Raw genomic sequence first — 288,358 nt, forward strand, 5'->3', positions numbered from 1 at the left:
TAGGAGAACTGGTCTGCAGCCATCCACTGATCACACAGACCTGTTTGAACATGGTCTTATTTGGAATAAGCCTGTGTGTGTGTATCAAACAGAACCACAGTAGCAATATGTTTTGCTTCCTCTTGTATATAATATTTATAGTAATATGAAGTAAAGAACAGTAATACACCCACACTTTGCTCTCAAGAAACTTGCACCCCAGTTGGAGATGTGATACAGCCACCTGGTGATATGTGGATTTAACACCACCGTAGGTGTTTGCTTACTTGAAGGTCGTTCAGACCCATTCCACGTTTGAAGGAAGTGTGCTTTCTTATCCCAAATGACTCATATGAATGAGACACTAAGATTAAATTCCGGGTTAGCCTAAAACCAAATATATTTTCTTTCCATTACAGTACATTGGCTCTGATTCATAAGAACAGCGTTACCGCCTTGCCCTCCCCCAACCTCCTGCAAAAAAGCACCAGGAAAGGTACAATTAAATAAGCACCAAAGAAGTGGTAGATACTGTGGATGGGAATCTTTGGGAAGCACAAAGAAAACCCAGGTGATGGGATTGTGGTCAGGTAGGACTTTGGAGTTCTTTGCTCTGAAATAGATGGGACACAAACTGGATTGTTTCACGGTGTTACTCAAGCCAGAAAAACCAAACGTACTCAATTCCAATGCTAGCACTCCTAAAGGGGTGGTTAGAACAGGCTGATGGGTTTCCAAGACTGTAACTCTTTCTTTAAAAAAAAAACAAACAGTTTTATTGCCAAATAAATCACATATCATACAATTCAATAGTCAAATCACACCAAGAATTGTACAATCATCACCACAATCAGTTGCAGAACATTGTCTTCATTCCTGTGCTCTTTGTTATTATCTCCCCATTTTCCCCTAACCTCCCCTGCCGTACCCCCTAACCTCCCCTGCCATACCCCCTAACCTCCCTGCCATACTCCCTAACCTCCCCTGCCATACCCCTTAATCTCCCCTGCCATACTCCCTAACCTCCCCTGCCATACCCCTTAATCTCCCCTGCCATAGCCCCTAACCTCCCTGCCATACCCCCTAACGTCCCTGCCATATGCCCTAACCTCCCTGCCATACCATTGAACCAGTTACTGTCTCTAGAGATTCACCTAGCCTGAATTGCACACACAGAAAAATATTGAAAAATAAACAAAAAACATAACAACAATAATAAGGTAAAACATTAAAACCTTGATAGAAAAGAAAGCAGAAAATATTGAAAACTAGACACCCCTCAAGAGAGAGCAAATGATATGGTGCTAAATTTTAACCTAACTGCATGTGAATAAGCCACTTTTGGAGTAGAAAGTCTAGTTTTTCTCCCTTGGGGAAGTGGGTGGTTTCCAACTGCTCATCTTACAGATAGCGACCCAAAGTCTAACTACCACATCACTAGAGCTCCTAATAATGCTGAGTTAGAAATGTTTGCAATAAATAGTACCCATGCACATGCTCATTTCTTTTTCCTTGCTTGATTACTTGATGCCACTGGCAGGGACCAAAAGTGTCAATGTAAAAGAGAGAGATAGTTAAGTGTGGAATTATAGGCTTAAAAGTTACCTGGGTCTGTACAACTGTGGAGAGACCAAAAGATCAGTGGTATCAGAGGTCCAGTAGACTTGAAAGGGATGCACAGGTAGAACATGTGTTGAAGGCAGTGAGCTTATTCCACATGCGATTGTAAAGGTGGAAGCACGGCGGTAAACATTTGTCAAAGCCTTGGACTATTACAAGCTATGAACTTTAGTGAATAATAATATATCAATACCAGTTCATCAATTGTACCAGATGCATCACACTATTGTAAAATGTCAATAGGCAAAACTATGTGCAGCAGGGAGAGATAGTGTATTTTATTTTGTATTAAAATAATACAGAGGTATTAATAATAATATAAAATAATATAAAAATATAACATAAAATAATGCAAAAGGTACTAATGCAAGAGGTTGTATATTCATAAAGTGGTAGACCACCTTATCGTCGGTGCAATTTTTGTGTACACCTAAAACTTTCTGAAAGTAAACCATATTAAAAAATACTTCAGTGATAATAAAAATTAAGCAGGATCCTATTTAACTCATTTTCAAGAGAATTCTGGGCTGAGCTTCTAGCTCTTAGTTTCTTCTTCCTAGCTCCCAGTTCCTTTGTATGGAGAATGAGGTAGTAACATGAGGTTGTTGCATTGAACATGATAAATGCTGTCCTATGAAGGTCTCAGGAGGAGCCCTGGTGGTGTAATGATTATGTATTGGTCTGCTAACCACAAGGTCAGCAGTTCGAAACTAGCCACTCTGCAGGAGAAAGATGAGCCTTTTTATTTTCATAAAGCTACAGTCTCAGAAACCTATCGGGGCAGTTACATCCTGCCCTAGAGGGTCGATATGAGTTGGAATTGATGAGATGGAAGTGATTTATATTTTGGTTTATGAATGTCTCAGCACGGTGCCTTGTACATAATTAAGCATTCAGTAAATTAGATATTTTTCAATAATATTTTAGAAGGTGTGGGAGTTAGGAAGACCGTAGCAAGTCAGAAGACTTTGTTCTGTAGGACACAGTGTCTCAAGTTTTCAAAATTAAAATCTTGTTGCAATACAATCTTGAATTTGTTTCCCACACATATAAACAATACAGATACATTTGTGGGCTAATATATGAGCACTTTTCTGTTTTTGAAGGGCGCCATCATTAATGATAGTAGCTCATGTGCCAAGTAGTCTTCTTGGTAGTTAGGAGTTTGGGCTGGTTTGGGCCTCACAGGGAGGCTGTCCCGGTGCTCATGCTCAACGCTAGAGAGATACTTGAATAATTTCTGTCTTCTACATACGTGGGGCCTTTAAGCTACGTTTAAAAGGTAGTTTAGGCACTAGATTATATAATTTTTAAATCTACTTAAACAAGCACCAGTAACTGCACGACGTGTAAACATTCTGAAAACCACCGAAGTGAGATGACCTCCATCCAGCCACACAAGGGAACGCCCACTTTGAATATTCACAAGCTATGGGACCATCAGATGAATGGACCAAGTGAAAGAGCCCTTGCCAATAGATATTAAAATATGAATAATGTTTAATTTTCTTCATTCATATATAATTTCTAATATTCACATGCACCCATGGGTTATCTTACAGACTCACTCGGAGACCACTCCTGTGGAAGCTGAAAACTGCTTACGGCATTTATTTAATCAGTTTGAGACAAGGTAAGGGCCTATAGCTACTGTAGTGTTGCTGTCGCTGAAATACCACAGTGCATGGCTTTAGCAAGCAGACGCCCATTTCCTCACAGCTTACGTGGCTGTAAGTCTGAATGTTGGCACCAAGTCAGGGGAAGGCGTTGACTCTCTGGTGACGCTGAGGGAGGCACTTTGCCATCAGGCTTCCCCTGGGTCGGGGACCCATGGCCCAATGGGCATCTCTGCTTCTAGCTCCTTTTTCTTAGTGGTACTGAGACCTCTCTCGCTCCTCCTCTGACTTCTTTCTCCTTTTATATCGTTTAAGATAAAAAGTGATGCAGGCTATATCCCCCTTCCTCACCCCGCCCCCCCGCCCCCCGGGTAACTCCGGTTACATAGTCAGGGCGTTGCACCTCACCCTAATCCTTTACAGCTGATTAGCTTATTGCATCAGATGACATAATAGGGAATGATTACATCATTACCTGTCAAATCATGTGACATCAAAACATGGTCCAGTCAAGTTGACATATGTTTTGAGGAGGCACAATTAAATCCATGGCAGGAAAGGAGTTTGAAGAATATTATCTAGCCGTAAGGCGTAGAGTAATCTGGAGAGATGAAGCAAAGAGACAAAATAAAACGTTAGTATAGTTAAGAAGCTTCAACTCAAGACTACTTACGAAAGTTCTAAAAGAATAAAGTAAAATGAAGGAGAGGTGGCATCTACCTCTACTCAACGATCCTGTGTAAAGGTGATGTCTTCTCTCATAATATGAGATGATGGTAGCAGTGACAGGGACCGTGGTGTTGCACATGGTTAAGTATCCGACTACTTAACATGGTTAAGTATCCAAAGGTGTGGCGGTTTTAATCCCATAGCTACTCTGGGAGAATAATGTGGCAATCTGCTTCTGGGAAGATGTGAAAGTCTTGGAAGCCCTATGGGAGAGTTTGCTCTGTCTTTTGGGGTCCCTGTGAGTCAGAATCAACTTGACAGCTATCAGTCCTTTAGCGGTTAAAAATAGCATATAGAAAACCTTCCAATGAAGAAAAGAATAACAATGTCCGTTACAAATCTTTTAAAATAATATGCTGTTCTGATTCTTTATATCCTATTATGGTGCTTAGATTTGATTTTCAGTTTTTTGTCATTAGAAATTTCAGGAGAAGACTACCTCTTGTGATGGTTAGATTTTATGCCAACTTGATGGTACACCTTGTGTGGAGATAGGGATGGCATCCAGCCAATCAATCAGGCCTTAGCCTGGCGATGCCTCCTTCGGGGTGTGGCTTGGCAGCCTATATGGTCCGGGGGCCCGTGGGGCCCTGCCATGTTTCGGCACACCTTGGATCCACGCAGCTCTGCACCAACCAGCCTGTGACTTCCCAGCTGTCTGCTTCACCTTCCTGCTTCATCTGCCACAGCTGTGTGTGTCTGAAGAGAACTCTAGCGCGGTATTGGGACTGTGGACTTGAATTGGTCTGGGCTGTGATGCTTTCTTGATATAAAGTTTTTTCCTCTACATATCTGAGGGTCGCTGGTTTTGTTTCTCTAGAAAACTCAGCCTAACACGCTTCCTTAGAAGTCCCTCCCACATGTCATTGGAACAATTAGTTCGAGTACCTTGCTCTAGGTGCAAAGGAGCATGGGAAGCAGTAAGTCATGGCTGTTACAAAGGATGGAAGCCATAGGAATAAGAGCAAAAGATATTCCTCCCACCTCGCTCCCAAGATAGAATTCAGAGGAATTTGTGACCAAGTAGGACAACCTGAATAAGAGTGAGAGGAGAATGAAAATGTTTCACATTTCTGAGGCTGAGTGATAACATCACTAAAGCAGACAACACTGCAAGTCTCTCACTACATCTAAGCCCGTGACACCAATAGGAGCTCCAGCAGCATTTGTTATGCATTTACCCAGTCCCAGGTTCTGGCTAAGAGCCTATTGTCTCATTTCATTCTCCTTTTCCCCCAGAAAGGTAAGACATTTAGTTTGGAACCCAGAGGACGGCTACAAGGAGGCTCTGGCCGGAAATGTGGCTCGTAGCCATCATTAGATCATTAGTGAGAATGAGAGTGAGGTGTCCAAATTAGGAATGGACTACTAGCCTGGAGCACTCGGGAGGCAACAAACAGCCATTTCAGCATCTGAAATGAGCTTCACAATTGGCCTCTATTTTATGAGTGTTTAAGTGAAGTAAACAAAACGCAAACATGAACTGAACTTGGTACTATGCTACCCAAATGTGTTTATCTTTCGTACACTGTATGCTTTGAGTTAAAGAAAGTCATTCTAAACAATAACCTGCTCAATTGGCTTACACTGCTATATCCTTTTCTTTAAATATATGTACAACAAAAGAAAAAACTACACTCTGAGGAAAAGACATTTACTCAAACAAGGGAGTCGTCTTTCAGTTGGGGATCATTCGTAAGCTCGATCAATACCAAATGCACAAATGCCCCACCTGCCTTCTTCTGCACATGCCAGTGACAGAGGAATTTAATTGTGAAGTTACTATACCAAATCTCATGAGATTTTCCAAAAACCTCACACTAATGCCCTTTCATTCCATTAACTTTTATAATCTCCTGGCACTTAATAAATTCTGAATTGTGATGGTTTTCTGTGAATAGAAGCAAATGGAATTTCATTTCCCTAAAACTTTAATGCCAGTATAGATAAAGGGCTGGAACATAAATTATCTGACAATTATAGATATAGAAGCAAAAACAACTTTATCCTGTCATTTACATAAATAAGCTGCTCATAAAAATTTGAGTAGGTGAATCCGATATTCAAACTGGTCAAAAATGTACTTCCCTGGTGAGATTTACCATATGTGTGCAGACTTTGTTGTTTTATTTTCATCAACAGTGCCTTGAATTTTCTACCTTATCTATCAGAAAGTACAGTGAGGTGTCAAGTGCTATGTGAATGCTGAAGTGTAAAATAGATTGAATAAATTGGATTTGTGGGGAAGGTTAAATCTGAAGTCTAATATCAGGAGGCCTTGCTTGATCAGAAGGAAACAGAAAATACACCTTTCTCCCTCATGGAGTCCCGTGTTGTGATAAGCTCTAGCAATCCACCAGTGCTAGCTCATCTCCTAGTTCCAATTCCTCCATGGGTCTACATTTGGATTGGACCTCGTAGGTTAACAGCAGTAAGACGCCATGCATTGGAAAGACAAAATTAGACACAAGTGATGGAAATAAACATAATATTACAGACAAAATTCCTGACAAGTAGAATGAGACTCATGGGCACAGTTTTTTTAATTTCTGCACTAAGGTATTTTGTCTAAGACCAGAAAAGCTTCAATGTTTGACCCTTCATTTTCTCAAGGTTCACCTGTATGGAGATAAAGCTAAATTGATTGAAGTATGTAGCATTTCAACTTGTCCTAATTTAAAAGTAATTATGGTCTATATTCACTTATAAGCTTATACAATCTTATAGAATGAATTGCCTGTAATTCATTTTCAATCATTTTAATCATTTGGATTTGATACAGCAAATGACTTTTTGAAGTATTTCCTATACAGTTTCAGTGATTTGTTTAGATTCTAATCAGACTATTGAGATAGGAAATTATAGCATTGAATTAAGCACTCATTATAATTTACCAAGATTTTTCTGTTTAACTGCAAACCTACAATATTCTTTCCTTTCCAGATGAACTAGTTGCTTTTAAATAGACAGGAGAGACTCAACTAGACTACGATAGAAGTATCAAATACTACATGTAAGCAACTATTTGTAAGTTGGTGGAAACACTATAAATGAAAGAATGATTGAATGACTAAGGATGAAATTCTTCAATACAGAAGAATAAATAGTTTTTTTCTTCTTTCATTAATTTCTGACAATCTGTCTTACCTATGGAAGACCTGAGAAAACCTAAATGCTGTACTCAATGATATTATATAAAGACAAATATAGGTATAGCACTAAGATAAAGATAACCTGTCTGAATGTGCTATTTAATGTTAATTATTCATTCCAATTTTCATGTACATCAGATCACTGATATGCACTCAAAATTCTATAACTAAATATAGAAAAAGGAATGTACGTTTTAAAAGATTTAGATAAGCTATCAGTTCATCATTAAGATTTTAAAATATGTGAATTGTAAAAGTCAAAAAACATATTTATACATCTTAAATTATTGGTAATTCCTTCCATCAACTTCGCAATTTCTCTTAAAGCTTATACCTTCTTTCCTAATTAAGCTTACCATTTGATAATATTAATTATGGAATTTATAGACTTACTAATAAATTGTTCATTATATCTTATGAGACAGAGTTATCAGTCATTTTTCACTTTGGTGTCAACTTTTATAGTGCCTTTTATAATTAAAAGAAAGACTTTCATTTCATTGATATTTTGAAAAAAATTCAAATAAGAAACCATGAAAGGACCATTCTTAGTCACTCTAAACTAATTTATAACACATAACTTACCTTTAATCTTACTAAGGGTCTACAAATGAGTTTTATGAATTATGCTATTCCTTATATGTTTTTATCTTTTAAATATTCTAGTTTTTGTTTCTAGTACACTGAAATCGCTATTTTTCTCTCTCAAAAAATATTTTCATGAGTGAAAGTTACATTTTCAATTGTGCAAGTCCCCAACTTTCTTCAAAGATACATTATTTGAACAACAATTTTGCACAAATTTTTACTGAGATTCAAAATGTAGGTTTGGATTGCTACTAATTGATTAATGCAACTAGACAGAAATTGAGTTATAGTACTCTCTTATGCTTCATAACAATTCAATAGTGTTTAGATAAATTGAATAAAATAGCTTAACCAGGAAATGACTCACAGATAATATTTTCAGAGCTTATTGAGTCAAAAATAACAAAGGCAAATGTTAATAGAGCTTAAAATTTTATGATTTATGAAACACAATAAGGTTATTCCTTCAATTTAGTTAAGAAAGTCTCTGCAGAAATACTTAAGGACTTCTAAATGTTTGCTTTGCTTTTAAATACTTCAGAAAGTTTATTACCTTTACTGTTTTCATGTAAACATACTTGAGAATGTAAAGAAAAAATTTTAATACCATCCTGACGATCTCTCCCAAACCAACCAATGGCTATTGGTCTTTAGTTTTGTAACTTTGTTTTGTCTTGTTTTGGTATCAGATTTATACTCGCTTCATAAAAAAGAGTTTGAGGGTATGTTGCCCTTTGCTGGAATAGTCCGTGTAGCCTTGGTGTTAGCTCTTTTCTGGGCACTTAGTATTATCTGCTCCTGCAGCTTTTTGGTTTTGGTTAAAAGGTTTTTAATATCTAATTTATTTTTTTTATTGTTATGAGTCTGTTGGGGTTTTCTATACCAGCCTGTACCAGTTTATGCCAGCCTTTTTATGTAGATGGTGTGTTTATAGAAGTCACCCATTCCATATAGGTTTTCCAATTTGTTGGAGTACAGTCTTTCATATTGGTGTGTATCATTCTGTTTCATTTGAATCTACGGTGATGCTACCTTTTCTTTTCTGATTCCTGATATTTGCATCTTCTGTTCCTTTTGCTTTTTAGTGTTTCCCAGTGGTTTGTCAATCTTGTTAATCCTCTCAAGTAACCTCTTGTCTTGTTGGCTTTTGCTATTGTTTTTCTGCTTTTCTGCAGTTCATTTAATTTCTACTGTGACCATTATGATTTCATATCTCCTAATTGCTCAAGGTTTGTAGGTTGCTCGTGTCCTAGTTGTTTGAGATGCTGAGTTAAGGTGTGGATTTTCTCTTCTTTTTGCAGGTGTTCATTGAGGGCTATAAATTGCCTTCTGATATTTGCTTTTCCTTTGAGCCAAAGATTTTGGTGTTATGTTTTTCATTCTCACTTGTTCCAAGGGTTTTTAAATTTTCATTTATTATTTAATCAATTACCCAGTAGTGTGTAAGCAGTGTGTTGTTCAATTTTGACGTTTGCTTTTTTTCTTGTCCATTACTTTTCTTGTATCATTGATTTCTAATTTTTTATCACTGTAGTCTGAGAAAATCCATGTAAAATCTTAACATTTTAAAATTTATTAAGGCTTGCTTTGAGTCCTAATATCTAAGAAAGGAAAAGAGAGAAGAAGGGAGAGACAAGAGAAAGAACACAGATTGGAAATTACAGAATTCACTGTCTTCAGAGAGATCAAGAAGCAGATGAGATCAACTCAATCTTGGCAGGGTTCTGAGAATGATATTAGGAGAGCCAAGTGAGAAGAGGGAGTCTTCAAAGTTTGTAGTAATCAACTGGATTATAAATATAAAACACGCATTCAATGTGTAATGCATACAATTCTAGAAGAAAGACAGCCAATCAGATTTTTCAGATATTTTATGCCAACCCAGTTTATTCCAGGTGACAGACATCAGGTGATACTGATCTATGTAGAAACAGATGCTGGGGGCTAGCACAGGTGTCTAAACTCCTTTAATGAGCCTTCAATTCTCTTTGTGAAATGTATATATTCACCATTAACATATTCACTCTACAACTTGTTTTAAAATTTTGACACTCAAAGTGTGGTCTGGTCCATTATCACGAACATTTCTTAAGAGCTTTTTCAAAATGCAGAATCTCGGGCCCATACCTACTGAGTCTAAGTACTTACATTTTAACAAAGGCCCCGATGGTTTTTATGGACATTAAATCCTGGGCTGGAGGATGGAGGAACTATAAGACGGATATGGACCTTGCTTATCTCTATCAATTCTGCATCCACCCTGATATTTTCAGGGTCTAGACCAGCTCTGACATGTAATAGATGCTCATCACATCTGTTTAACGAGTGAACTATGCTTATTCTTCCTCACAAAATGTTTACTGACCATTGCAACTCATAGTGTGTTCTTTCTCTTCTGCTAGCATCCTACAGAGTTGTTGAATGTTCCTCTCAGATGACATAAATTTCATTCGACCATGTCTGTTGCTTCGCCTTTCTGTGCATGCACAATTGTGTATGTAACATCTTTCCCATCATAGCAAAGCACCCCTGCCTTGGGAGATGGCATAGATTTTTTATCCTTTCCTTAGAGTGACCTCTTAAACAGCTGGGTACATTCTAAAGGTATCTTTTTCATGGATACTCATGCAGGACCACATATCATGCAAACCCCTAATATTTGAACACAATGCTGTATCATGATAAAAGTATGAACTTAGTTACCAAATTGACCTGGGGACAACTCTCATTTCCAAAATTTCTGAGATTAGTGAAACTCATTTATGTACATCGTACATCTATATTTAAACAGGCCGTGCTCTTGTTGATTGGCTAATTCTTCTTTCATTTGAAATTTAAGGTGTAGAAATGATATAATAATGCAGAAAGGTATTACTGAGTCATAACTCGGCAAGGGCATTAAATATTTTAGTTTTAGTTGTGTGTAGGCAAGAAGAAATGATTTTGACTCAACAGTTTGTACGGGAGTCTGGAAGTTCAAACACACTTCCTTTAAGTTGACAAAGGCATTATTTTTAACCTGATGTGCCCAAAAGTCCTCTCAAGTATACATCCTTTGAGAGTGCAAACATCTATTCAGAGAGGATTAATGTGTGGTTGTACAAGTGCAATATTCGTCATATGTGTTCTTTTTCCTGGAAAAGAGGGTTCTGTGAGTACAGAGATACCCCAGAGAGAGTAGAATTTGAAATAAGCAAAGTGCTGATGAAAAAGTCTGAAATTTTCTCTGCATATGAAGGGGCCGTTCTAATAAAACATTTTAATACTTTTTTTTCTTTCTCACAGCATCAATTAGTTCGAGATGGCTTTGAGTTGATTATTTGCTCTTTTGATATGTAAATGAGGACTTGAAAGTTGAGACATTCATTCTTAATAAGTTCTGCAATAAGTTGTACCAGCTGATCAGATCCACACATAGTTGAGATACTCATAGCTCACACGGTGAGGTGACCGGAATGGTAAAAGGAGCTATAGAGAACCAGACAGAGTACTTTTTCAGTGGGTCTCATGGATCAGTCATGCACATTTTAAGCAGGTCCCTTCTTTATTGTGCAGTTTTCCTTTCACTACAGGACATTTTCTATATGCACTTCTACTCTCCAAAATACCAAAAATGTTCCCCAGTCATTACAAGAACCCAAATTACTTTCTTTGGGAACTGCTATATGCTTCCCTGGAGAAACAGAAAGGATCAAGATGTAGCCTATTTTTAAACAAGGCAAACTGTTCAGTGTTAGAATTCTTACCTTCCATGGAGACTCGGATTCATTCTGAGACCATGCTCCCCCAGGGCAGTCATTGCTGTCTGTCACTGGAGCCCTGCATGCTGCAACGATGCTTCATGGATGCAGGGGCTCCACACACAAACACACAAGGAAGAAAGTCCTAGCAATCCATTTCCAAAGAAGCACCCAGTTCGTCACAATGGTTCGATCCCGTTGTTTATGAGGTCCCCATCAGTCAGGAGTTGACTGGAGGGCATCGACCAACAACACTGTATAATTTCATTTGGATTGGTCTTGAAATCAGTGTACCAAGGATCCATCTCATCTACCAGTCAGTGGCTGTGTTGCAGTGCTAATGAAGGGCGCGGACGGTGCTGAGCCCAGCTTTCCTTCATTTCACTCAAAGCTAAGCCAGCACACGCTTTCATAAAAGGATGTCTTCTTCCTCTTCTCACTGCCCCATTGCCACTCCGGGATCCACCTTCTAAGTCATCACTTAGGAGAGAGAGAAGGCTTCAGGGAGGGAGAATACTCTGGAGCGATTTCTTCCATCACCGCTTCGCACTATCATGGCATCACACTTTACGCCTTTCCATGCCAGGACGCATGTTTTGCCACTGACTCTTCTTTTGTGTTTCAAGTCTTCTGAAACGTGTCAGAGTGAAGTGCGCTGTGCATCAGCAAGCATTGTTCTTCATCATGTTCTTAGCATCATCTCCCCTGGCTACATTCAATTCTGACTGGCTAAATGAAAATTTGAAAGAAGTTAATTCTGTACGTGGATAACACTTAGAAATTATGAGAGTCAAATGCTAAGTGATGGAGCTTATCAGAATGAATCCCAGAGTTTCTCAAAGTATGTTCGGTAATTCCCTACGGATGCTAACAGGCACTGCCCAGAAAATTAGAACACAGTCAAGTACATTTTGGGAAGGTTGGATTGAAATAGTTACTCTAGTGCATAGCTGTACAGAGACAGCTGAGTCAGCTGTGCAGGAGCTAATGCAAGGGTGGGAAGTGACCAGTATCTCCCAGACATATTGGATTATATATATATATATTCTGTGTATATATATGTATATATATATATGCACAGAGTCTATGGTATTTATTCTACTAGCTTCTCCCTAGAGCAGTAAGCAAGAGACAAAACAGTCTAGCCAATATGCCACTTAAAAGCTGTGGAGATTTAGATATTTAAGACTTTAAATTTGGCCCCCAGGGGTGCCATTTATATATAAACTACCATGTGACTAATCTATTCTATCAAGCAAGGTTCCGTCAGAAAAGTAGACCCCTTGTTGTTGTTGGGTGTCCTGGAGTCGGCTCTGATTCATAGCTACCTGATGTACAACAGGGAAACACTACCTGGTGTTGTACCATTCTTACATTCTCTGCTTGAGTTCCCTGTTGCAGCCTCTGTGTAAAACCATATCATTGAGGGACTTCCTCTTTTGGGGGGATACTTTACCAAGAATGATATCCTTTTCCAGGGATTGGTTTTCCCTGATTAACATGTCCAAAGTACTTGAGATGAAATATCACCATGGGCACTTGTAAGGAGCTGTCTGTACATCTTCCAAGAAAAATTACTTGTTGTTCTCGTCATTATCGTTTGGTATCATCCATGTGGCTCTAACTCATAGCAACCGTATCTGCAACAGAAGTAAACACTGCTCAAACCTGTGCCATCTTTAAAGTTGTTGTTTTGATTGAGCACATTGGTGAAGCCTATTATTGTGTCAATCTGTCTCCTTGAAACTCTCCCATCTTTTCCACTGACCCTCCACTTTCCCATAGTGTCCTTTTCCAGGCAATGATACCTCCTGATGACATGTCCAAAGGATGAGATGAAGTCTTGTCATCATTGCTTCCAAGGAGAATTCTGAATCTACTTTTCCAAGACAAATCTGTCTGTTCTCCTGGTGGTCCACAGGTTCTTCCATCTACTTCACCAACACAGAAATTCATCCAATGCACCAATTCTGCTGCCATCGTCCTTATCCATCATAAAACTTCTGAATGCATAAGTGAAGCTACTGAAGAAAACTTTTGGGTCAGATGAAAGTTAGCTTCAAAGTACATCCTTTCTCTTGAAGCAGATTTTTCCCAAAGCAATAAATCATTTGATTTCTTAACCACTGTTCCCAGGAGATCTGACTATGGATCCAAGCAAAATCCTTGACAACTTCAATCTTTTCTTGTTTATAATGATTTTTTCTATTGGCCCAGTTTTAAGAATTTTGGTTTTCTTCCATTATAATTCATAGTAAAGGTTACAGCAAGCAAGATGGTATCATTTGCATATCACCTGTTGTTAATAAGCCTTTCTCCAATCTGGGGCTGCATTTTTTTTTTATGTACTCCAGTTTCATGGATTACTTGCTTAGCACACAGATTAAATAAATATGGTGAAATGATACAACCCTGATACATGCTTTTCCTGATATGCACTATGAGTGCCTTTGCATAATCAATAAAATATAAGTAAATATTTTTCTGGTATCCTCTGTTGCCAGCCAAGATCCATCTAACATTAGAAATGGCTTCCTTTAGGCCATGTCCTATTGTGGATTCAGCTTTAATTTCTTAGATCCTCCTGTCGATGGTCTGCTGCTGTTTTGAATGATCTTCAACAAACTTTTACTTGCACATAATATTAATGATGTTTTTCTATAATTTCTGCATTCTTTTGGGTCACTTTTCTTTGGAGTGGGTATAAAGATGGGTGTAATTCCAAAATTTTTGGTATAGATGAGTGAGTGTCCCACCAGCTTGTTGAAATACTTCAATTGGTAATTTTTCCATTTCTGGAGGCTTTTTTTTCTTTGCTAATGTCTTCAGTACAACTTGGACTTCCTCCTTCAGCATCATGGGTTCCTGATCATTTCTTACTGCTTGAAACGGTTCAATGCCAACCAGTTATTTCTGGTGTGGTGACTTTGTATGCTTCATTCTTTGGATTATCCCTTCACCATTCAGTATTTTACCTGGAGAATCCTTCAATACTGTAACTCAAGGTTGAAATGTTCTTTTCTTTTTTTTTCAGCTTGAAATATGCTCAGTGTGTTCTTTCCTTTGTGCTTTTTCCCCCTAACCCTAAGCCTATCCTCTGTGCTTTCTAACTCTAGGTCTTTGCACATTTTTTGATAAAACTACTTAGATTTCAAGAGCAGCCCTTTGAAATTTTCTATTCAGTTCTTTTGCATCATCATTTTAATGCCCTTTTGCTTTTTGTCATGAATGATGTCCTTGATGTCATCCCACAGCTGGTCCGGTCTTCTGTCATTACTGTTCAATGAATTCAATGCTTCAAATATGCTCCTCAGATATTCTTGAAATTCAGGTGGAATATTTTCAAGCCATATTTGGGTTATGTGGGCTTGTTTTAGTTTCCTTCATCTTCAATCTAAGTGAGCAATTGATGATCTACTCCAGAGTAGGCAGCTGGCCTTGTTTTGGCTTCTGATATTGAACTTTTCTATTCTCTTCCAGCATTTGATTCTGAACTATTCCATCCAGTGAAGTCTATGTGTACAGCCACCAGGAATATTACCAGGAGGCGGGATTTGCATCTAAGACGTTGCTGCTGGTGTCATTCAGTACAGTCAAGTCAGTTCCAGTTCATAACAGTCAGTCCTGCGCCATCTTCACAATTGTTCTTATGTTTGAACCCATCGCTGCAGCTGCTGTGTCAGTATATCTTGTCCAGGCTCTCTCATTTTACTGCCCTTGCACATCACCAAGCATGATGTTTTTGCCAGGGACGGGTCTCTCCTGACAACACGTTCAAAGCAAGTGATATGTTCCTTGTTTCTCAGGAACATTCTAGCTATATTTCAGTCAACACAGACTTGTTTGTTCTTTAGGCATTCCATGGTCCTTTCAATATTCTTCACCAGCACCTTGATTCAAGTGCACAGGTTCTTCTTTGGTCTCCCGTATTCTGTGTTAAAATTTCGCATACACATACATATAAGGCAATGGAAAATAATGTGAAAAAAAAGAAAGAAAGAAAATACCATGACTGGGTCAGGCGTGCCTCAATGCTCAAAGTTACAACCTTGCTTTTCCATACTTTACAGAGGTCCTTGTGCAGCAGATTGACCCAACACAATGTGTTGTCTGATCTACCCGCGGCTCCCTTGAATATTGACTGTGGATCCAAGAAAGATGAAATCCTTGCCTACTTTTATCTTCTTCTCCTCATTCTTCTTCATGGAATTCAGGTTCTCTGCTCAGCATACTGATTGAATAAGTATGGTAAGAGGACACAACCTGGGGACACACATTTCTTGATTTTAAACCTGGCAAGATTCCCTTGTTCTAGTCACGCAACTGCCTCTAGATCCATGTATAGGTTTAACATAAGTGGAATTCGCACTCTTCTCAAGGCTATCCATAGTTTGGCATGATCCACAGAGTCAAATGCTTTGGCACTGGCAATGAAACACAAGTAAACATCTTTCTGGTTTTCTCATATTTCAGCCAAGATCCTTCTGACATCAGCCGTGATATCCCTTGTTTCATGTACTCTTATTATTTCAACATGAATTTTTATTAATGTACTGTTGCAACTTTTCAGGTGATATTCAGCTAAATTTGTCTTTGCATATGATACTAATGAAATTCTTCTATAATTTTCACCCTGTATTGCATCACTTTTCTTTAGAATGTGTGCAAATATGGATCTCTTTAGAAAGATAGACAAGTCTGGAAAAAAGGTTTTAGTCTTGTCATCTTCTCTCATTTGATGTTCAGCTTCATTTCTATCATGCAAATCATATTTGTCCAACTACTGTTACTTCTCCTTTTTTCCTACTTTCATATTCCAATCACCATTAATTATCAAACTTGATTGCAAGTATGATTAATTTCAGACTGAAGAACTTAGTAGAATTTTCTATTTCTTTATCACGGTCTTTAAAGGTTGGTGCATAAATTTGTACAGTAGTTGTATTAAGTGAACTTCCCTATAGGCATAAAGATATTATTCTGACACAGACAGCATTGTACTTCAAGATAGATTTTGAAATGTTCTCTTTGATCATGAATTCAGTAGCTTTCCTCTGAATTTGTCTTTCCTGAAATAGTAAATCACACGATTGCCTGATTCACAATGACCAACATCCGTTGATTTCAGCTTACTAATGCCTATACTACCGATCTTCATGTGTTTCATTTGGTTTTTATGACTCCCAGTTTTCCTAGATTTATATTGCTTACTGAGATAGTTAAGGTTTATTGTGCCAACCTGGCCAATGAACACCTTTTGGATCAATTGAAGGGTGGAGAGATAAATGGCTCGGTGAGCCTTGCCTTTATAGTTTGCAGGTCTCTTGATCTCTAATGGTCAGACCAGGGTGCAGGTGCCTTAGCCAGTTCCCTGCTTCGCTGGCAAGGTTCACTTCCTGTGAGACATCCCTGAGGAGAAGCCACATGGACCTACCCTGATGCCACCCTGGGTGCTGGAGCCCCCCTGTGGAGACCCCTGCCAGCACTGAGATGCTTACATACTCATGATCCGGCTTTCCTCCAGAATTAGGCATCACTGCATGGGTTTGTTAGATTGAGGAAGACTTTGTAGATCGGTGTTGGGCATATGGGCTAATGTTGGACTTATGGGTTTGGACAGCACTGGGTTGGGATGCTTTCTTAATGTGCGCTTACCCTTTAAATAAAACTCTCTCTTATATATATGAGTTTCCGTGGATTTGTTCCCTAGTTTACCCAGACAAACACACATACATTCCACATTCTGATTATTAATGAATGCTTGCAGCAGTTCCTTCTTATTTAGAGGCATGCTCCAGTTCGCCTAAATCATGGTGGCCGCCTCCTCTTTAAAGATGCAGCTCTTCCCCATTTGTATTTTGAATGCCTTCCAACCCAAGGGGCTCAATATCTGGCACGAGATCCGACAAAATTCAGTGCTGGTCATGAGGTTTTCAGCAGCTCACTCATCAGAAGCAGATAGTTTCTTCCAGCTTTGTGGTCTGCTCTGTGTCCAGAAGTTCCACTGAAATCCGTTCACCTTGGATGACCTTGACTGGTATTTGAAATACTGGTGAGGTAGCTATTAGCATCAAAGCAACCCTATCGCCTCAGTAGGAGGTACAGATGATATAATTGGCTACCAAAGCTTATTTGTTGAAGTCAACAATTGAATACAATGGACTGACATTGATGACAATTTCCCTTTTAATAGGATTAATTTAGGAGTCATAAAGCCTGCTAACCGATCCCACAGCTACCACTTGTTAGGATAAAAGAATGAAATGAACAAAATCTAAAAGATTGTACTCCCTTTTATCTTTTTCTCAAATAACAAAACTATTGAGAAGTAAAGGAGTCCTGGTCGCATAGTGGTAATGTGTTGGGCTGAGTTTCAACATGTAGTTCAAAACCAACAATCGCTCAGAGGGAGAAAATGGGAGTTTTCTATTCCTTAAAGAGTTAAAGTCTTAGAAACCCACGGGCAGTTCTATGCTGCCCCATAGGGTCACTGTGAGTTACTGACTTGAGGGCAGTGAGGTTATTTTTATTTTTGTTTTTATTGTATATTAATTTTACTCTTCTTTCAACTTCAAGGAAAATTTATGAGAAAAAAAGATATTTTCCCCTTCTGATAATGTTATATGTATCTCAGGGGAGACATACCATTCAAAACAAATAATTTAATGCTTTTTATCAGAGAAGCAGATAAATGCAATTTATGGAAGGGGAATTCCCCTTTATCATCTCCGTTTGATTCCTTTCCTCTTTCGGCCATATTTTTTCTGTAGCCATTAAAATGCTATCATCCTTCTCCAAAGATCTCCATTTTTTTCCTTTAGAATTTGTATTTAGTAACAAGTGTGTATTCTTTAATCTCTGTAGCACCATCCACGTAGGCCCTATGTAGTTTTACTTGAATAATTTTATTATTTAGGAACATACTGATATTCTTTTCAAATTAGTCTCTATAATTCTTCAAAGTACTATTTTATCTTATGAAACATCAAAGAGAAGAGCTTTTTTTAGTTTGGTTTATACTGCTTTAAACAATACAAAGACATTATTTGTGAATGTCTGATTAACTGTTAGAATTTCTTATTGGGCCCAAAAGTTCTTTTAAAATGAAATTCTATTTAATGTGTAACTTATTTAAATGTCTTGCTTTAAGGCTGACCCATGAAAGGTGCTTTGAAGAAAAAGAAACGATCAAGATAGCATGTTCCCGCTGTCCCTCCTGGCTTAATAATTAAAAAAAAAAAAAAAAGCAACACATAGGTTGAACAACAAATTCTATGTGAAAAAAAAAAATAGTTTGCTGCTCTTCTTTAGAAACCCCTATTGAGTGCAAACTCATTGGACTCAGCTATTAATACGGCAATGTTATGGGAAAACCCTGGTAATTTTCTTCCATAAAGGTTATGATCAAATAGAAAATAACTCTACTGTGTAATGCCTGGGATAGCCCAGAGTCAAAATGAACTCAGTGATCATGAATTTGGACATCTACTTGGCAGAGATGATATGTTAAAATGAAAAAACAAAACAAAACCAAAACCAAATACATAGTGAGATAGTTAAAGTTTATTTTGCCAACCTGGCCGATAAACACACGTGGGGTTAATTGAAGGTCAGAGAGATAAATGGCTCCGTGAGCCCTGCCTTTCTAGTTCTCAGGTCTCTTGTTTTGTGATTGTCGGAGCAGGGTGCAGCTGCCTTAGCCAGTTCCCTGCTTCAGCTGGCAAGACTCATTTCCTGTAGGACATCCTCGAGGAGAAGCCACATGGACCTATCCGGATGCAGCCCTGGGTGCTCGCGCAGCCATGTGGAGACCCCTGCCAGTGCTGAGATTCTTACACCTTCACTGATTCAGCTTTCCTCCTGCAGTCAGCATCATTGCGTGTGTTTTGTGAGATGGAGGAGGAGTTTGTGGATTGGTGTCAGACTTGGGTTAATGTTGGACTTGTGGGCATGGGCAGAACTGGGTTGGGATGTTTTCTTGATGCGCACCTAACCTTTATATAAAACTCTCTCTTATACATGAGTTTCTGTGGCTTTGTTTCTCAAAAGTACTCAGACTAACACACATCGTTAATAAGATGACAAAAAACTAGACAATTCATTTTAAAACAAACAGCCCATCTAAGTGAGATGTCAACTGAATAGACATAGAAAAAGCACCCAGCCTGTTGATCCAAGGATAAAAAATAATACAATCCAAACCCGAAAGAGGGAATGATAGCACAGCTTAAATTGTGAGCACCTGGTTTGCCGAAGGCTGTGGATGACAGTGGAAGCTGAAAGCTCCTTTGTAGTGTCCCCACATGCATTGAGTCTCTTGTGAATCATCTCTGGCCATGGTCAAGGAACGTGAATAGTTTTCTCTCAGAAAGCACAATATAGAGTCAATTGTAGCATATTTAGCTATGTTAAAACATAATCCCTTATCAGTTGTTCTCACTTTAGACTCATTTTAAAATTGTTTCGGTTTTTAATAGTTTTTGTTTTCTCTCTGATTGAGGTTTTCCTATGTCTTGTCTACTCATTGTGGTTGCACTTTTGGTTTGTGTGTTTGCTTCTTTTTGGTGTGCTTATGAATTTCTGTGTAAGAAGTCCAGGATAGCTAGATCTATGGAGACACTAATTAGACAGGTGCATGGCAGGGTCCGTTAGAGGAAATGGGAAGCTAACAATTACGATGAGAAGAAAATGTTCTGAAATCTATTGTGGTGATGATTGCACAATCGTCTTAATCTGAATGAATAAATTATATGATATGTGAAGTATATGCCAATACAACTATTTTTAAAAACCTGGACAATTGAAAGAATGAACAAGAGATCTCTTCTTACCCCAAAGAGGTAGACATTCCTACATGTTAACATTCAGGGTAACTTTAACTAACATGCAGTATTGATTAAAGAGGCATTTATTTTAAACATCAAAATACATTGGGCAATGATATCTATTAGTATACATGATTATTTTAAATAATTATTAACAATGAAGGAAAGTATACTCTACTGTAAGAAGCCAGTAAATCAATATCTACTTATTAATAAATAATTTCAAAGTAATTTAAAGTGTAAACTCGGGAAAGCACACTATTTTAAGAGTAAATGACATTCTACATTGTTTGCAATCACGATCACTCTCAAATATTTCAAAACACTAAGATTTTGAGTGAGAGAGAAGAATTTCTATTCAGAAATTTGTTTGTAAAATAAACATAAATTGCCTCTCAATGCACTAAAACTTTAATACATTTTATTTAAAAAGTAATATTCCACAACTAGCAAGCAGCCAATATTCCTTTTCATCACTACAATAAAATTTTGAGAAGTTAAGGAATAGAACCTTATTTTATTGTTTTTAATTTTATAATCCATCTTTTTCCCCTAGTGGATTTTCCAGTAGATTTTATTTAAATAAAGATCTCCTCGTAGTCAAAAAGACAAAATCCTGTAAACTCTAAATAGTTACCAGTCTTGTAAAGATAACATCCATAAGATAATGATAAAGTTAACTTTGTAAACTAATAAAAATTAGTTTTAAACTTAGTTTCCAGTGACCATTTTACTTTAGTTTTTTTTCTCATTTTCCCCTTAAAAATATCTAATTTGAAAAATAGTGAAACAACAAAAAGTGAAATTGCATACATATAAGCAATTGTTTGCCATAGCTTTATTTATAATAACCAAAAGTAGACACCCATAGTATCATCCCTATTTTACAGATGAAAAAACTGAGATGCAGGAAGGTTGAAACGTGCTTTCCCCTTACTGCCTTCTTTATCACTTTTTCACCACTCCAACAATGACGGTCTTACTGGCCTGGATGATCTGACGACCTAGCTGTTAATGCTGGCTGCTTGAACCTCACTTCCAAATTCCAGGGAGGGCACTACATTGGCCAGCTAACATCATCTATTTCCCATCCAATCTACTGAGGTCCTGGGACAAGGTTGCCTGGTGGTGCTGACCAACCTCTGAGTGAGGACAGATGTAATCTGAGAACGACAATTCTAAATAGGACTCCTAGCGTCGATGACATTGGTAAACTCAGTTCTTGTGCTCAGAGCTTTTGAGTCAACATTTCGGTTGATGGCAGAAATTAACCTGCAAGTTCAAGATAGCTCAATCTCTTTCAATGAAAAGTAACTTGTTTTCCGGGCAAACATAATTCCATCCTTCCTTCTCCCCTGAGTGACACATCCAATCCATAATAATTCTGTCATTGCCGGTCTGTACCTATGTAAAGGTCTTCCCATTGGCCTTTGAAGGTGAGCTCTCTTCTTTCTGTTTCTTCTCTCAATGTCTGTAACCATCTCCTGTCGCTGCCTTGTATAATTCCTACAATATCCACCTCATGGTGCCCTTCTTGTGGTCCAGGACTCTGCTCCTGTTTGTGGCCCTGAACATGGTCTTTGGGGAAGTATAAAACTCTTCCCAGTGTCCTCCTAACACCAAAGATACACAAACAATGTCTGTGGAGAAAGTGGCCTCTTGCTGTCAGGTGCCACCGAGTCAGTTTCAATCCATAGAGACCATGCACAGCACTGAGCACAACACTATCCTGTTGTGAGCCATCCTCACAGTTGTTCCTGTGCTTGAACCCATTGTTGCAGCCACTGTGTCAATACATTTCAATGAGAGCCTTCCTATTTTTTGTTACTCTACCAAGCATAATGTCCTTCTCAAGGGACTTGTCTCTCCGGATAATATGTCCGTTTAATTTTTTTATTGCAGAAGTTAAATTACTAGTGTATCCTTTTGAGCCTGTTGTGTTTTAGAACTAAAAATGTATCTAAAATGAAATATTCACAAGATTGTTTGCCTTAATAGCTGATTCATGACTGCAGAAGGAAGCATTATTTGCTTTAAGGCAAATTTACAAAAAATAATCTGATATTAATGACAGAAAAGATTGGGGGGAATAAATAGCACCCCTGTGACTTTTGTGAAAATATGATGTCACCTAATATGTTTGCAATTGGAATCTCAGAAGGAAAAGATAGAGAATGAATGGGGCAGAAAAAATAAATTTCCAAGGTTTGATGAAGAACATACACTGATGTTTGCAGAATTTCACTGAGCCTCAGAAGAAAATCACAAATAATTATAATAACTCAGCATGTCATAATCAAACCGATGTAAATAAAAGAAAAAGGATATATTTTTAATTGCCACGTAAAGTCACATCTGTAGAACTAGTGATATGAATTAGTGGTAAAAACAGAAGATCACAAAAGGTACTAGCCACTAAGAATTCTCTATCCAGCGCAAACGTTCTTTATGAATGGGAGTAAATGCTACATTTTTAGATAGATGTCACGAGAAAAGTCACACTCAACATAAAGGTGAAGACTTTTTTTCAAGCTGAAAAAGAATGCTATCAAACGGAAGTGCAGATAGTGTAGAACTGAAGAGAGTCGGAATTGGTGGTGGTAGACATGTAAGTGTGTACATAGGTATGTATGTATACACACATCTATGTGGGACCCCTGGTGGTTCTGTGGCATAAGTGTTGGTCACCAGGTAATCAGTTCAAGGTTGCCAGCTGCTCCACAGAAGAAAGATGGTGTCGTCTTCTCACAAAAGATTTCCAAAGGCTTGGAAACCCTAGGGAGCAGTTCTACTGTGTCTTGTGGGGTCATTAGGAGTCAAAATTGACCTTAGGGAAGTGGTTTGGGCTTAAAGATATACCATTCATGGGTGCTCCAAACATTTGTGGAAATGTTCCATTACTTTTTAATGCCATTTTCCATGAATTTTCTGAAGCCCTGCCCCACCCCACCATGAATGTGTGTGTATATGCCATAAGGTATTTAAAATTTTTAAGATTCTTTTGAGATTTTGTGACCTTAATATAAGGACACACACGGAGTCAATGGATGCTGACACAAAGTATCAAAGGCAAAGTAAATACAAAACATAGTCCGCATTTCTGATAAGAGATCCCTGGGAGGAAAGTTACAATCAGCTTCACAAAGTGAACTGACTTACTTTAGGATTTATCAGATATTAGATAACGTCAAAAGTTTAGGTATGCGAAATAACACTCAGAGACATAAAATGTTTTTACACTTAATCTAGTATCATGCCAACCAATTAAATAAAAGCTTCTTACCTTGATGAAATTATTTTTATATTTCATGGAATTGAAATATTCCCTGAAAGTACTGAATATCAGAGTGAGAAAAGTGTTTTCAAGGTCCTCAAACTTGGCCCTGATAAAGAGGTGATAGCTGAGGTACTTCGGGGATCCATCTGGGGCACCTGCAAACCCGAAATGTGAAAGAGCAAGGCTGGTAGACAGGGGACCTGAGTCCTGGTTGGCAATACCTTTCATAGATGGCAATGCATTGACTGAGCACCAAAACTAGTTGTGGAAGGCACCTTTACCCTCTGATACCTCCCGGGTAAAACCTTTGTAATTGCCTACCCTTCCCCCACTGAAGTTCATTGCCATTGAGTTGATTCTGACTTGTGGTTACCCTCTAGGACAGGATAGAGTTTCAGAGAGGGTAATTCTTTACAGAAGTAAAAGCCCCATCTGCCGCCTGGTTTCGAACTGCTGACTTTGCAGCCACCAGGGTTGCCTATAAGGTTTTAAATTTAACCAAGAACCAGATTCCTCAAAGACATCTAGCATGTCCCACATCTGCTCTCCCTCGTTCTCCCCAGACTTTCTCTTTCCTCCTGGATCAACTTCGAGTTCTGCAATTCACTTCAAGTTCTATCTCAGGAGACTAAATCTCCGATCTAAACTGGAGTCCATCTCTTAGAATATTTTGTTCCCCAACAGTATCATTAGGTGGATGAATAGTTGGTTTGTAGGATGGCATCAATATTGAATACGGATTATGTCTTACAAGAACACCAGTGATATAAAATCAATTCATGGAAAATCATTTTCCTGATGTCTATTCTCATTATATTTACCCATGATTTGGATAATAAGTATATACAATGTTTCTTGGTGTCCAGAGTGGTCATAAAGAATGATTACGAATAGTCACAGAGAACAATTCCAACTTGCTAACTTCTGGAATGGCAAACAGACAAATTAAAGGAACATGATTCTTTAGCTTCTGCATTGCTGCTTATTTCCTATCTCAATAACCCTATTAATATATAAAATTTAGATAATTGGCTTGACTAAAGGACAATAAACTTGTAAGAATGTTATACTAGGCCTCCAAATGTGTAAGGAAGGGGAATAAGAAGATATAACTATAGAGAAGAGTCAAAGTCAAGAAAATTAGTAATTAAATAATTACTCTAGGACTTTGGACAAAGAAAACACTTAACAGTTTTTCTTCTGCTGTTTTTATTTATCCATCAATTATTAATTTGTGGATGATCATTTTAAAAACTGAGAACTAACACAGGGGCGGAAATTAAGCTCTCAGTGAGTTCTTGTCTTCTGGTGAGGATTATAACCCAGGTTTACATAAGACCGAAATGGGTACCTTTCCTACCTTTTATCTCAAGTGGGTCCGAGAAGGGAACCGTCATTTGAGATGAACGGTATCAAGAAGAATCCCAGCTTGGCATGGAGATGGGCTTTGGGGAAAGCATTTCTAGGAAAGGTTAATCATGAAGACAGTTGTTTTTTTCAGAAACAGCAGCAGCATAATTACACGGATTTCAGAGGCTCCGGACCTCTGGGGCATCTCAAGCTGTGGGGCCCTCCTTTGACAACCACGTTACAGAATCCAACCATTCAAGATTTCCTTAGCTGTCTAAGGAATCTGGAACTTAACATGGCTAATGGCAGGAATTACAAGTTATTTTGGTATGAAAATGGGCTGATTAAGAAAGCTTTTAAAGATAATTATGTTGGGAGCAACGTACAAGGAGAAATGAGGCTTGGAAAAGAAGTAGCACCCCACCGATGGACCAGCACAGTTGTAGCACCCCACTGATGGACCAGCACAGTTGTAGCACCCCACTGATGGACCAGCACAGTTGTAGCACCCCACTGATGGACCAGCACAGTTGTAGCACCCCACTGATGGACCAGCACAGTTGTAGCACCCCACCGATGGACCAGCACAGTTGTAGCACCCCACCGATGGACCAGCACAGTTGTAGCATCCCACCGATGGACCAGCACAGTTGTAGCACCCCACCGATGGACCAGCACAGTTGTCTAGGGAGAGACAGAGCAGCAGGCCAGATTGCTTAGGCCTAAAAATAAATTTGTTTTTAAAAGGAAAGAAAGAAAAGGAAGCATTTCGACATGTTTAATATTATTTGTCATCATATGTATCCAAAGATTATCTTTCTATTTTTTAACCCTTTGTTGAAAAGAGTGTGAGCTTTGCCCCAGGAGCTCATTATAAATACTCTTTGAAATAACTACAGACTGTCAGAAGAACTGAGCACGTTTTCCCAACCATCTTCTTGTTGCCTCCAAGGAGCTAGACATTTTGCTTCCCCCAATGAAAGCTGCGGATAAACTGGCAGGGAAGAGAGCTCTAGAGGTTTCTCTTCCTTTGCCATGAATCCAGATAACCCGAGTATATTTTCCAATATCAGTTTCTGTACACTTTTATTACTAACCCTAGATAATGAATGGGGATTAGAGAGTGAAGGGGAGTGAAGAAATTCCATCAGTTTGAAGAGGGGTTCGTTATTTTTACTCGATGTTGCAGAGTGTTATTTTAAATAAGTGCTAGCCTGGAGAAGGTTTTTAATGTTTTGAACCACAGGCTTTATATTACCTTTAAAAAAAAAAACAACAGAAACCTCTCAGCCGCAAGTTGGATGCTTCTGGCAACAATACAAATCTAGCACCACGCAGGGAGGGAGAGTGTTTTTCCCTCTGCTCACAGGGCAGAGGAATGCTGGACTTTCTGAGAGCACAGGGAGGCTGCCCAGAGCACCCTCAGGCCGGCCCCCAGCCCCGCGCCTCAGCCCTTCTCCTTTCAGAATACACAGGTAAGTCTGTGATGCTCTGCTTACTACACTCCACGAAAGCATCCTAGCTCACTGCAAACAGGGCGAGCAAGTCCAGCGCAATGCACTAAGGGTGCTTACAAGCCGCCATACCTTCAGAGAGTGCAGCTCGGCAGGTCTTGGGTCCTAAGTTCCTTGTTCAAGTCAGTGCATGGCCCCAAAGTTCCATTGGTGCTTCATTACTGCTTATAGCTCTGTAGATCGCTTTGCAGTATGCTTTCTGTAAGCTAGTCGGCAACATTAAAACAACAACTGCATGTTTGTTTGCTTGACAAATGTGTTACTCTTTCACATTCATTATTAGTAGACCCTCTAGCTCTCTTGATTGCTAAAAATGCAGCTATATCAAGTTAACTTCCCATGGCTTGAAAGGAGATCAGGGAATACAGTGTGAGAGTTTGACATTAAGAAAGCAAGCTGCAAAGCTGTCTAGGGGGAAAAGTTCCCACCATAGGACAGTTGTCTCTAAATTTAAAGCTCAGTACTATAAATTTGGGTGCGTGCTTAATGAATTTTTTATGTCACCATTTCTGTTTCTACTTAGATGTCAGAAACTGAGCTGGAACAGATAAAAGTAAGATCGGCTGAGCATTTTGAAAATGACAAAAATAACATTTCTTGGTTGAAGGAAGGTAAGCTCTCTTGCTGTCATTTTCCCACCGGTGTAGAAGTCGTGCTTTTGCTTGGAAGCGAGAGGATGAAAATGCTGGCCCGGCAGTTCAAGTAGTGTTAGTGCTCTGACTATGAAAACGTGTTCATGGCCCACATGTCGGTGAGGGTTCGGTGCTGGAATACATCTTCTAGTTTCTGGGTTGCAGGAAAACAGATGATTTGCTGGTAAACTTAGTACAGATTTTTAAATTCACGTATGCCACATCCTTGAGGGTCTTGTGCCACTGGGTTGTTGTTTGTGCGTTTGTTTGTTTTTTATGCTTTACAACGTCAGAGGTGGAGACACCATTAGAGGGCAAATATTTTTTAAATAGTAGCTACATAAAGCAGGCATGCTGGAGGGGAAATGCCCACAAATAGACTCGCCAGCAGCTGCAATTAGAAAAGCCACCTTCCCAGGAGAGAAGGCTGTTGGTCACAGACACAACGTGCGCAGGAGGACTGCTTGAAATACACACAAAAATCGATATGTTCTCCCTGAGGAGAGCGAATTTGTGCACTTCTGGAAATACGTACAAACTCGTGATTCGTGACTAGAGGGTTTGCTTTTGCCGTCTTGACCCTGGGAATGCCTTGAACGTCTCTCACAGGCAGCGGATCGGGTACTTCACTTACATAAGTGTGCTGCTCCCTTTCGCCATGTCATCAGTCTACTAAACTGCAAAAAGGTGCAGCTCCTAAGGCAGTTGCCACTCTGGGAAGTTGTTCTGTACAGTCAGAAGACGCCCTAGCAGCCCTGTCAAGGAAGTCACATGCTACCAAGACAGTCAGAACAACTTCAACAGTGACAGGAAGGCTTACCGATGCTTGCGGATAATTATGCTGAATCATCCGAGTAACCTGTGAAGATGTTATTATGCCAGTTTACAAATCAGAAAACAGACTTAAAGAGTGTAAATAATTTTCCTAAAATTATACAATTAAAAAATGTCACGACCATCTTCCAAATTGAGACAGTGTTCAGTTATTTGTCAAGATATGATCTGCACTTACATAAATGTATGCCTTTGCGGTGTTTACATCAATACAACATTTCCATGCATATGTTCATGGGGGAAAAAATAGAAAACTACTTTTCCAAACTTCCAGATCATTCTTTTTATACCCAATTGTCCAGCAACCCAATGGACTATGGGAAATGCTTTTCTCAGACTCTATTCGAGGATAAAGAACTGACACAGACATGGAGTGTTCTCAGAATCATTTCCTTTAAAAAGCCTTAGGGCTAAATCATTCCCCAACTTCTTTTTATTAAAAGTCTCATAGAATCCTTCAAAAATCATATAAAATGAATCTGTTGAACTTGGTTTAAAGATAGCCTTGCATTTTTCCCATGAACCCCAAATCCATGAAAACACTGATGTGTATGTTATTTTAATTTTAATTGCTTCATGGTATCACCTAGAAATTATCATGTAATTGATAGACCAGTCAAATGTTTCTCAAGGAATTTTCTTTTCTTTTTTTAAAGGGTCCATTACATACAACTTAGACATCGAATTCTTTGTAATCTGGGAAATCTAATTTCCCAGATGACTTGCTTTATCCCATTGGGATACTTCATTTAAGCTACACTCAAATTATGTTGACCATATTTCATAAGAGGAAATTGAGCCAGGTGCTAGATAGCAACATCTTAATTAGGAATTATCAGGGTGAGTTCATTTTAGAGCATTAATGTCTTTTAATGTTAAGGAAAAGTGTACGTGTTGGCTTTTTAAAAAATCATTTCATCGGGGCCCTGTACAACAGTCTCATGACAGTCCATCCATCCATCTATACGTTGTGTCAAGCACATTTGTACATTTGTTGCCATCATCATTCTCAAAACATTTGCTTTCTACTTGAGCCTTTGGTATCAGCTTCTCATTTTTTCCCTCTCTCCCACACCCTCCTTCCTTTATGAAACCTTGATAATTTATGTTATTATTATTTTTTCATGTCTTACACTGACCGATGTCTCCCTTCACCCACTTTTTTTAAGTGTGAACTAGTACTGTGGGGAAAGTAAAGCATTTGAAGTGAGATAAATGTGGATTTTGAATCTCCACTCAGATATTTATTGGATGTGCAACACTGGAATGTTATAGAATTTCTCTGAGCCTCCGATTCCTTAGCATAAAACTTTTAGAACTGCCTCATGATGGTGTGGGATTGAATTGTGATAATGTAATTTCTGTACTTCTCTCTTCAAAATAATACCACTACATTTTGTAGGAGCGTGGCTTACATTTTGAACAATCTCACAGTAATAGCAATGCATGGTTTTGCAGGGTGCTCTTAAGTCCCCTCACTTAGTCCCCGCAGCAATCTCGGGTGCAGGCTGGACGGTTCCCATTTTCCAATTAAGAAACTACAGTTTAAGTGAGATACGGAACCTTGCTCCAACTTGCATAACTGTTACATGACAAATTGGGTCTTGCACTCAGGACTTCTTTTCCAAAATTCTGCTTTTTAAATTTAATCACCTTACTCCTGTGACTGCTCCAATGGTTATTACTATTTAAATCCATCCACTATGTTATTGAGTCGATTCCAACTCACAGTGCCCTGATAGGAGAGGGCAGAAGAGCCCCTGTGTGTTTCTTTTCTTGCCATTTTAAACCGTTTTATTGGCATATAATTCACAGATAAAACAATTTAAAAGTTTAATCATATTAAAAATAGTTGTACAATCATATAACATGGATTTTGAAAGTAAAAAGAGGCTGAGGGTGATGAATGTACAAATGTGCTTTACACAATTGATATATATGTGGACTGTGATAAGAGTTGTATCTGCCCCTAATAAACTGATTTTTTTTTAAAAAGTAAAAAGAGGCAACATTAAAGTTTCTATCTCTCTTTTTTCATTGCCATGAATTTGTCACTAAAGAATACAAGTTTATTCCAATTTACTTTGTCTCCTCTTTTTCTTAAGCCACTCCCTGATTATTTCTAAGGCTATAAATCTTTTCTTCTTATTAAGTGATTTTATTGGCTTTATTTTCACACATCATACAATGTCATCATTCAGTCACATTAAGAAGAGTTGTGCAATCCTCACCACAGTCAACTTCAGAATATTTTCTTCTTTCTTGTACTCATTGTTAACTCTTCATGCCTCCCACCCACCACCAACCTTCCCTGCCATGCCCCTCGGTAATTATTAATCCACTTACTGTCTCTATAGATGGACTTACCCTGGATTTCACAGAAAATGAAATCACAGAAAGCACAAACAGGAAGTGAACAACAACCCCAAAGCCCCAACAACAATGAACAGACTAAACACAGAAAAATCTCAATAGAAAAGAAAAAGAAAACATATTAAAAACAGAAACAAACTTAAAATGGGTCAAAAGAGAGAATAAATGATAAGGTATTATTTTTTAACTAACTACATCTGCCATCATTGACATTTACAATGTTCCTGGTCTCATAGCAAGGTTATTCACACCTTCAACTAGAGTCAGAAAGCATTCCCTGGACCTTTAATCCATGGGCGGGGGTGGGGGGGTGGGGGGGATGGGGGGGAATGCTGCAAATGGACTTGGGCTTCCCCTGTCAGCCAGAGCCTGCTGCAAGCTGGGTGTTCACTGGCATTTTATTATCTGCAGTCCTTGGATCGCAGTCTGGGGTGCTTCTTCCCTGAGGCCTTCGCTGATACCTCACTGAAATAGCTGCTTGTTTGAAGACAAGTATGTAAGACCCCAGATGCTATTTTTTCTAATAGCCAGGCATCATCTGCTTTTTTCATCACATTTTTCTATAACACCTATATCTTTAGTGACCTCTTCATAAGGGTGAATCAAGCAAGGCCATTTCAGGAGAACTTAATAGTTCTTAGACCAGGGCTAGAATTAAGTGCAAATCCAAATCCATTCTTATATCCATGGTTTATATATGTCTTGGGTTCACTTTAGAGGCCTCATTATCACTGTATCATAGAGGACATTATATATCCTACCCCTCTGAACCTGAACCATAATATAATTCTATTGATAGTATAATTAATTTAGCCAAGGGTAAAGAATTTGAAATATTGTCAAGAAAAGGAAATTATCCAAGTAAAGAGTGGCTTCAGACCACAATTCATGAATTGTTGACTTGTACAGGTTCAACTGTTAGTGACTGGACACTAGTTACACAAATGATAGGGGTTGGTGACAAAGCAAAACTTGCAAAAATATTCATTCATAAAGGCAGGACCACACCCACCAGTCTATGTCTACAATAAGAAAACAAAGGGAGCATTAAAATGGTAAATGTGTGGTAATCTCAGGCCACCATTCATTAGGCACCTTCAACACAAGAGATCAGGACCAAAGTTTGACAACCTCTAATTCCCTAGCCTTGGGACAGCAGTCATCTGCCTCTCTTCTCACAGTAGGGCAGCTCAGTGGTAAGTCCAAGGGAGGATGGAGAAGTCACAGAGACTGTAAGTGTTGCAGGGTAGAATGCATCCCTTTCTCTCTTCAAGCACTGGCGATTTCAAGTGGCTGACTTGGCAGTTGGCAGCCCAACACGTAACGCACTCCACCACCAGGGGTTCCTCATCATTCATTAACTATATCCTCTTAAAAAAATAAAGCGATTGTTCATAAGGTTTTCGCATGAATGACAAAAGCAGTGGCTTCAAACATGACACCTCCGTTGCCTCTCTCTGGACCCCTAGAAAATGCCAACTCTCCATGGCTAAAGTGTGGGGACCAGAAGCATGGTTTGCTAGTGCGGGTACAAGTACTTATTAAAATAATCCACACCAACCTATGAGCATCGTGCCTGGCCTCAGAATGAATAGGAAAAAATAAAAATAATAATAACACTTTCATCCCTATCCTGAATGCTACTGTCTCTAATTACTACTCTTCAAGATTGCAGTCAACTTATTGAATGTAATTGGACATGTAGTCATCATGGCATTACTTGGACCAGGACTAGATGGGGCGTCAGAGAGCATACAAACAAAGAAAGGAGACTCCTGTGCTGACTTTTTGTCTTCCTTTGCCTGACTTGTGAGCTGTTGTCTGTACCCGCCCCTTTCCCTCAGAGATGGGAGCCTCATGCTGTGGTGGGTATAAGCTGGGCCCCTGACTGCAAGGCTGGAAATCACTGTCCTCTGAGGGAGGAAGATGACAGTCCTCTGAGGGAGGAAGTTTAGGGCCCTAGTCACAGGCTCAGAAGCCCACAGGGGCAGTTCTACCCTGTCCTGTCAGTACAACCCTGTAGCATCACGCTGAGCTGGACTGTCCTTGACAGTACTGAGTTTGGGTTTTGTCTCCTTCTCACCCCCCCTCACCCCACCCCCACCCCATCAGATGAAGACCCCTGGGGGTGTGGTGGCTACTTGGTGGGCTGGCAAGGACAAACAGCAATCGAACCCAGTTGGCAGTAGATTCGGATTGGACTTGTCTTTTCAGTACTGAAGCTGTTCAGAGTCACAGTCAGAACTGTTATCAATACTGAGGCTGAAACTAGTGTGTTTGAGAACCACCCTGGCTGAATTTAAAATTCGCTTATTTTTAAATGATCTGTTTTATTTTGCTTCTGACAATCCACTGCTTTACACATGAGTCATGTTTTCATGAACGTCTAGACTTTTTTTAGATTCTTCCCATTCCTGGGTCTCAATTCTAATCCAGGAGTGTAAACCTCAACAATACTTAAGGCCATGATTCTGGAATAAGAGTTCAGAGATCAAACTTAGGGAAACCCAGTTTTTAGATATCCAAAGAATCAAAATAAAATTTTGAAATCAGCAATGCAAGTCTCTGGGTGGTACAAATGGTAAATGCATGACTGAAAGTACTTACTGAAAAGCTTATGATTTGCAGGCACTTCAGAAGGTCGGAGTTGATTCCGCAGCCACTTGTTAGGGTCCCTGTTTAGCTGGGCTGTGATGGTGTAAGCTGTGGCTTCAGAACATTTGCAGAAAAATGGACTTGGGGTGGGAGGGGGGAAATGGAATTAAAAGATAATGGAATTTCCCCCCACATGTTTGACATTGGGCGGTTTTTCATTAGTCTGTTTGGCTTTTATGGTTATTGAATACATACAGTAAAAGATGCACCACGGCGAGAATGTGTCCATATACGGTTCTGTGACACTGAGTACAGTCGTCAGGTAGTGCGGCCATTCATGCTTGTCGCTACGTACTCATTGCTCCCTAAACTTTGTGTCTAACCTTTCGATTTTCTATCGTCAATATGATCCTATAAAAAGTACGATGTTGTAGGTAAACTGTTGCTTGGTTTTAAAAAAATGTCAAGGATGATTTTGGTTTGAAGTTTAAGGGCATGCCACTTCTGAAGACAGGTGGTTAACACCTATTTGCAAATGTGCAGAAGGGGAAATGCTCAGAGTCAAGGAGTTCGATATTGGCCCTGTTGAAATGGGCATGTTGGCTAAAGAGTTTTTGGCTGCATAGCTTCAAGATAAAGGGGAGAAATCTAATTCAAATATGGATGTAAGTTAAAATGTTGGACATAGGTCCTGGGTTGTCACTACAGTTTTGAAGCAGGGCTAATATATTTGCAGCAGGGCTAATGTATATAGTATATTGAAATAAAGGAGAGAAATCTAATTGAAATATGGATGTAAATTAAAGGGTTGGACATAGGCTCTGGGTTGTCACTGCAGTTTTGCAGCAGGGCTAATATATTGAAGGCTGGTTTGAGAATACACATCTGTAACTGCCATCAAAAGTGGAATGGGGCAGGTAGAGGAGATGTTAAGGCAAAAGAATTGATGAGAGATAAAATACCAAATGCATTCAGCAGCCCTGCAGTCGGGAAAACATGGCCTGGATCAAGGTCATAACAAGGACAGGATGAAAATAGACCCAAACGTGAAAAACTCCACGAAGGATAATTTGACATCACATAGAAGGTGGGGGTGAGAGGAAAGGGATTGCAGGTGGAATAAGATGGCATGTAATGTCCCATTAAACCAGGGAGCATTCTGGGTAAGCATTTGAGTGCTTGCGTCTTACACCATTTGACATGGAAGGGAAACATGAAAATGCAGGCATGGAAGCCCCTAAATGGTTGCCATCTGCAGTTTAAAAGTCACAGCTTCACCAATGTTTGAACGGCACATCATTTTTTAGAGTGCTACAACTTCTCTGCGTACTTCCTGAATTTCCAGAAAAAGCTGGAAATCTGGATTTCTATGTGATAATTTCTGATTTCTAGGTGTCAATTAATAATGATCAGAAAGTAGCATGCAAAGCAAACAAGTAGATTCTGTGGGCATATTTCAACCCACACATGATCAGTAGAAATCTATAACTTCTCTCCGAAGAGTTTGTATTTCTAAAAAATCAATTGCAATTTCCTGAGAACTGTTTTTGTATAAATACTGGGGTATCAGTACAAAGGAATAGGTAGCCAGGCAGGGAGACAGATAGATAAATAGAGATTGTCCCTGATTATCCTAGAAATTGTTCATTAAGAACATTAAAACAGATTGTTCTTTAAAAGATTAATGATTTGTAATTCTATTTGTGGGACATCCTTTTCATGGATACAGTAAGTAGACATAACAAAATCACCTTAAATTACAAGTGCATGCTCTATACATCAAAGCTATACATTGCTTCTAAATACAAGTTTGCTCTCCCTATTAATTAGCAAATTGGCTGATACTTAGCAGTGTCCCATCATAATAAGAAAATTCATGTTTAGAGGGAGGGTTTCTTTCTTCCTTTCTTTTTAGACGATGAGCAAATTTTTCTTACCTTCCGTAAGAGGAATGTGTACATCCTGTAGTGACTGTGAGATAAGGATAAAGCCCAGTGCCACCTCATTGGTTCTGATTCGTAGCAACCTTCTACAACATAGGAGAACTGCTTCTTAGGGTCGCAGAGACTCTAAATCTCTATGGAAGCAGGTAGCCCTACTTTCTCAAAAGAAACAACTGATGAGCTTGAAACATTGACCTTTTGGTTAGCATTACCATGCTTAACCTGTGGCTCTTGGAACTGAGTCCTGGTATGGAAGCCATAGCATGCTGTCGACCCCTGTGGTGGCTGCTAAGCCATTCTTTCCCTGCATTTTAGAGGGAATGCCCCTGAACTCATTTTGTATTGATGGAGGGATGTTAGGTCACCAATGATTTGATACCTTGACTACATTGATTATTACTGTTTAATCAGAATTAATAGCTATTATAGATGAAACATATATGGCAGTCATCTTCTATATAGATTCGGTAACCTTAGAGGGTAGTTCTGCCCTGTTCTGTGGAGTCACTGTGAGTCAGAAAGAACTGGACAGCCATGGAACATGAACAAACCAGTAACCCAAGGCACTGTCAACCAGAAGTCTAACAGTCATATTCCCAAAGTATATGACTTATATAAGAATTCCATCTCATCCCCCACTGCCACGTTTGCTTGCAGATGAGATGGGGTAAAATGTTGCTCAGATTTGTTGAAGTTGAGCTATTCACAGGACTTCCCTTTAAATCAAAGCAAATAGAGTTTACTTCACACACTCCAGAAGCCATCTCACAGCCTGCACATTAAAATCGTTCCTTTAAAAACATGCACTTTATTCACATTAGCAGCCCTCTAATGATGCTCCTCTTGAACCCCCAGACAATGGGGTAGATTAAAGACAAAACTCCAAAGATATCAAAAGTGAAAGTGTCAAAGTTCCTGCCCTCTAGGAACTCATCTCTTTAAGAATGACCCATGCTGACATTCCCACTCAGATAACTCTAATTTTTACAGAGGTTAATTTTTGTGTCTAACTTTAACATTAAGCCACAGTAATGCCCATTTTAAATCGTTAATTCCCACAACTAGCATCTTGAAATTCCTTTTACTCTGCACATCCAAGAAATGGAATCATGAGCTCTTATTTCTACAGTGTTCATTAACTTGTAGAAATGTGTTATAGAATAATAATAAAGGAGTGGGGAAAAGGCAGAATGCTATTCTGTTTTTAAGCGTAGATGAAAGGAGACATTAGATGTTAAAACATGCCCTTGCAACTCATGTACATAAGCAAACTTTGAGCAAGATAATCTCCCAAGTATAAATTGACACTTTTAAAGAAGTTGATATGGTAGACATGCTTGGGGGGCTATCTTTTAGAATCAGTGATCAAGGAATTTATCTCAAAGGGAAAGATATGCAAACTAAGACTTACATGCCAAGAAATGGTCAACAGGGGGATTCCAGGGAAGAACATTCCCACAGGGAAAAGAGCTTGTACAAAGATAACATGGCTCAGAGGCAGGGAGAAAAAAAGGGAAAGAAGGCATGGATGGAGCGACAGAGGCTGAAAAAGAAAGACATTTAAATTCAAAATGTCATAAAAGTTGTGTTAGATGTTATTTTCTGGTTTTCACTATATGAAACCCAGGATTGATGATCCTATTGGGACAGCAAGTAGAATAAGGATTTCAGGCAGAAATCAGGGAGTACAGTGGAGAGTGGGGGAAAGAGTTGGTAAAAGAGTGACAATGTCAAGAAGCCTAGGAAGAGAGTGTTTGGAAACTGACTGTGGTGGCAATTGTACAGTTATGCTTGGAGTGACTGGACTATGGAGTGATATAGTATGTGTTGGCTCCCAATTGATAATAAATTAAAAAAATAAATTTGAAATAATGCAAGGTCTTACTGGTCATAATCAGAAATTTGGATATTTGTTCTCACTTAGAATTAGAAGCCATTGGAAGTTCTAAGCAGCAGAGTTAAAGCAATCAGTTATATTTGTAGTAGGTAAAGAGAGTCAGCAGGATTGAAATAGGAGGCAATTGAGTTTGACCTAGCAATAGATGAGGACTAGTATAATGTTCTCAAGGTGGAAGAGTGAGAATGTATTCAAGATCGACTTTAAAGTTGAACCACTGGGACTAGATATTTTGCAAGGGAACGAAAGTAAGGTTAACCCCCAGTTGAGATACTAATGGAGAAGCAACAGAAGCACTGATTACAGACTAAGAGGTGGGATCCTTATGAGGCAGCTTAAGTGTGAAATGGTTGTGAAGCACCTACATGAAAATTATCATTTGGGTGCTAGGGTTTTTAAGACCAACTGTCTCCCTTGTATGCATAAGGAAAGTATGCTTAGACAGCAGATTTCTGCTGAGTTTTGAGGAAGGGCGTGTCGCCTGTTGCTAAGGAGAGTGAAGAACATAAATTCAAAACGGAAGGAATGGTTTGCCTAAAGGCCCTGGCTCAGGAAAGAATGAGCCAGGCTGGAAGAGAAAAAGAAGGCAAGAGTGGGTGTAGCCCTGGCCCCCAGGGCAGGACGGCACTGCGCGAAGGTGCGGGGAGTGAGGAAGAGCCCACAGAACTTTTCAGTGGCCCTTTTCATCAGCATGCTAGTAAACGCTTTCCTATGCCATCGATACTAAATACTCACTTTACATATCTCATATAGCATATCTCACTGCATTTTACTATCAAACGATTCTAAGGTAAAGAACTACCAGGAGGATAGCACAATTCTTTCGAAATGTAGCAACTATGCAATAGTGACTTCTCATGTTTGAAATGCAGATGTTGGGGTGGGGGTGAAGGAAAAGCAACAGAACTGATTGTGACTGCACTGATGAAACAGAGGATTTATTGAAAACCTTGGCGGTGACGCAAGTCCAAGAGCATAGAAATCAATGACGCTCTGATGATCCAAAAGCAAGACCTCATAGACTGTTTAGATTTCCATGCCAGGAATAAATTAACTTCACATGTATTTTTCACTATCCTCTCATCCAAACACTCAGGCTTCCAAGTCCCAGGTTGGGCAGTGGCAAGAACTTGGTCATGAGTAAACTCCCTGCAGACAACCTTGGCGGGCAAAACCACACAGGGCGGAAGAAAGGCTTCTTCAGAGGGATTTTTAGGGTTCTAGTGGCAGGATACTGAGCCCTGATAGCACTGGGGGGTAGGTCTTGGGCTGCTAACTCTAAGGTTGTTGGTTCAAACCCACTAGCTGCTCAACCAGAGCTAGATGAAGCTGTCTGCTCCAGTAAAGACTTACTGTCTTAAACATTCTGAATATTGGAACTCAACGACAGTGAATTTTGCTGTTTTTAGTAGTAGATTAAAGGAATAAAAAGATGCCGATGGTCCCCATATAATAGCTGTCTGAAAATCCAGTAGCAATGACTTGAATTCCAATGTTTTGCCCCCACAAGGTAGTATTCTCAAGAGCCTGACACATACTTTTGATGAAGTACCAAATGCTTCAAGAAGGATGATACTTACTTTAAGTGTATTTGCCACTGCTGAAGTTCAAATGTCAGAATAATTTGGGTTCTCTTCTTAACCTCATGTGATGTTTAGAGAGTTCATTCAAAGATGAAATCTTCTGTGGTTTCATAGGTGAGCAAAATAATTTCCAGTGGCATGTTCATAGCTGGTGGTTGAAATTTCTTACCAACTAAACCTATAAAGAAGGATAACTATTTCTTATAAAACGATGACGCTGATCCTAATGGGGCGAAAGGCCAAGAAGATGCCAGGTCAGCCTCTAGATTACGGCCAGATAAATTAATCAGTGAAAAACCCTTATAAGTTGTTAAAGAGCAGGTTTAAAGACTCTCTTTCAATGATGAGAGAGCAGTACATCAAATCCAGAATGATCTTAGCTCACCATTATTAATTGCAATTTTATGAACTCGGAGGGGAAGCTATCTTTAGAGGCAAGGAACCTAATTCCTTGTCTCAACAGGAATAAAAAAATTGTTGATAGCTATAAACTTCAAGAGATTCATCTCCTTGCCCCAAGAAATTTTCAGGAAAAACATTAATTCTCTTATATATAACAGCAACTGCTGATAATATACACTTAATCAAGATTTGTTTAAAAACTAAACTTACAGTGAGGAGGGGGGAAGTCCCTTATGTTCTATGCCTCAGGAAGAAGGGCATTCCATTTCTTGTAAATTCTACAAAAAGATACTTTATTTTTATATGATTATGGCCCATTTCTCTCAGCTTAGGAACCGCATTTAGAGGGAATATATACACTCTAATAAAATGCACCTACACTAGGTGTTCACCAGACCATTAGTAAAAAAGGAATATGAATACAGCAAATGAAGACATCACTCCACCGTCATAAATCATTTCAACCATGTTAGCCATATTTAAGCCTGTCGAGAAGTAAATGTGCAGCAAAGATGAAAAGCAAGGGCAATGACAGGAGTTTTACCAGCGTATAACTTCAAGGAAAAGTCGAGAGGACAACTCAGAGGAGTGTGGTATTAAATAAGACATCAGGCGTTTTCTTCCTGTCGAGCTGAATCCCCACAGCAACAGGGATGTAAAATGAAACAGCTACATGACAGGAGGTAAGAAAGGTACTTCACGATTTCCAATCCCCAAAAGGAGACATTAAGAGAGAAAAATGTACATCTCAGCTCCTCTTTCATTTACTAAATCTACTCATCATCAGAAAAGACAAATCGCTAGAAGAGGGCAGCATGCTTCGAAAGCAGGTGGATTGACACGATAGCTGCAACAGTGGATTCAGAACATAGCAACAATCATGAAGACGGGGCAGGCCTATCACATATAAATTGACCATGAATTGTAGCTGGTTTGATGGCAATGAACAACAACAATAACAACATCCTTTGTTATATTTAATATTCCAGCATTCGAGGCAGGAAACCAAATTTCTTCTAGTGTTACCAAAAGGTAAATGTTAATACGATGATACCTTACATGTACATAAACTTTCTGCACTGGGCTTCTCCATTCCTCCTATGTGAGTCTCAAAAGGAATTTCATAAACCACTAGGTAAAAACTCAGATTTCGAAGACAAGCTCTTCATATTGAAAAATAAGCATTTGCTTTATAGGATCATGTAAAATTAAGCATAAATGAAAACAATAAATATTTTGGTAAACTGTACGTCAGACCTCAGCGAAGAATCTAGTACTATGATTCTCACACTTAGGGAGTAACTAGAGTCAGAATTTCGCAGTTTGGACCCTGAGCGTACTGATCAGGATGCATAGTAGAAAATAATGGGATTCACTTTTCCAAGGGACATTCTTCAATGAACCATCTACTTAATAAATGAAAAGGAAGGACATTGGCACTAAGGACATGGGCATAACTGGGAAGCCCAGTCACATTGGGCATAACTGGGAAGCCCAGTCACATTTAGAATATATAAATTTAGTATATTGTTAAGCCTCTACACTCTGTAGGTCACAATACATTCATTTAGACATATCTTTTTCTGGTTTCTGAATTCTAAGTCAAATAACTAATTGTGATTTCTAGGCCATTACAGATTTTTCTGATAGACAAATGCTTCCATTTTATAAAATGAATTCAATTTCATCTTGAACTACTCCAGATGTAACTGGAAGAAATAATCTGCTTTCATAATTTTAATGACCAAATGAATACTGTTCATTGGGATTTCTATTTACTTTTCAAGAACTTTGAATAGGAAAACTTAAATGGATAATTATGTATCACTATGTTGTTGGGACCAAAAGCTTTATTCTATCCTTCTCTCTAGCCTTCCAACAAGTACAGTTATTGATTACCTACTGCTTGCAAGGCAGCATGAGTAGGGCTCTCAGAACATCTGACATACAAAACACTCAGCTGTCAACAATCAACGCAGAGCTGACCTTGAGGGAGAGGAAGTATGGTTTAGAAAACGTCACTCCTAAGTTGTGGATTTAAGAAAAAGAAAAAAAATGCTAAGTATTAGAATGTTAATCACGCAAGCGTATTAAAATAGAGACATGTATAACAGGGCAGGGATGTATCTACTTTATACACCTCTGTATTTCAGGACACAGCCCTTGGAGTATAGCAGGTACTCAGAAAGTATATGAATAAATTTCAAACAAGATGTCAGAAGTAAGAACGAGCATATCTGGAATGAAGAAGGAAAAACAAAGAGAACATTAGCTGTGTTATAGATCATGAATAAAATTGTAATAGGCAGGAGCAATGCGAACTCATGAAATATGCTTGCATACTACCTATTCAGCCAAAGATCAGTGCTGCTCTCCGAATATGCACTAACTTCAAAGAGAACCATTCAATGGTGTGATATGTAAATTATGTGCCTATAAAAATGTTGGAGGGAAAAAAAAGTTTGTGGAAAATGGAAATTTTCCGTAAACTTTTTGAAGGCCCCCTCATACATCTTGGTATTTTGCCCATTGACTGAATATTAAGAGAATGTGGTCTTCAAAGAATACAGGGTGTCTTTGGACTTAAACTGAAGTTTAATATATTTATGTGACTTTATGTAAGTAATCTGTTTACTGTAAAAAGGTAGAAAATATAACTAAAAAATTTACAAATCCCAATACCCAAAGATATCCACTGTATATCTTTTCTTAAGTGTTTTATATTTATGTACTAATGTGTATGTGTATATAGAGACATATAATAGATACATGCACACATTAATTAAGAATTTAAATGAAATATTAACCTACAGTATATTTAATAATGTGTTTTCAGGATAGTACCTTTCTAGATATTATGAAAACCTTTCTAGGTCAATAAATATAAATTTACATTATCATCTCAATGACTATAGGCATAGTATCCCACTATCAATATAACAAAATATTGCCCTATCACAAGATATTCTGGTTGTTTATAACTTTTTGCTTTTGAACCTCAAAGAAGTGCTTTACAACACAGATTGGCATTTCCTTAAAAACCGATTAACCAGAGAGACCAGGGAGAGACACACACCTTAATTTTCATGCAGTGACTTATGGTGGTTGCATATCTGAACCTCAGATCAGCTTCATAAAACCCTGTTCCACCTTTGAAAATAAAAGGAGTGGATTTCTATAACTTGGATCAAAGTCACACATATCAGGGATGGCAAGCCCAGGTCGTAAGGACAGGTATTCTTATCCTAAATCAAACACTTTTCCCATCATGGACACTGCTTTGAAATACACTTGAAGTTAGAGAACCAATAACCTCTCATTTGCTTTCATCTTGGCAGCTGAAACTAAAGGAGACTGGAAAACTTTGGGAAATCAATGCAGATGATATCCCCATTAAATCTATTATTCATTTAGGTGGATTTTCTGAACACGTAGCCTCTGCAGAGTCATAAGTGATTTGAATGGGAGAAAGGGCTTAGTTGTGACATTAGGCAAATATTCAGCAGCTGAATTATCTATAGATTGTTGTGATTAAATAGTTCAGAATGAATTATAATTTTGTAATATTGTTGCATTCAAATTTAAGAGATAGAAGCTGGATTTTCGCTCCCATAATATCCAGTCATTTAAGACACAGGCAAATTGTAGAGGTATTAATTCATTTTGATATTTTCCCACTGAAATTGGTTAACTAAACAAAAACATGGCTGATGGAGGAGGAAAATATAAATCTGATTTTGTTTGCTGATCTTTGCAAAACAAGCTCTTGAAAATAAAACCTATCATATCAAAATGTGGGGCAAAATAACCCCAGAATCAACGATTATCAGATTAAGAAACAGCAATATATTTTGCATAGCTAATAAACAGATCAAAAACCTGCAAACCTAAGGATATTTGGGTGCCAAATCTAACTTTAATTTGCAAATATCACTATCTGGTCATACCATCTCTCAAGCAAGAAAATTGTATTACGCACAGGGCTGCTTTCTCCTACTCAGCAAGTAGCACCCGACCATCAACCTTGGACACAACCCTGATTCTCCTTGCTATGTGTGGACATTTCTTAAATGTTCCCTTAAATCTTTAAATAGTAGGATTTATCAAAGGATAAAAGATACCACTTTTCTAAAGCATTAAACCAGAAATTACATAGAATATTAGCAATAATACATGCTGTACATGTGTATCTATCCTGTTTTAATCGTAATTGCTATCTGTAGGTGGTCAGAAGCCTATGCAATTAAAATAGTAATTCTTTTCATTTAAAATTATAAAACTTTTTAAAGATAATGTAAACAGTACTTTACACATTTCCTGACTTTCTAACATGTAACCATGCTTTAGTGGCATAGTAAGTTACTAGTCGGGCTGCCTACTGCAAGGTCAGAAGTTAAAATCCACCAGCTGCTCCCAGAAAAACGATGAGTCTGCCTTCTCTGATAAAGGTTTGCAGTCTCAGGAACCCACAGGACCAGTTATGTCCTGTCCTATAGGGTCATCAGGAGTCAGAATCAACTCAATGGCAGTTGACTGTGTAACTACAAAAAGGGCAATCCCCAGAAGTCTTGAAGAACGTAGACCTTAACTCTACAGTTTACTTCAGAGAGGAAATGCACCAAAGATTTTTCAATCCTCAAAGAATTCTGATTACATAAATATATCTCTATATATTTCATCTATGCAATAATAAGCACCTGTAGTTTAGACTAACCAAGAATCAAACCAAACCCACTCCACCGCCACCCTATAAGGCAGAATAGAACTGCTGTTAGGGATTCCAGGAGCAGAGCCTCCTCTTTCTTCCTTGAAACTGCTAGTGGATTTGAACCATTGACCTTGCAATTAGCAGCCTCACAACACACAACCCAATATTGCAGTTCTAAGAGGTCATGATCGAGAAGCTAACTAAACTGTGTAGGGTTACGCAGAAGTACCACCCAATGACAGCCCTTCTCCTGGCTCAAAGAAGGCATCCGGTCAGCCTGAGGCAAGTGTATCGCTTTTCAATCATGATTTGAATTGTTATATTTGATTTGAATTGTTATATTTGAGCAGTCAGAAGCATGTACAATAATGGTTACTTTTAGTTGAAATTATAAAATCAGCAAACTTATATATGTTTATATATGTACATCTGTATAAGCTTTATAATACTCTATACACGTTTCCTGATTTCTTAACCTCTAACAATAAAAGCAAAGACCCCTGCTGGAATAATGGGTTACTGGGGAGTGTCAACAGCAAACCAAGCTGTTTGAAACCATCAACCTCTTCAATGGGGAAAAGTAAGACTTTCTGCATCCCCTAAAGGTCCCATTCCTGGGACCCAACTGGGGTGATTCTGCTGTGTCTGACTGGGTCGGTGTGAGAGGGCATCAACTTGATGGCTGTGGTTTGTATTAGCTTATCTCAATGTTCAATTACATAAACATTCAGGGGCTCTCATATCCACTTGATGTGCAGATTGACTCATTTAACAATAAATGATCCTTCGGAACAGAGGAAAATAATTTGGACAAGGTTGAAAAAGGCAGAATTTTATATTTGACCAGCAGAGTATTATGCATGCATATACAAGTAGTTTGTTTTCTTTTTGAAAGAAAGCAGGGCTAGAAAGGAGGTAATTATATAAGATATCTAAATAATATTTTGACAAAGAATGATATAATCTCCAATTATTCAATCAGTAAATGCTAGTTAAGATATATATGCTGGGAAGTATTTGGACATAATCTTAGCTATCGGCTAGACTGTAGAAGCTGAACAAAATCACACAAAATTTAGCCAAATGTAAGACCCATATTCAAAGGGAATTGGGAACATATTAAAAGGCATAATGTGTAGAATCTAGGATAAGATTCGCCTTTTAAGAAGACCATTGTGGCTGCAGAGTATATTGGAGGTCAGGAGAGCAGATGGATGGATAGCAGGTGGGGGAGCGAAGTAGGAGTTGAGAGTGATGGTGTGCAGGAGGAAGAGAGAGATTTGATCCCTCATTGGGAATTAGAACTGACAGGCCTTCCAGGTTCGCTGGTTATGGGGTTGAGGGAAATAGAGATGCCGAGAACAGCACCAGGCTGATGAGCCTATGGGCATAGGAAGAGATGCAGAATGCACTTTGCCGGGCGTGAGTTAAATAGCTAAATGAATGTTTTGTTCTGTTTTCAGTATGTTTGTTTTGAAATTAGAAAAAAAATTAAATGGAGTTAAAGAATATCTTTTCATGCATGTATGATTCCAGGAGGACATAATATAGATCGATGGGGGGGGGGGGGCTTAGGTTTTGACATTCTTACATTTTAAATGTCAAATTAATTAATTAATTATTTTATCTATTTTTTAAAGTAAAAGTAATGAAATTACTTTAGAAACTGTAGAAAGGATTCCTGCAAGCTAGGGTCCCAGATCTTTAAGCTTTATTGGTTTATGATAATCTCACCTTTATCTGCTGGATTGTTTTTTGTTTGTTTTTTTCAAAATGAGTGTTCATTATTTGCACGTGATGCACAAGGTGAACTATTATGTATCTGCAGGAAATGGTATATATTCTATTTTATAAATATTCTGTTTCTATTTACATGTATACGTATGTATCTATACCCCTGTCTACATATGTGTATTACTATGTATTTTTTAATAATATATTTTATTTATTTATTTTCTTCCCCCATCTCTCTCTGTCCTTCAAATGCCATCCTGGCTTTTCTGTAATGGTTTTGTGTGAAAACCATTTAAAAATTTTTAATTTATAGATATAAAATTATATTTGGGTCTTTAATCCATTTTGAGTTTGTTTTTGCACATGGTGTGGATTACAAGTCTTGTAGTCTTCTGTAAATGGACATCTGCTTTTAACAGCAGCATTTGTTGAAAAGTCTATCTAGTCCCCATTTTATGCATTTTGGTTTTGTATAAAAAATCCACTATCTTTCAGTACATGATTTGTTTCTGTGTTTTCTGTTATGTTCTATAGGTCTACATATCTGTCATCATGTCAATACTAACCTGTCTTGAGTACCATGAATATGTAATAAGTTTGGAAATCAGGACGTAAGAAGTTTCTGTTTGCAGGGGAATGGTTTCAGTTTCTCTCCATTGAATGAAATGCTGGCAGTTGTTTTGTATATACGGTCTTCATTATATTCTATTCCTGTTATTAAATATTTTTAATGAAACATGTTCTTTGGATTTTGTCAAATGCCTTTTCTGCATCAATTGAGATAATCATATGGTTCTCTTGTTTTATTCACTCAATTAACTACATCAACAATTGATTACATTGTTTGTCTGCTTTTGAACCATTCTTGCATACCTGGTATAAATCCCACTTAATTGTGATGCATTTTTTAATTGTGTTGTTGAATTTTGACTAGGACTTTGTTGAAAATTTTTGCACCTATGTTTATAATGTATATTTAAAATAATTCACTTTCATAGAATCAATACTGACTCATCGCGACCTCCCACCTCACACCCCTGTGAGTTTCTGAAACTGTAACTGTTTACAGGAGTAGAAAGTCCAGTCTTGTTCCTATGGAGCTGCTGGTGGTTTGGAAATGTCAACCTTGCCAATCACAACCTAATGCATAACCTCTACACCATCAGAGCATGTAATTTTCCATTTTGGTATTGTCTGTACCTGGTTTGGCTTTCAGGGTTATACTTGCTTCATAAAGTTAATTTCGCAGTGTGTAGTTCTTCTATATATCATGTTATGGAATAGTTAGTGTAGAATTGGTGTAAACTCTTCCCTTAAGGCTTGTAGAATTCATGAACATTTAGTTGTTGGGAATTTTTAATTGCTAGATCATTTTATTATTGTTTTATGAATCTTGTAAAGATTTATACACCAGTCTGAGTTTATTTAGGTAGATAGTGCATTTCTAGACATGTATCTATTTCTTCTAGGTTTTCAAATTTGCTGGAGTATAATCTTTCATTATATTATATAGTTATCCTTTTAATGGCAGTTGGTGTTGCTGTGCTGTTGCCCATTTCATTTCTTTTTGATGATATTTACGCCTTCTTTTCCTTTATTAAATTTGCCAATGGCTTATAAATTTTGCTAATCCTTTCAAACAACCAACTTCTTGTCTTGTTACTCTTTTTCCTATCATTTTTCTGTGTTCTGATTCATTTATTTTGCCCTAATCATTGTTATTTCTTTATTTCTGGTGTCCAAGAGTTTGTTTTTCCTGGTCTTCTTCTAGCTACTGTAGATATTGGGTTATGGTGGTGATACTGAGTCTTTCTGATTTTTTGATGTGTGTTTATTGCTACAAGTTGCCTTGTGAGTACTGCTTTGGCTGTGTCCCAAAGGCTTTGGTGTGTTATACTTCTATTATCATTTGATTAGGTGAATTTTAAGATTACATTCCTTATTTCTTCATTGCCCATTTGTCTTAAAGTAACGTGTTGTTTGATTTACCTTTATTGGAGTTTTGTTTGTTGGCTGTTACTATTAATATCTAATTTTATAACATTGTGGTCTGAGGAAATAATTTGTAATATCTTGTGAGCTTTCAGCATCTACCATGGAATGTGTTCCATGGGCAGTGGAAAATCATGTACACTGTGTTGCTGGGTGGAATATTCTGTACATATTTAAAAGACCTAAGCAACCAAGGTGATTACATGCATTGCTTAGTTCTTTGGTGTCTATGTTGATTTTCTTTCCAGGTGATCTGTCCTTCCTAGAGAGTGGTATAATTTAGCCTTTTACTATTTTCTAGGATTTTCTGTTTTCTAGGATTTCCTATTTGTCTCTTCAACTCTACAAGAGTTTGTTTAATATATTTTAAGAGTTTATTTTTTTATTTTAAGGGTTTTCATTGGATGCATACATCTTTATTATGGTGATATCTTGTTTAGTTATAGCTTTAGTCATAATATAATGTCATTTTTGTCTTTCATGATGGCTTTATGTTAACATTTATTTTATCACAAATTAATATTCTGCTTTTTTAGATTGATACATTAGATTGATACATCTACGTACTCGCATATAAGCCGACCCAAATATCAGCCGAGGCACCTAATTTTACCACAAAAACTGCATTAAAAATGTGCTGAAAAGCTCAGCTTATACATGAGTATATACGATATATATTTTCTATGTTCGATTTTCAATCTGTTTTTGTCTTTGTGTCAACGGTGTATTTCTTTTAAGCAATATCTTAAAAGATCCTGTTTCCTTTTCCATTCTGCTAGCTTCTTTCTCTTGATTGGAGAGCATAATCCATATACATTTGGTGTTGTTACTTATAGGTTCAATTTATTGTTATCATTTTGCTGAGTATTTTTAAATCATTTTATTGGGGGCTTGTACAACTCTTATCACAATCCATACATCCATCCACTGTGTCAAGCACATATGTACATTTGTTGCCATCATCATTCTCAAAACATTCGCTTTCTACTTGAGCCCTTAATATCTTCATTTTCCCTCTCCATCACCACTCCCCTACCTCATGAGCCCTTCATAATTCATAAATTATTATTTTGTCATATCTTACACTGTCCAATGTGTCCCTTCCCCCACTTTTCTGTTGTCCATCCCCCAGGAAGGAGGTTGTATGGAGATTCTTGTAATTGGTTCCCCCTTTCTATTCCATGTTCCTTCCACCCTCCAGGTACTGCCACTCTCACCACTGGTCCTGAAGGGATCATCTGTCCTGGATTCCCTGTGTTTCCACTTCTTATCTGTACCAATGTGCATCTTAATTGTAATTTCCTGTACTGTGTTCCTTCAATGTGTATGTTTTCTTATTAATTTTCCCATGTTTTTTATTATTTTGATTTTAATCTTTACTGAGATTTTATGGTTTTCCTCTTTTTTATTTTGATGAGGTTTTACCACTTTCTTTGTGGTTACCTTGTTTTTTTTAATTATTTTCTTTCCAAATGTAAGGCAGTTTATTCTTTCTTGAACAATACTCAACTTCCTCTCCATTCAACTGCTCTATTTCCTTTACTTTATCATTATCTTTATTATGATTCCCTATTTTTAATCTTTTTTTCTTTTGGATAACTGATCTTTTATTTATTTTTTTTAAATCATTTTATTTGGGCTCATACAACTCTTATCACAATCCATACATACATCAATTGTGTAAAGCACACTTATACATTGATGGCCCTCATCATTCTCAAAGTTCACCTTCCGCTTGGGTTCCTGGCATCAGCTCCTCATTTTCCTTCCTCCCCTCCCTCCCACTCTCTCCTCCCTCATGAGCTCTTAATAATTTATAAATTATTATTTTATCTTATCTTATACTTTCTGGCATCTCCCTTCACCCACCTCTCTGTTGCTCATCCCTCAGAGAGGAGATTATACGTAGATCCTTGTGATCGGTTCCCCTTTTCTAGCCCCCCTTCCCTCCGGGTATCTTGACTTTCACCGCTGATTCTGAGGGGATCACCTGTCCTAGAGTCCCTGTGTTTCCAGTTCCCATATGTACTACTGTGCATCCTCTGGTCTAACCAGGTTTGCAAGGTAGAATTGGGATCATGATAATTGGGGGAAGGAAGCATTTAAAAACTAAGGAAGGTTGTGAGTTTCATTGTTCCTACACTGAACCCTGAGTGACTCATCTCCTCCCCACTACCCCTCTGCAAGGGATGTCCAGTTGTCGACAGATGGGCATTTGGTCCCCATCATGCGCTCCCCTCATTCACGATGATTTCCCCCCCGCCTTTGGTGCTTGAATCCTGGACCCCTCGGCCCTTCATGATCATATATGTTGGTGTGCTGCTTCCATGTGGGCTTTGTTGCTTCTGGGTTAGATGGCCACTTGTTTACTTTCAAGCCTTTAAGACCCCCAGATGCTATATCTCTCGATAGCCGGGCACCATCAGCCTTCTTCACCACACTTATTTATGCACACATTTGTCTTCAGCGTTTATGTGGGAAAGGTGATCACACAATGATGGTTTTTGTTCTTTGATGTCTGCTGCCTGATCCCTTCAACACCTCTTGTTCACTTAGGCTTGTGTGCTTCTTCTCTGTGGGCTTTGTTGCTTCCGAGCTAGATGGCCACTTGTTTACCTTCAAGCCTTTAAAACCCCAGACACTATATCTTTTGATAGTCGGGCACCATCAGCTTTCTTCACCACGTTTGCTTATGCACACATCTGTCTTCAGCGATCATTTGGGGAAGGTGGGCATCATGGAATGACCGTGTAGCTGAGCAAGGTGCTCTTCTATTTAGGAAATGTGCACGAGGAGGCCCAATATCCACCTGCTACCCTACTACTAAACCTATAAATATATGCACATAGGCCTATTCCCCCCATAATCATAAATATATTTACATATGTACATGTCTGTATTTAGGCTTCTATGAATGCCTTACTCCTTTCCTCTATTTTCTTACAATTTCCTCCTGTCCCACTACCATGTTCAGCCTTCATTCTGGTTTCAGTAATTCCTCTCAGTTACCTTGCCCTTGGCCACTCCCTACCAGTCCTCCCATATGCTCCCTAGCACTGGTTTTGAACCACTCATTGCTCCCATGTCCATGGGTTGGCCTAAACTTCCTCCCTTCCCCTACCTCCCACATTTTTCATGTCCCTCCGGGACCGTTGATCCCGTTATTTTCTTCTCACATTGTTTGCCCAGCCTATCTTATCTAGGAAGACCTGCAGATATAGTAATATGTGTATAAAATCGGGGATGTCTTTGACAGCACCAAAGTGGCACATAAGAACATGGCGACAACTGCAGCAACACCGACAAACTAACAAACAAAAAGGCCACTGATATACAAAATTTAAAAGAAGAGAAAAAAGAAAGTAAAAAAAACAACAGGAAAAAAAGAGAGAAAAGAAAGAAAGAAAAGCCTGTTAGTAGTTCAAGGTCTGTTTGTTGACCTTTAGGAGTGTTTTCCAGATGAGTCTGACAGGGTGCCACGACCTGACCCCAAAGTGAATCCTTTATACTCCCTTAGGACCACCTTTCTCTGCTTCCCCCACCGCGCGCCTTTGCATGCCCCCAGTGTTTTGCCTCAGTGTGGTGGAGGCAGCTCAGTCACACATCTGACATTGTGTCTCCGGTACTGGCCCATGTAGGGCCATGGGTAAGTGTAGTATGTTGCATCTCACCATGGGGCCGGCTATATGGTACTCTCTGTACTTTGGGCTCTCTGAGCTGGCCTATCGCCCTCTGAGCTTGGTGGGCCCAGGTGTGCTCCGCTCCATTCTTCCTCCTTCCTTTGATTCAGCTTCCTTCTGGGTGTTGTGCACTAGGTCAGTTGCTTTCCCAGACCAGATGATCTAGTTTCATTTTCTGTGGTACTCCCTTCAATGGTTGGGGTCGGGCTAATTCTGGTTAGGGCTGCCGTATGGTCCAATCTGTTTGTGGATTCCTCCACGTGTTACGCTGCCCTCCTGGTTTGGCATGTCACGGTGGGGCCCATATGCTTGTACCAGTTCTGTGGGGACACAACCAATACTCTCCCCCTGGGTGGGTTAGTGCCCTGTGCCCCCCGTGCCATCAACTCAGTTTCTCCCTACCCCACTTCTCCTTCCACCTGCCCCTTCTCCTTCTTTATGTTGGACTCTCATGTACCTTCCTAGGTGTGGCCTGCCCTCCCTCCAACTATCTATGCTTCCACCCGTTTATTGTGAGATAGGTGTTTATTCTTCTATTCCTGGCATGCTGATTGTACTTCCCTCAGGGGACTCATGTTAAACCTATCCTTTTGAGTTTGGCTTGCCTCACTTAACATGATTCCTTCTAGCTCTTCCCACGAAATAACGTGTTTCATGTGCTCGTCCATGCTTTTCAGTGCTGCATAGTACTCCATTGTGTGTATGTGCCAGAGTTTACTAATCCCCTCATCTATCAATAGAAATTTAGACTGTTTCCAAGTCTTTGTCATTGTCAATTGTGCCACAATAAACATTGGAGCGCAGATGACTGGTCATGGTTTATTTGTTGCTTCCACAGGGTATATGCCCAGTAGAGGGATGACTGGGTCATAAGGTAGATCAATTTCCATTTTCTTTAAGTATCACCAGATTGCTTTCGACAGTGGCTGTACAAATCTGCACGACCACCAGCAGTGGAGGAGGGTTCCTACCCCACCAAAGCCCTTCCAACATGTGTTGCTCTCTCATCTGCTGCTTTGGGCTAGTCCCAGGGGTGTTAGATGGTATCTCATGGTTGTTTTGATTTGCATTTCTCTTATGGCTAATGAACTGGAACACGTTCTCATATGCTTATTGGCCATATGGGTCTCCTCCCTAGTGAAAGTTCTTTTCCGTTCTATTGCCCACTTCCTTGGGGGTTAACTCTTTTCCTCTTTTTGCAGGTCATGATGGTGTTGTAGATTTTAGTAATGAGCCCTTTGTCCGATGTGTCATTATTAAAAATCCTCTCCCAATCTGTGAGTTGTCTTGTCACCTTCTTGGTGAAGTCTTTCGAGGTGCACAGGTGCTTTATCCTTATTAAATCCCATTTGTTGATTTACAGTTCTCATGTGTGTACCTTTTCCTATTGCAGTGAGCCTTTGAGTTCCCTGGGCCATTGCTCTGAGGTTAGTCACAATTCCCTCCTTGATGGTCCTGATGGTTTGGGGTTTAACTTTTAGGTCTATGATCCACCTTGAGTTTATTCTTGTGCACGAGGTGAGGTAAACGTCTTGTTTTATCTTTCCACATGTGGATATCCGTTGTTTCCAGCACCACTTGTTTAAAAGGGCATCTGCTTCCACTTGATGGTTTTGGCACCCTTGTCAAAGATCAGTTGTCTATATACTGATGGTTTTATTCTTGGGCTTTCTATTCTTCTCCACTGGTCTGAGTGTCTGTCCTTGTGCCAGTACCACACTATTTTGACCACTATAGCTGTGTAATAGGCATTAAAATCGGGTAAGGCAAGTCCTCCAACTCTTGAGGAGTTCTCTGCCTGAGGAGTTCTTTGCTAATTCTGGGTTTCTTCCCTCTCCACATGAAATTGGTGGTCAGTGTTTCCAATTCTTTGAAGAAGGTTAATGGTATTTGAATTGGTATAGCATTGAACTTGTAAAATGCTTTAGGTAGGATTGTCATCTTTACTATGTTAAGCCTTCCAGTCCATGAGCAGGGGATGTTCTTCCATTTGTGGAGGTTGCTTTTGGTTTCCTTTAGTAGGGTCTTATAGATTTCCTTGTATAGGTCTTTAGTATTTTTTGTTAAATATATTCCTAGGTATTTCAGTTTGTTTTTAGCTACTGTGAAGGGTACTTCCTTCTTAATCCCCTCTTCCATGGTCCTGTCCGATGTGTATAGAAAACCTACCGACTTCTGTTTATTGATCTTGTATCCTGCCACTCTTCCATATTCCTCTATCGCTGTAACTACTCCAGCTGTGGAGCTTTTGGGGTTTTTAATGTACAGGATCATGTCGTCTGCAAATAGCGATCGTTTCACCTCCTCCTCTCCCTTTGGATCCCTTTGATGTCCTTCTGCTATCTTATATTGTTAGCCAGAACCTCCAAAACGATATTGAATAGAAGTGGAGGCAGGGGGCATCCTTGTCGTGTACCCTTTTTCAGTGGGATTGTTTTTGTCTTTTCTCCATTGACTATGATGTTGGCCATTGGTCTTTCACAGATAGCTTGTATCAGCTTGAGGAACTTACCTTCCAGTCCTATCTTCATGAGTATTTTGATTAGGAATGGGTGCTGGATGTTGTCAAATGCTTTTTCTGCATCCATGGATATTATCATATGGTTTTTATCCTTTTTCTTCTCAATGTGGTGCACAATATAGATGGATGTTTGGATGTTACACCATCTCTGCATCCCTGGGATGAATCCTACCTGGTCGTGGTGGATAATATGTTTTATATACTTTTGTATTCTATTCGCCAATATTTTGTTAAGGATCTTTGTATCTATGTTCATTAGAGATATTGGTCTATAATTCTATATATCTGTGGGGTTTTTGTCCTCTTTGGGTATCAAAGTATTGCTGGATTCATAAAATGAGTTTGGGAGTTTGCCATCCTCTTCTATGTTATGGAATACTTTGTGGAGGATCCGTGTCAACTCTTCCCTGAATACTTGGTAGAATTCTGCTGTGAAGTCAACTGGCCTTGGGCTTTTTTTGTTGGTAGGTTTTTGATGACCCTCTCTATTTCTTCATTCTCTATGGGAGAGACTTTTTGCAAATATTTATCCATGTCTTTCATGTTTCTGAATTCATTAGAATACAGACCTTCATAGTACTTTATGATTATCCTTTTAATCTCATTGGGGTCTGTTGTTATTGCCCCTGTTTCATGCCTCATCCTGGCTATTGATGTTTTCTCCTTTCTATCCTAGGTAAGCTTTGCCAGAGGACTGTCAATTTTTTTAATTCTTTCATAGAACCAGCTTTTAGCTGCATTTATCTTTTGAATTGTTCTCCAGTCTTCCCACTGGTTTAATTCTTCCCTGATTTTTATTTTTTCTTTTCTTTTGCTATGAGAGGGGTTGTTCTGCTGACTCTTCTACTTATTGAAGGTTTTATGTTAACGTATCTCTCATATGTGTCTCTTCTTTTTTCATATAAGCAGTTAATGATATCAGCTAACTCTGATAATTACTTTGGCAGTGTCCCATAAGTTTTGATACGTTGTATTCTCATTCTTGTTAGTTTCTATAAAACTTCCTAATATCCTCTCTAATCTGGGCCTGTACCCATTCATGTCACAGGAGTTCGTTGTTCATCCTATAGTTGGTTGCCCTTGCTTTTCTGGGCATTCTCTTGTTAATCTCCAGATTTATGGCACGGTGATCTGAGAAAGAGGTCGGGATAATATCTATGTGTTTGAATTTACTCAGGCTGGACTTGTGTCCCAGCATGCGGTCTATTCTTGAAAATGATCCATGTAGACTTGAGAAGAATGTGAAGTCATTTGCATTTGGATGGAAAGCTCTATAAATGTCTATTAGGTCCTGTTGCCTAATTTCATGGTTTATCTCTATGGTCTCTTTTCTGAGCTTCTTTCCCAGTGATCTGTCTTCCTCTGATAGCAGAGTGTTAAAGTCACTTACTATGATTGCTGAGTCTGTGATTTCTTTTATCATCTTTTCAATATTTTGATGAAATTCGCCGCACCATTCTTAGGAGCATAAATATTCAATATGTTAAGTGCTTCTTGGTTTACTGAACTGTTGAGCATTATGTAGTGACCCTCTTTGTCTCTTTTTATGGTTTGGATCTTGAGGTCCATTTTGTCGGAGATTAAGATGGCCACTCCTGCCTTTTTGGAGTTACAGTTTGATTGGTAAACTTTTTGCCAACCCTTTACTCTTAGAAAATTCTTGTCTGTGTGCTTAAGAGGTGTCTCTTGCAGGCAACAGATTTATGGATTATGTTTTCTTAGCTAGTCCTCAAGCCTTTTTCTTTTAATGTACGAATTGAGTCCATTGGAATTCAGATTTATTATCACTATCTTTGGATTCATAGTTGTCATACCCTGTTTTGTGTTTTGGGTCTTTACATAACTCACTTTATATCAGTGTACTGTGTTTGAGTGGAGAGTTTCTATCTTGTCTTCTTTTCCATCTGAGACCATGTTGTCCTGTTATTGTTGCTGGCATGTTGCCTTCTAGATGAAGATGCACTATATGGTGGTCTCCTGTTTGTTCTTGATGGAGGTTGATCCTCTGGCCATAGTGAGTCAGCCAGTATCTTCTGCAGGGTCAGGTGTCCTGCAGCATATTCGTTGAGTCTTTCCTTGTCTTTTAAGACACTTATATCATGATCTATCTTAATGGATAACTTGACAGGGTACAGGATTCTGGGGGAGACTTTTTTCTTTTGGCTTTTGGAAGATGTTGCTCCATTCTCTCCTCCTCTTCATGCGTATCTGCTGATAGGTCTGAGCATATTCTTACCTGTGCTCCTTTGTATGTGACTGTCTTCCTTTCTCTTGCTGCTCATAAAATTTTCTCTTTTTCCTCTAAATTGGATAATTTTACTAATATATCTTGGTGTGCCCTTCTTAGGATTTAGTCTTGCTGGCATTCTTTCTGCTTCCTGTATGAGTGCCTGGTTCTCCCTTGTTAGGGTGGGAAAGTTTTCTTCCAGAACTTCCTTTGCTATCTTGACTATCGACTTGTGTGTTGTGTTGTGCTCCGGTACACTGATTATTGAAATATTATTCCTCATCATAGCATCTGTCATTGATCTCAGGCTATCTTCTGTTTCTTTAATTTTCCTATCTGTCTTTCTTGCTTGCTCATGTCTGTTTGAGTGTCCTCAAGATCACCGATACGGTTCTCTCCCTCCTCAAGCCTAATCATAATTCTGTGACCTTGTGTGTGGCTTCTGCTACCTTCTCTGTTAGCTCCTGTAGTTCCCTTTGGTGGGTGGACTTCACCCCTTCTATTGTGGACCTCATCTCCTCTATCTTTGCCTCCTTATTCTGGGTTGCTTCCCTCAGCTCCAGTATTACCGCGAGCAGACTTCTGAAGATTCCCTTCTGTGGCAGATCTGTATCTGTTTTTTCTATGAGAGATGTTAGCTTTGCTACTATGTTTTGTCTCTCTGGTTTTTTTTTGTTGGGATTGATGTGGTTTGTTGATTTTTCCTCGATCATTTCATAGGCCCCATGTTTCTGGGAGGTCAGGAGAACCTTGTCTATGTTACTATTAAGTATTCTTTCAGGAGACTGCCTATGACCTACTATAAGGATGGGTCAGACTGCTCTGTAGGCAGAGTTCCCCAAAGGCTTCATGACCCGCAGTGGTGAGATATTTCAGTGACTGATGTGGGGGCTGGAGCCTGTGAGTGCCCCCAGGCTGCTTTGACCTGGTTTGTCAGGGTACCATTGGCAGTCCTTTTTTTGGTTTAGTAATAAAAAGAAGGATTCAAAAGGTTAAACATTAAAAAAATAATAATTTTAAACAAAAATTTTGGAGGAAAAAAATGGAGAGAGGAAGGAGAAGCTATAAAAGCAGAGAGAAAAGGAGTGATAATAGTGGAAGTGGAAGGGAAAAAGAGATAGAAGGAAAACCTATAGAAAAGGGGCAGAAGTACTAGCAATAATGAAAAAGGAGGAAGAAAGAAGAGAGCAAAGACAACACAGAAAGTAAAAGAGAAAAACCAGTGTGAGATAAAAGATGTATATGTGTGTGTGTGTGTGTGTATACATACATACATACATTTAAATTTTCCCCAAGTTTTAGTGATACCTAATAGAAGGCGGAGGTGGGCGAGGCTCATTGCCATGGGGCATGGTGCTGATGTGGGCTCCAGAGCCGGGCTATATGGGGGGATAATGCTCTTCAGGTCAGCAAGCCCTCCCAGATCCCTACAGGCCTGTAGAGTTGAGCTTTGGGGCAGTGCTTCACAGGTGTAGAAGCACCCCAGGAGCGGGACTCCTGCATCGTCTGGAAAAGGCTGAGGCCACAAGGGGTGCTGAGGGAGGAACAGGCCGCAGCGCCCGCCTCCTATGCCAGCGGGAAGGGCAGAGGCAGGCTTAGAAGCTGGTGATGGGACCTCTCAGGACACTGCGGTTGTGAGAGCCAGCCGAAGTACACAGACGGCTCAGGCGGGGACTGCAAAGCCATGTCCTAGGCTCCCTAGCAAGGGGGCCATTTATTGTTTGAGCTGCAGGACCTGTGAGTAGGGCAGGCTCCTCAGCAGCTACGTGGTCCAAGCAGGTTTGGATGGCGGAGGCTCTGGTGGAAAACAGCGGCGATGGCGCCTGCCCCCACCCTGCGAGGAACATGACACGGCAGGCTCAGCGCTCGGAGCTGGAATCCCCGCAGCACACCAGGGAGGGCAAAGCCACTCCAGCAAGAGAGCAAAGCCCTGTCCCTCGCGCTCCCAGTGGGCAGGAGCGCCCACTCCTGTAGGCCCCCGGCCGGCCACGGCTACAGGGCTCCGCGGTCCTGCCAGCCAGCCTGTGTGGCTCCGGCGGAAAAGCAGGGTCAGGGACAGAAGCTGGATGGGCTCCAGCTGCAGGCTAGCGCCAACAGGAAGTACCTACGCCGACAGGAAGTACCTATGTGGCTCCGCTTCTGTTTCCGGGGCCTGGAGTGGAGCGGGAACCAGGCAGCAATGGGGTGGATGGTCGTCTGTGGGGATCGCCAGGCAGCCCCCAATGGCCTGCAGGTCAGTTTTCCGGGCCTTAGATGAATGGAGGGAGGGACGCGGGCCCAAGGGCAGATCGCTGCCATGTGGGGAGAGGGGAACGTGGGAAAGGGAAGCTTCTCTCCTAGTGGGGTCCCGCGACTGGGCAGCTGGTGTAGGGGGTCCGGGTCTGGGCATGAAGTGGGGCGATAGCCTGTTGCGGCCGTGATGGAGGCAGCCACTGACCTGAGATGTCCCACGATTCTGGGCCTGGATTACCGAGGCCCCGGCTCAGGACGAATGCGTGGGGTGGGTGTGGGGTGCTGTCCCGGGGGGATATTTCACTCACCAGACTCCTACCACTCAGCTACTTGGACACCAAACCTGCCTTTTTCGAAAGAGCTCTCAGAGTATGCGAGTCCCCTGGTGGGCCATCTTCCTTAGCTCCCCCTATTTTCAATCTTGTAGTCTTATTTCACTTCATATCCTGCCTGTGTGGATTGGTTTGTTGCGGTTAGTGTCTTGTATGTTGTTCTCAGGTTGGTGCCTGCCATTGTTGTTCATTCTCTCTCTAAAAAACTCCTTTTAGGGTTTTTAGTAAGGTTGGTCTTCTTTTTACAAATTATTTTAATGTTTACAAGCCTAAAAATGTCCTATTTCTCCCTTGGACATCTCTCCTTTTCTTTGATGTTGGAAATTTTGGTTCTAATATGTTGCCATGATTTGCTCTTGGAGTCAATTATATTAGGGATTCTTTTAGCTCTGTGAATGATTATTTTCTCGTTGGTTATGATATTTGAGTAATTTTCTTCTAGAATTTTTCGGATCATTTTCTTGGTGGGTTTTCCCATCTTCCTATTGTGCCAAGTTTATCAAATGTAAGTTATTCTCTTTGATAGTGGCCCACAAAATTATCAGTTTTTCCTCATTTTGTGCCCTTTTACTACATTGCTCTTCCTACAGCTTGGTCTCGTGAAATGTTGCTTCAACTTCATTAATTGGCTTCTATGATTTCAATTATGCTTAGCTCTTTCAACTTTTTATGTAGTTCTAATGTCATGTTTATCTTCTGGACTTCTATTTGAAGTTGTTGAATTATTTCTAAATTTACATATTTTTGTCCCATTGCTCTAATAATAAATTCTTTGAGTTTTCCTCTACCCATTAAAATCAACTGAGCAAAATTCTTCTGGACTTTCTCATGGAGAGTTCAAAATCCTTTTGTTCCTCAGGATAATCCTCTGTTTCCTTTCTTGTGACAGTTTATCTTACTTTCTCATGTGTACTGGGATCAATTGCTGTTTTTGAAATAGTATTTGTTTGTTTATGCTTGCTTATGTTTGTTTGTCAGGTGACAGAGTGGATAATGTTCCCTGTCCAGTAGTTAAGATTGTTAAAGGTCCAAGGGTGGCTGGGTCATATATTAGTAGTGAATTCTGAGAAGAGGCTCATGATTAACAGAACAAAATAAAAACAGGAACATACAAATAAGAAAACCCAACACACAGATGCTTCTCAGCTCCACTTCTGCTAACTTCTCTTGTGCCATCTTGTCAGCTCGCCTTCCGAGGATTGTGCAGGGAAGGGGTGCTACTACCATTTGTGGGAGTAGATTAAGTCCTGGGTATTTCCATGCCTACCCTGCAGATCTTCGGAGCAGGAGAGTTGTCTACATCTCTTTCCTAGTCCAACAGACTGGAGAGTTTTGCATTGGGGTGAGGGGCCATTCATTGGGTAAGTGGTCTGCTGAGAACTGTCCTCTTTTAAGTATATAAGTATATATACATATATATTTCATTATATGTGTGTGTATTTTTAATTTTAATTAATTTTTCAAAACCATTTTATTAGGAGCTAATCCAGACATCATACCATTCCAGAGTTCAATCATAACAAGACGTATTGCATATTTGCTATCCAAATCAGTTTCAAAACATTTTCTTCCCTCTTAAACTCCTTGAATCTGTTTCCCCTTAGCCCTCGCCTCCCCACCTCTACATCTCCCCCAAGTTAGGTGAATCTGTAGAAACAAACCTAGCATAAGGTTCCTGGTTTCCCCACTCCCCCTGTTGCCCCCTCTTTCTATGGTCTCCCTTCAATTTTCCCAGTGGTATCTGGCCTGCTCATCTCTTCTTCCTGTGAGCTTGTGCCAAAATCCAGGATTTTGCTTCTTTTCCACTTGTTTTGACGCATGCAGAGGTGTACAGAGAGCATCTGCCTACACATCCATGATTTTCCAGAAGTTTTGCATAATTGTTTTAAATGATCATATGTGGAAAAGTATGTAAACCATTGATAAGTTATTAGAAAGTAATAGGTTCTAGAAATAAGGCTGAATGGTCTTGGAATTTGGTTAACTAAATTTGTTATGAGCTGTCACCAATAAGATTCCTGAGTCATGGAAACACAATGCACACTAGAATGAAATGCTGCTCAGTATTGTGCCATCCTCAGAAGGGGTTACAGATAATATCTTTTTGATCTGCAGGGTTTTCATTGGCTGATTTTTGGAAATTGATCACAAGACCCTTCTCCCTAGTTTGTCTTAGTCTGAATCCTTCCCTGAGGTCTGTTTAGTATGATGGTTAAGTGAAGGCCTCACTGGTAAGTGAGGTTTATTGGGCAGGAATGGAATCCAGATCTCCCACAGAGGAAGCAGGAATTCTACTACTGAACACAGATCCATCCTATTTTCTGGTAGGATCTAGAAGCAAAAATAAATAGTAAGAAAATGCCATATTTAGTGTTTGCTGTAGCCTCTTACTAAAGAACATAGTAAGCTGAAGTTTGGAAAGATAAAAGAAACATTGAGTTTAAATTACACTTCACATCTTGAGTTCTCAAAGTAGAACGTATTAGCTACCTTGTGAGGAAAGAAAATCAACACTTGCACAAGATGGGTACATCTCGTTCACTTATTGCTAAGGGGTAAAAATGTCTCGATAATCTTTGCTTTCACTATTTCCCCCTGAAGTAAAAATGTCATTTACTCCCTTTCAATGACTTACAAGTTTCAAAACAATAACATAATCTTGTTGATGCCCATAACAAATTGATACACCCATGAACCCCATTCTTAAATGGTATAGCAGGAGCTGGTAACATTTGCAGGTTCCCGGGTGGTAGAGTGCTGATTCATTGGACTGTTAACTGCAGAGTCAGCAGCTTTAAACCACCAGCTTCTCTAGAGAAATCAAGGATCAAGACTAGGTTTTGTACTCAAATAAATAGTTACCGTCTCAGATACTCACAGAGGCAGTTCTACCCTGTTGTGTAGGGTCGCTCAGACTTGAAATCTATTCGATGGCAGTGAGTTTGGTTTTCGTTTCTTTGGGGGCTGGGGATGTAAGGTTGAAAGCTAAGGTTGGTCCTATTTAGGTATAGTTTTGCTTAAAAATAGAATGTTCAAGTATGGGAAATGAGAAAATAAAATAGGAGCACATGTTTATGAAATCGTGTTTGATTGCACAAAAATAAGGCCCCATAGTTAGGCAAACCCTTGGTCTAAGGAATTCGACATGGACCAAGAGATCATGTAAATAGCACTCAACCTGTGGTGCAAGAGACTCAGACTACTCCGAAGCTTCAACTCAAATTCCATTGAGAAAGCAAAGTTGACAGCACAGGTGATGGAGGAGTTATCTTGGAATCAGATGACACCTTTGCAAGGAATCATCGTAGGAGACTCTTAAGAAAGTGCACAAGGGATAAAGATGAAGTAAAATACTCAGGAGTGTGTAGGAGGTAAACTCAAGAGGTTTTATGATCAGCTTGCTGTATAGCCTTGTACTTCATCAAATGAATACTGGTAGCAAAGTGATTTGGTTTCAGATCTGTTTTACTACTGAAATTTTCATGAGATTGAGGGTAATTTGTTATATCTTTTAGAGTCTTGATCACTTCGCTAGCTATAAAATGGTAAGAAGATGTAATTTATAGGTTCCTTATAAAGCTAGTTATATGTATACAAGATTTAGTATAATGTCTCATGTATAAAACTAAAAGCAAACCTATCGCCATCGGGTCAACTCTTACTCATGATCATTCTCTAGAGTTTCCTTAACTTTAGTCTTCATGGAAGAGCTCTTATGGAGCTATGGCTAAGTGGGAGGCAGCTAATCAAAAGGTCAGTGATGTCAACACACCAGTCACTTGACAAGATAAAAACCTAGGATCTGTTATCATAAAGATTACAGCTAAAGCACCCATATCGAACAATTCTTTGCTCATCAATCATTTGGATATAAGCTGGCATCTACTTGGTGGCCTACAACAGTAGCTTTCATGGCAGCAGATCAACTAGGCTTTCTGTCATAAAGTGGTTGGGTAGGTTTGAACCACCAACTTTCAGGTTAGCAGGAAATCAGAAACTATTTGTATCATTCTGGGAAGTGATCAATTAAAAACAATATGGAGTGGCACTTATTGTTGCCATTGTTGCATGTAGAGAGTATGAAGAAGAACGTAGAATGGAGTTTAAGAATCTAGCTTGGGGCTCTGAGAAGATATCCAGGTGAGAAGGCAAGATGGAAGGTGATATGCTCATAGGCAGTTATCTTCAGATAGATCAGCTTGGAAGAGATCTATGATATTGCTTGAGCACAGCCTACCCCGTGATTAGCTGGGGAAGGTAGAGATAACAAATCTCTTTGACATCAAAGACTAGGTTCACACCACTTATCGATGGCCCATCTCCTTTTCCAAACGTGCTCAGAAGCATAGCCCAAATATATATACTTCTTTAATTTTTTATGAGCAAAACATAAAGGTATTCAAATAATTTTGAAACTGAACATACAGTGTCAGTAACAACACAAATCACCTTGAACTTTATGTCCTAGTGATGGCTATATAAATCCAATTTTAGATTTCAGAAAATTATTAGCCAGTATCAAAGTGGATATCAAAATGCCTGTTTTACCACTCAGCCAATCTCCTAGATTTTTACCAAATAGAAATGGGTGTTTATGTCCATCAAGTACATGTAAAAATGTCCACAGCCACTTTTTCATAACAACCAAATACTGGGAATAATCTAAATATTCACCAACCAGTATCCTTACTGTCACACCAGCTCCGACTCATAGTAACTATGTTTATGAGATAAACAAATGTTGCATAGTGCTGCTGTTCTATCTTTATAATCATTGTTTAAGTCTATTGGTATGTTAGTATGTTTGAGTCTATTTAGTAAATCGTATGTGTGTGGGGTGGGGGCATATATGACTTCTTCTGACATCTTTATGGTCAAGAGACAGGGGTCAGTAATGCTTACATGCTCCATCCTTTTTTTTTTTTTTTAACCGACTCTGACACCAACAGTCCCTCCATCAGAAGTCTACTTCTATGCTGATTTTTGGCAATGGCCACACAGAACACATAGACAATACTCACAATTAGGAAGGTTTATCGTTGCTCTTGTTAGTGCCCTCAAATCGTTTCTGACTCATGGCTTTGGCAGACACAACAGAAGGAAACCTGCCCAGTGCTGTGCCATCTCACAATTGCTCTTACACCTGAGCCCATCAGTGCAGTCACTGTGTCAATCCACCTTGTCAAAAATCTTCCTGTTATTTGCTGTCACATTACACTACCAAGCATGATGTTCTTCCACATGGACTGGTGCCTCTTGGCAACATGTCCAAATTACATATAAAACGAGCCCTCTCAAAAGCAAGAGTTGGGGATTCATTAATAGCAAGAGAGAAGATCTAGGAGTGGAGTGGAGTGCATCCTTTGATCTAGAGAAATCTAGTATTTCTTGCTTCTCAGGAGCATTCTGGCTCTACTTTGAACACAGATCTGTTTGTTCTTTGGGAAGACCATGGTACCGTCAATATTCTTTGCCAGAATATTGCATCAATTCAAATGCCTCAATTCATTTGTATTCTTCCTTATTCAATGTCCAACTTTCACGTGCATATGAGACAATGGAAAATACCCTAGCTTGAGTCAGGTACACTTTAGTTCTCAAAGTAACATTTTTGCTCTTGCTTCTCAATGCTGTAAAGAGGTATTATGCAACAAATTTATCAAATGAAAGGCATTTTCTGAAATCTCTTGACTGCTGTTTCTATAAACACTGACTGGGCCCAAGCACAATGAAATCCTTGACAGCTTCTACCTCTTCTCCATTTATCATGATGTGAATGGTTGGCCTAGTCATGAGGATTGTGATCTTTACATTGAGCTTTAATCCTTATTGAAAACTGAAATCTTCATCTTCATCAGCAAGTGCTTCAAGTCCTCCTCCCTTTCAGCAAGCAAGGTTGTATTGTCTGCACATCGCAGGTTGTTAATAAGCCTTCCTCCAATGCTGATCCCGCGTTCTTCTTGAATGCCTACCCATCATCAATAAAGCACTAGTAAACATCTTTCTGGTATGCTGTGTTTTCCGCTAATGGCTACTGGATATCAGCAATTGTATTCCTTATTCCACGTTCTCTTTTGGATTTCTGGCAGCTCCTTCTCATTTTCCTGGTAGTTCTCTGGCAATAGCTGTCCATTTTACAGGAATTAACCCCGGGAAATGTTATTGAATGGCATGGAAACATGGTCAGATACTTTATCCTATCAAGTCTACTTCAAATGATGTGGCTAGAGTAAAGTCTGTGGAAGCAAACCCTTTGGGACCTTCATTTACTGACGGGGCATGACTCAAATTGAGAGGAAACAGCTGCAAATAGCAAATGATAAGAACTTGGAATGCATGAAGAATGGATCCAGGAAAAATTGGAAGTTGTTCAAATGAAACATAAAATTTGATATTCAAGACTTTAGTGAGCCGAAATGTATTGGAATTGGCCATTTTGAATCAGAAAATAGTTTGGCCTGCTATGCTGGACATGACAACCACAAGAGGAATGATACCACATTCATTGTTAAAAGGCATATGTCAAGGTCAATATTGAAGTACAATGCTGTCTGTGATAGGATAATATCTGGAAGAAGGAAGAAAGCAATATCTAGAACAATTTGAAGAAGGAAATCCACTCAACACAACTATTATTCAAATTCACTCACTAACCACTAAAGCTAGTGATGCAGAAACTGAAGAATTCTATAAACGTCTTCAGCCTGAAATTGGTCAAACATGTAATCAATATTCATTGATAATTTACTGGTGATTAGAATGCAAAATTTAAAATGGGTGTTTATTAGAGAAGTTAATAGGTTACAAGTCAGGATTGGTAAGCAGTCATGATACAGAAACTAGCCCACAAAAACACTTCTTCTCAGCCAGCTACCAAATCTTTCTCTAGTTCTTGGCCAGTTAACCTCAAGGTTCCTTGGCTTCTGCCTTCCTGAACAAGGAAGTCCTTCTATTACTCTGTCTCACAGCCCCATAGTCTTGACGCTGCTCCTCTTGCCATTGTCTCCATGTCACGGTGCCTCTGGCCTTGGCCTCCGCCACATTAGACAGTGATCTAGAATGAGCTCTTCCAATGGTCCTGGCTTCCTCTCATGGTTGCAGCTTCAAAGATGGCTGTAATGAATTGAGCAATCCTCTCTATTAGGGTTATACACACCTTATTTGCATAGTCCCACCCAATCATTTGGTGGAAGTCACAGAGAAATGATAGAAGAGCCATATTAAGAAATTTCACTCCACTGCAGTCCACTAACTGTATAATCGGTAAGGAAATTGCGTAGTAATTCTGTATTGGAATGCTACACAAAAATAAAAAGAAGCAACTCTGACTAGATGCAAAAATATGGATGAATCATATAAACATAACATTGTACAAATAAAATAATATTTAAAAGAGCGCACACTATAAAGTGCCACTTTATGAAGTTCAAGGGCATGCAAAAGTATTCCATAATGATATAAGTCAGAATAGAGGTTAAAACTGGCACTAAATCATTACTGCCTGTAAGGAAGCACATGGAAGGTATCTATAAGTGTTCTATATCATAATCAGTAGTGGTTACATGGGTTACCGTGGGAGCCCCATTTTAATTAGAGCAGTTTCACCCATTTGTCACCTGCACCTGGCACATAGTAGGGCCCAGCAAGGCCTTCTATTACCAATGAACATATTCTATTAACCGACTTCCCACCCATCTTCATTCAGTTGGCTCCCTTCCTGTCCCATAGGTAAGTCATGGATTGTGGTGGCATCATGCCCTGCAGCCCAGGAGGTGGCAGAACCCCTCACACCTGGTCATACTTTCGTTAGAAGAAATAAGCCATAACACCGATCAGCATTTTCGCAGCATGGCCCAGCAGTACTGCTTGCATTCGGCCAATTTGCCACTTATGACAGCAGTGATAGCACTAAAAGCCAGTAAAAGCGGTCTGTTCGTTCAGAGATCGACTTTTATGGCTTATTCTAAATATTGTCAAGTGAATCAACAGCCAACATTATAGTGTCTAAAAAGCCTTCCTACCGTGTAAGCAAACAGTGTGACTTTGACAAATAATCCTTAGCATGCCCGTGTGAGGCCAGTGCCGGGGGGTAAGACACGTCCAATAACAGACATTTCCAGTTGCATAAGCATTAAAGGTAATGTTGGTTAGTTTCAGAGTAAATAAAATCAATTTCAAATATAAAATGATAGACTCTCTCTTTGAACAATGTTAACATATTTTCTATTTTATTTGGGGCCAACTGAACATATGGCTTTACCTTAGTTGACTGAGTTGTCCTTACCAGCATTGAAGAAAAGTGCAAAAACCTGCCAATCAGATGAGCTCAGGCAGTAGTTTTCATCCCTCATTTGTAGTAAATTCTCAGTGATTCTGATTCCTTGGATTTCTGATGCGGTGGTTATCCTTGCATGTCATGCTGAGAAATGACTTGTTTATCGGAAGTTCCTCAGCAGGGAAACAAAATCATCCCAGGACGACAACAACACGTTCATTTTGTGATTGAGAGCACCTGGCAGATGGGAGAACCTACATTTGTTGGGGTATAATTTGGCAAAAATTACAATTAATTAGTTCAAGGTCAGTCTACATTTCTACCAAGGGCCGGATAGTTGAACACTTTTAGCCATACATTCACTGTTGCAACTATTTAGCCTTGTGGTCACCATGGGGAAGCAGCCAGAGACTATACATAAACTAAGGAGAAAGCGTGGCTGTGTCCCAACAGAACCTGATTTGCAAAATCAAGCCATAGCTTTCTGCCCACTGTCCTAGATGATCAGATTCCTGAAGACATGAGTCTCCCCAGGTTGGTGTCTAGGTAAGGATTTACTAAATACATTATAAATGAGTCAGTCTGAAATGTTCACATGACTCATTGTCTAGTGACTTCTAGACATTATTCAAAGACAATAAACGGAGGTTTGGTAGTAGGGATTTGTTATGATATTTTTTATAATAATAGCCAGACTATAGAATTGTTGAATAGGGAAGTGAATGAAGGAAAGCTGTCTGTTCATAAAATGGAACGTTACATTACCATGAACTATGAAGTGTGATATTATAGGCATGCTATTAAATCCCTTGAAAACATTTTCAAATATATTGTAAATCTTATTTTTAAAGGAACTTTCATTGAATAAATATGTATTCAACAGCTACTATTTTCCAAGTACTAATCTGCAAAGTGGGATACATGCAATAGGGAACAACACAGGCATAAATTTGTATTATTTGACTATTGTAATTAAGCATGGTCATATTTTTGCAATGAAATGAGCTTATGCACATTTTTTTAAATCAGAGATTTTCACATTAAATATGAAAAACAATTAATTTGGGGGTAATACAATTATCTGAAATTTTATTCACTTCATTTGGATTAGGAACATGTATATGCACAATTATTTGTATCAGGTATATCTCTAAATATATATTCCATTGGAGCTCTGGTGACACTGAGAGTTAGGTGCTGAGTTGCTAACTGTAAGTTTGATGGTTCAAATCCACTAACTGCTCCATGTTAGAAAGATGAGGTTGTCTGCTCCTGTGATGATCTACAGAGTCAGAAAACCTATGTAATTTTGCTATGAGTTGGAATCAGTTTCATGGCAGTGAGTTGGTTTGGGTATATATTATATATATACATAATATTAATTACAAGCTTATCAGTACAAAGAGAGTTGTTGCATTTTCAACAATAGCAAAATGTGCAAAATACTATTTTGCACATTCGTGTCATCCATCTGGCAATAGAGAATGCTGCGATGGAATGTGAAAGTGCTGACGGCCTTGGCAGTTACAATGACGTGCAACTTTGCATAGACCCCGATTCTCAGTGGTTTGACAGTTAGGTAATGCTGTCAGTTGTCAAAACATGGAAGTTGTGTCATCCTCAAATTTGTGATCTCATGTGGTCATCTTCCATTTTGCATAACAGCAAGTCCACATCATGATTTGGTCTTTGGAATCTAAGTGACTAGTTTCTAAAGTGAGTAATTCAGATAAGTGAGGAGAGGGTACAATTGAAGAAAATATTGAAGGAAAATATAGAGGCTGACCAGTTACTGTAATGTGCATCAATAGTAATGGCTTAATTTTAAATAATTATCACAATTAAACACTCACAGAGTAAAACACAGGGTATTCAAATTTAGGGACAGAGATGTTGTGGTTTCAACTAAAATTATTTTTATTTATAAAATTCTCATATAATGCTAATTATATGCTATGTATTGCTTTCAGGACTTCATAAAGATACATTTATTTTACCTTTTCCAGAGGAATCATCACGATGCTGTTCTCTAAGGATGAAGTAGTAGCACTATTTTGTTTCACTAAAGGAAAACTAGGGCATGGGGATGGGAAGCGGCAGCCAGGAGAATGTTTCAGTGAATTGCCCAAACCCCACAGCTGGATGGAGCCATGCCAGGATTTGAAGTCGGCAGCATAGCACCGGGCCCATATTCTTAATCCCGGCGCCATGCTTTTTGGAAGCACAATAAATACGATAGCTAAAAAAGTATCCGTGCCATATTTATAGGTCAGGAGAATGACAAGAAGCCATGTTTACTGAGCCAAGAGATTCTTGCTTGAAAGTTTGGGATGACAGTTGCAGGCTTTATCATCGGAACTGGAGGCTGGCTTATTTCTGTAATTTACTTTGGGTGACAAATTACTGAGAAACTTCTTTCTCACAGAAAGTACTTTTAAACATTAAAAATTACTCCCTGTTTAACTCAAAACTCAACTTTAGTGAGACTAATTCAGAGCATACAGCGAAGGAGTAGGACATTAGATTTTAAAGTTGAGTGACTACCAATACTTATTATTTTGTGCACATTAATTAATGTATATTCCATTTGGACACTCTAAAATCTTCAGCAAGTTTAACATTCATTGTTTGGAACAAAGTAATTTTCAAAGTACATTGCAGCACTGAGTTGATAAACTATATCACTATAATTTTATACATCATGGCTTATCTCTCTCAGATATGCTAAGTTTATTTGGTTGACTATAAACTCAAACTCACTGCCTCCAAGTCAATGCTAACTCACAGTGACCCCGTAGGACAGGGTAGAACTACCCCTGTGGGTTTCCGAGACTGTAACTCTTGATGGGAGCAGAGAACCTCCCTCTGATCAGCTGGTGGTTTTAAACTGCTAACCACCTGGTGAGCAGACCAGCACATAACCCATGATGCCACCAGGACTGCTCTCGTTGAATATGCCAGCTCTAGATTTGTTTCATTTTCATCAGTGATAATTCATCTGCAGTCAAAAGCATCAGAACATTACCATCTGAATTGCCGACTTTAACTCCATCAAATTATGAAGCGCACCGGAGACATAGTGTGTTACAGAGTTGGCTGCTGAACCCTAAGATCAGCAGTTTGAAACCACCAGTGATTCATTGAGAAAAAGATGAGGCTTTCTACTTCCCTAAAGAGTTTCGGTCTCAGAAACCCACAGAGATCAGTTCCACCCTCTCCCACAGAGTCTCTATGAGTCACAATTCACTGAGTGGCAACGAGTGAGGGAGATTATTAATAATTTCTGTAGGCAACACTGTGGAGTGGTTGCAATATTTCTTAAAAACAATTTAGTTTAAATTAAAAAGCCAGGTATTTGTTATATTTATAATTTTGCAGCAAACACTAGCTTTTGACACACCAATAAGCTTAGGTATCAAAAGAAAAATCGGGAATGCACTGTATATTGCATCGTTAAGCTCTGCGTTTAAGAAACTTCCCCTTTGAAATAATGATCAATTCGTCATATCTGTCATTTTCCCGGTACATGGCATCCATTGAGTGCCAATTATGACCTGACCTTGCCCTGCTCTCCTCTATTAAAACACTCTTATAAACCCCAAACAAAACTCTGCATTCTGTTTCTTTCATTTTGAAGTCCTCATGACTCAAAGTTTTCACTGAAATTGACCTTTTCCCAACTAAATGAGATTGCTGTATTATCTGGAGTTGACTGTCTTAGGAATGAGTTTTCTGGAGCATCTCCCGGGTGATGGCAAACATCCCAAATTGCTCCTGGAGAGAAACAATTCTGTGATCTCATCCTGAAGCTTTTAAGACTTCCCCTTGGATTAAAGGTCTTAGCATCTCATTTTTAAGAAGAAAAAAGAGGCGATAAGTACTATATAAACACATATTTTCTTTAGAGCAATCTTCAGAGAAATTGTTGAGTCGAGTAAGTTTTAATGAACTAGCCGGGCTTAGCATGCTTGTTATTTCACCTCTGGGACTGTCATTCGCATCTGCATGAAACCTCATGCATTCCTTTCAAGTGTCTGATCATCCGGGCCAATCTTGCCTAGGCAGTTCTCTTCGGATCTTATTCATCTTCCTAGTACCGGCAGCCCGTCTTTGACAAAATTCAGGGCTCCGGGGGACTTCATCCGGCAACAGGTAGGCAAGCGTGTGAGAAGAATAATTGTAAGTGGATGGAGGAGGAAGTATACTCTTTGATCCGGGCGGAGACATTACTGGAGTCAAGGAGAAGACACACAGCGATGAATGGCTATTCTGGAGTGTTTGCAGAATGCTAGCTGCTAGCTATTTCCTCAGTTGTTTATTTTAAATTATTTCCTCTGCTCTCTCATTCTTTCCTTCACCAAATCTGCCTGAAAGTTCTAACACTATGAGGCAAGAAATGCTAATTTTTTACTTATAATCAGAACTTGGAGGGAAGCATGGGGAATTACAGAAAGGATAAGAGGATTTATATATTCCAGCAATACTATATATCCTATCTACATCACAGCTCAAAATTTTGTGAATAGTTCTTATTAAATTAGCACATAAACTCACCACGTTGCTGTTGGTAAGTGCAGGCAAACTGATTAAGACTCATAGTGACTCTAGTGACGGAGTAAAACTAGCACATAGGATTTCCTATCAAATAGCACACACATATAAATGACATGATAGACACACATGAAGCTAATTTGGTGGAAGGAAAGTTAAAAAGGTCTGGCATAGCACACCCATGCAGATGTCTCTTGCTATTTCCATAAGTGAATTTTGGTCTCATTCACTCTCATTCTCCCTCATTCAATAGTTTTAAAGTATTACTTTCGATCATGTTTGCGTGATCAAATGGAAGTATGCTCGTGGTCAGAAAAGAAAGAATTGCAACTGTGTTTGTTCTGGGACAGTTCACAGCTGGCCTGATAGCTGTGGCATTCTTTGTAGCTGATGTGCACGTAGATTCCTAACACTTGAGATGGGCAGAGGGTCAGATGGAGGGCTGGACGCAGGACTGCCACAGTCCAAGCATTGACTTGCCCAACAATGGGCAGGGGCTGGCAGCAGCAGGCCAGTGTGCATGTGGGCGTGTGGGACAGCTAGTCAAACCTGCCTTGTTTGCCACAGAGGGAAATGATTCAGACATCCTGCGTGTGATGGTTCTTCGGTTGTAGAATAGAGCAACATGCATGCGGCTGTGTACATCGACCTAGCCTTCCTCAGTGGCCTCTCTGGCCTGTGAGCACAGACTCATGCACCTCCCAGTTGGGACTGGCCACCCTCTTGAGGGCTGTTTCCAAGGTGGAAGGAGTCCATTTTTTCATTGGAGAAAGTGATTTACCAAGCATGAAAGGAATCCTGCCAGGGAAGGAGGTGTTTAGGGAGGGCCTAAGGCTGGTAACCAAACTTCCTGGTCAACAGCATCAATAGCAAGACTTAACATTAAAATTTTAACAGAAAAAGAAAGTTAAAAAAATTAAACCCCCAACATGTAAAAAAGAATTCAGTATAACATGTTTTTTTTGAAAATGTAAGTGTGCAAAAATATACAGCATATTAGTTGATAAAATACAGTAAACTTCATGGGAGGCGATCTCCCAGGGTCTTCTCCTGAGGTGCAGCTGGCGGGTCCAAACAACTAGCCTGTGATTAGGTTCCTAGCCCTGTGCATTGCGCCTCCATGGCTCTTCCGGCCATCGAGCTGATTCAGATCTAACAATAACCCCACAGCACAGAGTAGAACTAACTTGGTGGGTTTCCAAGACTATACATTTGTATGGGAATTGAAAGCCTCATTTTTCTCATACAGAGTGACTGGTGGTTTTGAACTGCTGATCCTTTGGTTAGCAGCCCATGGTCTCAGAGCTCCTTATACTACCATATGACCCAGACATCCCATTGCTCAGAATGCAACCAAGAAGAATGAATGCATCTACACAAAGGCCTGTACATTAATATTTGTAGCAACTTTTCTCATGCTAGCCCCACATTACGAACAACCCAAACATCTGTCAAAGAAGAATGGATAAACAAATTGTGATTTATTCGTACAATGAACTAAGCTCTGCATTACAAAAAAAAGTGAACTAGTGATTTGCAACTATGGGGATGGCTTAAAAAACACTACGGTGTCACACACACACACACACACACACACACACACACACACACACACACACACACACACCATTGTGCTAACTGAAAGAAGCCAGAGGAGTCAGACAGAAAACAGTACATCCAGATGATTGCATTTATATGAAATTCCAGAAAATTTAAAATTAATCTACAGTGACAGAAAACAGGTTAGTGACTGCCCAAGACTGGCTGATGGGATAATGGCTCAATATACAGGGGAAAGAGGTCGCTCTGTGGGAGAAGGAAATGGTCTGTATCTTGATCACAAGGGTGTTTACATGTGTATTCATTTTTAAAGACACAACTATACATTTATAATGGATATATTTTATTGTATGTAAATTATACTTTAGTAAACTTGACTTCCACATTGCATTTTATGTAAATCTGCGTCAATAAAATTGACTATCATCTGTCAGTTTGTTTTACTGTTATGACTTGATTGCTTCGACCCTGAAAGCCATGTCCCAAAATGTGTATTTCAAACATCAGAAGAGCCACCCAGGGTGACGAAGGCAGGCGAGAAAGCCAGATTTGTAGATTTTATCCAAAGATACCCACTGGTCACTACAGAAGAGTGCCAGGCATTGTCTGTCCTGGCAGAAGAGCCCTCAGAAGTGGAGTGTGTCCTCTGGCCCCAGCATCTGGCTTATCCCTGCCTGACTTGAGGACCTGGGCTAAACTGCAGCACGGCACGAGCCATTTCCCTGAACTTGTGTGGGCCACTGCAGTGACTCACAGACACAGAGACCTGAGGGGATATACTCAAGGGAGGAGTAGGGGAAAGGGGAGCAGACTATCTTCTTGTAAGAGTTAGACTTTGAGGACGTTTGCAATTTCCAACTTTTTGAGAATTAGTATTAATTCTCATAAATGAAATTATTTTGTTCTGATGCACTTGAGATGGTCCAGAATCAGAGTTGATTCAAGGGCAATTAACAACAACAATAGAAGTTTACATTTCCCCCATATATCTATAAATCCATATCTATATATGTCCTTTGCATAAAAATGCCGTAACTTTATGGGCGGAGATCTCCAGATATTTTCTCCATGTTATTATGTGTGTGTGTATTTCTTCAGCAGTTTTTGACTTGTGAAAGAAATGGTTATTCATTTAAAAATGGTTACACCATTCTACCAGGGCTCTTTGTCTGCCTCACCCAAGCCAGACTAGCTCACTGCCATTGAGATTATTCCAATCATAGGACCCTCACAGGACACAGTAGAACAGCCCCTGTGGGTCTTCTTTATGTAGGTTGAAAGCCTCATCTTGTTCCCACAGAGTAGCTGGAAGTTTCAAACTGCTGACTTCATGGTTAGCAGCTCAATGCACAGCCCGCTGTGCCGCACGTCTCTACCAATGTTAGCCGAGGGCCTGACATACAAAAACATAAGAATGACATCAATAACGAAGTTGCCCTCCAGTCACTTCGGACTCATGACAACCCTATTCGTACCATAGTTACTGACTCTGGTTGATTTTGTCTTTTGAATATCTCTTGAATTTGTCCTTGTGGTGAAATGAGTTCCTTTATATGGCCTTTTACTTTGGTGTTTTGGAAAATTAGCTTGAATTATTTGCCTTCTAATCCCTGCCTAGATTTCTTCGCTCTGCTTTTTTACTTGAGAGTTTGTTCCATTGGTCCAAACTAATGGGGATCCATTTCCCCTCATCCTCCCCAGGCATGCCCCTAGGTAATTATGAATCTAGTCATTGTCTCTGTAGGTCTATCTATCCTGGATTCATATATATAAAACCATACAAAACATAAATAAGAAGCAAACAAACTCAACAATGGCTAGACAAAATACCAGTTAAAAAAAAATGCAGAAAATATTAAAAATTGAAGCCATTTTTAAATGGGTCAAAAGGCAGTGCAAATAAGGTATTATTACATTTTAACCTAGCTATATCTGATATATTCGGCTTTAAAATGCTCTCTGTCTGACAGCATTATTCACACCCCTGGACCATGATCAGAAGGGATTCTCTGTAAGCTTAATGCATGTGTGGACACCCCGAATGGATTTTGGGCTTCCACTTTCATCCACAGTTTTCTGTAAAATAAGTGTTCACAATTTAAGCTCTCATACCATTCCCTCCCTCTGATATGGATTTTATTATTTACAATCCTTGGATCACATATGCTTGTGTGTTTCTTTCATGTGGACTTAGTTGATGCTTCACTTAGATGACTGCTTGTTTAGCATTTAAGATCCCAGACACTCTTCTTTGTGATAGTTGGACACCATCTTGTTTCTTCGCCACTTTACTAGTGCCCACAGACTATATATCAATCCCTTTATTTTATATCTTTCACTTCTCTCAACTAGCGTCAGTTTCTGAAGATGGGGGAGGCGGGAGAAGATCATTCAATTGCTGCCATAGAATATTGTGCTAAGATCACCTCAAATGAACAGGGCCTCCTGTAACAGTGGTAAATGAACCTGAATGGAAATTCAAAGCCAAGTGTGGAGAAGAGGGCATGGATGTTTCAAGAAGGTCATTACACTTCTGTTGGTGGGCAAACCTGTGGTGCAGTCTCGCGTGCCAAAAAAAAATCTTAACAATACTTATATAGAACCCAAAGAGATAATGCCCCAGTACTATGTTCCCAACTAGACATGTTTGACTTGGTTTCTGCCCAATTGTTGGTAACTATAGACCTGTGCTATAGAGCACTGGGACTTTAGACTTGGTTCTTTTGAGGCACAGAACATCCTTCATAGGCCACGCCAGAAGGATTCAATGTGGACATTCCATTAAGCAAACTGGACTTTACCTCAGACTCACCTGAAACAACCTTCTTGTACTGAAGGTTGAACTTAAGGACCGGACACACTTTCTTGGGCTGAGTTGAAACATCCTAGTGTGAGAAGAAGTAGACGACTGATATCTAAAGATTATAGCGTTGGTTATCATTGGATTTTGGTATGGATCTCTTGCTTTCAGGGTGTCCAATGAATGGTGGTCCAGAACTACCAAACATTTACTAATTTAAAGCCTCCCTTGCTGTCTTATGACATGTATTAGATGTTGGGCACGGTTCTATCTTTGTTAATGAGTACTATTGAAAGTGTATCCCTATCACCAACCCCCATTGTTTGTGTAAATAGTGTCCAATTACATAAGAGCTTAATGTGTACAAGTCAACAATCCATGTATTCTGATCTAAAAAGCTGGCCTATACTTGTGCAATTTCCTTTTAAATTCTATACCTTTGACTAAATTAATGGCACGATCAGTAGAATTACCTGTGCCCCAGGGGGCTGATATATATAATGTTCACCACCATAAAAAGATAACAATGTGTCTAAAGTGAACTACAGCCACCTGTAAACCATAGATGTGTGACTGGATTTGTGGCTCAAAGTTAATTCTAGCCCCAATTTGAGAGCATTTTGTTCTTATGACTTGGCCCTAATTGACACTCGCCCCTATGAAGGTATAGATACTCCTTATCTGGTCCTGAGCTCTAGCTTGCCTGGTAACGGTATGCATCTTTTAGAGTTTAGTCAATATAACCACACAAATGAAGTGACTAGGAATTAGACAAATGAGACCACTATAGTCTGCTATGCAAATTGAGCACCTGTGGTTTCAGGAGAAGGAATTAGTCCCTTTGAGCAGCCCGTCCTCCTGAAAGGGGACTGGGCTTGGAGATGAACAGGAGTCTAGCAGTCAGCCCCACAGAGGTTTCTGCGACAGACAGGAGCAAGAAGCAGCAGAAGGGAAGGGAATTAGAAAAACAGAGGAGGCAAGGAACCTTCTCAAAGAACTGCATGTAACACAAACCAAAGGCTGCGACACTGAAGGTGATTACTGTGCAGTGTCCCATTGGCACAGCTAGCGGCGACAGGCAGCAGGGCCATGAGGAGGGGTTAAAAGGAACCCATCCTGAAGAGTTGGAAGAACCACAAGAGGCCTGCCTCACAGAGAGCGGCCCTGCATCGAAGAAGGGAGGCTGTGCCTGCATGCTTAGCAATCTTTTTGTTGTCTGAAACTAGCTCATGTGCCCCAAAGAATTGAGGTCAGTGTCAGGTTTATTTTGTTCCTTTTATAACCATCCAGACAGACTTAGATCTGATGGGTAAGGAAACTGGGGGGCTTTTAAGGCTATGGCTGTGCTCTGTTTTTCAAGTAAAAATTTAAAATTAATTTATTTTTCCATAAAAATAAAAATTTGTGGAATACAATCCATACAAAGAAAGACTAATCCACTGGTCTACTTATCCATTGTACTGCTACCAAGCTGTTTTGACTGTTGTGGCAGTTGAATATGTGTTGAAATCAGTAAGACAGAGTCTCTTATATAGTTTTTATTTATTTGTTTGTTTAAGTATTGTCTTGTTTCTCCTGTGTTTATTCCCATTTCATATTCACCAGGTGATTAGTTTTTCAATTTCTTTGAAGAATTGTACTAGGACTTGGATTGGATTTGCATTGAATTTTTAGGATTTTTTGGTAATACTGACATTTTCACTACATTAAGTCTTCCTACTCATGAACATAGGATATTTTTCTATTTATGTCTCTTTGGTTTCTTATAGATGGATTTTATAGTTTTCTTTGCATAATTATTTCATTTCTCAGGCTAGTTTTCTAAGTGTTTATCTTTTGGGTGGTTATTGTAAATGGTATTGTCCTTTTAATTTTTTTTTGGAATCCTTTCTTTCATATACAAGAATCAAATGAATTTTGTATTTGGATCTTATAGCTGGCTATGTTGCCACATATTTCAATTAATTCTAGCAATGTTTTCATCAAAGCTTTATGGTTTTCTATATATAATATTATGCCATTGCCTAATAAAGAGAATTTTACTTCTTTTGTACCAATGTCGAAACTATTAATATCTTTATGATGTCTCATAGTTCTGGCTAAGACTTCCAAGATCAGGAAGGGACAATTCAACCAGAGTGCAGCATAGTTCCAATGAAACACCCTTCATTCCTCTAGTGCCTGAATGTTTCCTCTGGACTCAGTTCTACCTTACAAATATAGACAGGTAAACACACATTGGTAAGATAAGAGCTCTTGACACATGGAATTCAGGACAGATAAAACCCCCAGGACCAGTAGAGGGATAACATTATCATGATGGTAGCGTGATGGTGGGAGTAGAGAGGGGAAGAAAAGGGAACCCAGCACTTTTTGAACTTGTTGATGTCTGGAGTTTCTTAATGACTTGGTCTATTTCTTCTTGTGTTATAAGTCTGTTCAGGTTTTCTACATCAATATATGTTAATTTAGGTAAGCTTCTTTCATTTTGTCCATTTCTTCTAGGTTTTCACATTTGTACAATACAATTTTTCATAATGTTGCATAATTATCTTTTCCATTTTAGTCGGTTCTGTTTTGATGTTACCCATTTTAGCTACAATTCATAAATGTCTCCTACTCTTTCTTTTACTTCAGTAGATTTGCGAGAAATTTATCAATTTTATTCATCCTTTTGAAAAACCAGTTTTTTATATTTTGATGTTTTCTATTTTTAAAATTTTTCAATTCATTTGTTTCTGCTCTAATCTCTGTTATTTCTTTCCTTCTGGCGTCTGAGGGTTTGCTTTGTCTGGCTTGTTCTAAATGTTCTAGATACTTCAGTTACATCCCACTAGTCCTTTCATAAATCATGTGTCTACAAATAAACAAATAAATGATCTAAGTGTTTGAATCATCACACTTTTTGTCATTTTGATTCAGGGATACCATGTTGTCCTTTTGGGATTTCTATAGAATTTCGGGATAGCATAGCCTTCACAGCACCCGGGGACAGCAGCGGCGTGTGAAGACCCAGCCCTGGTTTGACCTGTGATCATTGGCTGGATTAGTTGCTTAGCCAGGCATTAGTTTTCATAGTTGTGAAGAGAAGGTAACAGGCTAGGCCAAAAATGCAAACAGAAACACATGGACACATTTGGTAAGTACTTGCACGGCCAGGGCAATGCAGAGCTTCAAACCACTTCTTTCTAGTTACGTCACTGCTGATGAAGCAAAAGCAGAACAAACCCAAATTTGCAAAATATGCGTGACTCAGAATGGTATCAGAACTGAAAAAGTTTTGGGTTGACACTGCTAAAAACTTAATCTCCCCTTTAGTAAACAAGGACAGTGTATGTTTTACACAGCAACAAAATATCTTGAGCAGCTAAGTTGGAATCAGCAGTTTACCACTTAAAGATGGCAATGGACCATGCTGGGTTGAATACATGTTGCTCTCAAAAGTCCTGGCAATGATTGTATCAGGCTTCTCAAAGGACTTACTATGCTTCTTTCTCCTATCCCATTTCTGGGCTTTCACCTAAAATTCTTCCCCTTCCAATTATTGTTCTACTTCATCCTAATTTTAAAAATTCAGGTCTGTTCTGGTTTTGCTACATCAACCATGACACCTCAGAATAATATTTTCTAAATATTCTAATGAATCTCTAATATTTAAGAATCTGATTTTTCTCTTAGAAATTACAGGTTTCTGGTTTAGCTTAAAACAAACAAACAAATACATATGTGGCTATACTAGTCTGCATACCATAAGGTATGAATTATCTGGAACTCCTCCTGACCTATGAATAACATGCTCTGGTTTATGTGGTTTTTACCAGACCCGTCATCACTTCCATACCTGCCTCACCTCAGGAGTCATTTTTCGTTTTCAAACCCTCAAGCTGAATCAATAATGAAAAGTATAGCATCCTAAAGATGTAAACAACTTGCCAGCTTCCTCAATGGCTTATGATCTCCCTTTAGAATTAAAATTATAATATATAAAAATATCACTTCCAGGTTTGCAAAAGATTTACACTGGAGTGCTAACCCGAAATCAGTCCTTAAAATCAACCCTTTGGGACAGTGGAAGAAAAGGGCTGGTGATCTACTTCGGTTGAGATTACAGCCAAGAACACCTACCCCGTGGAGTAATTCTACTTTAACACATGCTGTTGCCAGGAGTCACAATCAACTTGAAGCCACGTGTTTGGTTTGGTTTAGGGTTTCTGTGTCTTGAGAGGACCACGGCAAGATACACTCTACACTGTTCCTGAGGGAACATACGACATTAAAATTCATGCTACCAAATTACATATCCATGTGTATAAATAGAGAAAGCACTCACCAAATTTTGGAATTCTAGCTATCCTTCTGCAAACTAGCTTAGAGTTGAGAAGCCTAGTAGTTGAGAAGGGCTCAGAAAGGAACGTGCTGCAATACGAAATGCGGTGTGTGGTAGTTATATAACTTCATGTCAACTTGAAAGTATATGAAAGTGTAGGGGTTGTAGTTACATAATCTGGTGTCAACTTGAAACTATTAAGAGTGAAGGGGTGGAGGTTAGCCTATAAATTAGGTCACAGCTTGATGACCTTGTTTGGAGATGCTACAGAGATAAATAGCTCACAGAGGTGCAACAAGCACACGCCCTGGGAGACCGTTCTGTTGACATGCCACATGTAGCTAAGCTGAGGGAGTCAGAGCTCTGCAGTCGGAGGAGCCATGTGAGACCCCCACCAACACTGACATGCTTCCACCACCACTGGATCCTCAAGACTTTCCACCCACTGACCTGTGATCATCCTACATTCAGCATCATTCCATATGCTGTGTGAGTCTAAAGAAGTATTTATAGATTGATATCAGACATGTGGGTTAATATCAGATTTATGGACCTGATCTGGACTGGGCTGGGGTGTTTTCTCAATATACAATTGCTCATTTATATAAAGCTCTATCTTACACACATATGAGTCTCCCTAAATTTGTTTTCTAGTCTACCCGGATTAAGAAAGTAGGGGTGGTAATCAATCTGTTCATCAGCTCAACCTGATTGTGCCTCCTTGTGGGCATGGTATTCTCTTAAAGAGGGCCCGGGGCACCTATATATAATTACTCCTTGATATATAGCTCTCTCATAAATATGTGAATGTCACTGGATTTGTTGCTTTCATCAGTGCAGCCTAACACACTGTGATACACAAGTCACTGATTGAAAAGTAAGCAGAGCACAAAACTTAGCCCTAATATGCAGTAAACTGTGAAGCTGTTCTATTTCATTTTTACTTTATCAATGAGATCAAGGTATAGCCCTTATAAAATTATTTTGGAAAATTATCTTATTTATACTTTTTATTTTAAGTACTGGAGCTAGCTGTACCATAGATGTCTGAAATAATTCATCTGTAAAATTGACTGGTCTTTGAAATGTCAACCACTTTCCCTAACACTATTATACTGTTCTGCCTGTCAACCTCTTCTAAATCTAAAAATAATCAAAATTTTGAATTTGCTAGCATAATTCTACCTTGAATAATTAAACTTTCCAGAATTCTGTCCATTTTACTAATGTCCTTCTACCCCTAAAGAAAAATAAACTCTTGAGGTTATTTATTATTGTATTCTTGCCCAATTCTCAATTCCTACTTTGATCTGTTTGCCTAAATCTTCTGTTTTCATAGTGTGGTTTTCTTTTACAATTTTCTTGAGTTTAATACTTATTTTTGCTATTGTCACTAAATTTTTTTCTAAGTGTGTATTTAACTCATACCTTATGTTCAGACATTTAGTATGATCACTGTTTTAGTTTTTAAAATATTATCTAATTTTGTTTTGATTCCATGTCCTAATGCAATTTGACAATTTGGAGGATAAATTTCACATTTTCAATCGCCCAGACAGCTCTTTCTTAAAATGTTGTCATTAATTTTTATTTAGTTAAATATGACTGTATATTTCGGCTTTTTAAAATTTATTGGTGCTTTCTTTGAACCTGGGGAGCCCTAGGGACTTAGTGGTTATGTGTTGGGCTGTTAACTGTAAGTTCAACAATTTTAAACCACCAGCCACTCTGTGGGAGAAAGATGGGTTTTTTATTCCGTAAGAGTTACAGTCTCAGAAACTCACAGGTAGCAGTTCTACCCTGTCCTTTATGGTCATTATGAGTCAGCCTTGACTTGATGACAGTAACTTTGGTTTTGTTGGTTTTTTTGAACCTAGCATGAGATCGATACTTAATTATTGATTTTTGTAAATATTGAGTATAAATAAACAATCCAAATATTTAACAGATATGTTAGGAGAATATGTACAACCTGACATAATTCAACCTTATTATTTATTACCATGGTTTAAATTATGTCCCCTCCAAAATATGTGTGTGTTGACTGTGTCATGATTCTCAGTGATTCACATCCTCTCTGATATAATCTCATGTAATCAGTCAAGAATGGTGAGAGGATTAGGGTAGGATCCTTACTTAAGTCCTAGGCCTGATCTGATATAATGGGAGTTTGCTTGGCAGATGGCCAGTATCGCCTCTTATTTCATCACAGATAAAAAGAGAGACAAGCAGAGGAGACCTAAGGGACACCCTGGAAAGAAGAGTCATGAGTGTGTCCTAGATCCAGGGAAAAACTGATGACAAGACACATAGAGATCTCCAAGGGACTTCAGAAATGTATATGCTGTAAAATACAAGAACGTTCTCCTGAATGCCTTTTATTAAAACTGGTGCCCTGAACTTGGACTTGGAGCTTCTGTGAGAGAATACATTTCAGTTCGTTAATGCCACCCACTGGTGGTATTTCATTATTAGCTTTCTAAAATAATTGTATTATTCTACTTTTTTCAGTTATTCATATATTTATATTCATCTACAAGGCTGGCAGTTCAAACCCACCCACTGCTCTTTGAAAGGAAGCTGTCTTATGAAAGTCTGTATTCGCCAGGGGGATGCTGATTGATATATGTTTTTCTGAAAAGGGGACAGTTGGCCAAGTCAGCTTGGGACCCTTGGCTACAGAGGGTCACTGTTAGTTTGAATCAACACAATAACAGTGTAATATATATGAAATACTAAATACAGATGTATACTTAGAAATCAAATAAATTGAGAGATATTAAAGTCTCCCATCATAGTATCTTTTAACTCCTTTTATATTTGACCTTTGTAATATGCAAGAAATTAAATATGAAAGAACTTGGAAAAATAGTTGCATGATTTTCCATAATATCTCATTATACATTTTCTAAGATGCTAAATATATATATATGGATAATAATATATAGATATAGATAATGCCAATGAAATTTCCAGAACACTTAATTGTGCTCTTGTAGAATCTGTACATGGGGATAATGAATGGTTTAAAATCAGAAAAGTTGTGTATTTTTCAATATTTGTATATTTTTCAATATTCGTATATTTTTCAATATTCAATCTAAATTTTGAGCAAATAATCCAGGTAACTTTACTATATAAAGAATGACATGACATCATGATTGAAGGATAGTTCATTTACAACCTGAGATAGGCAAATTACCCAATTTAGTTTGCTGAAAAAAAGGAGGATTGGAGGCAATTGTTGATGAAGATCAAGAACTGCTGTCTTCAGCATGGAAGGTGATTCCATTTAAAAAATTTTTCTTACAACTGGACCAATAGACATCATTAAAAAAATAAACAAAAGGTCAAATTTATCAGGGATTTCATTTGACTTGGATCCATGGTCAACACTCATCGAAGCATCAGTGAAGAAATCAAACAATGTACGACACTATGTAAATCTGCTGCACACCGTCTCTGTAAAGTGTGGAAAAGCAAAGCTGTCTCTTTGACGCCTGGCCCAAACCTTGGTATTTTCAATCGCCTCATATAGCTGTGGCAGCTAGACATTGAATAAGGACAATTAGAGAAGAAGTGACCCATTTGGATTAGGGGTTGGTGAAGAACATTGAAAGCACCATGCACTGACAGAAGAACACACAAATCTGTCTTTGAGGAAACGTGGCCAGAATACTCCTAAGAAGCAGATACTTCCTTTCAAGTTCTTTAGACATGTTTCTGAGAGACCAGTGCTTGTCAAGGACAAGCAAGGAGTAAACTCGAACAGGAAGATTTTCAATAAGAAGGGTTGACACCGTGACTTCAACGAAGGGCTCCGGCCACACCCTGGGGACTGCAGCAGGACCAGGCCTGCTCCCTTGGACCCCTTGGAGCAGGGTAAGGCCCTGGTTCATTCTGTTGTACATAAGGTCTCGATGAGTCTGAACCTGCATCCAACTATATATATACACACACACACACACACATACACACAACTATATATACACACACACAGCTATATACACACACACAGCTATATACACACACAACTATATATACACACACAACTACATATATACACACAACTATATACATATACACAACTATATATACACAACTATATATACACACAACTATACACACACAACTATATATACATGCACACAACTATATATACACACAACTATATATACACACATAGCTATACACACACAACTATATATACACATATACAGCTATATACACACACAGCTATATACACACAATTATATATACACATACACAACTATATATATATATACACAACTATATATATACATACACAACTATATATATACAACTATATATACACAACACATACATATGCATACAGAACTATAAATATATACATACATACAACTATATATATACATGCACATGCAACTATATATATATACACACACAGCTATATATATACACACACACACACCAAGTGGCTTCATAAAATTCATAGAAAAGTCCCATCATTTTAAAATTCCATTTCTTCCACAAACTTTTTGAAACACCTTTTAGTACATATGTGAGTGTGTGCATGTATGTATGAAAGAATCCCTGGTGGTACAATGGTTTAAGAATTGTGCTCCAAACCCACGGTCAGCAGTTCAAATCTACTAGCCACTCTTCAGGAGGAAGATAAAGCAATCTTCTTCTTTAGAGGTTTACAGCCTTGGAGTGTTTCTATACTGTCCAATAGTGTCACTGTGAGCTAAGCTTCACGATGGTAGTGGGTTTCACTTGAGTATAGGATACAAGAAGGGGGAAAGGGGCCTTGGTAGTGTAACAGTCACATGTTGACTGCTAACTCTAAGGTCAGCATTTCGAAACCACCAGCTGCTCCGCAGGAGAACGATAAGGTTCTACGAGATAGTCTCAGAAATAAAGGCAGTTCTGCTCCGTCCCACAGGGTCTCTGTGAGTCACGATTGACTTGATGGCTGTGAGATAGAAGAATCTGAAGTAGCTTTCACCTCAAAAGAGAGTACTATGGTACAATTCATTTCAATGATAATTATTAATATTTGGCATATACAATATGGGCTTCACAAAATATATAATTTTCATAGAGTTTAAAAATAAATCTAATGATACTACATATTTGTTAATAAGAGTATGAATTATGTTGTTAAAGAAAAATAGTACTAAAGCAAATAATGACCATAAAGTGGATACTTTTTGAAGTACTCCAACAAAGGGGTTGCTAGAATCAATAAAAATTTAAGAAAACTTTTGTTAATCATCAGGGAAATTTTTAAAAAGAATGAATACTGAAATCTTAATGATTTCAAAAAAAAGATGTAGAAGATTTGAGGGAAGACTCCAATCCTCAAGTGTGCTTTTCAGAAGGTGAGCACATCCTCTGAATACGTCAATGCCCGTGTGAAATTCCCCCTCTTCCTGGCCAAAGTCTGTTCCCTAACAAATAGCTTACCTCTCACCTGGTAAAGCCCTTTTATTTTTTAATTGGCTATAAGGCAGTTACCATGAAGTTACAGTTGTTAAAATTGTATGGGAGTTTAAAATCATATAAAATTAAGCCAAATAAAAAACTATATAATATCAGAAAAAGATAGATAATTTTCACAATTCTAAGATGCATCCTTCAGTTCCTAGCTTATCTTTTGTCCTTTACATAAAATAAATCTTCCTTCACTATTCAGGAAATTGGGGGAAAGTAAGAATAAAATCACAACATAATCTGATAAAATTGATCAAAATTGAAATTTACCCCATACTCCCTGTCAGTAATTTTGGAAGACAACCAACTCCATTTATTGGCACAACAAAAGAAAGATTAATTGCTCAGAAAGTGACCAAGACTGGTCATTCGTGACAGCTTGGATAAAGCAAATGATGAGATATAAAGTTAGCTGTATCCATTCAACAAGTTCATTATTAACTTTATCCCCTTGGGATGCCCCAATCTATGGAGATGGGAACAGCAGATTCGGGCTCCCCAAACGTAATGAATTTTGTCATACTAATATATAATCTACAGTGATATTTGCTATATCCTTTTAAAACGGTTTTGCTTAAAATCTTAACCATAGATAATATAGAAACTATATTCACATATCTCTAGGATAGTATGGAAAATGAGATAGTGTTGTCATAAAAAGAAGCTGATGAAATATAATTATACAATATTGAACAAATATTATTAATCTTTATAAATAAAAATTTTAACATTAAAAACAAGCAGTTCATGTCTGGTCAGGCTGATTAGCAAAACAAATCCAAAGACACTCTTATGTGTTTAAGAAAGAACTTTATATCAAGAAGTAATTATGCATCAATAAAATATCCCAACATTGTCCAGATGAAATCCATAAGTTCTATATTAGCCCATATGTCCAAGATTAGCCCATGAATTCCTCTTCATACTCAAGCAGAACATGCAATGATGCTGAATTCAGTAACAACACAGGCCAGTGGGTGGAGAGTCCTGTGGATCCAATGGCAGTGGATGCATCTCCAGGGCTTTGACTGCCATCAGCATGGCTCCATGTGACTTGTCAACAGGAAGGTATAGTTGAGCGAGGGAAGGAAGGAGAGAGAGGGGGGCCCACCTCTTCTGATGGTAGAATCAAGAGAGAATCCCCAGAATCCTCATGAGAAGGCCATGCCCACAAGAGGGGATCATCAGGCTGTGACCTGAATGACAGGCTAGACTCCACCCTTCCATTCTTTTATCAAGTTACTATGAAATTGTGTACCACACAATTACATGCTTACAATTTGCCCTAGACTACTAACCTAAATGTTAGGCTTAAATCCACCAACCTAGCAATCTACTTCTGATAAAACTCTAAGTAAGAAAAACCTTTGGAGTTCTTCCTACTATGTAATACATGGGATCACCATAAGTTGGAATTGACTTGAAACAACTAACAAATAACATCAAAGAAGTAAAGATTGAATCAACTTTTTACAATTCATAGATTAAAACATAAATTCCCTGAGAGAGAGAACTATTCTTACAATAAAGGGGCATCCTGGTTAAGGTTGCTTAAGTGAAGACAAAGACACGATGAGAAGAGGGGTGTAAGGAATGTTGGGGAAGAAAGTTTGGTTTACGAAAGCATTTGCAGAGCTCTCCACACTCTTGTTTTCTTTCAGAAAAGCATCCTGTTAAGTAAGATCCAAAGACCCGTGTGAAAGCATCCCTCATCTACTGACTGTTGCCTTTCAGGTTGGCATCTTATTGAGGAACCACCTGGTCAACTTGTTCTAGCTTGTCTACATAATGTGCAAAAACATCTCTTCGGGGCTCTTCACAAGGGTTTAAAATGTGCCTGTTCAGAGAGGGAAGAGGCTTTTGATGCTTGTCAATTGGTTAATGGATGAGAGAGTTTAGCACCATCTTTTTTGGGTCTCTGTGGTGCTGTCTCTAATGCAAGATAGACTTACAATGCCAAACCGATTTACAAGGCACCCATTTGATTAAAAAAAAACTATAACTTTAAAGATTTCATTTCAGTTTCACTTATATCACCTCATTTAGCTCTCACAATAACTGCTTGAAATAGGAACCATGATTGTACCCTCTTTATACCTAGGTAAATTGAGCTCAATATTTACCTAAGGGCATGCAAACACACTAGAATTGTACTCCTAACTAGAATTGTGCTCTTAGCTATTGCCCTCTGCTGAGTCATACTCCCAGTCATATGTCATAACTCCAATTACATTTAGATGTAATTAGCACAGTCATACTGAGGTTCTTGGATCTAGGAATTATAATTTCCAACTTTTCTCAAGCTTGATATCCCAGCCTTATCCTCAAAATCCCAAGGTGGTTAGGAAGGTACATTCATGAAACTATGTGTTTGTGTGTGTGTGTGTGTGTGTGTGTGTATGTGCAAGGTGTATCCAGGTGGCAGGCAAGGGTCAAGGGATGTACGTAGTGGTAATCAAAGTCCCGAAGTCAAAAGAGATGTTCTGATTCTTATACTCACTTTTTATCGCTTCACATCCACTCCCAAACCTATGCCTCGACTTGGGTTTGCCTACAATCAGTAAAAAGAATATTAGACTTTCTGGGAATACTTCACTATATTAGTTCTGCCTTCTTCATCTTATTTGTCCATATCTTGATTTACTTATGACTTCCCCAAAGAGCTTAGTCAAATCCTAGACTATTTAATATGCACCTGCCTGCAAGAATTCCCATAGTTTTCTGTATTTTCATATGACAGGATTCATCTCACTGCTACTACTTTCTTAGTGTTTGCCTAATAACTCACAGCACAGGGTTGACTCTGCCCTGCCCATAGAAGGAGTCTGCAGTGAAGTGAATGACATATTGTAGGTACCCAGTCAATAATGGTTAAATAGTTAAGTGACTGCTTGTTTTTTTAAAATTTAATAAATCTTTTTATTGGGGCTCATACAACTCTTATTACAATTATACATCAATTGAGTAAAGCACCCTTATACATTCGTTGCCCTCATCCTCAAAATTTGCCTTCCACTTGGGTTCCTGGAATCAGCTCGTTTTCTGTTTTTCCCTCCCCCTCCCTCCCTGTTCCCCTCTTCCCCCTGCACCCTTAATAGTTTATAAGTAATTATTTTATCTTATCTTATACTGCCCGGCATCTCCCCTCACCCACCTTTCCATTGCCCATCTCCCAGAGAGGAGGTTACACATAGATTCCCAAGATCGGTTCTCCCTTTCTACACCCCCTTCCCTCTCGGTGTCGCCACTCTCACCGCTGGTCCTGAGGGGTTCGTCCATCCTACATTCCCTGTGTTTCCAGATCCCTACTGCACCGCTGTACATCCTCTGGTCTAACCAGGTCCACAATGTAGAATTGGGGTCATGATAATTGGGAGGGGAGGAAGCATTCAAGAACTAGAGGAAGGTTTTGAGTTTCATTGTTGCTACACTGAACCCTGAATGACTTGTTTTGAACCTAATGCCAACAACTATTTGACTTATTTGACTCACCTAATTAAAAAAAAAATTCCATGCTCACCAAAAATCCCCATGCGGCGAGTCTCCCATAGGCAAAGAATATCCTATTTATCTGGATTCACACGCTTTCATCTTTGTGGTTCTTCTATAAATTAATTAGCAAACTGATATTTAGTTCTTAAATGTGCCTGATGTCTGTGAGTTAGTCTTTGAATATAAATTCACTCTTCATAAACAAAATCTGGTTTATAAGCTTGGAAGATGATGAAGTCCTGCACTGTAAAAATTACCCAAATAAACTCAAGTAAGGAGACAGCTGAGCCTTGGTGGTGTGGTGATTATGCTGTGGGCTGTGATCCACATAGTCCACAGTTCGAAAACAGCTGCTCCTCAGGAGAAATACTGGACTTTGTACTCCTGTAAACAGTTACAGTCTCAGAAACCTACAGGGGGTCACTATGAGTCAGCATAGGTTTGATGGCAGTGGGTTTTGGAGAAGGAGATAGCTGATCTCCCACTGACAACACCAGATTCTTTCAGAGGTCAAGAGAGCCTCAAGGCATTACTATTTCCTGAGACTGTTTTTATATGTTAAAAAAAAAAGATGGTGGTGGAGAGGAGGCAAAACGCTACTGCAAAACTATGCAATAATTAAAATATTTATAATTCTATTATTTTATAAGTAATGCTTTATGTAAAATATATAATGGAAAATACTTTTTTATAAAATAACAAAAATTTTAAAACTTGAAAGTGCACATATTGGAAGGTGTCTAATCACCTTTCAGCTGTTAACATCTGGAAAATTGGAAAAAAACATAGGAAGCAACTCTTTTAGTCATAGTACCAACGGAAGTGCAGGGGTGTGACCCCTGAGAGGAGAAATGATCTCATCACCCATGCCTTCCACCTGGAGGTAATTTGAGAACTGTGGTATGGAAAAGGGAAGCCAAAGAGAGCCAGGCTCTGTCACCACATGGAGAAGATAGAGATCAGTGTTCTGGAAGTAAAAAAAAAAAAAAAGACTAGAATGTTCATGACGGGGAACCTAAGTGGAAGAGGCAAGGCAGGCAAATGATTCCAGAAATGTTCAGAGTGGTTTTGAGTGGTTTGGACTATGTCCGATCTACATGTTCAGGGTAAAACCCTATGAGTCCAGGCAAGACAATCATCCTGGGAAAGAACAATTACCAGGGGCTGTAGGCCCAATATGTTTCAGGCTTACGGAGCATTTCAATTCGAATCAACAAGCAGTAAGAAACATCTTTGAATGCACAGGCACGCAGAAGAGTCATAACTTAGAAGAGAAGCTAAATTGACCTGAAAGTAATTTCTACAGACCCAACCTACAAGAATCATGCTGAGCCTAAGCGATTTAAATATCTGCTAAAGCAGTCACACTTTGAAAGAATACCAAAACAGAGCACTCAATTTCATGAAATATACGTCTGCTCCCCCAAACCCAAACCCAATGGCATTGAGTTGATTCCAACGCAGCGACTCTACATTGGGTTTCTGGGGCTATAAATCTTGATGGGAACAGATTGTGTTAGGTCAGGTTAACTAGAGAAACAAATGCATAGACACTCACATGTGTGTAAGAGAGAACTTTATATGAAAGAAAAAAATCCCAGCCCAGTCCAGCTCAAGACCACGAGTCCGATAGTAGCCCATATGTCTGATACCAGTCTATAAATTTCTCTTCAGACTCACACAACACATGCAATGATGCCAAATGCAGGAAGATCACAGGCCAGTGGGTGGAAAGTTTTGTGGATGTAATGGTTATAGAAGTATCTCAGCGCTGGGGTGGGTCTCCACATGGCCCCGCCAGCCGCAGGGTTCTGGCTCCATCAGCTTAGCTCCATGTGGTTTGTTATCAGGAATCCAAAGAAGAGAAGTGTGGGTCTGGCCTTCAGTGAATTATTTATCTCCACAGCACCTCTAAATGAGGTCATCAAGCTACCACCTGGTTGACAAGCTAAACTCCACCCCTTCACTCTTAATAGTCTCAGGTTGACACAGGGTTTTGTAACTACCACAGACCACCCTTTGTCAACTTGACACTTTCACACAACTCTTTAGTCATATATAATTTTCAAACCAACAATAATAAAATCATATGTGTACCTTTCAGGGTAAAACTAAAATGCAAACAATTCAAAAATGTGCCATCCTCATTTAAATATAATATTCCATAAGTGAACCAAATACTATTCTATGCTTAACAATTGCAGTTCAGTGAACATCTACACCTTGAGCTCATGAATATATTGCTCCACCTATGAAAGTTTGTAAGCCAGCCACTTCTTTCCCTAGACACCAGGTTTATCTATTTGGAGGGAAGCTAGGGTGGCTGGCTCAGGTATCGTGGGCTGGGTGGTTGTGTCCAGTAAGGCATGTGATGGACAGGCAATAACATGGGGAGTATGCAATGTGAGGTCACTAGGGGACCATGTGGTACAGATGGTGCTCGCTCGGGTAGCCCAGGCACCAGGCCACAGGCCACAGCAGCTCGGCAGTGAGTATGAGGAACATAGTGTGGGGAAGGTTGGCCCATGGTCCAGAGCAGAGCCCTGGGGTGCCTTGATTGCATATCCTAGATCCCTCACTCAGCTTCCCAGTCTTCCTACCTCAGCGCCATCTTCCCCCCTCACTTGTTTTGTAAAGTGGAGGTCCAGGAAAGGTCAGGGAAAACCTCAGCGAGATAAATTGGCACAGTGGCTGCAACAATGAATCCACACATAGCAATAACTGTGAGGATGGAACAGGACTAGGCCACAGTTTATTCTGCATCCATAAGGTCACTATGAGTCAAAGCCAAATCTACCATAGCATATAACAACACAGCGTATAACAACACTACTGCTTTCAGGTGGGAAAAGAATAGAAAATGAATTTCAGGGAGGAAACAAAAACAAAGCCTTCATAGGACATTATCCAGAGAGCCCTACTTAGTCCTCCTTTCCCATACAACATTGAATAAAATACATAGGGGTCCTTGTCTTACATACTAGAGTTGACCTTTGGACAACATAAATTTGGAATACATAGATCCACTTCTAATCAGATATTTTTTTCAATTATTGTACTAGGAAATGTTTTGAGAGATTTGCAGCAATTTGAAAAACACACAGATGAACTGCATAGTCTAAGATCAAAATAATAGGGGGAAATTAAATTCGGTATGCTATGAAAGAATAAGATATATATGTAGATGCTAGTCTATTTTGGAGCGTTGGTGGCATAGTGGGCAATGTAATGGGCTGCTAACCACAAAGTCAGCAGTTCATAACCACCCACTGCTCTGCAGAAGAAAGACGACGCTTTCCACTCCAATAGAGAATTACATCTTGGAAACCCATATGAGCAGCTCTACCCTGTCTTTATAGGGTATTGATAGGAATCAACTTAATGGTAGTGAATTTGAGTTTTATTGTTGTTGTGCTAAGACTAGTTTATTATTTACTATCCTGTAATAAATGTAAATCAATTGTAAACAAGTAAATCTATCATAACAGATTGTACTATCATAAGATTTACTGCTTAAAACCTTGTGATACTAATTATCTTTGTATGAAGAGTACATCTCTGCACTAAACTGAGTATTACAATAAAAGTCATGTCCCACAGCTCTCATGTATTTTCTTAAACATTGAATATCACAGTATCCAGATGAAGTGCCACTGGTGATGCTGGAAGAGCTCCCAAGAAGCAGAGGAAAGTGGTGACGTTACAGGAAAAAGTGGAATTACACAATATGTGCTCAGACTGAGGTCTGCAGCTGCACTTCCCCACCATTCCAGTAGAAATGGAATGCAAGGACCACTGAATAAAAAGGAAATCTATGATGTCATCACAGTAGGCCCAATAGTTTTGCACTTTTTACAAAATACCTTTTTATCTCATATTGAAATGCAGCATTATGTGAGCACAGCATTGCTATGAGAAAAGGCACACCGATAAATTGTGGAAGAAAGATTGGGACCATATAGAAATATTTTCGTAGGGAAATTAAAAAGTAAAAATGTCAGACTAAAGACACTTCCTAATGTTACACCACCTGTACCAGCCTCTCCTACCTCTTCTTGCATTTCTGCCCCCTTGGAGACAGTAAGACCAACCCAACCTCTCCTTTCTCCTCAGCCCACTCAACATGAAGGTAATTCATCTTGTAAATTTATGGTATCAATAAATATAGTATAATATAATAAATATATAATCTTCCTTATGATGCTCTTAATAACATTTTCTTTCCTCTATTTTATCGTAAACATACTCTCAGTATAGATACCGGTGTATATATACTGGTACTGCCCCCCCCCACACACACAAAAACAAACAAAACAGAATTGCACTGGGCACAGTGGAGCTTTGATAATACACATTTTTCCTACTAGGTGAGCATCAAGCAACTCACTCTGAGTTGGTGCACCCAGTGGTGTCACCTGGACAGGTTCTCTCCAGTGGCAGTGAATATTTTTATAAAAGCAGTCTCACTTGAAACTCGTTTCTTGTGATGGCTTATTTAAAAGAACAGCATGCAGCTGTGAAATTTTGTCTCCTGCTCAGGAAAAATGTTGCAGAAACTTTTGTGATGTTGAACACGGCTTGTAAGGACAGCGCTATGGGAAAAACTCAAGTGTATGCATGGGTTCCTCGTGTTGATGGATGACAACTCTCATTCTGGACATCCATCAACTTCCAAATGGATGAAAAGGGTTGACTCGGTGCATTTGGAATTCATTCCACCAGTCAGATTATTAATCAAGCTTTCTATTTAGAGGTTCTGAAAAGATTGTGTAACAGTGTGTGACAAAAAAGGCTTGATTTGTGGCAGACGGAGGACTAGCTTTGCCACCACGACAATGCACCTGTCCACACAGTCCTCTCAATGTGCAAGTTTTTGGCAATGATAGCAGCATGCTTCTCTTGTCCCATGCACCTTACTCATCTGACCTGACTTTGTGCAACTTCTTTTTGGTTCCGCAAATGAAGAGGGACATGGAAGGACAGCGATTTGACAATGTGGAAAAGGAAGAACAAAGCGAGGCCAGTGCTGTCAGCCATCCAGATGAATTTAAAAATGTTTCCAAGAATGGATCGAAGATTTGACAAATATATTGAGTGTAGTGGAGAGTACTTTGAAAGTGATAAGGTTGTTTTGTAAAAAAAAAAAAAATTAAATACAAAGCTTTGGGGGAAAAATCCATTTTTTGGGGGGTGCTACTGCCTCATATTTTTGTTGCTGTGATTACGTGCCTTAAAGTTCGTTCTGCCTCATAGAGACCCTATGTACAATAGAACCAAACACCGCCTGGTTCTGGGTCATCCTCAATTGTTCTTATCTTTTAGCCCATAGATGGAGCCATCGTGTGGAACCATCATGTTTGTATTGACTACATGTGTATATGTAAACACATACATATAGAAACACATATATGTGGTCCATACAAACTATGTGTGTGTATGTATGTATATATATCTACATACACATAGTGTGTGTGTGTGTGTGTGTGTGAGAGAGAGAGAGAGAAAGAGAGAGATTCAAATACTTACATAGTTGCAGAGACTGAAAAGTCTCAAATGTGTGGTATCAGGTTGGATCCTTCTTGTGATTCAAGAGGTTTCAAGGGCTGATGAAGCCCCAATCAGATGATAAGCTATTAGTTCAAGGGGCTGTAGAATCTGGTGAATCCCCAAATCAACAAGTCAGATAGCAGGCAATTAACTCAGAAGACTACAGAAGCTTGCCACTCCTAGAATTGGCAGGTTATATGTCAGGATGCTAGCTCATGTCTCCAGAACAAGAGGTCAGATAATGGTAAAACTGGATGCAGGATCCAGAGCAAGGGAGTACCTTGCTAGTACATCCATAAATAGGTAAATACATTGGTGCAGGTCACACCTTGAAGGAAACTGCCTTGAAATCAAATAGGAGTATTACTTGAATTAGGGTGTGGCTATGTACTAGAGTAAGGATACAACTTGAATCATGTCCTCTTTAAAATCTCTGACTGGAGACACCCACACTAATCTTACTTCATTAACATATAGAGGTTGGGATTGATAACCTACACAATGTAGAATACTTACATACCCTCAGAAAATGGAAGGCAATTACATTTGATAATACAATGGAAGACCACCACACTACCCTGGAAAATGTGGTCCAGCAAATTGACACAGACTTTATCCACCTCCGGGCATCGACTATGAATAGGGTTTATTCTGGGAAATGACTACATCTGAGACGAGACCCAGGCAATAGACCAAAAAACAAAGGCCTTTCATAAAGATTATCCCAAGACTTTTGAAATATAACCTCAGAAATACTTGGAGCCATTGAATAATAAATAGGAAATTGAACAAATAAATGCATTTTATTAATCTCATTAGTTAGGACTAAATTAAGTAAATGTTCTATTACTACGGAGCTTTAAAATGTTTGTGGAAAAATGAAATTAAAAGATAATGGAGCTTTGCACAGATATTGGAAGCACCTCATATATATCTTGTAGTTTTCTTTACCATTTTGGTAGCTTTAAATTTTTTATATGTAAATTTTAATTATAAAGCTAGCAAATGTACAGTAGAAAAGTTTTATGGAGTAAAAAAAGTTTAAAAGATCAACCCCAGGGTTATTCTACCCATCTGATCAACATTTTTGTGTCTTTTCTTCTTGTAAATACATTTAAAAACATATATATATATAATGTTAAAGTAAATCTTATATAATTTTGTGCCCCCCCCTTTTTACTCAGCATTGCCATGACATATAAATTTTTCATCTCATTGACAGTCTTCTAAACAATTTTTATTGGTTAATAACATTTCATCACATGGTTTCAATTCCCTATAAATGACTATTTATATAAATTTAAAGTTTTCACTACTGAAAAGATGCTTCAAACACATGCAGCTTTGACTGCATAGTTTCTTGTTACATTCTGTAAATTTCCAGCCGTGTGAGTGTTGGCTTAGAGCAAATGAATATTTTAAGAGATTGTGCTAGTCAATACTCTCCATTTGCAATTGATAGAATTCTGGCTCAAACTACCTTAAAAATGAGACTCTAGTGTCTCTTATATAGTCGAGGAATTGTGCTATCTTCAATTATAACTGAATCCAATGGGCTATAACAATGTCAATAAGTCAGTCTCTCTGTCTCTTCTCTTTCTCTCTATATAAGAGTACTTCAAAAAGTTTATAGAAAAATATCATTATCTTTTTATTCCATTTCTCCATGGACTCTTAAAAGCTTCTACAAATCTGTTTGAGTGAGTAACTTTATTTCATGGACAAGAATAAAAGCCATTTCTATCAAGGTATTTCAACTCATCGTCATCTTACCAGACAGAGTACCTGCTCCTGCCATGTGTTCCAAGGCTCTGATTCTTTATGAGAGAAGGCTGCTACCTTTTCTCCAATAATAATAATAATAATAATAATAAACCATATAAAAATGGCACAAGATATGAAAAGACAATTTACTGATGTTTTACAGCCTATGAAGACATGTTCACGTTCATTAGCAAATTAAAACAAAAATAAGATACAACCTTACACTGATACTGTTAACACAAATGAAAAAAAGACAGATAATGATAAATGTTGGAGAGGCCATGGAGAGATTGGAATGCTCTTACATTGCTGGTGGGATGATAGAATTGTACAGCCAGTATGGAAATCAGTATGGTGCTTCCTTAAACTAATGCAAATACAATTATCTTAGGATCCTGCGATCTCTTTATAGTATACATACCCTAAAGAAATAAAGAACACAAATGTACATATGCACATCTATGTTTATTGCAGCAATTTCCATAATAGCAAGAAAGATGGAAATATTAAAAAAAACTCTTATACAGGAATGGATAAGCAAACTCTGGTGTATCTATATGATGGGATGTGATGCATCAATTAAAAAAAACAAGGATTACTCTGTTAAACACTGTGAAACATGGACAAAACCAGAGAACATTATGCTTAGCAAAGTTAGTCAATCTTATAAAGATAAATATCTAATGACACCATTATTATAAGGATACAAAGAAAAAGAGAAGTGGTTTTTACACCAAAGGCTCAGAAAACCTGAAGGCTGCAGGGAGGCCTGTAGCAGACCCAGGGATGGGGAGAGAAAGTTATATTGGGAGGCAGTAAGCATAGGGAATACAAAAAAGAACCATATTTATGGGGGCATTTAATGGGCTACTGCATTAGCTACATAATCTGGTGTCATTTGAGACTTAAGAGGGAAGGGGTGAAGTTTAGCTTGCCAATCAGGTCGCAGCTTGATGATCTCATTTGGAGGCACTAAGGAGTTAAATAGCTTGCTGGTGGCGGGACACAGGCTCACTCCATGCGAGAAATTCCTGTTGAGAAGACACACTAGAGCCCTGGAGCAGAAGAAGCCATGTAGTGACTGCCAGAGCTGAGATGCTTCCACTGCCACTGGATCCACAAGACTTTCTACCCTCTGGTCTGTTATCCTGCATTCAGTCTCATTACATGTGTTGCATGAGTCTGAAGAGGAATTTATAGATTGTATTGGACATATGGGCTGATATTGGACTTATGGACTTGATTTGGAATAGGCTGGGATGTTTACTCAATATTCAACTGCTCTTATATATAAAGCTCTTTCTTATACACAAGGAGTATCTATGAATTTATTTCTCTAGTCCACCCAGACTAACACATTATGGTACCTTGTGAGTGGGGTACTAGAGAAACAAATCATAAAGATGGAGAGTGGATCCTTATTTGATCTCTGCCCCATGGTAGTTTTTATTCTTTGACTAGCCAAAGGTCAGATATGTCCGTGCAGTTTACTGGATTATTTTCTGGGAAGAATATGGGAGGTGAGAGTTTTGATTGTTTTGTTTGGTTGTAGTTTGGTTATTCCTGTGTGAAATGGCAAAAATGAATGTGATTAATGTTTATTTTGAGCTCAGGGGATGAAATCGCTACTTGAATTTCTCAGTGCTGCTTGGGGAAAATGCTTGACAGAAGGTCAAAATGACTGACAGAAAGCCTGGCTTTGGCTTGATACTGTTAGAGGCCTAATCCCATATTTTGTATCAATAGCATAGTTTAGATAAGGATTTTGAACTAGTGGTTTCTGTCAGAAGCCGGGAAAAATCTGGAGCCATGAAGAAAATTCCTCTCTAGGAATGAACTGTTAAAGGGAGCCTCTGGGTGAGCTGAAATGCTTGCTAGGTGACCACCTGGATCCACTTGTTGAGTAGATGTGAGAGAAACACTGCAGTAAAGAGGCAAATGGGTTGACACTGGCCACTGACACCCATGGACCTGGTTTACAAGAATTCAAGGAGAAGATGAGAATGGGTTGGCTGGTCTGATGTTTATGACCTAGTCAAAAGGGGCTAGGGTTGTTGAGAATTTGTTATGGGGCCATAGTCTAAAAGCAAGGCAGCCAATGGGCACCCTGGTGAGGCTAGGTGAGGCAGCCCACACTGAGTTGACCAGAACCCAAATAGAGGAAGAGAAGATGTTTAAGCCTGTGAATTGGCATATATTGCTACAGACTTTATTGATGGTCTGTCCTGATTTGACTTTGCTTATGGATGTGGACGTCACATGGTTCCAACTGGAATGAAGATTCTTCATGTCAATGATTATGATTGTCTCCTCAGAGCACTGGGTTGATATAAGTGGGCAGTTAGAAATTGGATACCCCAAATGGGGAAGGTAAAGGCATGAAGTGGTTGGCTTACAAACTTTCATAGATGGGGTAATATATTCATTGGATTATGAGATTAAGGTATAGGTGTTACTTAACTGCAATCGTTAGGCATCGGTATTTTTGTTTTGTTCTCTTATACAATGTTATGTTTAAATGAAGGGGGCACATAATGAATTGTATGCATTTTAGTTTCATTCTGTGAGGTACAGGTATGATTTTATTATTGTTGTTTGAAAATTATATATGGCTAAAAAGTTGTGCAAAAGTGTCACATTGACAGGGGGTAGTCTGTGGAGTTACATAATCTGTTGTCAGTTTGAGACTTAAGAGTGAAGGGGTGGAGTTTAGCCCATCAATCAGGTCAGAGCTTGATGACCTCATTTGGAGGCCCTAAGGAGGGAGGGCACTGGTTTACTCCCTGTGAAACATTCCTGTTGAGAAGACACATGGAGCTATGCTAGAGCCCTGGAGCAGAAGGAGCCACGTGGTGACCCCTGCCAGTACTGGGATGCTTCCACTGCCCCTGGATCCACAAGACTTCCCACCCACTGGCCTGTGATCTTCCTGCATTTATCGCATGTGTTGTATGAGTCTGAAGAGGAATTTATAAATGGGAATGGGACGTATGGGCTAATGGTGGACTTGTGGGCTTGATCTGGATTGGGCTGGGATGTTTTCTCAATATTTAATTGCCCTTGTCTATGAAGTTCTCTCTTGTACACATATGAGTGTTGTGGATTTGTTTCTCTAGTCCACCCGGACCAACACAGCTACTATTATAGCTTTTATTTGATGAGATGGGATGTGAAACCACATAGAATATGTTTTTCTTTTAAAACCTAAATAAATAAATAAACTTCAAAAAGAGAGTGAAAGGTCACAGTCTTAAAAACCCATCAGATTCTTTACCCCTCAGATCTAAACATTGGTCTCAGGGGCTATAAAAGGAAGAAAAGTAACACTAAATTGGATATTGTGTTAGTCCAGGGAGACTAGAGAAACAAATCCATAGAAACTCATATGTGTATAAGAGAGTTTTATATAAAGGGTAATTGTACATTAAGAAAGCATCGCAACCCAGTCCAGTCCAAGCCCTGACGTCTGATACTAGCCCATATGTCCAATACCAGTCTATAAAGTCCTCCTCAGACTCATAAAACACATGCAATGATGCTGAATTCAGGACAATCACAGACCAGTGGGCAGAAAGTCTTTGGATCCAGTGGCAGTGTAAGCATCTCAGTGCTGGCAGGGATCTCCATACGACTTCTTCAGCACCCAGGGCTGCATCAAAATAGGTCCATGTGGCTTCTCCTCAGGGATGTCTCACAGGGAGTCAGCCTTGCCAGTAGAGAGTCTCCTGCCGCCCAGAAGGAAGTACAGGATTTCTCAGAATTCTCAGGAGAAGGCCAGGCCCACACAGAGGCCTCATTGGCTATGATCCAATTGACAGGCTAGACTCCACCCTTCACTCTTAATCCTCTCCCATTGACAAAAGATTATATAACTTCCACACACATGGATTATTTAATGACATAGAAGTTTGTTTCAAACTGACAAACATAAAATGTAGGTTCTTGAACTCTTATGGAGAGGTGATTGGAGGACTTTCTACAAAGGTAGAGATGACTTCTTTGAATTTATACTGTTCAGAAAAAACTCCTTTTGTAGCACATGACAAACCAAAATCAATTTCTTGGTAATGCCTGTTTTTGTGGAGGCACGTTGTTTTCCTCTTCTCAATTGTTAAGTGTGACTACCTGTGTACCTATCATTAGGGAAAAGCGACCTGCATTTATTGTTCCCAAAGCTTTCTACGTGAAAATGAATTTCCCTCAAAGTTTAGTGGAAGCAATGTCTGAAAGAATGTCTCTCTTTTGTCCTTCTACATCCTATGTATCTAAGATGGATCATATTACTTCAATTTCTTCTCGCATCTGTTTATAATAATGTAAAACTTGTACAAAACAAAATAATAATTGACAATAATTGCACAGATTGAATAAAAATAAGCAATTTTAGCATGCTTGGAGTTGAGCTTTTTTTCCCCACAAAAGGATTCTTTTAAGTAGTCTTAAAATATGACTTTAATTTACCCATTAAATTCAACAGAATTCAAATACAGACTTCAGTGCTGTTAGGATCATGCAATTGACACTAATGTTTTATCATGACTATTTAGCATACAATTTTTTGTAATTGGAACTGGTTTGGGTTATGTACAATTACCCCTCCTAAATTGATGTTCTATAAAGAATTTAAAAATATAAATATGACTACTCAATAACTAAGTTATTTGAATAAAACAATACAGATTCATAATAAATCTTGCCTCTGAATTTGCTAACCCTTTTAGAAAATTCTACTAAACTTGATATATAATTCCAATGGCCACAATAGAAAAACATCTGTATTTTTGCTTTAAGAAGAACTTGTTATACTTACCTGGCAGGGGAGATATCATGATCACGAAGGTGGTTTTCCCAGGGCAAGGCTTATCCATTGTACTCCGGATGTGCTGACCCCTGCGATTTCCCCAGATGTGGGAAACTCCACTGCATAATTTGTGGTAGTGGGGAACTGTGTTCGCGCTCTCTCCTGAAAAAGCAACAACAACAACAACAAAACAAACAAAAAATAAACAAAGAAGAAATTGTTATGGATTGTGATCAGAGCTGCACGAGCCCCCAATAAAATTATTTTTAATAAAACACAAAAATATAAAAAGTGATTGTGCTTCTTTAATAGATTAAAATTTTTTTTATATTTATCAAAATATCTTTTGCTTCAGTTTATTGGTGGAAGAGTTTTAAACTTCTCCACATAGGATATGGCATAGTTTGTTGAGTGTTTAGTCAATGTTCTGAATTCCAGGTTTAGATGAAACATTTTCATTGTGAAAACAAGGTGCACAGATTAGCCTTGCCCTTTGCCACTTGAAGCAATGAAATCCACTGTCCTTCATTCATTCTGCTCCTTCCACAGGGATTTCTCCATGGCTCACCAGGAACACTCTTAGCTCTAGATCTTTGCACTTGCCATTCCCTATGAATGAAATGCTCTTTACCACTTCATTCCAGGATGTTCTTCAAAGGCACCTTCTTAGAGAGCCCTCCCCTGCCACTCTTTCGAAGGTGTCCTGGATCCTTTTGTGTTCGAGTTTTCTCAGTACCCTTTACTAGATCGCAGACAAGTTCATTAGTGTCCATTTCATAAACCAGACTGTTCTGTCCACTAGAGCTTCTGTTTGTTTTCATACAATCTTGAACCCTTCCTATCATGTAGTAGCTATATTACTTTCCTAAGCCAGTGGAACCAAAATGCAACCACTGGGTGATTTATAAGAGCAGACTAAGGTTGACTTAGATTTCTGGAAACTAAATATCTGAAACCAGGGTGTTGTCTACGTTTACTCAGATCTCTTGCAAACCTCTCTTCTAGCTTGTGATCCAGGGGCCCTTGATGCTTGTTGGTTGAGAGATACATCATCTTTGCATGGCTGTTGTCTCCTTACGTATCTTCAGGTTCTTCTTAAGACATCGCTCTGATGGGAATAAGACACCCAGTACACTCACAATTCCTCGTGGTAATGAATGATCTGTTCAAAGACCATATTTCCAAAAGTTTCAGAATAAAAAAAGTCATGCTCCAGGTTAACAATTTCAGCATACTTCCTTGGAGCAAACAATTCAATCCCTAACAGTAAGACTAAAACCAAGATCCATTGCGTTTGAGTCAATTCTGGCTCATATTTACCCAATGGGACAGGATAGAATGGCTTCTTTGGATTTTCTAGGCACCCGGCTTAGGCACCTCCAGAGAGAATTGAGAATGCATGACCAAAACCCAGAATCTGGAGGGCAGGGGCATTGCCCAGAGGGTCTCAGAGAACTAGGGCTTATTTTCAAGCCTTGAGGACTCATGTAAATTGTTCTACTGGGTATTTACGTTTCTCCATGCTTGTTATCCCTGCTTTCTTTTCAATGAACTTCATTTGAAATGGAAAGTCCACCTTGTGTCTATTCCAGCATTGCACTTTGGAAGCAGATGACTTGTATTCTAGATTCACCGATGAAGAGAAAATTTCCCCCAAGATGGAATTTGGGACATGGCATTGGTTTAAGACTTTGGGGATGATATTGTAAAGGTGGCAAGAACATGAGTCTTTGTGGCCAGAGGGTGGATTGCCATAGACTGAATTGTATCCACATAAAATATGTGTTTACTTGCCTATGATTCTCGGTGGTTTGACAGTCATATAAAGATGTAATCAGTCCTCAGGATAGGATCTGATGAAATAGGAAGGAGGTTAGAGTAGGATATAACACTTTTAGGTCAAACGCTGATCCCATGTAAAGAGTTTTTCTAGGGGTGACCTCATCATCTGTTATCTTTAAAACAAACAATTTTAATTGTGGATTAGATGGGGGCTTGTTTACATTGCAGTTCACCATTTATTTATTCAACAGCTTAAATTATTTATCAAACTTCCAAAATAGTTTTCCCTGTTGCCCCTCACTTTCCTTCTCCTTCTTGTACAATATACCCTCTAGTCTATTGCTTTCAAGGAGAGAGAAGTTCACAAAGATAGCAGGGTCTGACAACCACCAGGAAACATTCTTTGAACCTGGGGTCCCTGTGCTTAGAACATCGTAAACCCAGGACAAGTTTTAGCCAAGACACATAAGACTAACAGATGCCAAAAGAAAGGCCCTTCCGCTGAGCAGAGGGAGAGGATGCTTTCCTCTAGAGCTGGCATCCCTGTGGCAGCACCACATCACTAAGGTGATGTGGAAAACCACTCTTTTTAAAGTTAAAGGCAATAGTGTCTGAAAAACAAACAACAAAAAGCAATTGAAGTCAAATAGCTGCTTTCTAAAGGTGAGGCACCTATTCTTTAGTTGGCTAGGGATGCCAAGGTCTCAATACCTGGCCTACTTTACTGATTTATGTTGCACCCCTGCCCTCACTTAAATTTCGAGGTCATAATCTTTGAATCATTCTTCTAACCTATGATATTTCTAACCTACTTAAGTGAACTACTGATATCAATAATACATTTGACAGATCATACTATAAAAGTTTACACCTTCATTGAGCTTTCTGTGTCCTTTGTGCTGGGTAGGAGGTGGCGGGCAGGGCAAGGGAGAGGCAGGGTTGAAAAACAAAGTCCTGCAAAGATGTAAATCATGTGAGAGGTCTTGGGACTTTGGTACGGCACACTATATTCCTTTGAAAAATCACAGCATATAATATATATGATATACATTAAGCCTAATAATATATCAAGTAATAATTCTACCCAGATTATATGTATCAATATTTCAAAAATAATTTCGAGATTTCAAAAAAATTCTATTTTGTTCTATTTCACACGGCAACAAGTTTTGGACATACATCAATTGCAAATTGGACTATAACTTTATTGACACTTTCTAGATCTACGCAAACTGAAGTTAAACTTTAGCTGTAGCCAGAATGAAAAGATTCAGTTAAGATAGATGTGTCTCTTTAGACCTACACCTCCTCAGCTGTGCAGAAAGTCATTTTGGAAACATTGGATTAGAAAGCATAGCAAGGCACATTATATCAGTCAGCTATTACCAAGGTAACACTGTGTAAGAGATGACCCCAGACTTTAATAGCAGACAACAATAAGCATTTATTTTTTGCTTGCAAGGGTATAGGTGGTGCTAATAGGTAAACACTAGATTACTTGGTCAAAGTCTCAAAGGCACCTCAGAAGAAAGGTCTGGCGATCTGCTTCTAAAGGTCATAGCCTTGACAACTTTGTGTGGTCGAGTTCTACCCTGATCTCCATGAGTCAAAATGGACTCAACAGCAACTGGTGATGTCTATGTGTCAGTTTCATGCTGGCTGATCTAGACTGGGCACAGTACAGCCTGTCTTAAAGCTGTAGATTGGGTGCAGGGCAGCTCTGCGCTTCCCCCATCCTTTTTGGACCAGCCCCTCTCTAGGTAGTTTCCCCTCCGCCCCCCCGCCCCCAATGCAACAGGTACGGACCTAAGAAGGCAAGCTCAAGTTTACAAATAGATTGTTTATATGATAATCACTAACCTGGCCAAGGTAAGCGAACTGACTAAGCGACAAGGGCTGGGTCAAGGGAAATAGGAAAGACACTGAACTTGCCATCGTGCTATAGCAGAGATATGCAAATCAAATACTATTTGGGGAGTAAAAAATTATTCAGAGCAGTAGTTCATGCTATTATGCAAGCAGACAGAGATCTGAATAGCCATCATTTTAGACTTGAGGAAAGATCAGAAGATAAAATAGAATGCACGTGGTCCCAAGCCCAGAAGAGCGGAGCAACAACCTAGAATGTGGGGGCTGAAGATTGTGATATATCCCCCTCCCTTCTGGACATTATGTTTTAAGAACCCAGATGGGAGAATTACAACTCTCCCAAACACTGGCATCTCACAATCCTGAGTCGGCAATAGCCACAGAACTGGAGGAGGCGCTTCGTCTCCAAAGAGATGGCCAGAAACCACCTTGGTGCCGTTTCGCTAATGGAATTACAATGAGCTGCAGGCTTCCAGTGGAAGAGGCCTCCACTGGGTGTTCCCAGTTTGGCTTAATGAATACAATCCAATAGTGTACAATACATTCTCTGAGTCTCTCCGGAAAGGTATTTAAATGTTGACATTACAAATATTACTTTTACTCAAACCATATCAGGACATGTCATATATTTTCATAGTTTATCTTTTTCTGAATAGATTAAATTTTATCGAAGATCACTTCCCCCGCATCCACAGCCAAGTGTGCTGAATAGTTTTGATGAAGTCATCTTACTATTTGACAATCTGCCCATTAAACCTAGCTTCTACTGAACAGAGCTATGTGCTGAAGACGAAATGCATATGTTTATGTCTATAAATACAAAGGGAACACAATATTTTCTTAGTCCCAAATTGCAAGATGCTTCCAGGACAAACAAAGGAATTGCCAGCAGAAACTCTGGATATTAGTATTTGAAGTGTTCTGGGGAAGCTGGAAATATTTGCGAAATAAAATTGGACAGTAATTTGCAATTACACACATTCACAGAACAAACCTTTGTCAACTTGTCTGCTGTGAGACTCTTTATCCACCCAAATAGTTTGATGTTTTTTTTCTTTTAAGTATTAGTTAAACATATTTACCTATAAACTCAAAGAACCATCCTAAAGCCAATTGAAATTCATTTGAAAAATATTCTGAATTCTTTAAACCATGATTCACTGTGAAAAAAATACAGAACCTTGTCTTGTCAAGAACAATAAAACCTGAAGAATTGGATGTGGCTCTTAAATAACAGAGAAGATGTCAATGGCAATAATAAAATTACAAGTTCACAAGCTCTATAGTAAGAGAGGAACACTTATTAGGAGGAGAACTATTGGGAGTGTCTACTTCATAGAATGAGAACAATTAAGAAGCTCAACTCAAGATGTTGGGAGAAAGTGTTAAAACTCCAAATCCCTCAAAGAACTTTTTGAGCAGAGCACAATAATTAATTAGCAACAGATTGGGAAAAAAGAAAAAGAAAGAAAAATATCTGGCTTGAACCATTTACTAGAGGCAGGGATATAAAATTTACACACTCTGACCACTCATTTGTTTCTAAAACAAAATTAATAAACCACTTGAAGTCACGAGTTCTCTCTAAAGTTTAAAACCAAATAGTTCAATGTCAGCAAGAGAACCTAATAGAATGATGGACTGAAACAGGCCACGTGGTGTGCTATTCTTTACTTTTAAATTGTCTTTTTGCCAGAAAACCCCCTTGCCCCTTCAAGATTTTTTATTAGAGTTAGCAAATAAAAAAAGTTTAGCTCTTGATTTTATGACTGTTGGCATCTGCAGTTGCAATTTGAAATAATGACTGTATCGTAGCAACTCTAATCTTAACAAAATAAATACAGCCAGGAGCAAACAGACTTCATACTACATGAGTGTCCCATCAACATCCAAAAAAGGGAAAGGGGGAAATGAGCAGACAATGACTCTCATCATGGGCGCTGTGGACTTGGCAGCTCTCCCATGACCAAAACCATTGCCTTTGCTTCGATTTTCACAGCAGGGGCACCTGTAGCGATATGTTTTAGGAAAAAATGTTCTCTCAAAACTAAAGGGAGAAATATGAAGAAAGTAAGAGTGTTGATTAACCCAAGGCGACGTAAGCGGAAGACTGAAATGTTAAGTTATTTTCCTTTTTCCCTTTTATTCCATAAAAGGCACCAGTTTGGAAGCATCTGTTAATTATATCTAAAATTTCATCAAATCCAATACTTAACAATTGCACAGCAAGATAAGTCCTGTTCCCTTAGGCCCTAAAACATAAGGTAGACCTAAAATTATGACGGAACTATAAAAGAAGGCACGGTGACTGAGTAGTAATGGATTAACTGAGTTCTGCGAAGCTCTTGAAATCATCTCATGTGAAGTGCCTCTGACGTAAAAATAAATAATTGTCCGACTTTGGTGGAGAGGCATTCCATTGTGCACGTTAGAAAACAAATCGAGAACTGGGTTAGAGACACTTCAGTAGGAACTCCTAAGCTATCATCATTTCCTGTCTCTGCGCACCTGCAACACTACCTCTACCATCTCTGGACTTTACTTTCATTTTTCTGCAAAATGGCTCGATACCTTATAGGTAATAAGGTGCCATTGTTTAATTGGAAGAATGCATGTAAAGCTACCTAGCTTAGGTCCTGGTCCACAAAGCCAGTTCACGCTTCTCTTGTTTCCCTCTGGTCACTGAGGTTAGCAAATATCCCATGCCAGCCTAGTCAGCTTTGTGCCAGTCCCCAGGATGTCGAGTTGTTGGCTTCCTGGGGTCACTGTCTCTTGAACGTGTTACATCTTTTCACTCTCCAATCACAAATGAACATCTTCTTTAAACCTCCGTTGCCTCTGGCCTGACCTATTTATTAAAAAGGCCCAAACACAGCTCTTCCAATCTCATCTCAGCTCATCCAATCTTCTGACAACATAGTCCTTCTAAATGTGACCTGCTTTCTCTTCCTTTTAATTCTCTCTATGATACCTAGGCTCTCTGAGTTCTTCCTGTCCGGAACCTTATATCCCCGTCACACCAGTTTGATTCTAATGCTGTTTTATGACTCGGTTCATTGAAATTTTTTTTGTGTCTTATATTAAAATGAATGAAGATTCACTTCATGAAGACCCTCCGCAAGATAAATTGGCTAAAAGCATAACAGCAGTTGTCATGAGAATTGTCAAGACTGGGCAGTGCTTTGCTCTGTCGCACACAGGGTTGCTATGAGGTGGAACCCTCTATGGGACCTAAAAACAGCTATAGAAGAAGATTGTCTGTTACATATTTTGCTCAGTTGATAAACTGCTTTAGGGCTCAATGCCAACTACCATACCTGGGATAGGTAGGTTTGTTGTGCCAACATGGCCAATGAACACATGTGAGATTAATTAAAGGGCGGAGCAATAAATGGCTCAGCGATCCTTGCCTCTCTCTCTCTCTTGTTCTTGGATCATCAGACCAGTGTGTGGTTGCCTTGCTTGTTCTGTGCCTCCATTTGCAAGCTACTCTACCTGTGGGACACGTAACCCGTGGACTGTGTCCCTGTAACTTGAGGTTCCTGCTTCACCGCGTTACTGGAGTATACATCTCTTGAGCTGAGGACTGTCGGACCCTGTCATCTGGCTGACTGTCGGTGACCTGCCTTATTGTTTGCTGCCTGTGCCCAGATAGCCTGAATTGTTCTATGGAGGACAACCCAGTGGCCCTGAAGACATGAAAGACTGCTGGTGTACTAGCTGTCTCATGGAAGTGTGTTGCACTGAGTCATTTGTACTGCTTTATAAAAAAATAACTGTTTATTTCTTGTTATCTATCTATATATAATTATTAGTGTCCTGGTTTTGTTTCTCTAGAGAACCCTGTATAACACAATTGGTACCAGGGGTTCTTCTAGAGAAATAAAATCATAAATATGAGATTCTTAAATTGGCTCTCCAGCCTGATTAGTCTTAACAGCACTCATAATGCTACACCTAAAGGCATGGATAAGCCTGCCACTCTGACTAATCCGTGGTGTGAAATAACGCTAATCTCTACAGTAGCACCGCCAGTAGATGGAGTGCTGGTTAAAGGAGAGAGTCTGGATGATCGTATGCTTGATATTTTCCAGCAGTTTTGTCAGGATGCCAAGTATAGGGGAGCTGGTTGGCTGGTTCTCCTTACAATGGAAAGCGATTAAGGAGAGGGATGGTCTCAGGGCCTCAGAAGCATACCTCAGGTGCCAACTTACAGACTTAAAAGCTTTAGTCTATGCTACAAAGGAGAGCCTTCTCTCCTCTAGTAAAAGAGCTAACATTGCTGAGAACCAGATCCAGAGTCTCATTAGGTGAGTGGCTGAATTACAACGTCAGCTGAATTGCAGATCTAGAGCAGTGCCTGATACCAAAGTGAGGGTACTGATCAGAAAAAGTTGGGCCCCTGATAAATGGGATGGGAACATATGGGCTGCTGATCCAGAAGAGGAGGATCTTGAGCCCCTAGAAACAATTGAACCACCCCAGTCAATAGATCCAGCCCTCCCAGCTGAAGGTATTCATCCACTGTCAATAGAACAATGCACACCTGAGCAGATTAACCAAACTGCTCAAGCTGAAATGCTAGGTGGGGCTGCATCTGTAGCATTGCCTGAGGGAGATGCCTTACAAGATATTGCTGAGAGTACCCGGGAAACACCCTCGCCACCCATTATTTCCTCAGACCTGTAACTAAAATTAAGGCTCAGAAAGGTCCTAAAGATGAATTTGAGATGATTATCCAAGAAGAAACATGCTATTCTCACAAAGATCTGCTTGACCTTTCGAACACATACAAGCAGAAGCCTGAGGAATACCCCTGGGAATGGTTACTCAGGGTGTGGGATACTGGTGCATGAAATGTAATATTAGACCAGTCTGAGTTTCTAGATGTGAGACCCCTAAGCACAGATTCTGCTTTCAGTGTCTCAGTGACAGAGGCTAAGAGAGGATCTGATTCTTTATTTGGTTGGTTCACTGAAGCATGATGGACTAGATTAGACCAGATGGCCTAGATTAGACCAACTTGAGGTGCCTGACCTACCTTGGTACACTGTAAAGAAAGTATCCAAAAGCTTAGAGAAATTGGCATGTTGGAATGGATCTATCAGGATATTCCCATAGACCCAAAAAGGGGGTGTCCTAAGGACATGCCCTTCACTACAACCATAAGGAACAAGTTTGTGAAGTGGGCCCCAGCATCTCTGAAGACTCCTGTAATTGCTATTTTATGTGGACCAGGATTAACAGTGGGAACTGCCCTAACATTTCTCCACAATGTGGCTGGTGGAGCCCCATGATGGTAGAGGGCAGGTGTCAGTATTGAATTAACAGAGACAGGGTGGATGTGGTTATAATATAGAGAAAGTTTTCCATAGTAATCAAAGCAACCTGTCTCCTATGAACTTATGGCATTGGCTACTTAGCCATGGTGTCCCTAGGAGTGAAATACATGGGAAACCTATTAAATATTTATGTAATCTATACAGGCAGAAGAATGCTAGATCATGTGAACAGCAGAATAGACAGTTTTGATCACTCAATCATTTCCCAGCCCTGAGCCAGTTTACAGACCCACAACCCTTGAATGAGGTGATGGCCAGGTCCCTCTGAAGGAGGACCCTGCTACATCACCGAAGGTCTATACTGTTAGTATTTCTTCTAGCCTTTCCCAAAAGAACCTGCAGCCTTTCACAAGAGTGACTGTTCATTGGGGGAAAGTATATAAACTTTTGGGGGATTACTGGCCACTCCTTTTGAACTGACACTAATTCCAGGGGAACCAAAGTGTTTTGAAGGTCCATTAGTCAGAGTGGGGGCTTATGGAGGTCAAGTTATCAATGGAGTTTTAGCTGAGTATGCCTCACTGTGGGTCCAGTGGGCACCAGAACCCATCCTGTGGTTATATCCCCAGTTGTTCCAGAATGCATCATTGGAATAGACATACTTTGTTACTGGCAGAACCCCCATATTGGATCGCTGAAATGTGGAATAAGGGCTATCATGGTAGGAAAGGCCAGTGGACATCATTAGAACTGCCATTGCCTAGGAAAATAGTAAACCAAAAGCAGTACCACATTCTTGGAGGGATTGCAGTGATCAGTGCCATCATTAAAGACTTGAAAGATGCACGAGTGGTGATTCCAACCACATCCCCATTTAACTCACCTATTTGGCCTGTAAAGAAAACAGATGGATCCTGAAGAACAACAGTGGATTATTGTAAACTTAACCAGGTGGTGACTCCAATTTCAGCTGCCAATCCAGATGTGATTTCACTGCTTGAGCAAATTAATACTTCTCCTGGTACTTGGTATGCAGCTATTGATCTGGCCGATGCCTTCTTCTCAATACCAGTCTCGAAGGACCAGCAGAAGCAATTTGCCTTCAGCTGGCAGGGGCAACAATGCACTTTCACAACTCTCTCCCAACTCTTCCGCCCTGTGCCATAATTTAGTCCAAAAGGAACTTGCTTGCCTGTCTATTCCACAAAATGTCGCACTAGTCCATTATATTGATGACATTATGCTGATTGGACCCACTATGGAGGATGTATCAAAGACTAGATTCATTGGTATAATATCGGCTTACAAGAGGTTAAGAAATTAACTTGGCAGTGTTTTGCTCAGTTGTACATAGGGTTGCTAAGAGATGGGCCACTCTCTGGCACATAACAATAACTACATAAAGAGCTTTTATGTGACATATTTCGCTCAGTTGATAAACTGCTTTAGGGCTCAGTGCAAACTACCATACCCATCATTGTCTAAAGAAGTTAATAACATTTAGTTTAGACCCTTTCTTTATTTTAAAGCAATTAATTACAATATTTTACAGTCATTTACTTACCTGTGCATCTTTTACTCAAGATGGTTAAATCTTTCAATCATAGGCTTTGATAAGATATCCCCAATTCTCAGCACAGTGCTTTAAATATATGAAAGATGCTTTATACATGTTAACCTATCTCCTCTAACTTCTTATGCCCACCTTCCAAAAATAAAAATATCATGGGATAAATTCATTGAATTAGATATTGTAATAACATGCTAGTTGGTCATGTTCTTTGTTGTTCATATAATGTTTAAACAAATCAAAAGGAAGCATAAGCATTTCTTGACCACCACCCCCCAAAATAGAAATTTATTATTTAGGAGAAAATATAATTTATGATCTTTTAAAATGCTGGATGCATTCTGTTAGTTTGTTTTCTTGGCCACTGTATTGCTGCTTTATGTGTTTATAACCTTGAGTGTGTAAAGCATGTATCTAGTAGGGAAAATGATCATGACAATGGTGATAATGGGACTCGAGTTTGGCTATTCAAATGTCCCAAAATTCTGACTCTTTAAATGTATTAAGATTCCAAGAGTTGCATGGATTTACGGTTTGAAAGTTGTCACAGTGCTAAAGATAAAAATTCCATATAGAATTTTAAGTTTTCCAGAAAATTCTTGACTAATGTGGAGAGAGATAGGTAGATAATGCACAGTGCCTAATGAAGGACACCTATGAAATGCTCAAGAGTAAAGTTACATTGTTTAAGTCAAACGCTTCTATATCTCAAGTTTCCCTGTGGGTTTTTAACAAATAAACTCTAATTTTCTCCATGACTAAAGTTGCCCTTAGTCATTCAGACCTCCTCTGCCATTGTCCTTGTAAGTAAGAAAGAATGCCAGAGAAAAACCAAGCTACTGGTAGTAGGGTCTCAAATTTCACCACCAGTATGCTAAATAATACCATGGAATGGGAAAGAACCCATAGATATAAATTAGCATTATATCTAAAAAGGGGGGAAAGTAGAAGAAAGGAGAAAAAAAATATCCAATGGCCAGAGATTAAATGTATTCAAGCAACATGGACTGAGATTCTACCATCTGTTTGGCACATGTCTGTCACTTAGAAAATAAAAAGTAAAGATGAAAAATACGTGTCCAACTTGGACAATGAGGGAGAGAGACAACACCTATTATGATGATTTGACCTGAACTTAGTGTTGTCCTAGAATACATCACATAGATCCTCTAACAATGAATTATGGGGCAATGAATTCTCTTTAAATATAATACAGCGAGTTACTATTCTGTAAGGATGAATACAATGAAAAACACAAACTAAATTTGCAAGATTGCTTTAAGGATGCCAACACGAAAAATAGTTCTACAAACTCCTTTTACCCCAAGAATAATCTACTGTGAAAAGAGTCCATAAAATCTGGCTTTTATAATTAGAGAGCTAAATTAAATACAGGATGCCCTGTTATAATTGAATTTTAGAAAAATGACTTATATTTTTTAGTATTTTGCCCCACTTATTGTTATAAAAAATGTAAGCTATTATCAGTTTCAGTATTAATTACATGCCCCATATTGCATGGCACATACTTATACTAAAATAGTATTTATCCTTCTTCTGAATATCAAATTAAATTAAGAATCATATGCATACATATATATGTATCTATACATACACACATAGAAATGGGATAAGTCAAAAACATTGTTATAAAATAACTTAAATTCTTTTATTAAACAAAATATCAAAATGTGAATTTGTGGTTTCTCAGCATGTCCTCCATCTAGACTTGTACCCTTCTGAAAGTGTTGCTTTCATCTTTTTAACCCTTCCCCTAAGGACTTTGGACTCTTCAATTTAAGCCATGTAAAAATCGTAGTGTTAGCACCCACAAGGGTCTTTCATGATCCTTTTCAATGAATGGTTTTTGAGTTGAACAAAAAGAGATTTGAATGGACAGGATCAACTTTGTAGGGTATGCCTGGGATAAGGTTTCCCAGGAAAATTCTCTTACAATAACCCTTGCTACCTGAAGAATGAATAGGTGCATTGCCTTGATGGGAAAAAAAAAATCATTGATGTAATTTTCTTGGCTTTTTTCCTCACCCTTGTGGTTTTCTATTTTCTTAAAACTTCTTAAGAATTAGTACGCATCATAGTTCTCATGATAGTTGTAATAGGTTTATTGTGCCAACTAGGCCAATAGGAACATATGGGTGAAGTTTGATCAAATCACAACTTGGTGGGAGGGCAACTGAGATAAAGGAAGATGGCTGGTGTAGTAGTTATATAATATGTTGTCAATTTGAGAGGATTAAGAGTGAATGGGGTGGAGGATAGCCTGCCAATCAGGTGGCAGCTTGATGACGTCATGTGGAGACACTAAGGAGATACATAGCTCACTTAAGGTGAGACACAGTCTTACTCCCTGTGAGACATTTCTGACGAGAAGCCACATGAAGCTACCCTGATGCAGCAAGAGCCCTGGGAACTGGAGAAGTCACGTGGAGACCCCTGCCAGCACTGACATGCTTACAACACCACTAGATCCACAAGACTTCCCATCTACTGGCCTGTGATCTTCTTGCATTCTGCGTCATTGAATGTGTTTCATGAGTCTGAAGAGTACTTTATGGATTGGTATCGGACATATAGGCTAATATCCGACTTGTGGGCTGGGAAGTTTTCTTAATCTACAATAACACATATGCGTGTCCATGAATTTGTTTCTCTCATCTACCCATACTAACGCAGCTGACAGCTCATATCGCTCTTGCTCCCTGGTGATTAGAGGGCCAGCATGCTGCTGCCTTAGCAAGTTCTCTGCCTTAACCTGTATGCTACACTAACCGCAGGTCAAGTCAACCTGTGGATTGTGTCACTAGAGCTTGAGGCTCCTTTGAGACCTATTTCATCATGCTGCTGGTGCATATATTGTTTGAGCTGGAGGCTGGTGGATCCTGTCGCATGACTCACTTGAGTCTGAGATTATATCAGGCCCACTTTACTAAACTCCCATGCTCCTGATTGTTGCTGACCTACCTATATCTGCTGTCTGTGGGCAGACTCTGCCTGTCTTGCCTAAGGGAAGACTGTCTGCTTCCTTGACCTTGGACCCAGAAGTCCACATGAGTTGAAGGACTTCCAGTATATTAACTGTTCTACAGAAGTGAGTTGAACTGAGCCCCCTGCACTGCTGTGTGGACTAATTAGCTGCTATACTCCTTCTCGCTGTAGAAACTTCTCTCTCTCTCTTTCTCTCTCTCTCTATATATGCATATATACAATAATTTATATATATTATATATAATAATAATAATTTTTGTTTCTCTAGAGAACCCTGCCTAACACAATAGTCCTGTATTCTTTGACAAAATCTCTAAAGATTAACACTTTTTGAAACCCCAGTAGACAAACCTCTTAACTTTCTGAGCTGACCTCTCTGTTTTGAATGTGGCCCAGTAGATCCCATGTAAAGCCACTAATTTGATTGCATTTTTTTCTTAAATATTACACTCTGCAAATGAAAGAACCTGTCTGCAGCCATCCACTGACTAGAGAAAGGTTTAAATATGCTTTGTTTGGAATAGACCCATGTATGAATCGGAACTCTATTCGCAATACTTACACAGGTTCTGGTTTTTGCAGGTGTCACAGTATGATTGTGTATGTGTGTATGAGAGGGCCTCAAAGAATTAATAGACAAATGGAATTAAAACAGCTTGGAATTTCTCCATGAACGTTATGAAGCCCCATCATGGGTGTACATATATTGTTGAGTCTGATCATCCTGTTTCTAATGACCCCATCCACTCATCAGTATCAGGCTCTATATTTCTCTATTGTTTTCATAAATGCAATCATGGCACAATGGTAAGCTACAAATTGGCCTCTTGACCTTATGCTCAAAACAGCAGTGTTTTCCAAGACCTCTGCTTTAGGGCATTATATTCTCAGTTAACTTTCCTAAACGACTTCTGGTTTATCATGCAAGTAACCAAGTGTGACCTTTATTCCTTCTTCATTACAGGGGAAAAACACCGAAATTTTGTGAAATGGGTAAAAATATCAAAAATTAACAATGACTCTGAACGACTCTAAGGATCCCGAGGCTGTCAATACTTTATGCTCTTCAATAGTTGCTATGTTTCACCCCAGAAGCATCTGCATATTTCTGTGGTTTTTTCCTGGTGTGTATTGAACTTTGATATCTTTGGGGAATAAAAGAACGAGCTACCTGTCTATCTACACATATATATTTAACAATGCGAGTTATTGTTATATAAATGTAGGCTGTTGTCAATTTCAGTTCCCTGCCATATCAAAAGAACAAAGCAGGCAAGAAGAGCAAGGGGATGATGTAACATGCCTACGCGAATAACAAAGCCCGTGTCCTCAATCGGCAAAGGCAGCCCCGGGGCTCTGAAGATTCTTCTTAACACCATCAGTCGACATTAACAAAATGAGAGCATGACAGGATGAGTCCATTTCGAGTTGTCATCCTTCACGATGTCCTTTTGAAGAATAGCAATTACATAATTCAGGGAACTTTATTTTGCATTTGAAAAATATATATATATAAAGCAGTTTTCAAGGTGTTATGCAAGGCTCTGGATTCTGAATACTTTGTGGAAATTGTAGTGACTTGTAATCATTTTTCCTTGTGCAATTACTAGTTAAGGTTGGCATCAATATTAAGAAAGTATTATGGAGCTAACCTATTTAAAATTTTGACTATTAACAAACCTATCTTAAAAGGCAGCAGCTCATATATCATTTCTTAATCATATGCCCATTCCGCTTGTAATTTTCCAAGTGTCACACAGTATTGTTTGTTTATTTGTTTTTGATTCTCTCCAAGAAGTCTTTAAAAGACTTTTCTAATATTCTGTTGAAGGTTTAAGTTGTTGTCTCTCATGCAATGACAGGAGGAAATATTATCTAGTGGTTTTAAATAAAATTATTTAATTATTTAAATAATATGTAGTGATTTTATATCACTAAAAATGTATTTGATTCTTTCCCTCTCTCATTCTCATCCTCCTTTGAAGTAATTTATAGGGAGGGAGAGAGAGAGAAACCTCTTAAAAATGCAGACTTATTGCCAAGTGAAACACATCGCAAGTACCCTAAATAGTTAATGTATTTTCTAAATGAATGATTTAAAATCGCTATTAAAGGAGAGGAAATGAGCTTAGGTTTCTGGTAATGACTTCTCCTCTTCAAAATGAAATCTGTAAATCCCTGATTGCGACTCTAAATCCCCCAAGGAGCACAGTTCGGGGACCAGGGCTTGCTGCCTTTATGCCCGACAGCTCCAGAGAAGTAGCCGTTTGGTAGATGTGTAATTTGGGAGAATATTCAAAACGTATAGTCCTGGGGACAATTTATGAATGAATTCCCTTTTGAAAATGCTTTCTTCTAAAAATCAACTTTTCTACACAGATTGCAGACAGAGCACATAGGAATATGAGAGGCATGAATACATACGTACAGAGACATAAGTATATGTATTTATATATGCATGCACACACATGCACAAATTATAAGTACCATTTTATTCAGAGGAGCATAATGATTCAGCCCGTGATTGTTATAATAAAAATGCATTTCTAACCATCGAATTTGAGTCTATTATTCTAAGTTAATTGCATTTGCCCTAAAGAGACTTACAGCTGCTGGTCAGCCTGTTTGTGTCAGTTTTATTTTATTCCTCAATCAATCTTGTCTCTTCTTTCTTACATCCCATATATTGATCAAATTTGTTAGCATACCTCCACACCTTTCACAGCATTATAAAAAATGGAAAATAACAAACGTTCCTGATATTATCCATCAGATGCCTCAGACGCTTTGTTAATTGATACTTCAGTAGCAAATTAATACCCTTTTGACAAGCCAGTCAAGTTGCCATTAAATAACTAGTTTGAAAAAAACTGAGAAACAGTTTAACATGAAAAAGTCTACACGGTCAGCAGCATCTTCTGTTTCGGGAAGAGTAGAGTCCACTTATTATGATAAACATGCGTTCTTTCCTGGGAGTGCACTGCAGAGGTGAACGAGTGTTGTTAGAATCCATCCTCAGAAGAAAATGTCCTATTCAGTAGTGAAGTGAATTAAAGGCATAAATAGGCTCCATGTTCCCATTTGAGCCAAAGAAACCCAGTGGGAGAAATGGAAGAGCAGGGAGGTGAAGGTAGAAAAGTAGTTAAGGTGGAAAGTCTGAGAAGAATTAGAATCTTACTTATGTGCGTCGAGTTGCTTCGAGAAGAGATAAAAGGCATCACAGGGTGAGGAGATAATTAGCAGATCAGAAGCAAAGCAGTTAAAAGATGACCCTTACCTCCCCTGTTACCCAGTTTAAGAAACTATAGACAATTATTACAGTATTTTCTCCAGGGATGTGTGAGATCGAGTGTCTTCGTGTATCCTCCGGGACACAAAGCTCTCTCAGCATTGCCATTGCATTGCTTGAGCTCAGTGCTTTTTCTGGAAATTCTTTTTGCAGCGCGCCATTCTAGTCCTTTCAATGTTGCTTTAGATCCGTGGTTATCAGCTGGGGGGTGCGTTCACCTCCCAGGGGACATTGGGAATACCTGGAGACATTTTTGTTTATTGCAACTGGGTGGGAGAAAGCCTCCTACTGGCATCTTGTAGGGTGAAGTCAGGGTAGCTGCTAAACATCCTGAAATTCACAGGGCAGCTCTCAGAACAAAGACTATTCCAGGCTCAAAGTACAATAGTGCCAAAGCTGAGAGCCATGGCTTTTGCCGGATGGCTGAAATACAGTGAAAGCTACAAGAGAAAAACAAAACTACTCAGTTCAGCAGCAGTGCCGTAGGATTTAAGCAACTCTGAGAGACAGAGCACAGTACAGCTGCCGTATGCAGAATTTCACACTCGCCTTTTAAATAATACAACTCATTCCATAGATCCCAGAACAGTGGAGCAGAATACAACCCTGATTTTGAAAAGAACAAAGAGAAATGAAATCATTGCTTGATAGAGGACATTTCAAAGACCTCCAAGACAAACCAGCTGAAAAATCCCCAGTAAGTAGACGCAGCAAGAAAATTGTCACAGCCCCTAATCCTCAACAGACCTCACCAAGATGTTCATGAGCCCAAGACTCATGTCTGCAGAAGACAAAGACACAAGAAACAATATAGTCTCGAGAAGGATTATCGTTAAGAGGCAGGAGGAAGATAAAGCAGATTCTGTCCCCTTACAATTAGAACCTCTGCAAGCAATAATCAAAAAGGTGCTAAGAACCATGTCACAATAACTACTAAATCTTTCTGCTTGGCTCTTGGAAAATTAATATTTAGGTTATATCTGCAGAAATATTTTTAAAGCAATTTTTAATGGATATGTTTTACTCACCTGAATAGACACCCCTGCCACCAAACCAGTCCCTGCTACATATGGCTAAGACATTTGCTATTTCAAATACTCCATATTTCCACATCCACCCACCAGACAAAAATTAGATTACCAATGCTTGTGTAAACTTTCCAAGCTTTGACACAATAAGATTCCAGGAAATGTACGTGCACAGCTAAAAACAGCATTATACATAATGCACTGTAATTCCAACAGACAAGTTGCTATCTTCCATAGATACACACATTTCCCATGCCAAACACATGAGCGTCAATACATTTTTCTCAAGTTAAAATGGAAACAATTTAACAGATAGAATGGGCACAATGAATTTCATTTCGCATTACTAATGCAGCAGAAAGGGAAGTGCTGGCGAGGGTTGCAATTGAGACCAAGAAAAACAGGAAACTCCTTAGAAGTCTTCCATGATGGTCCAGGCTATTGCTCCAGATAGGCTCACAGATCCCAGAGGACACTCATTTTAAATATTTTCAAAAGTTCAGTCCCACACCAACACATTTTCTACACATGGGGGAAAAAAGTAAAAATATTTAAAAAGGGTGAAATAGTTTTATTTTTGCAAAAAGATCAAAAGGGTTTGTGCATTCTCCACGATGCCTGAAGATGTATTATCATGGCAAACCTGACAACCCCGCTGCTCTGAAGTAGATTCTACCTCATAATGACCTTGCAGGACAGGGGAGAACTGCCCCTGTGGGTTTCTGACTGTGAATCTTTATGGGAGTAGAAATTCTCATCCTTCCCCTGTGCAGTGGCTGATGATTTTGAACCGCTGATTTTGTGACTGTGTAACGCACTGTGTTATCAGGGCTCCTTGATTTTAGAGGAGCCCAGGAAACATATCAACACCTGGGTAGCCAAGAAGACAAGATAAAATTACAGAGTTGCTGTGTCCAGATATGGTTGATTCAAGGACTAACCTGCTTCTGGTCAATGCCATCTACTTCAAAGGAACCTGAAACAATCAGTTGAACAAAGAGCACAGCAAGGACTTTTTAAAACTCAGCAAGGAGGAAACGCTTGTGCAAATGATGTCCAAGAAATCTACTTTAAAAATGACCTACATAGGAGAAATATTCACCAAAATTCTAGTGCTTCCTGATGTCATGGAGGAGCTGAAGATGATCCTCATGCTTCCAGATGAAGACACCGATATAAGCTCGTTGGAGGAAGATCTTATGAGAAATTTACGGAGTGGACAAGGCCAGACACGGAGGAGGAGGAAGAGATAGAAGTCTTCCTTCCTATATTCAGGGTGGAGGAGAGTTATGACTTGGAGAAGTCCTTCGCAGTCTGGGCATGACCTAGGCCTTTGACCAGGGCAAGGCAGATTTCCGGAATATCGTCCAAGAGAAGCCTGCATCTGTCCAACGTTGTGCACAAGGCTTTTGTAGAGATCAACGAGGAAGGCACGGAGGCAGCCACCGCCACGGCAGCCATCTTGATGATGCGCTGCATGCAGATATCTGTTCTGTGCCAACCAGCCCTTCCTTTTCTTCATCCACCAAGCCAAGACCCACCAGATTCTGTTCTGCGGCTGGGTCTGCTGTCCATAAGGAAGAGATGTCATTGGTGGTAGCCCTTCTCCTTTCTTCTCCCCACCTGCCCTTCCTCTCACACTTACATGGGCCTGAAGCACATAGTGACCTTCTGATCACAGTACTGACAATTGAGAAGTAAAGAGTCTGATTTTGGAAGAAGAAAAAAATCAATTGAGGCAAATTAATTCAATGAAAGCTCGTGTAAGTGAAGTTTAAGAATACAAACTAGATAGCCCAAATACCGTACCAGATCTGATTTTAGATAAATGGGTTGTAAGCCTCTCCCTACATTCCTTTTTGTCACTTAGAAATATGTCAGGAGCAGTACTGTCATTGTCCTCAACAGGAAAGAAGCTCAGGTTTTTCTGGTACCTAGGATCATTTTTTCAGTCCCTACAAGGTGAGAGTTGTACTGGTACTTTCTACTAGATTGAGTAATAAATTCTCCAGCCCTACACAAATGTTATGATGGAGTTAAAAATCAACATTGTCATTAACAGCCAAGCACTAAAGCCTTGTACCACGAGAAGAATTAACCAGAATCATGGGCAGAAAGCATTAGGTAGGTTAACTGTAACGCCTAAGTGCAGAGAAGACAGCTGAAAATTCTAGCTCTTAGAGAGCTCTGTCCAAGCTCCACTATTTCTTGGATCTGTGCATTTGTAAGTTTCTCAGCCTTACCAAGTGTCAGCTCCCTCTCCTCTTAAATGGACATGATGATGACAACAATGGGACCTTTTCGAAATGTTGTGAGGATTAGGAGAGTAAAGATAAAGAGCTTAAGAATTATTATCTCATTCCTTGTTAGCCATGATCATGCATCCCATCATTTTCACAAATGCCCCAAAGACGTCTTTAGTATTTGACTCCAAACTCATTGGTGGAAACATCTGAAAATGTAAATGTACAAATACAGGGAAGCTTGGAAAGCAACCCATTGGTGGAAAAGCCTAAGATTTTCTTACATTATGTTTATCATGTGTTCCTGCAAGAATTTTCTTTTCTTTGAGCGTAAAACATAAAGACACACTTTGATGTAGTAGAGTTTTAAAAATAGAATATGACAGAATCTACAAAGATCGAACTTATGGGAAGCAATTCTTCCAAAATATCCCACTCCACAGCTGATGGTGTTTTTCTGGCTAATGCACCATATGTGGTACCTCATCCAAACTGAGAAGACAGGATCATCACAGTCAACCCATGGCTAGAAACGTGTGACAGCAACAAGGTTATGAAGTGTTAAAAAAAAAAAAAGGTGGACACAAAAAGTGAAGAATAATCTTCAGCCTCCAACGGTGCAGATGAACTAGTAAGCTATTTAATTGGCTCCTCTTTCAAATCATGAATCAACTTTTATGGGAAATATTCACTGTCACCAAACTGTTTATCAGGGATTCCTAATTCTGCCATTTTACAGGCATGGTTCACTAACATTTTCAAAAGACCGTTTAATATCTTAATTGTTAAATTACAGTGGAGTATAAAAATAACCTGAAAGTGTAGCTTGTTTCTCTCTGGATGTAGAATAAACTTTTCAAAATGATGGGCTTCTAAGGTGTACCGTGTTTAGCCAGCTGACAAACAAGCCAGACTGGTACTGTAATCAGTAATCGAAAGAAAACAAATGAAGTATTTGTCATTGAAGCTTGAGGAATGAAAGAATTCACACTTTCTTAGAGCTATTATTTCAGACAGTCTGGTGTCAGAATTAAAAGCCAACCATTGCATCTGTTTATATTGCCAAGGATTTTCACAGTAAGAAGGGATAGGAAACACATATTTTTTAATTAGGGTCCAAATTCCAAGGAACACCAAAAGAAATAGCATGTCAAAAATATATGCTCTTGTGATTTTTTATTGTCCAATGTCTAAACAAAGACAAAAAAAAATTACATCTTCACAAACACAAGTGAATATGATTTAAAAAAAAATTTTTAAGTAATTATGTTGCTTTGGTCACAGTCTCTCTCTCTCTCTCTCTCTCTCTCTCTCTCTCTCTCTCTCTCTCTCTCTCTCTCGCTCGCTCTGCTTTTTTGGTTGTTTGTTATCTTGCTTGGTTCTGGCTTAGCTACTGCTTTTCTTTCCCAGGATGAATCAATACAGGAAAAGCCGATTTGGGAATGCTTTTTTCATACCAAAGGTCTCAATTAAAACATGACAACTTAAACTCATTGCTATCAAGTCAAGTCTGACCCACAGCACCCTATAGGCTAGAACTGCTCCATGGGAGAGCTGAGAACAGAAGTCTTTACGGGAGCAGACAACGGACAGCCTTATCTGTCTCAGGGGAGTAGTGGGCTGGTTTGGACGCCCATCTTGCAGTTAGCAGCCAGTGCTCACACACTGCATCTCCAAGGATGTCTCAGTTCACAGTCCAAACTCACCGCCATCGTGTCCATTCACCCTGTAGGACACAGGGGAAGTGCCCTGTGGGTTTCCGTGACTGTAGGAGTAGACAGCCTCATGTTTGTCCAAGGAAGCCGCCGGTGGTTTAGATTTGGTGACCATGCAATTAGCCGCCCAGCTGACTAACTCCACCAGGGCTTCTATGGATTACCAAGCTTCACAAATGAATCAGAATGGCCCTCAAAAATGACCATTTTACCCTTTAAGAGATATCTCCTGTTTAAAAATTTGAGTTAACTTTTTGCTTTGAATCAAATGAATGGTCTCTTTACAATCAACGCTGATACACAAAACATTTAAATACAATATTCAAATTTATCATTCACTTTTTAAAACCCCTGATAGTGGAATTAGGGAGCCCTTAAAGGCATAGCAATTACCAACTGGGCTGTTAACTGAAAGTTTGGCAGTTTAAAACCACTAGCTTTCTGGGGGAGAAGGACAGGGGCTTTCTACTTCTGCAGAGTTACAGTTTAAGAAATCCATAGGGCAGTTTTACCCTGTTCTATAGGTTCACTATGAGTTTGAATCCATTCGATGGGAGTGAGGTTTTTTTAAAAGTGGAATTAGAAGGGTTGTCATTTAGTTGTTTTTGCAAATTTTAGAAATTGCCCATTTGGACGTGAGAAATATTATTTTAAAAATTAGTAATTTGTAATCAAATCTGAACAAATTTCATCCCCACATTCATTTATGCAACAAACAGATAAATCATTTGCTATCTGCCAGACACCGCACTTGGGAATGGCATCATAATACAGAATGACATGGTGTCTAAGAGGAGAAATTCACGGTGTGTATCTAATGGGGTAAAGAGTGCTAAAGTGAATCTGAGAGATGGTCCATTCTTGGGCCTTTTGCGTCACAGAGAAGGAAACTAAGAAGATCTAGAAAAGTCACACAGTTCTAGATCTCTTTGGTGCAAAGAATAGGACTAGAATTCATGTCTTCAAAGATATCTCTTCTCTTTCTCTGTCCTTGAAAAGTGTTTGGTTTTGCTTTTCCCAAAAGACAATAATGATGGACTAACTGGACTTCAAACTTCAAAAAGTTGACTACCGCTAGAAAGGTGCTCTGACAATGGCGAAGCAAGGGAACAGGCAAGCTCAGCACACGGTGTCCTGGAGAGTGGTGAGACAGGGTTGAAAATCCAACCTCCAGCTCCATCCAGGTCCTCCTTCACTAACCTTGGACAATAAGCAAACTCTGAAAATCATTTGGACTTTTAAAAAATATATTTTACATCAGCCTAACAAGGGCAAATTCCATGAGATCAGTTAATTGAGTATGTAGTCAACAAATATATTTTCCATCTCCTTCTCTGTCATAACTTGATCAAACTTGCGGAAGACCAGTTCAACATTTCCATTCTCTTATCCCTGACCAGCAATTTTAGTAGAGGTTCTAGCTTCAGTTTTTAATCCTTTAAGGTTTATCTCTTTTATTTTTTACACAACTTCACAAAATAGAACATTTCTGCTCTGAAAATATTGTGAGAATAAAGCTTTGTGATCTTGGAAGCCCACAGGATCCCGATAGGGTCTCATGGGGTCGCAATGAGCTAAAATGGACTCCATTCCAGTGAACTTTGAGTGAGTGAAAGGGAAAAAAATAGATTTAGATGATTTCTTTAATATAACTCCTTTAAGAAGAAATGAGAAGAAAGCGCAATCAGAAAAATATTTTTAATTAATTAAACCTGCTATATAATTTGTGAGTTGAGTCTCTTTCTATTCTCAAAAAAAAAAAAAAACAACCCACAAACAAAACCTGCTGTCAAGTTCATAGAGCAACATAGAACTGCTCCATAGGGTTTCCACCACTGTGATCTTAATGGGAGTGGATGACCTCCTCTTTCTTCCAAGCTCATGGGGCGTGTTTAACTCCTCTTCATTATTGGTCATCGAAATTCAACACTCACAGGCAAGGGGAGTTTAGACTCCTATATCCAGTACATTCAAGAGTAGACAGGCTTGATGGGTAACTAAAGCCAGAGACCCAAACACTAAATTCAGCGCCGTACTTTTACATTCTTCTCTTAACTGTCATTAGCCCCGTGTGCTGGCTTTATTCGTAGAAAGACTCCTTATTCCTGGCTGGAAAGATGACCTCTCTCAGCTCAAGTGCACATCATTTTTCCATCTCAGCAGAAATTATTCACGGTTGAGTGAATTCTACCTCACGGTGACCCCATGTGTGTCAGAGTGGAACTGTGTGCCATTGACTTTTCAGTGATTGTTTTTTCAGGTATTTATATTTAGGTCTTTCTGAGACGCTTCTAGTTGGATCTGAGCCCCAATCTTTTAGTTAGTAGCCAGATGCATTAATCAATTCCACTACACAGGGAATCTATACCCCTTGCTACAGGAAGAGAGAAATCCTCATTCTACCATGCTAACAGCAAGTTGCAGGCAAACTTAGATGTGGTACTGATTCTAATAACCAGCCCCAGAGCTATCCATGGTGGCTAAAAGACGGAAGGTCTGGTTCCTCTGGGTGTGTGGAGCGGAATTGAGGAAAGTCATTCTCACTCCAGCTACTTGGGATTTCTAGTGGGAAAATGGGGCTCTTTTGGGGATCCATGGAGAGGGAAGGCTCCTGGACAGACAAAAATATAAAAGATACACACATAAATAGGTCTCTTTTCCTTTGGTTAGGATTATTGAGCTCAAATCGGAATCCTCTTGGCGATCCTGGTAATATCATCCCCCTTTTTTATGATGGCTTCCTATATATTAGGTGAGGCACTTTGAACCCAACAAAGGGAAGAACTCCATCTTTGTCTAGGCCCACAGCAGGACTGCAATAGTACTGAAATATAAAATCATATACTTACATTCTTCAAGGTACATTGAAACTTTCTTTTCTTCTTTTTTTTAACTTTAATGGCACCTGTAATATATTTGTATACATGTTAGATAATGAAAATTTTTTAATCATTTATCCATGTATGCAATAATGAACCAGTGTCTGTAATATAATAATGTAATAGGACACACATTTAGATCTATATTAGTACAGAAATCTCAGAATCTGGCCTCAAAGAATTGGGTGTATAGAGTAAGAGTAAGTAATATAAGAGATAGTCTGATTCATTAGTTAGGATAGAGGACTCCATATTTAACTTAAAATATAAGTTTCATTTTGGAGAATAGGTAGATATTTAGCTATAAGGAATTAGGAAAGGCATTCACATAAAACAAGCCAAGGCAGAAATTCTATATGTGTTTTACATTTGGTTAAAATACTGTATGTTTATTCCATCTATCCCTTCCAGGTAGACATGCTATGTACTGTCACAAGACTGAGTACCATGAAGCAACAGCAGAAAGTAAAACAATAGCTACAACAATAACACACACACACACACACACACAAACATGAATAGTTCAGGGTCTGTTTGTTTTCCTTCACTGGTGCTTTCCAGTCAAGTCTGATGGGGTGCCATGCTCTGGCACCGCCTCTATCCCTGGGGACTTCATTGCTCTGCTTCCGCGATGCTCTGCTGCATGCCCCCAGAGGCTGGCTTTGGCGTGATGACCTCATGGCATGCACAATTCCCACTGTGTCTCTAGTGTTGTCCCCAGTGGTGCTATGGGTCAATGAGGAATGCTGTGTCCCACGGTGGGGCCGGCCCTGTGGTCATCTCTGTGCATTGCTTTTCTGAGCAGGAACATTGTCCTCAGGGCTTGGTGAGCCAGGATGTGCATCACTCTTTTCTTTTTCCTCCTATGCCCCCTCGTTGGCTCCTGTGTGCTCTGACCAGACCAGTCCTCTTCCCCTCTTCTTGAGCTGTAGTGTCAGTGCTGTCCTCTGAAGCGAATTCTTCTTGGGGGGAGGGTGGTGCTGTCCACTTAGTTGGTAATGGGGCCAGCCCCTCAGGCCTCTCTATTGGTTCCCTGCTTCATGTCAGTGTGTTGCGTTCTTGTCTTGGAGCTCCGGGTTGAAGTCTTGTCTCTCTTTCCCTCTGGAAACACAATCAACACCCCCCCCCATGTGGGCTAGTGCCCTGTTCCCCCAGCTACCCATACCTTTTTCCATCCTCCCTTTTAATGGGCTACCATATGTATCCCATATGTGTCCCTGAGACAACAACGGGATGATAGTTCCGGGGGGACATGGGAGTAGGGGAGGCAGGAGAAAGGAAGAGGGTGTTAACAAGCCCAGGAACTAGGGAACAACAAGGGAACCAAAATCAATGTCAAGGAGGGTGTGGGAGGTCTGGCAGGACTGGATCAAGGGCAATGTAACCGAGAGGAATTCCTAAAACCCAAATGAAGGCATAACATGATAGTGGGACAAGAGGAAAGTACAAAGAAACAGAGGAAAGAACTGGGAGGCAAAGGGTAGTCATAGAGATTTAAATACAGGCATATAAAGATGTAAACATATTTATATACAACAAGGGGGAAACAGATCTATGTACATATATTTATAGGTTTAGTATTAAGGAAACAGATAGACAGTGAGCCCCTGCTCAAGTACTCCCTCACCACAAGAACACTTTGTTCTAACAATTCGGCAGTCTGAGATGCTCACCTGCCTGGCACGATCGCCGATGACAATGGGTGCACAGGCAAAAGTGGTGAAGAAAGCTGATAGTTCCCAGCTACCAAAAGATATAACACCTGAAGTCTTAAAGACCTGAAGATAATCAAGCAGCCATCTAGCTGAGTGACAACAAAACCCACATGGAAGAAGTACACCGGCCTGTCCCGACTCGATTACTGAGGACAAAGTGGGTGCAGAAGTAAAAGTTGTGAAGAAAGCTGATGGTGCCCGGCTATCAAATGATATAGCATCTAGGGTCTTAAAGGCTTGAAGACAATCAGGCGGCTATCTAGCTAAGAAACAACAAAGTCCACATGGAAGAAGCACACTAGCCTACCCCGACGCAAATGCTGAAGACAAAGTGGGTGCATGGGCAAGTGGGGTGAAGAAAGCTGATGGTGCCCAGTTGTCAAAATATATAGAATCTGGGGCCCCATAGGCTGGAAGATAAACAAGAGGTCATCTAACCGAAAAACAACAAAGCCCACATGGAAAATGCACACCAGCGTGAGAGATGACCAGGCATCAAAGGGATCAAGTATCAGGTATCAAAGACAAAAGAAATAAATAAATCATAGCACTGTGAATGAGGGGGAGTGCAGACTGGGGACCCAGGGCCCATCTGGGGGAAATTGGACCTCCCCTTGCAGAACAGCTGTGGGGAGGTGAAGAGCCAGTAAGAGTGCAGTGTAGCAACAATGAAACATACAATTTTCCTGTTGCTCTTAAATGCTCCCCACCCCCACTATCATGATCCCAAATCTACCTTACATATCCGGCTGGACTGGAGGATGTACACTGGCACAGATAGGAACTGGAAATACAGGGAATCCAGGACAGATGAACCCTCAGGATCATTGGTGAGAGTGGCGATATTGGGAGTGTGAGGGAGAAAGGGGGAACAGATGAAAAGGTCTACATATAATCTTCTCCCTGGAGGGCAGACAGTGGAGAACTGGATGAGGGAGATGTCTATGGTGTAAGATATGATAATATAATAATTATTTATAAATTATCAAGAGGGAGGGGGAGCAAGAAGGGAGGGGGAAAATGAGCTGATACCAAGGGCTCAAGTAGAAAGCAGGTGTTTTGAGAACGATGATGACAACATACATACGAACGTGCTGGACGCAAATGATGTATGTACAGATTGTGAAAAGAGTTGTATGAGCCCCTAATAAAATGATTATTAAAATAAATAAATAAAAATAAAATTAAATAAATAAAAATCGAAAAAATACTGTACGTATGGCTGGGAAGGGAAATAAACATAGCATAGTAGCTTTTAAATATTCCTAATAAAATTTTCCTAAATATATTATAGTACATTTGTACTAAGGCATCCTATGCAGCAGTTATATAGTGTTAAGCAGTATTATAGGTGCAATTCTAAGACATTTTTAATGCCACTGTTACATGCCATTGAGTGTAATGACACTTGTCTTGTAGTGACACCATGTTTAACAGAATGCAATATTGCCCCGCCTTGTACTGGTCTCGCAATCATCGCTGTGTGTGAACTCACCATTGCCATCATTTTGTCAGCCCAAAGGGTCTTCAAGGAGGGTTTTCCTCTTTTTTTTCACTGGCCTTTGACTTTGCCAAGCATGATGGTATTTTCCCTGGACTGATTCCTTCTGTTGAAATGTGCAAAGTGCATGAAACAATGTCTTACCATCATCCCTTCTAAGGAGCACACTGGTGGCACTTCTAAAACAGATGTAAGCATTCTTCTGGTTATTCCTGGCATACTCAATATTCGTCTCTGACACTATATTTTAAAGGTATTGAGTTTCGTTGGTGTTCCTTTTCCACTGCTTAGCTTTTGCATGCATATGACATTGTTGAATAAGGGGTGAATCCAATTTCATATTAATTTTTATTGAACACCTAGAATAAATTTTAAAAGAGCCCAGTGATTCAAGGTTCCACTGTTAACTGAACAGTTGTTGGTTCAAGCCCACCAGCTTCCCTGCAGGAGAAAGATGTGGCAGTCTGCCTCCGTAGTGGTTACAGCTTTGGGAAACCCACTGGGCAGTTCTACTCTGTCCTACAGTGTTGTTCTGAGTTGGCATAGAATCGACACCAACAGTTTGCTTTATAGCATAATAAATGCAGCATGACGTCTTTTACGTTACCTCAAAAACAAATGTGCACTTGCTCTTAAATATGTGGGAAAGGTCTGGAAAGATTTGCCCCAAACAAACAACAGAAGAGAGTATTTAGAAGGGTGGAGGCAGCGGTGAGGGAGGACAGTCAGCATGCACTTTCACACTGTTGTATTACTTGAGCTTTTTTCCACCCCACAATGGAAATGTCTTTATTGTTTTCTTAATAAAGAAATATTTACATAAAAATGAAAGTTTTTAAAATGAAAATAGGGGTGAGGTTGCTGGCAGAATAAGGGATACGGACTTAAAATTAATATTATTATTGTTTATGATTGTCTAGGAGGCAGGTGCCTAATCTATTGAGCTGCATATTATGAAGAATAACACTTTGCAAATGAGATTATCTCAGAGTTAATAAAGAGGCACGCAGAACTGTCTGGATGGTTATGTGTGTTGCTGTTGACTTTGACTCTTGGTGACCCTGGAAGAGAGCATAAAGCTGCAACCTGGATGTGGGCAGACTGCCACGTGCTTCTCTCTGGAGCAGCTGGCTGGCTTGAACTGCTGACCTTCCGATGAACAGTGAATGGGTTTGGGGGTGGGGTAGTTATTTTTTTACTAGAAAGAATGTAAGGTATCAAAGGAATGTCTTTAGGCAAGTGATGACAGGGAAGTTGAGTGTGGAGACCATTAGGGGCTGAGTCTGCTCACAGTTTGGTGGTGGCAGTCATACCCACGAAGGAGCAACTTGAAGAAATGAGGTCTAAGATCGGTCCTCAGGGAATAAATGGGACTGCAAGAGAAAACATGGAAAGAGCTCAATTTAATGCCCTGGGCTGTATCATCCTGTAAGAGAAAGGGAATGATGCATTTACTCATTCGTTCACAACGAAATATTTCCTGAGCACACTGTGTAGATTTTGAAGGCAGAATGAAGAAAAAGGTGGCATGATGACTGTCCATGGGGAGCTTCCATCTACTGGAATGTTACAAACAGCTAACATTCCTGAGCATTTGTAGTCTTTGCAAATTGCATTTCGCTATCACAATAAATTTGATATGGCCCCTGCTATCTTCTTTGTGTGCATAAAGAAATAAGCCTTAGTGAGGTCATAGGAAGCGTATGGCACCTGTTTGAACTCTAGCTTTGTTTGTCACCCAAACCCGTAAACGCTGCATTGCACTAACTGAAACGTGGCCAGCACAGGGCCCGTAGAAGAAACATCGGGCTGTGCTGAAGCCACCTACTCCCCACCTTAGGGCTTCACAATGTAGAAGATGAGGACAAAGCCACGCAGCTGACTAGTCATGTATGACAGAATGCAGAAACAGAGGGAAGACCACTGATTATTAAGTCATGGATCCATTCATGTAGTCACCCAGTCAACAAATATGCATTAAGTGTCTAGCATGTATTCTCACATGAGCTTTGAAAGTTCAGTCTCAGCTGAGTGGAACCGAAGCCAATTGTGAGGGATTAAAGCATGAGTGGATAATGAAATACCATGTATTAAGGACTCTTCTGAGGAATTTGATTATGGGAAAATGAGTGTAAGAATGTTTGTTAGACTCGGGGACAACTAAGCATGCACACAGGGGGAGAGCGTTGGGAGGATGAGGTTGAAAAGTCGAAAGAAAGGGGTGTAATGTTTGAAGAAAAGGCAAGCTGTATCAGAAAACAGAAGCACGGCTCTAGACCACTAGTGCAGAGGATGATGATTGAGAAGAAGAAACTTCTCGGAAAGGGCCTGGAAAGACCTATGAAGAAACAGAGACCGTCTACAGTAAGATGACATCATGGGCAAATATCAGTAAAATCCAACTCTGCCTCCACATTAGTCATCTTAGCAGTTATTAAAGTTGTGATGCCCAACCTGCACTCCAGATCCATAAAAAAAGTAAAACTTGAGACTTCTCTACAGAAGGGATTCCCCCTGCATGGCTTTAAAGAGGCATTGGCCCAGGAGAGGGACATATCTGATCAGAGCACATGGGAGCAGATGAAGAGGGAGTAGGAGAGAGTGGAGAACATCCTAGCCCACTAGGCCCTGAGGACAATGACCCAATTAGAGCAGCCAGTCCACAGAGAGGACCACATGGCCAGTCCCACTATGAGACATGATGTCCCTCACTGACACATGGCCCTGCAGGAGACAGCACTAGAGACACAGTGTGGGAATTGCACCCTATCTGATCCCGCCACACCAAGGCAAAGCACTTGGGAAGTGCAGCGGAACAACAAGGGAATGGAGCGGCAAGGTCCCCAGGGAAAGCTGAAGGTGGACTTTGGGGCCATGGCATGGTGCCCCAACAGACTGGAGTGGAAAACACTCCGAAAGGCCAACAAACGATGCTTGAACTATCTACAAGATTTATTTCTTGTTGTGTTGTGTTTTGTTCTTTGTCAGTGGTTTGTTGTTGTTTTGTTGCATATTGTTGTTTGGTTTTGCTCTGTCTTGTTTTTGTGCATGTCATTATCTTCACAGGTCTGTCTAAATAAGATAGGCTGGATGAACAATCTGGAGGAGAAAGCAACAGGACCGACAGTTCCGGTGGGATAGGGGGAAGTGGGGGGAAAGGAAGTGGTGTTAACAAACCCAGGGACAAGGGAACAACAAATGATCCAAATTGGTGGTGAGGTGGGTGTGGGAGGCCTGGTAGGGCATGATCAAGGGTAATGTAACCAAGAGGAATTGCCAAAACCCAGTTTGGGACCCAGCATGGTAGTTGGACAGGAGGAAAGCCAAAGGAAATAGAGGAAAGAGCTGGGAGGCAAAGGGCATTTATAGAGGTCTAAATAAAGACATGTACATATGCAAATATATTTATGTATGAGGATGGGGAAATAGATCTATGTGTCTATATTTATAGGTTTAGTATTAAGGTAGCAGAAGGACATTGGGCCTCCACTCAAGTACTCCCTCAATGCAAGAATACTTTCTTCTATTAAATTGGCATTCTATGATGCTCACCTTCCTGACACAACTGCTGAAGACTAAGCGGGTAAATAAGCAAATGTGGTGAAGAAAGCTGATGGTGCCCGGCTATCAAAAGGTATAGCATCTGGGGTCTTAAAGGCTTAATAGTAAACAAGTGGCCATCTAGGTCAGAAGCAACAAAGCTCACATGGAAGAAGCACCCTAGCCTGTGTGATAATGAGGTATTGAAGGGATCAGGTATAAGGCATCATAAGAACAAAAAAATCTTATCATAGTGAATGATGTGGGGAGTGCAGAGTGGAGACCCAAAGACCATTTGTTGGCCACTGGAGATCCCCTTGCAGAGGGGTCTAGGGGAGGAGAATAGCCAGTACAGGTGCCATGTAGCAACAATGAAAAATTCAACTTTCCTCTAATTCCTAAATGTTTCCTCTCCCTCTCCCCCCACTATCATTTTCTGAATTCTACTTTGCAAGTCTGTACAGATAGGCACTGGAAACACAGGGAATCCTGGGAAGATGATACCTTAAGGACCAGTGGTGTGATGGGTGATACTGGGAGGGTAGATGGAGAGTGGGTTGGAAAGAGGTAACCTATTACAGGGATCTACATGTGACCTCCCCCCTGCAGTACGGATAACATAGAAGTGGGTGAAGGGAGACATTGGACAGGGCAAGATATGACAAAATAGTTTATGAATTATCAAGGGTTCATGAGGGCGAGGGGAGTGGGGAGGGAGGGGGAAAATGAGAACCTGATGCCAGGAGCTTAAGTGGAGAGCAAATGCTCTGAGAATGATGAGGGCAATGAATGTACGGATGTGCTTTATGCAATTGATGTATGTATGGATTATGATAAGAGTTGTATGAGCCCCTAATAAAATGATTAAATAAATTAATAAATGAATAAATAAATAGGAATTGGCAAGAGCATAGACAAGATCGGACCGATAGAAAGAATTTGAGCAAAATCTAAATCAAGCCAAAATGCCCAGGGCCTAATAAATATGTTTTCCTGAATCAAAGCAAGCAAGGAGGAAACCAGGGAGGAACTAGAAAAGCTGTCTATCAGATCTCGAAAACTCACACTTGCCACAAATTAGCTAAAAGAGCTTCCTCTTTCCGCTGTCCCCCTACTTCACCAAGCATAATGTTCTCTTTCAGAGACTAGCCTCCATAACATAATGGGAGCAAAGCCTCACCATCAGTGCTGCTGAGCAGTGTTCTGTTACCCAATGATGTCTTGTCAGTACTGCTAACTTTTGTCTCAGTCTCCTGGCACATAATAAATGTTCAGGAAACCCTTGTAGAATGAATAAATTAACTGCATACTCTCATTTTTCAAGTGTCTAGAATACTTAGCAAAAGAGGAAACGACTCATTTCCAATTACAAGTCATTAATTGTAAATACTTTTCAATACCCTGCTCATATCGACTCTTGGTCTGAAATGGCTTCATTGGATATGACTCCAATTTCTTTACTAATCTAATTAAAATCACTTGCTAACTAGTATTTTAATAACAACACTGAAAATGGTGACTTTCTGGTTAAAGTGAAGTCCTCACACTTGTTTTGTTCACATTCTTTAAACAATAAAAAAAATCCATGTACACCAACAACTTAATGTTTTGGGCAAAGAAAAGTGAAGAGATTGGCATCATATCCAGTTAAGCCATCTATGTACAACAGAACAGCGTTTCCTGGCCTACCCCATCTGCACGTCTTTGCAGTCACGGTGCGGTCTATTTCACCCTTTTTGCTGCCTCTGTGCTGTACCAAGCCTTATGCCCTTCTCTAGGGACTGACCTCCCCTGATAACATGTCCAAATTACATGAGAAAAAGTACTTCTGTCCTTTCTTCTAAGTGGCATTCTGGCTCTATGTCTTCCAAGACAGATAAGTTCATTGTTCTCTCGGTTAATGGTCATTTAATAGTCTTCGCCAGCACCATAATTCAAACGCATTGATTCTTCTTCTGTCTTCCTTACTCGGTGCCCTACTTTCACATGTAGATGTAGCGATTGAAAAAAACTTGGCTTGTTTCAGGCACACTTTAAAGGGGCCTTGTGCAGCAGATTTACCCAATGCAACACATGCTTTGATATCTTAACAGCTCGCTTCCATGTGCATTGACTGTGGATCCAAGTAAGATGAAATCCTTGACAACTTCAATCATTCCTCCATTTATCATCATGTTAACTATTGGACCAGTTGTGAGGACTTGGGTTTTCTTCACATTTAATTGCAATCCGCATTAAGGGCTGCAGTGCTTGATCTTCATTAGCAAGTGCTTCAAATTCACCTCACCTTCAGCAAGCAAGGTTGTGTCTGCCTATTGCAGGTTGTTAATAAGGCCTCCTCTCATCCTGATGCTGTATTCTGGATTTAATTCCGCTTCTCTGATTATTTGCTCAACATACAGATTGAATAAGTATGGCGGGAAGATACAACCCTGACAGACACCCTCCCTGATTTTAAAACATGTCCTATTCCCTTATTCTGTTTGCATACCTGACTTTTGGTCTGTGTACACCTTCTGCATGAGCACAGGGATGTACTCCGGGGCTGCAGTCTATCCAGAGTGTGCTATGACCCACACAGTGAACTGCCTTTTCATAGTCAATGAAAAACAAGTAAGCACCTTTCTGGTATTCTCTGTTATCAGCCAAGGTACCTGTGACATCAACAATGATTCCCTTGTGCCACATCCTCTTGAATCCTGTCTGCATTTCTGGCAACTGTCCATGTACTATAGCAACCATTATTGAATGATCTCCAAATTTTGCCTGCATTTAATATCAAAAATATCTATAAAAATTGCACATTCTGTTGGGTTACCTTTCTTTGGAGTGGGTACAAATATAGATTTCTTCCACGTAGCTGGCCAGGTAGCTGTCTTCCAAATTTCCTGGCGTATGCAGGGGTTCCACCCCCAGAAAAGCAAGAAAATGCTCTGCTGGGTAGAGCTATCTTAGTGTGCATTTTCCCCGCTATGCAAGCATTGAGCCACTCCCTCTGAGTTAGTGCACCCAGTGGCATCGCCTGGGAAGGAGCTCTCTGGTCACAGTGAAATTTTTCATAAAAGCAGTTTCACTTGAACCTCGTTTTTTGTGATTGCAGATTAAAAGAACAATGTGCAGCTATGAAATTTTGTTTCCCTGCTCGGGGAAATTGTCTCAGAAACTGTTGTGATGTTGACGAGAGCTTACAAGTCCAGTGCTATGGGGAAAACTCAAATGTATGAATGATTTTCTCATTTCGAAAAAGGTGAAAGTTGATTGATGATAAACCTCGTTCTGGACATCTGTCAACTTCCCGAACAGAAGAAAATGCCAACTTGCAGTGCATTTGGGGTTCATTCAACCAGGTCAGAGTGTTCATTGAGCTTTCTGTTTAGAGGTTCTGAGAAGATTGTATGACAAAAAAAGTCCCAATTTGCCACCACTACCGTGCATCTGCTCATGCAGCCATCTCAGTGCACCATTTTTTGCCAAAAAAAACACCTTACTTATCTGATCTTGCTCTGTACAGCTTCTTTTCATTTCCATAAATGAAGAATAACATGAAAGTACAGCAATTTGACCATGTAGAAGACATGAAGAAAAACAAGGGAGGCGCTGTCATCCACCCAAACAGATGAATTTTAAAAATTTTTCCAAGAATGGAATCACAGATTTGACAAATGTATTTAGTGTAATGGAGAGTACTTTGAAGGTGATAAGTTGTTTTATTTTTAAAGATTTAAAGACATAGATCTGAAAAAAATTCTGGCTTGGGGGGGGGATACCCCCTCATATATATGAATTTTCAATAGTGTTGGCAAAGAATATTAAATATGCCGTGGACTTCCAGAAGAACTAACAAATCTGACTTCTGAAAAGTATAGTCAGGATATTCCTTAAAAGCAAGACTTCATTGTAAGTACTTTGGACATGTTAGCAGTGGGGCTCAGTCCCTAAAGGAAGGTATCAGTGAGAAAGAGGAAAATCCTCAATGGCACAGTGGTTGTGACAATGAGCTCGATTGTATCCACAATTTTGAGGGGGGCATAGGGCTGGGCAGGGCTTCGTTATGTTTTACAAGAGGTCACTGTGAGTAGGAACTCCCAGAGGGCACCGATCAATCACAGCCGTGGGATTTGCTGTAGTATATTTATACGCACTGCTTTATAAACCTTGCAGAGTCCCTTCCTGGTTAGTTACGAGTCAAGATTGTATTTCTTAATCAGTGAGAGAGAAGGGGACAAAATAATGCTCCACTATTTTCCTTTATCCCAACCAAATTAATAACAATATCTTGGTGAAACTTCTTGGACCGAGAGTCTCAAAAATAAATGATCATCTTAAGCAATTACCAGGCTTGTGGTGGCGTGTGTGGATGTGTGTCTTTTTCCCTTTGAGAACTGAGGTGACACCAGATAATAGTCCTGTTTCCTTGCCTGCTGTTTAGCACTGTAAACCCCCTGAGCCTTATTGTCTGTTCCTTCCACTCTGCTCCCCCTGAACCATTAATGAATATGTTCAACTGGCGAGGGTCATTTTATTATTCCGACATGATGAACTGGGGATGTGATTTCCAACTTCTGAAGCTGACACTGGCAGGGTGAAAATTTCACCTCAAAGTGCCCCAACTGTATACTCAACACACTTGGAAGAATAAATATTGATCTGCTCTTTGAGGATGCATGCCATGTGAAATGTTAATGCTTTTAAACGGCTTTGGACATACAAAGTAGCTATTATTACCACTATTATCATAAGGTATAAAAATCTCAGAGAGTATCTCATCTTTGCCCTGTATCCTCATGATTAGTATACGTTTGTTGAATGCCTACTGTATTCATGCAACCACTCTTTGGCGGCGACAATAGAAGACAAAGACATGGATGCTTAGATTCCATGACAACGGAGGCAAAGATTATTCCAACAAGGTGAATGTATATTGTTTGGGGGACCATGGATAACAAATATTTATTCTCTCATAGAGTCTCATTTGTTCTTTTGACTTGGCGATTTTCCATTTGCCTTCCCTTGCTAATTCATTCTTCTGTACAGAAAGAAGACCGAATGATTCATAGTCAGAAGCATAATTGACTTTGGGATTATAGTTTGGGGATTGTGAAAGAGGTTGAGTTGATATCTGCTCTCAGTTTGGCAAAGTACTTGCTGGGGTAAATTGAGTATTAAAAATGAGTTCCCTCAACCAATGGTGTAAGAGATAACAATAGCTAAGTAGTTATTTGGGGGGGGGGGTACCCCTCGTATGCCATTACACAACTTTTCTCTCATTTTGAAATGATTGAACCAATCCTCACCTGAGACAAATTCTTCCCCACAATCACCTTCGCTTGACGCATGTGCAGCTTTTAAATCATTGAAAAGGCCTTGAAAATTGTCTTGAACTAAATCTCACCTAATTCACTGTCCATGATTGGCAAGCCTGCATGGCCAAGTAGAATTGGTGCAGAGGGTTTCCAAGGCTGCCCACCCGTTCCTGCAGAGAAAGCTGGCGGGTTCAGAACGACACCCTTTCTGCTAGCAGCCGAACGTGAACATGTCCCCACTGCAGAACCACGGCTACTTTTCTGCCTGAAGTCGCTGCTGCCAAGTCAATTCCAACTCTTGGACTCCCAGTGAGCTACTCCCCAGGCCTCCAGAGGCTGTCAGTCTATACAGAAGCAAACTGCCGCAGTTTTCCCCTGATGCGTGCCTGCTGGGTTGGAACTGCCAAACTTTTGGCTAAGAGCGCTAGGCCTAACCCACTGTACTCCCTGGCCCACTGCACTTAAGTAAAGTTAGAGATGGTCTGTGTGCTGCTGTTCTGACTTACCTACAAATTGGGCTGAAAGCCGTCCTGAGGAATGGATCTTGCTGGTGATTTGGGGAATGTGCTTGTACAGCAAGCAGTTGATACCGAGAGCCTACTAGAGAGCCCACTAAGAGGCAATCATCCAGCACAACTAACAAGTCACTCAGACCGGACTTTGGGAATTTGGCTCTTTTGTTGTGTCAGTTTGAAGAACAGGGACTGATGGGTGTGATGCAATCTAGCAGGGAGCTCTTTCAGCGTTCACTCAGGAAGGTCTGGGAGCTCTGGGGGTGGGCTTAGCTTAGGCAGGAGGAATGCAAGCTTGCACTGACAGCTCAGTCCCAGAGAAGTGGCTGGCTGCTTGTCTGCCAGACCCTGGGGTGTGGATGACGCCCACCCGGGCAGGAGGCTTCTTTTAAGCAAATGTGGGCCGCCAGTGTTAAAGGAACAATTACCGTCTGTGTGCACTGCTCTCTGTTTGCTACTACTGTTTCCTTCAATAAAACCTCTTTCATGTGCCAATTGGAGCCTGTCAGGCAATAATATTTTTCATGCATGACACACATACTGACATGCTCTTGTGTGTTCTTGATATACTTGCAGTTGATAACAATAGGGCTGTTTTGTCAGGAAGAGTGGAAAGGTATTTATTCCAAATGCAGAACAAGGGCAAGACAGCACTTTGATGTTGCTATGTTTCATGGCAGTGAGCCACACTAAAGGTTCAATCCAGCCCCCTGAGGCAGAGAATAGTAGCCAAATGCGATCAGATTAGGTCCTGTGACTAAGTTTCAATAATGAACTTTGGGTGTTGAATCCTCTTCTGTGTTCTGGTTGGAAGATAAGAACACAATGAGAGGTGGGTGAACAGGCAATAGCCTGAGATTTGGACACACATTTGGTCCTTCCTATCATATGGACCACCATTGTCAAGATTCAAGAAGGGTGGGGCTTTGAGAAGAAACTCTTCCCTAAACAACCCAGCGCCACATAAGAAGTATCCACCAGGAGACGATTTTTTTATGAAATTAAACCAGTTTTAAATAGGAAAAAACAAATAGACAACTTCTATCAGCCAATTATAAGAATGACTTATATTGTTTACTCAGACATCAATTTGGCTAGGGTGAAGAAGAAGAAGAAGAAGCCACCTCCACTGCCTGTATATACAACTTATTATTTGTCTGAGGGTAACCATGAGTTGGTAGAGGTTTTGAGAACAAAATTAGTTCCAGTTGAAATGAATATCATATATTATGCTACAGAATGAAGAAAACCATACCGGGCATTTTTGTCTTCGCAAAAGGATTCTGTGAGACATTAATTGTTCAATATGTATTACAGTAGTCTAGTCCCCAATAGAAGGCAGAACACCGTTAAGTGGATGACTCATTTGTCAGACATGATGGGTGGAAAGATTGGCTCTACCATTTTAATTGCAACTGTTTTTCCCTCTCTGAGCCCCAATACCTTAATAATTATAAGAGAAATGGTAGTAATAGTAACTCCTCCCCCTTCTTATAAGATAAAATTAAATAAGAGATAGAATGCATGTGGTACAAATTCCTGAATTCAGTTTAAAATATTTTATCATTCTTAAACCACTGCTATAAGTCAAGTCAACTCCTAGTACCCAAGATAGTTTCTGAAGCTATGAATATTTATGAGAGGGTCAATCTTTCTATCCCAGGGCAGCCAATGTGTTTGAACCACCAACCTTGCAATTAGTAGTCCAATGTCTACCCAACAGTGCCACTTGTTGTTGCTAGGTGCCATCAAGTTGGTTAGGACTCAGGGACTCGGTGTACCTCAGAAACAGTGCCCAGCCCACCACCATTACCATCATTTTGCTTAAGCTTATGGTTGCCGCAATTTTATCAATTCATCTCATCAGTAGAAATACATTTGATTTCTTTTTTTTTAAATCATTTTACTGGGGGCTCATACAATTCTTATCACAATCCATACATACATCCATTGTGTCAGGCACATATGTATATTTGTTGCCATCATCATTCTCCAAACATTTGCCTTCTACTTGAGCCCTTAATATTGGCTGCTCATTTTTTGCTTCCCTCTCCCCTCCCCCTACCTCATGAAACCTTCATAATTCATACATTATTATTTTGTCATATGTTACACTGTCTGAGGTCTCCCCCAGCCCTTTCTTCTGCTGTCCACCCCCCAGGGAGGAAGCTATACATAGATTCTTATAATTGGTTTCCCCTTTCTACCACACATTCCCTCTACCCTCCAGGAATTGCCACTCTCACCACTGGTCCTGAAGGAGTCATCTGTCCTGGATTCCCTGTTTCCAGTTGTTATCTGTACCAATGTACATCCTCTGGTCTAGCCAGATTTGTAAGGTAGAATTGGGATCATTATAGTGAGGGGAGGGGAGGAAGCATTTTAGAACTAGAGGAAAGTTATATGTTTCATCATTGCTAGCCTGCACCCTGACTGGCTCATCTCCTCCCGACAACCCTTCTGTAAGGGCATGTCCAGTTGCCTACCGATGGGCTCTGAGTCTCCATTCTGCACTCACCAACATTTACAATGATTTGATTTTTTGTTCTTTGATGCTTGATACCTGATCCCTTCAACAGCTCATGGTCACACAGACTGATGTGCTTCTTCCATGTGGGCTTTGTTGCTTCTGAACTAGATGGCCACTTGTTTATCTTCAAGCCTTTAAGATCCCAGATGCTATATCTTTTGATAGCCAGGCACCATAAGCTTTCTTCATCACATTTTGGATCACTTGTTGCTCCCCTGTCCCTGGGTTGGTCAGCACCACCTCCTTACCCCCGCCTCCACCTCTCCCATGTCCCCCCCGAACCATTGGTCCCGTTGTTTTCTCCTCCAGACTATTTACCCAGTCTATTTTATCTAGATAGATCTGTAGAGATAATAATATGCACCAAAAATCAAGCCATAGCAAGATAGGCGATGAGTGAGAACACAGCGATGACAACAAAAAAGGAAACCAATTACCCATAGAATAAATTAATTAAAAGAAAAGAATTTTTAAAAGAAAGAAAAACCTGTAAATAGATCAAGGTCTGATTTTTTATCTCTAGGTGTGCCCTTCAGTCAGGTCCAATGGGGTATCACGCTCTGGCCCCAGAGTCTTTCCTTTGTACTCCCTCAAGGGGCTCCTTGCTCTGCTCCCATGGTTGCGGTTTTAGTGGTTTGGCTCAGTCCTGACACTGAATCTCCAGTATTGTCCCCCTCAGGGCCCTGGAACATCAAGGGATGGCATGTCTCATAATGGGATCAGCCATATTGTCTACTCTGTGCATTGGCTGTTCAGAACGGGGATATCGTCCTCCAGGCCTGGTGGGCCAGGATGTGCTCCACTCTCTCTTCCTCCCCTTTATTTGCTACCATATGCTCTGATCAGACATGCCCCTCTCTCCTAGCTGCAGTTTCAGTGCCATTCTCTCAAGTACATTGTTCTATGGGGAGGGGAAGTTGTCCATGTAGCTGGTATTGGGGCCGAGCCCTCAGGCCCCTCCACTGGCTCCCCTCTCCTTGCCAGAACGCTGAAGTTGTCTGGCACTAGCTTTAAATCTGGTCCCTCCTTCCCCGTGGAGACACAAACAATACCCTCCCATTGGGTGGCCACTGCCCCATTCCCCATCACACATCTTTTTTTTTTCTTTCTCCTCTCCTCCCTCTACCCAGTTTTTAGTTGACTACCATATGTACCCCTGGATTTGGTCTGAGCATTTGATTTCTTGAGTGTCGCTTCCATGAGCATCGATTGTGGATCTCAAAAAGGTGAAATCTGGACACCTGCACTCCTTTTATTTATTTATTTATTTAGGATTTAGTTCTTGACCTTCATCAACAAGTGCTTGAAGTTCTCCTCGCTTTCAGCAAGAAAAGTTGTATCATTTCCATCCTGCAGGTTGTTCACAACCCTTCCTCCAATTTGAATGCCATGTCACTGTGTGGTTTACATACGGTCTAGGTTCTTCGATCCTTTCCTCAGCATGCAGAGTGAATAAACACCTGGACAGGACAAAGCCCTGGGGCACACTTTGCCTGAGTTTAGACCACTCACTATAACCTTAATCAGTTCAAACAGTTACCTCTTAGTCCATGTGTTAGGGCCTTTACATTATCACCCAATAATAAATACAAAAATGTATTTCTTAATGAATTCAACTATGCTTCATTCCAAATTAGCATGTTATTACCATAGTGGTTAGCATTATCTTCGGAACTAAACCTTCCCAAGCCTCAGTGGCTTACCTTGTTAAAATTCATTCTTGGCTCTCCAAAACTACCACATGGTGACTCAGACACCAGTCTTTTACTATCTTGTGGCTCTTCAAAGTTTCTGCTGTATTCTGCTCCCTGCTTTTCAGCTGGCTAACATGTAGAGAGAATTTTGGATAATCGTGGAGCCAAACCTCCAGGTGAGGCACACCATTTCCACCCTCATGCATTTGGCCAGAGCTCTTTGTTTGTTCCCATTTAGATGCAAAGATCCTGGGAAGGGTAGTTTAGCTGTGTGCCAGCTGAGGCAATAGGCTTGGTATGTATCTAGCCATTCTCTACCACCAATAGAAATCTTTATGCTCTAAGCATAATATAATTAAGGGTATTTTATCTGGCAACTGTGAAGCATAAGAGAAACCAACATATGCAAATAAGAAGTCTTCTGAATGTATCATGTTATTAATTTATGCACTGATGCTGTTGACCACTCTCTTATTTTTGGACTCTTCTGGGTTTTTCTCCTACTTCTGTTTCTCTTCAGTATCCTTTGCTGGTTCCTTTTCTGATTATTAACAGGAAAAAAACCTACACAAAGTTGTACGGTTTTATAAAAGAACGCATGTATTCTTTCCACTCCTCAAGAATCATTCTGAAAATCTATACATGAAAGTCTTACTATATTACAATTATAATATTGACTTATTATCAGTATGCATGTTATAGTATTAGTATATTACATCCACTGCATATATTACTTACTATTTGCTTTGCCAACTTTTTATCTTCTCTGGGGAAACCTCTTCTGTGACAGAGGCTGAGCGCAGTGTCCTTGTGGGTATCTCCTTTGTCATGCTATTTATTGAACACAGTCTTCACTGTCTTCATTGGATTCTATTCCTCAGACTAGGAGTGAGCTTAAGGCTGACGCGTGTCTTTTCTCTCAGGCTTCCCTGTCTTCCTTACAAGTCCTTTGCCAGGCAATTGGCCCCGGTACTCCCACATGTGCACAGTGGAGTGGAGCTCCCTGGACTTTCCAGTGCTTCCTGTTTCCCCGGCAGAGCACCAACCTTTCTTCATTTGTCCCCAAGATACCTCAAAGTCAACATGAACCTCCAACCTTCAGTTGCACCTCAGGATACTTTGCACCTCAGGATCTCTAGCAAGTATTGTAGGTATCCATTGATTCATTAATTTCTGAGCAAATGGAGGGCTTTACAGGTAGGTCCTAGCCAGCCACTTTAGAAAGTGAAAAAGAACCAAACTCTCCGTGAGATTTGACAGTAGTCTATCATGAAAAAGACAGGGGGAAGGATTCATATTTTATGTAATGAAAGTTAAAAGGGATTTTTGCTTTGTTTCCCATTTTTGGCACCATGCTAAAAATAAATAAACAAACAAATAAGCAACCTAAGTGCGTCACCAGGTTTCAATAAGTTGACTTAGGAATCGTTTTCCTTTCCTGTGGGCATTGGCTTACTTAAGAATCTCACGGGCAGGAAGGGGACACACCATTTAAAACCAGCACAGCAGGACTACTTCTCTGAGCATAATTAATCATGGTCTGATCTTATTAAGCATAGTCCATTCCTGAATGGCTCATAGGGAAGTAGGTGTGCCTATTGTCTCTCTAATAACATTTACAAAACGAGCAGTTCCTTCTGAGGAGGAGAGGAGGATATTTAGGTTGCAGAGAGGTTACCTTTCAAATTAAACTTTGGATAAAAGATTGAGAATTTTCAACATTTCCTATTCACAAATAAAACATAATGTAATATCTTGTCTTCAACATTTTGGAAATACTGGTATTATATTGCTGATATTTTGAATCTCATTATAGGCATCTATCTCAAAATTATCTTTCTTGATATCAAAATTTCTAAAAGTTTGAGTTAGAAAAGATGCTTTTGCATATTCATTTCCATAATTTAAAATATTTAGCATATATTCTGAAAAATGATACATAAGAGTTTTACTACATAACTAATATTTAATATTATTACTATATTATTGTATTACACTTTATACACACACACACATGCACACACATATATATATATATGCACTATTAAAGGACCCCAGTGTGTAATGGCTTATACGTTGGGCTGCTAACCCCAAGGCCAGCAGTTCAAAGCCACCAACTGCCCCACGGGAGAAAGATGAGGCTTTCTTTTCTCATAAAGATTTACAGCCTCAGAAATCCATAGGGGCAGTTTTAATCTGCCTTATAGGGTCACTATTAATTGAAGTCGACTGGATGATGGTAAACTTGATTTTTAAAAACATATTGATTACTATTTACTTACACACTACTTATACTTTACCTTGCTTAGCAACTTAACTTTGCCCATGGCAATGTACCATGGGAGTTAAAAGTTCATATTCTTCTCTGGAACTTAACTCTGTGGGTTCAAATCTCATTTCTCATTGACATACCTAATTATAACAGACAACTCATTTCATCTTTCTGTGCCTCGGGGTCCTCATTTACAGAGTGGATAATAACCAGATCTAGCCCACAGAGTTACTGTGGGGATTAGATGAGCTCAGACAATTCAAGTCTTAGAACATGATATGGTGCAAAAGATGCCTATAGAAATAATCAGTGACTATTATATGTTGAAAGAATAATCTTTGTTTAAACTCTCTCCTTTCTCTTTCTCCCCCAGTACAGACCGTTTCAATCTGTCTTCTACCCTTGCCTCTCTTTGGAGAGTATCCTTGTAAAAGTCATCGAATGCCTCCCACACCCAAATTAGTGAGATGTTTCCTACCCAGAAGTGTCCTTGTCTTCTTTGAGGGACCTAGTCCTTTTGCCTTGAAATGTTCTCAGCTCTGGTGAAAGGAGAAGAGACATGGAGGAAACCAGAGAGAATAATGGGAAAATAGTGAAGGAAAACATGGCTTAAAAGAAAAGACTGCTTCAGGATCATTTGAGGGACAGTAATCAAATAAAAGTGATTATTACCTCAGCCCATTGTACTTACAATTAGCATTTCCTTTTATTGTGAATTTCATGAAGGTTTTCAGAGATCAACAGCTTTCCATTCAGCAACTCATACACATTTTGTTTCAAGTCATCCATTGCTATCCCTCCAATGTACCTTCATTTATCCCACTTCCTCCCTCTGTTTCCTGTTTCAATTCCTCCTTTCCCAACACTCTGAGTTTTATCTTTGGGAAAATGCGGACTTTTTATCTTAACTTGTTGGTGATTCCTGTACAGGAGTGAGAACAGTCCCAGATCTGAAGGGTGACGAACGATCATGGAATATGGAATGTACCAGGCTCTGTCCAACCAGTGAGTCTGGTTTCTGTAAGGACTTTTAATTCTTTTTTTTTTTTTTTTTTTGTTGCTTTTTTTTTTTTTTTGCTGGTTTTTTTTTTTTTTTTTTTTTTTTTTAAACATTTTATTAGGGGCTCATACAACACTTATCACAGTCCATACATAGACATACATCAATTGTATAAAGCACATCTGTACATATTTTGCCCTAATCATTTTCTTTTTTTTTCTTTTTTTTTTTCTTCTTTTACATTTTATTAGGGACTCCAACAACTCTTACCACAATCCATACATATACATACATCAATTGTACAAAGCACACCCATACACTCCCTGTCCCAATCACTCTCAAGGCATTTGCTCTTCACCTAAGCCCCTTGCATCAGGTCCTCCTTTTTTTCCCCCCCTCCCTCCCTTTTCCCCCCTCCCTCATATGCCCTTGGTAATTTATACCTCGTTATTTTGTCATATCTTGCCCTATTCGGGGTCTCCCTTCCCCCCTTCTCTGCTGTCCCTCTCCCAGGGAAGAGGTCACATGTGGCTCCTTGTAATCAGTTTCCCCTTTCCAACCCACTCACCCTCCACTCTCCCAGCATCGTCCCTCACTCCCTTGGTCCTGGAGGTATCATCCACCCTGGATTCCCTGTATCTCCAACCCTCCTATGTACCAGTGTACAGCCTCTGTCCTATCCAGCCCTGCAAGGTAGAATTCGGATCATGGTAGTTGGGGGGAGGAAGCATCCAGGATCTGGGGGAAAGCTGTGTTCTTCATCGATACTACCTCACACCCTAATTAACCCATCTCCTCTCCTAAGCCCCTCTATGAGGGGATCTCCATTGGCTGACACTTGGGCCTTGGGTCTCCACTCTGCACTTCCCCCTTCATTTAATATAATATATATATACACATACATATATACATATACACATAAATACACATACATACACACATTTATATCTTTTTTTTTTTTTGCATGATGCCTTATATCTGGTCCCTTGGGCACCTCGTGATCGCACTGGCCGGTGTGCTTCTTCCATGTGGGCTTATTTGTTTCTGAGCGAGATGGCCGCTTGTTCACCTTCAAGCCTTTAAGACCCCAGACACTATCTCTTTTGATAGCCGGGCACCATCAGCTTTCTTCACCACATTTGCTTATGCACCCATTTGTCTTCAGCGATCCTATCATGGAGGTGTGCAGTCAATGATATGATTTTTTGTTCTTTGATGCCTGGTAACTGATCCCTTTGGGACCACTCGATCACACAGGCTGGTGTGTTCTTCCATGTGGACTTTGTTGCTTCTGAGCTAGATGGCCGCTTGTTTATCTTCAAGCCTTTAAGACCCCAGTCACTATCTCTTTTGATAGCCGGGCACCATCAGCTTTCTTCACCACATTTACTTGTTAGGACTTTTAATTCTGTTCCACATGTTTCTCTTCTCTATCTAGAGTCTTCTTCTCTCTTTTTTCAATGTGGAGTTAATCCCTTTATCATTCCATAGTTCAATCACATCTTCTAAGGTGATCCTTTTCAGAGCCGTTGGTGGTGGTAGCTGGAATCTCTCGTGCTCTGGTCTCAGGTTGTGAGTTCTGCTAGTTTCAGGTTGTATTCTTCTGGTCTCAGGGTTGTGAGTGGTCCTTAGTCCACTGGACTAATAGTTTCCGTGCATTTTTCGTTTTCCATCACTCTTATTTTCTCTTGATTGGGAGAGACCAATGGTGCACCTTAAATGCTTTTAAGATTCCAGTCTCTACTGACCCAAGACAGAATGAAGAACAATGACTGTGGGTCTTTATCAAGGAGCCCTGGTGGAGAACTTGCTAAATACTCAACCAATTACCAAAGTGTACAGAGCCCTGGTGGTGCGGTAGTTATGCTTGGAACTGCTCATCACAAGGTCAGCAGTACAAAACCACCAGCCTCTCTGAGAGAGAAAGATGAGGCTTTCTCTCTATAAGCATCTACCCAATAGCAGTGAGGTGGAACTGAAGGGTGGCAGTTTGAATGCACCAGCTGTTTATTTACATCACCATTACACCCTCAAACCTGTATGGGGCAGTTCTACCCGATGGATCACCCTGGGTTAGAATAGACTCAGCTCTGGTCATTTTATTTTGTGCCTCTATCACTGCTACAGTCTCTATATGAGCAGGAGGCTATTAGCAGGAGACTAGATGAATTTGAAGAGATTCATAAAACACAGGTATCAGTTCTGGCATAATTTTCCCCCTCCCTCTGGAAAAGTGGCTAGTCCAAGTTCGCTAATTGTGTACATAATGCCTTTATTTTATCTAAATCTTTTGACTGCTTATGGAAAAGGTGCATCACTGTCCCATTTTTTATGTGAATTTATCTACTTTTTGTCTTCTTATAGTTATCATTTTTTTACTTTATCTATTTTAAAGTTATGCGTTAGGTTCATGCAAAGGTAGAGTTGTATGTCTTCTTAGTGAATTAGACTATTATGTGAAGCATTATGTTATATGCTATGTAAGCTTATGCTTTGCTAATTGACCTTGGTGTCCCATGACATTATTGTCCAGAGCCTCCAGGCACAGTTGTGTCTAAGAGGTTTTCACACCTTTGCCACTATGTGTGCTCTGCCACATTCATGCTTATATTGCAGCAAAGGCAAATACACATAGACAAAAATCCCCAGGCAAATCTGTACATATTGCTGAGTATAATCTCCCTCTCCTTCCCACACCTATTCAACTCATCTATCTATCCAAGCATCTACGTATAAATCAGTTGCTGGATTGGGCAGATAACAGTATTGGCCTCTGTTGCCTTTAACTCTCGCAAACATCTTATTGTCTTCTTCTGCCTCCAGTTTTTTTCCCTGCCCCTCCCACCCCACTACACAAGCCCTCCATTCACTTCTATGTTAGTGTTTCTAAAGCAAAAACATGATCCTGTTTTATTCATGTTAAACCTCTATTTTAGGTTCTTCAATGAGCGTTGAAGATGCGTGTTGGGAGGGGAGGGGAGGAGAATCGAGTGCATAATTGTATGTGTGCCCATTCTTCTGGTTGGAACAGTGATGTACTTACTGGAGTCCAATATCATGAAATCAAGTCACTACCGTGGTAGCTTTTTCCCCAGCCAAAGTTGAAAACCCATAGGTAGATGTAAAAAGCTTCACATTAGCTCTGTCCTAAAACAAAAACACATGGATTCTTTAAAAAATAAAATGTAGAGATTTAATTAAAGTCCAGATATACTGCAGGTGGAGAAAATATCCAGTGAATACTAGTGAAGATGACTGCTTCACCAGCCAATCACAAAGGCAGCATTCTTATACATCACAAGAAAGACCGAGCGGAAGCGCTAAAGCCAAAGTGAGCTGAGAGACAAGCACGGTAGTTGATAGTGAGCACCTGAGAGCCGGCACTTAGGGGGCATTTCACACTCACTGCCATTGAGTCCATGCCAACTCAATGATGCCAACGCTGAATAAAAGACAACCCTATTCAGACAGGAGAGAGCTGTCCCTGTGAGTTCCTGAGGCTGTAACTCTTTGCAGGAGTAAAAAGCCCTGCCTTTCTCCCATGGAGAGGCTGGTGGTTTCAGAGCGCTGACCTGTGGAGAGCAGCCCAAAGGGTAACCACGCTGATGCAGGGCTCCTTTAGTAGGGACTGGCGATACCACGTGTGTGGGATTGCACATTACAAGCATATGCTCTTCGGTGACTCATCGGATGGTCACGGGACAATGGCAGGGCATGATTTTCTAGGAACCTATTACAAAAACGGCTTTCTTAAGCCTGTCTTTTCCTTGTGTAGCTGCCAGCAACACTTTGTCCGGTACTTTATGAAGAGTCCCTAAATGACTGCTAATAAGGGAACGAATTCCAGATTGTTGTCTTGCATCTAATTCCTCGGTTAGGTTGGACCTCGCATGTTATTTTCTGAGGAAGATGATGGGTGATGATGATGATGATGATGATGATGTGTGTGTATTAATGGATATTGGTTGATCCACACTGGACCTTGCCTACGAAACTCTTCAAGCACAAGTAAATTCAGGGATAGGCCTCCCAACCTTTCTATGTGGTTTTGAGAACATAAGAATCACATTAAAAGATAACTCCGTAGGGGAGGAGAGATAGAAAGGGAAGTTGGTACGGTGACTATTAAGTCCGAGGATGCAGAACGCCTTCCCTTGGCAACCTTGCCTACCTAGGGCTTAGTCTAGTGTTGTTTCCACAAAAGAACCACCTTTTGTCCTCAACGGAACAATAGCAAATTTTTCAGGAAAGGCCACACGCACAGCAGAAAAGGAAACAGGCAGAAACACTGAGGCAGGATGACAACAGTCATCAACCCAGGGTGCCTTTTATCCTCATCAAAATATACCTTCATGTCACGGTTGAACAGTTCTTGGGTCAAGAGACATGAGACCTGTGTGAGCCAGAGGAGAAACAACAATGTTTTCTTGCAAACGATATAAAGTCGTTGGTATCAGCATAGAAAAGGATTCTGAAGCAGGGAGAATATAAACAGTACACACTGACTCTTGACACACCACTGCTTTCTTTAGCTAGAATAATAAAAATTTGCAAATGAACAAAAGAGTGGGAGGTAGATATCTGATTTACAATGTTTTTTGAGATAAAGAACACTACAAAAAAGGATCCGTGTGAATAATAAAGCATTGTTAACTGAGTCATGACATTTCTATTCTGGTGACGCCTGGAGCGGCAGAACTCTGCAAATGAGCACCTTGTGCTACCTTCAAAGTGGGAGGAAGACATGTAATTATCATCTTTCCACCGAAGAGAACTCAAGGAAATCTGGGGAAAAGTTTATTGAAAAACATATTGACATATCAGCATTATAAATTACTTTCCCTTATTAAACCAGAAAAAAATTCTTTTGTGGGCTAGCTCATCATGGCACAAAAGGTGTTTCACGAAAAGACAGGCCTCCCTGGAAAAGCCTCTTTCTGCCATTGAAGAAGATCTACCGTATATTTACTCTGTAATGCTTCCAACACCCAAGATCTATTAGAGAAATGTATTTCCCAAACAGTCTTAACCTCCATTGTCTTGAGAGCACACATCAGCATTGTCATGTCACCAATCGAAAAGCCTCATGGAAACCTTATATTTAATCCAAATGAATGAGTCTGTTTGAACACCCTCTGCAAAAGTAAAAGAAGATATAATATTATGTTTTCACTGAACATACATTTTCACTTATCTCCTTCCTTCGTCGGATGGATAAGGGAAGGGAGGAGGGACCCCTGCAAACATTTACAGTGACGTTATCGACTTCAGGGTTTTAACAGGGAGCACAATTGGAAAGGGCATTGTGCTGGGTGAAATCTCTAAATGGGTGATAAGAATCAAGGGGTGAATCCCCCCTCCCCGGTGTTTCACTCCATTGGAATCTTGAGGGTAGACTCCCACGTGTTGAGAGAAGCTCTCCAGCTGACCCCATTACTGCCTCTGGCACCGGGAAGGCAAAGGGGCAGTTGGAAAGTCAGACACTTAGCGAGCACTGTGGAAATTATAGTGTTGTGTTAAACGTGCCCTCGGCAGGCTGCCTTCCTATCTTCAGAGAACACACTCATTAAGGGCTGCCAATAAGAGAACTAAGTGTTTTCCTTTATAAAATGTGCCACCTTTCTTGGGGCATCTGGACACTCATCCAAAGTGCTTCCAGAGTAGATGGTAGAAAATAATGAAGAAGAAGAGCACAGCCATTGTGGTTTCAACATCCGCTGTAGTGTGGAATCCTTTCTACCAATGCACTGGGGCAAGTCACCCACCACTGGATACAATGTGCTGGGAAGATCAAGGAGACATGCGACATGCCCGGTTTATGCAGAGCGCTCAGCTGGCATCAATGAGGGGAGGTCTGGTTACAGACTTCGACCATAGTTTGGTTATTTCTTACAGTCTACCAGTCCAGTTTCTTTCACCCTAGGTAATTATCTTCCCTTTGCTTGCTAGCAGTAAAGATACACATAAGAATTAACACTAGTCTGGTGTTTTTTACACAATTTGTTTATAATAACGGAAATATACGGAACCCGAGGAATGTGTATTTGAGAAACAAAAGGCTTCTGTTCCTATAAAGGTTTACTGTCTTGGAAGCCCTATATTTCTACTCTATCCTATATGGCTTCTGTGAGTCAAAATGGACACAAAAAACATATATATATATATGTGTGTGTTTGTATATATATATATATATAACAGCAATTCCAGGATACACACACACACACACCCTGGGATGACCACTGGATTAGTGTTGGATTACTACATTTCCTGGTTGGATCATCAAATCCACCAGTTATTCTGCAGGAGAAAAAATAGGTTATTTGCTTCTTAAAAATGTACAGGATCAAAAGCCCTAAATAATTCTGTTCTGTGCTATAGGGTCACAGGGTTGCTGTGAATTGGAATCAGCTAGATGGCAATGGAGCTTATATAGATACATATGTAGATATAACTACATATAGAGATAGAGATAAATAAAGATATATCACCCTGAAAGCATAGAGCATATATGATTATATGTTATAATCAAGGTACAAAGGTAGGGGGGAAAATAGGGTATAGAATTCATACTGGTAAAATGGGGCTAATAAAGGAGAACCAAAGACCAGATCTCAACATAGACTAAAACCAAATTCACCCAGATGGAATAAACCCTCAACTTCAAAGCAGGCTAACATTCTTTTGTGAGTAAATTAAATTGATGGGCATTCAAACTTGTAACTATGTGTTTTGTTTTTCTCTGGGACGCTCTTAAGATCAGGGCCATGTTGAGTTAACTTTTGGAAATGAGCCTGGGGCAGGACCTAAGAAGACAGCCCTGAAGACTCAGTAGGCCAGCCCAAAGTAATAATAATTTGTCAATAGACGTCTCATTTTCTAAGGAGAGAGAGCCGCAATCGTTTTGATTTTAGGCATTACACAAGTTCCCTTGAATCCCAGAATGTAACTTGCTCAAAAAGGAAAATATGAAGTCCTACTTAGCTCTAATGCAAATCTCTTCTAAAATCCACAAGGGCCCAAATTACAAAATACAGGTATTTTTGCAGTGTTCTGCACTTAATTCAGCTGATGTTAAAGAACTTGGGCAGAAATAGGTGATGGCAAGGCATAGCACTCTGCAGTCAGAGCAAAGCCTCGAGTCTTGCTTGTACAGCTTTGGTCAAACTCCTCCATCTCCCATTTCCCATTCCTCCGTGTTCATAGGTTGTACCTCGTTAGCACTCAATTGCTAGTAAAAAGGTTGCTAGCACCTAGAAGCATCTTGGAAGAAAAATGTGAAGATCTGATTCTGAAAGTTCATAGCCTTGGAAATCTCTGCACACATGGAGTTGCTATGGGTCAGAACAAACCCAACAACAATTAATAACCACCCAGTTCATAATGGCTATACAATCTATGAAAATTTTGGATCAAAGGTGTCACTTGACATATTAATATCTTCTGCAGAAAAATTGAAAGAATGGATCATAAGATTTTGGCCATGGAAATTTCAAATATTTCCCATTATTCCCTGAGTATTGCAATTTATTAGAAATCAGAATTCTGGTCCCACTCTAATTTATGGAATCAGAAATTCAGCAGTGTGTTTTAATAATGATTCTGATGCATGCTAAAGCCACTGTCCTTCAGCATGATGGTCGACCAAGGTGAGCTCGTGGCAACACAACGAATAAACCTCCCACATATAGCAGTTACATGCACCGATCCCTTGATGACTTGTCAGTGTGACCTTGGCAATGGCAGACGTTTTCCTTTAAAGCATAAGCCAAGTCTTCTGATGACGGAGTCAATCCCCACTCTCTGTAACCCCATATGCAACAGTATAAGACATTGTCCAGCCCCACACCATCCTCACAATCATTGCTTTATTTGAGCTCGTTGTTGCAGCTACGGTGCCAATCCATCCCATTTAGAATCTTTGTCTTTTTTTGCTGACCCTCTGTTTTACCAAACACGATGCCCTCCTTTTGAGACTGGTTCTTCTGTTCAGTTAGACATCTCCAGTATAAAGGAGAGGGTCTCACCACTCTCATTGCTAAGGGGCATTCTAGTCTCACTCACATTTCGAAGGGGTATCCTCTCTGTACTTCTTCCATCTGTTCATTCTTTTAGCAATCCACAATATATGTAATATTCTTCGTCACCCAAAACACTAAACCAAACCCACTGCTAATGAGGCAATCGCAAGTCATAATGAACAGATAGAATGGAACTGCTCGTAGGGTTTCTGAAGATATGAATCTTTTTGGATATAAACAGACTTATCTTCCTCCCACTAGCAGTTTTTAACCTTTTAGTTAGCAGCCCAATGCTTAATCTACTGCACTACCAGGCCTCTATTTTCCTCAACACTATCATTCATATGCATCAATCTGTCTCTGGTATTCCTCCTTCACTACCCGGTCTTCACATGCATTGAGAGTGATTGAGAGTACCATGGCTTGAGGCACGCACCATTTAATACTCACAGTAACACCTTTTCCTTTTACTACTTTAAACAGGTCTTTTGCAGCAGATTTCCTTAAAATTTTTAATCTTTTCTCCGTTTATCATGATGTTGCTTGTTGGTCCAGTTGTAGAGGAATTTTTATTCTTCAGAAGATGATGGTCTTTGATCTTCATCAGTAAGCGCTTCAAGTCCTCCCCGCTTTCAGCCAAGCATGCTTGTCTTAACTCCGTATCACAGTTGTTCAGGAGGCTTCCCCCTGTCCTGATGCTTGGCTCTTCTTCATAATCCAGTGGTGTTCAGGAGATAAAAGAATTCGCCTTTTAGTCTACTACAAGTATTGAATTGGAGATACCTGATATTCTTATTCTTGCCTGTATCACTGAGGGACAAAATCAAGCAAAAAGTGGCTGGCCCGCTTCAGGGTAAAATTCCCATTAGCTAAGTGGTAAGAAAGCTCGTATAACCCAAGAGCCCTTGTGATTCTATCTTAAGTATTATTCCTTTAGCGGTTCGTTACTGGTTGAAACTTTTTGAGGTCCTGCGAATGTATTTGATATTCAATTAAAGGGAAAGTACTCCAAAGTAGATTTAGCTGTACTGAAGAATTGCTTTGTTGAAAGCCCACCCACCCATAGGCACAAACAAATCCATACGTATCAATTATTTAAATGGATTTAAAATACATCATTTTCTTTAATTCATTTGACACAAATATAAAGGCCAGCAGTCTTAACAATACACTAAACCAAGTAGTTTATTTCAACCTAAAAAGATGTTGGAAGTGGAGCTTCTGGAACCATGATGAGTCTTCAACTCCAATTTCCAAGAAAAAACTCAGGATTTTACCCGAGTCTACTGCTCTTTGCCTTAAGATTTTGGTCAGAGAGAGAGATGAGAGAAAGAACTTCTAAGCATTTTTCCTTTGTTCAGCCTCAGGGGGAGAACGTGAGGAAAGCCAAAGCACAGGGAGAGGGCATGTGAGTATTGAATGTTATTATTTACCAAGTGGGTGAAACTGGCATACTCCCCCACTAAACACCAGGGATGTCAGGCAGGCTCACTTGATGACTTTTCTTGCTTGATATGACAACCTCATTGATAGTGGCTCTTAAAGGGGAGTCAGATGATTAATCTGCTGCTCAACTGATGGGATGAAGACCAGTACTCATCACCTAATTTAGGGATACCTTGTAAATATAGAAGACTGCTTATAAAATGACTTTTGACAGAGTCATACACATCAGAGTCTCAGGGATAAGACCACAACCAAATTGCCTTCAATTGTTTCATACAAGATACTACCTCATCGTCCTTTCCCCCCGCTTCACTTGAACCTTGGTGCCATTGCTGGAATTCTGGGTAGACGTTAGTCATTGAGGGGCATTATATTGACTCACAAAAAGTAGGCTAGAGAGATAGCATACAGGGGTTGAACGTGGAGCAATCTATCCGTCATGTTTGCCTCTTCTAAACAGACCACAAGATCCCCAATGGTATATTGGTCTCATTCATCTTTGCATATCCTGCATGGACCACGGTCGTTAAGAGAAGAGTGACAGCCTTCAAATCCTTACTCTAATCAAGGCGAGCTTAGGAACACAACCACGAATAAGGTATAGCAGCTTCCCCTCAAAGAGACACTGTTCTCACTGCGACAATTTAATGCAGAGTACCTTTCTCATTGGGTTATCATGAAGATCAAATGAGATTCATTTAAAGCACTTAGCCAAGCTTATTATAGTATGAAGTGAATGTTAGCTATCATTATTCTTCTTAATCTAGCCTGTGCGCTAGATCGATGGGTGGACAGATGGGGGAATGGGGGATGAAATGGATTGGCATCAAAGGTTTATTCTGCATTGAAAATTCTGTAATTCTACTTAGTTTTCAAAAACAACCACAATAACAACAAACCCCCCTATCGGTAAACTTCTCACCTGAAAATATTTCACCAGCATTGGCAATACGATAGAACCTAAGAGGAATTGCATCGGTCTAGAAGCCTGGACGCCAGAACCGAAGTTTCCATTTACCTACGGTGTAGTAAGCGGTCATCTATCTGCATCCAACCTTCATCCCAAATACTGTGCCAAGCGCCTGTCCCTGGGTGGTGCAAATAGTTACTGGGTGCAGCTGCTGACACAAGTTTGGGGGTCTCAGTGCACCCAGAGGCACTTTGGAAGGAAGCCTGGCAATCTCCTTGTGAGAGCACAGCCATTAATGTCTCCTCTGACATATTTGGACTGCCATGAGTCAGAATCCACTTGAGAGCTACTGGCAAGGGTGGCGGTAAGAAACAGGTGTGATGGGTCACAGGTCCCTTCTCTCATGGTGGGAAAAACACATGAGTAAACAGGATGTGGAAACACAGAAAAGCTTCAGAGAGACTGAAATCTCCATGAGGGCAAATGTGTAGTGTTGGCAAAGCACTGTCAATTCAGATGAGGTGGGGACATGAGAACATTCCATTTGTAAATTGAAAGGAATGTCGCCCTTGTTACTATTGTAGTTGGCCACCTTGGAGTAGATTTCGAGCCACGGTAACCCCAGTCAGAACAGAACGGCTCCATGGGATTGCCCAGGCTGTGGTCTTTGGAACACAGATTGCCAGGCTTTTCTTCCAAGGTGCCTCTGGTGAGTTTCCATTGCGACCCTTTGGGCCATTAGTGGTTTGCTTAACTGTTTGCACCACCCTGCGGCTACTGAAAGCAATGCACTACTACCGGTCTCACCATGATCATCACCACCTCCATGTGCTGACCCTTGCCTTCCATTCCATTTGGAGACTGCTTCCTCATCCAAACATGTACTGCCTCTAGGTCCATCAAGAAATTTTTCATCTATCCCCTTCTTTCTAAAAATATTTTTAAAAGCATCATTAAGAATAAAGACTTGCCTTCATCATTCCCTCCATCAAACAAAGGAAATAAGTAAAAACTGTTTTGCAAACTAGAAAATGAACTCTATATGTGTACACTAGCCATACTAGCTACTGATGTTTCCAGCTTGCTGTCTTGGTTTTGTTTAAATCATTTTATTGATTTATAACATTCCATGCATCAATTATATCAAGCATACATGTATATATGTGGCCATCATCATTTTCTAAACATTCACTTTCTCTTTGAACCCTTGGTATCAGCTCCTCTTTTTTTCCCTCCCTCTCCCTGTCCCCCACCCTCGTGACTCCTTGGTAAATTATAAATTATTTTTGTTCTTATATCTTACACCCACCGCTGTCTCCCTTCACCCATGTTTCTGTTGTTCATCGCCCAACATGGGGCAGATTATGCATTGATCATTACAATTGGTCCCCCCTTCCTCCCCTCCTCTCCCAGCTTCCCTCCTGGTATCAATGCTCCAATTTCTGTTCCTAAGGGGTTTATCTGGATTCTGTGTGTTGTGAGCTCTTATCTGTATATTTACATGCTCTAATCTAGCCAGAACTGAAAGGCAAGACAGGGATCGTGATAGTGGGGGTTGAGGAAGCCTCAACGAACCAGAGGCATACTGTGTGCTTCATCGGTGCTATATTGCACCCTGGTTGACTCATCTCTTCCTTGTGACCCTTCTGTGAGGTGATGTCCTCTTTTCTACAGATGGCTTGGGGGTCTCTGCTCTGACCCCACTCATTCTCAACATTATGTTTTGGTTTTGTGAGGGTCGTCTGGTGCCAGTTACCTGATTTCATCAACATCTCATGATCCCACAGGCTGATGTGCTTCTTCCATGTGGACTTGTTGCTCCTCTGCTTGATGGCTGCTTGTTTAATTTCAAGTCTTTAAGACTCCAGATACTCTCTCTTTTGATAGCCGGACACCATCGGCTTTCTTCACCACATTTGCTTATGCACCCATTGTGTCTTCAGCAAGCACGTAGGGAAGTGAGCATCACAGAATGCCAGGTTGTCTGAACAAAGTATTCTTGTGTTTAGGGATGATTTGATCAGCCCCCCAAAGTCCATATACTTCCTCAATAAATATATGTACATAGGCCAATACCTCTATTTTTATGAATTTATAAATTTTCATATGTACACACCTATGCTTATACCTCTGTGGCAGTTACATTATATCCTGTCAACTTGTGAAGGGGTGGAGTTTAGCCTGTCAATCAGGTTGAAGCTTCATGACCTCATTTCCAGGTGTGAAGGACATAAATAGCTCGCTGGAGGCGGGACACAGACACTCCCTGCGAGACATTCCTGTCCTGTTGACAAGCCACATGGAGCTATGCTGATAGAGTCAGAGGCCTGAAGCTGGAGGAGCCACATGGAGACCCATGCCAGTGCTGAGATGCTTCCACCACCACTGGATCCACAAGACTTTCCAACCACTGGCCTGTGATCTTCCTGCATTCAGCGTCATTGCCTGGCTACATGAGTCTAAAGAGGAATTTATGGACTAGTATCGACACATGCGGTAATATTGGACTTATGAACTTGCTCTGGACTGTGCTGGGATGTTTCCTTAATGTACAATTGCTCTTTGATATAAAGCTCTCTCTTACACACATATGAGTATCTCCCTGGATTTGTTTGTCTAGTCAACCAAGACTAACACACCTTCTATCCAAAGCTTTGCTTCCTAGATCTTTCCTCTGTTTTCTTTGACCTTCCTCCTGCCCCAGGATCACTCTCGCCCTGCTTTCTGTTTCTTAGTAATTCCTCTCACCTAGACTCCTATTGTTCCAACAGCACTGGGATTTCTACTTCCTCCTCATTGTTGCTTTTGATACCCTAGTTGTTCCCCTGTCTATGGCGTTGTTTGCTCACTGCTCCTTTACCCTGTCTCCTCCAACCCCCTCACCACCACCCCTCCCTCCAGAAGCTTCAGTCCCATTGTTTTCTCCTCAGGCTTGCTTCCATGCCTATCTTAGATAGGTAGGTAAAACAACAATAACAGAGACAAAACAAAAAGAAAACAAAAGATTGAATAGAAAGAAAAAAACCTAGCCAAAAAAAAGCCCTATAAAGCAAACATAATTCCAGGTCTGTCCACTGACCTGTATGCTTGTCTCTCCACCAGTCCTGGGGGGGGGGGGGGAGGGTCTGGGAACTGCCCCTTCTACCCTGAAGTCTATTTTGGGGACTCCTGGGGGTTTGTGGCTTGGCTTTGTTTCTGTGGATGATCAGTTATGTTCTCTTCTTGGTTCTCCCCACAGTGGGGGTGATCAGACTGAACACACTCCCTGCCTTGTATCCCCAGTATTGTCCTCTGTCGCTGTTAGCTCCAGTAAGGAACATCATGTCTCAATTTGTTGTCAGCCCTACAGTCCTCTCAGTGCCTTAGCAGCTCCACGCAGGGATGCCATCCACAGGGCTGGCTGTGCCATTATAGGGTCTAGTCCCTTGCTTTCTCTTTTTCCTGCTTGGTCTGCTTCTGTATGGGTGTGGCAAGATGACCCCCTTCCCCCAACCTGCAGGCTTAGTGTTGTCCTCTGTAGCACATGCTTTAGGGGAAGGGGTGCTGTGGTGTCAGGTTGGCTCTGACTGACACAAGCCTTTTAGGCCTGTCTGTTGATGAGTTGCTTCATGTGGTTACATTGCCCTCAAGGTTTGGCACACTGTTGTGGGGTCTGCACTCATGGTCCCGTTTCTATGGAGACATAAACAATACCCTCCCCCTGGGTGGATTAGTGCCCTAATCCCCCGGTGCCATCTTCTCCCTCTTTTTCCCCCCTGTCCTTTCTCCCTCTCCACCCCTTCCCCTTCTTTGAGTTGGAATGACATGTATATCCTTGGGTTTGGTCTTCCCACCCTGCCCGAGTGCCTCACCTCAGCCTGTAAAGTGTTAGATAAGGGGCTTTTCTTCTATGCCTACTATGCTGATTATACTTACCTCGGTGGACTCATGTTGTCCTCATCCTTTTGTGATTGGCTAACATCACTTAGCATAATTTCCTTCAACTCTTCTCATGAGATGATATGCTTCATGTGATCATCAGTGCTTTTTTAGTGATGTGTAGTACTCCATTGTGTGTATGTGATAGAGTTTTCTAATCTATTCATCTATCGATAAAAATGTAGGTTGTTTTCAGTTCTTTGTGTTTGGGAATTGGGCTGACAGGTCTTGATCTATGCCTTGCCTCTTCTGGGTATATTCCTAGCAGAGGGATGGTGGGTCATAAGGTAGCTCAATTTCCACTTGCTTTAAGTATCACCAGGTGGCTTTCCACAGTGGCTGTGCTTATCTACATGATTAACAACAGTGGAGGAGAGTTCCTATCTCTTCACATCCCCTCCAACATTTGTTGCTCTCTCATTTTCTGATTTGAGTCCTCCTAAAGAGTGTTAGCTGGTATCTCATATTGTTTTCATTTGCATTTCTCTGATGGCGAATGACTCAGAGCATTTTCTCATACATTTATTGACCATTCAGGTCTCCTCCCTAGTGAAAGTTCAGATCAGGTCTTTGACCACTTCCTCAGGTGGTTAACTATTTTCTTCTTTTTGTAGGGTAGGAAGATATTGTAAAGTTTAGTAATAAGCCCTTGGTCTCTTGTCTCATTGTTAAAAACCTCTCAGACTGTGGGTTTTCTTATTAATCTCTGGGTGAAATCTTTCGACGCACATAGATGTTTTATCCTTAGTATTTCACGTTTGCAATTTCAGCTTCATCTCTATGTGTACCCTTCCCTATTACAGTTAACCTATGTATTCTCTGTGCTAAGGTTTTGAGATTTGTTCCAATTCTTTCATTGATGGTCCTGATAGTTTAGGGTTTTACTTCTAGGTCTGTGATCCACTTTGAGTTTGTTCTTGTGCATGGGGTGAGGTAAGGGCTTTGTTTCACTTTTCTACAGGTGGATATCCATTTTTCTAGCACCACTTGTTAAAGAGGGAATCCACCACCCACTTGATGATTTTTCAGCCCTTATCCAAGAACAGTTATCTATATGCTGATGGTTTTATTTCTGGGTTTTCTGTTCTTTTCCATTGGTCTGAGTATCAGCCCTTATGCCGGTACCATATTGTTTTGACCATTGTGGCTGTATAGTAGATGTTAAAGTCAGGTAAAGTGAGCCCTCTGGCATTGTCCTTCTTTTTGAGGAGTTCTCTGCTAATTCTGGACTTCTTCCCTCTCCATATGAAATTGGAAGAGTTTTCCCAATTATTTGAAGAAGGTTGTTGCTATTTGAATTGGGATAGCATTAAACATATAGTTCCTTGGGAAGGTTGACATCTTTACTAAATTGAGTTTTCCAATCCATGAGCATAGGATATTCTTCCATTTGTGGAGGTTGCTTTTGGTTTCCTGTGGTAGGCTTCTATAGTTTTCCTTGTAGAAGTCTTTTGAGTTTTTTTATTGTTGTTGTTATATATATTGCTAGATATTTCAGTTTGTTCTTGGCTATTGTGAAGGCTTCTGCCTTCTTGATCTCTTTCATAGTCTTATCCAATGAATACAGCAAACCAATAAACTTCTGTTTGTTATTCTTATACGCTGCCACTCTTCCATATGCCTCTATCACTGCCTGTATTCCTGTTGTAGTAGATTTTCAATGTATAGAATCATGTCTGCAAATAGCGATAGTTTGACCTCCTCCTCTCCCACACAGATACCTTTAATGTCCTTCTGATGCTTTATGTTGTTAGCTAGGATTTCCAGTATGATGTTGAAAAGAAGTGGGGACAAGGGGCATCCTTGTCTGGTCCCCTTTTCAGTGGGATTGTTTTCGTCTTTTCTCTGTTGACTATGATGCTGGCTTTTGGCTTTTCTCAATAACGAATTAGCTTGAGGAAGTTTACTTCCATTCTTAACTTCTTGAATGTCATAATTAGGAATGGGTTTCAAATCTTTTCAATGTTTTCAAATGTTTTTCTGTTTCTATCAATGTTATCAAGTAAAATTATCTCCCTTCTTTATCAATATGTAGAATAATATTGATGGACTTGGAGATGTTAAACCATTAATGCGTCCTTGGGATGAATCCCACCTGATCATGATGGATGATGTGTTTTATATACGTTTGTATTCTATCGGCCAATATTTTGTTAAGGATTTTTGTTCATTGGAGATATCAGTCTATAGTCTTTTATTCCTGTGGGATCATCTCCCTGTTTGGGTATCAAAGTTATACTGGCTCTGTAGAATGTATTTGGGAGTTTGTCATCTTTTTCTATGCTCTAGAATAATTTGCAGAGGATCGGTGTCAACTCTTCCCTGAATCTTGGTAGAATTCTCCTGTTGAAGCCATCTGGTCAAAGAGATTTTTTTGTTAGCAGTTTCTTGATAATGATATATATTTTTTCGTATGCTATAGGAAGGTTGAGGTTCTTGACCTCTATCTGGGATAATCTAGGGAGGGAGTGTTCTACCAGGTCTTCCACATTGTTGAATTCATTGGAATCCAGACTTTCATAGTACTTTGTGGTCCTTTTAATTTCATTGGGGTCCATTGCAATTTCCTGTTTCATCCCTAACCCTAGCTGTAGATATTTTCTCCTTGCTCTCCTTGGTTATGTTTGTCAACAGTCTATTGATTTTGTTGATCCCTTCAAAGAACCAGGTTTTTGCATTGTTCTCTTGTCTCCCCACTTGTTTACCTCTGGCCTTATTATTATTATTTCTTTTCTTTTGCTATTGGATGGGTTGTTCTCTTGACTCTCTTCTAGTTGCTGGAGGTTTTGTGATAGCGTATCAGCTATAAGTCTCTCTTCCTTTTTCAGATGTGCATTAATCAAAATCAAACTTCCTCTGATAACTGCTTTTGCTGTATCCCATAGGTTTTGGTACAGTTTATCCTTATTCTCAGTTTTTAGAAACACCTTAATTTCCTCTCTAATCTGGGCCAGTACCCATGCATGTTGCAGAAGACCATTATTCACCCTCCAGTTGTTTACCCTTATTTACATGGTTGTCCTTTTGTTGATCTCCAGCTTTATGAGTGTTGATCTAAGAGGGATGGCGGAGTAATCTCTATGTCTTTGAATTTACTCAGGCTCGACTTGAGTCCCAGAATGTGGTCTATGTTTGAAAATGAGCCATGTGCACTTGAAAAGAATGAGAATTTTTTAAAATTTGGAGAGCTCTATAAACGTCTATCAGGCCCAGTCACCTAATTGTAGTGTTTAGCTTTGTGGTCTCCTTGCTGAGCTTATGTCCCAGTGATCTGTCTTTCTCTGATCGCAGTGTCTGTGATTACTTGTTTCATCTTCTGAATACAATTTTTGATGTGTTTCATGGGTCTCTTGTTAGGCATGTATATATGTATTATGCTTACTGGTTCCTGACCTACTGATCCTTTGAGCATTATATAGTTCCCATCCTTGTCTCCTGTTACGGTGAGCACCTTGAGGTCAGTTTTTGTCAGAAATTAGTATTGCAACACTCACTTTTTTTAAGTTGCCATTTACCTGGTATATTTTTCACCAGCCTATTATTCTTAGTCTATTTTTTGTCTGCGAATTTAAGATGTGTCTCCTGCAGGCAACATATTGATGGGTTATGTTTTCTGAGCCAGTCCGCTAAGCTATGTTTTTAATGGGTGAGTCCAGGGCGTTGACATTCAGAGTTATTACCACCATCTATGGATTCATTGCTGTCATTTTGCACTTTTTGTGTTGAGTGGCTTCCTAGCTCCCTTAATATTACTGTGCTGTATTTACATGGAGGGCTTCATTGCCTATTTTCCCTCTGTGGCAATATTATATTGATAAATTTTTGGTGTGTTGACTTCTGGATGGAGCTGAGCTATATGGTGGTCTCCTGCTTGTGCCTGACGCTATTGATCTTCTGACCACAGTGAGTTGGCAAGGATTTTTTGCAGGTTTGGCCATCTTACAGCATATTCTTTGAGTTTTTTCTTGTCCTGGAATACCCTTATCTGACCATCTGTTTTAATAGATGGACGATGAATAGCAGAGAGCGGAACTCCTGTGTGAGGTTATGTGGCTGGTTCTCAGAGGTTCTCTGAGAGCCTGGGATTTCGATCACCTTTAGACAGCAGCCTGGTGAAAATACTGCACACTGCAAATCTTGTACCTTGGACATAGGAAGGGGTGGCAGATGCTGTCCCACTGGATCTGGTGAGGGATTAGTGGAACCCAAGGGCAGACATGGTGAACTTGAGCATTTCAGAGAGCTTTTGAAGTGCTTCAATGGTGAAAATCTCAGGCGGAGATCTGAACCAAACCCTATTACACTGAATCCATTTTTAGCATCCAACCTCACAATATTGGCCTCCTTACCTCCTAATTTTCTCATTTTTTTCAACAGGATGACCAGGTGATTGATTCTACCTGGATGCAATCTTGTCTCCTCTGTACTGGCAGTTTGTTTGTTTTTAATCATTTTATTGGGGGCTCGTACAGTTCATCACAATCCAAACATGTATCCACTGAGAGAGTATTTGTACATTTGTTGCCATAATCATTCTCAAAACATTTGCTTTCTACTTGAGCCCTTGGTATCAGCTCGTCATTTTCCCCTCCCTCCTCACCCCCTCCCTCATGAAACCTGATGATTTATAAATTATTATTATTTTGTCATGTCTTACACTGTCTGATTTCTCCGTTCACCCACTTTTCTGTTGTCCATCTCCCATGGAGGGAGTTATATGGAGATCCTTATAATCGGTTCCCCCCTTCTATCCCATTTTCCTCCACCCTCCCAGTATCACCACTATCACCACTGGTCCTGAAGGCTTCATCTGTCGGATTGCCTGTGTTTCCAGTCCTATCTGTACCAGTGTACATCCTCTGGTCTAGCCAGAATTGTAAGGTACAATTGGGATCATGATAGTGGGGGGGGGGTATGGGGAATGCATTTAGGAACTAGAGGAAAGTTGTATGTTTCATCATTGCTACACTGCACACTGACTGACTCATCTCCTCCCCACCACCCTTCTGTAAGGGGATGTCCAGTTACCTACAGATGGGCTTTGGGTTCCCACTCCACACTACCCCTAATTTACAATGATATGATTTTTTGTTCTTTGATGCCTGATAACTGATCCCTTCGGGACCACGTGACCACAAAGGCTGGTGTGCTTCTTCCATGTGGGCTTTGTTGCTTCTGAACTAGATGGCCACTTGTTTATCTTCAAGCCTATAAGACCCCAGATGCTATATCTTTTGATAGCCAGGCACCATCAGCTTTCTTCACCACATTTGCTTATGCACCCACTTTGTCTTCAGCGATCATGTTGGGAAGGTGAGCATCATAGAGGGGCCGTTTAGTAAAGTGTTCTTAAATTGAGAGATTATTTGAACGGAGACCCAATGTCCATCTGCTACCTTCATACTTAACCTATAAATATATGCACATAGATCTATTTCCACATCATCATATATAAATATATGTACATATGTACCTGCCTGTATTTAGATCTCTATAAATGCCCTTTGCCTCCTAGTTCTTTCCTCTATTTTCTTTTAGTTTCCTCTTGTCCCAGTCTCATGCTCAGCCTCCATTTGAGTTTCAGTAGTTCCTCTCAATTACATTGCACTTGATCAAGCCCTACCAGGTATTTTTACACCCTTCTAGCCACCGATTTTGGATCATTTGTTGTTCCCTTATCTCTGGGTTTGTTAACACCACTTCTTTTCCCCAACCTTCCCCACTTCCATGTCCCCTGGACCTATTGGTTCCATGTTTTCTACTCCAGATTATTTATCCTGCCTATCTTATCTAGATAGACTTGCAGAGAAAATAATATGCACAAAAAGAAAACAGAGCAAAACAAAGCAAAAGAAGAAAACAAAACAGCAACAAACCAATGATTAAGAAAAAGAAAGAAAGAAAAGCCTCTAAATAGCTCAAGGTCTGTTTGTTTGACAATTAGGAGTGTTTTTGGTCAAGTCTAATGGGGTGCCACTCCCTGGCCCCAGAGTCTATTTTTGGTATGTCCTCGGGACTTCCTTGCTCTGTTCCCCTTGCTGTTCTGCTAAATGCCCTTAGTGGGGTCAGATCAAGCGTAATTCCCACAGTGTGTCTCCAGTGTTGTCCCCTGTAGGATACTGACATTTTTTTATGATTATTGCCACATTAGTATTTTCTAGCACTGAATTTGAAAATCATCATTCTATATCTGTAGTTTCAAAAAGAAATATGTTTTTCCAATGAAGAATTTTATAAATGTTTGAAGGTGCCTTACATTTCAATGGTCTTTTATTTATTAATTTCATAAACAAAAGAACATTCAGCAAACTTAGAAAATCTTTGCTCAAAAAGAAAATGTAGAGAAATCAGAGAATATTTTTTGTAGTAGAGAGTTTCCAGAGAATTTTCCCTACATGTAATGTCTAAGTTATTTCCATCTGAAGAATAAAAAATTAGAATTAAAAATGGCTTCCTGTGAATTGGAATCGATTCAATGGCAGTGAGTTTGGTTTGCTTTGAGACCAAGCTAAATGGTGACCAAACCCCTTTAATATCCTATCTGGTTTTCAGGCTGTGTCAGTTCAGGAATAGCTTGTGTTTTGTGACTCACTCAATACTTTTATAGTAGGTGTAAAGCTGCACCTACCTCAGGACAATTTCTTTGTCCTTTTCTACAATTTTAAATTATTATTTTTGGTTTTAGTCAACTAAAATATCATTTCAAAAAAATTTATAAGAACATCCCCTATCCTGAAACCTAGGTAGTATATTTTCTTCTGAGACTATATAATAATACCTTATTGTATTTTCACACATCCAAGTGTAAGTAAAAACGTATGCCCCCAGAGTTATAGTTCATACATGTACAGACCTATTCTAAGCAGACTTTAGTTCCATACCTCTGTTATCAGTGAATGTTATCAAAGAAGTTCTCAGACACAGTCTTCTTAGCCTTGTTAGAGCACCTTCAAAAACATGGGCGAATGAACACTGTGGCTTCCGAAGAAATCTACTATGCCAGTATTTTTAGGCAAAGAGGTCAACTCAGAAGATTAAGGTTAATTTTTCTTGATAAATTTTCTCAAAAGATACAGGAGTATCATTGATATTATGAATATGTCTTAAGTAATTGAAAACTAATTGAGTAAAAGGTTAGGAAAGTTAAGCTGAGGATATATATGTGTATATATCCATATATAAAATCAGAACGATTATATATATATATTTACACATACATATTAAATCAGAGAAATGCACCTACCCATTTTTCAAGGGTAGTAGGGTTGCACTAGAAGAATTTTTTTCGGGGAAACCTTACCCTATCTACCCTAAAACTCTGATGTTTTTCTGTGGTAGTCAAATAATCTGGTGCCAACTTGAGGCTAATAAAATGAAAGTGTGAAATTTAGCCTGTCAGTTAGGTTGCAATTTGATTACCTTACTTGAAGGGGTTGAGGAGATAAATAGCGTGCTGGAGGTGTGACACACGCTCACTCCCTGGGAGATATTCCTGTTGACTAGACACATGGAGCTACGCTTGTGCTCTGGAGCTGGAGGAGCCACATAGAAACCCTTGCCAGTGCTGAGTTGCTTACATTGTCACTGGATCCATAGGACTTTCCACCCACTGGCCTGTGATCTTTCTGCATTCAGCATCATTGCATGTGTTATGTGAGTCTGAAGAGGAATTTATAAATCGGTATTGGACATAAGGTCTAATTTTGGACTTAGGAATTTAATCAGAACTGAGTTGAGATGTTTTCTCAATATACAATTATTCTTTTATATAAGGTTCTTTCTTATACATATATGAGTGTCTATGAATTGGTTTCTCTACCTGGACTAACACATTGTCCTTTCAATTTTTTTTGTCCCAAGCAAACATGATTTGAGTCACTTGAGGAATGCCATTTTGACATGATATAATTTGAAGCATACTTCCTGAAAGAGTCATAGAGATAGAAACACTCCCTCAGAAGTCTACAGACCTACATGGAACATATGTTAAGGGGCAATAGTTTCTCATTTTTATATCTGTGTTTAATAAAGATTTCTATGGTTTTGTATCACTACTTTTTGGTTCACCCTCATAAAAGATAAACTGGGAATAAAATTATTGTTTCATCATGTAATTCTCTATTCAACTTTCTGTTTGTTTGTTTGCTTTCAAATATCGGACCACTGGTACTTCTGGAACTGAACTTAACCGAAGAAGAACGTGGGCCAACCTAGCCAGAGTCTTTAAGTGATTCAATTTTGTTTATCTAGGTGCTTAAAAATTATTCTTTGTCTGGTTGTGCAACTCAAAATATTTTTGAGGATTGTAGATCTCTTTTTACTCATTTTTTTAGGTATGGAGGTTGTGATAGTCACCTAATCTGGTGTCAGTTTAAGGATTAAGAGTGAAGGGCTGGAGTCTAGGCTGTCAATCTGGAGATATCCAATGAGACTTCTGTGTGGGCATGGCCTTCTCCTGAGAATTCTGGGAAATCTGGGACTTCCTCCTTGGAGGTGGAAGTCACCTCTCTCAGCTACTTCCTGAGAGACGTTGCAGAAGACAAGCCACATGGATGCAACCAGACCTCTAAAGCCAGAGAGGCCACAGAGAGACCACCTGCCAGCACTGAGATGCCTACACCACCACTGGACCCAAAGACTTTCTACCAACTGGCTTGGGATTGTCCTGCCTTTGGCTTCATTGCATGTGTTTCGTGAGTCTGAAGAGGACTTCATAGACTGATATCGGACATATGGGCTAGTATCAGACTGATGGACTTGGACTGGACCGGGTTGGGATGCTTTCTTAATGTAAATTGCTCTTCCTTATACACATATGTGTGTCCATAGATTTGTTTCTCTAGTCTAGCCAGACTAACAGAGGTGCACACACCAACTGTTTTTAGGGAAATCACTCTCAGGCTTATGCATATTGACCTCTGCTTTTAGCATGATTTTTAGCATCATAACTTTGATTCCTTTGAGACACAGGATTCTTTTTTGTTTGTGCCCTCCATATTACCAATGATATTTTCTGAAAATGTTGATTCTGTGTTTTACTGCCACTAAAACAAAATTTAATTCTGCGTGTAAAATGTGGACCTCCTCAGAAGCCTTCCTCGTGTGTACATCCCTTTGATCTGTGCTGCTGCCTTTTCATTTCATTGATTTCGGGGTGTCTTCATAAAGTTGGTGTCTTATTGCCACCTAATGAGAATCCCAAACACCTTTGAAATATTTTCTTCTGATTACTATAGTTAGCTGGTTAACACGCCAAAGACATAGAGCTCTCTGGTCACATCAAAAAACAATGTTTGTTCAGAAGAGATCAGTAGTCCACTTTCTGGTGGATATAACATGGATTACTGAAATAGGAGCAGAGAGAAAACAAAAGTGGTACATTTTACTTTCACCAGAGATCTCATGAGCATTATACAGATTAAAATTTTCATTTAAATTCTGATGGATTGCTATTTAGTATAAGAAAAGCCATTGCCTGTCAGACCCCAACATTGTCCTTGTGAAAACTCTTCTTTCAGTTTCTATATTTTCATAGATGCTGTAGAAGGAAACTAGAAAAGTTGTGTCAAGGGCTGCTATACAATCAATACCTTGAACTTGGAAACCTTGACTACAGTGGCTATTTGGGTTTTGATAACAATTTTTAAGTCTGACACTATTCATTAATGCAACAAATGAGCCGTCTTTTTGGAAATATATCCTTTTTATTTATTTTCTTCCCCTTGAAATGGCCCAAGTGTTTTATGAAATTGTCCCGTTATTTTTAAGAACTGAAATTTTAACCTAACTTCTGTGGTAACTTGTTATAACACTGTAAAATATATTCAGGCTCGTTTACCTCAACATGCACAAATGCCGAATATTTTATGCTTGGACAAAGAGCAAAGTGTAGGTCTCCCGCCAAGCACAGTCAATGCACTTGGGTATGGCTTACCAAAAGCTCTGGAGAATTTTTTTCTATTTATTGTTATAACTCAAATCCTTGTGTCTCTTGTAGGCTTTAAGTGACATAAATATGCATTTCCATCTGCACATCCTTGTCAGGAATAGCTGCCGGGAGGTGTTATGCCACCCCAGTACTTCCAGAATAGAGTCTGTTAATCCTGTTACCACGATAGAAACTCAGAGGAAACGTCTCCTCAGGCCACTGCTGCAGCCGCTGTCAGGGTTCCAGAATCCACACCCGGGACACTCAAGGAGGCGGGGAAATGGAGGCACCTTTGCCAGAGAGATATGCAGAATGCTGACTTCAGACTAGTACTTAGAAGGCAGCGCCTAACTTTTGTATTATGAAACTTCACTAGGTTTAAAAAGGGAAAAATAATGAGTTCATCTAATTCCTGTATATTCATTTATTTTATTATGTACTAAGTAGATTCACATGTGACCTTTTGATGTCGAGTAAACTATGAAAGATAGTGATTATATTTGGATTTAAGACATTAATAGAAGTAAATGCTCTCATTCTATTGGGCAAGCCTACTCATCACTACCTAGGCTACTTTGGATCCCACTGGGTTAAACGTTCCACCAGGTGGGCAACCAATGAAATAGATCTAATTATCACCCTCTCCCAATTAGGCCCCTGCCTTGATTACATAATGCATGAGACATGCACCCCAAAAGAAAAAGGGATTATGAATAGTGCATTTTTTTGCTCCTTTAATCACTCCCACCAGTTATTGTGTATCCTCATGCTCAAGGCCTTTGTATAAACCTTATCTCCATCCTACATGTGTATACCTAGATCTCACTTGAGTGTAAGTCTTGATGCCCTGTTGGCCTCCAGCGAGCCTCCAGACGGCCTTAACTGTCATGTCATTTCTGAGCTCTATACAAGAAACCAAGAGGATTCCAACACATAGTAACCTATTGGATAGATCAGAATGACTGCATGTTTCTAAGGCTGTAAATCATTATGGAAATAGATGGCCATCCTTTCCCCTGTGAGACAGAATCAACCCTCCCCATGGGGTCCTCAAGGCTGTCACATTGAGGGGTGCAGACCGCCACATCTTTCTCCTGCCGAGCCATTGATGGGTTCAAATAGCTAGCCTCCAGTTAAAAGCAAACACTGTACTGCTGTGCCACCAGGACACATCTTACATGAAGATAAGACCAGTTAACTAAGCCAAATCCAATTACTAATCATCCAACAAATATTTTTCTTGGAAGAATATAGTAGTCACTATGCACAGAATAAGTACTGTTAATTGCCTAATACCATATTAACAAAACATTTAGAATTACTATAATTTTCCCAGAAAGGCAGTGGATATAAAAATCTTTTTTCCCCCACTTCTCTGTCAGTTTGTTTTACTATGGTGGTTTTCATATTATTTTAATGCTGGAAGCTATGCCAATGATGTTTTAAATACCAACAGAGTCACCAAGTTAATACAACTATAATTCAAAGTTACATACCAACTACTAAAGCCAGTGATGAAGAAATCAAATAATTCTACCAATTTTTTTCAGTCTGAAATTGATCAAACATGCAATCAAGGTATATTGATAGTTGTTGGTGATTGGAATATGAAAATTGGAAACAATGAGGAAATATCAAGTGAACAGTTTTCAGCAGAGCTTCCAGACTACAAACTGATAAGACAAAGATGTAGTCCACTTCAGAAACATTAGCCACTGAAAACCTTATGACCAGTGATGGAGCATTGTCTGATATCATAAGTCCCTCCCATGGACTTATGATACAACAGGGGAAGAGCTGCCTAATTGGAGTCAATTTCATGACACAGATGTAAAAAAGTTTGAGGGTCTTCATTTGCTGGTGCTGCATGAGTCAAAATCAGGAATGGCTGAAAATATCCATTAAGTTTTGGAGCTGGGGGAGTATGAAATAGGAATGTAAGAAAACTGGAAATTGTCAACCATAAAATGGAATGCAGAAAGATGAAAATCCTATGAATTAGCTCAAATGTATTGTTCATTTTGAATTGGACAATCACAATTTTACTATGCAATCAAGGTTCATTGATCATCACCTGGGATTGAAATACGAACATTGGAAACAACAAGAAAAGATTAGTAGTTTGAAAAGATGTGCCTGGTGATGAAAACATAGCTGGAGATAGTATGACAGGGTTATGCAAGGCCAGCACCTTTTCATTGTGAATACCTTTTATTAACACCATAAATGGTGATACACAGAAATCAAATTGACTACATCTGTGGAAAGAGATTACTAAGAAGCTGAGCATCATCAGCATAAACAAGATCAATAACCAATTGTGGAACACATCATCAATTGTCCATATGTAAATTCAGATGCAATCTGAAGTAAAACAGAACATGTGCACTGGAAACTAAATTTGACCTTGCGCATATCCCACCTGAATTTAGAGACTATGTGGAGATCAGACTTGACACCCTGATCACTAAGGGCGGAAGACGAGTTGCGGGATGCTGTCAGGAACACCAGACACAAAAAAGGAAATGGATCTTGAAAACTATAGGGGGGTGGGAGAAAAGACCAAAGTGGATGACAGAAGAGGTTCTGAAACCTGCTTTTGAACTCAGACAATGACTAAAGGCTAGAGAAGAACTGAAACCTTTGAATTATGGCGTTGGTGAAGAACATTAAACGTGCCATGGATTGCTAGAAGAACAACCAAAAATTGTCTTAGAGGAGGTAGGGCCACAACGCTCCTTAGAAGCAAGGATGGCAGGTTTTCATCTCGTTTACTGAGGACATGCTGTGAGGAGAGGCCAGCCCCTGGAGAAAGACATCATGCACGGTTTGTGCCAAAGGGGAAGGCTCTCCCCCAGCTGGATTAGCATGGTGACTGCAACACTAGGCGCAGCACAAACATTGTGAAGAGAGCGCACATGGGGCGGTGGGTCATTCCGTTGGCTTTGGGTCCCTGACAGTCTCAGCTATCAGCGGCCCCTAAGATGAACACGCTTCTTGTAGTGAAAGACAGCTTTTCATCAAAATATAATCGACTATTGGAATCAGAGTTACTGTCTAAACGATATAATTCTAAGTTATACCATTAAAATAATTTAGGTATAACAGAATTAACAAAAGGAAGTAAGCAGTCTACCTCTAGTCACTGTTGCTGTGACTATGAATTGGGACAGACTTTCTGGAAGACAACTGGCAAATTATATTTAAAGGGATGATGAAACCAGTCAGTGGTTTAGTAAGCCTTTCCCCATGCATTTAACCTGTATAAACAACTAGATATATACACGGATGCCTGGAAAATACTACAAAAGTGCTTATGATAATAAAATTGGAAACAACATGTACTTCATTAAATAAAGGCATGGTTGAATGATTTAAGGGACGTCAGGGAAGCAACACTGCATGATTTCCTTCTTGTACACTGGTAGATACCACAAGGTACTCTTACAGGAAATGCTGCTGTTGGGTACCATCAACTTGGTTCCTCCTCACAGTCGCCCTGGATAGGACAGGACATAACACTGCCTGGTCCAGGGTCATCCTTGCAACAAGGTATATGTTTGTACCCATTGTTGCACCCGCTACGTCAGTGCACCTTGTTGAGGGTCATCCTCTCTTTTTGCTGACTCACCAAGGGCGGTGGGTTAGACCCATGGACTAGACGCGTTCGATAGCTTGTACCCATGAGGAGGCTTCTGAGAGGCGGCCCACCATCCTCACTTCTAGGGAGCATTCTACCAAGACAGGTTTTTCATTCTTCCGGTAGTCCACGCTATATTTAATATTCTTCAACAACACCAGACTTCAAATACACGGATTCTTACTCTGTTTTCCTTACTGATTGTCTATCTCGCACATGCCCAGGAGGCAACGGAAAATGCCATGGCTGGGCTGAGGCACACCAGAGTCCTCCCAGTGACATCGTTGCATTTTAGCACTTTTCAGAGTTCTTTTAGAGCAGATATGCCCCCAAGGAACACACCTTTTGATTTCTTGATGTCTGGTTCTATGGATATTGATTGTAAAACTAAGTAAAATGAAATCTTTGACAACTTCAGTTGTTTCTTCATGTATTATAATGTTGCTTAATGGTCCAGTTCTGTGGATTTTTGTATTAGGTTGAGGTGTAATCCATACTGAAAGCGATATTCTTTGATTTTCAGCTGTTAAGTGCATCAAGTCTTCTTCGTTTTCAATAAGCAAGGCTGTGTCATCTGCATACCCACGTTGTTAAAGTTCTTCATGAGTCTTGCTGCAATCCTGATGTCATGTTTTTCATATAGTCCAGCTTTTTCGTATTTGCTCAGCGTATAGATTGAGTAAATAGGGTGAAAGAACAAGCCCTGCTACATACATTGGTTCAAAGGATCACCTCCTGTTTTATGCACAGGTTCAGTATGAGCACAATTAAGTGCTCTATTGATTTCCTTTCCGTAGTCAATAAAACACAAGTAAACACATTTCTCGTGTTCTCTGCTTTCACCGAAGACTAATTGAGACAAGGACTTTTCAACCTCAGCACTATTAGCACTTGCGGCCAAATTTTCGCTGGGAAGAAGGATTTAGTGTATTGGAGGATTGATAACAACATCCCACTCTGCCACCCGCCCCAACCCCAACCCCAACCCCAACCCCAACCCGAACGCCCTGCTAATGCCAGTAGCAGTTATTATAGCCATAGCAATAAAAACATCTCCAGGCATTGCTGAAAGGGGAGGGGCAGTGACAGTCCACCTCAGTTGGCAGTGACTGCTTTGGAATTAGTATGAGGGGAGGCCACTCTTAGGAAGTGGCATTTGAGATGAAACCTGAGTATCTTGAGGATGTAAGGAGCATGTATGATATAATGGTAGCCTACGTGTAGGGTCTATCCAGGCATCTTCAAACTATGACCAGTGGGCCACATGTGACCCGCCAAGCACCCGCTGGGTGTTTTTGCCCCATTTTTTTTACTTCAAATAAGATATGTGCAGTATGCACAGGAATTTGTTCATAGCTTTTTTTAAAAAAAAGAACTATAGTCTGGCCCTCCAACAGTCTGAGGGACAGTGAACTGGCCCTCTGCTTAAAAAGTTTGAGGACCCCTGGAAAGAATCCTAGTATCAATTTGGTTTTGTTTCGTTTTTTAAAATGTTTATCCAGAGAGACAACACGGCAAAATGGTAGGAGTATGGGCTCTGGAATCAGGCTGTTTTAATTAAAAATCCAAGGAGTTTCATCACTTACTAATTGTATAATCTCAGGTAATTTGCATAACAACTGTGTTAGTCTGGGTAATTTAGAGAAACAAATCCACAGAAACTCATGTATAAGAGAGAGTTTTATATAAAAGGTAAGTGCACATCAAGAAAACATCCCAACCCAGTGCTGCCCAAGCTCACAAGTTCAACATTAACCCATATGTCTGACACCAATCCACAAAGTCCTCCTCCCTCACACAAAACACACACAATGATGCCAAATGCAGGAGGAAGGCTGAATCCGTGAACATGTAAGCATCTCAGCGCTGGCAGGGGTCTCCACATGGCTGCTCTAGCACCCAAGGCTGCATCGGGCTTGGTCCATGTGGCTTCTCCTTGGGGATGTCTTGCAGGAAGTGAGTGTTGCCAGCTGACGCAGGGAACTGGCTAAGGCAGCTACACTCTGGTCCAACCATCAGAAAGCAAGAGACCGGAGAACTAGAAAGGCGAGGCTCGCCAAGCCATTTATCTCTCTGCTCACGTGTGTTTATAGGCCAGGTTGGCATAATAAACTACCTTAACAACTCGGTGCTCCTGTGGCATTATATGAAATATAGAGAACATCAGTGGTAGCGACTATCTAAGATTGCTGGGAGTTAATATATATAAAGGTCAAGGAAGGAAAGGTGATATATCTGGGAAACACTGTCTCTAAGTTCTATTATTTTCATGGGTAATAACGGTAGACTTATTTTGGTAAACAAAAAATAATGATAAGCTTATTTTCTTTGTAATCTTTGGTATTCTTTACAGTTTTGCAGATACAAATGGAACAATTGCTTTCACACAAAGAAAAACCCAACACATTTGACTTTCATTAGGATGAACTGGCAAGTCTAGAGTGGGGGGGGGGCGGGGGAGGAAAGGAAGATCGATGGACAATGTGCTCAGAAAGCCTGTCCTACGGAATATAAGCCGACTGTTAACTGAAAATCGAGAGACTCACATTCAATCTGTCAACCAATTCATCAGTCAGCTAAAATGTAGTTAACACTTTCCCTCTGACAGAGAAGGAACCCGGGTGGCACAGTGGGTTAAAGATTGGGCTGCTAATGATAAAGGCTGGCAGTTCAAACCCATGAATGTGTTCCAAGGAAGGTTGATGAGACTGTTTGTAACCACAGAGATTCACAGTCTCAGAAACCCTACGGAGCCAGGTCTTCTCTGTTTTATAGGCTCACTATAAATTAGAATCGAATTGAAGGCGATGGGATTAAGTTAGAACTTAACAGAAAGATTCCTTGGGTGGTGGAAATGCCTAACTGCTAACTGAGAGGCAAAGAGTTTGAATACACACTGTGAGGCCTCGCAATAAAGTCCTGGCAATCTGAAAATCAGCCCTTGAAATCGCTGTGGGGCACAGGTGTACTCTGACACACATGGGGGAGCCTAGCCAGGAGTGGTTCTCAGCTCCACAGGAACTCGTTTGTGCTCCACTGAGGACTCAGTGGTGAAGGGGCTGTGACTTTCCCACGCGGTGCTCACCAAGTAAGGGGGATGGTGTATGCACCCACGGTTCCCCACAGTACAAGGCAGTGAAGTAAGGGCTCTGGTGAAGACATCAACCCAGGGCCCGAGGAGCCTTACACAGGTAAGAACTCATTTTGAAGGAGTGAAGATTGTTACAAGATTCTTCGCAGATGAGATCACAATGGTTTGGAGTTGTCAGGGGTGAATGTGGAGTTGTCAGGGGTGAGTGTGGAGTTGTCAGGGGTGAGTGTGGAGTTGTCAGGGGTGAGTTTGGAGTTGTCAGGGGTGAGTTTGGAGTTGTCAGGGGTGAGTTTGGAGTTGTCAGGGGTGAGTGTGGAGTTGTCAGGGGTGAGTTTGGAGTTGTCAGGGGTGAGTTTGAGGTGGGAATGCTTGTTTGGAGCACACACATAAAGTGTCTCCTCGTCAAATACCAACAAGCTCAATTAACCTACAGAGTGGAAAGTCAGAAGAGACAAAGGGGTTATAATTTGGACAACATATTGATCTCACATTAGACTACCTCTATGTCATAAAGCAGTCTGTGTGAATGCCAAGTGTGACTGCCAAAGGAATTAGAAGATAAGTTCAAGTACTAGCTCTGGCCTTTACCAGCTGGATAATCTCAGGCAAACCACTAACATCTCTGACCTCATCCACCTCCTCGTGCACCTGAGAGTGATGACAGCACTTACGTCACAGAACTGTGTGAGCCTCAATGGAGATGATGCAAGTGCGAGACTTTAAATGACATTCAGAAGGTTGGGATGAGTAAACTGTAAGGGTTTAACATAAGAGAGGATACTTTAAATAATTATAGTTTAATTTTTTAACATTTATATGTAAATACCAACAATAAAAATACATCCGCAGTATATGTAAAACAAATTATGCTTGATTTTTTTCTTTTTAAATAAAAAATTCTAGTTATTTTATTGAGAGCTCTTACACATATAACAATCCATAGTTCAATCACATCAAGCAGTATTGTACAATTGCTACCACAGTCAGTTTCAATATATTTTCTTTTTTCTTGACTCCTTGATATCAGCTCCCCTTTAATTCCTCCCTCCCCTATCTCACCCCCCAGGAATCCTTATTTTACCCCCCAATAATAGTATTTGGGGTTTGGGGCATAGCTTACACAATCCAATCTATCCATTCCCATAGCATGCTGTTGTTCAGTCCCATCGAGTGGGGTTCTACAGTCATCAGTGCTACCAGCTCCCTAAATACCCTCTTCCCCAACCTCTCTTCTCATACCCCCAGGGAACCATTACTGCTGTTACTGTTTCTGAAGGGTTATCTAGCTTGGCTTTCATACACTGGGTGATCTTAAATATACAAATGAAGATATGCAAATCTAACATGAATAATGAGGTAAAACAAATAAAAACCATAATAGTAAGGGGAGGAAATATTAAAGGCCTAGAAGATAGCTATGTGGTTCATCAGTGCTATACTGCACCCTGGATTTTTCATCCTACTGTGTGGCCCTCCTAAGAGGGGCGGTCCAATATATTACAGGTGGGTTTGGGGTCTCCATTACACCCATGCCCCTTCACATCAATTTGTTGGCTTGTTTTTGAGCTTCTGACACCTCTTCCTGTCAACACATCATGATCACACAGGTTGGTGTGCGTCTTCCACTCACATCCTTTAGTCTTCAGCATTTGTGTCCGACAGGCGAGCATCCTAAACGTCCCCATTGCTATTCCTTCAGTCAGGGATGGAGCTGTCTAGGGTCCCTCCTCCCCACCAGTTACACCTTTAGACATTCAATGTGTCCCAGTTCAGACGGGGTGCCAAGTGCTACCCCCCCACCCCAAGTCAGAAGGCTACAATTGGGATACTTCCGATACTTCATGACTTTGCTCCCATCACTGGTCTGGTGTGCTCCCATCTTGATTTGCCCCATGCGTGTGGGACAGACTGGCTGCTGGACAGCTCTCCTCAAGCTGTATCTTCAGGGCTGTTCTCTGCAGAGCTGTCATCTAGGAAGAGGAAGTCATGTCTTGAGCCGAGGCCAGCCTGCAGTCATCTCTATGAATGAGCTGCTCTGAGCAGGAATATTGTCCTCGTGGACTGCCACACTGGAATACAGTCTACTCTCTCTCGCCCTTTCCTGTGGAGATACAAACAACACCCTACCTTGGGTTGGTTAGTGCCCTGACTATCCATTGCCGTCATTTTTCTTTCCCCACCTCTCTGTGTGCCCTAAAAGCATATGAAAGGGAAGTAAAGATTATGCTTGAATTTTTAAGCTTGTTTGGCTTTGTTTTTTATGTCCTCCCCCCCTCCCCTCAAGCCTAAACCTATTACCAATCTAAGTGGCATCAGGTATAAAATACGTTAACCTTTCTTGGAAGAGTGAGGAAGGACGGGGCTGGGAAAATATACTCTCTACTTCTTGAGACACGTTGCACAACATTAAAGTGAAAGTAACTACATAAAAAATGAAATGGAAACTCATAATTGCACAGTGCTTCCCACGTTGAAGAAGATTCAAGTATCTCGGAACAAATTACCCTTCTTCCTGCTTCTATTCTAACTATAAACGTATATCACTTGTCCTAGTTTGTCAGTGCAGTCCTGGTACAATGGCGGTGAAATGCTTGGCTGCTAAGTCAAAGGTCAGCAGTTTGAATGCACGAGCCACTTCTCGGGCAAAGTATGTGGCTGTGATTCGGCCTTAGAGACATTCTGTGGAGCAGTTCTGCCCTGCGGGGCAGACCTGAGCCTTAATCAGCAATGGGGATGCCTGTATCTACCACCAAGTATGCGATGGTACCGAGTATGTTGGTGAGCAGAAATTCTGAGGTAATTATCCAGAAAAATTAGGCCAAAAATCCACTTCGGTCCCCAAATGTTGCCTCTGCTTAGCAGTTTTGAAGAAGCTTGTGGGCTGCAACATGTTCCACCTTCTCGCCAATTTTTCTTACCCTTTAGTCCTTTTCACCTTGAAGACTCGCTGCTATTATTTCTTGAGAAGTAATATCCCTTTCATTTTTCTCTTTTTGGAAAAGTGATTCAGTAAGGTTGATTGAAAACGGCTTAGATGGCCTCTTGTCAGAGATCCTGACAAACATTTCATCCAGCGGTTTTCAAGTCTGAGTTTCAGCGGAAGCTCTGGAGAAGACAAATCAAAACAATGACGTAGACAACGGCTGCGTTCGCTTGAATGTGTTTAAAGGACATCTGCCAGCTCGAACTGGCATTTGAAAATTAAAGGAGAAATGACTGCTGTATTTATCTCATTTATTCTCAAAGATTAAATTTAATGAGCCCAGGATTTTGCTTTGCCCTTCTAAGAAACAGGACATAGCAATTGAGCATGTCATGAATGACTCAATACCATTTATTTCAAAAAGGTGAGAATATTTTAAGAAGCCCTCAGCCTTTTGTTTGAAAAATTTATCCTACTTTACCTTGGACAAAGAGGTATATATTTATTGATTCAAGCACCACTTATTATTTATGTTTTCATCACCTTTAATTGTACTTTTGTCGGCACAGAGAATTCCTTGTCATCCTAATTTTATCAGTCTCCAGCCAGAATATCAGTCTTCAGGAATTATACTCATTTTAGGTAAAATAGCTAAAATCCAAAATTTTGTTCTGACCCTTTTGAATAATTTTCAGCATGTCTGATTATGTTGAATGTTTTTCTGTGGAGGATATAGTCCAAATATTCTTTATGAAATGCAAATTCATTTCTGACACTTGTATTAACTTTACAAACTTGACATACGAAGGCATCTCCCCAGCCTTCCCTACAATGTCACATCAATTAACTACTTTTACCTACCATAATAACTTGTTAATGGTTTGGTAACTTACACCTTGAAATGTCACCGATCTGCCTTGATCTGATTTCAACCACGGATAATTACAGTACTAAATTCTAAGTCACATTGTAGTTTAGATTCAAGGGAAAATATAACTCACCAGTATAAATTTTAAAATGGTCCAGATCTTTGAAATATATAGTTACTTAAAAAATTTTAGTCTGGAATAAAAATTAAAATCACCCTGACCTAAAGATTTACCTAATAATTTTCAAATAGCCTTCTGAAATTTACTTCACATAAGAAACAACTTAGCAACATGTAGTACCTTCTTCAGAAAGAAAGTAAACATCAAGATAGGTAGGTTCAGAGAAAACAAGGGAAAATGTTGATGTAATTGTGAACCATGAGCATTTTCTGTATGGTATGCATTTCTCTGTGCATTTGGCTTGGCTTTGCCTCTTTTATTAAACTAGAGGAGTATGATCAGAAGATTTGATTCAAAATCTCATTGTGAATATGACATACAGGATGACATATGAAGGCCATTACTACAGTTGCGATAAATGATTATTTGAATGCTTCAGATTTGAGGGAACAGAAGATTAAACAGTGGTAGTGAAAAAACAAGGGTATTTTGAGAAATATTTAGGAATTGAAATAAGCTGTTTTTCTGATCGTGTGATATGGAGTTGATTACAACTTATAGAAAACCCAAATGCCAGAGCAAAGTTATCCCACAGGGTTACGGAGGCTGTCAGCCCTCTGGGAGCACATCATCAGCCTTTTCACCTGTGAAGGCACCGGTGGGTTCAAACCACCCACTTTTCAGATTAGTGTGGGAATTCTTACCCAATCCACCACCATGGTTCACTGCAAGCATAAATAGAAACTACTAAGTGATTAGATGAAGCAAATAACCGAATTTGTCTAAGCCTTGGGAACTAGAAAAATTACAGATTGTCTTGGGCCGGCTTCTCTAGAGTAACACAACCACTGGGACTTGTATAGGTGTGTCCCATGAGAAATGGCTCCCAAGAAAGTGGCCTACACCATTGAAGAAGTAGGCAAGCCCCCCCACCTGGGAAGGTTCCAAGTCTGTGGGCTGCAGGATGCTCCTGACTCAGGGGCTAAGGAACCCAAAATGGGCAAGAAGATAAGAGTTTGGTAGTGACTGTAGATGCAAATGAGTTAAAGGTCAGCAGGTCAGATGGCACGCAGCTGGCACTTCTGAGGGTTGTTGGTAGGCAATGTGGGAAGTTTGAGTCTAAAGAACCCGAGGTTCGTGAGCTAGGTGGAGAATCAAGATCCAGCAAAAGCAAGCAAACAAACTTTTCCACATTGTCCATTTCTATCTCCAGCAGACCACAACTCTGAGGAATTGTCCTTTCAATTAATGCCAATAACCAACCACGTCGTCACCTGAGCTCTTTGTAAGTAGCTTATGCTCTGAAAACATTGCCTGTATGTCTGGCTGTCCACATAAAGGTTTAAGGATTGGCTTGATCAAAAAAAAAAAACAGTAAATAAGGAAAGGAACTAAGAGGACAGAGGGTGGCGTCTTAGAGAATAAACATACTTAAGAGGTGGGAAGAGAAAAAAGGTCAATGATAGAGAGGACAGAGAAAGTAGCGAATTAGAAAGAAAATGGAAGAGAGGGAGAAAAAGGAAAGAAAAAGTCTCAGACCAGAGGCACAGGGCAGAGCAGATGCCAATTATTCATCCTTTGAGTACTGATAATTAAAAAATGACTCAGCTTGAGGATACATGGCTGCAAAAACGCAAAGCCACATTTAGTGAGCTAAAATGAAAATCATGAAAACATTTCTTTAATAAGTTCAAGTAAATCAAGTAGTAGCTCCGAGAATGCTGATTCATTTATTGCATGTGAGTACTCAATAAATGTTCATTGAATTAAGTTAATAACATTTGCTCAACAGTAATAAAAATTAATTAACTATCTTTCTTGCTACTTAAGTTTATGCCCATTGGTTCTTATACTTACTTCTAGCCTAAACATGGAATTTCTCTTTCACCAATCTCCTTTAAGATATAGTTTAATTATTTTTGCAGACATAGAATTGAGATTCTAATATTGGTCCTAATCTTGAATTTGCTGTTCTTGTATATTTTTAAAAGTATGATTTTCTCTGAGGTCAAGAATTATGTATAACAACACAAATATAGTTTCACAAGTTCCGGATTTAATTCCAAAATCATTTGTTCTGCAGAACATGTGACACCTCTTCACAGGTACTTTTTCTTTTAGATTATGCTACTTTGTCACCCTGGGAGGGCAATGTCACACAACCCTGAAAAGAGGAAACATGAGGAAATTATTGTTAGCATCCCATCTATAAAAAAACGGAACATGTCAGTAACATTCACCCAAGAGTGTGTGACTCACTTCAGATGTCAGAATTCTGGGCTGAACAGCCTGGGCTCTGAAATGTGTGCATGTCAGATGATTTGCTAATGAGCAACATATAGCTCCCACTGGGGAGTGAAAAAAAATACATAAACAGAGCTATAGAATTAAAATAACTTTATGAATGGCAGTTTAATTTCTCCACAGAACTCTCTACGTGCAAGCTTCGTGCGCTCCAAATGGTAGCTTCTGTGGCACAGCACTGCACTTGCATTCAAAATGCTATTCTCAAAATGATCTCCCAGTGAAAAAGAAGCGTGCACCACTTGGCTGCATACCATCCCCTCCGCATGTTCTTTCTAGTAGCATCTATCCAACTTTTTGTTGTTGTTATTGAGTTACTTTGTGCAAAAGAAGTTCCAATTACATATATCCTGACTATGTGCGATAGTTTGAACTGAAGGATCATTAATTCTGTAAGTAATAGCTGCTGCGATCTCTATACTCATCAAGGTTTCATTCTCTAGTGGCTCATCCTGAGCTGATCTTTAATGAGTAATATAAGGCAGCTGCAACTGAGCAGGCAGGACTCCCTGGGTGTGCAAGAAGATAGTCTTGCTTTGCAAAGACTTCAGAACAAACACACACACACACACACACACATCTGTAAAGCTTTTATTTGCAAGATTCGGTGTGGGGTACTTGAAAAATTATGGGGTTAAGGGTAAAGATTGTTGTACTGATATACAGTCTCAGCAGATAGCAGGGAGAGATAAAAGCTAAGAATAGAGCAGAGAAAATGGTGTACAATACAGGGGACAAGTTTAAAAAATAAACTTTTTGAATCTGCCAGCTAGACAGGTTCAAATACCAGTTCTGTTCACTAACGAGGAGACCTTGTGCAATGTACTCAAACTCTTTAAACCATGATTACTCTCGTTCCTCTGTGAGCTGGAGATACCGAGTCATGCATTTGTCCTCGACTCAAGGAGCCCGACAATATCTACTTCCTGGAGTTGTGGCGATGCTTAAGTTAAATACGATATATCCAAAGGTTAACATAATTTATCATAACATATATTCAGCAGTGTGTGTGCGTGTGAAGTAGTGTTTTCAACCTGGTGGTTTTTCCCCACAGAGGGGAACTAGCAATAAGTGGAGACAGTTTTTGTGTCATAAGCGGTGTGGGGAGACGAAGGTCTGCTGGTATCTATTGAGTTGTGGAGGCAGGCTACAACACACCAAACAGCCTCCCAAGAAAGAATTATCCAGCCCCAATGGCAGCAGCACCAAGGTTGAGAAATGTTACTCTAAGACATCATTGGATTGACCGAGTGTCTGTGGTATCAGCTGGTTCCTAGATGCCTTGGTGCCTCCATAAGATAAACTTAGTGATGTGATGACAATGGTGATCATAAAAATACTACGTTTATCTTTCTTATTTAGGCCCCAAAGCATCCAGGAACCAATTAATATCACAAATTTTGATGGGTCCCTCTGGTGGTTCGAGGAAGCTTTGAAATGTTCAACCTTGACTCAATTCTATCAAGTCCTCAATATTATTCACCATCGCTGGAAACACGTGTTTTCCTTACCTCCTCTTTTGAGCCTACTTGACACACCTCTGTTCTGATTCTCTAACTGCCTGGATTGGAAATAACATCTCCATTCCTTTCTTTTCTACAGCTGCCTGTATATGTCCTCACTGGGGTTGTAGACACTCTGAAAAGAAAAGCTGTGTGCAGAATCAGAAACAAACAAGAACTGTCTAAGATAATTTTGTCCCATACTGTTACCGCTGATGCAGTTGGTAATCTTCAGAGAGCAACCGTCTCATGATTCATTTCTAAAATTCACTGATGCACAAGTCAGGGCCACTCCCTCTCCTTCCTTCCCTCTCAAAGGCAGTAGATGCTCATCCTCAGTCTTTCTTCATTCAGTGTTTCATAAATGCTTTGAATCATACCAAGGATCTTTTCTTCTGTTCCATCTCGTCTTTAGGATTTTTTTTTTTTTTTTTGGTGACCATGAAGGGACTCGATCGTCTTTAGGATTTTATCAAGTGTGTAAGTCTGGGTCAACTGGGGAATCAAATCCACAGAAACTGATATATGTATAAGAGACAGTTTTATAAATAAAATAAGTGTACGTTCAGAAACCATCCCAACCCCGTCCAGTCCAAGTCCATAAGTCCGACTTAGCCCATATGTCTGACACCGATCTACAATGTCTTCCTCAAACTCACAAAACACACACAATGATGCCAAATGCAGGAGGATGGCAGGCCAGTGGGTAGAAAGTCTTTGAATCCAGTGGCAGTGTAAGCATCTCAGTGCTGGCAGGGGTCTCCATGTGGCTTCTCCAGCACTCAGGGCTGCATCAGGGTAAGCCCATGTGGCTTCCTCTCAGGGATGTCTTGCAGGAAGTGAGCCTTGCCAGCTGAAGCAGGGAAATAGCTAAGGCAGCTGCACCCTGCTCTGACCACCAGAGAGCAAGAGACTGGAGAACCAGAAAGGTGAGGCTCACCAAGCCATTTATTTCCCTGATTGCCCAGGTTGACACAATAAGTCTTAACTATCTCATCAAGGAAGAGTGTTGATTTTTATGAAATTCCCTTTGTACACCCATAGAGAAGACCATAAAGTTGTTTTCCTTTGTTCTATGGATGTGCTATATTGACTGGTTTTCTAAAACAGAACCATCCCTGCATTCCTGGAATAAATTCCACCTGGTCACAGTTTATGGCCCTTAATATGGTGCATGATTCTGTTAAAAAATATTTTGTTGAAGATCTTTGCATCTATATTCACAAGAGATGTTAATTTCCCATTTTCTTTTCTAGCAGCACCTTTGTATGGTTTGGGTATCAGTTTGCCACCTTGTTTGATAGGCTTAAAGGCCAGCGCCGTGGCTGTTAGTCACTTCTTTATTCTCAGCACAGAGCCCAGTGGTTGCTGCATGCACTGGGCTCTCAGTTAGCATACAGGAATAAGCGAGCTTTCCAATATATGTGCCCTCAACTATAGGAAGCACTTTCCAGCCTTCTCTACCAGTACCAATTGCCATGCAATCTGCTCTGACCCATGAGTGTCACAGTCAAACTGTGCTCCAAGTTCAATGGTTTCAATGACTGATCCTCCAAAAGTAGATCACCAGGTCTTTCTTCCAAAGTGCTTTGGGGTAGACTCAAACTGACAACCTCCTGGTTAACAGCAGAAAACATGAACTCCGTGTACTACCCTGAGAATCACAGTCTTCTAGCAAACCCAAAACAAACTCACTGCCATTGAATTGCAGTTCATAGCCACCCTGCATGTGTGACTGGCCCCCCTGAGTTTCTGGGACTGCAACTCTTTACTGGAATCGAAAGTCTCTCTTTCTCCCTTGGAGCAACTGATGGTTTGGACTGCTGACCTTGCAGTTAACAGTCCACACCATACCTCTATGCTACCAGAGCTCCTCCAGCCTTCCTCTCCAAATCAGAATCTCAGCCAATGACGACTCCAGGAATGCCCCTGAAAGACCTCCTTCAGTTACTCCAGGTAGTTACACAGAAATCATGAGGGTGTGTCCAAGAAGCCTAGCCTAAGGAGGACATACCATTTATCGTCGGAATAGACAATTGACACACACCAAGGAAAACCAGGGGAGTCGTCCTTGGAGGCTTGAAAGCATGAATAGAAACAGACGTACAGTCTTCCGCCTCTCCCTGCTGTTCTCATGCAGAAGACAGCAATGAGGTCTATCTGGACCAGTCTTTCCCAAAGCAGTCGATGCCACCCCTGGGGTCACTGGGATGACCCAGGGTGGAGCTGCAAAAGCAGATTATGGGCAACAATCCAAACGTTTTCATGACTAGGGGATGCTGGTTTTGTTTTGTTTTGTTTTCTGAAAAGGATGGTTGGCTAAATAAGTTTGGGAACCTATGGTCTAGAGAAACAAAGCAATAATATGATTTCATTGAGGCCACATAGCTTACTCAGCAGGGATGCCTGGCACTTAACACCCTTTCACTGCTCCTCAGATGCATACTACTCTACGCGTCCTGAAAGACTTTGTGGATGCGAAAGAGGAAGATGATGATGAAGGGTCGCAGCCTTGAAAAGCCTCCAACTCCTCACCCATCAGATGGAAATGCTAGTTAGTCTGAGAGGCTATAAAAGGAGGAAAAGTAAAATTGAAACTACCTTCCATTTGTGTTGTGGTACCTGAGGCTCAAATAATTTTTAAAGATTTTGTTGGTTCAAGGGAACACATTTCTTTATTCCTCACTGGAAATAATGGCGGTCGGTAATCAGCACAATCACAGTGGTAGGTGAACTTCCCATTGGGTGTGAGACTTTACAATTATGGTACTCACTTGTATTCCTGTTATATTTTTCATCGAAAAAGCATCCTGCTCAAACGTGCTTTGTTATTTTTATTAAAGCTCTCTTCTTATGAGAGGGTAACACGTGAACTTTTCTGCAAATGCCTGCTTCTATCACCAGGCCTCACACGATATACTGTGTGTGTGTGTTTTCTTCTTTTATCTAGATTCGCAACTCACAAATGAAAAGCACGCAGAGGAGAAGCCTATTAACGCTATCGTTATAAATGCAGTATCCGAATTCAGTATCACAGATGGACCAGCCAAGGAGACCCCCAATGAGAAAAGCCTGTCAGAATCCAGCACCTCACTGTCCTCCCTTGAAGAATGCCAAGCAAGCTTTTCCTACCTCCAAACTGATCCTTCCATTCATCCAAGAGACACTGGGGGTACGTTTCTCAGAGCTCAACCCATCGCTAAAAAAAGCTCCCCAACCCCCGACGCCTGTAAAATCATCACATATGCTGTTAGGAGGGAAGGGGGGAGGAGGAAATCTTTATGAATATTAAACAGGAAGACTTTGATGTGAACACCCTGGTGAATGACACATGTCAAGGTCACTTTGCAATTACGGGGTGGTGGGCAGATTGTTTGCTCTCAAAGCTGGGAACGGGGGCAACGTGCTTTCAACAGCTGGGGTTGGGTCTCTGCATCCTGGCTTCGGGACTAGGAGGTGGAGAAAGAAAAAGGACAAACTTCTTTTCCCTTCTCAAATCTGGGAGTCTTCAGCCTGTGACTCTGGGCAAAGAGAAGGTGGCAAGAGTGGTATTTAAATGTTGGGGACATCGCCATAGGGACTGTGCAAGCCATGAATGTGCTTACATCAGTAGCCTGTGAACAGTGGTGGTCTCTCTCAGCAATATCACTTCCTAGGCATTCTGACCAGTGCACACTTAGAATGAACCATCCCTGTCCATGACACAAAAGGCACATTCCATTTTCAGAGCCAATTGAGAAACCATATGTTGACAAACTGTCAGCACAGCCAAGTTCCACACCAGATGAAGGGGTTTTATTCAGGTTCATTTTGCAAGACTTTACAGGAGACAGAATCCATCCAAAAATTTGGTAGCTATTTAGACTATTGGCATTTCTCAAAGGGAAAGGTAATAAAGTCTAGTTTCTTCTCTGTGTTTAGATGTACAGTTACTTTTTGAAAATAAGGAAACGATCTGGCAGGAATTTGGGAATCACACCAGTTTCATTTCTTCCTCTGCAGCTTATTAACTGAGCATGTGGTTTATCATCTCTAAATGCCAGCTTCTGATATGAAAGATGGAGTTACCAACACATCAAAAGGTGGTTTAAGGTTCGGCTGAAGTAACGTGTGTAATGTTTATAATGAGGGAAGGCTTTAGATATTAGTGATTCAGTTTTGGTTTTCATTTTTATTATGGGGTTAGGAAATAAGAAGAGAGAAGCTCTCCAACAAGTGAAGTCCTATACAGTTCGCATGAATGTCTTAGAGCAGAAACTAGAGACTCCGATGATATCAGTAATGATGGAGGTAACTAATAGGGATGACTGTGGCAAGCCGAGCAAGTGTCTCCTCTAAAGGTCTCGGTCTGCTCAGCTCCAGCTACTTGTTACCAGAAGGAAAGATAGACCCAGATTGTATCTTTCTTTCCCCCCAAGAAAAACCAGACACCTGAAGTATTATGTGAAATCTCCGCCTTTTCAAGTTTTGACAACTACTCACACACATACATGCACATGCGTGCACACACACACACACAGCCTCAGACACTCCAAACAACAAATTATACCTATCTTTGGGCCACCTTTATCCTGTAAACTACCAGGTTCCAACCTCAAATCCAAGATGATGCCCACATTCCTTGAATTGGCAAAGGTTGATGCCAGACAAGAAATTAGCTAATATAGGGATGTTTTCTGCAAAAACACAAAAAAATATAATGTATTTTATTTTGTTGTCATTGGGAATGAGAGTACACAGCAAACCATACACTAAAGCAACAGCTTTTAGAGGTACACTTCACTAATGCCACTCCCCCTCGTTACACAATCATTCTCATCTTCTGAGTTGGCCCTCCTCCGTTGACATAAATGCACTCCGTTTCCTCTGGAAACTTTCCTGTGTCAGCTTGCTCTTGTCAATCGTCTGATCCCATACACACGGACCCTCAAAGAACATAATACAGACATTCTTTACAAGTTAAGCTAAGCTATGTTCTATTTGGTGGTGTTGTTAAGACCACAGGGGCGATGGTTAAAGTAACATGGTGTGTGGGCTTTTAAAGAATTCAAGTGAGCAGCAAAGGCACAATGGGTGTCTGTCTGAAGCCCTAGAAGAAGAAGGAGAGTCAGCAGCGAGAGGCAGAAATTGAGTGTGTGGCTAATTGCTTCCCTGGGTAACTTTGCATTTTCCATGAGAACAACAGAACTAGATGGTGCCCAGTTGCCAGTATTTAGTATTTGGATCCAAGACTTGAGAGAAGAATCCTGCTCAAAAGTTGGAACATACAGATCAGATTTCAAGTTTTCTGGGGCTTTCTGGAATATAGAGGCTGGCAGGACCTTGACAATCCTGAGATAATCTATGAAGAGCACTTTGAGACCGGACCCTTGTGATGGACTGTAGCTTGGAAGAACAGATCTTACTTGTGTGTATAAAGCGAATGGCCCAGAATTAAGAACCCCCGTTGTCCATGTGCACCCAGTAATCAACTCTGATTTGCCCTCGTGGGTTACCAAGAATTGGAAGGATCAACCCAGCCATGCTGCCTGAAACCTTGCGTTCTCAGGGAAAAACAAGTCACCGTGACTATTAGAATGACAACTGATATTCGTGGGCCTTGTGCCGAAAAAGGACAGATTAGGTTTGATCGGAAAAACACACTATATTCCTAAGGATTATTGAGTTAAGTTGTGTTACTTATGACCTGGGATAAAGCCAGTATCACCCAGGAAATTCAAGTTTTAAGTTGACGACATCCTTTTTTCCAGTGTCAAAATTTCCCTCAAAGAGATAAGAGCTTTAAGGAGCTGGATGATCGACCGAAAGCCCAGGCTAAGACCCATAAACAATGACAGGGAAATGTTCATTATCTTAAACATCAAACTTCATTGAAATCGGGAGTTAAATCAGACTCACTTCTTTTCTGAGAAGTTTGGCAGTTAATTAATTTAAGAAGGCAAAAACTGAGAACTGGGGTCATGGTTCATACTGAGATAAATACAGAAATATTTTTTCAGAAACAGCAGGGAAAACAGAAGGGAAAAGAGCCGATTGCATCCACTTTTATGTAGTTTGTGGTTAATTTATTTTCAAATATATAAATGAGAGCAGAGGAGTAGATGCTTAATTGCTAATATCTATTATTTATATACATTGCCCCACTTAAAACAGGATGGAAAAGCCTCACACATGCAGATTTTGTAAAATGTGTTACAGTCATTACCACGGTTCATGGTGTGTGCTCTGATGGGAATTTAAAAGCATCTTTACGGTACATCACAGACCATGTGCTGCAACATGATTATGAAATTGTGGTCCATCGTGTGCAGCCCCTTTCCAGAATAAAATACGAAAGGTCCAAGGAACTCTGTGTGCTCCTGTTTGGTTTCCATGCCCTTCTGACTACATCTTTGTGGATAGTAAAAGCAGAGATACATATGCAAGTAGAAAATAGACTCCTTTAAAAAATCTCAGCGAATGTACCTAATTGACGTATAATTTTGAATCTGAGACATCTCATCCAGGTGGAAGAGGAAAATCATAAATACAAGAAGCCTCCAAAGAATAGTTTTAATTACACCATGGACTACTGAATAAAATGATTACATTTTCTACACTGTAAATTTCATACAATTAAATGTGGGAGTGTCACCTTATAAAATGTTTCAATTTTCTAATTATTTCAGTTCATTTGCTCAGAAAAAAACATAAGCACAGATTTACTAAGTATCACCCAAATCCAGTCATTCTAGTTCTAAAGAACTTACTTGAATGTTAGTTGTGCTTGTCTGAACTTAAATAGATCTTGACATATTTAAGCATCGATTAAAATTGATAACATCAGGGATGATGCCCTAGCTCAAGCAAGGCATTCAGTCATGCTTTATGTATTTTTATTCTACATTACACAATCCCCTCTTCTTCTTCAGAACTTAATGTTGGTATAATGGGAACAAGTTTCTTTCACCCCACATTGTTTGATCAAAACCTTTCAGTGTTCAGTTGAAGATAACATGCCATGAATTTCATGATGAGGCATCGTTGGAATAGGAGACAGGATGGGACCAGTGTTTGACTCTATTCACGAACTTTGCTTGATGGAGGAGGGGTGCTGTTTACCTGAAGTCATTTCCTAAAGAATCATAAAGTTCTAGGGAAATTCTATTAATAAGTCTTGTTGCTATTTGGGATAATGGTCCCCAAGGTAGAAGGAGGTGCTCTTGTGGAGTTGAGCAGTGATTGCGGAACCGCAGGTGGTGGCAAAAGCTGCCTTCAGTCCCCCTCCCAGTTCTGAGCATCATGGTACCAGGATGTAGTGCCGGGACGGCTAACTCAGGGAGCACAGCGCCACAAGGTTGACCTGGGGACCAAGTGTAGAGCCTGCTTGCACAGCAGTGTTGCCTTTCCCACTATAATTAAACATGATCTTTTCTAATGAGGCAGACTCTCCTATTAATTAGTCAATCCCCAGCTGTACATTTAGCACCTCTGGAAGCTGCATTAATGCTTCATGTCATCAGGGTGCCATTTAGCACATTAACTCCCCCTCCCCCCCGCCCATGTGCTAAAGATCCCCTAGGGGTAGAAAGAGGAAACAACCCACAAGGATGTTCATCATGGCTTTGTGCTCTCAGCCAAGTGCTGCTAGTGGCTGTGTGGCCCACAGGTCTTAGGTGCATCCCAATTCTTTAATCCAGGCTTAAGAAGATAGGAGATGGGAAAGCCAGAGGGCTCCTCAGACAGTAAGAATTACGTCTAGTGCAGGGTGCCAGGTGGTCAGACCGAGGGGATTTAATGGACGGGGGGATTGGTTATAGAAGAGATGCAAAGTTAGTTAAGGGAACCATGAGGTGACCCAGGAATTAGCAAGAAGAAGAAGGTTCTGCCAAGACTTCCCCTCGTCCTTCTGCCACGAGAGAGCAGAGATGAGACCAGGGAGAAGCGAGAACCACGGCAGAGACGCATCCAAAGCAGAGCGCACGAACCACACCACTTGTCTTCAAGTGCATTTCAACTCTTGAGGACCCCAAGTCCATCAGAGTCAAACTGTGCCGGGGAAGGTTTCCAAAGAAGCAGACTGGCAGCCTGTGTCCTCCATATGCAGAGGGGAGGCTTGACCCTGGATATTCTCTTCCTCCCAAACAATCCCCTATGGCCGCCTACAAATGATGGAGAAGTCCCTGGGTAATGCAAATAATTACGTGTTGGATTACCGACTGAAAGGTTGGCAGTTCAAACCCATGCAGGCACCTGGGGCTTCTGAAAAGTTAAACCAAACCCAACCCAGCCCACTGCTATGGGGCTGTCAATCTTTCCCAGAGCAGGCAGCCTCATCATTCTTCCTCTGAACAGCTGGTGGGTTTGAGGTTAGCCATCTAATGCTGACTGGGCAGTGCTAGTAGACAGCCAGTGGAATGCACACAGAGTCCCACTAAATCAGAATCAACTCAATGACTATTCACAGGAACAATGGCTGGACCTGGCCAGAAGCCGTTTAGGTGAGCATGAAGAATACACTTACTCATCTCAAGGATGCAAACCGGCTTCCAAAGGCTGTAAGGTGGAATGAAAACATAATGGCTTTTTCCCCATGAGAAGCCCACTCATACAGAGTAGGACAGGTAAGAGCAGGGAAGGGAGGGAAACATGGCATCAGTGAAGTTGTGAAATCCTGTGCTGTGTTCAAAGGTAGCAGGAGTACAGGGGAGGGTACTGTGAGAGGCAGCCCGAGAGCCACTATGAGAGAGAGAGAACTATGAGGGGGGTCAGGCAAACAGGGAAGACCTCTGAAGGCCAACAGTTTGGGTTCCAATTCCAGCTCCATCCTCTCCAGGGGCATTTCCTAGGATTTCTCAGTTTCATATTTTCTGGATCAGGGCTTCCTCATCTGTAAAATCAGGATAACAACCACACTCGGCTCAGGGCTATCTCATGATATCTATGTGAGATGCACATAAAGTAGAGTACTCCCCAATTGTTTTGTTGTTGTTGTTTTTTCAGAACAACTGACACCTTTAGCAATGGGCTAAGTTAGAGAAGAGGACAGACTTTAGAGGCAGGAACACTTAAACTCAAATCCCCATCCCCAAATTTTATCACTGGGAGGACTTTGGGAGCATCTCTAAGCCCTAGTCCTTTCATCTAGAAAATAAAGATCCTAATATTATCTCTTAAACAATTCCTTCATTTATTAGGCCTTTCAACACAGATGTGCTCTTTGCCTCGAGCAGATTAGATTTTTAGTGGGAGGGGCTGACAAAGGAACTACTAGTTAGGGAGCCCTGGTGGCTCAGCGGGCAAGGCATTGGGCTGTTGACTAACCTACGATTAGTCAGCAGTTCCAACCCACAAGCTAAGCCAAGAAAAGAAAAAGGAGGTTGTCTTCTCCCGTATATATTTAAAATCTAGGACACACACACAAAAACCCAGTTCTACTCTGTCCTTGGGAGCATTACAAGCTTGTTTGGACATGACGGCAGTGAGTGATCAGAGACTTGCCCATCTCACACTTAATACCATCTGACTTGCATGGGGATGACAGGTGGGCAGATGACAAGTCCATGGTTACTTAAATGGCAACTAATACCAACGCTATATTTTCAGCTAGAAGCCTGAAATATGGGTAAACCAAACCAAACTCAGTGCTCTCGAGTCAATGCTGACTCAGGGTGAGCCCCTGTGAGTTTGCAAGACTGTCACTGTGTGTGGGAGGGGAACCCCCAGTCTGTCTCCCATGGAGCTGCTGGTGGTTCGAACTGCTGACCATGCAGATCACAGCCCACCTCGTGAGCACTACACCACTGGAGTAGGAGCAGAATACAGTCGTGGAGAGAATGTCCAACACAGAACGCATAGTCCACAAACCGAAATTTAGACAGTGTAGCCGTAGCCAGGTAGGTTAGCTATGAGATTAGGTCAGGAAGTCAGTAGCGGGCAGGAGCTGGATCATGCTGTCGCTTTCAGACTACATATAATAAGAATTGGGGACTCTTCTAAGAGAAGAATGAGTCACACAAATCTATAATAAAAACTAACACCCACAAATCCCAAAATGATTGTCATCGAGTCAAAATCTGATTCACAGAGACCCGAAGAATGTCAGAATAGAACCGTGTTCCACAGGGCTTTTACAGGGGCACGTGAATCTCAGGTGGCTCCATATGGAAACGAGGTCCTAGACAGGAAGCTATTGCTGTTGACTTGATGACTGTGGGGGGTGGAGGAGGAGGAGGAGGAGGAGGAGGTGGAGGAGGAGGTGGTGGTGGTGGTGGGGGTGGTGGTGGTGGTGGTGGTGGTGGTGGTGGTGGTGGTGGTGGTGGTGGTGGTTGGAACTCATGTGGTGGAGCTGGCAGTAAGTACAAGTCTATGGATTTTATTTAGCAGGACTCGGCAGTGGATTAGATGAAGAAGGGTATGACAGAGAAAAAGAAGAAAATCGACAAGGGTAGTTTGCAGGTTTCTGGTGAATTATTCTGGGTGGACAGGGAACCCTGCACCAGAGAAAATAGAGGAGGGCTGGTGAGCAGGGGGAGAGGTGACATCAGCAATGCCGTTTGGATGCTGGTAGGTTTCTGGTGCTTTGGAAATGCGGCAGATATAAAGGAGGCAGTTGGAGACTATGTAACTTGGATAGACTGAGAGAAGGTGCTAAGCACAGGGTATGCCTTTGAATATGATATTCATCACAGTTTAAAGTCCCACAAAATAGTGCAGGCAAAGGAAAATATCCTCATTCTGAGTACAACTCTTTCCACATTCCCCCCTGCTTATGTTACTTTTATGCAAACAACAACAAAAACCAAAAAAAATAGCGATATGCAAAGCAGTTTTGCCTGCATGTGTGGAATTATTTAATATGTCTTTTTGGAAAAGTGTGGAACACATTTGAAAGTTTGGAAAACATCTGTTTTCAATTCATTAATGTTGCCGTGTTTTTTTGGGCAAGAGGGTCTGCCTTTTATAACCAAATAAAAGGGACTAACTTAGACACAGCAAAAAATGAACTCTATTCTCAAGTGCAAAATAGAGAGGTGGAAGGGAGCAAATGCCAATTTAGCACAAAAGGATTGAGCCAAAAAATTGAAAAACAAAATGTATGATGTACATCAGAAGCTGAAACCTCCAACATCTGTCAGCAGCAGGAGGCTTTGGCTAGTGCTCTTGGTCCAAGAGGTAACTTGCCCTCAGGAAATGTTGAATGCGCGTAAAAAATAGGTTCTTCACACTCTTTCAAGGAGACACCAGTGAGGTCCTCTCCATACAATCTCCCTGCAGCCAACCATGTTTACCTCCAAACCAGACATTCTGCCTGGCAATTACGAAGGACAGAATCCAGTGGGGTCATTTCTACATGGCCATAAGCCTGAGAAAGTCTCCTGAGCCTCTGGCTTGAGGGGTCCAATGGTATTACTGGGGCTATTTTCCACTGAGAACCTCTTCCTTACCAGGAGCTTCCGGATAGCTTCCCAGAGTAGCAGCTTATGCTCCACATCCTTCATCATCAACCTGCTCCCTTCGGAAACACACCGGGATGTAGGGTCCTGACTTGCTCCTGAAGGTGTGTGGCTATGTTGGTGATGACTTCTGAGACCTAGGTGGGTTGGTCATAGACTAGAGGCTGGCCCTAAGTGACCAAACAAGGCACCAAGTGTGAAACAGAGACCACTCTGTTCCCGAGAAAGGGCACTACTGAGCAGGCTGCCTAAATTGTGAATACTAATTAATAGCCACAGCCCTTGTAATTTATATGATGGTTATAATGGTCATAAAAGTCATTGGTGGAATTCTTCACCATCACCTTACTGGGAAGAAAGAAAAGGAGGGAGAGAGAGAGAGCAGGTGGAGAGAGGGATAGAAGCAGGGGGAGAGGGAAAGGGGGCAGGAGGGGAGGACGGAAAGGAGAGAGGGAGGACCACTGATGTTTGTCTGTTTAGCTGTATGGAAGATTCGCCTTAGAATTTTTACAGTATCTTTACAAGAAACGAAAATGACTCCTTCAAAAATATTCATTTTTCCCTACGTAGGGCACATTTTTGTGCTTTCCCTCCTCTTAACAGTCGACAAGGAAGGGACAGTACGAGAAAAGAAACGTTTCTGAGAGATAGTGTTGGAAGTGAATAAAGTGTGCTCTGATCTAGTCAGAGGGCACAGTCTATCCTCTGTGTTGCTCAGTCTGCTGGTTGCAGTCTAAAACCCAAAGTCATTAACATTCTTTCTCTCTCTCTCTCTCTCTCTCTCTCTCTCTCTCTCTCTCTCTCTCTCTCTCTCTCTCTCTCTCTCTCTCTCTCTCTCTCTCTCTTTTTGCTGGGGAGGACTCTCTTGAAAGTCAAATTTATGATAAACCCATCTGGAGGGGGCATTTTTCTCTAATTCATTATAGAATGTTACTTTCAACACTGGTTACTTTTAGGATACTGGTTTTAGCTAATCAGATGATACAAGATGTGAAGACTTACCTACACTTTTTAAAACACTCTTAAACGTTTTTAACCTGGGGAGTTAACATTTTAACTAGAGAGCTCCAACATCTTCGGACTAATTCCCTTTCTGGAAACAAAAATAAAATCATCGCTAAGCCATCCCAGCTGTTTGGCTAAAATTAACAATTACCTTCAATGCCTTAGAGATACTTTTCAGAATTTTACAAGTCTGCATAGTAAATTTTTAAACCAATTTTCTAAAAGAAGGGTGATAAGATTTATATCCTTTTAGGCAGATGATGACGTAGTGCGCTTAAAAGAGCTTGAATATAAAATCAAGGCTTTACATAACTGGAGGGAAAAGGAGACAGGGGTTAAAAATAAAACAACCCCCCCAAAAGCTGTATTTTTTTTCACTCACTTATATGAGGTTTTAGAATGTGCTTCCTCCCTGCATTTGAATATGGGTGTGGTGGTTTGATGTGAATCCCAAAGGAACCAATAACAAAGCCTTGTGAGCAGAAGCAGAGGGTCTGTAAAATCTCTTGGTGTCCCTACCTCTAATTGCTCTGGAAAAGCTCCGGCCCTGCAAGGAGGACCTGCAGTCTTTCTGAAGGCTTCCAAGTTTCCAGCCCCTCTCCGCAGGCCACATAAATAAAGGCGTTTAGGAAAGCGACAGCACTTTAAATAACCAGATTATGTGGAATCAATAGGAAGTTACGAAAGCAGCCACTGAAGTAGAGCGAGTTACGGGCACTGGGGTGAGAGAGCAGGAGAGAAAGAGGGTAGCTGACCTCTCCGCTGGACTAGGAATTGAGAGTTGGCTCCACAGTTGTCTGAGTCTCTGGGAGGTGCAAACGGTGGGCGTGCCCAACCGCTATCCCGAGGCTGATGGTTCGAATCCACCCAGAGGCACTTTGAAAGCAAGCGTTGACGATCGACTTTCCAAATGCCAGCCACTAAAAGCCCTACGCATGGCTCTACTCAGACACACAAGGGGTCTCCGTGTGTCAGAATCCACCAGCTGGCAACTGGCTGGTTTTGGTTTTCTGTCGAGTTACGCAGTACAGCGGGCACACGAGCCTGCCTGTCGGGGCTCGCCGGCTGTCTCCGCCACCAGTAACGCTCTCTTTTCTTCCCTGAACAGACGAGTGTGCCTCCCTCATCCTCACCTGTCTGTTTTGCCAGTTTTGGGACTGCCTCTTGATGCTCCCGGATGCGTGTGAAGCCGTGTGCACCCGCCTGTGCTGCCCCTCGCACCGGTACCACCGGCCGGCGGGCGAGAACCGCGCTCGCAGCGACTGCAGCTGCAACTGCGACCTGGACTGCAGCCTCTTCGAGTCCTGCCACGAGAGCGGCGAGTGTCTGGAGCTGGCCATGGAGATTTCCGAGATCTGCTACCGCTAGGCCTGGACTGCCCCGGCCCGCATGGAAAACTGCCTCCCAGGCCCCGGCGTCCACGTGCGGACGTGTCCGCCCGGCCCACGCGGCGCAGCTCCGGCCGCTATTGTCCCAGGAAGCTCTGTTTCGAAGCAATGGGCTAATCCCAATCTCACAACTGCATGGCTCGCTGACAACCAAAGTCCGTCCTGAGGTTTCTTTGACTAGGAAACAGCATGCTAGGCCACCGTGTGATTGCTCTCATCTGCTTGCATCCTGGGTTCCAGCCCATTCACAAATTCAGGACAAATTAGTGCATTCTCTCAGAATTGACATACATTAGCTCGTCTTCCTAATGGACTCATGCATAAACATTATTCATTGTTGGTGATTATTAATAATGTATTGTATAACATCCTTTTGTAATTAAAAATTTATTTATACAGTCTCTTAAAATTCACTTATATGTACAGTTTAGGTAGGGAAGGGAATTAAATGAATTAGAAACCATGTTCCTGTGATTACAACAGATGTCTCTAAAATATCTCCAGTGAATTTAGAATACGGTGTACTTTGAGAGAGGACTGTCATCCTCGACCGCGGTAGTCGATATCTATGACTATGTCATAACAAGCTATGCGTGTTCTTAGTTTGTAACAGAAAGGGTTTTCCTTCTCCTAATGAGCGTGAGTGGGAATTATGTGCACGTGTAAAGGAAACGACCTCTTGGAACATCACGGATTCATTTTCCTCATTGCTGTTTGTCTGGTCGATTGTGGCTATTAAAGGAGAAGCATGTCATTTTACAAAACTCTCATGTGGACGGCCACCCAAAGAGACATACCCGTGCCTGCCAGTCCTGATCCAGCACAGTTTCCTAATATTGCATGTGCTCCCAAAACTGTAATTGTTCCCCACCCCCAATAATGAAAAGAATTAATAATTATGCTAAGTACTTCACATATCTGAAAATTTTGTAAAGATAGGATATAAATTTAGAAGTATTTTGCTACACAAAAAATTATTACAAACAATTTGGAGGGAAAGTCTATCTAGGTTGAAGTCAGTCACATTTGAATGTCTTTAATTTCAATGTTAGCTGTCTCTGCTTGTGTGCACTTCAGGCACGAGCCAAATAGCTTACACATTAATTTTACCTATACCTCTCCCTAGAGGTATCATTGAACAAAAAATGATAAAATATCAAAACCCCCAAAAAAAGAACCGAGAAGTGAGATGGAAAGGAAGGGACTTTTTGCAGCTGTACCGAAACAAAATGCCTGAAGGAGCTGGGGTTTCGCCTGGACCCGGCAATCTCAGGCACAGCTGGCCTTTGTTTCAATTCTGTGACACACAAGTAAGTTTTTCTCTCCCTCCGTGATTTTCCTCCAACCCCTGAACCTGCTCCTTTTGAACGAATGGCGTTTGCTGCCCCGGCAGGCAGAAGCCTTGTCCCCCTCTTGCCCATCTCTCGTCATCACAGTGCAGCCCTGGTCCATTCCGCTTCATTCCTGTGGCGCTCAGGTTATCCAGCAAGCACAGAGCGCGGGTGCAAGCCCACACCGAGGACCACTGGGTTAGCCAGTCTTCTTCCCTGCAGCTCAAAGAGAAAGCTCTGCATGCGGAGTACTTATAGACTTAAGAAAAACAAGTACAACAAAAACAATTCACACAGCTACCGTGGGCACAGAGAGCTGGAAGGTACTTAGGGCTGTTCCGGCCAGTTTTCCCTTTTCCGCTAAGGGTAAACCAAGTTCCTTAAGAAGTGAAGAAACGTATCCAAGACTACACGGCGGGGCGGGTTAGCAGCAGCATCAGGAATTTGCAGTGCAGGCTCCAGGTTTCTGACTATGAGCGCCCCACTCTGGGGCTCTCTGCTTCTTACTCTAGCTGGGACCCAAGGGCCCAGCTGCTCCCATTGTTAAAAAAAAAAAAAGTAAAATATTACTAGGCTGGCTCATAAAATGCTGCTACCTTGAACCTCATTGCTTCTCACTCTCCCTTCACCACCCTGGCCCTTCTCCACAGATCCCCCCTCCCTCCTCCATTGCTCTGATCCAAGTATTAAGAGAGTAATACTCGCATCTGCAGAGGTGTCTACAGGACGCGGTCCCAGGACCATGGTTCTTGCTGATATTGATCCAACATGCCACTTCGTTACAGATTTTCAGCCTCATCCCTTTCTTCTTTCTAGTCCGAAAACCCTCAAGTTGGTGAAAAGATCTTGCGTTTCAAATTTGAATCAATTGCTTGTCAATGAGAGATGTAGAAATCTCTGGCCAGGTCTTATTTTATTAATGTGGTTGGAATCATGCGACCAGATTTCTCTCTGGCCTTGCTTTCCACGGGCTGTTAACTTGTTCCTCCCTTTCAGAACTCACCACGCTTTAGCAGAAAGGGTCGGTTATACAAAGTGTGAAATCTCTTCTCTTTATCACCAATAATAAAACACCATCCACTTTGCAATCATGAATGGCTCCTTCAATTGAATTCTTACACAATAAAACATATGCTACTAGGAAAATACAATTGCAGGGGTAAGGCAGATCAAAAAAGGGATGCGGTTATTGATGAAATACAAATATCAGCATTTAAGAAGGAGCAGATATTTTCTGAAATGACTAGTCTCAGATTACAAATAAAGATAATGGGACTATGGAGGGAGTAGAGTATTCCTATTTAAGGGAATGTGCTAGAATAAAAGAGATTAGAGAAGATTCAGCCTGTACTGAGACTCAGGAATGGGGCTTTCCCCGCAGCAATACAACCAGACAGTTACACCTTGCTTTGCTCAGTGGGTTGTTATAAAACTATCTCTTCTCTAAAAGCCGACAAAACAGGGAGAGCAGCAAAGAATCAACGTCACGTTTAACTTGCTAATGAAATCTCCCCATTACATGAGCTGATAGGCCTACCATGTTAATTACCAGTGCTGGACAATCAATGTTAATAGAGTGAACGTCACGGACATTTGCCCCCCCCCCCCGCACCCCCAAGGGGCTAAGAAAACATATCCTGGCAGGGACACGTTTAAAAAAAGAACTATCCTTTGGGGGGTGGGTCTGTCAGAGATTTTTTTTTCCAGGATGAATGTACAAGTAGAAAAGGTTTGAAGAACACTAATGTATGTTTCTAAGTTTCACCTTCTCCAAAATGAAGCAAAAGACTAATATGCTCAGTTAAGTGAAGTTGTCTCTCTTGACTAAATGAAAATTTCCCATTGGACACCAAGTTCCCCAAGCTACACAATGATGACCTCTGATGCCATGTAAATACCTAATGGGGCTCTTTGAAGATTGTTGAATCAGAACCTCAACCCTGGCCCCATATGGATCCCTGTGGCTGTGTGAAAGGAGCGCAGGTTGCATAGTTGGTTAACCGATGGACTGACAATCTCCAGGTAAACAGTTAAACCCGCCAGTTTAACTGGAGAAAGATGAGGCTTTCTGCTCCCATATGTGTCAGAGCCCCAGAACCCTTAGGAAGCAGTTCTACTCGGCACTGTACAGTCCCTGTGGGTCAGAACTGGCTTGAGAGCAGTGAGTGCAGGATTGGGGTTTCAGCTAGAAAGGAGCGAGGGTGGCCAGTGGGATAGATAGGTGCTGGGCTGCTAATTGCAAGGTCGGCAGTTCATATCCACCAATTGTTCCAATGTGGGGGGAAAATGAAGCTGTATACTTCTATAAAGTTTTCCATCCCAGAAACCATATATATAAAGTCATGATGAATCAGAATCCACTTGGTGGCAGTGGGTTTTGATCTGGTTTGTGTAGGAAGGCAAAGCAGACAGCAGGTAGAATGGTTTTCCAGTGATTATGATCAAGATGTATTTGAAACTGTCTCACGGGGCTTCTGACATGCCAGCCAAGAGAGCAAAGAGGGAGTTGAAGAACAGGTGTTGGGGCAGGACCTGTATCATTTGGATAAAAGTGCCACCTTCTGGTCTACTGTATTGATATGAATCACGGACTGTGACATTCCTTTTCAAGCACCAGTTTTCAACAGAGAAAGGTTGTGCCCTTTCCATGATTTCCCTTAGAGAACAAGTTGGCAATGCCTGCAGACATATTTGATTGCCACAGTTCCAGGGGTGGGGGTAGGCGGTGATACTCATCCAATGAGTAAAACCCAGGAATACTCCTAAATACCTGACAAACCACAGGACAGGTCCTCCCCTCAGCAAAGAGTAAGCATCACATCTCACTAGTGAAGCCTCCCCATTAGCAATAACAAGAAACTATCACCTCATCTACCTGAAAAAACTGTCCACCTCGGCATTTCCACACGCAAGATTGGGAAAATCATCCTAAATCATGGTGAGATGAATTGTGCTCCTAAACATGCGCGCGCGCGCACACACACACACACACACACACACTCACACATTTTGAAATACTAAGCTCTTTACCTATAAACATTATCCTGGCAGAACACAAGGTTTTTCTATTGTAGTGTTAAAAAAAAATCTACACTAGGTTGGATCCCAAACCTCATCACTTCTGAATTATTAAACAAGTGGAATAGACGCTTAAGACACACACAGGGGGAGCCACCACACGAAGACAGACAGTTGACAGATGCACAGATAAGCCAGGAATACCTAGGATATCTTGCAGCTGCTAGAAGCTGAAAGAAACAAAGAAGAAACCTCCATAAGAGCCATACCCTAAATTAAAAATTCTAGCCACCTGAACTGTGAGAAAATAAATTTCTAATCTTTAAAGTGAAAAAAAATAACTGGTTAAAGGGTCATCATTCAAATTTGAATGTGAAGAATATGCATTTTGTATAAGTTTATCCCAAATATAGCATGCAGCATACTTAAGCTTTAAAAACAAAACGAAATAAAATTAAAACATAAGAAACAACACAAACCTTTACTGATTTAAGATTCAAATGTAATTGGGTATTTTTATTTGCTTAACCTAGCAACTTCAGTTCAAACACTCCAGGTTTTGAGAGGGATCTATGGAAGCCAGGATCATTCAACTTCCCAAACTCAAAGAAAAGAAGGGTTCTTTCCACCTCTTTGGTTAAAGATGTTGACCTTGGGGCTTAGTTTCACAATGTCGCACAACTTAAGAGAGATCAGCTTTAGGTCTGACTCTCTCATTCTCACTGACGCAACATACCCAGGGCCCTTTCTCTCGGATTAGCTACCTGCTTATAGGGACCCTACAGGACAAAGTAGAACTGTCCCTGGGGGTTACTGAGACCATGAATCTTTACAGGGATAGAAAGCTTCCTCCTGCTCCTTACATATCGCTTCTTTTGTCAAGAGCACTGTGGAAGAGAAGGAGGAATGGAAAGGTGAGACTGAGCCCTTTCTTGGCCCTGGGTTGTAATACCATCTACTGACACCACCGCCGCCCCCGCCGCCCCCAAAGTACACCATGCACTTTACTTACTCTGTAGTTAGAGGTGAATCAGGGAGGCTGGTGCAGCATTTTCCTTACATTACTAGTACTCCTTTTTTATTACAGAGGAGAGAATTCTGATTGCTTTATAGAGACTACTTCAACTTTCCCAACCCCTAGGAAAGAGATTCTAAGATTGTTCCTATCTACTTAAGTGGACCAACTAACCAGTTACTGCTATGCTAACTCCAAGTAACCTCCTATGTGCCAGGGCAGAACTGTGAGTTATGGGATTTTGAAAGGCTGATATTTGGTCAGTAGATTTACCAGACCTGTCTTCTGAGGCATCTCTGGTGAGCAACTGAACTCGAGAAGCACTAACCCCTCCCAGGAACTAGAAGAAACAGAGACTTAAGGGAAGTAAATTTTACTCAAGTTCTCTTAAAATAAAGCCAATGCCACAAGGTTTGAAGCCCAAGTCTGTTCTTTCTAAAATCCATACTTATAACCACTAAGCCTCTGAGCTTCGTACATGAGAATCTAATCAAGGTTAAAATTATTCACCATTCAGACAGTCAAGGAAAATCAAATGACCATATTCAAAGAAACGCCTTCGCTGATAGTAGTAAATGTTTTAAAAGTTGTTATCCTTTGCAGCGATTCGAACTTGGAGCACCTTCAAAATGCTTTTAAGATATGTACCCAATAAGTAATAAATGCAAAGTCGATGCATTGCAATTTAATTTTTATGTCAGTAGTTCTGCTGTATTCAACTACGGCTAGGAAGGCTTACCTTTTAGCGTTCCATTTTCACAAAGCGACTTTGATCTTGGCCTCAAGAGAGCCCATCCTGCACACGGCACTTAGGCCAGGCCCTTATCAGCATTCCACCAGAGAGTTCGAGAAGCATGAATTGTTTTTAATCAGTCAACAACACTATGGTCAACCAAATGCATTTCTGATACTTAGACCTTTTATCTCAAAAGCACTGTAGAACCCAAGGTCACCGTAACCTCTTTTATGGTTTATTGTTTCTAAAATGTACTTAAAGTGAATTTACGAAGCCACAACTTATTTTGTGGACACAGACCTTTCATTAAGTTCAGCACTCAGCAGCATCCCCCTTTGTTTCCTCTTTCAGCACTTTCAGCCCACGTTTCCTCATTTAATAACAAGTTCCCGTAACGTTTCAAACATATAAAATAAAATAAGAATACTGAGCACGATTCTCTCCATAGCTAAGCTGCTCATCAATTGTAATGGAGGCTCTCTGGAAAGAAGCACTAACCTTTCAGCTCACCATCGGGCAGTCTTCCATACCAGACGCAGGTCTCTGCAATGGGCTAGCTCAGCCAGAGGCCAGCATGGCGCAAGTGTTGCCACTCTGCCATGGGTCTGATTACATAAATACCACTCTCAGCATGGCAGTAAACCATCTGGCTCAGAGTATGAGTGTATGAGGCTGCCATCACAAATCTGATGGAGTTAGCTTTTGGCTCACTTTACATGAACCATCATCCTAAGCAATAATATACATGAGCTCCTACTTTTCATCTAGTGCTTACACTTTCAGAACAATGTGTTGTTGTTGTTGATAGTTACCATCACATTGTCTCCAACTCCTCAAGATCCCCAGGCTCAACAGTCTGCAACACTGCCTGGCCCAGCTTCACAGTCATTAATGTACTCGGGCGTCTGCTGTGGTCACTCGGTGTTCTGAATGGTTTTACCCTGGAGGACTCCTCTTCCAGCACGCTGTTGGGGAATCTCCCATCATGATCCGTAGGGTTTTCATTGACTGACCGTTGGATGTATATCTCAGCAGGTCCTTTTTCGTAGTCAGTGTTCACCTGGAAGCTCGGCTGAAACCTACACAACTTGAGTGACCCTGCCGGCACTGGGAAGAGCAGTGTCATGGCTTCCAGAAGCACACAAGTGGAAAATTGGCAGATGGGTGGTAGAAGAATGCACTATGTATTATGGAAAAATGAGAATCAAATTGTATGTACACCACCAAAGATCACCTTGCATGCTGCCAATTCTATGGGTATAATACTTTGGGAGATGTTGGGATACTGGAAAGTAGGAGTGAGGCCAGTTCGGTGACCAGTAGGAAGCCGCTGCCCAACTCCAAGTAAAGGAAGGTACTGCCCAACTCCAGGCCTGGTAAAGACCTGGATCAAGGAGGGTGGTTGTGTAGGGAGAAAGAGAAGCCAGGGCCGCCCCTATGAAAGGTGGTGAGTGTCAGTTCACAATTCCCGCAGAAGCAGATGAAAAGGCAGGGAAGAATGGCAGGGAATTACATGATGACAGTGGGGTAGGAGGAAGACTGTCCATGCAACTGCACACAGACCACTTAAAGTAAGAGTGACCCGAGGCAGGCATAGGAGACATCGCAATAAGGCGTGGGTGTTGAAGGCCTGAAACAGGATGGTGACAGGGACAACAAGAGGGAAGAGATAAATGGGAAAGAAATTAGAAAAGGACCATTAGTCCTTTCCAAAACTCTTCTTATTTTAAGCCTCAAATATTCCCTGCTGTCTATCACATGTATGAGTCATGAAGCCATTATTTTCATTAGGGGAGAAGCGGGTGTGTATGGGGGGGGTGTTCTATTCCAAGTGGAAAGTCAATGTATATTTTTAGCTACATTAAGCCAGCCTTCTGCTGCTCTGCACACTGATGTAATTCCAACATAAAACATAATCTATAATATTCCAGAGGAACAAATCCAATTCTTGGTCATATAAATTTTCATATAAGTCCATCACAATTCATTCCCAAAACATCTCATTCTCTTTGAGAGCTGGAGCTACAGCAAGTGATCAAAGAGAGTAGTTTAAAATTGCTCTGGAATTTCCAGAGATGCTAAATCTAACCTGCCTGCGGTGCCAGATCAATCCCCCAAACTTTAAATCAGAGGTAAAGCATTTTATGTTTTAAAAGATATATTCCTCAAAGTTTATCACTGTGTATTAAAGTCAAATGTGAGTTATTACTTACCAAATGTGGAGCTGATGTCTCCTCTTGATTGCCCTAGGTAGGCAAGAATAAGTATCTCCCAACCAACATATTTTTTACCTTTTCATCTGCCTCTTGCTATTTACAATGGAGTGAAAAATAATAGCCAAGGAGTGACTTTGCAGGGCTGGATAAAGTGCAAATCCCATCTGACTTTGCCCTAAATCGTATCCCAGGCCCTGGCAAGTTCTGCCGCTTGGAGAAGAATAATGGAAACTGCCTTCTCAAGAACAGGCTTGGTCCTGTAGGAATAATCAGTGAAAATGCATCTGAGGAACTTTCAGCACTTTTGCATTGACTTTGGATCCAGTGTATATATTATGGGCACGCCTAAAATCGGCTTCTCTCTGTCTTGGTGGGGTTTCCTGCATGAGAGAAATCGCTAAACCATAATCAACATGTCCTGTGAAACCCTAGGACGAACATATTCTATGACTAATGCAGAAAAGTTCATACAGAAAAATCCCTGTCCACGCCTCTCATTGTATCTGTTGTCAACGTAGCAATTATTAGTACTTCAAGATTTCTCCTAGGTCCTAAGGGACACAAGAGACTCAAGACCATGTCTCCGTTAAAGGCATCGGAGAAGAGTTACCTGTCACTGTGAGTTATTGTTAATGGCTACTGAGTTGGCCCCAAGCACAACAGAAAGAAGCACTGTCATGTCCTACACCATGCCCCTAATTCGCTTTAGATGAGATTGCTTTGAGTCATAAGGTTTTCACTAACTGAGTTTGGGAATAGATCTCTAGGCCTTTCTTTGAGCTCTGAAGGTGGGGACAGAACATTATCTAGGCACTCTAAAATAGAGGAACATCCCAGATATTCAGTCTTAAGCATGCTCCACTATGGTTTCTGGGTTAGTAAGAAACTCCTAACACGCATGTGAAAACTTGACACTGAATACGGAAGACCAATGAAAAATCTGTTCTTTTGAATTTTGGTGCTGGTGAAGAATATTAAATGCATCATGGACTGTGAAAATGACAAGCAAACCTGTCTTGGAAGATGTCTAGCCAGAGTGCTCCTTAGAGGTAAGGATGCTTTGGACATGTTGTCAGGAAAGACCAGTCCCTGGACCAGGGCATCATGCTTGGTAAAGTAGAGGTGCAGGGAGAAAAAGGAAGGCCATCAACAAGAGTGATTACACTGTGACAGCATCAATGGTATCAGCATAAAGAACAAGTGTGAGGCTTCACACGGATCCAGGAAATGTTTTGTTCTGTTGTACATAAAAGGCTGCTATGAGTCAGAACCAACTTGATGGCAGCCACCAACAGCAACCTGCTCCAGAATGTCTTTGGTACCAGACAGATGGACTCTAGGGCAGCGGTTCTCAGCCTGCGGGTTGCGACCCCTTTAGGAGTGGAACGACCCTCTCACAGGGGTAGCCTGATTCATAACAGCAGCAAAATTACAGTGATGAAGTAGCAACGAAAATAATTTTATGGATGGGGGGGTCACTACGGAACTGTATTAAAGGGTCGCAGCATTAGGAAGGTTGAGAACCATGGCTCTAGGGAAAGACCTTATGTTAGACAAGCATCTTATTATTTAGTATTGATACATGATCAATACCACATGTGGATGGCCTCCACAAATACATCCCTTTATCATTTCGGAGGCTAAACATCTGCATCTAGGACAACAGCTCTAGGGGAAGGCTTTCTCTCTCTTCCAGCTTTGGGGTAACGTCTTTCTATTATTCCACATCTACGAACCCAGCATTCCTTGGGGATCTCCTTGGGTCTTTGTCCTACAGGTCACAATTCAGAATCAGAAGTGTCTCAGTCAAGATAGCTTTTTGGCCAGGCTCACTGGCATCTTTTTCTCATAGCGTGGGATGCGTCAGCACTTCGGCACCGCAGCATCCATGGCCAGCCTGGTCTCTGCACTGTGGTGCACAGCTCTTTAACCCCAGTAGTAAGAGGCACCCCATTCATTCAACAAGTGGCCCGCTTGCCTGAAGGTGCTCAGTTTTCTCCATTCTGCGGGTTGACACATTTAACTGGATGGTTTCCTGCTACGCTCCTAGTTCCACTGTGGATGGTCCTCGGTCACTGCGTCTCACCCATCTCCATTACTAAAGATTTCTCTCTCCTAGGTCTAAGAGGTTCTCTGTCGAGGGGCCCCACATCCAAAGGACATGCTCTTTTCCCAGGTCTCCTTTTTTGGTGGTGGTGAAGTTCCCCAATCTCTGCTAGCTTTCAAAATCTCTTTTCTATCTCCAAAGAGATCAACTCAAGCACAACCTAATCCTGTAAAATGTATCCTACCTCATTAGCAATTGCTTTGGATGCTACCTCATCAAGATCATAGAGGTCAGAATTCACATCAGATAGGATAATTACATCAAATCACATAAATGAAAGATAATGATATAGTACTGAGAACTATGGTCTAACCATGTTGATACATTGGGGGGGGGGGTCATGATTAAATCCATAAATGCTATGCGATCATAGATAAGAAGAGTGAGCTTTGTAGATAGACTTAGGTTCACATCCTTCTTCCACCATTTATACTAAGTTCATCGATCTACTAAGTCTCTAAACTTCAAGTGCTTTACCGATAAAATATGATGAATAACAATCTATTTACTGGGGATTGTAAGGAGTAAAAGGGATAATTCAACAAAGGCCCAAGTTTAGGTTAAGTACAGTACACTCACTAAATGGCAGCTGAAATTATTACTAGCATCACTACCCACTTCAATAATAATTGTTTCTATAATAATTGAGAAGTGATTTGGCTTTCTTTATGCAATACTCCTATATTCTACTGTTAGATATTTTCCCCAAAACTCCATTTTCACTATTCCCTCATCAGTTTCCAGGAAATATAGACCTTTTAGGCATCTGTTTTTCCTTCTTTGGTAATATTATGCTATTTCCTCCCAAGATGAAACTAATTTAGATAATTTTTATAGGCATTCTATGAATGACCTTTAATGCGTTCTCTTACTGAGTTTCCTCAACAACTTCTGAGAAGGGCATGTGGTTCCTGTTGTACTGCTGAGGAGCCTGACACTTGGAGAGCTCAAAGAACCTTCTAAAGCCAAGGTAGCACAATGGCAGTGAGATCTGAATTTAGCATTCACCCAATCCCAAGGTCTATACTCTAGACCTGTATCACTATGAAAAAGAGCTGTTTGTCTGCAGTTGGGGAGAAGATGGACCATTTACGCTGCTGAGGATTAAATACGGAGATGATTCCATGAGCAGATGTCCAGGGGTGAGCTATGTTGTCAGGTCCACAGTCCTGTGATGCCTCTCCCAGAGGAAACATGGTACCTACATTTATTCTTGATCTAGTCAGAGGGACTTCATGTGATCACACAGAAAGCTTGGCAGGTTCCCTCTGGCTTATGAGGGGAAGGTAAGCATTCGGCCCTCACCCAGAAAATCAGAGAAATGAGATTGTTTGGTGGCAGAATAGCAGAGGGCGTTTCACTGAGTTTCAGAAGGCCCTGTTGTCCATAGCTGTGGGTGTTCCTGATGAACTCGGGTAGTGAGTGTTGATATCCAACATCACTTAAAGAGTCTATGAGACTTCAGCAGAAAGAAAATTGGATAGACAAGACCAAGTTCTAGGGGGAGAGATTCATATCCCTACATCAAAGGAGCATAAAGAAGAAGGCCATTCTCAAAGTCGGACACTCTAAGGACTCTCACCACCCCCCTAAAAGCCATCCGTGGAAATTAGTAGCTTTAAACAGGTCCAGAGAATGTGAAATCATGTTGCAATGGTATCAGCCATCCTCTTACACTCCATCCTCTCACACATCCGCAATATGGCAGGGATCAGAAGAAATGGGACATGAATTTTAAAAAGGAAGGTCTATAGACTCTGTTGAGTGCCATTGAGTCCATTTTTCATTCATAGGGACCCTATGTGACACAGACCTAGTCCCTAAAAATGTCCTGTTTGTTAGATTTTCAGGACCAAATTGCCAGGCTTTTCTCTCACTGAATCTCTGGGAGGGTTTGAACAGCCAATGTTTTCATTAGTGTTTAATCATTGTGCCACCAGGTAACATTTTCTCATGGTAGGTTCCAGCTATTGAGAGAAGACATAGACTAAGTATAATTAAAGCGAATGATTATCATTATTTAAGCCAAGTTATGAACTGAGCTTTTGTGTATGACTTAGAGGAACTCAAGGACTGCCTCTGCACATAGCTAAACAGAAACGTCAGGGTAACTTCCACAGGTGACGTCCAAGGGCTGGATGGCCTCCCTCTGAGAAAGGAAGACCTCGCAGAAGGCTCCATACGACAGAACAGGCATTATAGTTCCATAAATCATTCGATTCTTATACATGGGAGATATGATTTTGTGCAGGTGATACGTTGCATGTTTCTCCTTGGGTCATGTGACAAGCTCATGGCAGAGGGAGATGAGGACACTGAATTCCCCATTGAAAAATTCTAATAGCAGAGTCAGAAGTTGACCTTTGAGAGGATGTTCTGCCAAATTGAGAATGATTCCTGAATCTTTCAGTCCTCATAAAAAGGGAGATTCCAGAAAACAAGCACGAGAGACAGCTCCAATGTGACTCACACTCCCTGTTGCTTTGTAAACTATATACATATGTAGCTATGATTGGAAACTCATTCAACCCTTTGCCCAGAGGAGGCAAACTTCAACCACTGGATAGTTCTGAATTCTAGAACTGGCATGGCTTTCCTCAAAGATAGGGCAGAGAAGAAATAAGTGGATGCCCACAGATACAGCAAGCACCCTTAGGGAACTGCATGGTGAACACTGCAGAACATAGAAGGGGTATTGTGAACATTTTTATTTACTTGCTTGGTAGCTTCGAAACCATGGATGAAATTTTAATATGGCTTCTATAGGTAAAAATCTCAGCTAAAGTTTTTGTTATACATGGGTACAGACCCAAGTTATATAGAAACCGATGCTTAAAAATGAGGGGAACTCTGAGACCAAGGGCTCAAGTAGAAAGAAAATGTTTTGAGAATGATGATGGCAACAAATGGACAAACATGCTTGACACAGTGGATGCATGTATGGACTGTGGTAAGTGTTGGAGGAGCCCCCAGTAAAATGATTTCTTTTTAAAAGAATCAAGAAGGCCAAAATAACTTCATCTTCTATTTTTTTTCAGTTATACAAAAACATACTGAAAGGGATTTGTTGAAAGAAACTCAGCACAGGGAGCTTATCATTAGACTCAAGATGATTCAGGTCTGGTTGGCTTTCAGAGTCAAGATTCTCTGAAATCTTTCTACAGAGATCTAGTCATGGATCAACCCACCAGCTGTTCTGTAGAAGAAGGAGCTGTCTGCTCCTGGAAATATTTACAGAGAACCTATATGGGGCTACTGTGAGTCAGAATGGACTCTATATATACATAGAATACTATCTATATTCTTTGTGTGTATATATGCATATATAGAGATGTTATATATAGAGAGAGGTGGGCCAGGATATATAGAGATAAAGCGATACAGAATATAGAGGTATAGAGCTATAGAAATGGACATGGAAATTTACACCAGATCACAAAGGGATGTCCATGTGTCAGAATTACCCTTCTGTGTGGATCATCGTTGTTGTTCGGTGCCATTGAGTCACTTTAACCTTATAGTGACCCTGTGGACAAAAGAACAAAGCCCTGCCCAATCCTGCACCATTCTCACAATTGTTCTTGTGTGAACCCACTGTGATCATCACTGTATCGATCCATCTTGTCAGTCGTCTTCATCTTTCTTTGCTGTCCCTCTACGTAACCAAGCATGATGTCCTCTTTTCGGAACTGATTATCTCCTGTTGACCTCCAAAGCACTTGAGATGCATTCTCACCATCCTTGCTTATGATGAGAATTCTGACTTCTTTCTTTCAACAGACCATGATTCTATTAATATTTTTAGCCAGTGCCAAATTCAAAGGCACTAACTCTTCTTCGGTTTTCCTTTTTCAGCATACAACTTGCACATATTTACGATGTGATTGCAAGCACCAGGGCTTGGGTTAGATGGACCCTAGTCTTCAAAGTAACATCCTTGGTTTGCAACTCTTTACCGTGGCCTTGTGGAGCATATGGACCCAGTGTCGTGTGTCCTTTGACCTCCGGACTGCAGCTTCCATGAACATTGATTGTGGAACCAGCAAGATGAAATCCCTGACAGCCTCAATCTTTTCTCCATTTATCATGATGTTACCTATTGGTCCAGTTGTGAGGATTTGGTGGGGGGGGGGTCTTTTTTTTTTTTTAATTGCATTGCAATCTGTACTGAATGATCTTCATCAGCAAGGGCTTCAAGTCCTCTTTCCTTTTAGGAAGTAAAGATGTGTCAGTTGCCCATCACAGGGCGTTAAAAGGCCGTCCTCCCATCTTGAGACAGCATCCCTCTGCATGTTTGCTCCATTTGCATGCAGTGGATGCAGTGTAGACATCGCCATCAAAGAGCACCCCCACTGCTGTGCAGCCGGACTATCTGCGGCCTGGAGAAGCGCCACAGCCACGTGCTTTGGACGGGGTCTGTCTGTCCTGACTGCTCCTGCAGAGGCCCATGGCTGATGGCGTGGGGGTGGAGTGTTGGGGAAGAGTCACGTGCCATGAAAGTCGTCCTTGGAAACCTGGGTCAGTGCTATGTGGACAGTCTTTCCCGACAAGAAAAGAGCACCAGCAAGCCCGGTTGGTATGTAGCAACAGAGCGCTCTCACTCTTTCCTTAGTCTTACAGGACCCCTGAGATGGGAAACATGACCTGCCAGAGGTATCTCAGGCTGCATTTCAGGAATCTTCCTAAAGAGGGCGCAATTGCATAGAGTTATCTCATCAAGTACTTACAACCGAGTTCTTCAGTCAGAGTTGATTTTCAGTTTTCACTTGGCCTACTGTTCTTAGTTCTTCTTTTGCATCTTTCATTTATGGTTATCTAAATAACTATTTTGAAATTATGCACTACAAGCCTGATAAGAAACCAAAAGGGGCCACAGGAGGAGAAAAAGAAGAGTTAAGTGTTTAAATTTATAGAAAACTTTTAAGAAGGTGGGGGTTTAATTTCCATCACTCTGAACGGTGTTACAAAGGAAAGCTTTGCTTGAGCTAAGTGGTGATTTTCTAGCATTTCTGTAAATGTGCTTGGCAGCATGGAAGTCCTAGGCAGATGCTTTGTGGCAGAAGCATTCTAAAGTGAAGTGACACAATATTACCCCCACTTCTCAGTGCCTATGAAAGGCTCTGAGAAGTCCTGCCGTAAAAATGATCTGTCTCTATTTGCTTGAGTCAGCATTTCCCAAGAATATATTAATCAAGAAATTTACTAATCAGGACAAATACGTTTAAAATATTGGGTTAAGAGTCTATTTAACCTTGTTAAGCGTCATGGGCGATGCACTTTCTTAGGTATTGTAATTCTTTCAGCTAGCTGTAAAAGACAGCTCTTCAGATAAAATCAAATGACCCACACCCATCTCTGCAGCCGCACTGCTTCAAACGGGAATCTGCACCAACAGGGTGCATCCATCTGCTTTCCCTAACAGACCGAAGAACTGGGAATCATTTCAACATGACATCCAAGTGAGACTGTGAGTCTGCCGAGGGGAAGTAGTGACACACTTGATCTCTTGATTTTTCTCTTTGTTTCAGGGCTGCAATTTTCTCTTCTTCAATCTCCTCTCAATTCTGGAAGGGGGAAAGTGCTCCTTTCCTGGCCGAGTTTTCTCAGAGAGAGAGAGAGAGAAGAAAGTCACAGCCCTGGGACTCGGCAGTCACAATATGCCATTTATGCAATGTCTACTTTTATCTCAGACGGGCTTGACCTTTCTGTCTGACTTCGGATCTTCAGGAGGCACTGGGTGTCTGCTAACTTTCAGGAGAGTAATTTCCTCAACATAATCTATAATTTCCACATTAAATTAAGCCATCAATTCTTTTTGGGGGGGAGGGGGGAGTTAAAATAAACCAAATTTCAATGCTGAGAGGTGTCTACCTGAGAGTAACACCCTGCTCTCTCTGAGATCTCCAGATTAGCTCTAATCAATACCAATTCACACAAGCAAAGGAGAATTTTAAAAGTGGGTGTAACTTTAATGCCGGAATTATGGACTTTTTACCCTGCATGGTAGGTGAAAATGTAAAAGCCCCAAACAAATAAATGCATTATATACATTCATAATAATGTCTTTGGCTAAATCACTTAAATCTTCTAAGCCTCGCTTTCCTTGCAAGGAACATGGAGGTAGTGTTCATACCTAGCTATAGCAAAGATAATTTTTTTAAATGCCTGGGAAGCATGTAGAAGATTGACCGATGGGGATGAATAAATGCTAGTTCGATAAATACCAGTTACTATTTAAGCACAGGGAAGACTGAAATGCCCCTTGTCTCCCAAATTGTCTGAGTAAAGGGAGTATTCTAGGTCCGAATTTCAGTCTCTTGCTGAAGTCTTTTTATTTTACATCATTAATATATAGTTATCAAAAATCTAATTACTTATTAGTCCTTTTAAAATTATGAGCCCTGAGCATGATTAAGAATGAGAAATGGTTGCAGAAAAAGAGAAAGACGAATAGTCATCTAGTAAACGTCCATTCATAATGAACTCGCATGGAGGTGCAAGCTAAACCCCAAACTCTCTAAATTAGCGAGAAATTTACACCATCGACTCTACCATCTCCCATTACCTAGAACTGTTAGATTTATATTTGAGTAAAACAGCTAAATTGGGCTAACGTCACATTTGGAGGGCGTCGCCATCAATTAGTCTGCGAAATGATGGAGCTGGAGGTGAAATTTTATGAAGCTTAGTCGTCAATGGGAAAAGGAACAGACCAACGATTGCTTGGCGTGGGCCCCACCCAACTCCAATCTGTTACTTTTACGTCCAGTGTGGAAGGCAGACACCCCTCATTCCAATTGTGCCCTGAACACACTCCCCCATAAAACACAGTTTAAAGGCCAGCTGCAGTGTGGAGCCTTTTCTCAGAGCCTCCACTTTCAAACAAACGACTGGGAAGACGCCAGGATCTATACGGGCTCACGCAGACTAAAACATTTGGTGCCGAGTGGAAAAAGACGCTGAGAGCGCTGCCAGACGTTTTCAGCTTTCTTGCACCTGTGCCAAGTGTTTTGCAGCTCTCCCACCCCCTTCTCCAGAGGGTGGGGGTGGGGGCTGGGGAGATAAGCAAGATTTCTGAGGGCATATGCCATAGGAATCGAAAAACTCGGCACCACCCCCAGACGCTCATTGCCTCCTCAGAACCCTCTAGAAAGGCGACCTGGGGCTCTCCAGTCAATCTGGAGCCAGGATTCTGAGCCTGCACCCCGTGGCATTCACTCCATCCTCCCACACAGTGGAAGTGGGTCCCCGAAACCACCATAGCCTCTTTCTCGAACTCTGTAGAATCAACCCTGGTCCTCCCTGTCACCAAAATCGCTGGTGATTGCAAGGGATTAAACGGCATGTTGAGACGGTCTGTAACATGCAAAAATATGTATGGAAGGAAGTATATGCTTCTTAAAGGAAGAACCCCCAAAATGTTTTCAGCTGGAAGTGTGAAAATGCCTAAACATAGATGACATGGTACAGATCATGGGAAAGTCGACTTTACGTTACCCTGGGACCTTCGATGATGTTTGCAAAAGGCGGATTCAGGGTAAAGGCAGGCCGGCCTTCTGGAACCCGGCAGTGGGGTCTTGTGGGTTGAAGGGTCCCTCCGTGGCGTGTACATTTTGCCATGGCAGACAGCGTCATCACGACTGGTTTCTTACTTTCTTTCTGCATTCTGATACGTGTGTGAAATTTAATTTTGTATTCCAGAGCATGAAAGTGGTTCGTACATGTGTTGATAGGTGGCTGCCCACTGATCTGACTCCATTGATACTGTCCAACTTATAGTAAAAATGGATACTTATTAAGCAAATGGGCATTTATTGAGCAAACAGTATGTGCCAACGTAATACTAAGGAACTCGCACGCTCCGTCTCACGTCATTCAACAGCCTGTAGGATGAGGACTATTACCTTTCCCGCTTACAGATGAAGGAAGCCACCCTCCGCCTGCCTTTGCTGTATGACCGTAGATTTTGTGTCGCTCTGGTGTGAAACGCTATTGCACTGCTGTCTCAGAGTTCAGCATGGTCACCATTGCTGGACAGGTTTCCAGGGAGCTTCTTGACTAAGACCAAGCTGACGTCTACTTTCAAAAAGTAGTGGATGAAACCCCTATAGATCACAACAGATGCTTTCCCACTTCGTGTCCTTTGGACACGGTGACAGAAAACCAACTCACTGCCATCAAGTTCATTCCGACTCCTAGTGACCCTGTAAGTAAGAGCAGAACTACCCGTGTGGGTCTCCAAGACCGTCCATCTTTTCAGGACAAAGTCTCATCTTTCTCCTGCAGCGCAACTTGTAGTTTTGAACTCCTGACCTTGTGCTTAGCTGCCTAACACACCCACTAGGCCGCAAGGACTCCTCACGGGGTGGAACCAATCCAAAACCAACTCACAGCCATCCAGTAGATTTCAATTCATAGTGACCCTAGGGGACAGGGTAGAATTTCCCCTGTGAGTTTCCTAGCCTGCAACTCCTTACGGGGATGGCTGGTGGTGTCAAACTGCAGCCCAGTCAAAACCAGTTCTCCTCAGACACGTCCGCGGGAGGGATTAATCACTAGGGGAGGAAATCACATTTGGTGAAGTACAGAGTCAATTAATGAAAGGAGGGCCTTTGGTGAGATGGACTGGCACGATGGTCACAGCCATGGACTCAAACGTGACAGCGTTGGTGAGGGTGAGAGAGGAGCAAAGTTTCTGCCTGTGGTACAGAAGTCACCATGAACTGGAGGTGACTTGACAGCAGCTGACCGTTACACAGAGAAGGAAAAAGAGGGCCGAGAGCAAGTATGACCAAGTCCCACTTCCAGGGAGCAGGCTTGCCGACCACATTTCCTTCCCAGCGCAGCCCCTACCACTTCTTGAGGATATTGATGTAAAGAGTCACAAGTAGAGACCCACTGCCTGCCTTAAGGCTTAAGCCTCTGTTTATGCAAATATTTTATGGAGAAAGTACGTAGCTTTAGTGACCACTTCATCATTCCAAGCAAGAGTGAGAAAATAAGCTATTTTTGTCCAGGCCTGTTGCCCTCAGCAGAGGACAAGAACTTCTCCGGGCAGCGTTAGATGGGAATGGAGAGAGAAGCCGGTAGGTGCTGGTGGGAGAGCCATGCTGAAGGAGATTCTGAACATTTGAACCTGCACCCTGCCACGTCCTTGCTTACTATCTTTAATGTTCAACCACCTTTCTCTCAGTAAACGCCACGCTCCTCAACATAACTTAGGAGGAAATCCCGACACTGGTGACAGTCCACCAGCCTTAGCAGAGAGCACACTCTGCTCTGCCAGTAGGAGGAGATGGTTTCTATGTCAAATCGTTTGGGTGTTGTAGTTGGTTTGCTTTTTTCTTTATCTGGATTGGCCCAGGCCACCCTGCGGGTCTCAGATCGGGTCCCTTCTTCTGTAAGACCTCAATTTAAATTTCTACCTTTACATGATTTTCCTGTCTCTTTCTCAGAACTTGACTGATTTTGTAACTCCATAAATGAACAGGAACAATACGGCCTCTGTGTGCCACTGCTTCTGCCACAAGCAGCACAGTTGTTGGTCCATAGGAAGCACTGATTTGACTTATTTGGAGATTAATGAAAAATTTTGCAGGTGAATGACAGTACAATCTACCTTGGTATTTCCTGAGTGCCTAATGGGGAGAAGCACATCTGAAAATTTAGTCAGGAACTTGGAACTCTTGCTTGATTGGACACTACTGGGATTCAAGGAGGTTCCTTTCTGTATACTGTGCATATAAAAGGGGCCTTGTACAGAGATTTCAGAGTCCTATTCTAAGGCCAACATAATAGACAGATAACAGATGGATGGATGGATGGATGGATGGATGGATGGATGGATGGATAGAGAAATAGATTAAAAAAGAAGGGGGGACTCAAACCCTCTGCCATCGATGAGATGTTCACTAATTGCAGCTCCAGGAGGTCTGTGAGATGATCAATCTTTACAGGAGCAGACAGCCTCATATTTCTTCCAAGGAGCAACTGGTGGGTTTGAGAGATGGGCCGTGTGGTTAGCAGCCCAATGCCTAACTCAAAGTGCCACCAGGGTATCTTACACAGATAGTAGATTTAAATCTTATTGTTATTCAGGTAGCCATTATTATCCAAGTCGTCTAAAAGCTTGCCATGTTCTAGGAAAGTGTCTCAGCAATTTATACATAGTATTTAGTACTATCTTCATTAAAAGCATTACTAGCCCCATTTTCTATGACTCTTCTCCTCAGTTGGGTGTCCTGGGACATTTTTGTGTGAGGCCGTGTGTGGGAAGCTGGGCCACACAGGATCGTCCACGGTGGGCAAGTTTCAAAGGAGCTTTCACACGGAAACAGAATAAGAAGAAAGTGCGGTTGCTGTTCCACTTCCCCAAACCAGTGAATGAAGCTCTTTGGCTAGCAATTGAACATTGTCTCCTACAGGTGAGCCTGCTGTGCTAGAAACACAGAGTGGGTGTAGCAATGCAACCTCTCAGGCACACCGATGATTGGGAAGATGGTGCGGGACCAGACAACAGCCTGCTCTGTTGTACAAGGGGCCAACGGGCTGACAGCCAGCCACAACTGCTCATTACATATAAAGAACAAGGTCTTACAATGATAACGTTATCTGCTTGCATTGTGCAAACCTAGGATGAAAACCTAACGGTATCGTACTTTGTTGCTCAGACCTAGAATTAAAACCTAAAGCTATCCCAAACCTAAGGTATTCCAAAGGAATTGTAGTTCGCTATTTTGCTCACTCACAGATGCAAATGAATCACAAAATCTCTTCTCTTCTTTTCCTAAACATAAATACAGCAATCTTAAAGTAAAATAACATCAACATTTTAGTCTATCCCATAACAAAACCATACCAACAAATAAACAAACAAAAATACCTAGGAAATAAAGGCTGGGCGACTGTAAACTGCCCAGTGAGCATCATGCCGCACACTCATACATACGTCCATCCGCTCCACAGGCATCCATCTTTCTGAGAGTGGGGCTGATTCCTCACTGCTTCTGGACAGAGCCACCTGCCACTATAGTCCAGGTGCTCATGACCTCATGCAGAGACGGACCGAGGGTATTTCCACACCCAGTGGGCAGTTCAGTAAGGAACACAGACTCTATGTGTCTTCCAGCTCTAAGATAAAGTTATTCTGATACAAGTTTCAAGTGTGCGAGAGGAGATCCAGAATCCTTCAACTCAGAAGCAAAGCTTTCAATTGAAGGAGCTGGCTATTTTTCAGCAAATAAATACACTTCAGGAAATGAAAACACTGAACTCCATTAGGGGTGCACTCAACTGTGGTGTTTTAGCAGGTCAGTGGAGACAGGATGGTGGCCAAGGAGACGGGAAGACGTCTGGTGGAGACAGGAGGCTCAGTGGACAGGGTGCTTCATGGTTCTTTCCCGTTCAACCACTACTACACTGCTTTTCCTGTCTCAAGACTAGGATCCCACGAATGGGTTCTTGGAAATGCACTGCACATACACAATAATTCTTATCCCATTCCTGTGAGATGCTCTAAGATGAGCTGTCTATGCAAGAAATACACACGGGCAAGTCTCCGAGGGTACACATGGTTAATATGCTCAGCTTATAACAAAACAAGGAGATTCAAGTCCACTCAAGGCCCCTCAGAAGAAAGACCCTCTGATGTATGTCCAGAAAACTCAACCTCCCCAAACCTTAGGGAGCCCAGTTCCATTGGGACCAAGAGTCAGAACGCTCTCAATAGCAACGGAGTCCTTTCTCTTCCGGCGAAAGTTTAACTGCATACAGTCTTAGTTCTGAAAATAAGGAGAAGATGTGTCTCAAGGGGGAGAGAGAGGCAGAGAGAAAGAGAAAGCACTCAAGAGAGAAGGTGTGCAAGCCGCAGACCTAGGAGCATCTAAGAGCCTTTCCAAGAGCAGAGGTCTATTTCAGGGTCACCCGACCACTGCCTGGGCTTCAATTCCCTCGTCTTTACAACGGTGACCATGATCCTGTCTTCCTCAGGAGGCGGTTGTGGCATCCGAGGAAAAACGTAGGATGAAACAGCTTTGAGCAGTGTAGAGTCTGTGCCACCATAGTCAGGGAAAAACTTACGCTTTCTCGTGAGACGGCGAACCCGTTCTCCTGACCCAAAGAGGTCAACGTCCTCCCTGCCTCCCTCGATCTCTGGAGTTTGGCGGCGCTGGATGGGAACGCTTCCCAAATGTAGTGTCACGCCCCAGCCTCCAAACATCACTCGGGTGGCAATGGGATGTATTTTCCTGGGTTGTGCAGCCTCTTCCACTAACAGAGGTGCATTAGTGGGAGATTTATGCTAACATCTCGGCTGTGGAGATCATGAGGCTCGCTATATTCTCATTCGGCCTGAGACAAGCAGCCCGGGTATGTCCTTTATCAGGATTTCCAGGAAGCGTACTGAAGCTTAAGAAATGCTGATTTGCTGGCTTTTATACGTTCCAGGAAGCCGGCTGCCTTAAATGTATCAGGACGTAGAGCAGAAAATGATTTTAATGGCCCCTCCTTCCTCGCACAATCTCGGTGTAAGAGAGAGGCAGAAAAGACCACTTGGCCTCGGAGAAGAGCCCGGAGCCGTTTGGAAGCCAATGGGGTAGGGGGCCACCCCCCCCCCCCCCAGCAACTGCTCCTCGGATGATCCTCCCAGCATGTGCAATGGCCAACTGGTTCATGGTGCTAACTATAACGCTGGGCATATGGGTAGCGAGTGTTTATAGACATATGCATATACCGTACACTTTTTTTAACAGCAAGTACATATAGAGATCATCCAACTGTATATTTTGCAGACATACAAACATGCACATATATTGTCCATATGTTCAAACAATTTTAAAACTATATCATGAACAAATAACACTTTCTTTTCACTAAAACTGGCTGGAGGTCCCATCGTGAACCCTCTCTAGCAGTTACATCACCCAGGTCGGTGTCGCCCCGTGTGATGAGATGAACCTTGGCGTCACCCCTCACCCCTGCCCCTGGTCTTCTCTCGCTCCAGACCATACAGAATCCGTAATGGCGCTTCTTACCAATTTTCATCAGATAATATTTTGTAATAAACACAGACTCCAAAAAGTTTGTGGGAAAATTGCCTCCCTCATCTTTCCACCAACTTTTTGAGGTCCCCTCATTTAGTTGTGAATTGCTTACATATAGTATTTCTAATACTACATCACTACTGACAACAACATGTACTTTGAAAATTCTTGCTACAAAGAAATACAGCGTCATGAGTGACAATGTTATCAGCACATGCATGGAAGCCTGTTTTTTTTTATCCCTCCCCTTCACTTCATTTAATTCTTCTCCAACTGTTATTGGGATGGGTTCACAAATAATAATGATTGCAATGCAATAGTTAAAACATCCAAAAGTAATGGAAAAATCAGGGACTAGGACAACCCAGGCAGCAACAAAGCAACAGCCTGTGCAGCTTGTAGTGTGCGCAAAAGGAACCACCGAGCCATGGGAAGTCTTTGTAATTGGGCAACAACGACAGCTCAGACTTGAGCAGATTGAAAAGTCCACCATGTAAATTAGAGTAGAGTTTTGGCCTTGTACATTACTTGATACATGTGTATTGAACTTAAAATGTTTATGTTGTTATGTCTAGCTATAAGGATGTATTTATTTAAAAATAAAATTCTATTGAAACACTTCACAGAAATTGTATAAACAGTGTCACCTGACATGGCCCGCAGGGTGGACCCCAAATCCCTAGTGATCATACTGTTTGACAGTGTGTGCTACAAGATCCACTATACCTGGGTCCCACTATCATCATTCCCGGTGATGCGACTGCTTCTACAAGAGGCGAGCATTATCAGGCTGCTTCTCATAGGATTACTGTGAGCATGATGTAAGGTTACACGGGTAGACTAGGCACATTGTTTAAAGCCATATAAAATCTAAGCGACTATTTATGTTATGAATACTAAAACCATACTAGGCTCTGATGACCAAACAGCTTTCAAAACCAAGAAAGCCCAAAATAAGTGGCAGTATTCAATTCCGTGTCTATCTAATGCATTTAACAAAAGAATGCCCTTCCTCTGTCTCGCAATATACTTGAGTTTACCTCTATCATTGCATTCCCCACTGAAGTCTTCTCCCCTCATTAGACTCTGGTCTTATTGAAGAGGGAGGTTCAGTATAGTATTCACCTCTATGTTCCCAATTTCTGTACCAGGGACAGTAGTCATGTAGAAACTCAATACATATCGACTGAACAGACAATTATGAATGTAGATCCTTGTAATTGGTTCCCTTTTCAACTCTACCCTCCTGGTATTACCACTCTCACCACTGGTCCTGAAGGGATCATCTGTCCTGGATTCCCTGTGCTTCCAGTTCCTATCTGTACCAGTACACATCCTCTGGTCTAGCCAGATTTGTAAGGTAGAATTACATTATCATGATAGTGGGGTGGGGAGGAAACATTTAGGAACTAGAGGAACATTGTATGTTTCATCATTGCTACACTGCACCCTGACTGGCTCCTCTCCCCACCCCACCCCACCCCCTGCCCAGCACAACCCTTCTGTAAGGGAATGTCCAGTTGTCTAAAGATAGGTCTCAGGTCCCCAATCTGAACTTCCCTCATTCACAATGATTTGATATTTTGTTCTTTGATGCCTCATACCCGATCCCTTCGACACCTCATGATCACACAGACTTGTATGCTTCTTCCATGTGGGCTTTGTTGCTTCTGAGCGAGAAGGCCGCTTGTTTATCTTCAAGCCTCTAAGACCCCAGACACTATATCTTTTGATAGCTGGACACCATCAGTTTTCTTCACCACATTTGCTTATGCACCCGATTTGTCTTCAGCGATCGTGTCGGGAAGGTGAGCATCATGGAATGCCAGTTTAATAGAACAAAGTATTCTTGCATTGAGGGAGTACTTGAGTGGAGGCCCAGTGTCCATCTGCTACCCTAATACTAAACCTATAAATATATGCACATTGATCTATTTCACCATCCTCATATATAAATCTATTTACATATGTGCATGCCTGTATGTAGACCTCTATAAATTCCCTTTGCCTTCTAGTACTTTCCTCTATTTTCTTTTACTTTCCTCTTGTCCCACTATCATGCTCAGCCTTCATTTGGGTTTCAGGAATTCCTCTCGGTTATATTACCCTTAATCACACCCTTCCAGGCCTCCTTCAACCTCCTCACCACCAATTTGGATCACTTGTTCCCTTGTCCCTGGGTTTGTTAACACCACTTCCTTTCCCCCACTGCCCTCTCTCCTATGTGCCCCTGGTCCTATTGTTTTCTCCGCCAGATTATTCATCCAGCCTATTTTATTTAGACAGACCTGTGAGTATGTTGGAGACACCTATTTCTTTAGCTGCTTTCTTTCATTGAAGACACAGAGACGTGATTGCAGTCACTGCTCTCAGAGTGAAAAGCCAAGAGACTTTCCATGAAGTGCATGCCTCATAATCAAAATTCTTTAACATTTTTATTGCATATGCAACTTTTTTAATGCATCATCTAAAATTTTCTGCCTCAATTCTTGAAGCACAGTATGAACATAAACCAAAGTAGGAGCAAAGAACAGAAAAAACAAAGCAAACCCACTGCCATTGAGTCCAGTTGGGCTGATAGTAACCCTTTAGGATGGAGCCGAGCTACCCCAGATGGTGTCCAGGGCTGCAAATCTTCATGAATGCAGACTGCCTCCTCATTCCCGCCTGGAGAAGCTGGTGAGTTTTAACAGCATGTGTTTGGGTTATTAGCAGAGTCCTTAAGTACAGTGGTTGTGGGTTTTTTGTTTGTTTTGATTTGGAATGTTTTGCTCTTTGAAAAATCTATAGACCTTAAAATAAAAGAATCTGAATGACTATAACTTTAATGCATTTCTGATGCTCCACAGTCTTGAATAGGTTTTCTTGTCCACCTCATAGAGAATTTTTCAATATAAGGCCTGTATCAAGTATTTCCATCACATTAAACTTCACTTTTAGAAAAAGGCAAATCTCTTTTCACTTTCTAAACTATCGGTTTTTGTAACATTTAATCACGTATGTACACAGCAGGTACACTGGGCATGAAGAGCATTGGAAGTGAAGTGAACTCACTCTTGTAAGTAAACAAATCAAATGCTAGGTGTGCTAGAGTCATTTTGCCACTAAAAATTTCAGAGAATGCTTTTTGAAGAAACAAAGGATTATTAAAGAGCATTACCTAAGCTGCAGTCAGACATGAGCTCAATAAACTTCTATTTTTGAATTGCATATAACCCAAAAAGTCAATTCTGACTCACAGCAACTTTATCAGACTGGGTTGAATGCACCATATCTGAGTTTCTGAAGCTATACTTTTTATGGGAGTAGAAAGCCTCATCTGTAACCAGAGGTTTGACTAGTGGTTTCAAACTGCTGACCTTGCAGTTAGCAGCTCAACACATAACCTGCTATGTATTGAACTTTCTTATTGGAGATAAGAAACAGGATTCCAAATTCTAATGCCATTTTAAAAACCCATGTCTGGCCAAGACATTTATGAAAATTTGATTAGACTAAACTCTTCTGCAGTGACATGCTCACATATGCTGGTTCCATGATACTTACACAGCCACTCCTGTTTGTCTCCTACTCAGGCTACTCTGGTATAACCAAGACTCATGAGATCCCTTTCCAGCACACTCCTTGAGTTTCCTTGAGCATCTGGACCTCTATAAGATGACCTATCTTAGGTAGAAAGAACACTGCTTAGGGAAAATAGCATGAGTAGAACCCTTCCTGCCACTCTTCCCTGGTTCGCCTCAGACTAAATTCAACACGATTCCCTGGGTGACAGTTAATGCACTTGGCTGCTGACGAACTGTTGGAGGCTTCAGTTCTCTCAGAGGTGTCTTGAAAGAAAGACCTCATGAAACTACTTTCGCATAGGGTATTGAAACTATTGAAAACCGCATAGGGTATAGTTCTACTTGGACACACATTGGATGGACATGAGGTAAAACGTATTCAATGGCAACTGTTTTTAAATTCTAAAAGGGGGGGGATACAATATGGAATGGAGAAAAAATAAACACAGAGATGTTCAGGTACTCCCTAAGTCTTTAGGGTATGTGCAAGGGAGTTTTCTTTAAGACAAGTCTGATAATCGAGGTTCTCTATTATCTTTCTTGAATATGCAACCTATTTGATGCCTCATCCAACAATCCCAGCTTCTCTTTTTAGAGCAAATACATTCCTTGTGTCAATATGCTGTGCCTTGGTGAATCTGGCAAACTTAAATAATTATCTGAAGTATGCAATCCCTAATGCAAGAAGATCCTATGACTGGAGTGTTAGAGCAAGCATGGAAATTTCTCGGCAGCAATTGTACCCTTGGATGGAAAACTAAACATTTAAACCTAATGACTATGCACAAAGGAATTTTGGTGGCCCCGTGTAAAGAACAGTGAACCACAAATGGTCACAGGATCCCATTCTCAGACTGGTTCCCTCATGGAAGGGCCCAGAGCCCAACATGTTACCTTCATCAAGGAGAAATTGTATACTACAGGTATCCTCTTATAACATAATGGTCCTGAGAGGTATACCATACGTCTGAGAGGTATACTATACCCATCGAAGATTTTATCACTTTCTCATAAATTCATTATTCAGTTATTTGGCAATTTCAAAAAGAGAATAGAGTGAGAGCAAGGAAAAATCCAAATATTTGGATAATCCCTGTGAAGTGTCAGACCATGTGTTTTTTAACACAACAGATTTGTGGACCAGAGGCTCATCTATGCCCATTTCCCTAATGTTGGTGCTCTGTATGGATTCCTTCCTTCCGTCTCTTGCCTGATAGAATCTCAACTTTATTTGTGCACCTCCCGTCTTCCATCCAACTCAACTGATTCCTGGAACTCAAGGGAAGCTGTAGGGTCTGCTGAGAGTAAATCAATCAATGAGGCATTTCCCCAGTTAATTATATTGGCTTCTGCGTGGCCTGGTGAGTTATACTGGCCATCAGATTGGAAGGAACTACAGTGGGTGGATATTAGGCTCAACATAGAGGTATTTTTTCCATGTTTATTTGGCATAAATGAAGAAAGTAAGATATTTGGTTACTATTGACCCAACTTCTGGTCACTATTAAATCAGCTCTGTCTTCAGCTTCATTGGTGGTTGTTAGGTGTTGTTGGGATTGCGACTATGGGACCCAGTATGGCAGGGAAGAACTAGGTTGCAATATTTACTTAAGCTGACAACCAGGCCTTCTCCCCTGGAGCTGCTGGGCATGTGTAAGCGATCAACATTTAGCTTAGCTGAAAATGATGAGATTAAAACAATAAATGCCCTCAATACTGTTAAGCCACAGGGTAAGTCAAAAAGTAAACTTATCCATACCCAGACTGTGCTAAGGGAGATAAGAAAAATGTTCTTTATTGCTTAAGACAATTAATACAAGATTTTGTGATATAAAAGAAAAACTGCCACATTAAATGTTCATATTGATTTTAAGATGTAGTTCATTTTGAAAAAACATTAAAATGTATGTGGGGAGAGTGGAGGGAAGAAGTAGTTATTATAATTTGGGAAATAAGCTATAATATAAAAATATGTTAGAGCTGGCTTGGTTCATGATTTTGAAATTAGATTGTCCACTTAGGATTTATTATGATATATAATTAGAGGTGCTTCCAGTTCAAAGACTTCATAGATGTGTTCTTTCTGCTGTTAGGTGCCATAGAATGCATTCTGACTCATATGTACAACAGGATTTAAAATTCACCAGTATTGTGCAATTGTAATGTTTGAATCCATTGTTGCAGCCAATGTGTCCATCCATTTCATTGAGGGTCTTCTTTTCAGACTATTTTACTAAGCATGATGGGCTTTTCCAGAACCTAGTCTTTCTGATAACATGTATAAAGAATGTGAGACAAAATCTTGCTGTCCTCACTTCTAAAAAGCATTTTTATTTACTATTTCCAAGACAGCTAAGTTAATTTTTCTGCATCCATGGTGTAATACATCAATATTCTCTATCAACAACACAGAAATACAACTAAACACTTACAGAGATCTGAATATATATCTATATATCTATATCTCTGTATATATATATATATATATATATATATATGACTAAACCACATTAAATAGGGAAGCAATAACCTAGTCAATAAATAGTTCTGAAAAATTTGAATTACCACCTGCAAAAGAATGAAACAGGACCTATACCTGATGCCATGTACAAAAACAAAATCAAGATCATTTAAAGTCCTAGATGGAAACTGCGGAGCCAAAATGATAATCAAGGGAAAAAATGGTGACAAACTTAAGGGCCCGAAGACAAGGTATAAATACACTACCAAGCATTAAAAAAAGAAGAAGCAGAAAGAAAGAAAACACCCATACGGCAGAAGATAAAGTAAAGGACAGGACCTTTCTAAAATTATGACATTTTTGTCCAGAAGAAGACTTCATCCAAAGAGTAAAAATATAACCCCCAGACTGGGAACAAATATTTGGTAATTATATACAAGATAAATGGCTAGTTTTTAAAATCTATAGAAAACTATAACACCTTAATAGCAAAAAATATATATAACCCAATCAAAAAATGGACACAAGATATGATTAAACTATTTACTAAAAATGACAGCCTGGAAGCCATATGAACAAATGTTCTGAATCATTAGCTATAAGATAAATACAAATTTAAACAATGATGAGATACTACTTATGTTAGGCCGGGTTGACTTGAGAAACAAATCCAGTGGCATTCATATATGTATAAGAAAGAGTTTTATATCAAAAAGTAATCATATATCAAGAGAACATCCCAGCCCCATCCAACTCAAGTCCATAAGGCCTTCTATAGACTCACACAGCCACATTCAATGAGGCAGAATGAAGGAAGATCATAGGTCGGTGGGTGCAAAGTCCTGTGAATCCAATGGGTCAGCCAGGGTCAGCCAGCAAGAAGGTGAAGGCAGAAAGAGGTACAGAGTTCATTCCAAGGGCCCTCCTTATGAGAAGGCCAAGCCCACAAGGAGGCATCATCAGGCTGGGACCTGATTGACAGGTTGAAGACTACTTCTGCACTTCTGTATATCTTCAAGTCGACATGAAATTATATAACTACCACACCAGTCATCTTAGCAAAATTAACACGAAAGCAAATGCTTGAGAGGATTTGGAGAGACTGGGCGGCTCATACATGGTTGATCGAGTGCAGAGTTGGACAGTACTATGGAGACCATTCTGGTGCTTTCTTAAGCAAATGTGAACAGGAAACCACATGATCCTAAAATCCCTCTACTCAGTTTATATTCCAGTGGGAAGAAGAGCAAAACCTGGACAATGGAATCTTATGCATCCCTGAAAAACAACAATGGGACTGTCGAACACCTCATGACATGGACACACTGGAAGATGTTATGCTCCGCAAAGTTAGTCAATCTCACAAAGATAAATATTTCATTACACCATTATAATAAAGGCAATAAAATGGTTTCTCACACCAAAGACAAAGACTTTGAAGACTGAAGGTGGGGCGGGGGCTAGGGGTGGGGGTGGGCGGTGGGATGAGGAGGGAAGGAAAAGTTGTGTGTTTCATCAATGCTGCACTGTCCCCTGACCGGCTCATCTCTTCCCTGTGACCCATCTGTGAGGGGATGTCCAATTGTCTCCAGATGGGCATTGGGGCTCCACTCCATGCCCCACCTTTCACCTTGGGTATGGTTTTATTCTGAGACTTAGATGCTTGATACCTGATCTCATCGATGCCTTATGATCATACAGGCTCATGTCTTTCTTCCATGTGGGTTTTGTTGCCTCTGAGCTAGATGGCTGCTTTTTTTCCTTCAAGCCTTTAAGACCCCAGAGGCTATAACTTTTGATAGCCAGGCCTCTAGTTCTTTGGTGGTTCCTTTGCCCCACTATCATGACTTCAATTCTACCTTACAAATTGGATTAGACCAGAGCATGCACACTGCTACAGATAAAAGCCCGCAACACAGGGAATCCAGGATAGATAAACCCCTGAGGGCCAATAGGAGAGTAGAGATACCAGGAGGATTAAGGGAGAGTGGGGGGGAAAGGGGGAATCGATCACAAGGATCAATCTAGAACCCCTTCCCAGGGGGACAAATAATGGAAAAGTGGGTAAGGGATGACGGAGGATGATGTAAGATATGGAAAAAATAATCTATAATTTATCAAGGGTTCATGAGGGAGCACAGACAGAGGAGGGAGGGGCAAGAAATGGGGAGCTGATATAAGGGGCTCAAGTGGGAAGAGAATGCTTTGAAAATGATGATGGCTGCATATGAGCAAATGTGCTTGAGACACTGGGTGAATGTATGGATTATGATAAGAGATGAAAGAGCCCCCAATAAAAGTATTTAAAAAAAACGAGGAGGAGAAGGAGAAGCCACACGCACAGGGAATTTACTGGGATGCTTTCACTATTGTGGGATCAGGGGCTGTGCAACCATGTAGAGTATGATTTTTCCTTTTATGTGTCATATTCCACACATAAAAAGAGAATAAAATAAATAAATAAATCAAATTTTTAGATGAAAGAGAAAAGGTTCACAGGCCTCCAGTTTCCTTCTCCATTAGATAAAAACACTGGTCTGCATGGTTATAAAAGGAGGAAAAATAAAATTGACACTCACTTCAATTCTTTTGGCACATACACGAGCTCATTACACACACACCCCTCTGTCATATTCTCTGTCCACACCATTACTTCAAAGGCACTGAATCCTCTTTGGTCTTCCTTATTGAGTGTCCAGCTTTTGTATGCCTATAAGGATATGGAAAACACTGTCATTTGTATCAATTTTCAAAGTAACAGCTCTGCTTTTTAACACTTCAAAAATATCTTTGCTGCAAATTTTTCCCAATACCATGATACTTTGATTTCTTGACTAAATCTGTGGGTGTTGATTGTGGGTCAAAGTGAAATTAAATCCTTAATAACTACTATATTTTTCCATTTATCATGATGTTGTTTATTGGTCTAGTTTTGAGGATTTGGGGTTTGTTTATGTTGAGTTGTAATCTAGGGGACAGTAGTCTTTGACCTTCATCGGTGTTTTAAGTCCCCTTTGCTTAAAACAAGCAAGATTGTATCATCTGCATATTTCAAGTTTTTAATGAGTCTTTCTCTAATCCTGCTACCACATTCTTCCTTAAATAGCCCTGCTTCTCAGATAATTTGTTTAATGTACAGATTAAATAAGAATGATTAAAATAATACAACCCAGGCGCATTCCTTTTCTATTTTAACTCTTTTATTATCAAATAATTATTTTGTTGGTAAGATTATATAGACATAGTGTCATTTCACAAATGAAATGCAGGCTGAATTATTGAGTGTTTTTATAATTTTGTTAGATGGGATGGATTTTTTCATTGTTATAATTGGTATCATCTGGAAGAGTTACATCTCCATGGAATCTGATGGATGGGTAGATGGGATTAGGTATGGAATAAAAACTCGCATGAATGTTACCTAATTCTAAACACCAAATATTGCCCATAAGACATAATAAGCCATGTACTTTGAAGCTTTATCTTGATGTACTGAAGCCCAGCAAGGCAAACGCTTACAAAACCATTCCTCAAGGATGTCTCACCTCATGCACAAACCTCTCAACATGTTAATATGTCACCAATGAACTTCCTTCTGTTTAAGTAGTTATTCCAATACTCCAGTACCACATGTACTATTTATAGGGGGGAGGGTCCTCTCAAAAAACATCTGAGGCAATAATTTTAAATGCTAATTATATTACCATGGGTTACAAAGGGTAAAATATGCAGTATTCTTTTGTTCTGTCGCAAAGACTATCTCTCTATCTATGTACACGTTCAGCAAGAATACATTTAAGTGTTCTTGAATATGTAAGCTTTGAAAAGTTAATCCACAAGTTAAGTTCCACACAGTCAAATACCTTTGCACGGTCAATACAAATTTCCCCTGGTATTCTCTGCTTTCACCCAAGACCCATCTGACATCAGCAATTAAATAATTTGTTCCACGTCTTCTGAATCCGGCTTGAATTCATGGAAGTTCCCTGATTGTTCTTCTATGTTTACAAATTGCATGCACGATCAATTTCAGCCTGGAGAAATCACTAAAAATCACTAAAAATGCTGAAACCATTTCTGAATGACACTGTCAGCAAAATTTTGCTTGCATGCGATATTGATATTATTGTTCAATACTTTCTCCATCGTATTGGATCATCTTTCTTTGGAATAGGCACAAATATGGATCTCTAACATTGGGTTGACCGGGTAGTTATCTTCGAAATTTCTTGGCATGAACAAATGAAAACTTGCAGCACTGTGTCCATTGTTGTAATGTTTCAGTTGGTTTTCTGTCAATTCCTACAGGCTCGTTTTTCACCAGTGCCTTCTGTAAAGCTTAGATTTCTCTCAGGAGCATCACTTTTGTTATCATTTTCTATCTCCTGAAATGGTTGAACATCAATGAATTGTTTTCATAATGACTTTGCATTCCTTCCATCTACTTTTGATATCTCTTGCATTGTTCAATGTTTTCCCACAGACTCCTTCAATATTGCCACTTGAAAGTTGAATTTATTCTTCAGCTGTTTCAGTCTGAAAACTGTAGAGTGTGGTCTTCCTTTTGTTTTCTAACTCGTTTGTTCACATCGTCACAATGCTCCCTCTTCTTGAGCCGTTCCTCAGCATCACTAGCTCAACGATTACAACTTTTACTACTCTATATCTGAGAGCAAGGATCAAAGGCTTTCCTAATATCCACTTTGTCTTTCCTTTCTTTTCTGAGTCCTCAGTGACCTTTTGCTCTCTTCGTGTGTGATGCCTTTGCTGTCCTCTTCCAGTTTTCTGACGTTTGTATTCAATACATCAGGTCTGCATTCTGTTGGGGTATATTTAAGAACTTTGGTTCTTGTGGACTTGTTTTAGTTTTCCTTAGCTTCAACTTGAATTTGCATGGAAACAGTTGATAGTCTTGCTCTGTAGTTGATTCCTGGCTTTGTTCTGATTAATGATATTGAGCTTCTCTAGTACATCTTTCCTTTTTTTTACATTAAAAACGTCATTTTATTGGGGGCTTGTACAACCCTTATCACAATCCATCCATCCATCCATCCATCCATCCATCCATCCATCCATCCATCCATTGTGTTAAGAACATTTGTACATTTGTTGCCATCATCATTCTCAAAACATTTTCTTTGTACTTGAGACCCTGGTATCAGCTCCTCATTTTTCCCTTCCCTCCCCATTCTCCTCTCCCTCATAAACCCTTGATAATTTAGAAATTATTATTATTTGGTCATATCTTACACTGTCTGACGTCACCCTTCACCCACTTTGCTGTTGTCCATCCCCCAGGGAGGAGGTCACATGTAGATCCTTGTAATCCCCCTTTCTACCCCACCTTCCCTCCATCCTCCTGGTATCAGCACTCTCACCACTGGTTTTAAAGGGATGATCTGTTCTGGATTGCCTGTGTTTCCAGTTCCTATCTGTACCACTGTACATCTTCTGGTCTAGCCAGATTTCTAAGATAGAATTGGGATCATGATAGTGGGGGGAGTGGGAGCAGGATTTAAGAACTAGAGGAAGTTTTATGTTTCATCATTGCTACACTGCACCCTGGCTGGCTCGCCTCCTCCCTGCGACCCTTCTGTAAGGGGACGTCCAGTTGTCTACAGATGGGCTTTGACTCCCCATTCTGCACTCCCCCTCATTCACAATGATATGACATTTTTGTTCTTTGATGCCTGGTACCTGATCCCTTCGACAACTCGCAATCACACAGGCTGGTGTGCTTCTTGCATGTGGGCTGTGTTGCTTCTGTGCTAGAGGGCCACTTGTTTACCTTCAAGCCTTTAAGACCCCAGATGCTATATCTTTTGCACATCTTCCATTATTATAGCAAATTTTCCCCTTGTCTAGCTCATCTGACATCATGAATGTGTATAGTCACCATTTACATTGTTGGAAAAAAGTTGTTATTTCCAATGAATAGATCACTGGTCTTGGAAAATATGATCATGAAATATGTGGCATTGTTTCTAACACTAGGCTGTACTTTTCAACTACCAATCCTTCTTCTTTGTTTACAGATTCCATGCTTGATCAATTTGAGCCTGGAGAAATTACTGAAAATTGATCATTTCTCCATTGTTGGCATTATTGCTTGGTGCATAAATGTAACTGATATTCATGTTGTCTGGTCTTCTTATAAGTCTATGGAGATTACCATATCATTGGCAGTATTGTACTTATGACTATAACTTGAAAGGTTCTTTTTGGCAATGACTGTGACATACCTCCTCTTCAAGTTGTTATTCCTAACATAGGAGACCATATGATTCTTTGATTCACAATGGCTGATACCAGTCTGTTTTAGCTCACTAATGCCTAGAATTTTACTGTTCAAGTGTTCTTCCCTGCTGTATTTTGAGTAATGTCCAACCTGGAAGTGGGGGTGTTCTAGCATTGTATTAATGTTTCATTGCTATTCATAAAACGTTCACTGGCCAATTTCTTTTCCTAAGTAGCTCATCAGTCTCTTCTTCCTGGTTTGTATCATCTGGAACAGCCAGTGAATCCTGTGTCCTATGCTGGGTGACCTGCTGGGCATGTAAAGTACTGGTGACATGCTTTCCTGATACTAATAAGTCACCACAGTGCAATTACACTGAGAGATGAATTGTGGTCGCACAGAAATTTTAGACTAGTTGATACTAATTGAGTAGATAATTGAGAGGATAGATGATTAGCCCTTTCTAGTTTTTTCCATCTGTACTTTTTCTAAGTTTTTACATTTTTAAGCATATGGATACAATAAAACTAGATTTGGGGAAAAATAGATTCAATTTTAAGACACAAATTTATAAATCCTTTTTAGATACCATTACATACATCTAGCTCACCTGCGTTTTTCCCCTTGTAATTAATAGGTATGTCCCTAAATCTAGAGTTACTGATTATCTGGAAGAACTTCCACAATTTCTTATATTTCTACATTCTATATTCCTTCATTTGTCCTTGCAACATGACGCATTCAATATTTTATGGTTATTTAACTCTGAGCTTAAGGAACCTTGGTAGCATTCTTGGGTAGGCATCAGGCCACTAACCCCAAAGTTGGCATTTCAAACTCACCAACAGCTTCCAGGGAGAGAGATAATCTGTCTGCTCCCTGAAAGATTGACATCCTTGGAATGAAGTCAGTGAGCCACAATCTAATCCAGGACAGTGTAATTTGGGGGTTTGACTTTGAAGTCTGCATTTCAGGTACAGCTACTTCATAAAGAAACTAGTATTTTTTTAATGGAACCATAAAGTGGCTTTAAAATATACTTTAAATGATATGAAAGTATGATTAAATTTGCCCTTTAGAAGTTTGGGATTTATTTTTGTTTATGCTACCATCTTAATAAATACTCAGGTAAAAGCAGACCTAGCTTAAGCCTGAATTGAATATAATACAAATCAATAATCCCAAATAAGCCAAACCCACTGTGGTGAGACTGGTCCAATGCTCCGTGACCCTGTCAGGCTTCCAAGGCTATAAATATTTACAGAATTAGGTTGCTTCCTCTTTCTCCTTCAGAGAGTTGGGTGTGAACTACATCCTCACTCAGAAGTCCAACACTTACTCGACAGAAACCATCCCCAAAGCACAAAGTCCATTCATAAAAACAGCACATAATCATTACCTAACAAACATGGATACATTAAGTGAAACTGGAGAACACATGAAAGGCTGAATATGATAGTGGGACAAGAAGAAAGCCAAAGGAAATAGAGGAAAGCACTAGGAGGCAAAAAGCATTTATAGAGGTGTATATATGTAAAAATATTTATATGTAAAACTATAGGGAAATAGATCTATATACATATAGTTATAGGTTAAATATTAAGCTACCAGATGGATATTGGGCCTTGACTCAAGTACTCCCTCAATGCAAAAACACTTTGTTCTAATAATTCGGCATTCTGTGATGCTCACTTTCCTGACACAATTGCTGAAAACAAAATGGGTGCATAAGCAAATGTGGTGAAGAAAGCTGATCGTGCCTGGCTATCAAAAGAGATAGCGTCTGGAGTCTTAAAGGCTTGAAGGTAAACAAGCGGCCATCTAGTTCAGAAGCAACAAAGCCCACATGGAAGAAGCACACCAGCAGCCTATGTGATTATGAGATGTTGATAGGATCAGGTATCATGCATCAAAGAACAAAATATCATATCATTGTGAATGAGAGGGAGCATGGAGTGTGGACCCAAGGCCCATCTGTAGGCAACTGGACATTCCCTTACAGAAGTGTCACAAGGAAGAGGCGAGCCAGTCAAAGTGCAGTATAGCACAGAAGAAATATAACTTTCCTCTAGTTCTTTAATGCTTCCTCCTCCCCCACATCCCTCCCCCACTCTACAATCAGGACTCAAATTCCAACTTACAAATCCAGCTAGGCTTCTAGGTGCAAACTTTTGTGGACACATCACAAGGCTCAGGCAGGTCTCAGCCACGTGGCTCACTCAGGTCTCAGCGTGGCTCCACAGGGCTTGTCAAAAGGAAGGTGAAGAACAGAGTGTGTGTGGCCTGCCTCCGGGGAGACAGAGAGGGTGTTCCCAGAATGCTCATGAGAAGGAGCCATCATCAGGCTGTGACCTGATTGACAGGCTAGACTCCATTCCTACACTCATTTATCAAATTGACATAAAATTATGTAACTACCACACTGGATTTTTTGCTAATGTTACTGTTTTATAAATCGGTCATTATGAGTCTAAAGATGCAGACACCTACCTGTAACTTAATACTATGTCCTCATATAAGTAGTTCAATGCATTATTATTTCTTTATACCAAACCAGAAAACATCCCCTCAAACAGAAAATGCCATAATTGTAAAGGATAACTTCAATTTTAATTCTCTGCAAAAAAAGAAGTAGAAATGTGGCTTTTACCTGGTGAGATAATTAAGGTTTATTATGCCGACCTGACCAATAAACACATGTGAGATTAATTGAAGGGCGGAAAGATAAACGGCTCAGTGAGCCTCGCCCTTTTGGTTCTCTGATCTCTTGTTCTCTGATGGTTGGACCAGTGTGCAGCTGCATCAGCTAGTTCTCTGCCTCAGCTAGCAAGGCTCATTTCCTATGAGACATCCCTGTGGAGAAGCCACATGGACCTACCCTGTTGCAGCCCTGGGTGCTGGAGCAGCCAAGTGGAAACCCCTGTCAGCACTGAGATACTTACACCGCCACTGGATTCAAACACGTTCTACCCACTGGCCTGTCATCCCTGCAGTCAGCGTCATTGTGTGTGTTGTGAGTTTGAGGAGGACTTTGCAGTTCCGTGTCGGACATATGGGCTAATGTCTGACTTATGGGCTTGGACTGGGATACTTTCTGAATGAGCACTTACCCTATATGTAAAACTCTCTAAAAAAACCAAACAAACTCTCTCTTATACATATATGAGTTCCTATGGATTTGTTTCTCTAGTTTACCCAGACTCACACACCTGGCTAAGATCAATAACAAGATAGTGGAAAATATCATGCAAAATTGCTTTTACCTTGACTCATTCTAATTGTAAGCAATGGCAACTCTGGGGGGAAATGTTTTTAAAAGGTTTTGCAATATTTGTTCAGTTTTCTCACATAGAACGTTACCTGTGTGCTAAAAACACGCCCAACTCCAGTGGCAGGGAGTTGGGATCCAGGAGGTTAACTTCATATCCAAATGAATAACTTGGAAATGTCTCACATTCTTGTAGTTCCCGTTTTAAAATGCGTTTTGTTTTCCATTGCTGTGAAAAATATGAGCAAAGTTTGCCATGCTTACTAAATTATTTGAATCGATCTTTTAAAATAGATTTTTTTTAAAGCCATGGAAAACACCAAAACAGAAACAGCCAAACCTTACTGTGCAGGCCATCCCTACTCAGAGTGATTGTATAGAACTGAGGGAAAGCAGACAGCCACATCGTTCTCAGGTGGAGCAGGAAGATCCAAGTGTTGATGAGCAGACAAGTGTTTAATTCTGGTACCACCAGAGTCCGACCTTGACAAACTGGAAGCTTGAAATACATTTTTATAAATGAAATCGAGTTAATAAATGCATATTCTCCACAGGCCATAAGATAAAAAATATCCTTTATTGTTGAAGGAACAATGACTTGTATTGCCATATCCTACTCTAAGATAAGAAGATCTGTATCAATATACATATTTTTATATTAATATTTACCAATATAAATTTTCTTATATTTTTCCAAGAAGAAATTGCCCTAGGCAGTTAGTGCCTAATGCAGTGAATTACTCCTACAGGTACCCTTCTACCCTCGTTACTGCACTGGGCCATCTTGAGTATATGGTTTTAACATCTCCAGGAAGAGAGAATCAATATGAAATTAATTCATGAGGATGTTTAATGAAGGCAGACTTCATTAAGAGTAAAAAAAGAAAGAAGGAAAGAAAATGAGGATGTATGAATTCCAATAAAGAAAAAAATAATGTAGGGGTAAAACTGACAGTTGGCCTTAATTGGTGCTTATTAATCACATCAGATAAATAACTGATGTGGATAATGTGGCTATCTCCTCTTGCATAATTCAATTCCTTTCTTCTTCTTTAAGATTTCACTCAGCATAACAAATAGATTTAGCACAATCCGGAATTTCCCAGGTTTCCTTATGGATATATTGGGCCTGAAGAAGTAGTTCTGTTCTCCTTTTGCAGAAAATATTGTTATGTTCATCATGGACAGACCGAGTTGGCAGATACCTTTTTTTTTTTTGGCCCTGTCCCTTCTTTTGCGGTGAATTCAGTCTTATCGGTGTTTCCTGCCTCCAGCTGAGAACCATCTCCTGATCAATTTATTGTCATTGCGTGCAACGCTACTTCAAATTCCATGAAAATAAAAGAGTAATTATAAGCAAACTTGTGTGATGAACTTTTTACCCTTTTAAAGAACACCAGAAAGCTGGCAATAACAGCTACTTCATGCCGTAGACTTTCCCAGGGCATGGAAATAAAGCTTTGTTTTCTCTCTCCTGGATGCAGGTGGGGCCATAAACTCTGTCCATCATGGCGCAGAGAACTCCCCATGACCCACCCCAGGAAAAAGACCCGTAATGAAACAGTCATAACTTTAGGTGGGTGAGGGCGTGGGGGAAAAATCTGTGTGGGTTCCAATAACGAACTAGCCTATAAGGAATTTAAAAGTATTTTATCTGGCCTGTGGTTACAGATTGAATAAAAGGCGAGAGAAGTAAAAAATAAAACTTAATTGAATATGGCGTAATAGAAAGTTCTCTGTTAGAGGAAACATTTCTAATGGATCAGATTAGCTGTCTGGATTATATCATTGTCATTTAGCAGCTTCTACCTTGATAGTATCTCCCTGTCAGGTTACTTTCCAAAGACAAAATGACTGAGTCACTGCTAAGCTCGCCAATCACTTATCAGCACAAGCCAAATCACTTCTGCGAGAGACTTCAAATACAGAAGTCTCCAAGTTGAAGAATCATTCCACAACTCAGTTCTGTATCTCTCCTGTCTAATATACCAGGTGCCTTTCTGAAATCTCGGAGAAGGGGGTATGGGGAATTCATTTATTTTGTATATTTATTGATTCTTGTTTTGATTTCAGGAATAACTCATAAGGCCTTTGAAAAGGAGTCTAGAAGATTCAGAGTACAATCAGTTCCTAACCACACTGTACTTTGTTACAATAGAAGAATATAACATTTTTCTGGGGATTCTAGTTTGCTTTTAACCAAAGTCCCATTTGAGTAAAAAGCTGAGCCCACTAGCCCGGCAACACTTCACCCCTGCCAAGAGATTGTGCCTTTTAAGTTACACACATGTCCATGTTGGGGGTGCGCTGAAGAGTATGGGTTTGATATCTCTGAAGAAGTTTTTTTAACTTATGTTCACAATGCCATCCAGGAAAAAAATATAGCAATGATGTTAAGTTCAGGTAACCTATGTGACATAGCACTGCAACACTTTTAGATCTACTGGTAATCAATTCTCCACCCTTGTGAAAAACATATAGGGTAGTCAACCTTTGACACTTCGATATACAAATTCCATTGTGAAAAAACATGATGTTCATAGAGTGTCCTGAGAGAAGACAGTCCTTGATTTGTGAGAAATGGAGTATAGAGGGGGGAAAGTAAGATGAAGGATGGCTTGTTCATAATGTGTGTTTTCGGGATAGTAAGAAAGCAGGCAGTTATTTCTGGACCCCTCTCATTGCTAGAAACATTGCTGAGCCAAGTTCTGCCCTCCGATGGTGTTCCTAAAGTTACTCAAGTCCATATGTGTTTAGGACCTGAGTTTTGTTTCATTGCATTTCAAGGTCTAATCTTGCAGTTATTACACATGCAGAATATCCATGAAATCGAATTTTTGTTTGTGGAAGGATAGTGTATTTGAATATTTCCTGAAGCAAAATGTGGGCATAGGCTGTGAAGAATTAGGGTTAGTGGAAAATACGTCGCAGGTTATAAAAGCATCTCTGTGCTTGCTCATTTCTCTTATGGGGTTTCCCCTTCCACTTGGAAACCCTAAGAAGGCCTCTGAGATCACAGAAAGTAGAATCTAGAGAACTTTTATTTATAGCCATCGCTTTAAAAAAATTAAAAATGCCCTTTGCAATTTCCCTTTTAAAGGGTGTTACCTCACTTAGCCAATGAATAAAATAAGCATACCAAGCTCTAAGTAAAACTCCGAGGGAACGAGAGGCAAAAAATCTAGACTGCATGTGATTCTGCCTGAAATTGTTATCCTCACAAGTCTGGTTGCCAGTTTAAAACCATATGGCCATTAATCGTGCCGTGTAAAGTAAAATATTATGTGCTTTTCTGTCTAATTAATGAATCTTACATTCCAGGGTTTAAAAAGGCACACACAAAAAATTATTCCCCCAGATTTCAGACATTCAGGAACCTCTATATCATGCCACACGTCTTCTTTTCAAGTTTCTGAACATTTGTCATTGTTCCTATAAAGCTTTATCCATCTTCATATCAAAACTACCTGTTTCATTTTTCAGATAATAAGTGGAAGGGAAAAAATCTTCTCTTACATCTGCGCAAAATATGTCTATCCTCATTAGATCCATTTTCTCAATTAAATTCAAGTTTCTCTGTCCAAAAGACATAAATCTGAGTATTGATTTAGCTATAAAACCATGAAACTCCCGGTAGTCTTCTAAAACCATTTTACTTGGATAAGCATATACGCTTTTAAAATATCAAGTTATTCCAGTATTTAATACACATAACTGCTTCCAGAGGGCTAAAGGCAATAAGGCCCAGCTGCCCATTTCATTTCAAGAACTACAACGAGACTGCGAACCAGTGTCTTGCGACTTTCTGGGGAATTTTTGATGTTGTTTTTACTTTTTTTTTAAGCACTTGCTTCTATTTTATTCCATATGAGTGTGATACCTTCTGAACATGAACCATATCACCAGCAGCCAAAATCAATAACCTATCTAATCAAGGCTCTATAAACTAACAACAGACCCCTGGTGCTCTGTTCCTATAAAATGTAGTTCATTTTGAGTCCTTCCTTCCAAATGGGTCTAACTTTAAATTTATTATCCTCTTCAGACAAGGTTGGGGCATGGTCTACCTGTATTTCTAGGAAGACTTGTTTGGGGAGCAAATCAATTCCATCTTAAAAAAGACAAGAAAAGGCCTCTCTAAACTCTCCTTGAAATCTTTTATTTATCTTCAATTTTAGCTTGAAAGCAAAAAAAAAAAAAAAACCCTTCACCATGAAGCTTTCACGCAGCAACTAGGTATTTCTTTTCAAATAAAAATCACATGTAAATATTTCATGTGCACATCTTGAGTGTGAATTGCACAATATGAAAAGGAGATGTTAAAGAAATGTTTCCCTAAATCATACCAAACCAGAACTCCAAACATTCCCCTAGATCTATGACGTTTTGAAGTGTAAGACACAAATTCTCCTGGTGTAAAACATCGTGTAATGTCTTCATGTCCTGAATACTGTGGTCGAACAACCTTTACCCAATGACTTCATAGTGCATTTAATACTTAGGTTGATTTTACGTGACTTCAAAGAGCTGTGATGCATTTACCCCTTGAAAAATTATTCATAGGTAGCAATACAAGCAAAACTAAAGTATATCCAAAATCTCTCTCTGTCCTTCTCCCTCCCTCCCCCTCCCCCTCTCCCTCTCCCTCCACTCCCAGGTCTGTAAGGTTATGGACGTGTATCCAAATCCACATGTCTTTCACACCCATCCAGATACTGAACTCGCATGGACAAGAACCATGACGTCATCACCTTATTTCTACCAAGTCTCTATTCCTAGAGCAGTGTTGGCGTCCCCCACTACCAGTGGCCTTGGAGTTGATTCTGGGCTCCAGCAAGTCCTCAAAAGCCTATTGTTGGAAGCCAGTCATGAGGCCGGACTTCTGGGAAATACGACGCCTCAGGTAGCGGTCCAGCACCCTATGCATTTGGCTTTCGTGCGGTGCTAAACACCCTGCTTTGGGATGGAAACAACTAGCAAACACAGACAACTGCTGGGTCGTTTTAATAAAGTACCACATATAACCCACTGTTTCTTAGAAAAGTATAAGCGACACTTCTTTCAAATTACATAAGAAATAACCTTCACTGTAAACAGCGTGAGCAATTAAGAAACAATAACTGATGGCCAAGACTGTGAATTGCGACACCCCAAGCGCTGCTAGAATAAAGGACCCATAAATAATTATTGATATGGAAACAGTAGTGCTGATGTTGGGTACCAACCCTCATGCTAGGGGCATTCTTATCTACAGTCATTGATCTGACTGGCTTGTGTTTTCTCCGGAGCTAAACGATGGCACCGTATTTCAGACGGTAATCTCTTTGGCTGCTTCGTTTGCTGCCTTAACCTCCTTTCTCCGCTTTAGTGCCACGAGTGCTTTCATTGAAACGGCACCATGGCATAAGCTCTGTACAGACCCACATTCTATAGTTTTTGAGTTGTTTCTACTGCAGGGCTGATGGATAATATGAATTGATGCATTCTTTCTCCCCGGGTTCCCTTGGGATCAATGACACATTCATTCAAGACAACGGCTGGAGGACGGAGAGGCTCGGTAGCTGGGAAATCTTGAAACGCACTAATCAGCATGGTGATTGATCCTATGACCTTCAATTATTTAAGTCTGTTCCTACTTGACCAGGCTCCCTGGAGATGGTTTGGAAACGCATGCGGAGAAGGCCCTTTGCTCTCAATTCAAAATATGAGTCTGACATAAAGCACATCGTTCCCACGGAGCCAACGCAGTGCTTTTGCTTCCTAAAGCTGCTTCGCGAAGGTAGTATTCTCCCAGGGAGGACCACTTTCTGAGTCTCAAGGCCATTGACTTTTTCACATTCTGATGTTGTCCAAAATCAATAGCTTTAGCCACTCTCATCACAAGCTGCTCAAGTGAGCCTTCACACCACTGATAACAATAACATTAGCACCTCCTGTGATGGCCATGGGCATCTTTCAATCTGCTATCACTGTAGCCATCTCCAGTGTGGCCCATTATCATTAAATATTCAGCAGTTAGAGTGTCGTAATGCAGTCGGTGCTGATGTTCATCTGGGTCTGTGATGTCTATTTGTTCCCCGAATGCCCTTCACAGTGACAGGAAAACTGATGTGTTCCCAAATATCCGAGAGGTGCAGATCTCCCAAGAGAAGGCAATACGGAGTGTCCTATCGGAAGGTGTGAAGGAGCACCTTAGGCATGAATTTTCTGAAATGTTCTCCCACTCATCCTGTTTCCATAGCCACCCGACCAGCGCACCATATTCAAAGGCTATGAAGAGATGCATGCGCGATCAAATTGGGGAAATAACGCATCAATGTATGGTCTCTATTTAATGCACAGTCTCTGTATTACAAACAAAATCCATTTCCAAATCTGCCTTTTAAGTTGAATTTGCCAAAGCAGGTACATAGCATTAGGGTTAACATCAGTTAGTTCAGTGTTTGTCTTAGAATATAATATATATTTTAGAAATCTATAAGTATAAACTCTTAAGGAGCCCCTCCAAATATACCAAAATGTGTCAAATATAATAATAAAGTCCATAGTAATAATGCTACATAATAAACTTAACTACCTAAGGGATGAAACAGAAACTGTGTGTGTTTGCATATGTAGGTAGGGAAACAGTAATGCAAACAAAAATCAGGTGAAATAAACATCTCTTAAACAGTTGAGATAGAAAGAAAAAGGAGAGGATTAAAGGTTAACACTCTTGTCCCATTGAGCTCTTATCTATCAGAAGTCAACATTAATAATTGGATGATGCAGGGGAAGAGGTTGGAGTGGAGCCTGCATTTGAAGATGATGGGCCTGGAGTTAGAGGGACTGGACCTGGTTCTGCAGAGTCAGAGTTTGATCCTGCTGCTATAGAGGGCCTTCTTCTTGAGGGAGGCAATGAGGAGGATTGTACAGAGGTTTGTACAGAGCTGCTCTCTGTCTCGTCAATGTGCCTGTAGTGGCCAAGGCCTTTCATGTTTGCGCTGGCAACAGTGGTGAATGGCTGGTGTTAGGATGCTGCTCCTCTAACTTGGCCTGCTTCAGTGAGCTGAAAGGCTTAGCTAACTCTTCCATGACAAACTCTTTTCAGTTCTGGGGTTTTCAGGTTCTGATCTCATCCTCAAATGCTATCATCAGCTGTCTTAGTTCCATACGCTTTTATTGGTTCATTCTTTAGCATGGCAGTCAAGTATGTCTATGATATCATCTTCGCTGACATCCAGCTGTGCTTGATTACCAGCATCCATCACAGGTTGCCTGAGTTTAGTGATGTCATTCACTACAGACATGCCCTGTTGAAGCATGAGTGAGTTGGGGACAGTTAGTTTCAGACTCTGTTCATATTTGACTGCTTCATTTCATGCCAAGAACCAGCAATATTTACTATGGTGTCATAAGTATTACAATTCCTCCAGAACATCCTTGAATTAATCACATCACTTTGGAGAACCCTGTCTCCTTGTGAGAAGTTCAGCTGTAAATAATAACCCTTCAAGGGGGCCATGATTCACTGGTCCGTTGGCTAATGTAGTCATATGGTCTTGGGGTGGGAATAAAAAGATGACCTTTATAATAGGGTGACCTTTACACTGGTCATCTAACACATTAGGCTGCCCAGTTGTGTTGTCAAGCACAGGAGAATTGTGAAAGTAAGTTTCTTTCTCAAGCAACAATGTTCAAGAGCAAAGGTAAAATAAACCAAGAACCAATCTTTAAAGATGGTAGTTTCAGCTTGAACTCAAGACTCAAATTCACTGCCACTGAAATGACTCTAATTCATAGGAACTCGAGAGGGCGGAGAACTACCTGGTAGTTTCTGAGGCTGTGAATCTTGAGGAAAGTAGAGCGCCTCACCTTTCTCCTCTGGTGGTTTCCAAGCTCTGATCTTCCAGCCAGCAGACCAATGCCTAATTCACTATGCAAGCCAAGCTTTTGCAGGTGCCTTAAATGTCTAAAGGCCCAAGGTTTGAGGAGGCACATCCAAACCAAAGGTTGTGCATGAAAACCCTGGCTGTGTTAACCTTCAGAAGTATTAGCCTATTCTTTGGTGCCTTGTCCTGGTGCTTTAGTCCCCTGTTTTCAAAATATAGGTTCTTTTAGATATCTTTTTTGCAAAATAAACCAATCTCATCTATGTTAACTATTGAGTCTGGTAAGTAACCACTTGTCTTCAACAATTTTTTTCAATCTTTCAGGAAAATCACTTGGAACACCTGATCGGCACTGGCTACTTCACCGTACACTTCAGAGTAAACTTGTCGTCACATTGAAATGATTGGGCCAACCCTTACTCACAACAGCAAATTATCAGAATCCCCTTCACTTGCAGCTTGTGCAGATTTTAAATTATAAAGAAAGCTTACAGTCTTTTCTTGCACTTAAAAAAAGATAATATGCCAATTTTGATCACCTAACCAAATTGTCAGTAGCCTTTCCATCTCAGTAGCTAAACCACTGCACTGCCTAGAAATAAACTTTCACTGCTGCAGCGCCTTTCACAGGCACCATCGTCCTCATTTTCCCCAACCTGAGCTTTGTCTAATGTTTTCCAATCACCAGTGGTGTTTCACCTCTCTGCAATAGCTTTATTATTTCCACTATTTTTAATCATTGCCATTTTCTTTTTCTTGGATGAATCACTAGCACTTGACTCAGATGTACCCTTCAAAGACATGGCTACAATGGTAAAGAAGTTTAAGTCAAGTACCAAGTGACACATTCAACACAATGTTAACAATAATGTGATCCAAATTAAAAAAAAAAAGATCTCTCCCCGAGTCCGTGAACCACTGAAGCCCTAAAAATGCTTTCCACGGGCCGCAAAGTTGTATGTGTACTCTTACTGTGGACTCTTGCGCTTGCCTCAAATTCTCAATACAGTAGGCTTTATGACAATCTGTTCTTAAGTTTGAGTTGTCTGCAAACCGGTGTTCTTAACTAGGGGCATAACATTTGACGAGATCATTAATTAGCTGCTAGAATTCTGCTAAAGTGTTATTTGTGGCCCAAACTCCCTGACTATATTCTGCACATAATGCCATGCAGCAAATCACAAACTATTAGTGCTTCCACCTGTCTGCTGAAGTATCATTTGCTTGAACTATACAGTTTAATATGTAGGATCAGTCAAAAGTATTGTTAGTTGTAGTTCATGTGGAAAGGTTTATTTCACACAGCATGTTTCAATGATCTCTGGAATCAGAGGATAGCTGGAGACAAGTCCTCTCAGGAATCACTTGTCTTAGTCTTATTAGAGGGGCCGTACAAACAAAAGGGTCCAATCCAAATCGTCACTTCCATAGGGATCTACTGGGCCAGTTAGCGTCACAGCAGAGAAGTCAGCTCAGAAAGCAAAGGTAACAGTCCTCTCGAGGGACTCTGAGCATCTAAAATAATATCCAAGGACATAGCTTGACCATGGGGCCCTAATAGGAACTTCATAAAAGAAGTGTTATGGAAATTGAAAACCGCATTGGCGAGTAAAAGGTCAGGAAATTTGCATGGACAAGGTTTTGTTTTGTTTGCATTACAAGAACACGTACTTGCTCTGTCTTTGTGAATAGCAAAGGCTGTCCCTGGGAGCCTGTAATTGGGAATTCATACAGCATCCATATTACAGGCCTGATCTTGCCCTTTGGACATCTTTTTGTACCAGAAACTCAAAGAACACAGAAAAGGAAAACAACTGGAGTCCCTCACAGAAGTCTTCGGTAGGGGATAAACAGATGGAAGTGTCACCTTCAGAAATGCGGAGACCCGGCTGGAGAATATGTCCAGTAGAACAGTTTCACGTTTTGATGTTTTTGTCTGATAAAGATCTCTATGATTTTGTAGCAATACTCTCTCACTAACCTTTATATATTAAACTGTGTCATTCACTGTGGTGGCCACATGTCAGGGGCCCTGATGATGTCGTGGTTAGACACTGGGCTGCTAACAGCAAGATGAGCATTCAAAGTCACCAAAGGAGAAAGGGCTTTCTACTCCCCAAAAGAGTTACAGTCTCAGAAACTCGCCCAGGCAGTTCGGCCCTATCTGACAGTGTCACGTTGGTCCCCATCAAGTCGATGGCAGTGAGAGAGAAGCCCACGTGACCACTGAGTGCTTGAAATGCCCAAATTGAGACCTGCTTTGATACGCACTAAATTTCAAAGACATGAAGGAGGGAATAAAGGTGATGTAAAATATTTCATCAGTAATATTTATATGGAGTTTAAGTAGTTAAAAAACGTTTACCGTGACCATTACGCTCCTTCTCGATGGACATATAGGAGATCCACCTGACAGCAACGGGAAGGATGAGATAGATACGCTAATGGGCAGTGAGTTTATGGTCATGAGCGAGGAAAGACACCAAAGCGTGGAGAGCGGCTGCACCATCTCCAGGAATGTCAGCCACGCTACCGTGCCACACATGCGTGTGTGTCTCACTGTGTGTCCTCTCACTGAAGACAACCACATAGAAACAGGTTCCGTGAATGCAATGGCCTATAGATGGCTTACATTAGGAAATGGTAATATTGGGGATGTATTGGGTTAAATAAAGCCTACTATTAAATTGATTGCACCTGTTTTCCATTACCTTTTTAATGTGGTATTAGAACGTTTTACATTTTTTATATAACTCACATTTGTTGCTCATGTTTTATTTGTGTGAGACAACTCTGATATAGACGATAAGACTGTCTGGTCTAACTAAAGCAAATAAGACCGACAAAATATAATATAATATAATAACTTCTAGCACTACCCACTTAGCAATACATGCTTTTGCAAGAGGGAAAAGGAGAGGAAACCTGAGCAAGCACGTATTCTACAAACAACAGACCCTGGGAAACCGGAACTGACTCCATTTTTTGTTCTTAAGGTGAGATTTTTTGTCTTGATGTGTCTACGAGAAAATCACCATAAATCCCTTTGAACTAAGAAGACATGAATTCAACATTGGGATTCAAAATCTGTAAGGACGGTGTGCTGAGAATAGGCGCTAAAATCTAACCTGCTGAGAGTGAATACTAAAAACCCTCCCTTACTTCACTCTTTGCTTCTGGGGGAGGAGTAGCTTCTCTGTTGACTACCCTGCAGGTGTCTCTTCATAGGACAATAACTTTTTTAAAGAAATACTGCAGGACCTTGTTGTACCGGGGTTGCCATGAGGACTGTGGATTGCTGGCAATGAGTTTGATTTTGTATTTTTTTTCTTCTTTCTGAATGAAGTTCACTCTCTAAAGGGCTATATCTGATAGATATCTACATTAAAAAGTAGGATGAGAAAGTAAAACTGTCCCTCAAACTCACTGCCTCCAAGTCGATGCTGACTCATAGAGACCCTATAGGACAGGGTAGAACTGCTCCTGTGGGTTTCTGGGACTGCAGCGCTTTATGAGAGTCGTAGCTTCATCGTTCTCCCATGCAGTGGTTGGTGGTTTTGAAATTCTGACCTTAGAATTAGTAGCCCAATCCTGCTTGAAACTGCCTAACAGTGTGCCCTCTGATAAGCAATGCTTTAACCTAAAAAAGATGCATGCCGTTGTCATAACCATAGCTATCAAAGAGCCTCTTATTTTGAGGGAAATTACCTAATATAAAGCCATAAGAGTTACACATTTTTAAGCAATTTTATTGGCACTTCCTCCACATATACAATTCAATTGTTCAAACGTAGCAAGAGGAGTTGTACAATCATCAACACAATCAATTTTAGAACATTTTCTTCCTTGTACTCACTGTTAAGAGTGTAATTGTGTTTTTTTTAATTGTGACAAAAACATACACAATAAAGCATTCTCCGATTCAACAACTTCTCCATGTATCATTCAGTGTCATTGATTGTACTCTTCTGTTGTACAACCATTATTGATATCCCTTTCCAAATTCTTCTACATCCTTAACATAATCCCTATATTAGTTACATAACTGAATATACCCTTTAGTAGTTACATAATTTCATTTCAATCTGTTCAATATATATAGGGGTGGAGTCTAGCTTGTCAATCAGGTCACAGTCTGATAATATCTCCTTATGGGTATGGCCTTCTCATGAGGATTCTGGGAACTTCCTCTCTTTCTCCCTGGAAATGGGCCACACACACTGTTTTACCTTCCTGGTGGCAAGCCACCTGGAACCACGCTAATGGCAGCCAGAGCCCTGGAGATGCATCCACCACCATTGGATCCACAAGATGTTACACCCACCAGCCTGTGATATTCCTGCATCTGCTTCATTGCATGCAACTGCATGAGTCTGAAAGTGAGTTATGGACACTTATTGGAATTATGGGTTAATATCAGACATATGGACTTAATCTGGACTGGGATGGGATGTTTTCTTGATGTACAATTACTCTTTGATACAAAGCTCTTATACATATCTGAGTGTCTCTGGATTTGTTTCTTCAGTCAACCCAAACTAAACACACCCCTAAGCAAAAGCTCTGCCTCCTTCACCCATGATAATCATTGGTCAACTTTTGTTTCTTTTTTTCTAATTAGATATTTTATCTACATATTTGTTTGCTTCAGAATAAGCTGAAAGAGGAAAAGAAGCTTGATCAGCATCATACAGCAATTAAGTGCAGAGCTGAGATTCAACTCATGTCTGGCTCCAGGATCCATCCTCTTAGCCAAGAGAACACAGAACGATGCCTTCATTCCAATGTCTGCCTCTGACTTCCTACAATGGACACCGGAAGGCCACATAATACAGCCAGAGATTTTGGATTAGTTTTTGATTGTCTGTTGCTGTTAGGTGCTGTTGAGTCCGTTCTGACTCATAGTGACCCAACATCCAACAGATCAAAATACCACCATACTCACAGTTGTTGTTCTGTGGGAGGCTCAGAGCATCTAAATGTTCTTCCTCCCTTTGCCCCAGGCAATCAGTGGGGAATCTAGCTCTGTCTCCGGCTTCTGTCCTTCCTCCCAGTTAAAGGATGTAAAGAGCTGTGTGACACGACTGCCCATGGCAATGCTTGCCCACGCGGTACCCTCCACGTTGAGAAAGCAGTCCATCACGGCGGCTGCCAGGGCAAGGGCGAAGTCGTGCAACAATGGGCTCAAACAGCAATGACTATAAGGAGGGAGCAGGACAGCACAGTTCTACTGCGCGCAGGGTTGTAGTAAGTCCTAAAGTGCCTAACAAAAACAACAACTTTACAAATGAAGGTGCTCTGGTGACACGCGTAGTGAAGAGCTGGGCTGCTAACCAAAAGTTGGCAGTTCGAACCCAACCAGCAGCTAGTTGCACAGGAGAAAGACTTGACACTCTGCTCCCCTAAAGATTGCAGCAGGCAAACCCTATGGGGGTTTCTACTCTGTCTGTGGGATCACCCTGAGTTGAGACCAACTCAGCAGCACCTAACAACAACAATCTCTATATCTCCATAGGAAGAGGCCCAATGGGGAATCTTGGTGGCATAGTAGTCATACATTGGGTTGCTAACTATCAGGTCAGCAGTTTGAAACCATGCGAGGACGGTGGGGCTTTCTACTCCCACAAAGATTTACAGCCTCAAACACTCATAAAGAAATTTCTACCCCTCATATAGGGTCACTATGAGTTGGCATGACTCTATGGCAGTGAGAGATTTTTATCATCCTATTTGAACATATGTAGGTTTGAAAGAGACTATATCTATGTATTTATAAGTACGGTAAATATATACATGAATATAGCAGAGCATACAGTAGTAAAGTTATGAAAACATCTTCAATGGAACCAAAAGTCTTAAGGGAAGGGGCTAAGGACAAAGTCGCAGAGACACCAAGCACTCTGTAGAGTAGCAGGTTAGGTGTTGGCTGTTAGCCACAGATCAGCAGGGTGACACCACCAGTTGCTTCAAGAGAGGAAAATTAGACTATTTATTGGGAACGCTAGGGAGCAGCTCTACTCCATCTTATAGACTCACTGTGAGGCAGAATTGACTCGATGGAAGTTGGTATCAGAGGTTGGTTCAATTATTTCAAAGTGAAGTAAAATATGTTTTAATATTATAAGGCAATTACTAGTTGGTTATAAGTCAGATATTTGTAAACCAGGGACTTAGTGTATAAAAAAAAACCTAATTGAACAATATATAAACAAGAATCGAATACAATGACAAATTCAATATATCCCTGGAAAGAAAATATATTTATAAATCAACAATGTACAACATCACATTAATAATAAAATAGGGAAAATACACTGTCATCTCATAGATGTTGAAGAGCCATTTGACAAAATCCAAATTCCATACATGATACAAAAAATGTTTATAAGTTTGGAATAAAAGTGTGCTTCTTTAACATGATAAAAGACATCGATGAAAACTGTACAATGAATATCATATTAATAGTGAAGGACTGCAGGTTATCTCCTAAGATTGGAAACTAGTCAATGGTGCTCATTCTCACCACGGCCTTTCAACACTATCCTGGAGGTCTAGCCAGTATGATCAGGCAAGAATAACAAAGGTATCCAAATTAGAAAAGAAGTAAAAGTGTTTGCACATGGCAGGTACAGAAAATCCTAAAGAAACACACACAGGGTTTAGAACTACTAAAGAGTACAGTCAGACAATAGGATTCTAGATCAATTTCAAAAATAAATTTTCATACAGATAATAGACAATCCAAAAATGAAATTACGAATGCAACAGAAAAAAAGAATAAGGTAAGAATAAATTAAATGCAAAGCTTGTAGACTGAGAATTAGAAAGCCTTGTTGAAAAGAAATTAAAGATAGCCTAGCCAACGTTTGTGAATGTGGTTAACAATACTGAGTGAGTGCTGGAGTGATCTACAGGGGATGCAAAAGCAGATACCTACGCTTTGTCCAAGATCAGTGACCACGGTACAGTGTTTACTTGCCAGGGATGATGAGTAATTTTTTTTTCTGAAAAGGGAGCAATAGGCCAAATAAGTTTGGGACCATGTGGAGAGATATTCCATGTGCAGAGATTAGAAGAAATGGTATGGGGGAGGGTGTTCCAAAAGTTTGTGGACAAAAGGAACAGAAAAATTAACGGACATTTTTCACAAACTTTCTGAAGCCCCCTCCTGCTCTTAAGATGACACTTATCTCCAAAATGATCTATAAATTTAATGAAATCACTGTCAAATTTCCATCGTACTTAAAAAAAACTAAAATGGACAAACTGATCTTAAAATCAATTTGGAATGGAAAAGACCTAAAATAGCTAAAACAATTTTTAAAGTAACAAAGATGCAGAATTTTCACTTCTCGATTTCAAAATTTCAGGTATCAAGACAGTAGAATTGACAAAAAGATGACATCCACATCAGTAGAAGAGGATGGAGTCCAGAAATAAATCTTCAAGCCTTTGGGTTAGGCAAAGATTTCTTAGATACATATTAAAGGCATGGTCTATAAGATTAAAAATGGATAAAATAAACCTAATTAATATTTTCAATTTTTCCCTTCAAGAGACATCATTGAAAATCAAGAAGAGCAAACTTCCTATCTGACAGAACTTATCTCCAAAGTTCACATAGAGCACTTTCACTTCACTAAGAAAACAATCCAATCAAAATGGAAAAAGTATTTGAATATACTTCTCTCCAAAGACAATATATAGGAGACTACTATGTACAGTCAGAATACCCCATAGAAGCAGGGCGGACTGGCTCATGTACTTTGGACATGGTGCCAGGAGACAGCAATCCCTGGGAAAAGGATGTTCTGCTTGGTAAAAATGGAAGGGCAACAGAAAAGAGAACTTCAATGAGATGGATTGACACAGTGGAGGCACCATTTGGCTGCAACATACCAGTTATGAGGATGGTGCAGGACCGGGCAGTATTTCATTCCACTGCATGTAGAGTCAGAACCAGCTCCATGGTACCTAACAGCAAATACTACAATAAGGACATAAAACAATGATCAACATTATCAAACATAGAAAAAATGTACATCGAAACCACTCCCTACAACAGTTTTAATGAAAAACATGGGCAACAATTAATATATTTTTAAAATATGAAGAAATTGGAACATTCAGCCTTGCTTTTGGGAACATAAAATGGTACTGCCATTTTGGGAAGTGATTGGGTAAGTAGGCCTTTTTTTAAAGCTTCAAAGATAATCTAGAAACCCCACTTGAAGGTAAGTATCCAAGAAAAATTAGAACATATATCCACCCAAAGATGTGTAAAACTATTGCTGTCCCTGTAGGACAGGGTAAACTGCCCCCTGTGGGTTTCCAAGACTGACTCTTCATGGAAGTAGAAGCAGTGGGTGACTTTGAACTGCTAACCTTGAGACTCGCATCTCAATGTGTAAATGCAATGCTATCAGAGCTCCAAGAACAGCCCAAACCTGAAAAGAACCTGAAAAGCCAATAATAGTGAATGGGTGTGAAAAATATGACATACACATCCCTTCAAATATTATTTTTTAAATGATGTATCATTAAAAGAACTCAGACACAAAATGCTTCCTATTGTATGATTCTATTTATAAGAAATACCTAAAAATTGTCAATATATAAAAATAGAAAGTCAATTAGTAGTTTCTTGGAATGAAGGGAAGAAGGATTCAGGAGAGATGTGCATGAGTTATCATGTTGGGGTACTACAAATGTTCTTAAAGTGATTTATCATGATCATTGTACTTGGCAAATTTACTTTAAAAGTTTGTTTTATAGTTGCAAAGGGTGAATTGTCTACTATACCCAAGCAACACCAATAATTTTTTTTCAAAACAAAACTTTGAAAGCCCAGCTTTGCACTTAGGACGTCACAAAGTCTGGTTTCCTTTTAGCTATCAGGATGCCCAAACAATGAGGTTTAAGAATGTGCACTCTGGAGTCAGACAATTATGGCTTCCAAGCTGGCTCCACCATTTACCGGCTGTCTGCTTGGGTGAGGATTTCAACTCTCTGAGAAGTATCGTCCTCACCTATAGGAGAGGATTGATGATGATGTGTCACTGCAAGGTCATTATGAGAACGAAAGGAGGGAGGACATACAAAACACTTAGCAAAATGCAAGGCAGAGAATAAATGCTTCCTAATTGTAGCTAAGGTTGTGAGATAAAAGTCCTCACTTAACCAGCAGGCTCTCAGCAATGAGCTCAACTGGACTGGTGTTCGGTGAGCTATCGCCTCCACCCACCACTGTGTTCGGCTAACAGTCATCCGACAGGGTGGAACTGTTGAATGGCTATCTGAAGCTCTACGTCTTGTTTGTTTTCTTTTTCTTTTGTTCTTTCTTTTTTTTATTAAAAGATCATTTTGCTGGGGGCTCTGCTAGCTCTTATAACAATCCATGTATCAATTGATCAAGCATATTTGTATGTATGTTGCCATCATCATTTTCTAAACATTTGCTTTCTATTTGAGCCCTGGCTATTAACTCCTCTTTTTTCCCTCCTGTCTCCCCCCACACCCTCACGACACTCTGATAAGTTATAAATTATAATTATTTTCATGTCTCACACTGACTTCTGTCTCCCTTCCCCCACAGCTTCTGTTGTTCTTCCCCCTGGAGGGGTGTGTGTTGTTATGTGTCTATCAATCTTGTGATCAGTTCTCCCTCCTCCTCTTGTCTCCCCATCTTCCCCTTACCCTCCTGTATCAATACTTCCATTCCTGTTCCTGGATTATTCTGTGGGTCATGAGCACTTATTTCTTATCTGTACCTATGCACATGCTCCAGTCTAGCCAGCAGTGAAAGGCAGGACTGGATTCATGATCGTGGGGGTGAGGAAGCCTGAAGGAACCAGAGGAATATCATGTGTTTCATTGGTGATATACTGTGCCCTGTTTGACTCATACTTTCTTTGTGACCCTTCTGTGAGGGATGTCCCATTGTCTGCAGATGTGTTGGAGGTCTCTATTCTGACACTCCCTCGTTCTCAACAATGTTTTGTTTTGGGGTCTTCAGGTGCCTGTTACCTGAGTCCATTGATCATATCAGCTAGTGTGCTTCTTCCATGTGGACTTGTTTCTTCTGTGCTAGATGGCCGCTTGATTAACTTCAAGCCTTCAAGATCCCAGACCCTATATCTTTTGATAGCCAGTCACCATCTGCTTTTTTCACCACATTTGCTTATGCACGCATTTTGTTTTCAGTGATTGTGCCTGGAGTGTGAGCATCAGGAATGCCAGGTTGTTAGAATAAAGTGTTCTTACATTGAGGGAGGGCTTGAGCAGAGGCCTGAAGTTCATTCACTACCACATTGTATTGCTATATAAATATCCATACATAGCCTAATACCTCTTTTTTTATGAATCAATGTATTTATCTATGTGTACACCTATGCTTATACCTCTCTATATATCTTAGCTTCCTAGATCTTTCCTCTGTTTCCTTTTAACTTTCTCCCGTCCCACCATCCTTCTTCTGCCTCTTAGGAAATCTTCTCAGCTAGATTGCTGTTTCTCTGACACCTCCAAGATCTCTATATACTCCTCCTTGTTGATTTTAATTCCCTAGTTGTTCCCATGTCTGTGGAATTGTTTGCTCACAGCTCTCTTCTCCCACATCCTCCTCCCCCCCATGTCCTTCTTGAACCAATGGTCCAATTGCTCTGGAATTGTTGGTCCAGTTGGTCTCCTCGAACTTGCTTCCCATGCCTATCTTATATAAGTAGGAAAACCAGCAATAACAGAGACCAGACAAAAAGAAAACAAAAAATTGGATAAAAAGAGTGGGGAAAAAGATTATAATAACTAGCAAAATAAAAGATACATAATTCCAGGTCTGTCAGCTGACCTTTATGACTATCTTTCCACTGGTCCTGGGGAAATTCCAGAAACTGCCCCTCCTAGCCTGAAATCTATTTTGGGGGCTCCTCAGGGACTTTGGCTTTGCTTTGTTCCCATTGCTGATCTGTTATGCTCCCTTCTTGGTTTGCCTCACTGTGGGGTGTTCAAACCCGACTAAATCCCCACTGAGTGGCCCTAGGATTGTCCTCTGTAGCAGTATGCTCCAGTGAGGGGACCTGTTGTGAGCTGTTGTCAGCCCTACAGGCCCCTTTGTGCCTGAGCAGCTCCATGCAGGGAGGTCATCCTCTGGGCTTGGTGTGCCAATATGGGTCTAGACCATCATTTCTCTTTGTCCTTCTTGGTTTGCTTCTGTGTGGACGTAAGCTAACAATGACATTTTTCCCCGAGTATATGTTTTGACTCATGTGCTCCCATAAGCTCATTCACCCCAGCTGAGGCCATACCAACAGACCCATTTCCATTGAGTTCATTGTGACCCACAGTGACTCTGTAAGGGTTTCTGATCCTGTAAACCTTTCCAGGGAGAAAGCCTTCTCCCCAAGGCATGCCTGGTGGATTCGAAATGCTGACCCTGCCGTGCGTAACCCAACAATCAGGCCACTATACCACCGACGCTCAGAAGAGATACCGATTGATCGGATTATTGTCTATTGAGCTCAAATATAACTTCTAAATCCTTCCTTAACACCAGTCAAATTAGTCAAAGAGGAAGGCAATTTGAAAACTATTTATTAACTCTGACTCTACATTAAATCCTCAAACAATGCTCGATTCTTATGGGATACTTAAAATGGTTAGAAAAACAGAAAAGTCTTGCAAAATACATTTTTTAAAAAGCTCATGGATTTGTTAAAACCCAAAGCAGTGTCTTTTTACCCTATTTTCTAAACACCTGAGACTGTTAGAAATGAACTCAGTATAAATGGGTAACAAAATAACTTTGTCAAATATCTAATTTATAAAGAAATTTTGAGCCTTCTGATTTTGAAATCTTTTCAGATACTGCACACAACAAGGTATTTTTTGTGAATGAAGCAATATATTACAATAGTAACAATTAGTGGTTCTTATTAAAAACATATCAAGCCTCTAGTTCTTAAAATAGAAACATATGTTATAAGAATTTTCTCCTTTATTTTACCTCTATAATTTATTCCAAAAAAAGAAAAAGAAAATCATTTTCTGAAAGTTTGAACATCAAAATTTCAACCCAAAGACCTGTCTTTATCACAGGAAATAACTGCTCTTGCTAAGGTTTTTATTCTTCAGACTTCTAAATTGCCCCCTTCTTTTAAAAAAATTGCAACAGTTAATAACCTACATCATTCAGATTCTACTTTTTGTCACTTTTGATGGAATCTTCACTTTTCTACTTCATGTTTTGGACTTGTCTCTAGTCGAATAACCAGTTACTGAAATTTTTCATAAAATTTAACTTTGGCTTGGTTACCAGTCAAGAGCAGCATTTTCCTGGGTTTACGTTCATTCTTGCCATGTGTGTGACCTCGGAAAAGGCCACTGATGAAAAGTTAATTTCAAGTCACAGGGTCGCCATCTGAGGCAGAGTAGAACTGTGCTCCATTGGGTGTTCTTGACTGTGACCTTTATAGAAGGGGTGTCTGGGACTTCAATTTATGGTATACTGGGTGAGTTCCAACTCAAAATCTTCCATTAGTAATCAAGTGAGATAGTTAAGGTTTATTGTGCCAACCTGGCCGATCAACAAATATGGGCTTGATTGAAGGGCAGAGAGATAAATGGCTCAGTGAGCCTCACCTTTCTAGTTTTGTCTGATGGTCTGACGAGTGTGCAACTGCTTTAGCTAGTTCTCTGCCTCGGCTGGCAAGGCTCACGTCCTGTGAGACATTCCTGAGGAGAAGCCACATGGACCTATCCTGCTGCAGCCCTGGGTGCTGGAGGAGTTATGTGGAGACCCCTGTCAGCACTGAGATACTTACATGGCCACTGGATTCAAAGACTTTCTACCACTGGCCTGTCATCCTCCTGCAATGTGTGTGTTTTGTGTGTTTGAGGAGGACTTTGTAGATTGGTGTCAGACATATGGGCTAAGTCGGACTTATGGGCTTGGACTGAACAGGATGGGGATTTTATCTGAATGTACACTTACCCTTTATACAAAACTCTCATATATAATGAGTTTCTGTGGATTTGTTTCCCTAGTTTACCCAGACTAACACCAAGCATAAATCATTCTTGCCACCCAGGGACTTAAGTGATTCACAAACATGCACACACACACACACACACACATACACACACATATTCAATACCAAATAATTGATTCTGACTCATAACAACGTGATAGGACACAACAGAACTGGCCTATAAGTTTCCAAGTTGATAACTTTTTTACTGCATAAAAAGCTTCATCTTTGTCCTACAGAGCGATTGGTGGCTTTGAACTGCTGACCTGGCAGCATCCCAACACACTGTGCCACTAGGCTCTTGAGATCAATATGCCCACCCCATCAAAGGCATATTAAGAGACTATGTGAGATCTGACGTTCGGAAACACTGGCACTAAAAGGCTCTGCTATGAAATCCGAAGCCATCCCACAGCTCATCACATTTCTTCCTGGCCTCCAAATAGACAGACACAAGAGAAACAAGAACCCTACTTGGTCTTCCTTCCATGGAGGAATAAAGTGTATCTTTCTCTCTGAAAAGAAGCAGCAACTTGGAGGCAAAGATTTGTTTAAGTCTTAGAGGCCGACATGTAACACGTTACACTTTGAACAAAGCCCACTGACTCTGAGCCAGAATCCCGTCCACACAAAGGGCATGTCAGAGGTTCTGTGAAGCCTTGGAGTGCTGGCCAGTGTAGACGCTTATTAATAGTTAGCAAAGCCTTTTCAGAACTACGCATATTTGAGGCACGCTAGCACCTACCTGCTCTATTGCTGCTCCATTGTGTCTTTCTTGATAATCTCCTTCCTCCCCCATCTGCCATCCATCCTTAACAAGAACTGAATTTTCCAAACACTGATTGGTTTCACAGGAATGGAGAACAAGAGGTGGAAGAAACTTGTTTACAAATCCACCACAATTGAAAGAAAACGCCTTGCGTGTCTTGTCTGTTATTGTTGCTGAAGACAGGAGAAAGATATGGAGAGAATGCCTCATTACTGCTTAAGCCAATTTGACTCCCGCAAAGCCAATTAAACATGTCTCAAGTATAGAAAATATATCACCCCCAGATAACAGCATACTGTTAAGTTCTTCATCTTATTAAGCGCTTGCATTAATGCTCCTTCACCATAAATTTTATGCCCGGACAGGTACTATTTGAGAAGCCGCACAATAGAAATGACCTAAATTAGGGTGACAGAGGCAAAAGACGGATCACCAGTGCCTGTCTTCACGAGAAGAAGAATGGCAATTTCATTTTCCGTTATTGCCCAATTCTAATGTGCTAGCGTTATTTTCAGACAAGGCTCCTCCCTGAGCCCCTCGGCTCCCCTGGAGCTCTCCACTGGGATCGGGGGGCTTCACAATGGACAGCAGGAAACCCCAACTCCCAGAATTACAATGTCCACACTGAAAAGTCTTAAGAGACTCTCCAACCTTGTCTGTTTCCAAATAAATGAGGTTCATCTAAGGGGGTGCATCTGAGACTGTCGCTGATGATATGCATTCAAACATTTTGGAAGGATGGAAGCTAGAGACTCCTTTCAGAACTTTTGTGACCACGAACCCTAAATAAAAATGTTGAGCTTTAAAAAATAGTCATGTAACTTCATCTGTTGATTTTACGGCTCTCATAATTTCTATTGCCTCCTTGATTCTCCCAAAGCTCCACTCTGATTCATAACATGACCCTGGTCAGTGGCATCTCATCTCTCCAGTAGTGTGTTCTCTCTAGCCTACATTTAAGTTTCCCTTGGGGGCGGGATGTACTCCGCCTTTGGAGTACCCTTCTCCACAGGATCAACTGTGAAATCAAAGCTGATGAGTGGCAACATGACTTACTATAACTTCTACACCAACTGGTTACTAAGCATTTACCAGATTAACCTTACAATAAGCTCTGCTCACATAATTCTCATGCATTTTCAGACTTTCCTCCATTTTTTAATTAAATTAAAGCCATACATCTTTAAGGAAATTGATGCTCAAGGTGCCCATGCTTGTTTTTGTTACTTCCCTATGATTATTGACTCAGTGATGGAATTCTTACTTTCCATGTGGAGACTTGAGTTAGGTCCAAGCGAATGCACCCTTTGTACAGTCACTACATGTCTGTCACTGGATGCTTGCCTGCTGCATTGATGCTAAGTGGGCTTCAGTGGCGTTTCCAGACCAACAAGGAACACTTAGTCATCTACTTGAGAAACTCAGCACACAAAAACCCGATGCTTCGCAAGGGTCAGATCAGGAGGTGATTCAGGACTAGGCTCCATTGTGCATTAAGTCTCCATGAGTGGTGTTGGGTTAGGTTGGATTCTCTAGAGAAGCAAACCCAGTGCCACCTCTATGTGTTCTATAAAGCAAGATGTTTATGTCAGAAATACCTTAGACAGTTGTATATATAATTTCAAGTCATGACTCATAGAAACTGATGAAGAGGAAGTAGAGTGATGAAGCAGAGACAGGGGGCGGGAACACAAGCTGGTAGATACAGGGGTCATATCAATCCTGAATTGGCTGAATGAACTCACCACCAGAGATTCACTGAAGGCTCCTGGGATGATCAGGAGATGCGACAGGAGATCCAGGAAGCAGATGAGAGGTTTCGCTCCTGCAGATAGAAAAAAGCCAAAGAGAATTTGACTCTACTTGTTCTCTTTTATACAAGAGGCCACATTAAAGGTGTCATCAGGCTACAATCAGATTGATAGGTTGGGCTCTATACCTGCTGCTACCCAAAGTCTCATTTACATATTACCTAACCATAAAATGGGCACTGGCTTGCGTTGACAATAACAACAACAATAAAGTTCTAGCCTAGGGATTCACAACTCATCTGCTGTGTGGGTTTATCTGTCAACCTGTAGTGCACATGCAGACAGACTGTGCCTCAAGCTGTGGGCAGCCCTGAGGCTACGAGGCCAGTCACATGTACATCTGTTCATCTATGATTGAGTCGGACCCTCGAGACACTTCCTCAGTGTTGGCAGAGTCAAAACAACTAATATGATTTATGGAAAGCAAGGATAACCACAGTCTCCCAGGGGAATGCTTAGCTTTCCCCAAATTCCCCATGTCCATTTTGATCCCACTGGATTGGTGTGCTCTGACTCAGAGTACATGATGTCTTCACATCACGGCTGCCTCCTGGGAAGCCTGCACAACTCCTGAGGAAGAGTGGGTTTTGCCTCACCAGTGGAGAGATACTCTCCCCGACCCTCCTCACACGCAGACAGTAGGGGAGCCCCCTATACCCTGTGGTTACGTCCTCCTAGGCCTCTATGGGGGCTCCTGCCTCACTGCACAAGCCCATGAGATTCTTTCTTTTGCTGCCATGCTATCTGGGCTCCTGCTGCCCAAGGATCAATGTGATTCCCTCCACACCACTCACTGGGGGTGGTGGGTTGTACTCTCAGACCTCTGCCTTGCACAGCGAGTGTTGGAGCTCTTTAACAGCAGACAGAGCTTCTCTGCAGAGGCACTCTGCTGGCAACCTCCCGCAAAAGACAAAATATTTCTCTCCAAGGACCCATCAGCACACTCTTTCTCTGTCTTCAGTATTGTAGCTCTCTTCTTGGACTAGGAGGTTCTTGGTGCAGGGACCTGCCCTCCATTCCAGACTCTTCTCGATCAGTGAGGTTTCTCCACACCTCTGGGGGATGGGATTTTTCCTCATATAAACTTAACAGGAAGACAAAACTCTCTACTTCTCTCACGAGACAGAAAGTGCTCCGTCCCATTGGGTAGATGTTTCAAGCCTCTATTTGCACAGTAAATGGACCAATCCCTGCAAGACTGAGAGAGCTATAAGACTACAACTGCAAAAGCCACACAAAAACCACTCACTGTACTTCAAGGGCATGTTAGAAGCAGGTGACAAGTTTTAAAAAGTGCCCAGACCCTGGCCTATCCCAATGCCTCCATGAGCTCTTGGTAGTGGGACGAATACACGAAAAGGAATATACCATCGTGTGGAAGAACGCAGCATCTGGAACGAGGCCACCTCGGCAGAAGATGCCATTATGTCACTTGTATGTAGGCAAGTTACTGTCTTTGCTGAACCTCAGATGACTATGAACTGTGGAGCGTAGGAAGATTCAGGGAGATTGTGAAGATTAGATAAACTAATGCATGAGAAGCACTTACAATGGAGCACAGGCTATAAAAGGCTCTATTTAGTCTTGCTATATAGGAGTCCTGGTGCCAGAGAGGATTAGAAGTTGGACTGTTAATCAAAAGATCAGTAGTTTGAACCCGCCAGTCGCTCCATAGGAGAAAGATGAGGCTTTCTGCTCCCATTAAGATTTACAGCCTCAGAGACCCACGGGGGCAATTCTATTCCATGCTATGTGGTCATGATGTCAGAGCTGACTCACTGGCAGTTAGTGTGGGGTTTTTGTTTTTTGGGTTTTTTGGAGCTTGCTTACTCTAGTTGGAGTTGTAAGGCAGTGATTTATAGGAAGGAAGTAACATATTTTGCTTTAAATTTTGTTGAATGATGCTTCACCTAGTAAACAATGTCTTAAAAATAAGCAAACAAAAATTCAGATTCAAGGAGTGTTTGGTATCACCAAAGCTTCACTACTTAATATTGAGAAGAAACATCTTTAAAAAAAAAAACATTTTTGTCAGTCACAAGAATGAAGAATATACAGTTTCCTCTGATTATCAATGTCCCTTCATTCCATCACAGCCAGTTTGTTGCCTTTCTTCTCTTTCATGTGTCCCAACTAGAGGCAACATTTCAATGATTTGTTTTAAAATTATGACTCTGCTTTTAATAGGTGCAGTAGGAAATTAACCCCGGCACAAAACCACTCTCCAACGATTGCCGTTGCGAGGCATGGCAGCTCGGACTTGCACTGTGCTCAACGGAGCATCCAGAACGTTAGTGGAAAACGCTCACCGACCTTGTAAAGTTTCTATAGAGTTGACATGTGATTGATGTTGTGACAGCTTTCCCAAACCTTATCTACTGTCAGCACAACTCTAGTCAAAGACCGCTCTTGACTTTGATAAAGCTCTTTTTACAAACAACAACAACAAAATTGGAGAGAAGAGGGGGGTGAGGATCAGAAATACTTCATTGTCATCCCAAGGGCATTTCTATTTACAGAATAATACTCCTTATATTAGGATCATTTTCTTGAAGGTAAAAAAAAGGAAGGAAGAGACAGAGAGGTGCCTTCTAGGACAATATGTTGGCTCCCCATCTCCTTCAGATTCATTAAGGGGCCAATGGAAGGCTGACTCTGCATACATTTACACTCTGTGTGAGACACTTCAGTTGGAATTCAATTGTGACTGAATGCTTCAGACCAGACACAATGTTAACATTTTGTGCTACTGGAGTGGGAAGACCAGATAACTATTTCAAATTCACATTTCCCTTGTCCAATTGATCGAGGCACGAGGCACTCCCCCCTCGGCCGCCCCCAGGCTACAATACAGTAACTTTCCGATTCATTTTCGCCGGGAAAGTCTAAACGTGAAGGCATACAGTCTCGTCTACCAGTCACTGTGGCTCCCCTAAGGGTATTTTGGTGTTGAAGCAAGTCGCTGAGTAGTAGATTGATAGCTTTTTGTCTTCCAAAGCTCATTGACTAAGAAAATAATACATATAAAGGCAGCCTATTCCAACAATATCCCAAGGGGGAAATAGTCTATTGCCACCCATTTTTAGTGATGTGGATAGGGAGAGTAGAGAATAAAATACCTTGAGGTCTAAGGAGAGTAACATGCCAACACTAGATGTTTGATGAAAAAGAATTTTCTTTCTGTAAGTCTTGCAAACTGTGCCTGCTTAGAAAACATAAGAGAAGACATTCACTGTCACTTTTGATTAGAAGAGAGTTGGAAAAAGATATACCAGGAATATACATTTTGCTAAATTTGTATCTTGCTTTACTAAATGAATATCCAAACCAGTGCGGGCATCAAAGTGACAATTTGTCATATAGAAAACACAACCTACAACTGATCCATATGTCCAGGGACTGTCAAAAATAGGGACTGAAAAGATCACTTTTAAAGTATTCCCCAGAATTATTAGATGGGACATTTTCTTCACAGGCTTACAAACCAAGTGCTCTATTTCAATATAGTAATATTATAAAGTGAAGGATAAGCATGTTCATGCATCAAGGGTCATAACCATACCTGATTTTATAAGTATTTTCACTCTAACCTGCATAAAAGAAGTGTAACTGGGGGGGGGGGGAAGGGATCAAAACCACAGAATGATATTTCTGTTTACAATTTTATAAACACAGCTCTGCTTTCCTTTTAGGGCTCAGAGGTCCAGCTGTGAAACCTCTTTCACACTCTCTTGTAATCGTCTGATTTTATTTAAAATTGCTTCCTTCCTTCTGTATATGTATTCCTTTAAAAAACTTTTTAAAAGTTCTCACTCCTGTATTCAGTGACAAAATTCTACATCACTGAGTTTAAACCGACAAGAATAGAAGAAAGGAAACAACACCGAGTATGTAGGGGATGGAAACCACTTCCTTGTTCAGATGATGTGATTATACACAGTCTTCGTCTTGGGTCTAGATAACTCTACAGCTATTCCATTAGTGCATTTGCATTATAGTTTTTAAAAGAATGGCAATACACTAAGTTTATTCACTGCTACTTTTATCATGTAACATGTATTTTAGCATGTTTCTTTTCTGAAAGATACGGAAAAGATCACTGAACCCACTTGGTAAATCAGGTCCAAAACTGAGGCAAAAAAGTGAGGTAAGCACAATCGCTTAATGTCCATTCAAAACACACAAAACTCATACGTATCTCTTTGAAATTCATATTGGACCACGACTATGAATAATAAGCTCCTCGTCCTGGCAACAGAGTCCCTAGGAGGATAAACACTTACTGAGTATGGCTGCTAACCTTTTATTTATTTTTATTAATAAATCTTTTTATTGGGGCTCATACAACTCTTATCACAATCCATACACACATCAATTGTTGCCCTCATCATTCTCAAAATCCGCCTTCCACTTGGGTTCCTGGAATCAGCTGTTTCCTTTTTTTCCCTCTCCCTCCCTTCCCACTTGCCCCTTCCCCCTGCACCCTTAATAGTTTATAAATAATTATTTTATCTTATGTTACACTGCCTGGCGTCTCCCCTCACCCACCTTCCCATTGCCCATCTCCCAGAGAGGAGGTTACACATAGATCCCCAAGATCTGTTCTCCCTTTCTATAGCCCCTTCCCTCCTGGTGTCGCCACTCCCACCGCTGGTGTTGAGGGGTTCATCCGACCTAGATTCCCTGTTTTTCCAGATCCCTACTGCACCGCTGTACATCCTCTGGTCTAACCAGGTCAGCAAGGTAGAATTGAGGTCATGATAATTGGGAGGGGAGGAAGCATTCAAGGACTAGAGGAAGGTTTTGAGTTTCATTGTTGCTACACTGAACCCTGAGTGACTCATCTCCTCCCCACTACCCCTCTGCAAGGGATGTCCAGCTGTCTACAGATGGGCATTGGGTCCCCATCATGTACTCCCCCTCATTCACAGTGATGTGATTTCCCCTCCCCCCTGCCTTTGTTGTTTGAGACCTGGTCTCCTCTGCCCTTCACGATCACACATGTTGGTGTTCTGCTTCCGTGTGGGCTTTGTTGCTTCTGGGCTAGATTGCCGCTTGTTTGCTTTCAAGCCTTTAAGTCCCCGGATGCTATATCTCTCAGTAGCCTGGCACCATCAGCCTTCTTCACCACACTTGCTTATGCACACATTCGTCTTCAGCGTTTATGTGCGGAAGGTGATCACACAATGATTGTTTTTGTTCCTTGGTGTCTGCTACCTGGTCCATTCAACACCTTGTATTTGCTTAGGCTGTGTGCTTCTTCTCTATGGGCTTTGTTGCTTCTGAGCTAGATGGCTGCTTGTTTGCCTTCAAGCCTTTAAGACCCCAGATGCTATATCTTTTTGATAGCCGGGCACCATCAGCTTTCTTCACCACGTTTGCTTACACACATGTCTGTCTTCAGTGATCATGTTGGGAAGGTGGGTATCATGCAATGACCTCTTGGCTGGGCAAGGTGTTATTGTATTGAGGAAGTGTGCGTGAGGAGGTCCAATGTCCACCTGCTACCCTACTACTGAACCTATACATATATGCACATAGGTCCAGTTCCCCCATAATCATAAATATATTTACATATGTACATGTCTGTATTTAGGCTTCTCTGTATGCCCTTTGCCTCCTACTCCTTTCCTCTATTTCCTTACACTTTCCTCCCGTCCCACTACCATGTTCAGCCTTCATTCTGGTTTCAGTAATTCCTCTCAGTTACCTTGCCCTTGGTCATTCCCTACTAGTCGTCCCGTCCCCTCCCTCCACTGGTTTTGAACCTTGTCCCTGTGTTGGCCAACACCTCCTCCCTTCCCCTACCTCCCACGCTCTCATCTCCTTCCAGGACTGTTGGTCCCGTTGTTTTCTTCTCTCATTGTTTGTCCAGCCTATCTTGTCTAGGTGGACCTGCTGATACAGTAATATGTGCATACAAATGCAGATGGCTTTCACAGTGCCCAAGTGGCACATAAGAACATGGCTTCGACAGCAATGGCTGCTAACCTAAACTGGAGAGGTTTGAGTTAACCCAGAGAGGAAAGGACTAGTAATCTGCTTTTTTAAGATCAGCTATTGAAAACCTGAAGGAGTGTAGTGTTACTCTGAGACTCATGGGGTCTCCAGGAATCAACTTGACCAGCTTCTCTGGCAACAGCAATTGTTTCTATCACCCAGCTTCTTTGGAATGTCCCTGGGTGGTACAAATGTTTAACTGGTCAATGGCTAGCTGAAAGGATGATGGTTCAAACCCATCCAGAGGTGCCTTCAAGGAAACCCTGGTGACCTGCTTCGGCTAGGCCACAGCCTAAACAATCCTATGTAGTGCAGTTCCACTCTGCTCATGCATTAATGACTAGTTTGGCTTAATACCTGTTTAACTAAGTTCCTGGGTGTTACAAATGGTGTGTGCTCATCTAAGATATGGCAGCATGAACCAACCTTGCAGTGCCACAGAAGAAAGGCCTGGCAATCTGCTTCCATAAAGATGACAGACAAAAAGGCCCTAGGGAGCAATTGCACTCCGTAACGCATCATTTTACCAGGAGATGGAATCAGATTTGGGCTTTTTGGGGATGGTTATTGTTGTTTTAAAACTCATTTCCTATATTAAACTCTTACTATTAAAATACAAAGATGATTCTGTTTTATCTGACTAGACCCTGACTAATAAAGACAAGCGAACAGTACAAAGAACCAGGTATTCTTATGTGTTGTCATTAGGTGTCCCCAAGTCTGCTATAAGTTGTAGGGACCCTGTGTGTAAATAGCACACAGCCTGGTCATGCCACATCCTCCCAATTGTTACATTTGAGCCCGTTGTTGCAGCCACTGCGTCGATCCATCTTGTAGAGTGTTGCACTCCCTGCTGCTCTACTTCACTGAGTAAGATGTCCTTTGCCAGAGATTTATCTCCCTTGATAACATGTTCACTGTACATGAGATGAAGTCTTGCTATCCTGGTTTCTAAGGAGCCTTCTGGCTGTACTTCTTCCAACACAGATTCGTTTGTTCTTTGGCAGTCCGTGGTATTTTCACTACACTTTACCAGCACCGTAATTCAAATGCATTAATTCTTCTCTGGTCTCCCTTTTTCAATGTCCAACTTTTCTTTTTTAAAGTATATTGAGATGATATTTTTTCAATTCTCTTTTTTATATGCATAGGAGATTATTTAAAATACTATGACTTGGGTCAGGTATACCTTAGTTCTCAAAGTAAACTCCTTGCTTTTCAATACTCTACAGAGGTCTTGTGCAATTTACCTAATGCGGTGTGTTATTTGAGCTCTTGACTGCTGCTTCCATGAGCATTGATTGTGAATCCAAACAAGATGAAATCCTTGACAACTTCCATCTTTTCTCTGTTTATCGTGATGTTGTCTGACAGATTTAAAGAATTTGGTTTTCCTTTACATTGATTTGCAATCCACAATGAAGGCTGCTGTCCATCTGCACCAGCAAGTCTTCGTGGCTTTCAGCAAGTACAGTTGTGATGTGTGCATTGTGCAGGTTGTTAATAAGCCTTCCTCCCTTCCAGACACTAAATCGCCCTTATAACCAAGCCTCTCAAGCCATTTGTTCAGCGTACGCATGGAATAAGTCTGGTAGGAGGGTATCACCTTGACACACACTTTTCTTGATTTTGACCCATGAAATAGCCCCTCGTTCTGTTCACGCTACTGCTTTTCGGTCAAAGTACAGATTCCACATGAGCATGATGAATTACGCAAGATTTCACATTCTTCTGAATGCTACCCATAGTGTGTTATGATCCACATAGTTGAATTCCTTTGCATAGTCAATACAACACAAATCAACCCGGGCAGTCTCTCCTTTGAGCCAAGCTCCATCTGACATCAGCAAAGAAATCCCTTGTCCATGTCCTCTTCTGAATCCAGCTTGAGTTTCTGACAGCTTCTTGTCTATCTACTGTGGCGACTGTTGATGAATGATTTTCAGCAAAATTTTACTTGCATATAATATTAATGATATGGTTCTATAACTTAGGCATTCGACTGTGTCACCTCTCTTTGAAATTCATAGTTATGAATCTCCTATAGTCAGGTGCCTAGGTAGCTGTCTCCCAAATTTCTTGGTATGGACGAGTGAGTGCGTCCAGTGCTTCATTAGCTTGTTGAACTATTTCTATTGGTTTTCCATCAATCCCTGGAGGCTTCTCTTTAGCTAATGCCTTCAGTGCAGCTTTCACTTCTTCAGTGCACAGGTTCTTAGTCATATGCTACCTCTTGAAATGGTTGAATATGAATCAGTAGTTCTGTTTGTTCCAGTGACTCTTTGTAGTCCTTTCACTTTCTTTTGACGCTTCCTCCATTGCTCAAGACTTTGCCCACAGAACTTTTCAATTTTGCAACCCAAGACTAGAAAATTTTTTCTTTAGCTCCTTCAGTTATATAGATGCTGAGCTTGTTCTTACTTTTTGGTTTTCTAAATCCAGATCTTTGCATATTTCATTATAATATCATACTATGTCTTCTCAAACTGCCCAGTGAAATTTTATGTTCAACTCTTTTACTTCATCATTTCGTCCATTTGCTTTAGCTACTCTCTGATTAAAAGCAAGTGTCAGACTCTCTTCTGACATGCAATTTGATCTTTTCTTTCCTGTCTTTGCGATGTCTTCTCTTTTTAAAGAGCACATCCATCTAATGCTTTCTGCATATGTGGTACTCTTGATGTCATCTCAAAGAACTTCAAATCCTCGATCATTGTGTCCAAAGAGCCAAATCTATCCTGGAGATATTCTTGAAATTCAGGTGGGATATACTCAAGGTCGTGTACTTGTTCTAAGTATTTCAACTTCAACCTGAATTTACATATAATCAATTGATGGTCAGTCCCGTCAGTCTCCCGCGTTGTTCTAGCTGCTGATATATTGAACTCCTTCATTGTCTCTTCCCATGGAGCTGGTTATTTTGATTCCAGCACATTCCTTCTGGGGAAGTGAACATATATTTCTGCTGGTGCAAAAGGTCTTTGCAATGGAAAAGCCGTTTGTCTTGCCCACGTCTTTCATGTGATCTCCAGATTCCTGTCCATCACCATGGCCACAGGTTCCAGCTATTGTTCTTCCCTCTTTGTTTCCAACTTTCCCACTCTGATCATTAATAATTATCAATGTATCTTGATTGTTTGATCAGTTTCAGACTGAAGAATTGGTAGAACTCTTAATATATTTATCACCAGCTTTAGTGGTTGGTGTGTAAATTTGACTATTAGTTAGATTGATTTTATTTACTTGTGTGAATATAGATATTATCTGATAACAAACACCATTGAGCTTCAGGATAGACCTTGAAATGTTCTTTGTAAGGATAAATGTTATGCATTTTCTTGAATTTGTAATTTCTGGTTTAGTAAACCATATCATTATCTGATTCAAAATGGCCCAGGCCAGGCCCGTTGATTTTTGATGGATTTTAATTTTCCTGGATTCATACTCTGAACATTCCATGTTCCAATTATTGGTGGATATTTGAAGTTTTTGGTCACCCAAACTTTACTTCACCCACATCATTATGGCTGACTCTATGTTCAGAATGCTGCTCTTCTTCAGGTGTTCTTTGAATGTCTCCCACTTGAGGGATTCTTCTGCCTCTATCTCTGACAATGCTGCCCTGCTATGCATCATGTTTTCAGTGGCTCCTTTCTCAGAAGTGGACTGTCTATTCCTTCTTCATGGTCTCTTCATAGTCTAGAAGCTTTGCTGACACTTACTTATTTACCTTGGGTGAACCTGCTGCTATTTAAATATTGGTGACATAACTTCATAGTAAAAGGCCAGCCATCACAATATAACAAACTAATAGAAAACTGTAGTATATTTATTTCCATATATACTTCTACTGATTCAATAACATAGAATGTCACATTGTAAATATTAAAGAAATCAAATGTTCATTAAGACAATATCTTATTCACAGAAATGTGCTAAGGATAGCCCTACAGGGGAAGTGAGCAGCCAATTAGTTTCCACGTATGCTTTCTAGGGGCTAAAGGAGCATACAGCATCCCTTTCCAGGAACATGTTAGTGAAGGGGGCATCTCTATCACTGAAACTAGCATGTTGGTACTCTATGCCATTCATTTTCACGTATGTTCTTTATGCTTACTCCCAACACTGTACAAGTGATTGCCTCCAGTGGAACAAAGAAAATGGTAGGACTTGTGCGTGTGTGTGTGTGTGTGTGTGTGTGTGTGAACTAGTAAGAGTAGTGTGAATATGTTATACCTTTAAACCTGGGCCAAGTACAGAAACAAAGCCAAATATCATTTACTGTTTCTAAGCTTCAGGTTGGTTTATATTTTGTAATTCTTTAACTAACATTCTGAAGGCTTCAAGAGGTACGTGATACTTGGAAAGGAACTCGTTCTAACAAAATAATATTCTGATGAGTTAAGTGTAAATGAATCAGAAACATATGAACTGTATTTCCCTTGAAACACACAAGGATTTAAAAAAGTTAATGGGAAAAGTGCTGGCAACTCACATTTAAAGTTTTTATTGAAACCAGGATGTTTGAATAAACATTAGACTTTCAACTAACTCAATCTGAAAGGGTTCACCAATCCTTAATTATAACAGTGCTTTGAATGAGGAGGAAGCAGGTCACATTCAAGTTTCAGACAGAAAGCTTTGCTTGGCAGACTTGCGTCTAACTTCAAGAAAGCTCTATAGTCGTAGCATGGCAGCCAATTGAGATATTAAGACAGACGGTGACGTTTTAAACTCAGTCTAGAGAGAACCATGAGAAAATAACTACCAACTGGAAAATTTTTTGAAGTGCATGAGTGCATTTTGAAAGGAAATTACAGCTGGACACATAACTTAGAAAGAATATGACTTCTTAAATGGACTGATAATGAGCTAGTGAGAAAATGCAGAGTGATCTATGTTTCAGTTCCTTCTTTCTGCTCAGAGGGATTATAATTGGAAGCTATGAATCAAGATGGCTTGCAGGTAGAAAACAGAGGGGTGATGAAGAATTCGAGTATCTGGTGCCTACTATTTGACTTAAACTTGTGGTGTGCTAGACTTTGGTCCTCAGGCAACCAACATGTGGCAATGTGATGTGAGTTCCCAGAGGTTTGAAAATCACCTCTGGGGGAGTCGTGAACCTTGCTTGAAATAATTCCAAAGAAAATCTAACTGCATGTTCAGTGGTTTTCAACATTAGGCAGGGATCGGAATGACTGGGGTGCTGTCTATGGCCACAGTACCCTGAGCATGCCTGCTCTCATCAAATTTACTGGGAGGGCTTGAGAAAACAAATCGCTTCCCAGAGTCTCGTTGGGAAAATGTGAGGCGGTTGGAGCACAAGGATTTACATTTTTAACAAGCTCACAGGGGAAGCTGATATGCCTGGTTGGGATTATTTTCTGGGGACCACTAAGGCAATTCTAAGCCACTATTGACTTTAGAAATGAGCTTGCAAGTACTTTTCATTCAAATCCTAAAAAAGGAAAAGGCCTCAGGACTTCCAGCTCCAATAGGTTTTCTACTAGACCTGATCAAGTTTGGGAAATAAACAGATCAACAATTTCACATAAACATCACCGTATATCCTTTTTAGATTAAGTATAGACATCTAGAAGAAATATTTAAAGATAAACCTACAGTAATTCTTTTCTCCCTACATGACTTTCTGCTGAGAGGTAATTTTCAGGCTTTCAATTTTGCCTGGTAGATCAAGTTCAACATGGGTCAATCTCTGAAAGAATTTTGATTATACCTGTACCTGGTGAAAGACAGACTCTCAAGTACAGCCTAATGGAGCAGCACTGTTCCTCATCCTGTGACAAGAGAAGCTTTTGCCATCCATCTGGCTCCTGGTATCGCCGATGAAATCACATATTCACAGAGTACTCCAACCCCGGCTTCCTTTGAATGTCTGCAAGAGTGGGAAGACCACTACCTTTCATTGCTTTGATTTCAAAGATTCTGGGTACCAGGCACTAGAGAAATAAAAGTGCTTAAGATATTGTGTTTTCTAGGACAATATATAAAGCATATCTGAACCTAAGTTTCCATCCACACTGAAAGGGGAGAGCTACATATGTAACGTCCTAGCATTTTATAAGTGTCCAGTGAGATAAGATATTAAAGGGGTAGCATACACTTTCTCCCACAGTAAGTTTGCAATGATGGTACAGGGCTATTTGGGTGGTGGGTTGTTGTCCGGTACCATCAAGTTGGTTCTGACTCCCAGTGACCATATGTAAAATAGAAGGTGACGTCACCTGTCCTGTGAAATCATCACAGTTGTTTTTAGGTTAGAGCCTGTTGTTGCAGCCACTGTGTCCATCTATCGTGTTGGAAGTCTTTTTTGCTGCCACTCCACTTTAGCAAGCACATCCTTGTGCAAGGACTCTTCTCTCCTGATAACATGTCCAAAATATGTGAGACAGAGTCTCACCATACTCTTTTCTAAAGATCATTCTAGCTGTACTTCTTCCGAGACAGATTGCTTGTTCTTTTGGCAGTCAATGGTGCCATCGGTCTCCTTTACCAGCCCCATAACTCAAAAACACTGATTCTCCTACAGTCTTCCTTTTCAATGTCCAACAAAAGCCAACTACGTAGTGTCAGGGATAGGGAAAGAAAGCTATTGCTATGTGCTGTCTAGTTGGCTCCAAGCCATAATGCCTCTATGTACAGCAGAGAAAATCATTGTCCGATTCTGTGTGATCCTCAAATTGTTCTTATCTTTGAGCCACTGTTGTGGCCGTTGTGTTAATCCATCTTGTCAGTGGCCTTCTTCTTTTCCATGCCTTCCTCTTCTTCCCACCACTTTAGTAAGTGTGATGTCTTTCTCCAAGGCCTGGTCTCTCGTGACAACATTCTTGCCTCTAAGGAGTCTGTACTTCTTCCAAGACAGATTTGTTTGTTCTTTGCTGTGTGTTTTTTTTTTTTTTTGGTGTGTGTGTGTAGTCCATGGTACTTCCAATACTCTTTGCCAACACCATAATTCAAATGCATTGGTTCTTCTTCAGTGTTCCTGATTTAGTTCCAACTTGCGCATGCTTATAAAGCAATAGAAAATACCATGAATTGTGTCAGGTACATCTTAGTTCTCAAAGTAACCTCCTTGCTTTTCAACACTATAAAGACTTGTGAAGCGATTGACCCAAAGCAACACATCATTTAATCTCTTGAATTCTGCTTCCATGAGCATTGATGAAATCCTTGCCAACTTCAATGTTTTCTCCATCTATCATAATACTGCCTATTTGTCCAGCTGTGAGGATTCCAGCCTGCTTTACATTGAGATTCTTTACATCCATACTGAAGGCTAGAGTCTTTCGTCTTCATCGGCAAGTGGCTCACATCTTCCTCACTTTCAGCAAGCCAAGTTATGTCACCTACATATTGCAGTTTCTTAATAAGCCTTTTACCCATTCAGATGCTGAGTTCTTTTTCATATCGTCCAGATTTTCAGAACATTTGCTCAGCATACAGGTTGAATAAATATGATGGGATATCCAACCCTAATGCACACATTTCCTAATCTTAAACCATAAAATACCCCCCTGTGTTGTTCACACAGTTGCCTCTGATCCATGTACAGGTTCCTCAGGAGCACAAGCAGGTGCTCTGGAGTTCCCATTCTTCTCAAGATTGTCCACACTTTGCTATGGTCCACAGCTGAATGCCTTTGCATCGTCAATAAAATACAAGTAAACGGCTTTCTGATGTCCTTTGCCCTCAGCCAAGATCCATCTGACATCATTGCAAGTACTCATCTGGATCTGGCTGGGACTTCTCACAACTCCCTGACAATGTACTGCTGCAACTGTTGTTGGATGATCTTCAGCACAATTTAGCTTGCATGTAGCATCAATGGTGTTGTTCTGCAGTTTGAGCATTCAGTTGGGTCATCTTCCTTTGAAATCAGCACAAGTATGGATCTCTTCTAGTCAGTTGGCCAAGTAGATACGGTCTTCCAAATATCCTGGCATAGATGAGTGAGTGATTCCAGTGCTTTATTAGCTTGTTGAAACATTTCAATTAGTATTCAATCAACTCCTGGCTCGTAGTTTTTGATTAATATATTCAGTACAGCTTGAATTTCTTCCTTCAACACACTGTTGGTTCTTGCTCACCAGCTACCCCCTGGAATTATGGAATAGCGACAAGTTATTTTTGGTCCAGTGCACTATAGATTCTTCTCATCTTCGTTTGATGTTTCCTGCATCATTCAATATTTTGCCCATGGACTCTTCCAATATTGAAACTAGAGGTTTATTTTTTTAACTTAGGTAGTGGGGGGGGGGGTTGGGAAGTAATATGTTGGTCTGGGTAGACTAGAGAAACAAATTCATAGACACTCAAATGTATATAAGAAAGATGTTTATATACAAGAGCAATTGAATATTGAGAAAATATTCCAGGCCAGTCCAGAAAAAGTCCATCAGTCCAATACTAGCGCATATTTCCAATACCAATCTGCAATGTCCTCTTCAGACTCATGAAATACATGAAATGAGGCCGAATGCAAGAGGATCACAGGCCAGTGGGTTGGAAGTCTTTTGGATCCAGTGGCATTGTAAGCATCTCAGAGCTGGCAGGGGTTTCATCGTGACTTCTCTGGCTCCAGAGGTCTGGTTGCATCAGAGTAGGTCCATGTGGCTTCTCCAGCTCCCAGGGCATAGCACCATGTGTCTTGTCAGGAGAGCATCTCCAAAGGAGTGAGCAGAGAGAGGAAGTATCTCCCGCCTCCAAGGAGGAAAAACAGGAGTTCCCAAAATTCTCAGGAGAAGGCCACGCCCACACAGAAGCCTCATTGGTTATATCTTGATTGACAGGCCAGACTTCACCTTTCCACTCATAATCCTCTCAAGTTGACACCAGATTAAGTAACTACCACAAGGAATAAGATGAAAATTAAGAAGAAAATCATCCAGGATTGATTTTTGAGCAAAGTCTTGATTCAACAAACATTAGCTAAGTACATCTACTATATGCTCTTCAATTGTGCCAAATGACTGGTGGTGTTCTTGTTAGGGATGATCCAGTCATTCCCAACCGCTAGTGACCCTATGTACAACCGAAGGAGACACCAACTTCATGGTTCTATGCCGCTCTCATAATTATCCCCATGCCTGAGCCCATTGTTGCCGCCCTGGTGTCAATCAATCTCATCTCATTGGGGGCTTTCTTCCTTTCACTGACCCTCCACTTCACTGAGCATGATGTTCTCCAGGGACTGGTCTCTCATGACAATGTGTCCAAAGTGTGTAACATGGTTTTGCCATCCTTGCATGTAAGGATCACTTTAGCCATACATCATCCAAGACAGATTTGTTTGTCCTTTTAGCAGTCCATGTCATTTCCTTTACTGTTCTCCAGCACCACAATTCAAATGCATTGATTCTTCTTTGGTCTTCCTTGATCAGTGTGCAACTTTCACATTCATGAAATGATTGAAAATACCATGGCAGTAACCTCCTTGCTTTTCAATGCTCTACACAGATCGTGTGCAATTTACCTAATGCAATGCATCACTTGACCTCTTGACTTCTGCTTCTATGAACACTGATTATGGATGCAGGCAAGACAAAATCTTTGACAACTTCAGTTGTTTCTCCCTTTATCATGATGTTACCTATGGGTCCAGTTGGGAGGATTTGGGTCTTCTTTACATTGAGTTGTAATCCATACTGAAGACTGCATTCTTTAATCTTCATTAGCAAGATGACTGGTGACCTAAAAACAAAACTTAAAAATTAGAATCTTAACTACCAGAAAGATATAGTTGTAAAGATGATGAAAAATTATTGAGTTAACATCATATCATGCACATTTTGTCATGGTGAATATAAAGTGTTCACTGTTAAGGGCTGAGTAGAAATGCATCAATCAGTGAAAGAGGAAGAATGGCCTCTCAGACTGAAGGCTGGAGGTATGCAACCTCATGGAGAGAGTAACCACGAGGTTTCTCAGGGACCCTAAAGCATCCAAAAGAGAGAAAAGCAATAGGTAATGGTAGAAAGGTAGATGCCAGATTATAAGTGCCCTTGTATGCTAACAAGAGTTAGACAGTGGGAAATGGAGGGTAATTGAGACAGTGAACATAAAGCAATATAATTTTATTTTTTTCTTTCCTAAATAAAACTATGGGTAATGTGTAGGGAAACACCAAAACCATACTCACTGCCAGCAAGTCGATGCTGATCCAAAGCACCCTATGAGACAGGGTAGAACTGACCCTGTGAGTTTCTAAGACTTTAACTCTTTATAGGAGGAGAACACCTCATCTTTCTCCTGCTTAGGTGAACTATACACTAATTAAAATACAAATGGGTGATTTAAGTAGCCAAAAGTATTATGATTAGACTGAGTGGGTCTTATTAATCTGGGACACAAAAGCATTCAGAAGGAAATGGACCTTGTTACACAGCAGTACTGAGGTCTGTTATGTTTTTCTCAGTTATAGGTATAAAAGGGAGAGACAGAGAGGTATTTTATACACAGTAGCTCAATGTATTCATTACAGACTTAGCATTAAAAGCTTAACACAAAGGCCAATTTGCCAATTGGCTGCCTGTCCCTATGAATGGGAATTTTAATATATAATGCATATTGTTTAATGAGAAAAATTACAGTCAAGGTAAAAATGTAAAGCGTTTTAATGGGATGCCTTTTAAAAAGGTCAGTGCCCTTTCTAAATATTTTTTCATGATTTCTTATTCCAAGGAAAGCTGTTTTCAATGCACACACTTAACAGCATCCAATTTCTCCCCCAGCTCAAGAAGATCTGAGTGTACTTTTGTGTGAACTCAATGTCATCTCCAAAGATGTTTAGCAAAAGACATAATGATGATTCATTAGGTAAATTCATTAGGTAAAGATTTATGAGCAAGACAAATAAATGATCATTCCTCATTAAAAATGGTATATCATTTAAGGTCTTGGCACAACAGTAGGATGATACATAAAAGGAATCTCAAGAAGGATTTAAAGGGAATTGTACAAAGGTGTGGTCAGGGGTTAGGAAAATCAACAAAGAATGGTAAAGCCCCTCTGAGCGAGCAGTAGTGGACACCTCGTTTCTAATCTGAAGGGTTAAATACAGCGTGCTTCCAATGATTATCCTTGGACAGGCTAGAATTGGACAAGGAGGTGCCCCTTTACCACCACCCCGACAAACCACAGGGACTTCATGTCACTCTCCTCCCTCTTCAAGCCCTGCTGTGCTAAAGTCATTGGCTGAAGTCAAAAGGCTATAATTCCACCAAAAATGTCAGCCTCTTAAGGTCCAGGTAGAAAAGAGTAGAAAACTGTTTGGGAGGACAGAGGGCAGGGAAGGAAGCTGCAACCAGAAACAGTGAGAATGGCTATGTGAAATCTCAAATTTCTATTGGGATGTCATAATTGAAATAAGTCTAACTTTACTAACTTTCCATTACACACATCAGTGTGCACATATAAACACACACATAATTTCTGCTCATTACGCAGATGTTTTTAGGTCTCTATAATTTCTTTCACAAAATTCCATGGGTACAAATCCATTTCTAGAAGTAAACACTACCAGTATTGACACGAAATGAAGTATCTCAATAGACCTGTAGTGAGTCAAGAGTTTGAATCTATAATCAAAACCTTCCAACAAGAAACGTCTTTGGCCAGGTAACTTCACTGGTGAGAGCTACCAGAAATGTACCTTAATCTTTCTTAAATTCTTACACAAAGAGAAGAGGAGCTACGACTTCCCAACACATTCATTCAGGCAGAATTACCTTGATATGAAATGAAGGCAGAGAAGGACACCACAGGGGGGAAAGGAAGACTCTGGTGAACACAGATGCAAAATTCCTTGGTAAAGTATTAGCAAACTAAAAGGATTGCATACCCAGATTTAGGATTTATCTCAGAAACTGCAGAATTGTTTAATGTAAGACAATCAAACTGTAAAACAAAGGAAAATAAGTTGACAAGCTTAGACATCTTTTCACAATAAAAACACACAGTAAACTCAAAATCAAGGAGAATCACTCAACATTATTCGGGACGTTTATGCAAAACCCACAGCTAAGAATATAGTATTCAGTGGTGAAAGGCTAAAACGCTTTCCTTAAAATCAAGAACAACACAAGAATATTCACTTCCACTGCTACTTTTATCATTTTACAATGATACGTTACTTGAGTAACAGGAACAATTTGTAAACAACTACAAACTTAGAGGTTGATGGGGCAAACTCACCCTTTGGCTTCACCGAAGAATGGTCTGGCAATCTGCTTCCATATGTATTACAGCTAAGGAAGTAGCAAGGCAATTGTTTCTATTCTGCAACCTATAGGATTGCTGTGAATTTGAATTGACTCAACTACCATGGGTTTTGTTTGGTTTAGGCTTATTCAACATTGCCCTGGGTATCCTAGCTCGTGCAAACCAGCAAGCAAAAGAAATAAAAGGTATCCAAGTCAAAAATAATAAAGTAAAACCATCTCCATTTACAGACAGTGATCATATATACAGAAACTCAAAGAAACCACAGGAGAGTGATTCGGGCAAACAAATTCAACAATGTAGAATGGTACAAACTCACTATAACAGCAAGCAAACAAAAATTGTGTTTTTGTACATCAGCAAGGACTAACATGAAATAAATTAATCTAACAATTCTAGATCTCACAGTGTATATCTGATAACAGTTCTGTATATAGGACACGGGAACCCTGGTTGCCTAGTAGTTATGCATTGGGCTTCTAACTACAAGGTCAGCAGTTTAAATCCAACAGACCCTCCTTGGGAGAAAGACCAGGTTTTCTGTTCCAGTAAAGAATTAAAGTCTTGGAAACCCACAGGGGCGTGTCTACTATGCCTTATAGGTTCACTATGAGCCAGAATTGACTCAATGACGGTGAGTTTAGTTTTTTTAATGCCTAGAAATAAATTTTACCAGGAAGGGGAAAGAGTTGTATAGCATTACTGAAAGAGCTGTAACATTGCTGGAATACTTTTATTTTAACAAAATTTAAAGACCTAAATAAATAGAGACATCACTGTGCATGGACAGAAATATTTAATACTATTAAAATATTAATAGTGCTCCAAGCTACCTACAGAATCACTGTAATCCCTACTAAAATTTCAACTGTCTTTTTGTAGATATAGAAAAAAAACTAATTCTGAAATATGGAACTGCAAGGGACCTGAGACAGCCAGAATAACCTTAAAAAAGGAAAACTAAGCATGAAGCCATAGGCTTCTCTATTTCAGAAAATTCTACAAATGTAGAATATAATAATCAAAGCAGTGTGTATTAGTCTAAAGATAGCCGTACTCATATAGACCAAAGAATTATCATCAAGGGCCTCTGAGACTGTTGCCCTTATATATCCTTCAAGACTGAAAGTGAATCCATCCCCAGGAACCAACTTACAGACACACAACAGACAGGCCTATCAGGTGAGTAACAATCCAAGTAGGAATGTACTCTTTGGTTCAATCAACATTCAAGAACCAAGGGCAGCATTCTCCCAGAAACAAAGCTCAGAAGGAAAGAAAGTACATGAAGGAAAGATGAATGGAAAAGGGAATCTTAGGGAGGAAGTAGAACTAGTGCTCTTACATTGAATGAATTTTAACTAGTGCTATGAAGCAAAATACGTATAAAATATTACATAGAAATTTAATTTGCTCAGTAAAATATCCCCCAAATAAATTTTTTTAAAAAAAATAACAAAACAATATGACAGTTCCTCAAAAAAAGAAGCACAGAATTATACATAACGCAGTAGTTATCCTCTTGGACATACACCTGAAAGGTTTGCACCAGGGATTCCAACAGGTCTAAATTCCAAGTGGAGTTGCTCATGGTGGCATGATTCCTTTAGAGCCTGTGGGAGGGGAGCCTTCTAGACCTTCACTTGCTAATGGGACTCATCTTAAGGTCAGGGGAAGTCACTGCAAAATTTTGCTAATGATCAGAACTTGGAATGTGCAAAGTATGAATGTAGAAAAATTGGAAGTTGCCAAAAATGAAATGAAACATATGAAGATTGATATCCTAGATTCTGGTGAGCTGAAATGGACTGGCATTGGTCATTTTGAAGCAGAAAATGCGCTATACTGGGATTTGCTATCCTGGGATTTGCTATCCTGGGATGACACAATCAAGAGAAATGGCACAGCATTCGTTGTCAAAAAGGACATTGCAAAACCAATCATGAGGTACAATGTTGTCAGTAACAGGATTATATATATTTGCATTCGAGGAAATCCAATCAATATAACGATTATTCAAATTTATGCACTAATCACAAAGCTAGTGCTGAAATTGGAAAATTCTACCAATGTCTTCCATCAGAAATCAATCAAACATGTAGTTAAGATCCATTGATAATTACTGGTGATTGAAATGCAAAAGTTAGAAGCAAGGAGAAAGGGACAGTAGCTGGAAAATATGCACTTGGTGATAGGAAAATACTGGTGATCACACGACAGAACTTTGCAAAACCAATTACTTTTTCACAGCAAATACATGTTTTTATCAACACAAAAGGTGACTATACACATGAACTTCTCCAGATGGAATACACTGAAACAAAATTGTCCTCATCTGTGGGGATACGCAATGAAGATGAGCTGAATATCAGCAAATAAAGCCAGTTCAGGCTAAAGCTGATGCCACTTCAAACAAGTCCATGAGAGCCAAGATACCACCTTCAGTCTATCCCAAATGAAATTTGAGAACATCTCAAGGACAGGTTTGATGCACTGAACACTAGTGATGAAGACTACATGAGCTGTGGGAGGACATCGAGACCATAATTCAAGCATGAAGAAAACAAAAAGTCATTAAAACACATTTAAGATATTAAAGATTAAAGTGGATGTCAGAAAATACTCTGAAATTTGCTCTATATCATTTGCTGAAGCAAATGTAAGAGACATGTCAAATAGCTAAATAGAACATTTCAAAGGGCAGCTCAAGAAGACAAAGCAAAATATTTTACTGAAATTTGCAAACACATAGAATTAGAAAGTCAAAGGGGACTAAAAAACTAAGCATATTTACACTGAAAGAGCTCCAGAAAAAGTTCAAGCTTTAAATTGCAATCTTGAAAGATTTGATGGCAAAATATTGAATGACACAGAAGCATCAAAAGAAGATGGAAAGAATATAGAGTCACTCTACCAGAACGCACTAGTTGACATTCCTCGGCTTCAGGAAGTAGCTTATGAGCAAGAACCAACAGTAGTGAAGGAAGAAGATCAAGCTGCACTGAATGCATTGTCCAAAAACAAGGCTCCAGGAATTGATGGACTATCAATTGAAATGTTGCAGCAAGCTGATGAAGTGCTGAAACCACACTCATCTTTGGAACACTGCTACTTGCCCAACTGACTGGAAGAGATCCATATCTATACCCATTCCAAAGAAAGGTGCCCAACAGAAGGCTCAAACTATAGAACAATATCATTGATACCTCATGCAAGTAAAATGTTGTGGATGATCATCCAACAACAGTTGCAGCAGTCCAGTAACAGGAAACTGCCAGCGGTTTAGGCTGAATTCAGACGAGGCCATGGAATAAGGGATATCATTGCTGATGTCAGATGGATCCTGGCCAAAAACAGAGAATTTCCAGAAAGATGTTTACTTGTGTTTTACTGAGTATGCAACATTCAACTGTGTGGACCATAATAAACTCTGATTAGCCTTAAAAAGAATGGGACTCTCCCACCTCTCTCCCATGGGTCCTAGCAGCTCCGGGGTGCGCAGAGGGGAAGCAGTCAAGCAAACCAGCTTTGAGAAAGCTCTGGGTGCCACAAGCATCTGGCAAATGCCTCCCCTCCCCTACAGAGAAGATGCCTAAAAGAAAGATCAGCACCGATGAAGGGGCAGTGAAGGAGGGGCCCCAGAGGAGATCGACAAGGTTGTCGGTGAAACCTGTGCCGCAAAAGTGGACAGGAAGCCCAAAAGGCAGCAGAAAAGGATAAATCTTCAGACCAAAAACTGCAAGCAAAAGGGGAAAGGAGAGCGAAGGAAAACACGCTGAACAACAAATTAAAAGCCAGTTACAAAGGAATGGGAATTTCAGGACCCTTAATTGTGCTCATTCCGAACTTGTGCATTGATCAGGAGGCAGTAGTGTGGACAGAACAAGAAAATACTGCATGGTTTCAAATCAGGAAAGGTGTATGTCTGGGTTGTATCCTGTCACCATTCTTGTTCAATCTGCCTGCTGAGTAAATCATCAAAGAAGCCGGATTATATTAAGAAGAATGTGGTATCAGGATTGGAAGCGGAATATTAACAATCTGTGATATGCAGATGAACAAAACCTTGCTTTTTGAAATGAGGAGGACTTGAAGTACTTTCTGATGAAGATCAAGGATCTAGAGATATAATCTTATAGATTTTGGACATACTGTCAGGAGAAACTAGTCCCCAGTGAAGGACATCATACTTGGTAAAGGGGCGGGAGGGAGGCGCCAAAAAAGAGGAAGGCCCTCAATGAGATAGATTGACACAGTGGCTTGGGTTGGAGCCTACACAAAGGCACCTAAAAACAATAACAACAGAAAGAAAATGCTATTCTGATATATGCTTCGACATAGATGAAACTTAAAAGCACTAAAACTGAGGTAGTTATTATGCCAACCTGGCCAATAAACACAGGCAGGATTAAATGAAGGGCAGAGAGATAAATGGCTCTGTGAGTCTCACCTTTCTTGTCTCTTGCTCTTTAAACATTGGGCCAGTGTGCAGCTGCCTTGCTTGCTCTTGTCTCAATTTGCAAGGTACATTCACTACCTGTGGGACACCTAACCCATGGACTGTGTCACTGTAATTTGAGGTTCCTTCAAGACCTGCTTCGCCACACCATTGGAATTTACATCTCTTGAGCTGGGGACTGTCAGACCCTGTCATCTGGCTGACTGTTGGTGACCTGCCTTGCTGTTTGCTGCTTGTGTCTACATATCCTGGATTGTTCTACAGAGGACTACCTGGCAGCCCTCAAGACTTGAAGGATTGCCAGTGTCTCACAACAGTCTCACGGGAGTGAGTTGCACTGAGTTGCATTTGTATTGCTTTATAATTTAATTAACTGTTTATTTCTTATGTTATCTAGCTATCTGTATATTTATTTATTCGTTTGTTAGAATTCTGGTTTTGTTTCTCTAGAGAACCCTAACACAAAAAACAAATATTATGTGATGCCAGTTCTATAAAATATGTAGCATTAGTGAATGTATAGAGAAAAAAATTACTAGAGATTTCCAGCAGCAGGGACCAGAAGAGAAAGAGAAGTTAGTGCTTGAGGGACACTGAGTTTCCGTCTGGGGCAATGAAAAGTCTTGTGGAAGTGGGTAGTGAGGAAGGCTGCACAACATGGTGGATACAGTTAATGCCACTGAATTATACACATAAAATGGTTAAAACAAAACGTGTGTTTTATATATCACAATAGATTCCTAAAGATGAGTCAGATCTTTCATTATTGGTGTCAGTGGAAAAGGTGATGTGGCATATTAAAATCATCAGTCTAGCTATTTCATCGCAAGGGAAATCATGTTCGTCTCAAATATAGTACATAGACGATTCTTGCACTTGCTGTACCACCTTAACTGATAGGGCTTGGAGTCGAGACAGCAAGTGGGCAAGCAACAAGTCTGAAACTCTGGCATTCCTTAAGTACATCTGGTCATGTAACCCTGAAAGTAAGTAGTTCAGTGCCTCAAAGATTTAAGGTACTTGAGGCTTTAAGTGGTTTTTCAGGAGACAAACGAGATAATTCTAAGTCCTTGTCTTTTTTTAAGGTCACTTGATCGCTCTCCCTCTAATGAGATGAGGGTTTCTTCTCAGTGAAACAGAGACTCAAGCGTGCTTAAAGCAATTGAATTATGGCTCTTTTGTACAGGTACTTCTCAGAGTTGCTACCTATTATTTCTCTCAGGCTCCGCTGGGCAGGACTGGTGGATCTTGGTGACGGCTGAAGTCATGGGTCCACGGAGTGCTTTGCATATCCTTGTTGTAGAAGTCCAGTAGATATTTCTGAATAAATCTGTAAGTGCACTATGTAGGCAACCTGGTGTTAGAAAGATCTTTATACTGTGATACAAGGTGCATTCTAAGTCCTGGTTCTAAGTTTTTAGCTTTATTTGCTCTGGAATCTCTAGGTTCCAGTACCTTCAGCCCCCAAGTGAGAGTAAAGCTAATGCTTCACTACATTGTTAAAAACATTCTGGAAAAGAAAATGATTTTTGAAGCTCTTTATAAAGTGCAGGGCCTTCTAAAATATATGCTCTCTTTACTACTGAAATTGGTTATCAAGTGCCAGTAGCAATAATAATTTAATACTAACGCAGATTTTAAAGTACCAGTGAGAATGTTGTTTTTCCTCTAGGGAGAAACTGACATAATACAAAGCAAAATATTTTGTGATAATCTTCAGTGAACATGTTTTTTTTACATTTGAACTTCACCTTCAAAACAAAATGCTGACATCAGATTCATATGGCTGAAAGCAGAGCATTGAAATATTTCTTGCATTTTGTGGACCATGCAAAGGCTTGACTGCAGATCACAACAAACTCTGGACAACATTCTATTCTGAAGAATAGAAGTCCCATAACCCATTGTGCTCATGCCGAACCTATACACAAACCTAAAGGCAGACATTCAAACAGAATAAGAGAATACTGTGTGGTTTAAAACAAGGAATGTATGTGTGGAGGTTGCATCTTTTAATCATACTTAGTCTGTGTGGTGAGCAAATAACCCAGGAAGTGGAATTATTGGAAGAGGAAAGTGGCATCAGGAGAGGAAGAAGGGTCGCCCACAATCTTTGGTATGCGGATGAAATACACTTGCTCACCGAAAGCTAGGAGGGTTTGAAGCATTTAATGATGAAGATCACAGATCACTGCCTCCAGCCTGGATGGCCTTTCAACATAAACAGAAGTCCTTACAACCGGGAGATCAACAAGATCATGGTCAATGGAGTGGATTGGTGTGGTCAAGGGTTTCCTTTTACTTGGTTCTACAATCAATGCTCATGGAAGCAGCAGTCAAGGAATCAAATGACAAATCTGCTGCAGAAGCCCTATTTAAAGTGTCATAGAGCAAAGGCACCGTTTTCAGGACTAAGGTGTGCTTGACCCATGCCATGGTATTTTCAGTTACTTTGTCTGTGGAAGTTGGGCAATGAATAAGGAAGACTGTAGGAGAAGTGGCGTGTTTGAATTGTGATGTTGGTGAAGAAGATTGGAAGAACCATAGGCTCCCAGAAGAACAAACAAAGTCATCTTGAAAATAAAACACAACCAGTCCTCTGTGCTCCAATGTTTATTGCGGCACCATTCACAATTGCAAAGACTTGGAAACAGCCTGTGTCCATCTATAGACGAGTGATTAGTAAACTCTGCGACATACACGCAACGGAGTACTATGCAGCACTGAAAAGCACGGACGAACACATGAAGCACATAGTTTCACGGGAAGAGTTGGAAGGAAGTATGTTAAGCAAGGTAAGCCAATGTCTAAAGGACAAGCATAACATAAGTTCCCTGAGGTGAGTACAATCAGCACAGCAGGAATAGAAGAAAAGACACTTATTTCACAATATATGGTGGAAGCACAGTCAGTCAGTGGGAGGTCAGACCAAACCCAAGAAGGTACATGGGAATCCAACAGAAAGGGGAAAGGGGGAAGGAGGAGGAAAAATGGGGGTGGGGAGAAACTGAGATAATGGCATGGGGGGAACAGGGCACTAACCCACCCAGGGGGAGAGTAGTGGTTGTATCTCCACAGAATTGGAGTGTCCATACAGACCCCACCATGAAGCACAAAACCAGGAGGGCAACGTAAAATGTGGAGGAATCCATGAAAAGATTGGACTACAGGGCTGGCCTCAACCAGAATCAGCCTGGCCCTCACCCTGGAAGTGTGTGCTGCAAAAAATGACATAGGATCTTCTGGTGGGGGAAAGGAACCGACCTACCACACCCAGACGGAAGCAGAAGCAAATGAAGGGGGAGGAAGAGAGTGGAGCACATCCTGGCCCAAGAATCCCTGAGGACGATATTCCTGCTCAGAGCAGCCAATGCACAGAAAGGACCATATGGCCAGCCCCACTATGAGACACGACATCCTGCACTGGCCCATAGCCCTATGGAGGACAACACTGGAAACACAGTGTGGCAATTCTGCTTGAACTGACCCCACCAAGGCAAAACACAAAGGGCATGCAACAGAACAGCAAGGGGAGCAGAGCAAGGAAGTCCTGAGGGAGTACCAAAAATTAACTTTGGGGCCAGAGCATGGTGCCCCATCAGACTCTACTGGAAAACACTCCTAAAAGGCAAACAAACAGTCCTTGAACTAAGCACAGGCTTTTCTTTCTTTCTTTTTTTTTTTTTTTGCTGTTGTTTTGTTTTCTTGCTTTGTTTTGCTCTGTCTTGTATTTATGTGCATATTATCATCTCTGCAGGTCTATCTAGATAAGATAGGCTGGATAAACAATCTGGAGGAGAAAACAATGGGACCACAGTTCCCGGAGGGGACATGGAGAGGGGTAGGTGGGAGGAAATGAAGTGGTGTTAACAAGCCCAGGGACAAGGGAACAACAAGTGATCCAAAATCAGTGGTGAGGAGGGTGTAAGAGGCCTGGTCATTGGGACTGATCAAGGGCAATATGACTAAGAGGAATTACTGAAAGCCAAATGAAGGCTGAGCATGAGAGTGGGACAAGAGGAAAGTCAAAGGAAATAGAGGAAAGAACTAGGAAGCAACGGGCATTTCTAGAGGTCTAAATACAGGCATGTACATATGTAAATATATTTATATATGACAATGAGGAAATATATATATGTATATATGTGTATGTATGTATATATATAATCGTATTAAGGTAGCAGATGGACATTGGGCCTCCACTCAAGTACTCCCTCAATGTAAGAATACTTTGTTGTAGTAAACTGGCATTCCATGATGCTCACCTTCCTGACACTATCACTGAAGACAAATGGGCGCATAAGCAAATGTGGTGAAGAAAGCTGATGGTTCCTGGCTATCAAAGGATACAGCATCTGGGGTCTTAAAGGCTTGAAGATAAATAAACGGTCATCTAGCTCAGAAACAACAAAGTCCACATGGAGGAAGCACACCAGCCTGTGTGATCACGAGGTATCGGAAGGATCAGGGATCAGACATCAAAGAACAAAATATCATATCATTGTGAATGAGGGGCATGCAGATTGGGGATCAAAGACCATCTATAGATAACTGGATACCTCCTTACTGAAGGGTCTCATGGAGAAGAAGAGCCCATCAGGGGACAGTGTAGCAATGATGAAACATAAAGCTCGCCTCTAGTTCCCAAGTTCCTTCCCCCCATTATCATGATCCCAATTCACCTTACAAACCCAGCTAGACTAGAGGATGTGCACTGGTACAAATAGAAACTGGAAATACAGGAATCCAGGACAGATGATACCTTCAGGACCAGTGGGGAGAGTGGTGATACCGGGAGGGTAGAGGGAGCATGGGGTACAAAGGGGAAGTCAAATATGAGGATCTACATCTAACCTCCTTCCTGAGGAAGGGACAACAGAAACGTGGGTGAAGAGAGACGTTGGACAGTATAAGATATGACAAAATAATAATAATTGATAAATTATCAAAGGTTTTTTAGGGAGGGGGAGAGAGGAGGAAAGGGGAAAATGAGGAGTTGATATTAAGGGCTCAAGTACAAAGCAAATGTTTTGAGAATGATGATGGCAACAAGTGTACAAAATGTTCTTGACACATGGATGGACATATGGGTTGTGTTAAGAGTTCTATGAGCCCCCACTAAAATGAATTTTTTTAATCTATCTTAAAAGAAGTACACCAAAATATCACTTAGAAATGAAGATGGTGACACTTTGTCTCACATTGAACAGTTTCAAAGATCATTCATGCTTGGTTATGCAGAGGTCACAAGGAGAAGACTCTCAACTAGATGAATTGACACAGATACTGA

General features: G+C 40.6%; 1 protein-coding gene, 1 non-coding gene and 1 pseudogene across 3 annotated transcripts; all 3 read left to right on the plus strand.

The window, feature by feature from the left end:
• The first annotated feature begins 26,913 nt into the window (after window positions 1-26,913).
• MDFIC2 (MyoD family inhibitor domain containing 2) lies at window positions 26,914-197,877 on the plus strand. Of its 2 annotated transcripts, XM_075550733.1 has the most exons (4): window positions 26,914-27,001; window positions 125,125-125,163; window positions 187,020-187,241; window positions 197,618-197,877. In XM_075550733.1, the coding sequence occupies exons 1-4, from the start codon at window positions 26,914-26,916 to the stop codon at window positions 197,875-197,877; spliced, it is 609 nt and encodes a 202-aa protein (XP_075406848.1). The 2 variants fall into 2 exon arrangements, with proteins under 2 accessions (XP_075406848.1, XP_075406849.1); XM_075550734.1 differs by lacking the exon at window positions 125,125-125,163.
• On the plus strand, window positions 57,297-120,073 carry LOC142448520 (serpin B6 pseudogene; annotated as a pseudogene).
• Window positions 100,672-100,835, plus strand: LOC142449695 (U1 spliceosomal RNA). The gene has a single exon (XR_012784814.1). It is a non-coding gene; the product is annotated as a U1 spliceosomal RNA (small nuclear RNA).
• Window positions 197,878-288,358: the final 90,481 nt, after the last annotated feature.

The sequence above is a fragment of the Tenrec ecaudatus genome, chromosome 5 (assembly GCF_050624435.1).
Source record: "Tenrec ecaudatus isolate mTenEca1 chromosome 5, mTenEca1.hap1, whole genome shotgun sequence".
Classification (NCBI taxonomy): domain Eukaryota; kingdom Metazoa; phylum Chordata; class Mammalia; order Afrosoricida; family Tenrecidae; genus Tenrec; species Tenrec ecaudatus.

Coding starts and splice junctions, on each gene's coding strand:
- MDFIC2 (XM_075550733.1), top strand. CDS start 26,914: ATGTCAGAAACTGAGCTGGAACAGATAAAAGTAAGATCGGCTGAGCAT. Junction 125,164..187,019: donor GAATCCTCTTGGCGATCCTG/GTAATATCATCC, acceptor TCTTTTATCTAG/ATTCGCAACTCACAAATGAA. Junction 187,242..197,617: donor TCATCCAAGAGACACTGGGG/GTACGTTTCTCA, acceptor TTCCCTGAACAG/ACGAGTGTGCCTCCCTCATC.